At 48.1% G+C, this 280,648-nt stretch overlaps 3 protein-coding genes and 1 long non-coding RNA gene across 69 annotated transcripts; 1 reads left to right on the top strand and 3 right to left on the bottom strand.

The window, feature by feature from the left end:
- The first annotated feature begins 9,451 nt into the window (after positions 1-9,451).
- On the top strand, positions 9,452-210,365 carry ZNF618 (zinc finger protein 618). Of its 50 annotated transcripts, none has more exons than XM_086414578.1 (19): positions 53,403-53,541; positions 54,749-54,807; positions 62,074-62,214; positions 116,269-116,312; positions 134,830-135,092; positions 143,572-143,667; positions 147,868-147,945; positions 148,559-148,597; positions 153,119-153,208; positions 154,107-154,142; positions 154,234-154,311; positions 164,431-164,490; positions 165,030-165,119; positions 174,183-174,422; positions 178,158-178,241; positions 180,301-180,345; positions 181,252-181,329; positions 201,782-201,883; positions 202,580-210,365. In XM_086414578.1, exons 5-19 carry the CDS (start codon positions 134,921-134,923, stop codon positions 204,094-204,096), a joined length of 2,805 nt encoding a protein of 934 aa, XP_086270704.1. In that variant the 5' UTR covers positions 53,403-53,541; positions 54,749-54,807; positions 62,074-62,214; positions 116,269-116,312; positions 134,830-134,920; the 3' UTR covers positions 204,097-210,365. The 50 variants fall into 50 exon arrangements, 46 of the variants coding, with proteins under 46 accessions (XP_086270696.1, XP_086270697.1, XP_086270698.1 ...); XM_086414581.1 differs by lacking the exon at positions 53,403-53,541 and adding an exon at positions 53,558-53,724; XM_086414579.1 differs by lacking the exon at positions 53,403-53,541 and adding an exon at positions 53,775-53,934.
- Positions 210,366-214,407: 4,042 nt separating this feature from the next.
- Positions 214,408-226,621, bottom strand: AMBP (alpha-1-microglobulin/bikunin precursor). Its single transcript, XM_086414604.1, has 10 exons — positions 226,411-226,621; positions 224,771-224,913; positions 223,078-223,154; positions 222,051-222,167; positions 221,495-221,596; positions 220,716-220,762; positions 217,132-217,213; positions 215,880-216,047; positions 215,397-215,570; positions 214,408-214,548 (listed from the first exon to the last, which is right to left on the bottom strand). Exons 1-10 carry the CDS (start codon positions 226,525-226,527, stop codon positions 214,517-214,519), a joined length of 1,059 nt encoding a protein of 352 aa, XP_086270730.1. The 5' UTR covers positions 226,528-226,621; the 3' UTR covers positions 214,408-214,516.
- Positions 226,622-229,279: 2,658 nt separating this feature from the next.
- Positions 229,280-239,474, bottom strand: LOC147367849 (uncharacterized). Of its 5 annotated transcripts, none has more exons than XR_015169336.1 (3): positions 239,332-239,474; positions 230,615-230,657; positions 229,457-229,945 (listed from the first exon to the last, which is right to left on the bottom strand). It is a non-coding gene; the product is annotated as an uncharacterized LOC147367849 (long non-coding RNA). The 5 variants fall into 5 exon arrangements; XR_015169337.1 differs by lacking the exon at positions 239,332-239,474 and adding an exon at positions 231,431-231,617; XR_015169334.1 differs by having other exon boundaries at positions 229,820-229,942.
- Positions 239,475-240,903: 1,429 nt separating this feature from the next.
- KIF12 (kinesin family member 12) lies at positions 240,904-249,055 on the bottom strand. 13 transcript variants are annotated; one of them, XR_015169331.1, is made up of 19 exons: positions 248,592-248,633; positions 248,456-248,521; positions 248,280-248,358; positions 247,991-248,118; positions 247,795-247,870; positions 247,017-247,151; positions 246,717-246,852; positions 245,662-245,753; positions 245,335-245,491; positions 244,535-244,653; positions 244,348-244,452; positions 243,662-243,764; positions 243,489-243,579; positions 243,157-243,289; positions 242,735-242,825; positions 242,565-242,663; positions 241,836-241,936; positions 241,621-241,739; positions 240,904-241,316 (listed from the first exon to the last, which is right to left on the bottom strand). XR_015169331.1 is itself a non-coding variant. In XM_086414599.1 (19 exons), exons 3-19 carry the CDS (start codon positions 248,346-248,348, stop codon positions 241,216-241,218), a joined length of 1,809 nt encoding a protein of 602 aa, XP_086270725.1. In that variant the 5' UTR covers positions 248,349-248,358; positions 248,456-248,521; positions 248,816-249,055; the 3' UTR covers positions 240,904-241,215. The 13 variants fall into 13 exon arrangements, 9 of the variants coding, with proteins under 9 accessions (XP_086270725.1, XP_086270722.1, XP_086270721.1 ...); XR_015169329.1 differs by having other exon boundaries at positions 245,335-245,527; XM_086414599.1 differs by lacking the exon at positions 248,592-248,633 and adding an exon at positions 248,816-249,055 and having other exon boundaries at positions 243,203-243,289.
- Between the last annotated feature and the right edge of the window lie 31,593 nt (positions 249,056-280,648).

The raw sequence follows: 280,648 nt of genomic DNA on the forward strand, positions 1-280,648 counted from the left end.
GGAGCGGGTAACAGAGAGTTATTGCTTAATGGGTACATAGTTTCAGTCTGGGATGACGAAAAATCCTTGTGATGAGTAGCAGCGATTCACAGCAATGTGAATGCACATAATGTCACTAAACTGTACACTTAAAAGTGGTTCAAATAATAAATTACAGGTTTGTACATTTTACCACAAAAAAAAAAGTCATTCCTTCGTTTGACACTGATACTCAAGGTGTTGAATGAACCAACAGCCAATCAGCTTACATTTTTGCCTCCTAACCTAACAAATGGGTATGCTGGCCATATAGAAACCATGAACTTGGTCCTCTCCTCACAAATCTCATAGTCAAATGGGGAACTGAAATATTACAATCATAAGGATAACAAAGCCCAGAGAGTTTACAATATTTCTTACCAATAACACAAGGCAAGTTGGGCTCCACATCAAGCAATGGCCAATAACTGCTACAGAACTTGAAGAGCTAGTTAAAAATACAGATATGGATCCCTCCTGGCCTATTAATTCAGAGTCTTAGAGGCATTGGCAGTGGGAAACATATCTTTTTCACAAGCCTCATAGGTAATTCAGAAGTATATCCAGGTTGAAAACCCTTCTAAACTATATATGGATTAATATCAGGGGAAAAAACTAAAGAATTAAATCTTATTGGTAACATTGAAAATCGAAAAAATTTTTACTTGGTAGAAATAAGCAACAGAAAATGAAACTGACAAAGACTAATATTGCATGTAGTAAAGATTATTATTGACTAAAAATGGAAGGAAGACCCTAAATCTTCTCGACAAAATTTAGATCACAAAATTGGCCTGGGAAAATTGAACCTGGTAGGAATAAGAGTCACAAAAGAAAACTATGTTATTAGGAAAAATACCAGCAATTTTTGATGGGGTCAAGCCACTGATCAGTGAATCAAATTTTGTTGTCAGACATACATTAAAATGAGACAGTTCTGATTAAAAAAAAATGCCACTGTAGGCTTCTAATGCATTTGAATATTTCAAATGTATTATTTTTATTAATTTTTAATTTTGAAATAATTTCAAAATTATATGGAAGAGTTGAAAGAATAGTGCAAATAATTCTTGCATATCCTTTACCAAGATTTGTAACTGTTAAATGCAGTCACATATTACTACGTTATCTTAAATATATATGTGATATATGCACACATATAGGATTAGGGTAGATAGGTGTATACATATATAGATAATTTGTTCTCTTTAACCATTTGAGAGTTGCAGATGCCATGTCCCTTTGTGTCAAAAGTTTGTACTTTCTAAGGGCAAGAAATCATCTTATACAACCCAGAGAACATCTATCAAGTCAAAAATTTAACATGAACAAATATTCTATCTAATAATCTTACCATATCCATATTTCACCAATTGCCCCATAATGTCCTTTATAGCAATTTTTTAAAAACTATGATCTAGGGTCCAATTCCAGATCACTCTTTGCCTTTAGTGGTCATATGACTTTATTCTCCTTTAATTTGAAACAGTTCCTCAGCCTTTCTTTGTCTTTCATAACAATGACATTTTTGAGGGAGAGGCCAGTTGTTTGGTAGAATCCTGCCTCTACCTGGGTTCATGTGACATTTGCTCATGTTTAGATTTGGAGAAGGCAATGGCACCCCACTCCAGTACTCTTGCCTGGGAAATCCCATGGACGGAGGAGCCTGGTAGGCTGCAGTCCATGGGGTCACTAAGAGTCGGACATGACTGAGCGACTTCACTTTCACTTTTCACTTTCATGCTTTGGAGAGGAAATGGCAACCTGCTCCAGTGTTCTTGCCTGGAGAATCCCAGGGACGGGGGAGCCTGGTGGGCTGCCGTCTATGGGGTCGCACAGAGTCGGACACGACTGATGCGACTTAGCAGCAGCAGCAGCAGATTTGGGTTATGCGTTTCTTGGCAGGAACTCTATGTGAGTGCCGTTGGTTCTTGCTGCCTCACATAGGAAGAGTACATCAAGTCCATTTGTCCATTTACTGGTGAAAGATAGATTTCATTTTACTGTCTGTGCCTCACTCTCCTCATCTGTTCCTGGAGATAACTCAGGAGCATAACTGAACAGCGCCACAGCTGAATGGTCATTTCGGACATGGTCCACCCACTGGACACCTTTTGCAAATACAAGTCGTTGAGTTCGTGCCACGATTAGTTATGATCATTGTTAACATCTAGGGTAGCTAATGTGTGCTGGCACTTGTCATTTTTTTCGAACCTTCATGCAAAATATGAATATGTATGTTATTAGTCCCCTTTAACAGTTAAGGAAACTGAGGCTCGGAAACAGCTGAGTTGGGCTTTGAGCCCAGCATGATCTAGTCCAGAGTCTAAGCGACACACCATGCCACGTGCGTGCATGCATGACAAGTTGTTTCCGTCGTGTCCAACTCTTTGTGACTCTATGGACTGTAGCCTGCCAGGCTCCTCTGTCCACACTGTCAGTTAATCCCATTCACAAATGTACCTGATGGCAGAAAGGACAAATTAAAGACTCCTTTGGGGACGTCCCAGTAGCATAAGGAAAAACAGAATGGGCCAGCTCCTGCCATCTTTGTTCCTCTCCCTCCTTCCCCTGGCCTGGGTCCTTTCCCTTCTGAGATCCAACAGAACTAAGGTCAGGATTGCTCCAGAGTCAGGGGCATACCTGCTGGACACGGCGCAGCTGTCTCGAAAGTTGATTTTATTCCCTTGACTGGATAACAAGAAGAAAGTAGAAAGTATCAGCTGCTCAATCGTGTCCAACTCTTGGCGACCCATGGACTATAGCCTGCCAGGTTATAGATGTTAGATGAGATCTTCACCAGCATGCTAGACTTTGTCTAGGCTTCATAAGATGGCAGGCACATGGAGTAAGTTTTTGAAACATGCAGTATATTTTAATGCATTGTTTGAATCCACGGATGGGCTACTCAGATTTGGCTTTAATTCTGATTCTTGCTCTGGGCTGTCAGCTTGATCTCTTCCCTCTTGATTTGCCAGCCGCATGTCTTGGACCTTTGTTCTTTCTGGCTTTTCCTCCCAGGGGGACTGCTAGACCTCAAGTATCTGTGTCTCTGGAGACTTTATCGTGACTAGGAAGGACCACTCTTAAAGAAATAAGTTGATGCCACATCTTCTCAACTTCTTCCTTTGTAGGGAGGGGGATGAAGAGGCGGGAGAGGAAGGAAAAGAAGAAAATTCTTCAGTCAGAGCAAGACGATTTAGTCAATCTGTTGATTTTGTTTTTGTTTTGTTTGGCCACACCTTGAGGCTTGTGGGATCTTATTTCCCTGACTAGAGATTGAACCCGGGTCTCAACAGTGAAAGCGCTTTGTCCTAACCACAGGACTGCCAGGGAATTCCTGGATGATTTCAATCTCCAGAAATTTTCATGGGGGCAGCCAGAGCAGAGCCTTGCCTGAGAGTCAGATGGGGCTGCCACTGGCTGGTTTGGCCAAGTACTTGAGCCTCACATTCCTCATCTTTAAAATACGGATGACTGTACCCTCTCCACCCATCTCAGAGAAATAGTGGATCAAATAAGAAAATGCTACCATCTTGTTTGGTAGATTGCTAAGAGAGTGTATAAGACTGGATTGCATGGTTCTCTCTTGTCGTGCAGATTCAGGCAGCCCAAGTCTCCCTGACCGGGGTTTCATTGAGGATTGTTTGGGCTTAGAAAAGAAACTCAGCTTGAGGAAGAAGACATCATTTGGTGAAGTCCTTACTTTCTGTTCCACACCCCTGAGAACCTACTGTTTCACTCTAAAGGCATTTTCTTCACCAGGATCTACCCACAAGATTTTAGCCAAGACCCAAGTTCTGTTTCAGATCCAAAGGCTATTTTTGGAGCAATTCCTATCTCCTGGTTCCCCTCACCTGCTCGTGACACAAGCTTCATCTAGCTTGCACCTCCTGACAAAATGTCAAAATCTCACCATTCTCATCCCTGATTACCTTGAAATCTCCCGATTCCACCAGGAGGAAATGTATCTTTTCATGCCAGGTCCTGAACTAAGTCCTTTAAACCCCTAATCTCAGCCAATCCTCACCATCCTCAATGACGTTCAACGTTTGAGGGGGCTGCCCACCCTACCACACCCCCTTCCGTCAGGGTTGGGTTTCCGAAGTCTCTGCACATTATGTGATGGCAGATGCCTTGTTCTTCAATGATTGGCTCCTGGTGGCGTGAGAGTCAAGCTCTGCCAACCACATTCTCTATCCCAAAAATTCAGATTGGAACACAGAGACACCAGGCTACTGAGGAACTGAGGCTATTTTGACTGTGTGCCCGGAGAGGTAGAGAACACCCACCTGGAGAAAGGAAAGGCAGAGAGGCATGGGGGCAGAGAGAGAGAATGAATTGGAGCTGAGACGTCCAGAGACTGGTGGCACAGAGTCATGGAGACAGCAAGCCTGTTCCTGATGATTTTCTAGTTCCTGGCTCCAAACCTCTGGAGGCCTCATTTCATTTCTGCCTTTGGGTACCATGATTTTGCTTAATAAAATAACACTTTTAAAAAAAAGCAAGATTTTGTTCCTATTGATTATAACTAAAAGAGTGTTGATAAGACTTTAGTGTCTCCATTTTGCAGAGACAGAAACTAAGAAACTGAAGCTCTAATAATTTGGCCACCTGATGCAAAGAATTGACTCACTGGAAAAGACCCTGATGCTGGGAAAGATTGAAGGCGGGAGGAGAAGGGGACGATAGAGGATGAGATGGTTGGATGGCATCACCGACTCGATGGACACGAGTTTGAGCAAGCTCCGGGAGTTGGTGATGGACAGGGAACCATGCAGTGCATGGGGTCACAAACAGTCTGACACGACTGAGCAACTGAACTGAACTGAAAACAGAAATTAAGCCAGGAGCCCAGCGTCACACAGCTAGTCCATGCAGAGGAGGGAAACACGTGTCTCATAGCTGATTCCCATAGCTGATGTGTATGGAGCGCTTTCTCTATTCTAGGCACTTTCTCTATATTCATTTTATATGGCTGTTCTGGGTCTTAGTTATGGCACGAGGGATCTTTAGTTTCAGGATGTGGGCTTTAATTCCCCAACCAGGGATGGAACCTGGGCCCCCTGCATTGGGAATGCAGAGTTTTAGCCTCTGGGCCACCAGGGAAGTCCCATGTACTAGGCACTTTTTCAGAAGCTTTATATGTATTATCTCATTTTATCCTCAAATCACCCCTCCTATCAGCATCATTTGAAGGACGGGGAAATTGAAACAAGGGGAGATTGAGTTGTCTGCTCAAGATCAGGTAGCATTCAAGGGCCAGAGCCGGGGTAGGGACCCAGACGGCTGACTCCACTGTCTGAAGTGAAGTGAAGTTGCTCAGTCATGTCCGACTCTTTGCGACTCCATGGACTGTAGCCTACCAGGCTCCTCCATCCGTGGGATTTTCCAGGCAAGAGTGCTGGAGTGGGTTACCATTTGGGCTCTTAGTAAACAAAGCTGGTTCTGGGGATAGAAGGGGTCAGAGGTCTCTAGAATTTGATAAACACTGGTATGTTGAATTCAATCATGAACCCTTAGGGGACGGGTAAGCCCTTGGAGGTCCCTACTGGGTTATGCTTCCACCTAATGCGTCTGTTGTCAGCAGCTCTGACAGATGGGCATCCCGCCCCTGTGATATTGTGATGCCTCTCCCATCATTGAGCAGGTCTTGCCTTGCTCACTAAATACTCCCTGTCCCCACTGCCCCCAAACTCCACTGCTGCTTGTGGTGAGTCTACTCTTAGTTAACCTCCTGAACAGGGATAAATCACAGCTGTGGGTGACTGTGTCGTATCCACTATGATTTTGCGATATATGCGAGTTCATTTAGAACCTGGATTTTGTCAGGAAGATACCAAGCCCAGTCTTCATCCCCTGAACCTATCTATATCCTTCATGACCCAGGAGAGAGAGACTAAAGAAGGGACAAATGACTCTCCAGGTCAGGACGCCTGTTGTGAACTTGCCTCCGTGTCCCAGGTGGTGCTAAATGCACTCTATGCTCACTCTGTCCAGATGTCCTCACGGAAGAGAAGGCCCGCTTCTTGTGGCCGTGGATGGTAGAGATGCAGAAAAGGCTGGCAGTGATTCCAGAAAGAGAGGCTGAGAAGGACCGGAAGGATTTTCCAGGCCAGAGGTGCCTGGAAACAGGCGGGAAATCAGTCTAGGTTGGGGTCACTGACCATTTAGGGAAATCGGTGAAAGTCAGAGATTTTCTTCCCCAAAATGCACATGTAGAGATAAATTTGCTTAAGATGTAAAATTTCTTACTTTGTGGATCCGAAAACCTACTAAGGACACTACTGAAGAATCCCTTGATCTAGAGAGACTGCCATCCGATGTAGACCTAGAGGGGAAGGATGCCTCTATCCCGCCTTCCTGCAGGATGCTACTCCTCTCGGAATCTTTGCCGACCCCGTTGGAGCTGGGGTGGGTCCTTTCTCTTTCTCGTATGCCTGTGCACTTTCGCTGTTAACACTATGACAACAGCTTTTATTATTTTTTTTATATTTTTATTTATTTATTTGGCTGTGTTGGGTCTTAGCTGCTGCACGCAGTATCTTTGATCTTTGTTGCGGCATGGGGAATCTTCAGCTGAGGCATGCAAACTCAGTTGTGGCATGCGGGATCTAGTTCCCTGAGCAAGCTAGAACCCCAGGCCCCCTGCATTGGGAGTCTTGGCCACTGGACCACTAGCGAAGTCCTGACAATGGCTTTTAAAATGTGGTCCTCTGACCAGCAGCATTAGCATCACCTGAGAACTTGGTAGAAATGCAAATTCTTGCTCCCTGCCCCTGACCGGTTAAATCGGAAGTCTGGATGGGGCTCAGAGATCAGTGTTGGAATGGGCCCTTACCATGATGCTGAGGATCGCTCAGGGTTGAGAGGGCTGCTACAGCCAGTCCTCTTCTCGATGGCGTGGCTGCCCTACTAGACACAACACGCCTGGCACATAGTAAGTCCTCATAGAATATTTATTGCATCATGTTTTCCTGACTCCCAGGGCAAGATTCCTCTTCCCCCTTGGTACCCGATAGCTCTCAGCCGTGGTGACTGAGATCTAATGTTATTTTGGATCCAGTTTCTTTCTACTCCATGGCGTTAAGTCAGGCGTGGCTCCGCTAGGCAGAGTAGGGGGTCTGGTCTTGAGACAGGTGCCTAGAAACTTTCACACAGGGATGGAGCCAGAGAGACACCAAACCTGGAGCATTTCTCTGGGTAACGGGGCCTCAGCCATCTGATGGCTGAGGGGCAGATGGGCAGGGGGCTGCCTGGCCTGTACGTATGTCCCGGGTCCCTGAGAGCCCAACACTACCAAACTCCACAGGCTGCCCTGCTCCCCTCAGTGCCTGCCCTATACCAGCCTTGGCAGAGGCTGCCAAACCCTGGCCAGGGACACATCTGCCAGGCTGGCAGGGAGAGAGAAATGGCCACTTTTTATTTTCAACGATTCTCCAGTTTTGGGGTGGTAGGGAAATGGTTTGAAGGTTCCTCTTAATCTCATGCGTGTATTTAGTCTGGAGAAGAATGTGCCTCAATTCTCTGCTAAATTCTCACTTTCATCCTTTAGGGAGAGACAGTGTCTTCTATATAATCTTTTAGTTTCTGAATATTTAAAAAATAACTTTGCTAGAGGGTGCAGGGAAAAAATTTCTGTAACTCTTCCTGTCTCATATTAACCCAACTCCTTAAACATTCAAACAAACAAACAAAAAAACCCTATTTAATTTTTTAAGGTGGGTGTAGAGAAATGACACCTGTTTGCCCTTAATTTCCAATGGTTTTATTTTAAAAAAGTATTCTTCTGATGGCTTCCCAGGTGGCTCAGCGGTAAAGAATCCACCTGCCAAGGCAGGAGACACAGGTTCAATCCCTGACCCTGGAAGACCCTACATGCCAGGGAGCAGCCAAGTACATGTGCCATAATCATTGAACCTGTGCTCTAGAGCCTGGGAGCTGCACCTACTGAAGCCCCTGAGCCCTAGAGCCCATGCTCGGAAATAAGAGAAGTCATTGCAGTGGGAAGCCAGTGCACCACAGCTATAGAGTAGCCCTCAATTGCGGCAACTAGAGAATCGCTTGTGCAGCAGTGAAGACCTGGCACAACCAAAATAAATAAATACATAAATAAATTTAAAAAATTAACATGGACAAGTGACACCAATAAAAAAAAGTATCCTATTTTTCTACTAGGGAGGGGTAAACAAAGATTTCTTTCATCTCAGAGACTCGCAGTTTTTCAAATTTTTATTCTAAAAAACAATCAATTGTGGGAGATGCAGGATGGATCCATTAATCCCTTCTGTCTCTACATGGGGCAAGTCCTTCACACACAAATTAAAAAAAAAAAAAATCTGGTATTTTTGGAGGGTGAGGAGGAAGGGGGGAATTCCCTTTAAATCTTACCAAGTTATAAGGATGCCCGTTCCTCAAATTTAAAAATAATCTGATTTTTTAGGGTGTTGAACAGAAATATCCTTGTTCACCATTTATTTCACCCAGAGTTTCACAAATTTTTCTTTTTAAAATCAATTTGGGGCATGTGGATGGGTGGGTGGGGGTGTTTAACCTTTCACCCTTCTTGTCCAACATGGGACCAGTTCTTCAAACTTTAATTTTTAAAATAAATATATTCTTTAAAAAATTGAGAGGCATAAAGAGAAACATTCTCTTTATCTTGCATTTCACATAAAAGCAGCTCAGATATTTATTTTTAAAATCAATCTGACGGGGGGGGGGCGGCTAGAAAGAGTCCCCTTAACTCCTCTTGTCTGACATAGGGCTAGTTCTTCAAACTTTTATTCTTCAGTTACATTAGATTTTTTTGGAAGGGTGGCAGGGGCAATGATAATATCCCCATTGAGTCTTCCGATTCTTCCATAAGGCCAGCTCTTCAAACTTTATTTAAAAAAATCAATCTGATTTTTTTTTTGGGGGGGTGGGGGGAGCCAAAGAGTTCCCATTAACCCCTTGTGTTCCGCCCAGAGAAGGCTCCCCAAACTTTTTTTCCAACGTGAAAATGACCTCTCGGAGGGGCTGGGGAGCGGGGGCAGGGCAGGAAGGCTCTGAGGGGCGGGCGCGGGGGGCGCGGGGCGCGCGGGGCGCGGCGCGGGAAAGTTTGGGGGGCGGATGCGCCTCGGCCCGGGGGCAGGCGGGCGGGCGGGAGCCGCGCGCCCGGGGGCCGGCCGGCTTTGTGTGCGGCGCGGAGGCCGGTGGCGCGGAGGCCGAGGCCGAGGCCCGGAGCTCGCGGGCCGCACGGCGAGGCCGGCCCGGGGGCGGGCAGGGCGGCGGGGGGCGGCCGCAGCCCCGAGAGGGGCGGCTCGGCGGCGGCGGCGGCGGCGGCGGCCGGTGCGGGCCGGGGGTGGGGGCGAGGGCCGGGCGCCCCCCCCCGCGCGCCCCCAGCGCCCCCGCCCCCCCGGCCTGAGCGGGGCGGGCGGAGGAGGGAGCGGCGGCGGCGGCGGCGGCGGCGGCGGCGGCGGCGGTGGCATTGTGCGCGCACCAGCAGCCCGGCCCGGGAGGAGCAGGACGCGCCGGGGCCGCCTCCTCCCGCACGGACCCATGAACCAGCCGGGCGGCGCGGCGGCTCCGCAGGTACGACGGGGGGCCGGGGGCATGCACCGCGCGGGGGACCCCGGGGGGCCGGGGCCCGGGGCGCTGCGCCACTTCATTGCAAGATTTGCAAAATGCAAAGTGCCTGGGCACGTTTGCGGGCTTTTTTGTGGGCGCAAACGGGAGAGTCGGGGTCTGGTGAGCCCCCCCGGGCGCAACGGGGTGTGCGGAGGGTGGGGGTGACGCGGGGATCTTTTCGGGCCCCCACCCGGCGCCCCCTCCAGCCCCGGGCTCGGACCGGAGCCCAGAAAACAAAGCGGCGAGAGAACAGAGCAGCCATTTCAGTTTGGACAATTCACATTTTGCAAAAATGCAACCCCTTCCAGATCTCCCCCCTCCCCTCTAAATTTACAATTTCCCCCTGACCCTCTGTGCGCTCGGGGTCCCCGATGACCCCTCGGGAGGTCTTTCCCCCCTGGCTTCCTATCTTTGCAACAATCTTTTTTTTTTTTTTAGGCCATATTTCCTTTTCTCAATTTTTTTTCTAATTTTTCTTCAAACGGTAGTTTTTTCCCATTAAAACGACGCCACCTAGAGGATACTATTTTGTAAATAAAAAAGAAATTAAAATTGAAAAGAAATATTTTTTATTTCTTATTTTTTCAAAAGTTTCCTCTCTAAGGCAGCGGAGAGGACAGAGATTCTTTTTTTTTCTTTTTGAGGGTGACAATTTTCACTTTGATCTTTCCAGGAGCATAGAGACAATTTTTATTTCTGAAGCCAAATCCAGATAATATGTAAATGAAAATTAAGCTAGAATTTGAATGAATTCAGGTTTTGAAGGGGAGAAGGCAAAAAGCCTTCTAAAACCAAAGTCGATTTGGCTGCCCAACTCATTTTAGTTTGAGAAAAAACTATTTGGAATGAGGAAAGGAGGGAAATTGTTGAGTTTAGGAAAAACTGGGAGAATTGGCTTTATTGAAGCAATTAGAAATTGTACTTCATTGTAATTTGGAACTTGTTTAGCTCAGTGGGCAAAAAAGACTAATTTTGCCATTTGGCAATATTTAAAGTTTTTCTATTTCCAAGAAGGAAGGATTTAAAAGAGAAATAGAGCCTAAAATGTTGGCTTTGGACACACCCAAAAATTGTAGGTCTTATTTTTTTAATTTTTCATTTACATTTTACTGTGTTTAAATCCCAAGGTTCTAAAGAAAAGCAGAAACTGGAAAAGTTAGAGTGAAATCCATTTTTTCCCTGCATTTGTTGGGTTGTGTGTTGTTATTTTTTTTTTGTTTTTTGCTTTGATGGAATAATTAAGACTGTTTTCTGATTTTGTTTGCTGAAAGGTCTAGGCATTTCTTTTTTTGTTGTTGTTTTATACAGAAAATGTCAGCAACCTTTTCTGAGCAGTATTCAGTGGGAAAAAAATGTAAATTCATTACATTATACAAATTGAGTAGTCCACAGATTTGTAGGAGAGACCGCCATTAAAATAAGATATGCATAATTAACATTATTATGAAAAAACTAACAGTGGATTCACAGAAGCTCATTTTTTATGACATGCAAGTGAATCAGTTGGTAAAGACAAGGGTTGAAGAATCCTTGGTAAGAAGAAAATTTTCCTTTCTGTGTGCTTGTTCAATCTTTCAATTTGAAAATTTTATTATTAAAAAAAATATATCCAGTTTGGTTTCAGGCCTCTTTGATTGTGCTGTGGGGTTGATAGTTTACTAACATTTGGTATTTTTCACAAATTTGATTACTTTCAAAGGGGGAAAAATCCATTAAGCTTGATCATTTAGTTGGGGGGGTCTAATTTTTTTTTTTCAAAAGCACAAATTTTACTGACTTAGGAAGGAAAGATAAAAAAGGAAAGGACAGAGAAGAGATGAAAATGCTGATTTTTATCCATCTTCTGTAGTGGAATACTTACTTTGCTGAAAAAATGGGGTAAAACACCAATTCAACTTGATTCTAGCATCAAATTTTAAATTTTTTTTTAAGGGAAAAAAATCAAAATATAAACAAAAGCCAAAACCCAAAGAGACTTGTCTTTGGATCATGAAAGCATATGTGCACATATTATTTGATGGTTTTTGGCCTTCAAAAAAGTCAAGGTGAAGCCAAAAAAAATTTTTTTTTTCTTTTGGGAAGACAAATATTGGCCAAATTGAAATTTAACAAAGGAAGATAAGGTACCTACCCAAAGTTGAAGGGTTATTTGTGATAAATTACTATCTGAACTTGCTGGGGATTTTGCATCAAAACAGAAAGTTCCAATTTTTCTCTCCAAAAGGAGGGGGAAATGTTAGCATTTGAGGAGTGGTTTCTTGGATGGGACCTGGTGGTGGGTCACACAGGGCCAGGACAGAAAATCCTATTCCCTTTCACCAGCCACCAGCTGGTCTTGGAAGAAATGATGGCCCTGGTCCATGAATTCCCAACGCCGTTTTGGGGAAATACACATTTCTAAGGGGATACAAATTCTGTGAAATATATTTGACAGTGCAGAGGTTTGACATTTCCCATCACCGCCATTGCATTTGGGAGATTTTTACTTTTTTAGTAACAAAATCCTTCAGGGCTGACTGGCCACATTCTGACATATTTGGAATGAGCTTTTTTTTTTTTTTTTTTTAAAGTAGCGTAATTAATTTTTTTTCTATTGAATTATTTAGGCCGATGCCGAGGACAGCCAAAGAATTTATAATTTCCAAGGGCTCAGGAGGTCTCACGAGACAGGAGAGCCAGTTTAGCAGGTGATGGGAGGAGAACCGTGTCCTGCATTGGGGAGGGGTGGGTGGGCACCCCTACCGGGCATCTGAGAAAGACTCAGGGTTGTTGATAACAGGTTATTTCTGGTGCAAGGAATAAAAATATTGCAGCATGTTCCTTTGTGTGCCCTGGATCTCCTGACACACAACTCAAATTCTTTCATTCCATTCTCTTGAAATTTTGTTGTGTTGTTTAACAGTTTAAAGGGAACCCCTGACTAGAAATGGAAAATCATCTCTGTTCTGTAGGCTTGTTTTTTTCTTTTTTTTTTTTTTAAATTGGTTATTCTGATCATGTTTGTTTTAAAGGAAATAGAGGTGCCTGATGGTACTGTTGGGGGCGGGGTCAGTTTTCTTTTGTTTCTATTGGCGTCTCTCAGGATTGAGACAGTGACCTGGGCCTTGCCTTTCTCACCTCCTATGGTGGATGGAAGTGTGACCAGAAATGGATATATATCAGCTGATTTTTATTAGGCCATGTCTTTTCACCAAACTCTTTTGTGGTCTTGGGCGAAAAATCTGGCAAATTGGACTTGAGTGGTAATTTGATGATGGACTGAGTTATTTTGGTGAAAGATCATTTATGCTCAGTTTCACAGAGGAGACTCTTATTAATGCTTTGCTTTTCTGCCTAAGGAGTTTTTTTTTTTTTTTTTTAATTTTCTAATAACGTTTGAAATTTCAAGGGCTTGCTTTATTGCTTGACTTCAGACCAAGCTAAGAAAAAGGGTTTGCTTATATTTTCAGCCCTGCACAGAGGTGAACTTGAACAAGGGCTCTTGCTGTTGCAGAAGGAAAACAACAAAGATGGCTGGTCAGTATGAGTGTGACCTCTCCCTGGTCCTAGGAAATAAACAACCAATGGTTTGTTTTGTTTGAGAAACAGTTTAAAAACTCCTGCATTGTCAGATACCATTCTCCCCCTCCACCTTTGACTCAGCTGTTGGCATACTGCTTCCTCTGACCTCAGAAGGCTCATGTTGTCTCCTTGGAAGGGTGATAAGAACTTCCTTGCGTGTTTCATTGGATGTATAAGCAGACTTTTCATGATCATGGTGAAATTTTGAAATTTTTCCATGTTCTTGTAATGTTGCATGTCAGTTGTGTCTCCTCCCTGGTGATGGAAGGTGAAGAGGCTTTGTGGGTACACAGGAGGCTTAGTTTGCCCACGGTCTTGCTGTATGATCTTGGACAAACCACTTTTTTCCTTCTGAGCCCTCAGTCTTTGTGTTTGTTGTATGAGAGCTTTGGAACAGAGCAGTGATCCTAATAAGTCGTTTTCTTCTCTGATTCTGACTCCATGCGATGGGCTGTAGCTGCCTGGATCTCTGTGTTGAGAAGGATTCTGAGGTCACATCCGGACTCCGACATTGTGGAGGATAGGGTGCAGTGGTCACGTAGCAGTGCCCATCACAGGATGGGGAGTCTGCCTGTACTCGCCATACCCAGGCTAGGTTGTGAGTCACGACCCATTAGTGGGTTGTAAGATCAGTTTAGTGGATCACAGTCAGCACACGCACAAAAAGAACAGAGTAGGATACAGGGGAACACACACTAGCAGAGGCATAGCTATGTATCCCAGGTAAGTGTTGTCTTAACGAAACTGTAGTTTTATTTACATATGCTGATGGGTGTGCACGATTAAGTCCTACTGTGAGGTATGGTTAAAAGAATTTGACAGTTGGTGGTCCAGATGATCGAGGATGATGTGCTCCAGGAATCCCGCATATTGCTGCTTATACTTCATTTTCTTATTACCCCAGTAGACTTTCACATGAACCCTTTGGGATCAGTGTCCTGGGTCACATTTTTTTTTTTTTATTCTCTGGTTGAGCTTACCTGAAGGGCCAGCTGTGAAGAAGTCTCGACCACGTAGCTGGCAGTCAGGCATGCACCCCAGCTTGTTGGCTTTGGATGAGACGGGAAGGGCAGGTGCTGTTAGCTTGTCCTTCCAGAGTGAAGTGGCATCTTGGCCAGGTCCTCTGGCTGGGAAAGAGACTGTATAAGTAGTGTGGGATCCCAGTCTTGGTCACTGGGAGAGCAGCCCCAGTTACTTTTATTCCTCACTTACTTCACGTTGCCAGAGGACTTTTTTTGGAGTTAAGAAAGTTCATGTCTGTGCTATATTTAAATACCTATCAGACTCTGAGTGAATGTCTGTGTTTTTGTGTGTATGCGCTTCCTAAAAAACTCCAGAATTGCTGTCTTGGTCTTCTCATCTTTTAAATGTGTCAGGCCAGTGCTGTCCAGTCGAAATAAAATTCAAGTCACAAATGTGAGCCACATATGTCATTTAAAATTTTCTAGTCATGCTTTAGAAAAACCAAGAAGAAACAGATGAAATTAATTTTAATACTATGGATTATGTAACAGTATATCCACAGTGCTATCATTTCAGTATTCATTAATATAAAAATTATTAATGTGCAGGTTTACATTCTTTCTTTGGAGGGATACTGAGTCTTTTCTGACTAGCCACATTTCACGTGCTAGTAGCCATATGTGGCTAGTGGCTTCTGTATTGGACAGCATAGAACCAGACCAGTGTTCCATTTTGTTGTTACTGGGTGGCCTCAGAAGGTTAGAACACATCTTTGGAAGCCCTTGGTTTTGTTTGTGGGACTTCCTTTCTGAACTCTGAGGCATTTCATCCATATAGCCTCTTCTGGCCAAAGTGGTCCATGCCTCCCTTGTATTTGCCCTAAAGCAGTCTTCTGCCAACGTTAGGCCGGAATGCTTTAGACGGAAGGACAGATGATGGCTAGAAACTCCAAGATATTGTGTCTCAGTATGTGTGCCGTTGAAGTTGAGAAGTGGAGGAGTCTGTCCTAGGAGGTTGGTTTAAAAAGTATTTCTTGAGAAAAGGATGAAGATGGAAGAAGACAGCAGGTGCGTAGGACCAGGATTGGGGGTCTGAGGGGTGGGAGGAGATCTGGATGCAAAGATGATCAGTCAGTGCAATTCATTTCTGAACTGAACATGGAACCACCAGGAAATTCCCCCCAGGGGAGGCCTTAAACACGAAGCATAGAAAATTTCTAACAGCCACCCAGTTGGTGAAATGGAAAGGTGGATGTGAGGTCAGCCAGACCAGAGTTTGAAACCCAACCTCATTGCGTGGTTAGCCTTGTGTTACTTTGGAAAAGTCTCCTTTGGTTTTGGAACCACAACTTCTGCATCTGGAAGAAGGGGTGAAATAATCTTGACCTTGAAAGGTTGTTTTATGATTAAATGAAGCAATTCACGTGTTCTATCCGGCCACTCCTTAGAAGGTGGTCAGTACATGTTAGTAACCTCTTGACCCAGTGGTCTCCATTTGTGGAGGTTGAATGCCAGTGACGGCAATTTCGGTTGTTCTGCAAACTTGCTGACTTATCTTTAATAGGTAGAATTAAGTAACAACAGAAAATGTGCATTTTTTGTGTGTTGTGTTAAAACAGACTAGGATGAGACATCTCCTGGGCCCTACATGTCTTTCCTGTCCAAAGCGTTGTCAGTGCTTTCATTCCAAGGATGCTCTGGCGCCTCCAGATATTCCTGGGTTTGTTTCAAAGCCTGTGGCACACTGTTTAAAGGGATAAATCTTAATTCGTGGTGAACCGTCTACCTTTTTTTTTTGAGGATTTATTTTATTTTCTGGCTGTGCTGAGTCTTCGTTGCTGCACTCGGGTTTTCTCTAGTTGTGGTGAGTGGGGCTACTCTCTAATTGTGGTGCGTGGGCTTCTCATTGAAGTGGCTTCTCTTGTTGTGGGGCACGGGCTCCAGGTACGTGGACTCAGTAACTCTGGCTTAGTTGCTCCTTTGCATGTGGGATCCTCCTGGACCAGAGATCGAACTGGTGTCCCTTGCATTGCAAGGCAGGTTCTTAACCACTGGATCACCAGGGAAGCCCTAAACTGTCTACCTTTGAGAGTCTGTTCACACCAGGCCTTCTGTCTTTCATGACCTTTCCCTCATTTTCCTCTGTCCCATGAGAAACCAGACCCCCTTGAGACCCACCTGCATGTTCTCTTCTCTGGAGTCCCCTGGACCTTTGTAGCCTGCAGGACTTTCCAGGTAGTCTGGACTCACAGATGGGAGTTGGTTGTTCGCATTTCTGACTCACCAGCCAGCTTGCGAGTTCCTTGAGGGCAGAGATCATGGGTTATTCAGTTTAGGGTCTGGCACAGAGCAGCAGCTCAATAAATGTTTGATGACTTAATCTTATTTTTTGGAAAGAGCTCAGATCATCTGGATTTGGGGCTAATGAAGAGTAGGTGACCAATTTGGGTTTGGCCATTTGGTCAACACCTGTATTTTGTTAGGAAGCCATAAATAGATTTCTTAGGACTGGCTCCAAAGCCCATGGCTCCCTGGGAATAATAATAAATAAATAATAATAATAAATCAGAGAGGGCTCCCTGGATGAGACTAATGCTCCTTTGACTTCACATGTTGTGGAGATTTTTCAAAAGTTCCCCACCCCTTTTCTCTCCTGTTGTATGAACCGTTTCCTTAAAATAGATGGAGAGATCCAGATTTGCATGTATGGAGAATGGGGCCCAGCATGTCCAAGGAGGTGGAAGAGGGGGAGTGCCTTGGGGTGGAGGGGACTTGATAATTCCCTGTCCTTACTCCCAGAGCTGGTCTTGGCCGTAGGCCCTGGAATTGGATGTCAGAGGATTATTTGTAGATACACGGGCCCCTTAAATGTGAAGTAGCTTAATGTGTGATTTGATGTTCAACCAGACCCCACCTTTGGTCAGATTCCCGTTTGCACATGCTAAAGATTCAGGGAAAATTTATGGAGGATAACTGAGAATATTCTGTTTATTTGCTTAATTGTTTTTCCCTATAAGTTTTAGAAAGTGCTGTCATTGTTAACACTGTATAGCCCAGCTCAGTAAGTGAGCACAGACTCCCATATTTCCTCCATGGTCAAGTTCCCACATTTTCTTATTTCTGAAATTGGGATGTGTTTTACAGTAGATGTGTGTGTTCTGTTTCAGCGCTGTTTCTCCCTTTTTTTTTTTTTTTTTTTTTGGTCTCAGAAAGCTATTATAAAATCGATGGTGTATCTGACAGTCTAAGGCACCTTGGAATTGAGGATATAGAGTGTCCTGTTCCTGGTGGGTGAACTGTGACAATTAGGGACTTCCAATTCTGCCCTTTTATTTTAACCTCACTTATCTCTGGGCTTGGCGTCTCCACCTATAAGTGAGGCTGGAACTTTGCCTTTGGAAGAAGCATCTGGAACTCTGAATTAGCCTCACTTTCCTTCTGTGTCTTGCTCTGGTCCCTTTTCTGAAAGGCTGAAGCAGCCCGTGGGAGGAAGGTGAAGCCTTGGAAACAGGTGGTCCCTTCTGTATGGCCATGTGGACGAACTGTCCTGCCAGTGTCAGAACAACACCAGCTGGACATTTCCAAGGGTAGAACAAACAGATGGAAGTTGGGGGGGCAAGGCTCCGCTCCCCTCCCTGCTCTGCTCCTTAATCATATTGTGAGCTTTGTCCAGGTTTTCTGCATCTGTAAAGTGGTGATGATAACAGTGATGATGATGAAGGCAGTAACAAGTGTGGCACAGGGTTCTGCTGAAAAGTTGCGAGGGGTGTGAGAAAAAAGTTACTTTTCACTTGCAGTGTGTTATTTGTGCATCTAATCCAGGGATGGTAAATAAGTAATATACATGCCACCACTCCCTATTTTTAAGCCTGTGGCAGACATTGCTAATCAGTCATGGCAGTCTTTTCCATGGAGCCTGGCCAGTGGTCTTAGAGTCCTTCTTAGTATGAAGCTACCATATGAAACCAGTTTGTCATTTCTGATTTAGGCACACACGCACGCATGCACACACGCCTGGGGGGAGAGGTGGAGTTACTTGCCCAGAACCTGAGTGGATAGGCGGAGCCACTTCAAGCCTCAGATTTCTTAACACGCACACACACACAGACACACGTAGACATGCACATGGACACGCACCCACCTGGGAAGAGAGGGAGAGTTTTCTTGCCCAGAACCTCAGTGGATAGGCGGAGCCACTTCAAACCTCAGATTTCTTAACTCCTCAACCAGTGCTTTTCCTACTATTTGCACAAACACTCTGTCAAAAGGAATTAGAGTTAATTTGGTCTTGAGAAATTGTGAGAGGGTCTTGACTCCTCCCTTCCCTGTTATAATTAGATCCCCTTGGGGTTGTCATCAAAGCAGGGCTGGATGACCTGCTTCTCTGTCTGATCCCTGCGTGATCAGGTTTCAAAGGGAAGATGTGGTGGCTGGGCCACTGGGTTGGGTGGTGTTGCCCGCTTGCTCACTCGTATTGTACAGATGACGTGGCTGGCGGGGGGCGGGCAGGTGGGGTTCCTACATGAGCACCTGGGTTTGCTGTTTACACACCAGCCGTTCCTGGGAATCTTATTTTCTGCATCTGGGACCTGAGATGGACACAGTCCTTTACAGGAATGATGTGAGGTAGCATATTTGAAAATGTTTTTTAAACTCTGAAGCCCTGTGTATGGTTTATTTGGTTTTGTTTTCTACGTGTTAATTTTTATAGCTAGAGCCAATTCCTGATCATCAGTGCCCTGTTGGGTAAATTGTACAAACCCAGAGTCACAGATGGGTGCACGCAAGGTGAATTGGCCCCTTAAATCTTGTTTTATTTTATTTGATTTGCCAGCCTAAGATTTAAAAAATTCAGAACTTTCAGGCCTTTGCAGTGTATGTGTTCTCCTGTTTGAGTCAATTGCCAGCCTCCTCCCATTTCAGCCTTGTGTGTGACCTGCTGCAACCCGGAAGGCACTGGCATCTGGGTGCCCCGATGCAACTCTTGATCTGCTATGTGGCAGAACAGTCCACTCGTATACCCCTCACAGGCTTCCTGCAAGCATCCCTTGAGTTAACAGACTCAAAAGTGCTTCATAAACAGGGAAACGTATTGGCGACAACTCCTTTCTTTTCTTAAAAAGGAGAGGAGGGAGGCCAAGGTGAGGATGGTATTGAGTCGACAGAAAAATGATATAAATATTTTGGCTGACGAAGCAGGAGGCGGCTTCAAATATAAGCTGTGCTGTGCTTAGTCGCTCAGTCGTGTCCGACTCTTTGCAACCCGCCAGGCACCTCTGTCCATGCTATTTCCCAGGCAAAAATGCTGGAGTGGGTTGCCACTTCCTTCCCCACATATATAAGCTAAAGAGAAAAAAATGGAGTCAGGTGAGGCTCCGCTCTCCAGTATGCTGTGGAAACCACAGGAACACTTGCTTTCTAGTGAAGAGACGTTCTGTGTTAGGGATGGAACCTCTGATTCCCAGGGCCAGTCCTGCTCTTGGAGGGGAGGGGGATCCAGGGAGAAACCAAATCTGATGTCTCCCCCGTGGGTGGAAATGACTCCTAACAGGTGGAGGAGGTCCGAGTGGCCCTCAGCAAGCCCCTGGCTTGCAGTTTACTGGTAACATTAAAAATCAGAAGCTGTTTTGGCTCTTTTTCTGGATGTATTATTGCCTAAGACAGTATGCCCGAGGGGCCAGCCCTTCTCAGTTCAATTCAGTCGGTCAGTCATGTCTGACTCTTTGTGACCCCATGGACTGCACCACGCCAGGCTTCCCTGTCCATCACCAACTACCAGAGCTTGCTCAAACTCATGTCCATCGAGTCAGTGATGCCATCCAACCATCTCATCCTCCGTTGTCCCCTTCTCCTCCTGTCTTCAATCTTTCCCAGCATCAGAGTGTTTTCTAATCAGTTAGTTCTTTGCCACAGGTGGCCAAAGTATTGGAGTTTCAGCTTCAGCTTCAGTCCTTCCAATGAATATTCAGGACTGATTTCCTTTAGGATTGACTGCTTTGATCTCCTTGCAGTCCAAGGGACCCTCAAGGGTCTTCACACATACAGTTCAAAAGCAACCAGTTATTCGGAGCTCAGCTTTCTTTATGTTCCAGCTCTCCCATCCATACATGACTACTGGAAAAACCATAGATTTGACTAGATGGACCTTTGTTGGCAAAGTAATGTCTCTACTTTTTAATATGCTGTCTAGGTTGGTCATAACTTTTCTTCCAAGGAGCAAGCGTTTTTTAATTCCATGGCTGCAGTCACCGTCCACAGTGATTTTGGAGCCCAAGAAAATACAGCCTGTCCCTGTCTCCATTGTTTCCCCATCTGTTTGCCATGAAGTGATGGGATGATCACTTTGAACGAAGATAGATCTTCATTTTTTGAATGTTGAGTTTTAAGCCATCTTTTTCACTTCTCCTCTTTTATTTTCATCAAGTGGCTCTTTAGTTTTTCTTTGCTTTCTTCGATAAGGGTGGGGTCATCTGCATATTCCGCTTTGAGCTGCCTTCTGGTCAAATTCCCACCAGCCCCAATATTCTTAAAGAGAATTGAGAATGGGAATTTTCATCTGGTAAAATTTTGCCGAGAATTTGTTTGGGCTCAGAGTTTTGCGAGATGAGGGGACATAACCAGAGCCCTTGGAATACCCAGAGACAATAATTAAAGGCATTTTGGATGCTGGAGACTTTAAAAAAAAAATTTCATCAACTGGGGAAAAAATAACTATAAAAATGTCAGTGTATTTATGTGGGTTTTTTTTTTTTTTTAATATATGCTAGAAAAGCAGAAAGTGAAACTGATCTGAAGTAAAACTGAAACTGTCCTGAAAATGAGGCCTCAGGGAAGGGAAACTTCCCTGGGGCTGCTAGCTTGAGGTGGAATTTGTTGTGAGGCTCGTCTTTTTGGATCACAGGAGTCTAGAGCTAACAAGCTCGTGGAGATGACTGAAGTCTGTGCCATCCAATACGTACTGGTAACCACCAGCCACATGTGGCTGTTGAGCAGTTGAAATGTGGCTGACCTGAACTGAGATGTGCTGTAAGTGTAAAAATTCACACTGGGTTTGTTTTATTTATTTATTTATTTTTGTTGAATTGTCATTTTTCTCTTCTCTAGATCCAGATCTTAAAGAATCAGTAGGAAAAATAAGAAATGACTGTAGAAGATCTCAGTCATCATTTTTAAAAATAAGATTAAAATGATAGTATTTTGTATGTTGTGTTAAATAAGATATTAAACATTTCACTTGTTTTTATTTTCAGTTTTTTACACGTGACCACTAGAAAATTTGAAATTACCTAATGACTTATATTCCATTTCTCTTGGACCATACCAGTCTAAGGCAACCTGAACACCCCAGACAGAACGAGTAACTTGTTCTCGAGGGTTAGGTCACAGGGCAGCTTCATTGGCTCATTGGACGGACGACAAGACTGAAGAGTTTGGGATGGAGAAGGGAAGATGATGTCGTGGTATGCTGCTAAGTCACTTTGGTCGTGTCTGACTCTGTGCGACCCCATAGACAGCAGCCCACCAGGTTCCCCCATCCCTGGGATTCTCCGGGCAAGAACACTGGAGTGGGTTGCCATTTCCTTCTCCAGTGTGTGAAAGTGAAAAGTGAAAGGGAAGTTGCTCGGTCTTGTCCGACTCTTAGTGACCCCATGGACTGCAGCCCACCAGGCTCCTCCGCCCATGGGATTTTCCAGGCACGAGTACTGGAGTGGGGTGCCACTGCCTTCTCTGGATGTAGTGGTATAGGAATCAGCATAACTGGGTGGTTAAAATGGAGGGGTCATGGGAACTTGAGAGAGGCACAGAGTGAGATACTAGTAATTTGGGGGAGGGAATTAAAATGCTTGCCACTTTCCTTATCCATTCCCCTAAACATTAATTAAACACTTTTGAAAAAAGTAAACCTAACAAGATGAGCAATAACAAATCTAAAAGACCACCCCTGACAGTTTTTCTGATTGCCAAAAGAATTTCAGTCTATTTAGTCTTCTAGGGTCTTTTTGAATCAGAGTACACAATTCAGGACTGGTTTGGGCATAGAAATCCAGGTCCCATTCGGGTCTGTGGGTTTTGGGTTCCCCGGGGGCTGGAAGCCATTCTCTTACTAAGTCGGATCTGCTCCCTGTAATGATTTGGGAAGCAAGGCTTCTAGAAAACCTGGAGGGCATATTGCCTAGTGGACAGAGCTGGCAGGGTGAGAAGGTCACCTAGCTCCCCTGACTTAGGGACCTGGAGGAAGGTGACTGACCTTGTGGGAAGCAGAGAAGCTAAACTTGAACCTGGGCCCACCTTTCCAACCTGCTTCTCCCACGGTTAGTGTTTTGAAAGGAGTTTGAGCAATGCATTGGAAATTCAGCCTTACAAGTTTTTGTTCTTTCATTAAGAACTCTTTCTGTCAAAAGGCTGAAGTTCAGCATTCTATCTCACTTGATTTTTGCAAAGTAGAATTTGTCTTCCTTGAACTGTAATCACTGCACATTTATTGACTTGTTATATGCCAGGCACTGGGTTAAGCATTGAACATCTATTATCTCATTTAATACCACCACCCTGGAAAGCAGGGATTTTTCTTTTCTTTCTTTTAATATATGAGAGAATTGAGATTGCAGTAAATGGAATTGCCCAGTGCTTAGCTGTCAGTCGTGTTCTGCTCATTGCAACCCCACGGACTGTGTGGCCCACCAGGCTCCTCTCTCTGTAGGATTTTCCAGGCAAGATTACTGGAGTGGGTTGCCATTTCTTTCTCTAGAGGATCTTCTCAACCTAGGAACTGAACCTGAGTCTCTGGTATCTCCTGCATTGCAGACTGTTCTTTACCCGCTGAGCCATCGTTGATTCAAATTCAGATGGATGCCAGATTCCAGGCTCACAACATTCCTTTGAGGAAAGTGAAGTAACGTGGCCAAAATGTGGAGTTGGTGACTGGCTGGAACCTGAACCCCATTAGATGCTCTGCCCATGCCCTGCCCCAGACCTTACTGTGGGGGGTTGTCTGAACTCTGCTGTCATGGGAAGTTGCCCTCCCTACTCCGAGGACCTCGTATGGCACTTGCCGTCTCCTATTCCTCAGCTCCCAGCTCGCCTCGGTGGACCTGGGCTGTGTGTTTCATGCGCACAGAGCCTTTAATACCGCGTTTGAAAACAGTTGCAGAAGGTTTGCTGTAATTAATTACATTTGACATACTTGGAATCGGGGCCTCCTGGATTCAGAATGCAAATTTATGCCCAGACAGATGTAAGGTATGCTTGGAGCCAAGAGCTCTGGCACGTCCCTGCCAGGGCCCGCAGCGTTGCTCACTGCCCTGATGGGAATGTCATCACAGGCGGTGAGTGGGAGAGGCAGGACTCAAACTCGGGGGTACCAGGAGCCCACAGGCTTTTGGAGGAGAAATAGCGCTGAGTTTCAAGGCAGGAATTGTGGTCTCTAGTCTGAGCCCTGCTCCTAATTCAGCCGTGGTTGGGGGGATCTCTTTTCCCTCTTTGGGCCTCAGTTTCCCCCACTATACAATATAAAGACTTAGGCTAGGTGGTCCATTGGGTGCCTTCAGAAAGTATGTGCTGTTAGTTTGTTCAGGGGCAAGCAGGCAATTAATCAGAAAGTCAGAGCTTGGGATGCTCCCTTTTGAGAGTATTAACCATCGAAGTGAGAAAGGCTTGTAATTGGTAGGTAAGCAGGAGGCTGGTGGAGCAGAGCGGTGTACAAGACAAGGCCTGGTACCTAGACAAGAAGTTGCTAGTTTCCAAGGCTCCACATAGAGAAGTTACTTATTCCACATCAGTGCCTCCTCCTACCCATATACGCTCATCTCACTATCTGTATTAGATAGATATCTATTACTGTATAACACATCAGCTCAAAGCTTAGTGGCTTAACAGAACAGTGGTCTCTCACGGTTTCTGTGGGTTGAGAAAGTGGAAATGACTCAGTTGGTCAGTCTGGTTCAGGGTCTGTTAGTGGTTGTGGTCAGATGGCTGGGGCTGGGGTCATCTTAAAGGGCTCTCCACTGTCCTGTTTGGTGCCAGGGCTTGGAAGACTCAGAACGGCTGGGGCTCTTGGAGTATCCCTCCATCTATGCATCATCCCTTCACCTTCCCACCCACTGATCTCTCTATCTATCTATTTATATATGTCTTTCTCTCCATCCATCTACTTTATATATGTATATCTTTCTAATCTGTCCATCTGTGTATCCAATCTATATCTATCTAATCCATCTTTCTGCCTTTCCGTATATCTCTGTGTGGTCTCTCTAGCATAGAGATACTTGACCAGACTTCTACATGGCACCCTGAGGCCCTGAAGGCGCATGTCCTATGAAGGCATAGAGTCAAGCAGTTGCAGCATCTCCTTGAATGATCTAGCCTCAGACCTCATGCAGCACAACTTCCATGTCAGTCTTTTGGTTGAAGCGATTGTAAAAGTGTGCCCCAGTTCAAGAGGAGAGACATAAACTCCGCCTCTCCATGGAGTTGTGTCAGCGTCACCCTGAGTATGTAGGATGGGATATATATCGATGTGGCTCTTTGGAAAACACAGACTGACATTCCATCTCACCAACCCATCTGTCTGGCTGTTCACCTATCCATCCTTCTCTCCACAGACCCATTCATCCACCCATTTCATCTTTCCATCCTTCAGATGTCTGTCCTTCCTTAAGACTATCTGCTTATACATCCATCCCATTCAGTCACCAGACAAATCTCCAGCAACCTGGTATGAGCCAGGGACAGCTCAGTTCAGTTCAGTTGCTCAGTCGTGTCCGACTCTTTGAGACCCCATGGACTGCAGCACACCAGGCCTCCCTGTCCAATACCCACTCCTGGAGCTTACTCAAATTCATGTCCATCGAATCGGTGATGCCATCCAACCATCTCATCCTCTGTCCCCTTCTCCTCCCGCCTTCAATCTTTCCCAGCATCAGGGTCTTTTCCAATGAGTCAGTTCTTCGCATCAAGTGGACACAGTATTGGAGTTTCAGCTTCAACATCAATCCTTCCAATGAACCCAGGACTGATCTCCTTTAGGATGGACTGGGTGGATCTCCTTTAGGATGGACTGGGTGGATCTCCTTGCAGTCCAAGAGACTCTCAAGAATCTTCTCCAGCACCACAGTTCAAAAGCATCAATTCTTCGGTGCTCAGCTTTCCTTATAGTCCAACTCTCACATCCATACCTGACTACTGGAAAAATCATAACTTTGACTAGACGGACCTTTGTTGGCAAAGTAATGTCTCTGCTTTTTAATATGCTGTCTAGGTTTCTCATAGCTTTTCTTCCAAGGAGCAAGCGTCTTTTAATTTCATGGCTGCAGTCACCATCTGCAGTGATTTTGGAGCCCCCCAAAATAAAGTCTCTCACTGTTTCCATTGTTTCCCCATCTAGTTGCCATGAAGTGATGGGACCAGATGCCATGATCTTCGTTTTCTGAATGTTGAGCTTTAAGCCAACTTTTTCACTCTCCTCTTTCACTTTCATCAAGAGGCTCTTTAGGCATTACTGACAGTTCTTCTTTGCTTTCTGCCGTAAGGGTGGTGTCATCTGCATATCTGAGGTTATTGATATTTCTCCCAACAATCTTGATTCCAGCTAATCAGCTGAATGATCTTGGGCAAGTTACTTCTTTGTGCCTTCGTTTCCTCACCAGTAAATAAACATGACAGGGACAGCTAGGTACTTTCAATAATGAACTAAAGGAGAGAATGAAACTAACGTTTATTGAGACTTACTCAGCGTTAGTCCTGTCCTCAAAGTAATGCCATTACGTAGAATTATTATGTTTATTTACTGGTGAAGAAACCAAGGCACAAAGAACTAATTTGCCGAAGGTCATTCAGGTGATTAGTGTCTGAGCCAGAGTGTAAACCCAGGACTTCCTCATCACCCTGTCCCACGTTATTTCCATTCTGAGTATGAAATGGCTGTCCAAGAGTTGGTTTTACTCTTCTCTCCTTTTTTTTTCTAAGTAAAAATAGGTTCTTTTTCCCCCTGCTTATAGAAAAATATGTTCATTACAAAAACATTCAGACATACAGAAAAACAAAGATGATTATTATTTTTAAAAAACCACCCCAAATCCTACCACTGTTTACATTTTGATGAACATTATTTAAATACATATGTAAATATTTATAGAAGTGAGACTGTATTCTTCATGTTGTTCAGTAGCCTGCTTTCTTTTTTCATTTTAAAACTCACTGATACCTTTTTCATCAGTAAATTTGTTCTTACTTTACTGCCTGCATTGTGTTTCTACTGTGTATATGTCCTCAAAACCAGTGCCTGCAGGATTTTGGTTATTTCTGACCCTTTTGGATTTGATTTTACCTTCGTCTGTATGGTACTCTCCTTGGCATCACTTGTGAAGCGGTCAACAGCTGAATCTCAGCATGTTCACGTTTTACAGGTCGTATCGGTTTGCGTCTCTACCAGGAGATTGTGAGCGCTCTCTATGCACGCTGTGGCCGTCGCCTTCTGTTGCCAAATACCTTTGATGTCCCAGTGGACGAATTAATGAGGCTGAACATCTATTGGTATATTTTATTAGCTGCTTGTGTTTCTTCTTTTGTGAATTGCCTGTTCAAGCATTTTGCCCTTTTTTCTTTTGGGGTATTTGTCCCCCCCCTTTTTTTTGTTAAAAATAAAGCTCTTATTTTAGAGATATTGACTCTTTGCTATTTAAATTCTAAGTTTTTCTTTTTTGAAAAAAATATTATTTAGTGATGGTTAAAGAAAATGTTTAGTTTTTAATATTTACATGTTGGTGTTTGGGACTCCATTTTTTGTGTATGTCACACTTGAAAAGACATTAAGAATCTAATGAATATGGCTAAATGAATTTTATTTTAATGCATTTAACATTAATTAATTTAATTAAAAGACATTAAGAATTCATAGTGAAAAGGCAGCCTGCAGAATGGAAGAAAGTATTTGTAAATTCAATATCTGGTAATGGGTTAGTTTCCAAGATACATAAAGAACTCCTACAACTTAGCAACCACAGCAATAACAAAATCCAACTTTGGTAAAAGACTTGAGTAGACATTTCTCCAAAGAAGATATGCAGATGGCCACCAAGCATATGAAAATGTGTTCAGTATCACTAATCATTAGAGAAACACAATTTAAAAACAATGAGATATCATTTCACGCCCATTAGGATGGCCACTATCAGAAAACAGAAAAGTGTTGGTGAAAATGTTGAGAAATTGGTAACCCTCATGTATTGTTGATGTTGCTGCTATGAAAAACAATATGGGAGTTCCTTAAAAAGTAAAAATAGAATTACCGTATGGTCCAGTAATCCTACTCCTGGGTATCTATCTGAAAGAATTTAAAGCAGGATCTCATAGAAGTACTTGTACATCCATTTATTGCCGCATTATTCACAGTAGTCAAGAGGTGGAAGGAACTCATTTGTTCTTTAATGAATGGATAAATAAAATGTAGGATAGACATACAGTGGAACATTATTCAGCCTTTAAAAAGAAGGAAACCCTGTCATATACTACGGTATGGATAAACCTTGAGGACATTATGTTAAAGGAAATAAGCTAGTCTCTAAAAAATAAATATTGTATGATTCCACTCATGGGAGGCATCTAAAGCAGTGGAGCTCATAGAAACAGAAAGTAGATGGTGGTTGACAGGGGTGGGGGAAGGGGAAAATGCAGAGGGGATGTGTAGTGGGTACAGAGTTTCAGTTGTGCAAGTTGAAAAAGTTCTAGACATCGGTTGCACAACACTGGGGATGTACTTAGCTCGACTGGACTACACACTTTAAAATGTTTAAGATGGTTTTAGAAAAAATTAACATTTATTTAACAAATAAGCAATTTGTCTTGTTGGAACATACACACAAGAAATACTTGTACTTCTCTACCACTGGAAATATGCATAAGTGCTCGCAATAGAATTGTGTGTAATATCAAATACCTGGAAACAACACAAAAAGATTTTATAGAAATAGTCTCCATTTTTTAAATTAATTTTTATTGGCGTATAGTTGCCTTACAATATCGTGTTAGTTTCTACTGTGCAGCAAAAAGAATCAGCAGAATGTGTACATGCGTGCCTGTGTGCTGAGTTGCCTCAGCCCTGTCTGACTCTTGGTGACCCCATGGACTGTAGCCCGCCAGGCTCCTCTGTCCGTGGGATTCTCCAGGCACAATATTGGAGTGGGTTGCCCTACGCTCCTGCAGGGGATCTTCCTGACTCAGGGGTCAAACCAGTGCTCTTCTGTCTTCTGCATTGACAGCAGGGTTCTTTACCACTAGTGCCACCCGGGAAGCCCGTATGTATACATATGTCCCTTCTTTTTTGGATTTCCTTCCCATTTAGGTCCCAACAGAGCACCAAGTAGACTTACCTGTGCTATATAGTAGGCTCTCATTAGTTACCTATTTTATACATATTATTGGGAGTTGGTGATGGACAGGGAGGCCTGACGTGCTGCGATTCATGGGGTCGCAAAGAGTCGGACACGACTGAGCGACTGATCTGATCTGATCTATGTCAGTCCCAGTGTCCCAGTTCCTCCCACCCCGCCTTTCCCCTTTGATAGCCAAAGGGTTCTAAGTCTGTCTCTAGAAATAGTCACCCTTATTTTTTCTATTATTTCATGTAAGTTTTGTTTTCTTACATATAAATTGTCCATCTGGAATGTATTTGTTTTAATACATTAAAGGGCATAGAGAGGGGCATAAGGATCAGGCTCTATATTTTTTTTCCAAATGGTGAGCTGCTTGCTGCAACATCAATAATTGAATGATCCATCTTTTCCTCCCCGATTTGAAATGCCATTTTAGTCTTATATTAAATTTCCGTATACTTAGGTCTACTTCTGGACCCTTATGTTCTCTGGCTGTACAGGTATCGCACTGTTTTAATTTGATCACTTTAAAATAAACGTGAATCATATTTTAAGAACAGACTTATAAACTAGCATATAAATTGCCACCTGCAGTGCTTACCATATTGGGACAGCTTTCTGGTGGGCTGTTTGATTGGACAGGCTCTCATTGATACCCACGCTGGCATCAGTGCCATTATAGATATGGAAACTGTGGTTCATAAGGTTAGGTAACTTGCCATAGGTAGGTAATTGGCGCTTTCGTTCACCACGGGGGCGTGGCAGAGTGAGGATTGGAGCCTGAGTTTGAACAACTTTAGAGCCTGTGGAGTTCTTTAACAACGTTCTGTGTCTTCGGATGCACAGATAACTTCCCTTAGAGCTCATACATACCTTGATCCCCATCGTGCCTGGCATAGAGTGGTGCTAGTATGTGCTTCTTGAATTGAAAGGGAAGCAATTCATGGCTTATCTGAAACAGGTATTATTAAACAGATTATTCCCTGGTTGCAGTTAGATGTATGCTAATGTTTGTTTTAATAAATTAATTTTTAAATAATTAAAGTAACCTAATGATATTACAGATAAATCAGAAAGTAGAGAAAAAAAAATTGTGCTAAATATATTCCAGCCCCCATATAGTCACTGTTTTGGTACATTTCCTTCTAATTACTTAATAAGCATGTTTTTATTGTTTGAATAATAATAAATTAGAGTTCTGCCTCCTGTCTTTTCCTTCTCCCAGTTTTTCTTTGTCTTCATAATCCATCATTTTTCAAGATTGCACAGTACTCACAGAAGAGAGCAAAAATAGTTTACGTAACCCATAGGCTGTTGGTGAACATTTAGGTTGGTCCTTTTTTTTTGTCTTTTATAAAATTACACTGTAGAAGGTGCTTTCCTGGTGGTCCAGTGGTTGGGATTCCACCTTGCAGTGCAGGGGATGCTAGGTTGATCCCTGGTCCTGGAAGATCTCACATGCCTCAGGGCAGCTAAGCCCATGGGCCGCAACTGCTGAGCCCAGGTGTTGAGGCTGCTGAGGCCTGTGCGCCTTAGAGCCTGCGCTCCATAACAACAGAGGCCACTGCAGTGAGAAACCCTTGCGCTACGACTGGAGAGTAACCCCCACTTGCTGCAGCTAAAGAAAGTCTGTAGGCAACAGCAAAGACCTAGCACAGCCATGAATAAATAAAATTTTAAAATTGCATTGTAATAAACATATTAAATATTCTTATATTTTAAAGCCATCCCTTTTGAATATATTCCCAAAGAGAGGTTACTGGGTCAAGGGTAGATATTAGTTTTGGGTATTTATTGTCTCTAAGCTTTAGGAGCCTCTGATAATTTGGAAAAGAACTACAGTAAATTCTTCAAACACATGTTTTGTTGACCTTATTATGATAAAAGGAATTCCTGTTCAATGAGGAAACCTAGGATATATATATACAAAAAAGAAAGGATTCCATAATTTCGTACTTTTCCAAGATGATCTCTGATAATTTCATGTTTATCCTTGTTTATTTATATCAACGTGTATTTTTTAGTAAATTATTTTAAATTTCATTTTATTAGCCAGAATTCTCTACTAATTATTTTTTTCTGCATTTATGTTGATAATCCATTTTTGGATGAGATCCTTTGTCTTTTGACATCCTAAATATCTTCTGAATTATTTCAACCATCCATTAAATATTTGTTCCAACTATGGTGTTGAATCAATATGGATTCCCTTCACAGCCATCTGTAATGTGCTGTGGAAAGTGCTTAGTGCTCTGAAACTGGATACTGAGGATGTTTGGTAGAGGGAAGGATGAATCCTGTTAAAATCCTGGGCAGCTTTCTGGAGGAAGTGGCATTTGTGCTTGGCTTTGAAGGATAGATAGGGCTTTCAAGTCTAAAAAGGAATCTGTAGGAAAAAGGATAGAACAGTACATTCTGGGCCAGTGAAATAGTATGAATCACCAAAGAAAGATGAACTTAACTTTCAGTGAATTTTTAGTGTCAAGTATGGTGGTGGTTTTGGAGAAGGCAATGGCACCCACTCCGGTACTCTTGCCTGGAAACTCCCATGGACGGAGGAGCCTGGTAGGCTGCAGTCTATGGGGTCGCTAAGGGTCAGACACAACTGAGTGACTTCATTTTCACTTTTCCTTTCATGCACTGGAGAAGGAAATGGCAACCCACTCCAGTGTTCTTGCCTGGAGAATCCCAGGGATGGGGGAGCCTGGTGGCCTGCCGTCTATGGGTCACACAGAGTCGGACATGACTGAAGCGACTTAGCAGCAGCAGGGAACAGTATTTACACTTAACCACTTGTGGTACATTGTGGTAATTCCTATTATGTTTTTTTTTTTAATTCTGGCTGTGACTCATTAAATTGATTTCGAGACCCAACAGTGGGTCATGACCTGCTATTTGAAAACTGCTTCCATTGTGGCTCAGCTGGTAAAGAATCCTCCTGCAATGCGGGAGATCTGGGTTCGATCCCTGAGTTGGGAAGATCCCCTGGAGAAGGGAAAGGCTACCCACTCCAGTATTCTGGCCTGGAGAATTCCATGGACTGTATAGTCCATGGGATCACAAAGAGTCGGACACGACTGAGCAACTTTCACTTTTTCACTTTCACTTACATACACATATGTACTCATAGAAATAAAGCAAAAGCAGGGAACAGTATTTGTACTTAACCACTTGCAGTACATTGTGATAATTCCTATTCTGTTTTTAAAAAATACTGGCTGTGACTCGTTAAATTGATTTCAAGACCCAACAGTGGGTCACGACCTGCTGTTTGAAAACTGCTAGCCTGAAGGACCCTGAAAACCTGGCTTCAGATTCTCCTGCCGTGACCTCCCAGCTGTCCTGAGGAAGTGGAACCCAGAGCTTCTTTCCCCTTCCTGTCCAGCAGGTGAGGAATAAATCAGGTATGTCCTGCCTGCCTGGCTTACCTGTCCTCATGATGAATGGTGATTTTTGTCACTTCTCATTGAAGATGTGAATGCATGAAGCAGGCAGCTGTAGAGCTCCTGAGTTGGTGAGCTGAACTTGGTGATGAGCTTGGAGCAGTTTCCAACACTGATTAGAAGGCTCAGGGGTTCCAGTGAGCCACAAGGAGCAAAATCATGAATGGAGATTATCTCAGAGGGGTATAGGCGTATAGGTCTAGTTTTCTTCATTGAACTTGAATCTCTTTCCTAATAATAGAGTGAGCTGACAAAACGCTTTTTGAAGAATTTACTATATTTCTTTTCCAAATCAACAGATTCCCAAAGCTTAGTAGCAGTAATCACCTATGTAAGGAATGACCAAAACTCTGGGTGTGTGTATATATTATGGAACTGTGTTGAACTAATATCGCTCCTTGGCCCAATAATCCATCTTTGGGAATATATCCAAAGGAGAGGATTTTAAAATATCAAAATATTTTGTGTACGAAGATGTTCCTTGCAGTGTAATTTTACATAAGCCCAGCATTAGGTCTGGTAGGAGTACTCAGTGTGGGACCAAGCACAGCTCCTGGTGCTGCTCCGGTCCCAGGAGAAACAGTCATAGGTGACTGCTCTGAGAAGCAGAGTGACTAAGGATGTGCACTTTATAGTCAGGCTGTGCTGTGTTCATTAGTCCCTCAGTCGTGTCCGACTTTGCAGCCCCATGTACTGTACCAACCAGGTTCCTCTGTCCATGGGATTCTCCAGGCAAGAATACTGGAGTGGGTTGCTATGCCCTCCTCCAGGGGATCTTCCCAACCCAGGGATCAATTCCAGGTCTCCCGCATTGCACGTGGATGCTTTAACATCTGAGCTGCCAGGGAAGCCCATAGTGAGGCTACCTGGATGCAAAACCCAGATCTGCCCCTTCTGGACCACGTGCCTCTGGGAAAATTACTTAACCTTCTTTGTGTCAGTTTCCTCACCTGTAAAATGGGTCTGGTGAGAATTAGATGAGGAAATACTGACAACACTAGAACAGTGCTTGACACACACTAAGTCCCGCATAAGGCTAAACTTGGCTAATTAATTCTGTTTGTTTGTTTGTTTTTTTCCCTTGCACAGAGGATGGAAACTTTGTATAGGCTCACTGCGTCCATTTGGGGAGTAGGACGTAGTGGAAGGACCATAGGACTGGATATGAAAGATGGAACGTTGAGGGCTCTGCCCCTTATCAGACTTTAGCTGAGTTTAGGGTATTATTTTCCCTGTTGGAAACATTGTTGTCTAAAATAAAAGATAACAAGCCTTTTTCTGCTCTGCTTGGCAGAATTGTCACGAGGATTGGCGGGGGGGGGGGGGGGGGGGGGGGGGGGGGGGGGTGGGGTGGGGGGGACACATCCATCAAATGAAGAGATTGAACTTTAGAGATGTCCGGTGGGCTTACTGTGAATTCTGTCTCTGGTTGGTAATGGGTTCCGTGGATAGCCCATAGTGGGAAAGAGGTGCTGAGATGGATTGGTGATGTCTGCCACTGGAAGGCAGTGTGGTGAAGGTTTAGCTTACCTTTGCTACCTCAGGGCTGCATGGCTTCCTGGGCCCCACCTAATCTGTGGCTGGGTGGTTCTGTGGTTACTGAGGAATTGAATTAACTGTGTAGTGCTGTAACCAGGAGATGGGAGGCCATCTTTTCCAATTATATACATTAAAATATCTTAAAGCTGTGATAATGAAATGTGGGTGGAACTGGCATAGACATTGAACAGGGAGATAAATAGAACAGATTACAGTCCAGGAACAGACCCAATGGATCCTGCTGTGTATAAACTTTAGTTCTTGTACCACCTTATTTCGGATAACGTTGCTTTTAAAATAATTTAGTAAACATCTCTCCCAGTTGTCTCGTTTTCAAAATTCTCATTTGTCTCTCTTATATTCTACCACATGAACTTGAGGATCACTTTCTTCAAGGTAAAAATTGCCTTGTTACTTGAATCTCATTAAATACGTGTGTGCACTAAACTGAGTGGGAAGGGCGTACTCCTAGTACTGCGCTCTTCTGCCCAGTAACAGGGTCTCTATGCATTCATGTTCCTTTATACGACCCTCAGTAAAAGCCTGTAGTTTGCCACATACGTTTTGAACTTTTATTTCTAAGTATATTCCTAGGTATTTGATACTTTTGACTGCAGTTATAAGTGGGGTAATTTCCCTCATTGTATATTTTACCTAATTAACGCAAGTAATAGAAAAGCTACCAGTTTTTATGTGCTGGTTTTTTTGTTGTAATGTATAATGTACTGTATTGTCTTCTTAGTTCCAGCGGTTTCTTGTGGTTTCTAGGTAGGCGATAATATATGCAAACAATACTCATTTCTCTTCTTATTCTACAATATTGTCCTTTTTTCCCCCCCATATAGTATGGGTTGACTGGATCTTCTAGAGCCATTTACATAATTGTGGGGATAGCAGGTATTCTTGTATTCTTATTTCTTATTTTAGTGGGAAGCATTCTAGCGTTTCATAATCAAGTTTGAAGTTTTATTTTGGTTTCCGATGTATATTCTTTATCACTGAGTAAGTATCTTTCTGAGTTGCTAAGAGTTAGTTTCTCTTTCTTTCTCTTCTCTCTGTCTCTCCCTCTCCCTCCGTCCTTCTCTCTCCTCCTTTTTAAAGTTGTTTCAAGATGATGGTGAGTGGTACGATTTAGGAGTGATTTTTACTTTTCTGTGTTTGAATTTTTCCTTTGCAGTGGAGTGTGAATCATCCCCTCCCCCACTATAAAGCTATTTAGTAATAAGGGGGGAGGGGAGGGATGATGAATTTTTAACAAATGTCTTTTCATTATGTACCCAGATGGCCATATGTTTTTCTTACTTTGATCTGCTGATGTGATGAATTATATTAATGGATTTCCTAATATTAAACCATCCTAGAAGGAACCCATTTTGTTCATGGTGTTTCATTATTTTAATACATCCTGAGTCCATTTTGCAGAGTTTTGTGTCTATATTCATTGGTGAGATTGTCCTGCAGTTTTATTTTTAGTGTCTGTTTTTGGCATTTTTTTTATTCGAGATTTCCTAGTACAGTGGGTTGTAAATTGGAAAGCTTTCCATCATTTTCAATGATCTGAAACAGGAGGATAAATACATTTCAGGTTGTGTTCCTATTGGTGGTGGCTGCTGAGACTGCTGTGTTGAGAAGGATTCTGAGTCCCTGTCATGTGTAAACAATTTAGTGTTTTGGAAGAGTGTAGGAAATGAGAGTTTAAGCATGCATGCCAGATGTTTATTTGTAGTCCTTGCCAGGAATGATTTATATTGCACGGGAATTATCTATCTTTTGGAAGTTTAAAAAGACTTGTCTTTAAAACTTTCTGTCTTTTTAGGCTTTAGAGATAATTATTTTCCACTGTTTCCCTTTCTTTAATAACTTTTTGGCTTTTGCTCTTGTTGAAATAGTTTGGGTCATTTATATTTTCTTAGAAATTTATTTATTTCATCAAGAATTTGAATTGTATTTGCATAGACCAGAATGTGTGTGTACATATATATATATATATATATATATATAGTGTTCTCTGTTTATATTTCTTCATTTGATTTTCTTGCATTTTTTTTCTCTTTAGTTTTTGGTTGAATACTAATATCCAGGCCTCCTTATTATTTTTGTATCCTGCCTCTTAAAATTTTAAAGTTATTAATTCTAGCTACTTAAAATATTTCTAAATTATTATATACATGTGAAATAAATCCACCCTTCTACTTTCTTTAGATTTTTAAAATATGGAATCCTTAGCTCTTTATTTTTTTCTGTTTATTAATAAAAGTACTTAATCAATGAATTTTCCTCTGAGTACATTTTTGGTCACATTCCATAGTCCTTACTGTGAAGTATTCTTACTATTTTTTCCTCTAAATATTCTGCAATTTTAGTTTTGATGCTCTTTAGCCTGTAGATTATTTCAAAGTATAATTTGAATTTTTATGTGATTCCCTGAATTTTTATGTGATTCCCTTTTTTACACTGCTGTTTGTTTTGGTTCATTTTTAGTTTATTGTAAGAGAATGTTGCTAGTGCTAGTTCTGCTTTTGGTAATTTATGGACATTATGGATTCCTTTCTAAGTATTAGTTTGTGTAAATATTTCATTTGCTTGTAAAAATAATAATTTCCAGTTTTTTTGTTGTTCAGTCTCTAAGTCATGTCCGACTATTTGTGACCCCATGGACTGCAGCACACCAGACTTCCCTGTCCTCCATTATCTCCTGGAGTTTGCTCAAATTCATGTCCATTGAGTTGGTAATACTATCTAACCATCTCATCCTCTGCCGCCACCTTCTCCTTTTGCCTTCAATCTTTCCCATCATCAGGGTCTTTTCCAATGAGTCGGCTCTTTGCACCAGGTGGCCAAAGCATTGCAGCTTCAGCTTCAGCATCAGTCCTTCCAATGAAAATTCAGTGTTGATTTTCTTTAGGATTGACTGGTTTGATCTCTTTGCTGTCCACTTTAAGGGTTTATTATTTGCCATGTTCATATATTTCTCAATTTTATATGGCATCAGCATTATTAATTACATTTTTCAGATTCCTTGTAGTGCCCCAGTCATGTTGCTTTTCTATTTATATTTTAAGAATTTGAGAATTTCTTACTGTCGTTCCTTACTATGTTTCTTTTGATTTTACTTTTTTTTTCTTTATATTTTACTTTATATTTTTATTGGTTAGATTAGGTTAACAGAAATTTACCTGCTTACTACATTTTATTAGGGATTGTACCCTTAATCTGTAAAAATCAGCCCTCCTTGACCTATTTTATAGGGCTTTACTGATAGCTCAGTTGGTAAAGAAACTACCTGCAATACAGGAGACCCTGGTTCGATTCCTGGGTTGGGAAGATTCGCTGGAGAAAGGACAGGCTACCCACTCCAGTATTCTCCGGCTTCTGTTGTGGCTCAGCTGGTAAAGAATCCACCCTCAATGCAGGAGACCTGGGTTCAGTCCCTGTGTTGGGAAGATCCCCCGGAGAAGGGAAAGGCTAGCCACTTCAGTATTCTGGTCTAGAGAATTCCATGAACTGTATAGTCCATGGGGTCGCAAAGAGTCAGACACGGCTGAGCGACTTTCACTTTCACTTTGACTATTTTATGCTTTCTACTTTCAGTTCTAGTTTTTCTGATTTTTATAATGCTTTTTCTGTTTTCACCTTTAACTTGAGCGAAATTTATAAAGCACTTCCTACTTTGTGTTGTTGGAATTTACCTCATAAAATTTTATATATTTATTTCACTTTTAACCTTTCTATGCCCTTTCAGTTCAGTTCAGTCGCTCAGTCACGTCTGACTCTTTGTGACCCCATGAATCACAGCATGCCAGGCCTCCCTGTCCATCACCAACTCCCGGAGTTCACCCAAACTCATGTCCATTGAGTTGGTGATGGCATCCAGCCATCTCATCCTCTGTCATCCCCTTCTCCTCCCGCCCCCAATCCCTCCCAGCATCAAGGTCTTTTCCAATGAGTCAACTCTTTGCATGAGGTGGCCAAAGTATTGGAGTTTGAGCTTCAGAATCATTCCTTCCAAAGAACACCCAGGTCTGATCTCCTTTAGAATGGACTGGTTGGATCTCCTTGCAGTCCATGGGACTCTCAAGACTCTTCCTCAACACCACAGTTCAAAAGCATCGATTCTTTTGTGCTCAGCTTTCTTCACAATCCAACTCTCACATCTATACACTGAAAAAACCATAGCCTTGACTAGATGGACCTTTGTTGGCAAAGTAATATCTCTGCTTTTGAATATACTATCTAGGTTGGTCATAACTTTCCTTCCAAGGAGTAAGCATCTTTTAATTTCATGGCTGCAATCACCATCTGTAGTGATTTTGCAGCCCCAAAAAATAAAGTCTACCACTGTTTCCACTGTTTCCCCATCTATCTGCCATGAAGTGATGGGACCAGATGCTATGATCTTAGTTTTCTGAACGTTGAACTTTAAGCCAACTTTTTCACTCTCCTCTTTCACTTTGATCAAGAGGCTTTTTAGTTCCTCTTCACTTTCTGCCATAAGGGTGGTGTCATCTGCATATCTGAGGTTATTGCTTTTTCTCCCAGAAATCTTGATTCCAGCTTGTGCTTCCTCCAGCCCAGTGTTTCTTATAATGTACTCTGCATATAAGTTAAATAAGCAGGGTGCCCTTTAACAGTTGCTATATTTCTGTCAGATTGCTTGTAGTTTTTACATTTAAAAACTCAGAGTCTGAATATCTGTATCTTTTGGAACTTACCCCTGTTTCTATTTATTATAATACTTAATGTGGTTTTTTAAACATCTTTTTTCTAACTATAGTTTTCTTTTTGCTAAGTATTTGTGTAACTAAGAAGACATTTTTGATTTTTTTTTATGTAAATGGCATCTTTTAGTGAATAGGGCATTTTGTATTACGTATTTTTTCTCTTAGTACTCTACGGATGTTCTGTAGTTTTATGCTGTTAATATTGAAGAAGGTAATTCAGAGGCCACGTGGTATTTCATTTTTGTGGTTGATTCCTGCACCCCATCCCCGACCTTCCTGAATGCCTGTCCTATTCTTTTTCACCCTTGAAATCCCAGGGTTATTTTGGGCAATATCTGTGTTTGGTGTCTTTTAAATCATTTGCTGGGCTTCCCTGGTGGCTCAGTGGTGAAGAATCTGCCTGCAATGCAGGAGCCACAGGAGATGCAGGTTTGATCCCTGGGTTTAGAAGATCCCCTGGAGGAGAGTGTGGCAATCCACTCCAGTATTCTTGCATGGAGAATCCCATGGACAGAGGAGCCTGGTGAGCTACACTCCATGCGGTCGCAGAGAGTCGGACACGACTGGAGAGACTTAGTGTGCACACAAGCAATTCGTTAGCTAAATGCATGGTATGTACATTCAGTCTACAGACTTAGGTCTTAATAATAGAGAAATTTTTGTTCGACGTGTTCCCCTGGTCTCATCTTTTTTTGAAATGACATTTAATCATTTATATCTATATATCACTGTTGTTTGTTTTCCATAGTGACCTCTTCTTTTGATGATTTTAACCTCTCTCTATTTCCTCTGAGTTTTATGAGTGCTTCTCAAGCTTATCCTTTGCATCACATACTCAGTTTTCTGTGCTGATAGTTTGTTTATTACTTCTGATGCTGGTTTTAATTCTTCAGTGGCATTATTTGGTTCCTTGTTCTTTCTTCTTAATTTTTTGAGCTTTCTTTTCATTTCACTCTGCCATTACTTTCTTTAATTTTATTGAGGGGACAAAAGAGAGTGTATCTCAAGTTTATTTCTGTTTCCTGGAGTAAAACTATGTTTTATATGTCCCGTTTCTGCGTCTTGAGTGGAAGGCTTATCTCCTCCTTTTTGTTAATACAGTTTTGTTTCATTTGCCATCCCCCATTTGTGTCATTTATTCATGTTAAATAAGGAAAGGTGTGTCTTGGTCTGGTATGTACTTTAAAATGATCTCGGTAACTGCTTCCTCAGATCTTGAGGTGAAAGGGGAGGGCCACATGGTGAAAGCTGATATGAAGGATGAGTGATGCGGCAGCCTGAAGTTGACGGAGCTGTAGGTTTTCTCAGTCTGGGTACCATCGTTTGGTTGAATGGAGCAACACTGTGATGTACCCAGTGGGCTATGCCCAGATTCTTTCCTGATGGGATTGGGGTTTTGAAAAGCTCTACCTGGAAGAAGCTTAGCTGCCACTGGGATTTCTCTGTGGAAATGCCATCAAGGAGGGTTTTCAGTAGCTTCTGTCACAGCCCCTCCATCTAGCCCCCACCTGCCTTTGGCTTTCGTCTTAGTTCTGGGTTGGAATCTCAAGGAGGGTGGCTGTGAGATGATCTGCTGGGATGCTCTGTGATTTGTTCCCACGTCCCTAACATCTAGCACAGAGTCTTCAGTAGGCAGCTTGTGTGTGTGAAATCATCTTCTAAATTTTAGGATCTCCTTTTAGTTTTTAACTGTGGTAAAATACTCATGAAATTTATCATCGTCACCGTTTTTGTGTGTGCTGTTCAGTAGTGTTAGGTACATTCACACTGCTGTGCTGTCAATCTCTGGAACTTTCTCATCTTGCAAAACTGAAACTCGATTCATTAGCCAGCTCCTCATCGCCCACTTCTCCTGGCCCCTGGCAACCCCCATTCTGCTTTTTGTCTATGAATTTGACTACTCTGAGTGTCTTATATGAAAGGAATCATACAGCGTGTGTCTTTTTGTGACTGGCTCATTTCACTTAGCAGAATGTTCTCAAAAGTTCATTCACATTGTAGCATGTGTCAGAATTTCCTTCCTTTTTCAGGCTGAGTAATATCCCATTGCATGTATATACCAAATTTTGTTTGTCTGTATATCTGTGGACCCTTGGGTTGCTTCCCCATTTTGACTGTCTTGAATAATGCATCAGTGAACATGAGTATAATATTCTCTGTTTGAGATTCTGTTTTCAGTTCTTTGGGGTATGTACCTAGAAGTGAAATTGCCAGATCATATAGTAATTCCATGTTTAATTTTTTGAGAAAACCACCATACTATTTTCTTCCTATTTAAAAACATGATTATGGAAAGTTTCAAAAGTATGCAGAGCAAACGTTGTATAATGACGCTCTGTGCCCAATTGTCCAGCTTCGACGCCATCAGCATGTATTGCTATTCTTCCATCATGTGTACCGCCACCTACTCTCCCCACTCAGTGACGATGGTGGTTATTAAACTATTACAGCTGATTCAGGAAAAATTCTCATAAGTAAAATGGACATAAGTAAGTGAGAGTTTTGATAAAGGGATTTGTTGTTCAGTTGCTCAGTCATGTCTGACTCTTTGTGACTCCATGGACTGCAGCACGCCAGACTTCCCTGTCCTTCACCATCTCCCAGAGCTTGCTCAAGCCCATGTCTGTTGAGCTGGTAATGCCGTCCAACCATCTTATCCTTTGTCATCCCCTTCTCCTCCTGCCTTCAGTCTTTCCCAACATCAGGGTCTTTTCTAATGAGTTGGCTCTTTGCATCAGGTGGCCAAAGTATTGGAGCTTCAGCTTCAGCATCAGTCCTTCCAATGATTATTCAGGGTTGATTTCCTTTAGGATTGACGGGTTTGATCTCCTTGCTGTCCAAGGGACTCTCAAGAGTCTTTTCAGACCCCACAGTTCAAAAGCATCAATCCTTCGGTGTCCAGCCTTCTTTATGGTCCAACTCTCACATCCATACACTCGTGTAACTCATATCCCTACTGCAGTATAGAACCTTTCCGCCTCCCAGAAGGTGTCCTTTGTCAGTTGCCACCTCCTCTCCCAGAGGCAACTGCTGTTCTAATTGCCTTCATGTTAGACTAATTCACCTGGTCTAGATATAAAGTTTATACAAACAGTGCCTCCTGTTTTTACATCCCTGTGGTCCCTCTGTGAGTGTGTTGGTGGTCCTGTGTCACTTGCCTTGCAGGACTCTCTTCTTTCACCTTTTTGCAGGTTTGGGGTTCAAGGTCATGTTAGGTAATCACTGCCTTTGGTTTTTGTTTTTATTCTGTCTTGCTAGTGTTATAACTTAGGAACCCAATGAAAAAGCCCCAGCATTTCCCCCGCATTTAAAACTCATTGTATTTTACTCCTCTTTTACCTATAAAAACAGTTATTCATATATTAAAAACTTGAGAATTAAAGGAAAATAAATCCATCAGTGTTAACATCACTTCATAATCATGATTAGTGGTTCTCTGTTAAATTTGTCTTTTTTCTAGGTGTACTTTTTTAAAACTATCATCATAGTGCATACAATTTTATATCCTGCTTTTTTCACCTAACACTGAAACAGCAGTAATTTTAGCCAGCTACATGGACGTCAGTAATTGTGTTTTATTGGCTCCATGGTTGCTGCAGGGGGTCTGTCATTTGAGCTCTTACACTGTCTTGCGCTGTACTAAGTCTTATTAACTCATTGGATCCTCACAACGTACCTGTGAAGTACTTACTGTTCCTCTCAATTCATGGGTTTGAAATTAGTCACACATTTGTTGAGCAGGGAAGCCAGGAACCAAACCCAGGCATTCTGGCTCCTATCCCCAACACTGAGGCACAGTAATTAACTTCATCATTCCTTTGAGTGGACTGTATAGGGGTCCTTTGCTCCATTTTACAGATGACTAAACTGAGGTACCGAAAAGTGACTTAACTGAGCTGATGCGGCAAGGAAGTGACAGAGCTGAGGCTGGAACCCAGGCTCCTGCCTCCTAGCATCATCCTTTCCCACTTTTTCTGGAAATCCTCTGCTATGCTTGGGTGGGGGTAGGTTCTGCCTTGTGTCCAGTACTGCTGCACGGCAGGATCACCACCTGTTCTTCAAGCTTCTGGTTTTCCTTTCATCCTCATTCTCTGTCGTCCTTCCAGCAGCCTCCAGGTCCTCTTGCCTCTCTGGGCCTCACTTTCTTCATCTTTAAAATGGGCATCTCCTTTCTCCTTCTGCTCTCTGGGCCCTGTTGCTTCAGCCCTCCTCTCCTGCACTTGGCCGGCCCGGTGCGTTCCCAGACACTTGCAGGGAACTGTACTTGCGGCTGAGCGAGCATCTGCTTCCCCATCTGGTCCCAACTTTTTCCTTAATTACCCACTGAATTGGCTCTAACAAAACGCTGACAACTTGAATGAGACATTAGCTGATACATCAGCAGCCGTGCCAGGGCCTCACGGGCTTTTCCGGGACGTGAGGAACCCAGGCCCAGCAAAGCCCCTTGTTCCCTGGCCCGAGTCCCCATCCCAGCTGAGAGACAGGCCCAGCCAAGGCGCAGGGCCTCCCCGGGGTCCTGCCGCTCGTCAGCGCCGCCTTGTCGTGGCGGGACCCCAGGCTTTCTTGCCATCCTCTTTGGGGCTGGGTCACGAGCCTGGAGGCGAGATTTGTCCTCCCTGGCATCGCTCCCTTGGTCCCTAGCCCTTCATGTCTTTTGTTCCAAGTTACTGTTTTTCAGATTATTTTTGTTTTGTTCCTAACTAGTCTTGAAGCAGCTGGACTAAGTGTACCGCCGAGCGAGGGACGTTGGCTTGGGTTTTCTCGGCCTCAGGGTGCCTCCTGCAGAGCCTTTTTGGGCTTGCTTTTCACATTCGAGGACTTCCCAGGTGGCACTAGTGGTAAGGAGCCCCCCTGCCAATCCAGGAGAGTAAGAGACAAGGGTTTGATCCCTGGGTCAGGGAGATTCCCTGGAGGAGGAAATGGCAACCCACTCCAGTGTTCTTGCCTGGAGAGTCCCATGGACAAAGGAGCCTGCAGGGCTACAGTCCATGAGGTTGAGAGAGTCAGGCATAACTGAAGTGACTTAACACGCTCATTTGCATTCAGATAAGAGGTCTGAGGGGGTGTAATATAGACATCCTATATAGTTAGAATGTATATCACATTCTAACTTCCTGAGAAGAAAAGGCAGAGCTGCCATTTTTTCATTGTAAGAAGGATAGGTAGTCAGCTACCCTGGCGGGGGTGAAGAGCGCAAGTTTGGGGGCCAACCAACCTGGATTCAGGTCTTGCTTTCACCCTGTGTGACCTTGGGCAAGTTGCTAGACCTTTCTGGGCCTTAGTTTCCTCTTCAGAAACTGGAGATCAGAGAACCCCATGAGAGCTAATTATGCAGATTAAATGAGGTAACACATATAATGCACAGACGCATAATAAGTATTCAAATGGTGCCTGTTTTTACTTTGTCCTTTTTAAACTCATGTGCAACAGGTGAAGTTTATTATGCTCAGTTTAGGGTGCATGATCATTTTTGGCTCATTATAACCTTTCCTTGCTTTATTTAGTTACTTCTTTTTATTCTCATCGGCCCCCTCCTGTTTCTCCCCTATCTCCAAGCTATTAATTCTACGTTTTTAACATTCTTTTTTGTTTTGTTTCTGTGTGTTCTTAAAAAAATGTGTGCTATAGTTTCCTGTGCGTGTTTCAAAAATTGATGTCAGTGCTTTAGTGTCTGGATCTCATTCTGTTTCTCACTTTTGTCCCTCAGCTCTGAGTTTTTGAAATCCATCACATTATTTCTAGCTGCTGGGTGCAACCACCACATTTTTCCCAACGAAGATTCCTTAACTGCCCCCTCCCCACCCCAAATAGAGTGGTGGTGAACTTCCTGTGCGTGTTCCCATGTGGATCCCCGTAAGACCTGCCATGTGTGCCCAGGGGTGGAATGTAGTATAGAATAAAATGGAGAATAGTTGAAGGAGGCAAATAGAATGGATATTCTCATGCCCTGAATTGAATAAAATCTTAATAATTGACCAGTTAAGTTAACCATCTACTGAGTTTGCTTTGAACCCCAGCAAAGGACTCTTGTTTTTAAAGTTTTTAATTAGAAATCACATGAATACATATTCTTTGAAAACAGTTTAGATGACACAGAGCTAAGTAGAAGAAAGACTAAAAATGGAAAGGTCTCATACACCATGCCTCCCATCCTCCTGAGCCCCATATCAAGGAGTTAAGCACTGGTGATAGTGGACTAAAGCCAACTCACTGGAAAAGACGCTGATGCTGGGACAGACTGAGGGCCCGGGAGAAGGGGACGGCAGAGGATGAGATGGTTGGATGGCACCATCTACTCAGTGGATGTGAGTTTGAGCGAACTCTGGGAAGTAGTGAAGGCCTCCTTCACCAGGGAAGCCTGGTGTGCTGCAGTCCACGGGGGCCCAGATTCAGACACGACTTAGTGACTGAACGACAAATACAGGCACAAATGTGAACCTTTATACCGTTTTACAGCTTACTTTTCTCACTTAATAGGACGTCATGAGGGCATTCCACCTTAGCCGCAGCAGATCTACTTTAGTTTTTATCGTGCTCTGTATTCCATGTTAAGGATCTATCATAGTTTATGTGGCTAGTCCCCTCCTGATTGGCATCTGGGATGTAGCCAGTTTTCTGGCTATTTAATAAAGAACCAGTGCTTCTTGTGTTAGTCTGCTGGTGATGAATTCCTTTAGCTTTGTACATTTATATTTTTGAAAGCTATTTTTGCTAGGTATTTGCTAGGTTGACAGATTTTTTTTTCCTTTTAGTACCTTAAAGAAGTCCTGCAGCATGTAGATGCTGTGCTTATTTCTGTCCATCTTTTTTCCTCTCTTTGTTTTATTACTGTTAGTTTCTATGGCTGTGTCTTCAAGTATGTCAGTCATTTCTTCTTCAGTATCTAGTCTCTTCTTCATGCCAGGCATTGTATTCTTTGTCTGGAGAAGTTTGATTTGTGTCTTTTGAATCAGAAGCTTGGTCACTCACATGCTCATGTTCTTCCCTTCCTTCTTGAATTTATGGAGTATGTTTATGACAGCAGTCTTAATGTTCTTAAAGTCTATCAAGCATGCTATTTTTCGGTCTCTTCCTGTTAACTGGTTTTTCTGCTTCTTTCAGGCCTAGTGAGTTTTGATTGACAGATGCTGTGACTTCTACATTGTTAAGTGCTGGATGTATTAACTTCCCTTTATCTTGTACTTTATTCTGTTATCATTTTTGTATTAGTTTACTCTTGCTGCTGTAACAAATTATCACGATTTTAGTGGTTGAAAGCCACTCAGATTTATTATCTTATAGCCCTGGGGATCAGAAGTCCAAGGTCTCACTGGGCTAAAATCGAGGTGTTGGCAAGGCTCTGTTCCTTCTGAGAGCTGTAAGAGTCAATGTGTTTCCTTTTCCATCTTCTCGAGGCTACCTGCATTCTTTGGCCCGTGGCTCCCTTTCTCCATCTTCAAAGCCAGCAATGTTGGACGAAGTCCTTCTTACGCTGCCATTTCTCTTCTTCTTCCCTCTTCTCTTTAGAAGGACTCCTTTATTGAGCCCATCCAGATAATCCAGATAATCTCTCCATCTCAAGGTCATCTGACCAGCAAGCCTCATCTCCTTTGCGTGTATCCTCACATATTCACAGGTTCTGGGGATTAGGATGCGGACATCTTTGGGAGGCCTCTCTGCCTACCAGATGCCTTTTCTGGTGGCTCAGATGGTAAAGAATCCGCCTGCAGTGCCAGAGACCCGGCTTTGATCCCTGGGTTGGGAAGATCCCCTGGAGAAGGGAATGGCTACCCACTCCCGTATTCATGCCTGGAAAATCTCATGGACGGAGGAGCCTGGTGGGTTTCAGTCCATGGAGTTCCTAAGAGTTGGACATGACTCAGCGACTAAAACACACACATTCTGCCTACCCAGCAGTTAAATTGTTGTGAAGGACAAGAGCTGGGTTTAAAATAGAGGACCGTTTGGCAGACTCTGGTCCCGGGGGCACGTCTGACCTTTTTTGGTGGGGCCACTGGGTCTTAGTTGCAGCATATGAGGTCTTATTCCCTGACCAGGGATTGAACCTGGGCCCCCTGCATTGGGAGTTGAAGTCTTAGCCATTGGATCACCAGGGAAGCCCTTGGCCTGTTTTGGTAAATACAATTTTATTGGAACACAGGTATGCTCTTTGGTTAGCTATTGTCCATGGCTGCTTTCATTCTGCAGTGGCCCACAAAGGCTGAAATATTGACTTTCTGGACCTTTATAGACAAAGTGTTCTGAATCCTGGTCTAGTGCTAATTTTTCCTCACTGTTGTTGTTAATGCTGTTCAGTCGCTAAGTCATGTCTGACTCTTTGCCACCCCATGGGCTGCAGCACACCAAACTTCCCTGTTCTTTACCATCTCCCAGTTTGCTCAAACTCATGTCCATGAATTGGTGATGCCATTCAACCATCTCATCCTCTGTCGTCCCCTTCTCCTCCTGCCTTCAATCTTTCCCAGTATCAGGGTCTTTTCCAGTGAGTCAGTTCTTTGCATCAGGTGGCCAAAGTATTGGGAGTTTCAGCGTCAGCATCAGTCCTTCCAGTGAATATTCAGGGTTGATTTCCTTTAGGATTGACTGGTTTGATCTGCTGTCCAAGGACTCTCAAGAGTCTTCTCCCCACTGTTGAGGACATACCTTTCTGAGTACCCTCCCCAATGCCCTTGTGTATTGGGAGATTTCTCCCCTTTGGCTAGTGGGACTATGACCTATTCTTCGCCTTGTTGTGAGTTCTGAGAATTGTTTGGCTGGGTTCTCTCTGTTTCTTGCTCCAGCCTTAGGTCGTTTCCTTATATGCATGTGTGATCAGCGCTAAAACAGCTGGAGAACTGGAGCTCGTTCTCTGGGCCCCTGTCTCTGCTCTGACTCTATTCTTTCTAGCTTCCTGGGCCTCCCCTGTTTTAAGCTGTCTGCTCAACTCAGGGGAACCCTTGAACTCTGCTTGAGCGCCTCCTCTCTGCACTGCAGTTGAGAAATTCTCTGAGCAGTCACCTGGGACAATTGTAGGACCCAGCCTGTTTGCTTTCCTCTCTTAGGGGCTACTGTCCTGTAAGCCTGCTGCCCAGTGTCTAGAAATAATTGTTTCAAATGTTTTGTCCAGTGTCTTGGTTGTTTAAGGTGGGTGGCAAATCTGGTTCTGCGGACTCCTTCATGAGCAGAATCCATCAGCACTTCTTATATCAATGTTATTTTACATCTGTGAGAGTACTTTGAAAAGATAGTGTACTGGAAGAGGCATCGTGGTGTCAGAGACTGAGCATTTTAAACGATATTACCAAATTGGCCCTTGTAAAGGGTGTGCCACTTTATACTTTGAGAGTCTCATTCTAATAGCAGAGGTTGTGGGAATAGAAGATGATATGAAATTGCTTTGAGTCCTCTAAAGTGCTGGGAACTTGCCAGGGCTCATGCTTCTTAAGAAAGGGCTTCTCCTAGCTGTTTCTCTTTTCACTTGTGTCCCTGGTGGCCATTTTGCCTTGCCAGACTCTCCACCAGCTTGGCATCGTAGGACTAATATCATTTCTGTAGCAAATGGGGATGCCTGCGGGGATCTACTGTTAGGCTGAGACTTGCTTTCCTGACATCTGTTGAGCACCTACAAATGCTAAATCATGTCCTAACTGTTTCCTGTAGTTATGTGATATAATTTAAATGTCCACCACAACCTTGGGAGCTTAGGATGAAACGGAAACTGAGAGTGGTGGCATGGCTTGCTCCAGGTCCCAGGAAAGTGAGGATTTTTTCTGCCTTTAAACCAAATCTGCTGGTTCATACAACTGACTATCCATTTTTTCTAAAAAAGGTCTTTAGATACTCAAAGTGTAATCTAAAACTTGATAGCATGAAACGGGATATTTGTTGATGTTGTTGTTGTTTAGTTGTTAAATTGTGTCTGACTGTTTTGTGACTGCATGGACTGTAGCCCGCCAGACCCCTCTGTCCATGGGATTTCCTAGGCAAGAATACTGGAATGGGTTGCCGTTTCCTTCTCCAGGGATCTTCCTGGCCCAGGGATCGAACCTGTGTCTCCCAAAGTGGCAGGTGGATTCTTCACCACTGTGCCACCAGGGGAGCTCATTTGTTGACATACTGAAAAGTCCAGGGCTGGACTCAGGTAACTTAGTTGGGGTTATCAGAAGTGTGTTGCTCTCCATCTCTCAGCTCTTGTTTGCTTGTATTGATTTGCTCTTCTTGCAGGCGTTCCCCAAGTGGTGGCAGAAATGGCTGTAGTGTCCCCAGCCTTATTTCTCACCCCACTGGAGTAGTTAATCCCAGTGAAAAGAGAGAACTTGTTTCCCAAGGGTTTCATCCAAGTCCTAAGGAAGGCTCACATTGGCCCAGCTTGAATCACAGGCATATCCCTGAACCAATCACAGTGCAGGAGGGTGTGTTGTTCTAATTGATGGACGTAGGTCATTTGACTCTTGGTGCTGGGGACTGGGACTGTAGATTCCTGAAAGGACAAGAAAGTTCTTTGTTGGAATCAGGGATGCTGAATAGGCAGAAATGAAAGTGTCCATCATCCATGGTGCTCCGTGGTCTTATTGGGCACCTGCTGAGCAACTTCTCTCATCTGGCCTTGGTTTGACAATGGCATTCCTCCTTCCAGTTTCTGTCAGTTGTTCTCTCTCACCACCTGGAGCAAGTGAGGCTTCCAGGCCATCACTCCCTCTGGCATGGGTCGGCTTTCGCCCAGAACTGTACCACATTGACACTGAGCAGATGGAGGGAGATGTCGGGCCTTGACTTTTCAGTGCTGGAGCCCCTGTTCTTCAGCCACCTGGGTGGAGGTGAGCTGCTCCCAGGGAAGGTAAAGCTGGGAGAGCAGAGGCAGTGTGTGTGTGTGTTTTGCATGTTGAGAGAAGCTCACGGTGTGTGTGTGTGTGTGTGTGTGTGTGTGTGTGTGTGTGTAGGGAGGGTGGGTGTTGTGTGTTGAGAGAAGCTCACCGTGTGTGTGTGTGTGTGTGTGTGTGTGTGTGTGTGTAGGGCGGGTGGGTGTTGCGTGTTGAGAGGAGCTCACCATGCTGTTGCCGTTCCACTCTGAGGCTACAAAACAAGAGGTCCCTTGGGGGCCTTACCCTCTAATTGATACCAGGAAACAAGAGCCCAACAGGCTGGGGACTCCCCCAAATTCTCTCTTTGATCTTTAGTAGATGAGCTCTTTTCCGAGGGAGGTCTGGGACCTCCTGCACTAAAAGCAGCTGGGACATTCAGCTTCCCCCTGCTGTTTCTGAATCATCCGGGGTGGGGGAGGTGGAGAATCTGAGGGGTTTTTGTTTTATTTTGTTTTTTTTGTTTGTTTTTTTTTTTTTGGCTGCACTGTGCGGCCTGTGGTATCTTAGTTCCCCAACCAGGGATGGAACCTAAGCCCCCTGCACTGGGAGCAAGGAGCCTTAACCACTGGATTGCCAGGGATGTCCCAGAATCTGAGATTTTAACCAACTGCCCGAGTATTGCTTTCACATGCTGTGGGTTGAGGTCCTAAGGCTGATGACTGTCTTTGAATTGGCTGAGTTTCCCGCTGCCTTAGGTTTTTCTTTAAAGGATTCTCCTTTCTCCTGATGGGACTATTCACCTGGCTTATCCAGCTCAGGGATTTCCCTCCTTCAGATTTGAACTGTTCCTTCCCTGATAGCTCAGCTGGAAAAGAATCCGCCTGCAATGCAGGAGACCCCAGTTCAGTTTCTGGGTCTGGAAGTTCCACTGGAGAAGGGATAGGCTACCCACTCCAGTACCCTGACCTGGACAATTCCATGGACTGTATAGTCCGCAGGGTCGAAAAGAGTCGGACACGACTGAGCAACTTTCACTTCACTTCCAGAGTGAGGAGGTGTCACTGAGCTTGGGAGTGAGTCTGAAGTGTGGAATCCCTTGTTGAAGAGATCAGCATTATTATTCTCCATCTAAAACGTTCTGTGTCTCACGACATACATTGGAAATAGCATGAAAAGGGGGAGTAATGCACGGTGAGCCCGCATTACTAAGAACCACTGCCGCCTAAAGCCTGTGGCACAGGACTGGTCGTGAGAGCTGGAAAAACTCAGCGACTAACATGGCACCACATTTCATTGGTTCATAAATTAAGATCCCAACCCCTGGTTGAGGAAAATACTACTTTTACTCACTTCGAGATCTCAAAAATCTTTTTAGCCAAAGAACCTTTTCACAAATGAAGTCTTACAGAGGAGCTCAGTATATCAAATAGATAAAAGTGTTTTGTTTTGTTTAATTGGAGAGGGACAGCCACATTATGACTTTCGTGGTCCCCAGGTACTTTTGCCTTCGTGATCGGCTTCCTTCATTAAAATATATTTAAAATCTGAGGACTTCTCTGTCCATCCTGTGGTTGAGAATTTGCTTTCCAATGCAGGGGGTGTGGGTTCAATTCCTGGTTGGGGAGCTAAGATCCTACATGTCTCTTGGCCATAAAAACAAAACTTAAATCAGAAACAATATTGTAACAAATTCAATAAAGACTTTAAAAATGGTCCACATTAAAAAAAAAATCTAAAAAAAAGAGTTTAGATTACTTTTTATGACTTCATTGGTATAAATGATGATTGTGTTAATATTACATGGCAAGCATTTTCTCTGACCTGAAAGTTCAGTGCTTTATTCTGGTTTTAAAGAAATCAAAGCTTTTTTTTGTGGACCCTGAACACTGTATCTCCTCTGTCCAGTGGGGAGGTGTGTGTGGGCCCTGAGGGGACCTGGCCTGGCCACCTCCTGGGTGGCTCCTGAAGCAGGCTGGAGGAGAGGGACCCATTTGGAAGACCCTTGCACAGATTCATTGCTCAAACCTTATCAGATGCTCGTCTGCCTTGGGAAGAATCAGAACATATCACAGTAAGCATGGAATGTCAAAGTCATTCTCCTCTTTGCCCCCTGCCCCCAGCTCAGTCTCTTAAGCATCATTCATACCAAGAGGTCAGCTCTCCAGCCTCTGCTTGAACCTCTCCAGGGACAGGGAGCTCCTTACTGAGCTCGCCTTCTTTCCGATCCAGTTCTGTAGGAGATCATGGTACCCAGCAGACCTCTGGGTCGATCACCATCTGCCCTCTAATCCTATAGTGCCCATTCCCACTGCTGAACCCAGGTAGGAGTCTAGGGTTTAAGGTGCAACTTTTGCCCCTCTCCTCTCTGCTGTTGTGTGATGGTAAAGGAGACCAAAGCTTGTCCTGGGCAGGGATTGCCTGTAGCCCAGGTTCTTCTGGGATTTTGAGGGCTTGTTGGCTTTTACTCAGAGGTCAGGGGCCAGAGACTCTGTGTCCCTGTGCCCCTGGGTTCGGGTGGGGCACGGTTATACCACAGGAGAAAATTTGGATAAGAGGGGAAGGGTCAGGTGGTTTAGGATGACCATTCCACTCCTGGGCTCTCTGTCTGGTTGCCTTTTTCCTGAGATTTCGGGACATATGGCCACCTCAAAACCCAGTGGGCCCCCGTCCAGTGCCTCATGGTGCCAAGCGCTTGTCCGCTTGGGCTGGGGGAGAGGAGAACAAGAATGGTGATTTCTTCCCTGAGGCCTGCTGGCCTCAAAGCCTGGACTTGCCTAGAGACAAGCAGTAACTTGGCAGCATGGGATATTTCTTTTCATCCCACCTTTCCCTCCTGGTGTCTCCTAGTTCCTGGTGCTTGAAAGAGGGGTGCGCCCCAGCCCCTATCCGCAGTCCTCATGGCCCAGCATATCTTTATGAGCCCCCGATCCACCCCTCATCCCTGCCACACCAAACGGCTCTTCTGGACCCACCAATGGTTTCTCAACCTCCACGCTTGGTTCTCACTGTCCCTCCCGCCAGGGCAGTTGGTACTGTGGGTGCCCACGGAGAGTGGGGTGCGGGGTGAGTCCCCACCCTGGCTTCCAAGTAGGGGAGCATCCTGCCCAGCCTGGTGTTTGCTCACCTGGCTCCTGCTCTGCCCTTTGTAATTATTGATTCCTGCCGCGTCTGCTTACCGTGAGCCAGCTGGGGTGGACTGGCCGTCCAGCTTAGAAGTTCCTGGAAACAGTGACTTATTACTCCCCTAATGAGCGTGTCTCTGCCAGCCAGGTGTGTCCAGGAAAAAGCATGAGCGTGTGAGCCGCTGGACAGGACATTTTCGTGGGCACTGGGTGAATTTTCTCCTTTCTCTTGGGTCTGGCTCTTCAGGGCTATATTCTCTCTTGCCATTACATCTTGACATTTGTACTTAAATACCTCCTCTGATTATATGCCAAGGGAAAGCCAGTCTCATAGGGCGGTTCACCCGAAGCCACTTTTCTCTATCCCTCCATCCCCCCTCCCTCCCTGCCTCTCTCCCTTCACACCTTCTGTGAGCAGGGCGGTCCTGTCCTCTGTCCCAGGCGGCAGGGACCTCGTGGTCCAGTGGGAGGCTTAGGAAGCCAGACACAGAGAGTTTCAAGTTAGTGCAGAACTTCCTGCTTCGTCGGTAGTAACTTCTCTCAGCAACTTTCTGTTTTATTTAAACCAAAGTTTGTTTTTCCTTCCTGACAAAAAGTAGCAAATATTTGTATAGAAAAAGTTGGGAAACACAGAGAAGTCTGAGGAAGAAAGAAGATCACCTATAGATTCCTACCTGAAGTTTACATCTTGGGCGTTTTGACTGTTTTCCTTTTTTTTTTTTAAACCAACGAGTGCAATAGGTTCAGCTTCTTTCCGCTTAGAAGAAAAAACAGGCTCAGCTCACAGGATTTGCATTTCCCAGTTTTATTGTAAAGCCCGTGGTTTTGGCTGTACGGTGTTCCGTGAAGTGGCCGTATCCTAGTTCACACAGCAGTGCCCAGGTTGGGGATGTTGTGTAATATTCCCTGTTGTAAATAATGCTGTGAAGAATATCTCGTAAGTGAATTGGTTTTCACATTTGGATCATTTCCCAGACTTTGTCATCTAGAAGACATCTTCGTGATCACTCAGACGACTTCTCCGGCATTAGTGTGTATTAGCATCACCTGGAGGGCTTGTTAAACCCAGCTCGCGGAGCCTCACCCCCCAGAGACTCTGGCTCAGTGGGTGAGGGCGGTGCCGGAGAGTCTGGGTTTTAACAAGCTTCCAGGCGGAGCTGATGATGCTCGTAAATGGACCACACTCCAGGTGGCATCGACCAGCCTCTCCTGGGTGGTGAAGTTGAGGCTGACGAGTCAGGACAGTGGAGGAGGTGGGGGGCCAGTGGGTGGTTCCCACGCTCAGCCAGGGACCCTTACCCTTTGCTGCCCCTGCTGCCTGGGGAACCTGCCAGAGAAGGGAGCCTTCATCCTCCCAAGGATAGAGGATCTCCTCCATCCAGCCACTCAGGGCAGGCAGATCCTGGTGCAGAGGTGAGCTTAGTGTTGGGATACAGATGGGGGCCAGGGTGAGCACCAGTTTAGGAAAGAAACCGGCGGAGACCGTGGTGAATTGTCTTAAACGAGAGTGAGTGACAGCCCCTCTAGGCTCTAGGGCGCGAGGGGTTAAACAGGCGGCTGGCACAGCCTCCCTGGAGCCAAAGGGGGAACTCGGGAGTAAGTCATGACTGCCTAATTAATTCAATTAAACTACTTTATAAGCTCCGCTGGTGTCAGTAAATTGTTAAAGTCTATTAAAAAATCAGTGGGACGTGATGAGGGTTTGGGGTTGCTGCACCACCTTCTGGCTCTTCCTTTGTCTTCCTCCCCTGTTGTGAGTGGGGATGCTCTGTCTGCTTCACCTGATGACCTGCTGTGTGTGCCGAGGCAGGTCCTACCCCCCGCCACCCGCCCCCTCCCCGGGCTTCTCTTTCCCTCCTGCACAGTTGAGTGATGCACTGGTTCTTGAAACACCCCTTCAGCACCAGAGTTATTAGGATTTGCCAGTTTCTTCAGGTCAGAGGGAGCTATTACTGCAGAGGCACTGTGCTGTCTCCACTCTCCCGTCTCATCGAGTTCATCTGGGCTCTTTCCTGGGGTGGCTGTGTGGACAGGTGACCCAGAGGGGAGGTGTAGGCTCTGGAGAGAGAGTAAGCAGAGTGAATTTCACCTAACCACTAACCCTGTGCTAGGGTCAGGGACTGCTCACAGGGTCTCCTTCAGCACCCCCTCCCCAGTCTGGGACTGGTACCCACGCTCTTGCCAGTGAGGATACGGAGGTTCCCAGGTATCCATGCAAAACTACCCACGAGTACCTGGTGGAGCTGAGATTTCAAGCCGGGGCTGCCGGGCCTCGAAGTCCCTTGCTGACTGCTTGCAGTTGTTTAGTTGCTCAGTCGTGTCTGACTCTTTTGCGATGCCACGGATTGTAGCTCTGCCAGGCTCCTCTGTCCATGGGATTTTTCAGGCAAGAACACGAGTGGGTTGCCGTTTCCTTCTCCAGGGGATCTAACAACCCAGAAATTGAACCCAAGTCTTCTGCATTGGCAGGTAGATTCTTTACCACCAAGCCACCAGGGAAGCCCGCCTTCCTCTGTAGACGTATTTAAAATAAAGCTGCATCCCCTGGCCAAACCTGGTCCACACTAGTTGAGTTAGTTGCTCGTCTTTAGAAATTCAGAGTTCCCACTTGTTTTGACAGCCTAGATGCCCAGCAGCAGTGAACGCTAATTCCTACTGGCCAGCTATCAGCAGGAACAGGTAAGCGGGTTTCCTTGTCTTCCAGCTCTGTGCCCAGCTTAGTGCCACATTGCAAGTGTGGGAAAGAATACACAAGAAGTGTTCTTTTTGTCTAGTTAGTATCCAGACAGGAGGAACTGAGCAGAGGGAGTGACAGCCCCGTCCCTAGAGGTATGTAAGCAGTGGTTGGCTGACCACTCAGCTAGGCCTGTTACTGTAACCAAGATCCTGCAACTCTGGGCCCAGCTATTGGTTTGTACTTTTTTCAGCGTTTTGTGCTAAGGGCAGACTGGGAATTCAGCAGCAGTTGCTCCCTGGCGCATGAGCACTGGATTTACTGTCTTGTTTAGCCAGACGGGTAGGCTAGATAGTGCTGGTCTTGAGTATGACTGTGGTCCTGGGTTCGAGGGAAGCATCTGTCTTAAATTAACCAATGGTGGATCTTTGGCAAGGCTTTTCTTCTCCTGGTCCTAGAAGTTTAGGTTAATTCCCTCTATCTCTGAAAGGCAGCTCAGACAGTATGCTCAATGGGTAGTCCGTAGCGAGAGGATGGAGCTGGTCCATAGGAGGAGGATGAGTTAGGGCCAGATACACTTCTAAGTGGAGCACATACAATCTTAGAGAGTGTGTTGTGTGTGTTAATTACACTCAGTCATGTCCGACGCATTGCGACCCCAGGGACCCACCAGGCTCCTCTGTCCATAGAAAACTCCAGGCAAGAATACTGGAATGGGTTGCCATTTCCTTCTCCAGGAGATCTTCCCGGCCCAGGGATCAAACCCTAGTCTCCCACATTCCAGACAGATTCTTTACCATCTGAGTCACCAGGGAAGTAATAGCAGCCATTGGATCTGAAAGGTCCTGCAGTCAAGAAAGGAGATCAGCTTTGTTTATCTGGCTTTCGCCAACCTGGCCACTCTTTCCCTGTCCAAGCACACCTTTTGTTTAATGACCTGAATAGACATGAAGACCTAAAATATTACCCTGGAGAGAGTGGCTTTTTTATGGTGGTTCTTTTTGTCATGGACATCCTTTCCGTAAATTGGATAAACCAGCCTTCAGCAAGGTGGTGTCTGACTCCCCTAAGCTGGGTTTTCTTAAACCAAAGTCCATGTTTGTTCTCAGATCCCAGAGGCTGGCCATGTTCCAGGAGCTTCTTTTGTTTCCAGGAGCCCTCAAGTAGCCAGGCCCTCCAGCTCTGGAATATCCTCTACTTGCGGTTCCCTTTGTTTTAGCTATAGTATTTGGTATTTCAGAGAAACCCTCCTTCCCACTTTATACCAGCAGGCAGAGGAACCCATTGATGGGGCTCGGAAGTTGCCTGAAGGTATTTCATGATGTCCTAATAATCCGGAGCTGCCTGTTTAAGAATTTGTGAACTGCGATGGTCCTTTCCAAAAGAGGATTTGCTTAGGAAAATGCTAGTGTAAACAAGATCTTCAGGGGAAGAACTGTAAGGTGTGTAAGGAATCAGTCTATTTTTAAGCCTTTTGAAAGCTCCCGTTTGTGGAACACAAACACTATGCTAATTATAAAAACACCTTTTCTGTTCAAAACTCGGGTAAACAAGATGGGAGCTGGGTGGAGGAGGGAAGGAGTGTCGGAACAGAGGTTCAACCAGAGTTTAAACACTGTTGGTCCACACTAGTTGAGTTGGTTGTCCATCTTTAGCAATTCAGATTTCCCACTTGTTTTGACAGTCTGAATGCCCAGGCAGCAGTGGACATGAGTTCCTACTGGCCAGCTGTCAGCAGTAAAAGGTTAAGTGTGGCTTCCTTGTCTTCCCAGCTCTGTACCCCAGCCTAGTTTATTTGTGGGAATGACCTGCACCGCGCCCACCCCTTGGAATGTACTACACCCCTGCCTTTCTAACACTTTCCCCAAATATCTTAAGAGTATAGCATGTCAGTGCTCTTCTCCTCACCATTAACCGTGGAGGAAGTCTTCTTCCTTGTTCAGCAAAACTTTCGAAGATAAACAGTGTCAGAAGCAACCAAGTGTCTTTTTATTGGACATCTACTAGACATCAGGCTCTGTGCAGATGTCTTATCTCAACTTGGGGTTGAGATAAACCTTCCTGTGCAGCCACCAGCCAGGTGTCACCCAGAGCTCCTGTCCTGTGTGCCTTGAATTGGGGCAGAGGATTCTCAAAGGGTGGATGAGGTCCTTACCCTTGACCTGCCTTTGTAGAGAGATGAAATGAAGGGTGAGGTGAACTCCTGAGAAGTGAGACTGTGGGGTCCCTTTGAACTTTGGGGATGTGGGATGTGGGCGTGGGGAGAGGAAAGGGAAAGAGGGTGGAGGAAGGGAGGGTTAGGGACCTGCCGGAGGAGGTGTGTGATCTTGGGGGTGGTTAACGTTGAGATAGGCCGAGGGGAGAGGAGAGACCATCCCAGGCTCTAATGAAGAGGTAGAAAGATGATAATTAGCAGAGGCTTTATATGTGAATTAGATTTGAAAATGCTTAAAAATAGCAGGAGGTCGAAAATAGCAGGTGGTCTACTTGTTGGGGAGGGAATGGGGATGGAAGGAGAGGAAGAGGAAGAGAGAGGTAGATGGATGGATGGATGGATGGATGGAGACATACCAGTTATCTTGGTGGAGGACCCTGAAAACCAAGCGAAGAATTTTGCTAACTAAGGAAATGTGTGTAACCAGTCTTAAGACCCATGAGGGCACAGTCTGTCTATTCATTACTGTGTCCTCAGTTTCCAGCAAGGCCTTGACATGATGAATGGTTACTAATTATTTGTTGAGTGAGTGAATGAAGGTACCTAGTCAGTATTTATCACATTTCTCTTTATGGTAACCCTATGAAAAGATGTTGTTACTCCTTTGAACCATTCTTAGAGGTGTGTGTTTGTGTGTGTGTTTATGTGTATGTGTGTGTATTATGGTGGGGGAAGCATGGGGCTATCAGAAAGGTTTTTTTGTTGTTGTTGCAGTACCATGAAATATTGATCAATTTGATTCTATTGTATGACACAGGGACAATTTTACTAGCGGAAAATATGACCGTGTTATATGGCCGCAATAAAAAATCACAGCCGTGAGCCCAGGCTCAGAAAGCGAAGCAAACTGACAGTGTAGGCAGGACTCGCTGACTCCCGTCTTTCTGCCAGCGTTAGGTTGCTCTTGTTCCTTCCTGGTGCCAGTGATGAGCTCTGCGGCAGGTAGGAGGTGATAGGTCCCAGCAGAAAATTTATATTAGAAAGGCTTAACGTCAGTTCAGTTTGCGGTTCTCCTGCAATTAGGAAATGTCCAGCGTTGTTTAGTTGTAGATGTAGAGAGTACCAGTCTAGCCTGAGAATTGTCCCATGGGAAGGTTTTGAAGCAGGGATGTAATTTAATGAATGGGTACCATGACATCTCAACAGAAATGCACTTAACTCCGGAGAATATGTATTGTGCAGGTGGCAGATGTCCTGGGGTGAGAACTGGTGTTCTCCGTCTCTCTAAGAATGAGAGCATATTGACCCACTGACTGTGATTGTTATGGTGCAAAATATGTGTTTTTCATACAATAGGGTCCTTTAATGCAGGTCAACATCTTCATCAGGTGCTCAACCAGAAAAACATTGCTCTGTTCCAACTCCAGAGGACCAACTGGACATTGGGTTTCTGGAAAAACGGGAAGATAGTCTCCCAAGGAGCAGTGCCTTCCCAAGGAGTCACTGGTTGTGAGTTTGCTGCTGTTCAGTCGCTAAGTTTTGTCCGACTCTTTGCGACCCCATGGACTGCAGCACAGCAGACTTCCCTGTCCATCATTATAACCCAGAGTTTGCTCAAATTCCTGTCCATTGAGTCGGTGGTGCTATCTAACCATCACATCCTCTGCTACCCTCTTCTCCTTTTGCCTTCACTTTTTGCCAGCATCAGGGTCTTTTCCAGTGAGTTGGCTCTTCACATCAAGTGGCCAAAGTATTGGAGCTTCAGCTTCTGCATCAGTCCTTCCAATGAATATTCAGGGTTGATTTCCTTTAGGATTGACTGGTTTGATCTCGTTGTAGTCCAAGGGATTCTCAAGAGTCTTCTCTTTTCAAAAGCATTTCAATTCAAAGGCATCAGTTCTTTGGTGCTCAGCCTTCTTTATGGTCCAGCTCTCACATCTGTACATGACTGCTGGGAAAACCATAGCTTTGAGTATACAGACCTTTGTCGGCAGAGTGATGTCTTTGCTTTTTAGTATGCTTTTTAGTATTTTTAGGTTTGTCTATGGCTTCCAGGTGGTGCTAGAACCTGCCTGCCAATGCAGGAGACCTAAGAGACAAGGGTTCAGTTCCTGGGTTGGGAGGATTCCCTGGAGGAAGGCATGGCAACCCACTCCAGTATTCTTGCCTGGAGAATCCCATGGACAGAGGAACCTGGTGGGCTATGAACCTCGCAAAGAGTCAGACACGACTGAAGCAACTTAGCAGTAGGTTTGTCATAGCTTTCCTTCCAAGGAGCAAGCGTTTTTTAATTTCATGGCTGCAGTCACCGTTCACAGTGATTTTGCGAGTTTTAACGCTAAGATCTCAGGTTTATGTACTGGCTTTAGGACTTAACCTCCCCTAAGATGTCATCCTGCCTTGCCTGCTGGTGGCTGACCTGCCAGCTTGTTCAGGAAGAAATGGGATGTGTGAAGAGGGTGGAATAGAGTGGCAGACTCCCCTGGAAGCAGGGATGGAGCTGAGAGAGAGTCCTGGCTCGCTCGGGCCATGTTTTTCCTCTTTTACATTAGGCACTGCAACCTCAGGGCCTTTGCACTTGCTGTTCCTCTTCCCAGAAGGCATTCCCCAGTTATTTTCTTGACTTCTCTCTCACTTCCATTTAGTCTTCTCAGTAAGCCTCCTCTGACCTTGATATTTAAAGTTATATCCTCCTTTTGTCCCATCGCCCTTTTTTGCTCCATTTTCTCCCATAGTACTGTTTCCTATTTTACCTTTAGAAAGAAATTATGCTTCCTTTCTGTCTCCGTCCTTTGCGTTCCCAAGGATGTAAGCTTTGTGAAGGCAGGGCTTAAAAAACACTTTTAAAAAATAACTTTTTCTTTTGAAAGCAGTTTAGACGTAAAATTTTGCAAAAGTAATGCAAAGAATTTCCATGTATCCTACACCCAGCTTCCTCATATGTTAGCGCCTTACATAACCATCGTATAATGCTTCAGTTATGTTATGAAATTCATATTAGCACAGGAAATGAATAGCAATGCAATCCTATGTACTAAGCCACAGACCGTATTCTGGTTATTCAGGTTTCACCAGTGGCCCCCACCAATAGTCCAGGATTCAGTCCAGGATCCACCATTGCATTTAGTTGTCACGTCCCCTCAATTGTCACCAGTCTGGGACAGATCATGGGCCTTTCTTTGAATTCTGTGCCCTTGACCCCTTTAAAGCGTCCTTACTAATTATTCTGTAGAATGCCTCTCATAGGTTTTCCAGATATTTGCTGGATCACTGAGTTGGGTTCTGTGTTTCTTTTCGTAGCTCGCCCAGAAGGGATGATACCCCTCCTGGGCATCACAGCAGAAGGTACGGGATGTTAGTATGATTTATCACTAGTGATGTGAACTTTGAACACTTAGTTATGGTGGTGTCTGCCTGGTTTCCCAGTTACTCTCTTACCTTTCATATTAAGAAGTATCTTTGAGACTATGCGAATAACTTGATTCTCATTACACTTTCTGTCCCTGACATCCTTAGATGATTCTTGCCTGCAACAGTTATTACTTTGGTGTTTGCCAAATAGTGATTTCCTATTTCTGTCATTCTTTGTACATTTATTAGTTGGAATTCTACTGTAGAAAGAGCTTTCCTTTCTTCCTCATTTATTCATTTATTTATTTATACAGGTTTAACTCCTGGCTGTTTATTTTATGGATTATAATCCATTACTATCATATTCTATTGCTGAAATTGTTCCAGATTTGGCCAGTGACAGCCCCTTCATGCAGGCTCCTCTGTCCTTTTGACAAATGCCCATTATTCTTTGAGCTTGTCCTTATGCTCAGCAAGGTATTCAGGGCTTGTCTTGTGCTGTCCCAGCCCTGGAAACAACCTTTATTCTATGAAGGCAGGCAGGGGTTTTTGTCTGTGTTCTTCGTTCTGTTGCATCCTGGTGCTCACAGGGTCTGGCATGTAGTAGGATCACCTCAAATAATTTTTGGATGAATGGATGAATCCTGGGAAGGAAGATCCATAAGCTAGGTACAGAGGCGACCTACAATTCATACTTTGCCTAGTCTCCTCCTGATGAGCCTGAATGAATGATTTAGAAAGGGAGGGGTCTTTTCCCTGTTTTCCTCTCCTGTGAGCCTCAGGGGCTTTGACAGACCCGTTTTGTCACTTTCAGCCTGTTCTCCTTGCTGCACAGTGTGAAAAGGATCCCAGGGCATCCCCGATCTTGTAGAAATAGATCTTGTCAAGTAGAAAGAGCCAAAGGCGGGGAAAGCAGCCAAGAGGAGCAGGCTGGCTGGAGAGTTAGCTGGGGCTGGCAGAGCCGGGCCTGCTTGCTGCTAATGACTTGGTTGAACACCAGCCGCGGCAGGCAGGAGGCTCCAGCAGTTGACGGCAGAGGTCTGGGGACCCCCACCGGCGTGTCTGTAGCTGGGGGGCTGCCAAGAGCCACTCCTGGTCTCCTGAGACGCACAGGTCTCGCTTGAATATTTTATGAGTTTTTCTTTATGAAAGATTAAAACTCAGTCACGTTGGCTTTGGAAAAGCTTGTGATAATCAGATTTTTATTTATGAGTTAGACTGTGTATGTGCATGCCCCCAAAGAGGGGAACGGGCTGCCAGGCTTTCTTGCCGACCCTTCTGGCAGATTTCTGGGCCAGGAACAGCCTTGGCAAGTGGTAGTCCCTTTTCCGAGTCAGGAGAGGCCCTGCTGGCTCCTGAGATGGCGTTGCTGGTGCCCCTGAGAACGGCGCAGACCCCTTCACAGGGTGGTGCCTTCTCCGATACCACCTCTACTCAGCGGTTCAGGTTTGCGGAACTCCGCGACGTCTTGTGTTCACGCCAGTTCTGCAGGGCGGTCCTGGGAACTGGGCCAGGCGGGCATGGTTGTCTTAGTTTGCAGGCAGAGAAACGGAGTCCCAGGAAAAGGGAAATGACTGCCTCTCCATCGTGCTTAAGGGTCTGGAAAGCATAAACATATTTTAAAATGTCTCAGTACCCAGGTGAAGCTGCCAGCTCCTCAAGGCTCTCCTGGGTTGGGGTAACATAGCAGAGGTTTATGTGGATGAAGGAGACGGGGGAAAAGCTTGCCTTGAATCTGTATTTATCAAGCACGTATACCTAACAGGGGCAGGAACCCGGAGAGATCCCAGCAGGTGATGGAAGACCGCCTGTCAAGGACAGCAAGCCTTCTGTGGTCTCTGGTCAGGGATACTGGAGGCCTATTCGCTCAGCCTGGAGATGTAGCCATCAGCAAAGGCAAGCATCGGTGAGCTGTGTATGCTCCCAGCTTAGCACTCAGCATGCTCCACCCCAGGGTACGTGTGGCCCAGAGTAGCAAGGGGTCCCATTCTATCATTCTTTTTGGTCATTTATCCATCCATCCCAGAAGTGTTTATTGAGTGCCTGATGTAGGTCGAGCACTGTACTAGATACCAGAGTGAATTAGACCACAGGACCCCTGCCCTGTGGGGTTCACTAGTAAACAAACAGGCAGGTTTCTAGTATACAGGATAAGTGCTCTGATGGTGGAAATCCAGGGGCTTGTAGAAGGCACCTCTTGTCCATGTGTCTCATCCTCAGGACAGCTCTGAAGTAGATGCTGTCATCATCTCCTTTTTACTGATGAGGAAACTGAAGCTAGGTGTTGACTTCACCAACAGGTAGCAAAGCCAAGTTGGAGCCCATGGGCTCGACTGCCCAGTGAAGGGAGGACCTGGCCAGTGTTTAACAGTCAGTCCATGACTAAATGGACAGACTTTCCATCACCCCAGCCTCCCTGACTTATTGTGAACAAGAGTGAGTGAGGATGCTGGGGCCTGTGGCCAGAATCTCATCCTATCTGAACCAGGCAAGGGCTTGATGCCTGGTTGGAGCTAGGGAACAAATGGAGCCTTGGGCTGGGCATGGAAGCCTTTGCATCATCTGAGTCCAGAACAGAGAATCTCTGTTGGAAGAGCTCCTGGCTTCCCACTCCAGCATGCTTGCCTGGAGAATCCCATGGATGTAGGAGCCTGGTGGGCTACAGTCCATGGGGTCCCAAAGAGTTGGACATGATGAGGAGAAACGAGCTTACAACATAGGGTGGTCGTGATGACTAAGTGCAGTACTGAATAGGAAGTGCTAAGCACAGTGCCTGGCATGAGAGGAGCCACAGTGGCAGTTTGTAGTAGTCCTAATAGGATTTAGCGGTGGTTTTCTGCAGATTGCTATGTGGCTGGTGGTAGCTTAGGTGTCTCTGTGTTCCACTTGGCTTGAAGGCATGAACTCTACCTGGTAGTCCATTTCACAGGCGGAAGTCGGTTGTATGATGACTAGCAGTTCTGTGGTTATTGGGCATTGTGTGATGGGATGATTTTCTCTTGCTCGTGTGCAGACTCCCCAGGGACAGGGCTGGTGGCGTTCCTGTTGGTGGTCTTGGCTCAGAACCTGGTGTGGATCAGGCACTCAGTACTTTTGCCATTTTTAAAAGTTCCTTGACCATAAAGCTTCATTTATCGTGAAGCTTTCGTATCTGTCAGACTGAGATTGGAATCCTGAGCCCTGTGTCTTCTGCCTAAATGGCTGCTGCTGCTGCTAAGTCACTTCAGTCGTGTCCGACTCTGTGAGACCCCACAGACGGCAGCCCACCAGGCTTCCCCGTCCCTGGGATTCCCCAGGCAAGAACACTGGAGTGGGTTGCCATTTCCTTCTCCAATGCATGAAAGTGGAAAGTGAAAGTGAAGTCGCTCAGTCATGTCTGACTCTTAGCGACCCCGTGGACTGCAGCCCACCAGGCTCCTCCGTCCATGGGATTTTGAGGCAAGAGTACTGGAGTGGGGTGCCACTGCCTTCTCCACCTAAATGGCTAGGGCAAGTAAATTACTTCTCCTTTCTGGTTTGTTTCCCCACCTCTCAAACCAGGTGAGAGTTATGCACCTGGTTTCTATTCTGAGGCCAGAGAATTACTGCAGTCTTTCTTTTCGCCTGTCAGGCCAAGGTTGTTCTGTCTCCATCCAGTGGGTCAAAGGTTTCTTCCTGGTTACAGCAACTGAGGATCCAGTCTCTTTTCCCAGAGTCTCAAGACATCCACATCTGAAGGAAAAGCCCTCCGAGGCTGATGGGGTCAGAGGTCACTGAGTTCAGAACTGATGAGTTGGAATTTGCCACGACCTCCTTTGAGGAGACAGAAGGAAACAGCACATGTCTGGAAGGAAGGAAGAACGGACAGCTTCTTTGTTTCCATTGGGCAAACAAGATTCTGAACTTCACATCATCCTGAAAAGTTTCCGGCTAATCAAACCCTTTTTTTGAATTTTCCCTGCATACAAGATTTTTATGACAGAGCTTTTTTACAAAGCAAAAAGTACCTTCTGTAACGTGAATCATCACTCCTGATATTTGTGTAAACCTGACCTTTCTTATGTTGTTTTCTTGCCTTTTTTTTCTTTTTACTTCTATTATTATTTTTATTAACCAAAGGAATGCAGGTTCACTGCTGAACAGTTAGGAAGTCCAGATGAGCCAAAAAAAAGGAATAAAAAATCAAGGTCATCTATAACCTTCCCAGAACCTGGAAATAACCCCTCTGGATGTTGGTATTTGGTGTATTGATATTTTGATGTATCAGGAGACATGTGATGTGCAGAACATAAAAGTTCACTCATTTAGGAAGTGTTTGTTAGACTTCTACCCTGTGCAGTGTTGGAGAGAAACCAGGGAGCAAAAAATAGATACCATTCTGCAGGAAGCAATTTATGTAGACAAAAGGAAGGAAAGAAATTGATATGAAATTGGGACTGGGGAAAAATCTGAAACTGATAGTAAAAGTTGTCCTAAGAGCTCTGTGAGTTTTGACCTGACTCGGGAGTGGTTGGACATGAAGTGGCTGGAAGTGGGGAGGGAGGGTATATTGACAGCTTCCAAGATCGCGGATACATACTCCCCAGAGAAAGTGGTACTGGTTGGTGTCTGTATACTGGGGGGACAAGCACAGAACTGAACTGAGGTGTTTTTTTTTTTTTTGCACATTGCTATCTAGTTGTTCTATTGATAGTACATTTGTTGAAAGACTGTCCTTTCTCCATTGAATTGGCTTTTTCAAAGATCATTTAACTGTATTTGTGGGTCTTTTTCTGAGCTTTCTATTTCTGTTCTGCTAATCTATTTGTCTGTTCTTTCACCAGTACCACACACTTGATTACCATAGTTTTACAGTAAGTCTCGAAGTCAGATAGTGTGTTTTTTGCCTTTGTTCTTCTTCAGTGCTCTACTGGCTACTCTGGGTCTTCTGGTCTTTCCATGTATACTTTACTGTTAGTTTGTCAACAGTCACAACGTAACTTGCTGGAATTTTGATTGGGATTGTGTTGATTCTGTAGATTAAGTTGACAACCAACATCTTAACAATATTGAGTTTTTCTTTCATGAATGTGAAATATTTCTTTATTTATTTAGAGTTTTGTTATTTTATTCCATCAGAGTTTTATAGTCTTCATGTATCGTTTACATATTTTGTTAGATTTATACCTAAGTAATGCTCTCTTTTATTAGTGCCAATATAAGTGGTATTGTGTTTTAAATTTCCATTTACAGTATCCTGTTTGTAGATATAAAAACAATTGACTTTTTAAAATACTAAACTGGGATCCTGCCACCTTCTTATATTACTTATTCCAGTTTTTTTTTTTAATATCGAGGGTTTTCTTTTGTATTTTCTAAACAGTAGTCATGTATCTTTGAATAAAGAAAATTTTATTTCTTCCTTCTCAGTCTGTATGCTTTTAATTTACTTTTCTTGTCTTATTGCATTAGCTAGGACTTCACGTATGATGTTGAGTAGGGATGGAGAAGGGCACGTCTTTGCCTTCCTTCTAGTCTTTCCATCCTTGCCTTTCTTCCAGGAGAAGGCATCTAGTTTCTCACCATTACGGGTGATCTTAGCTGTAGGTTTTCTGATACATATTCTTCATCAAATTGAGGAAGTTCCCCTGTATTCCTAGTTTTCTGAGAGTTTTTTTTTTTATCATAAATAGGTGTTGGATCTTGTCAGATGCACAGCTATTGATATGACAATATGATTTTTCTTTCTAGCCTGTAGATGTGATGGATTATGTGAATTGATTTTTCAGTGTTTAAGCCAGCCTTGCATACCTGGAATAAATCTCATTTGGTTATGGTGTATACCTCTTTTTGCTTCCCTGGTGGCCAAGATGGTAAAGAATCCACCTGCAATGCAGGAGACCTGACTTCAGTCCTTGGGTTGGGAAGATCCCCTGGAGAAGGGAACGGCTACCACTCCAGTATTCTGGCCTGGAGAATTCCATGGACAGAGGATCCCAGCAGGCTGCAGTCCATGGGGTCGCAAAGAGTCGGACACGACTGAGCAACTTTCACACATATGCTTCTTTTTATATGTTGTTCAACTAAGTTTGCTAATATTTTATTGGTGATTTATGCATCAGTGTTCAGGAAAGAGAGTCATTTGTGGTTTTCTTTTTTTTTGTATTATCTTTATCTGGTCTTGGTGTTAGAGTAATACTGACTTCATATAATGAGTTGAGAAGTGTCCCCTGTGCTGCTTTTTCTTGGAGAAGATTGTAGAGAATTGGTATCATTTCATCCCCAAGTATCAGAGTGTGCTACTGAAACCATCTGAACCTGGTACTTTTTTTTTTTTTTTGGAAGGCTTTTTTTATTGATTCAGTTATATATATATATATATATATATATATATATATATATAAATGTATGAAATAGATTATTTGTTTCTCCTTATCTGAATTTTACTAAATTGTGTCTTTCAAGGAATTGGTCCATTTCATTTAAGTTAGATTTATGGGCAAAGAGTTCATAATATTCCTTTATTTTTTATATCCATGAGATCAATGCTGATAGCCTTTTTCCACTTCAGATATTAGTAATTTGTGTTTCTGTTTTATTGTCTTGGTTATCATGGCTAGCCACATGACTGTGGCTCAGATCATGAACTCCTTATTGCAAAATTCAGACTTAAATTGAAGAAAGTAGGGAAAACCACTAGACCATTCAGGTATGACCTAAATCAAATCCCTTACAATTATACAGTGGAAGTGATAAATAGATTCAGGAGATTAGATCTGATAGACAAAGTGCCTGAAGAACTATGGACGGAGGTTTGTGACGTTGTACAGAAGGCAGTGATCAAGACCATCCCCAAGAAAAAGAATGCAAAAAGGCAAAATGGTTGTCTGAGGAGGCCTTACAAATAGCTGAGGAAAGAGAAGTTAAAAGCAAAGGAGAAAAGGAAAGATATACCCATTTGAATGCAGAGTTCCAAAGAATAGCAAGGAGAGATAAGAAAGCTTTCCTCAGTGATCAATGCAAAGAAATAGAGGAAAACAATAGAATGGGAAAGACTAGAGATCCCTTCAAGAAAATTAGAGATATCAAGGGAACATTTCATGTAAAGATGGGCACAATAAAGGACAGAAATGGTATGGACCAAACAGAAGCAGAAGATATTAAGAAGAGGTGGCAAGAATACTCAGAAGAACTATACAAAAAAGATCTTCATGACCCAGATAATCACAATGGTGTGGTCACTCACCTAGAGCCAGACATCCTGGAATGTGAAGTCAAGTGGGCCTTAGGAAGCATCACTACAAACAAAGCTAGTGGAGGTGATAGAATTCCAGTTGAGCTATTTCAAATCCTAAAAGACAATGCTCTGAAAGTGCTGCACTCAATATGCCAGCAAATTTGGAAAACTCAGCAGTGGCCACAGGACTGGAAAAGGTCAGTTTTTATTCCAATCCCAAAGAAAGGAAATGCCAAAGAATGCTCAAACTACTGCATAATTGCACTCATCTCACATGCTAGCAAAGGAATGCTCAAAATTCTCCAAGCCAGGCTTCAACAATACATGAACCATGAACTTCCAGATGTTCAAGGTGGATTTAGAAAAGGCAGAGGAACCAGAGATCAAATTGCCAACATCCGTTGGATCATTGAAAAAGCAAGAGAATTCCAGAAAAACATCTGCTTCTACATTATTGATTATGTCAAAGCCTTTGACTGTGTAGATACAACAAACTGGAAGATTCTTCAAAAGATGGGAATACTAGACCACCTGACATGCCTCCTGAGAAATCTATATGCAGGTCAAGAAGCAACAGTTGGAACTGGACATGAAACAGCAGACTGGTTCCAAATAGGGAAAGGAGTACGTCAAGGCTGTATATTGTCGCCCTGTTTATTTAACTTATATGCATCATGTGAAATGCCAGGCTGGATGAAGCACAAGCTGGAATCAAGATTGCCAGGAGAAATATTAATAACCTCAGATATGCAGATGACACCACCCTTATGGCAGAAAGTGAAGAAGAACTAAAGAGCCTCTTAATGAAAGTGAAAGAGGAGAGTGAAAAAGTTGGCTTAAAACTCAACATTAAAAAAATGAAGATCATGGCATCTGGTCCCCCATTCATGGCAAATACATAGGGAAACAATGGAAACAGTGAGAGACTTCATTTTTGGGGGGCTCCAAAATCACTGCAGATGGTGACTGCAGCCATGAAATTAAAAGATGCTTGCTCCTTGGAAGAAAAGCTATGACCAACTAGATAGCATATTAAAAAGCAGAAACATTACTTTGCCAACAAAGATCCATCTAGTCAAAGCTATGGTTTTTCCAGTAGTCATGTATGGATGTGAGAGTTGGACTATAGAGAAAGCTGAGTGCCAAAGAATTGATGCTTTTGAATGGTGGTGTTGGAGAAGATGCTTGAGAGTCCCTTGGACTGCATGGAGATCCAACCAGTCTATCCTAAAGGAAATCAGTCCTGAATATTCGTTGGAAGGACTGATGCTGTAGCTGAAACTCCAATACTTTGGCAATCTGGTGCAAAGAACAGACTCATTGGGAAAGACCCTGATTCTGGGAACGATTGAGGGCAGGAGGACAAGGGGATGACAGAAGATGAGATAGTTGGATGGTATCACTGACTCGATGGACATGAGTTTGAGCAAGCTCCAGGAGTGGTGATGAACAGGGGCGCCTGGTGTGCTGCAGTCCATGGGGTCACAAAGGGTCAGACACGACCGAGCAACTGAACTGAACTGATCGTGGCTAGAGGTTCATCAGTTTTATTGGTCTTTTCAAACAACTAGTGTTTGCTTTCATTAATTTTTGCTATTGATTTCCAGTTTGAAGTTTCATTGATTTCTGCTCTTTCTTTTCTTATGATTGTTTTAAGTTTATACTGTTCTACTTTCTCTAGTTTCCTAAGATGGATGCATATATGAATGATTTTAGATCCAGCTTTTTTCTAATATATGTATTCAGTTCAATAAAATTCCCTCTAAGCACTGCATTCACTGCGTTCCACAAATTCTAATAATTGTGTTTTCATTTTCATTTAGTTAAAAATATTTAAAAATTTCTCTTGAGACTTCCACTTTGACCCATGTGTTATTTAGAAGACTCTTGTTTAATCTCCAAGTATTTAAGTTTTCCATCAATATTTCCAGCAAATATTTTGAAATTTAAAATACAGTTTTCTATTATTTATTTCTGGTTAAACCCATTGTGGTCTGAGAGCATGTTTTGTATGGTTTCTGGTTGTTGTTTTTTTTTTATCTTGTTAAGGTGTGTTTTAGTCTAGAATGTAATCTGTTTTGGTGGCTTTTATGTGAGCTTGAGAAGAGTGTGTATTCTGTTGTTGGATGAAGTACTCTATAAATGTCAGTTAGATCCTGTTGATTGATGGTGCTACTCAGTTTAGCTATATCCTTACTGATGTTAGGCGTCACTTTGTAGTTCTGTCAGTTTTGTCTCAGATATTCTCGTGCTGTGTTGTTAGGTGCATGTATGTTAAAGATTGTTGTGTCTTGCAGAATTGACCTGTCATTGTGTAATACTCCTTTTTATTCCTGTTTTTCTTGCTCTGGTTCTTGCTTTGTCTGAAATTAATATAGCTACTCTAGATTTCTTTTAATTTGTGTTAGCATGGTATATTTTTCCCCTATGTGTTTACTTTTAATGTATATATATATGTTTTTATATCAATATTTAAAGTGGATTTTGTTTTTAGGACACAAAATATAGTTGGATCTGGAGTTTTGTTTGTTTTTTTTTTAAATGTGTTCTGATAGTCTCTGTCTTTTAATCAGTGTATTTAGGCTATTCATATTTAAAGTGATTATTAATATGTACCATATTTGGAACTGTTTTCTATTTGTTGTCCTTGAGTTTTTCTTTTTTGTCTTTTCTTTTTTTCTGCCTCCTCTGGTTTTAATTGAGCATTTTATATGATTCTGTATTCTCCCTTCTCATAGCATCTGAAGTCTTTAAAATTTTTTTTTAGTGATTGCCCAAGACTCTGCAGTATACATTAACATTTAATCTAAGTCCATTTTAAAATAACACTGTTTTGCTTCAGGTGGTGCATGTATCTTATAACAGGATTCCTAGTTGTTCCCTCCCTTCTCTTGTGAGGATTTGATGGTTGGATAGCATTACCAACTCAATGAACATGAGTTTGAGTAAATTCCAGGAGATAGTAAAGGACAAGGAAGCCTGGCACGATGCAGTCCATCGGGTCACAAAGAGTCAGACACGACTTAGCAACTCAGCAACAACAACAATAATCTCTTGTGAAACTGCTGTTATTCATCTCACTAATTCACAGATTATAGTTGTCCATATATTGTTTTCTTACTACTCTTTTGAACGAAGTTATCTACTAGGTGACTGAAGAATAAAAAAAATAAAAATTTTATTTTACTTTCATTTTTTCCTTCTCCCACACTGTTCCTTGTTTTGTGTATGTTGAGTTTCTGACCTGTTATTTTCCTTCTCCCTGAAGAACTTTTAAAATTTCTTTTAGGGATCTACTGGTGACAGATTTCCTTAAATGTTTGTCTGTATTTCTTCTTCACTTTTAAAGGGGAATCTTACCAGATACAGGTTACTACGTTGGTAGCTGTTTTCTTTGAACACCATGAGTATTTCATGCCCCTGTTTTCTTGCTTGCATGGTGTTTGGTGAGAGCTCCAGGGTGATGCTTATCTTTGTTATTCCATAGGTAAGCAGGCTTTTCTTGTTGTTGTTCATTTGTTTCTAATGACTTCTGGCTGCTTTCATGATTTCCTCTTTGTCTTTGATTTTTCTGTCCTTTGAATATGATATGCCTAGGTGTAGATTTTTTGTTACTTATTTTGCTTGTTGCTCTCTGAGCTTTTTGGATTTGTGGTTTAGTGTCTTGTCATTAATTTTGGAAAACTCTGAGCCATTATTATATCAAATATTTCTTTTGTTTTCTTTCTTCCCCTGACACTCTCATTATGTATATGTTACACCTTTTGTAATTATCCTATAGTTCTTGGACATTCACCTTCTTCTTCTTTTTTTTTTTTTACATTCTTTCACGTCTTTGCTTTATCATTTTCACTTTCTGGCATTTGCTTTTGATTCTTTGTTAGAGTTTTCGTCTCTTTGCTTACATTGCTATCCATTTTTACGTGTTGTCCACCTTTTCCATTTTGAGCCCTTAGTATATTAATCATAGTTGTATTAAATTCCTGGCTTGAAAATTGTAAAATCTGTTTCGTATCCAAGTCTGACTGTGATGCCTGCTGTGTCTCTTTAGACTTGTCTTTTGCCTTTAATCATGCCCTGTAATTTTTGATTGAGAGCCAGACATGATATAACTAGTAACAGGAACTGAGGTAATCAGCATTTTAGTTTGAGGTTTTATGTCTATCTGGTTAGGAGTTAGGCTGTGCTAACAATTTGCTATAATTGTAGGTGTCAGAGGCTAAAATTTCCTCTGGTGGCCTTGTTTTTGTCTCCCCTGTAGTTTTCGGGTTTCTTTTGAGACTGCTTAAGTAGAGTCTGAACTTTGCAGGTCCTTTAGCTGTAATCCTCTATTAATTGTTCAGGAGCCCTACTGATGTGGTGGCGAGGTTTGGGGAGAGGAGAAGCATGTTAGACTCTTGTGACTAGTGTTCAGTCTTTTAGTGGGCCTGGGTCCCTGGCCTGTGACCTTAACAAGTGCGTCTCTATTTTTTTTTCCTCTTTAGGTCAGACCGGAAGGTCAGAGGGGACTGGATTTGGATATTTCCCTGCCCTGATGTCAGTTAGTTCCTTGTAGAACTCACTTTGGTTAAACTCCATAAATATTTTCCCTTGAGGGTAGGCCTTTGTTAAATAGCACAGAATGTTCTGGGTATATTTAAAAATTGTTACTTTTCACCAAGAGAACTTTCTTCCATCTTAAAACCCTGAGAAGCTGGTAAGGCTCCTGGAGATAAAACTCAGGAAGGAGTTGCAACCCCCAGGAGATTTTTCTCCCTCAAACCCATCTGTGCTCAGTCTCTGCAATTACCCCCAAGTGTTCCTACCAGCTCCTGGCTGCAGGGGGCAGCTTCAGCTCGTGGTAAGCTATGAGTCTCTTTATTCACCTTTCTCTCCAGATTTCAGGGCCTGGAGATCTGTTCTCTGATGGCCTAAGATAAGTTATTGATTTTTCAGTTTGTCAAGCTTTTCTTCCTCTCTTTTAAAAAAAGATCTGTTTATTTATTTAGCTGTGTCGGGTCCTAGTCGAGGCCTGTGGGATCTCTTATTGCCGCACATGGACGCTAGCTGTGGCGTGCAGGCTCAGTAGTTGTGGTTGGCAGGTTTACTTGTTCTGTGGCATGTCGGATCTTGGTTCCCTGACCAGGAATCAAACCTGCGTCCCCTGCATTCAGAGGAGGATTCTTAACCACTGGACCAGCAGGAAAATCCTTAGCTTCTCTCTTGTGAACTCGTTCCAAGTTGAAGTGGAAACCGGAAGTTTTTATCATCTCATTCTTTATCTCTTGTATTTCAGTTTGGGAATTGTGTAACCTACCTTCCAACTCAGTGATTCTTTCCTCAGCTGTGTCCAGTCTGCTGAGGAGCCTGTCAAAGGCATTCTTCATTTTTGTTGCTCTGTATTTGGTTTCTAGCATTTTTTCTTAGAGTTTTGATTTCTTCTTTTATGTCACCCATTTGTTTTTACATATTATCTATTTTTTTCTGTTAGAGCCCTTAATGTATTAATCATAGTTATTTTAAACTACAATTCAAAACCTGTGTCATATCTGTATCTGATTCTGATGCTTACTTTGTCTCTCCAGACTATTTTTTCTTGCCTTCTAGCATGCCTTATAATTTTTTGTTAAAAGCCAGACATGATGAATTTAATAAGAACTGATATCGTGAGAATTTTAGTGTGAAACTTTGTTTTTATGGCTATGTGATGTTACTGGACCACATTTAATGTTTGTTATACCTATAGATCAGAGAAGGCAATGGCACCCCACTCCAGTACTCTTGCCTGGAAAATCCCATGGATGGAGGAGCCTGGTAGGCTGCCGTCTATGGGGTCGCACAGAGTCGGACACGACTGAGCGACTTCTCTTTCACTTTTCACTTTCATGCATTGGAGAAGGAAATGGCAACCCGCTCCAGTGTTCTTGCCTGGAGAATCCCAGGGACGGGGGAGCCTGGTGGGCTGCCGTCTGTGGGGTCGCACGGAGTCAGACACGACTGAAGCGACTTAGCAGCAACAGCAGCAGCATACCTGTAGATGGGCTTCCCAGGTGGCACTAGTTAGTAAAGAACCTGCCTGCCAATGCAGGAGACATAAGAGACTCAGGTTTGATCCTTGGGTTGGGAAGATCCCCGGTAGGAGGGCATGGTGACCCACTCTAGTATTCTCTACTGGAGAAGCCCGTGGACAAAGGAGCCTGGCAGACTACAGTCCACAGGGTCACAATGAGTCAGACACGACTGAAGCAACTTGGCACTCACACGTGTACCTGTAGATGCCAGAGGTTTCAGCTCCCTCCTTGTTTATCCCCCCTCCCCTCTTCCTGTTGTCTTTGGGTTTCCCTAGGAACACCTCCTTAGATAGAATCTGTGTCTTGCAGCTCTCAGTTGCAATCCACTGTTGTTATGCTCTCGTCTTTATGATGTGGTGGTAAGTTGTTAAGGAGAGGATTAAATTTTAGGATTAAAGCTCTCACTAGTTTTTTTAGTGGGCCTGAGTTCTTGGGCTGGGACCTCTAGAAGAGTTTCTGAGCCTTTTCCTTCTCTCCCCTTATGTGAGACAGGATGGAGCTGATGTGGGCCCATTGCCCTTCCCCCAGGTCAGATAGGACTTTCCGGGTGGCTAAGTAGTAAAGAATCCACCTGCTTGTGTGGGAGATTCAGGAGATGTGGGTTCGATCTCTGGGTCAGGAAGATTCCATGGAGGAGGAAGTACCCACTCCAGTATTCTTGCCTGCAAAATCCCATGGACAGAGAAGAGTACACAGCACAGTAGTTCAGATAAGTCTATGAGAAGTACTTCCTCTGGAGGACAGGCTTTCTGTTCTGGAGAACAGAGAGTTCTGCACTGTTTCAAAAATGGTTCCCCTTCTCTCGAAAGTATGAACCTGTTGAGGCTCCCCTTAAGACTGGGTCCTCAGGGGTCCCAAACCAGTGGACACTCAGCTTCCAGCAGTTAGGCAGTTATGGTTAAAGTGACCCACCAGTTACTGCCTGGAGCTCTGTGGCTGTTCCCAGCAAGCTGTACTTCTCTGTATTTGCTTGTCTGTCCAGTTGTCAGAGTTGATGGTTTGCTGTGTAACCTCAATTCTCCATTCAAAGTTGTGGGTTTTCAGTTTGTCATCTTTTTTCTTCTTAGAAGAGTGGGAGTGATGACTTCTGTGCTCTTTACATATGTAAGCTAAAACCGAAAGCCCCCACCTGGTGGCTTTTGTCAGTCTTGTTCTCTGGTGTCATAACGGTGCTGGAGGACTTGGTGCCCTTCGGTTTCCTGGGTGCTGGGGACACAGTGAGGGGCCTGGGCATGTCATAACTCTGTTGCCTTCCCTCCTCCTCTTGGCCCTGTCTGGCCGGACTAGGCAGTCACAGTCTGTGATTTGGTTAGTGCTTCTGCCTCTCATTTGGGGAATGAGCGACGGTAAACCAAGTTTGGCTGAGAGAACTGTGTTCAGGGGTTAGCTGTGCTCTCTGGGCCTCAGTTTTTCCACCTGTACAGTGGGGAGAGGGCGGAACCCCTTCTAGCACAGCATGCTCTTGTGAGAATGACACCAGCTTTTCTGAGCAGAGGGAATGATTTGTAATGACTGTGTGTTTTAAGGAAGTATTTCCAGACACCAGCTTTGCCTTTGGCGTTACTGTTAACTAGTCAAAAGGCTTCCGAACAGAGAGAGTGGAGACAGCAGTCATGTGCAGGCAAATGAATAACCAGTAGCTCGGAGCAAGTTTATCTTGGACTTTTCTTTCCACGATGAGTGTTTTTTAAAAACCATTTCCTCTGATAACAGGCCTGGCTTATGGGGCTTCCACGCCTTGTGAGAGGGCTGGGGTGTTTCCAGGGTGCGATAAACCAGTGACCTTCATTCATTCCCCCTGATTTGCACAGGAGACATAGTGTTACACATTCTCTGTGGGTTCTGAAGCCAAAATGGGGAAATTGCTTTCCATTTGGAAAGCTTAAATATGAGGGGGAGAGGAATGAAAATATATGTTAGGGTTAACGTTTGTAAATTTTCTTAGATATGATGTCACTTAAAGTCATTTAGGGCGGGAAAAACATTGCATATGTTCTCCTTGCTCATAAAAACATTCATGCATTTAAAACCACAGTTAGTTTCATTATTCCCATTCTACTCTCTATGAGCTTCCTTTAAAATTTAAAAAATTTTGGACATGCACTGAACCTTATGATGGTGTAATTTCAGGGATTTCCAGTTTTTAAAAAAATTTGTTCCAAAGAAGCAGATTGGTCCTTGAATGGACAAGACATTATTGCCGTTTTGGCAGAACAAACTCAGAGGCATAGTTTTCATTCTGTATCCCAGCACCTAGCTTGGTGCATGCAAAGAGAAAGTGCACATTAATGTTTGTTGAGAGAGTTGGTGAATACAGTAACATACCCACATGTCGGTCTATCAGAACTTGACAAGAAGATGCCCACAAGCAGAGCAGGCTCTGATTCCTCACCTTCCTTGCTCAGGCCTCTCATCTTTCTCATCTTTGGGCAATGGTGGTACCTGCTAGTATCTCTGGTGTTGGTATTGAACTGCTGCTTTCTTAAGCGGAAGATGGATGCTGACTCAACAGGATCAGTTTTCACATATAGTTATTTGTCTTGCCTGGATTTTAGCCTTGTTTGGGTAGGAAAGGGAAGTAGAGGCCAGATAATCACTGGCATATATTTGACATTAAAATATATGTCCAGCATTCCCCTCTTCTCTCCTCCAAATCAGAATCCTGGGGGAAATAGGGAATTTTGCTTTCTTAGAATAAAATTAAACAAAAATTATTAGATTTGGAAGGAATAGGGTAGGTTGTGGAGTTGGGAACATGACTCTGGCTCCCTTCTTATGCCTTGAGTAAGGACAGAGAGACGCTGAGAGATGAAGTGAGCAGAAGTAGGTGTGAGTTGTGAACTGGCTCAAAGGGGAGCCCCATTCAGTCATTAATTCAGCAGTCACCAAGCACCTGTGTGTGCTCAGTACAGTAAGCAAGGTGGTCACTTCTGTCGGGGACCACACACAAGTCAGAGTGATTGGCATTTTGGGTGCACAAACTTAGGTGTCAGCAAGGGCTTCCTGGGTGAAGGAGTGTTACAGATTGAGTAGGAGGTTTCTGATGAATAGGAAAGGAACCTTGAGGCAGCAGGAAAAGCATGTGCTAAGGCTCAGAGGCAAGTGAGCACACAGCATGTTCAAAGATCTGACAGCATGGTTGGTACAGGGGAATGTTCAGAGCCCAGAGGGGCAGGTCGTAAGACATATTTCATGCCTGGTGGAGGAGCTGGAACTTCATCCTGAGAACGGTGAGGTGTCAGGGGTAGTTTGGGTTCAAGAGTGACCTGGTCAGACCCATGGTTTAGATCTGTGCTGGCTGGCACAGCAGCCACTCGCCGCATGTGGCTGTTAGGCCTCTGAAACGTGGCTAATCCAAGTTCAGATGTGCTCTAAGATACACACCCGTTTCCAGAGGCATAGTATGAAACCAAAATAGCGCATGAATAGTTCTTTCAGTGTTGATGTCACACTCAAAAAACATTATGGATGTATTGGGTTAAATAACAAATATATTACAATTAATTCTGTTTCTTTTTAAAATGTGGCTACTGGAAGATTAAAAATCGCATGTGAGGCTCACATTATATATCTGGTGGACAGTGCTGTTCTCCACTCTCTGGGCTGATGGGAAGCTATTTAGTGTCCCCGTTGATTCGTTCATTTGTGAATTCATTTATTCAGCACATTTATATCTATTTATAGACCACCTCCTGGAGGAGGGCATGGCAAGCCACTGCAGTATTCTTGTGTGGAGAATCCCCATGGACAGAGGAGCCTGGAGGACTATGGTTTATGGAGTCGCAGAGAGTCGGACACGACTGAGCGACTAAGCACTCAGCACATAAATCACCTACTGTGGTCCAGGGATTGGTGTGGGCACTGGGAATACAGCAGTGAATGAGGCAAGGCCTTTGCCCTCACAGAGACTTAATAACTATAATAAATAAGTAATGGAATTCAAATAATGTTCAGTGGCATGAAGGTGAATGAAATGTCATACACTTGGGGTACTGTGGTAATATACAGGGAATGGGGTCTAGGGCGCTTTGAGATTGGATCAGGAAAGACCACTGACAAGCAGAGGCTTGAATGAGAAAACAGACCTTGGGACTGATGGGGAAAAGCAGTCTAGGTGGAGGAAACAGCGAGTGCAAAGGCCCTGGGGTAGGAACGAGTGTGGTGCGTTGGAGAAACAGTAAAGGCAACTGTGAACGGTTGGAGGAAGTGAGGGGTGCAGTGAGCTGACCCAGCCAGATAGCCAGGGTCAGCTGGATCCTGGAGGGTCACCCAGCAGACCACCATGAAGGGGATGGAAGAGTTTTATGAGGTTTTGTACTGAGTTGTTCACAGGAATTAACTCACATTTTTTAAAGGATGCCCTAGGCTGCTGGAAGGGAAAGAATGGACATGAGAAGACTGGCTGGGATACTTAGAGGTAGTCTAGGTGAGAGGAGATGCTGGTTGGGAGGGTGGGGGAGAGGTGATGGGCACATGCTGAGGAGGGATCAGAGGTGGGATGAATCTTGATAGCAGAATCAATGGGACTTAGCACCAGCTGGGTGTCGAGTGGGAGGGAAAGCAGAATGAATCAAAGCTGACTCCAGCCTAGATGTTTGCTGGAGCGCTGTGTGCTGGGTAGCACTACTGCCTGGGGGTTGAGACCCGGGAAGGAGCAGGTCATGCTGGGGTGGGGATAGGAAATGGCACCCTTTAGACTTGTGAAGTGTAGGATGCCTCTGAGATAAGTAAGTGGTCGGATAGAAGAATCTGGAGTTCAGGCGAGCAGTGATCAGAGCTGAGTATTAAATCGGTGATTCGTCAGTATGTAGATAGCATTAGACTCTGGGACTTTCTGAGGTCACCTACGAACTGAGTGTAGGGAGAGAGAGTCCCGAAACTGAGCCCCTTACTTGGGAAGGGACGGGGTGGGCGGGAGAAGCCCAGGGTATGGCCCATGAGATGGGAGCAAAACCAGGAGGTGAGGGGTCTTCAAAGCCAAGAAAAGAGTTTCAGGAAGGAAGGAAAGATAACCGTGCTAGCCAAGATGAGGGTTGACGGAGGTCCACTGGGCTTGCTGTGACAGCGAGAGGGTCAGTCACTGATGACCTTGGGGAGAGTGATTTCAATGGCATGCCAGGGGCCATGGTAGCTGATTAGAGTGGTGTGGGACTCGAAAGAATGGGAGTGAGGAGGTGGAGCTGGAGAGCTTGGACCAGAGTGAGGGATTTTGCTCCAAAGGGGGCAGACTTAGGAGGAGAGAATGTGGGCCCTGGTGCTGGTACGTGCGCCTGTTCTGTGCTGTGGGCAGATTCTGGTGGAGAAGGGAAGACCGTTCTGGGAGGGGGTGGGTACGTGGGGAATTACTGAGGCAGTGATCTTGGTTTGGGAAGAGGGGATGGGACCCAGCGTTGAGTGAGGGCTCGGCTTGGGCTGGTGTAACAGGCAGGAAAAGGGGACTGTTCAGTCCAGATGGAGCAGCCTCATAGGTTTGGGGATGGAAAGATGAGTCCTTTTCTTCTGATTGTTTTTCTTTTCTCAGAGAAAGGAGTTGTGGGTAGAGAGAAAGCAGGTTGTTTGAGGTTTGAGGAGAAAGCGGAAAGTCTCACGTGCTCATCTAGAGGAGTGAATTGAGGAGGGAAATGGTTGGGCTGTAGTAAGGACCCTCTTGAGGTTTGTGGTCATAAATTTAAAGTGGGACAGTCCGCGTGGTTGCGTGCATTCCTCCAGCGCGAGGTGTGTGAGCAGTCGCCTTGGGGTTTTGCCAGGGAGTGAAAGGCTAGAGCGAGCTGGAGAGTTGAAAGATTATGCCGGAGTGAGGGTGATTGCCATGGGCCTGGTCTTGGCCGGGGAAGGATGGCAGTGAGACAGGGGAGACAGGGTGGTGGGTGGCAAGGACTCAGGGCAGGAACCCTGAGTCTGGGCCCTGGATGCTAGAGGTTAGGATGCTGGAGGTGTGTTGGTGTCATTGATGAGGGCAAGGTCAAGGTGTGAGTGAGGGGGCGGGTAGTTGGGCTGGTGGCGGGGAGGTGAACGGAAGGCCCCTGGAGGAAAAGGAGATTAAAGAACAGATTGGCTAGAGTCACAGGGGCTGTTCTGAAGGCCGACTAATGACGGAGGGAAGACAGGGAGCCTGGGCTGACGTCTTCAGCACGAGGTGTCTGTGGAGATGCCACCAGGAGAGCTGGTGGCAGGGGCTGTCTGAGCTGGGTGTTTCAGTATTGCTCCCAAGTTCAAAGGGGGGCTGGATGAGAGATGCCCTGGAGCTGGCCGCGTAGCGAGAGGACTTCCACAGACCGAGCCAGCCCACCCCAGGCCCGCTTTGGCTCTGCATCGGTGTTTGCCGTTGGGCAGGTGGCTTCCTCATCTGAAAAGTGGGGTTACTCCCTGCACTGGCCTCAGCCGTCCACTGCAAGGATTAACTGGACGGAATACGTGCAGCATGGTTAGGCCCAGCGCTTGGTTATCGTACGTGCCAGGGACCGGTAACTGTTTTCTCCAAAACAGAACTGTCCTTAAATGAGGACAGTTTGTTCCCAGAGAGGGAGGGATCCGTCGATGTGCTCCCCCAAAGTGGGATTGTTGGAATGGGAATGCAGCCTCCCAAGGGCACTTTGAAGGTCATCATACGCCAGGCCCATGGGTGAAGCATGGTTCTCTAGGCACAGAGTGTAGATAATGATACAAGCTGGATTAAGTTAATTCCTGAGCAGCGTGTGACTCGTGCAGACAAGAGTCAGGGAGCCCTTGGCTCTGAGGATGCTCTTGGCCTTGGCCTGAGCGTGGAGAGCCTGGGGCCGCTGGGGTATCCTATTTGTAGAGTCCTTTATGCTGTATAAGCTCATTTGCTACGGCACCTCTGTGAAAGAGCCGTGGCGGGATGAACAGAAGAATGGGGCTCGGAATGGGTGAGCCAGACTCAGCATCCCTTACCAGCTCAAGCCCTCCCCACGTGCAGGTGTGAGTGGCCTCAGACCCAGGACATGGTTTTATGAATGGCCACAAGGCTGGTGGCTGGTCAGGGCTTAGGGGACATGCGTGCAGGTGGCCTGGCTGGAGCTGCTGTGGGGCTGTCACCAACGTGCCCTGCCTGGTGGGAAGCTGCTTTGGGGCCCAGACCCTGGGATAGAGAGGCCTGCCCTGGCTCCTCGGAGCTTGCTGACCAATGCCCCTGTGGAAGCCAGTGGACTTTTCCTCTCAGCCTCCACCATGGCTGACTGGGCAGGATCACGAAGGCGCGTCATTTTAGGAGCTCAGGTGGGAGCCACCAGTTCCCCGGAGGGGATAGATACAGCTAGTGGCCTCTGGCTGGCTTCTCACAAGGCTGCATTGGGATGAGGGTTGTTCACAGGCAAAGAAGCACCGCCTGCGGTCTACCTGGCTCTGGAAACACCCAATGCTGTGCCCAGGACATGTTTCCATGTTGCTTCACCCCAGAAAAGGAGCACGGCCCCAGAACTGGTGTTGGAAACCTTGAATTTCAGTCTCCCACTTCCTGGCTGCCTCACCTTTCGACAGAGAATTCTTTCTGGGCTTCTGTGTTCCTTCTGAAAGAAGAGGGGGTGTTGGGGCCTCTTGAAGCCCCCCTTACCTCCTCGCATCTCCTCCTACCCTAGTCAGTCTTGATTGGTTTCATCCATAATTATGGCTGCTCAGTTCTCTAGATCAGTGGTCCCCAGCCTCTTCGGCACCAGGGTCAAGGTGAGAGGTTGGTTTCAGGAGGATTCAAGCGCATTACATGTGTTGTGGACTTTATTTCTGTTACTATTACGTCAGCTCCACCTGAGATCATCAGCCATTAGAACCTGGAGGTTGGGAACCCCTGCTCTAGACCGCAAGCTCTTTGAGCATGGGGTGAGGTCGTACTCCCCTCTGTGTCCCTAGGACCTGGCACACACAAGCTGCTCCACAAATGTTCACTGAGTGGATCACATGCACATTACTTGTGGCCCTGGGTACTCCATCACTTGGGGGTTCAGCTGATGGAGCAGGAGCAGATGGGGCCTGTTTTGCCTAATATCCCAGGAAAGGAGGTGGTTGACTTGAAACCACAGGCTGGGATTCTTTCTCCTACTCCAGGGGAAGCCTCACTTGCAGAACCCAGCACATGGAGCACTCAGAAAAGGCAGTGCAGCTAGGTGGTCAGGGACCAGGCTCTGTAGGCAGACGGACCTGGACTCAGATCCCAACTCTGCCAGACCAGCTGTTACCTTGAACAACCCTCTTCCAGAATCTGATCCTGTTATCTCAGCTCGAAAACAGGAATAGAAAAACCCACCTCATGATGGTGGTGTGCTGATTAAGTCAAATAAGTGACATGCCTACTATGGAGACAGTAGAAAAAGATAGCTTGTTGTTGTTATGAGTAGTAAATATTTGTTGAAATATAGAATGAGAATCCTCTGGAACCTTTTGGAATCTGGCTACTCCTTGATTTTCTTTGGCTTGCTGTGTGTAAAATGCAAGAACTGGGGAGTTTTTCTGCCTTGAGCAGCATAGAAAGATGGGTATTGGTGCAGACTTTGGAGTTGGGAGGGTGTCTTGGACCTGTGACCAAAGCTTCTCTCTGAACCTCATCTGTGTACTGGGAATAATAGCACCTATGTCATCGGGTTCTTCTAAAGGATCCGTTGAGATACTATGTGTACAGAAGGCTTAGAGCCCAGCAGATTGGTAAGTATTATATTAATTCTTGTGGACACAGTGGCTGACTATTTTTTTGGGCTCCAAAATAACTGCAGATGGTGATTGCAGCCATGAAATTAAAAGGCGCTTGCTCCTTGAAAGGAAAGTTATGACCAACCTAAACAGCATATTTAAAAGCAGAGACATTACTTTGCCAACAAAGGTCTGTCTAGTCAAGGCTATGGTTTTTCCAGTGGATGTGAGAGTTGGACTGTGAAGAAAGCTGAGTGCCAAAGACTTGCTGCTTTTGAACTGTGGTGTTGGAGAAGACTCTTGAGAGTCCCTTGGACTGCAAGGAGATCCACCCAGTCTATCCTAAAGGAGATCAGTCCTGGGTGTTCATTGGAAGGACTGATGTTGAAGCTGAAACTCCAATACTTTGGCCACCTGATAAGAAGAGCTGACTCATTGGAAAAGACCCTAATGCTGGGAACAATTGAGGGCAGGAGAAGAAGGGGACAACAGAAGATGAGATGGCTGGATGGCATCATCGACTTGATGGACATGGGTTTGGGTGGACTCTGGGAGTTGGTGCTGGACAGGGAGGCCTGGCGTGCTGCAGTTCATGGGGTTGCAAAGAGTCGGACATGACTGAGCGACTGAACTGAACTAATGTAGGATTTGGGGGTCTGAATTTATGTAACATTCATCTATAATTTTATCTTTTAAATGATCATTGCCCAGTTTTAATTGGAGAAGTATTTTGGCTTTGTAGGAAGAACTGGGATGTTAGTCTCCCTGCAACAATTTAGTAAATATAAATATAATCTGTTTATTGAGGATTTGGTAGAATTTGCCAGTAAAATTATTTGAACATTCCCAATGATTTTACAATTCAAATTTCTTCATCTAATTCTTGGTTTATTCAGGTTGTCTATTTAGAAACCGATCTATTTTGTATGCATTTAAAATGTATGTTAATAAAAAGTCTGTCTTCCTCTTTCTTTCTATCCATCCTTTTGGTTCTGAGTTACTGCCTCCTTCTCATTTCTTAGTGTTTTAAATTTATCTTTTTATTTTCTTGGCCAGACATATTGAAGGCACAGGCAGTGTTAGCTATTTTATTCATAATTTCGAAGGACTTGCCCTTGCCTTTGTTGTCAAGTCTTTTGTTTTCTGTTTCTTTAACTTCTGATTATTTTTCTTCATTTTTGACTTTCGGTCTATTTCCATTTTTCGTTTATTCACTTATTTTTTGAGTGACAGTTCAGAAGTATCCCATGGGTTTTACTGTATAATACTCTCATTGTTCATTTTTAAACAGGCTGCAGTTTATTTTAATTTCTCTTCAAAAAATATTTCTCTAAATAACCTTTGGATTACATTTCCAAGTGGTTAAATTTTTTGTGGCTCTCTCTTTGTTTAATTTTTAGTTTTATTGCTTCGTGGTCAGAGAATATGGCCTGTGTAATTTCTGACTTAAAAAAAAGATTATTGAGGTTTTCTTTGTGGCCCATCACATGATCAGCTTGTAATTGTTCCATGGATTTTTGAAAAGATGTTTATTGTTTTATAAATATATACAAAAATATATTAAACTGTTTGTGTTTTTCAAGTCCTTTATTGTCCACCCTAGTTTTTTATCTATTTATTTATTTATTTTGTACCCCCGTTTTTTAAATCCTCATAATCTGTTCATTTCTGGGAAGTATGCCACTGTCTCTTATTATAACTAATATTTTTTACATTTCTCCTTGTATTTTCACCAATTTTTGCTCTGTGTATGTAATAAATATAGTAATAGTTTTTTAGTGGTTAAATTTAGTATTAATTAAAAAATTATTTTTGCCCTTTGTGATTCTTATTTTTTACCTTGAAGTCTGTTGCCATTTCTGCATTTTATTGACACATGCCTGGTGTTATTTTGTCAATTCCTTGTTCTTTTTTAAAAAAAATTTGTTTTAAAGTAATTTAAGACGTCATGAAGAGTTGCAGCAAGAACGCTCATAGTCTGCTGTACCCTTCACCCAGCTTTCCTCATTGATGTCGTCTCGTGTCATCATAATCCTTTCTATTTTAGCCTTTCTGGCTCTTTTTGTTTTAGCTTCTGTCCTGCCCTACATCCCCCCATCTATGATACACTGTTTTTTCAATCGGGGAATTTACGTGTAGATGCAGAGGGTGTAAATAGCTCAGTTATGTCCGACTCCTTCGACATTCTTTACACTATAGCCTGCCGGGCTCCTCAGTCCATGGGATTCTCCAGGCCAGAATACTGGAGTGGGTAACCATTCCCTTCTTTGTGGGATCTTCCCGACCCAGGGATCAAACTGGTCTCCTGCATTGCAGGCAGATTCTTGACCATCTGAGCCATCCATATTTATTGTGTTTGCTTGTTTTAAGTTTCACTTCCTTCTGCTACCTTAATTTGTTTTTGGTTTTCCATGATGTTTTTCTCCTGCTTATTGTTGGATTGCCAAAGTTTTCTTTAGTTTCCGTTTTTCTTACTTCCATAAACCCTTGCTGCTTGAATTCCACCCCCCACCTCCATTCTTACTCATTTGGAAGTCATAATATTATTTCTCATTTTTTTCACTTAGGCTAAGATTTTTAGCAAACATATTTAAACTTGGGCAAGAATAAATTATTATCTCTACCCTCAAAGATTCCCCGCCTACACACAAATATTTGACCTTTAAATGTACCATGCTTTCCTTATCCTCTCTCTATAATTGGTTCTTGGTTAATATGATATGGAATTTTATTTCCAGCTTAAAAAAATTCTGCATTGTGGTTTTGGAAATTATGTAAGAGCTGCCTTGAGCTTCACAGCTAGATTTTCACCCACTTTTTGTAGACTTAACTCTATTTTGTTGAGTTTCTTTCTCTTCTTTCTAAAATTTTGCTTGATGTCTTCTTTCTTATACTTAATTTCCTTTATGTTTTTCAGAAAAGGTGCTGGGATGGCTCCAGAATCTTTGTATATCTGAGAAGTCAGATATATATATATATATTTTTTTCCCTCTACTTGAGTGATGAGTTGGTTTGCAATTGAGTTCTAGGTTTAAAGCCCTTTTGCTTAGAGCTTTTTAACCCTTGCACTCTTTATCTTTTGCCCTTGAGAAGTCTGATGCTAGACTGAGTCCTGTTTCTCTGTAGGTTTTTTTTTTTTCCCTCTATGGAAGCATTTAAGGATTTCTCTTTGTTCTTGGAGTTAGGAAATTTCATCAGGGTGTGTCTTGAAAGTCTTGTTTCATTCCTCATCCTCAGCACTTGGCTTTTGTGCTCCAAAAACTCCAGCCTTTATTTCTGTTTTGTTCTTCACTCTGGAGAAATGAGTGAATATTGGGCCTGTAGTGGATCTCTAGGGTTGAGAGACAGTGAAGCCCTGTTAAATTACTTGGATGCATGCAGTCGGACAGCTGGTCGACCCTCTACACACCACCCATTTCTCATCTGTAGAAGGCAGTGAGAACAGCTCTTGTCAATAGGGTGGTTGGGAGATAAAACAGAACACAGAAAAACACACTTGGGAGCGCCTGCACGGAGGAAGTAGTCAGTGGTGGGAGCTGCTGTCTATATAATCCCCTGAAGGCAGCAGAGATGGAGGAACGAATGGGCTTTTGAACTGGAGTTTGAAGAATGGACAAGATGGGAACCTTCTCTGAGGCTCAATCTCTCTGCTTAAGATGATGGAACTTGATAAGTTTATAGGTAATCATTATTCTTTTTTTTTTTTTTTCTTTTAATTTCACACAGAGGAAAGTGACTGGAATCATTTTGGAATCTTAAGTCTCTTCTCTTCTTTCTCCTCTCTCCTTTCTCTCTTGTTCTTTCCTTTTAGTGATTTTATTGGGTTGGCCAAAAAGTTTGTTCTGTTTTTTTCTCTAAGACTGTATAGAATTGTATAGAACTGAATGGACTTTTTGGCCAACCCAGTATTTGGTCTTTCTGGTGGCATGCATTCTAAGTCGCTTCTGTCGTGTCCGATTCTTTGCGACCCTGTGGACTGTAGCCCACCAGGCTCCTCTGTCCAGGGGTTCTCCAGGCAAGAATACTGGAGTGGGTTGCCACGCCCTCCTCCAGGGGATTTTCCCGACCCAGGGATCAAACCCGTGTCTCTTACGTCTCCTGCGTTGGCAAGAAAGTTCTTTACCACTAGCGCCACCTGGACCCAGGGGTTCGAAGAGCCTTTAATTTGCTGAAGAGAAAGGACTTCAGACTTGCCTAGCAGAGCCTGTTTCAGTGGACTAAAGGAAACGTCAGACGTCTTTGCGCATCTTCATCTGACATGTCCTCTAGTGTCTCCTCTTTATCTGTTCCCACTCTCCTGGGCTACTTAGTTGTCCAGCACGTCCCCAGGGCTTGCACACAGTAAGTGCTCTGGAAATGCTTGTGGAGCATACGGTGAATCAGTGCTCCGTTTCTCCTGCTTGGAGACATGACTGCTTCTCACTTCACTGGGCAGGTGCCCTTGCTTTTGCTGTTTTATAAAAGATTTTATTTGTGATTGAATGACAGACAGTTCTTTCAGAAAACGAGAAGAACTGGTTTGGACCATTGTGAAACTCCATTTTAATAGCAAGAAGACAGGGCTCTGGCAGCTTCAAAAAGGGCAATCAAGAAATTCTTGTTTGCTCAACAGAAGGAACTATTTAGAGTGGTTACATGGCTTCAGAGTTGCTCCAAACTCCATATAATTCCAACTTCTAATGGCTTTTTTGGCCTCTGAGGTAATTGGTGAAAGTTAATTTACAGGAGTGTTCTAGGTTGGTTTCACCAAATTGCCTACTGTCCCAGGCATATCTGGAAACATCACAGGAGAAATTCGGCGGGGGAGGAGACATGGGTAGGGTATGATTTCCAACGTGTTTTCTCTGCTCTTGACATGGTTCACAAAGCAAATATTTTTGAGCGTCTCTTCTGCCTGGCACTGATGAGACAGGAGAGGGAAGGAAGATGGGACTGAATTAGTGCAGTAGAGTGTGGTCAGTGTAAACCCTGCACCCGACTGACTCAGGAGAGCTGGAGGGGTGCGGGCAGTGTTGGATACAGAGGGGCTCGCCATGGATGAGAGAGGGAAGGGCATTCTGGACAGTGGTCACTGCACAAACGGAGCATCCCAAGCAAGTGCAGTGAGAGGTAAAGCGTGTCTGCACGGTGCAGCCTCGCGTGCAGTAAGGCCAGGATCCCCTGTGTTCCGTCTAAGAGGAGCCATTGCCACTTAGCTGTACCTGCCTGTGGCCAAGTCAGACCATAGGCCCAGGGTGGCCAGAGCTTCGGATTTTTTTTTCTTTAAAGAGAAGCTCTAGATCTAGAATTTTATGTAACATTTCCTAAATTTCTAATTATAGCAACTCATTGAAAAATTTTAAAATAATGTAAACCGCCCCCCCTCAAACCCATTCCAGTCCACCACCAGCTAGTGAAACCTGTTGTGGGAGGTTGAGAGAAACAAGGATGAAGAGGGACTCGGCCCGCCATGACCTGTGCCCTGTCCATTGCCAACGTCAGGAAAGAGGGCTTGACCTTGAATTTTGAAACGGAGGCCAGGTAACTCTGGAGAGACCTGACCTTCCCCGACCTTATTTACTTTGACTCAGGGAATGGGAGTCAGAAGTTTTGGGCTTTTAGGTTTTCTCTTTATTACTACCCTCCCCCCTTTTTTTTCCTTTGCTGAAACTGCGTGGGGAATGTGATGGTGACAGGTGAAGCTGGTTTGCCTCTTAGAACTTCTAAGCCCCGCTTGCCGCACGCTCCCGCCCTGCGCGGTTCTGGCCCCATGTGGAATTTCTTCCCTTCCCACCCTTTTGTTCTGTTTTGTGGGGTAATAGAGAGAGGGCCGGGTAAGTACACTCTTGAGCCTCAGCTAGCCACAGTAGCCACGCATGCTCATCTTCCCCCTGAAGTAGATGGATAAAGATTTTGTTTAAAATTCTTGTTCTTAAATTCATAACACAGAGGTGTCCAGTCAAAATATAATGTAAGCCACATATGTAATTTAAATTTTCTAGTATCCACAACAGAGGGGAAAATGACAGTTGAAATTAATGTCAGTAACATTATTTAGCCCTGTACTTCCAAAATGTTATCGCTTCAACATGTAACCAATATAAAAATTCTTTTAAGCTACTATATTATTATATTTTTAATTTTGTACAAAGTCCTTGAAATGTTTTCCATGGATAGCCCATCTCACTTTGGATTCATTACAGTGTTTCAAATGTGAAGTCACGTGTGGCTAGTGGCCGTCATGTTGGACAAGTGTGGCTGTTACGGGGGCACATCCACAGACACAAAGGAATAGACAGACCAAGGACTTCCCTGGCAGTCCAGTGGTTAAGACTTCTCCTTGCAATGCAGGCGGTGCAGGTTCGATCCCTGGTCTGGAGGGCTAAGATCCCACATGCCTTCTGGCCAAAAAACCGAAACATAATACAAAAGCAATATTGTAACAAATTCAATAAAGACTTTTAAAATGGCCCCCCTAATAGTCTTTAAAAATATATATATACAAGTCAGCTGTGAACTAACTTCCCGGGTGATCCACGGGTTAAGAATCTGCCTGCCAGTGCAGGGGACATGGGTTCGATCCCTGGTCTGGGAAGATGTCAAATGCCTTGGGGCAGCTAAGCCTGTAGGCCACGACTACTGAAGCCGGAGCTTCAGAGCCCAAGAACCACAACTAGAGAAAGCTCGCATGCAGCACCGAAGACTCAGCACAGCCATAAATAAATAAATAATAGTTTTAACAAAAGGGCACGTATAGTGATGTTTTCCCCTGCGTGGGTTGCTCTCCCCTCCCCTCAGGATGGAATTCTGTGGGCTCTGTCCTCCCTGCGGCTCCGTCTGTCACTCTCCCTCCCTCTGTCTGACCAGACGGGCCTTCTCTTCTTCAACATGCCAGGCGCCTCCCAGCCTCTGAGCCCTCACATGGGCTGTTCCCGGTACCTGAGTTGTGCCTCCCCCGTTTCCACCCCCGCCTTGGCCTTGCTGCATCTAACCAGTCTCCAGGTTAAATGTCCATTTTTAGGGAGGTCTTTCTTCCTTGATCCTCCTGCCCCAAACTCCAGGCTAGATTATGTTTCCCTGTTTATTGCTGTCAGGAGGGGAGGCTAGAAGTCTGTCTCTTCTCGGCGCCCAGCACAATCATAATTATCCAGTTATCAGTGAGATAATCATTGAACATCCCTCTGCCCCATTAGGCCGTGTGCCCCAAGAATGCAAGGGCCGTGAGTGCTTTGTTTGCTTGTTTCATGCACAGCAGCTCCTGTGGTGGCTGCAGGAAATAGATTATTAGAAAATATAAATGATGCAAGGCTGAGATTCAGTCTTGTAGAGGAACCAGGGGCCACGGACCCCAGAGGGCACAGACCTATAGCAGTGAGGTGGTGGGCGGGGTGGGGGGCGTCCACCCCTGTGGTCAATGCTGATCTGCTTTCTCAGCGGCAGAACCCACCACTCCCTGTCCTCCTCTTGACTGGCTTTCAGTTGCCTGTAAATTATATTTTTGGTGGCTGTTAATAAAAATATAGGGCTGGGGGAAAAAAAAAGATTTCTCCTAATAGAATTTTATTAAATGGCACTAGTTTAAAAATGTCTCGTAAAAAGTTAATTAATTTGGGATTTGGGGATGAAAGGCGTGATATAAATGTCAGTTATTATTATTACAATTTCAGCCTCACGCTTATGCTCTTGATCCAGCCCCTGATCTGGAGTTTCTCCTACACCCAGGGACTGGCAGCTCTGCTGAAATGCCAGAGGCAAATTTGAGCTTTGGGGCTCCATCAGGGACAGAGGGACTTAGCCAAGTGAGGTCGTCCTGCCTTTTCATAGAGGATAATGCCAGGCCTTGAGAGCTGGCGCCACCAAGTCAAGGCCGGGCGTGCTTCAGAGCGGAATGGTCTTGGTGCTCCAGGGAGCTCCTGGCCATCGAAGCAGCCAGGAGCATCAAGGTCACATGTTTAGCCCCATCCTGGTCACAGAATCCTGTTGAGCTGTCAGACCTCTGAGAGATTAGAGCCCACTCTCACTTGACAGAAGGGGAAACTGAGTTTGAAGAGGAGTGGAGGCTTACCTAACCTGTGATCACATAGCAGGTTAATTAAATTTGTAGAGAAAAAGGCAGTGAAAGCAATTAGTGAAGTGGGGAAAACCTTCCAAAAAAAAAAAGAATTCAGGCAATTTGTCGGTGACGGGGCTAGAAACTGTTTGCCAAGGAAACAAGGAGTCCTGGGACTTCCTGTGAGTTCAGAGAGACAGACAGCCTCTCGCTCCTTCAAGACACACACCCTCCCCCATCATTCCCCTGACTGCAGACATAGTTCCTAGAGGGAAGAGCTCCAGACCTGACCCCGTGTGTAATTACTTCCGCGAGGTGGGGGGCAAGCTGGGATGTTAATCACCATCACAGACCCTTACATTTCTCTACTGACTGTGGGCCAAGCACTGAGGATCTGTGTGCTTCTATCTCCTGTTCTCTGCAGCAGGGTGGGAAAACAGCCCTTGCAGGGGTGTGATGGGGAGCAGGTGGGTGGCAGAGTGTGTGTAAATGGCAGCTTGCAAGCTGGGGGTCTCATGCTCTTAGACTCACTTGTGCTTACAGAGCTGAAGAGGAGACACGGGTGGCTGGTTGGTTATCCAAGGGAACCTTCCCAGATGTCTGTCCCTGAGGCAGGATTCCCGGCCAGGGTGGTCCGTCTCATTTCCAGTGATGGACTTCACCCGATTCTTCCCTGCAGCCCATCGTTCTGTTCTGCATGGCTCTGGGAGGGCCTGCCTTCTCCTGTCTGTGATTCTCTAATCCTTATTCTGTTTTCAGGATTAATCTTTTCTCTCCCAAGTGGACCCATTGTTGGTACACCCCACCCTTCCCTCAAACTGTGTAGGTTGAGTGTCTGATTAAGAGGAGGGGCTCAGAGAAGGTTTGTAGAATGAAGGAGAGAAGCAAGCTCGTGCCCACCTGGGTCTCTTGACGGTCTGTCCTGGGGCCTTTTAGTGAATCCTTATCCATCAGTGGGTTGGGATCTTCCAGGGTATTTGGGAATCCAGTAGAGCTGGATTTGAACCTGGGCTTATTCATGTAAAGAAGATACTTAAATCTTAGTAGTTCTGTTTCCTCATCCAGACAGTTGAGTTGTAGAATACCTACCCTGCAGCATTACTGTAAGGATTAAAAGAGGTGATGCGTGTAAAGTACTTAGTACACGCACAGTGAACACTCTGGTACCAGGGATTACCCTACACTCAGGGTGCATATGTCGGAGTTGGACCGTAAGAAAGGCTGAGTGCCGAAGAATTGATGTTTTCGGATTGTGGTGCTGGAGGGGACTCCTGAAAGTTGCTTGGACAGCAAGATCAAACCAGTCAGTCGTAAAGAAAATCAACCCTGAATAATCACTGGAAGGACTTGATGCTAAAGCTGAAGCGCCAGTACTTTGGTCACCTGATGAGAAGAGCTGCTTCATTGGGAAAGACCCGGATGCTAGGAAAGATTGAGGGCAAGCGGAGAAGGAGGCGACAGAGGCTGAGATGGTTGGATGGCATCACAAACTCAATGGACATGAGTTTGAGCTAACTCCAGGGATGGTGAAGGACAGGGAAGCCTGGTGTGCTGTAGGTCGTTCATGGGGTTGAAAAGAGTGGGGCGCAACTTAGCGATTGAACACCACCACCACAACACTGATGCAATTTCCAGGAGACAGCATCCTGGCCCTCCTCCATAGCAAGTTCTTTAGGTGTCCGTTAAGTCCCACACAAGGCTAGACATACAGACTTCTAGAACCTTCCAATTCCTATGGCCACATGCTTCCTCTGATTATTAAGTGATTGTTCAATGGAACTGAACTGAATGAAGTTTTGGCCTGTGTTACAAAGCTCAGGGTCACATTCCTGGTTTGGGACCAGGCCTGCCACGTCTCCCTGACTGCTCTCTGCAGCTGGAACCAGCCCTGATGTGGGTGCTTTTGAGCAGGTACAAGGTCTCCTAGCCTTTTATCAAGTGAAAAGAGCCAGCAGTTGTCTCCACTCGAAAACAAGTGCCATGGCTCTATTTTTGTTTTAGAAGTAAAATTTTTATTCCTCCTCCTGCCCCATCCCCCCCCCAAAAAAGAAAAAGCCACACAGCTGCCTCAGACATTTAAAAGGCCTTAAAACTGGAACCCTGGAGCAACGTGGGGGGAAAGGGTGAGTCCAGGGTGTCCCCTTAGCCAGCATCTTGTTGCCCTTGGCGAAGAGCATCCGGTTAGCTGTTTGTCTTCCCATTGGTCATTGGCAGAGCCGGGCAGGTTGCGTGGAAGGAGATGCTGTGGCTCTCTCCAGGCAGTGCAGTCTTCCCCGCCTCTCATCTTTATTGGATTTCAGTGAATCTCTCTGCCCTGGGTCATATGTGCAGTGCAGCCCCATAAGCGGTGCGGTGGAATTTCTGCTCCCTTTGTATGGAGGGCCTCAAGTGCACTGTAGCTCCATTGTCAACCCAAATGTGGAAAATGCAGAAAATTCAGCAGAACTCACTTCTCTCAGGCATCCCTGAGGTTTAGAATATGACCGTTCTTGTCTTGTAGGCACAAGCTAGTCAGGAGGTGGGGCGGGGGAGGAAGGCAGGTGGTGGAATGGCAAGCAGTCTTTGCCTGCAGACCCAAAGCCTCACACTTTTCTGTGGAATGTTTCAGGGCTCTAAAGAGGTTTGCCCCCTGGACCTCACAGCTTTGCAGTCGTCAGACTCAGAGGAGGATCTGAGAATGTATGTGGCCTTGGGAATTGGAGGGTTCTGGAAAGAATCTAAGCCCTCTCCATGTTCGATCACCCGCTGGTTCGATCCCTGGGTTGGGAAGAGCCCCTGGAGAAGGAACTGGCAACCAACTCCAGTATTCTTGCCTGGGAAATCCCCTGGACAGAGGAGTGTGGTGGGCTACAATCCATGGGGTCGCAAAAGAGTCAGACATGACTTAGCAACTAAGCAACAATGACAAGAAGCCCTCTCCTCCGAATGTGAAGCTGACATGTTTACAGACAAAAACTTACTTGATTAAAAGGATGTGTCATTTCATCAGCTCTGGTTGATGCTTAAGTAGGTTGATCCACCTACTTTGAAGTGCCTACTCTGTGCCAGGCATTGTGCTGGGAGCCAGCTGTGCTGAGGTGAGCATATGGGAACCCCTGGCATCATGGCAATGCCAGGTGTAACGATTCAGAAGGCAGTGCCCTCCGCGGATGAGGTGTGTATACAGACTCAGATACGTGTGGTGGCGTTATCACTACACTTACTGGCTTGGGTTGGAAAGTGTGCTGGAGGTAGGAGTGGTTTTGGTGTGTGTGCTCAGGCTTCCCTGGTGGCTCAGACCTTGAAGAATCTGCCTACAATGCAGGGGACCCAGGTTCGATCCCTGGGTTGTGAAGATCTCCTGGAGAAGGAAATGGGAAATGGTAACCTGCTCCAGTATTCTTGCCTGGAGAATCCCATGGACAGAGGAGCCTAGTGGCCTACAGCCCATGGGGTCTTCTGTCTCTGGGGTCACACACAGTTGGACACGACTGAGCGGCTAACACTTTCACTTTCTTTTCAGTGGTGTGCGACTGTAGCATACCAGACTTCTCTCTGTCCATGGAATTTTCCAGGTAAGAATACCTGAGTGGGTTGCCATTTTCTACTCCAGGGGATCTTTCTGACCCAGGGATTGAACCCACATTTCCTGTGTCTCCTGCAGTGGCAGGTGGATTCTTTAACTACGCCACCTGGGAAGCCCATGGAGTGGTTTGTAGAGTCCCTCAAAGGCATTTGGTTCTTCCTCCAGGTTGATTCCTCTGCATCCTCACCACAAGGTCATCCAACTTGAATGCCTCTGTTGTCAGGGTGGTCACTACCTTTCAGCTGTCCTCTTTGCCTGAAGGATAATGTTCTTCTTCATCCTGAGCTTAGCGCTGCCTACCTCTGACTTCTGTTCCCAGGGCCACAAAACCGTGTGCTCTCTCTGCACGGGACCACCCTCCCATAGTGGAGGCAGGTCTCTGGCCCCACACAGCCCTGCTCAATCAGCTGTCACCACACTGGCCTCCACTGGGGAGAGCACTGCCCGCCAACGTGTAAGTGTGTCACTGCCAATAATAGTGCAAAGGCTCCAAATCCGAGGGCCTTTCTAGGATCGTTTCCTGATTAATTAGGTCAGCGTCTCCAAAATCAATTTCCAGTGAAGTCGCGCCGCCCGGTAGCGCCGTTCCCTGCCCAGCCGGGCGAGTGAGTTGGCGCGGGAGGCAATTCCCCGGTCTCTGGTGCAGTTCAGGCCTCGTCTCTACCTGGGAAGAAAGTCACATTGCACGTCTCTTCTGTGATTATCCTGACTTTTTATTTTATCTGCCCTCCCTCCTCAAATCTTCCATTAAACCCCCGTAGATCCTGCTTCAAACAGGCAATTAGACTAACAACGTAATTATATCCCTCAATGCTAATTGTAACTGGTTTAGGGGAAAAACAAAGAGAAAGAGGCTTCAAAAATCTCTGGAAACTGAAAGCGGCTGTTACCATTTCCAGGTATTTCTTGTCCCCGTGTGTTTCCTCGGGAGCCTGGCTACCGGCCGGCAGCAGTCTGTGTCCAGTAGCTCTGCGTTTGGTCCCCAGCACCCTTAGGATGACCCTGGCCTGTCCCCTCTCCCCTCCGCACGTGCTCGTGGCATCTTCTTCGTGTCCTCCTGTACTTCCCTGTGCCTCTCTGCTCCTCTGGCTCTCGTTTCTTTGACTCTCTATCTCAACCCTTTTTACACTTTTAGAGCCACTGAGAAAAGGATGAACAAGCAAGGAGTGGATGTTTTGGGGAAAATGACATTTCTTCTTGCCAACACTCCATCATCCCCAATATCTGTAGGCTGCTGGTTTGTGTGATCTTGCTTGGGGAGGCTGGACGGAGCCAGACCTGGTTCAGGGTTTGAGCCTGTCATGTGACAAGGATGCTGTAGAGAGATCTCCTGCCACCCTGCCCATCCATCCTCAGCATTTTCCAGGTCTCTTCTCCTGGCCAGGAACTCTATGTGCTCAGAGGTGAACAAGCGTAGGGGGCCACCCATGGCCTGGGGAAGAAGGCAGGCTGGTAGGTAGTGGAGCAGTGGGGCCATTGAGAAGAATGTACATCAGAGGGGATCCAGCCCTGCCTAGGGTGGCTTGGGGCAGGGATGGGAGGTGGAGGAGGGCAGGGTGGGGATGCTGAGAAGTTTCTAGATGGAGGTGATGTCTAGGATGCGACTTGAAGGACGAGGAGGAGAGTTAGCCAGACAGTGAGTGTGGGGAGCAGATGCAGGAAGCCTGGTGTGGCTGGAACATGAGGTGTAAGGGTTGTGGTAATGGGAGCTGTAAAGGAGCGTGGTGTTTGCCTTGCAGGAGAAGGGGAGCCTGTGAAGGGTTTAAAGGGGGGGGTCGTATTTGGATCTTACAAAGACCATGCAGGCTGTCGGTGGAGGCTGTTGGATTGGAGGGCCGTGAATGGTGGCTGGAGGCCCATTAGAGGCTTTTGAAGAAAGTCTGGTGATTTTTTTTGAGTGCTGACTGCCCAAGTATCTGCCCGCCTTGATGTTGATCCACTAGTTGTGTTGTGTGACTTTGAGATGGTCACTTCACTTCTCTGAACCTTCTTCTTGCGAGATTAAAATGAGGCTAGTCATATTTACCTTTCCATGTTGTAGGGGGTGTGGATGAGAAATAAAGTCTGTAAAGTTTCTGGCTCTGTGCTTGACGTAGAATAAACATCGAAGTGGTACTTTTGAAAAGGGAGGATGTGCCCACGTGGCCTGGGATATTTTTCCAAAATTCAGGTACCCCCCCTCCTATCAACTTGCATTTCCAGAGGAGAGAAACTCGGGCAATTACATGGTGGTGGACTTCTTGAGAACCCCAGCAGAATGTGATAGCTCCTCAGTTATCACGACTTTTACCATTTCTGGAGTTGAGTCCCAAACCTTGGCCTCCTGCCTCGGAACAGATTCCTGGTTCTCTGCCATTTTTCTTTTCTCAGAAACAGGGTCTCCCAGTTTGATGATGGAACGTGCTGATGATGTTTTCCTTAGGGTAGATGTCACGCACAGTGCTGCTTTGAAGCCTGGAGTGGAGACTTTGTCGTCTTTCAGATATCAATGAGCTTGGAACCCCGCTTTCCATAAATATGTGCAAGCTTTCGTGACACCCAGTTTGGGCTGTGAAATCCCAGGTATTTCAGCCCTTGGTTTGCCATCAGTTATACGGATAGGGTGTTTTCATTAAAATTTCCATTAACTGCTTTTTTTCTCATTTTTTAAAGCCAGTGAGCAATTTATAGATTCATTAACTTTTTACTACACTTGTGAAGTCGGGAAGAGGGGAAAAAAGGAAATGAAATATTTGGTAGTCCTTAAATATGGAGGATGGAAAAGCTGGATGTTTAGAGCTGGTCTGTGGGAGTATTAGGAAGGCCTGAGATCTTCCAGAAGAATTCAGAACTGGAGCAAGGAACACCATCCCTTTCGCTCTCTTCTCCTTTTTATCCCCTCCCCCCAGAGCAGATCCATCCTTTTGTTTGTAAGATTGACTATTTTTTCTCCAGATGGCTGTCTTTTCTCTGATGATGCACCTCTCCCCCAGGAAGCCCACCACTTCTGGGAAGATTGTGCGGCTCTAAACATTATTTCCTTATTTTATTTTGTTTGCTTGCTTTGGGCCACACCCTGTGGCATGCCGAGCTTCCCGGACCAGGGATTGAACATGCAGCCTCTGTCGTGTCAGTGCAGAGTATTAACCACTGGACCACCAGGGAAGTCCCACTGTTTCTTTGTGTTGTGTTGCAGTCTGATTATTTATAGTGCTCTTATTTCATTTGTTTTGGTGGGTGAGTTAGTTACGGCACTGTAGTTGAGTATATGGGCTTTGGGGCCAGGCAAGCTTGGGTACAGATTTGTTTACTAGCTGTGTGATTCGGGGCAGGTAACTTTACCTTTCTGAGCCTCACTTTATCTACTAGTATAAAATCACAGTAGTATTAGGGATTCTGGGAAGCCCCAGGAATGTGGCAACTGTATTCTTCAGTGTACACAAGTGGCGAGGATAAAATGAGATGGTTTACTGAAGAAGCCAGCTTCACGTTCCAAACTGTGCCATGCACTGGACAGCTCAGCTGTGAATGTTCTCACTTGGACCCGGTTCCCTACAACCTCCCAGGACCTCAGTTTCCTTGGTTCTGAAGTGAATGAATGATCTCTAGATAATGAGGATGTTGGATGATTGCTCACATATTTAATGAGCCTTTTAGAGTCATTGGCACAGCATAATATCTCCATCCACACTAGCAGTCATACAGTTTTTGTGGCTGCAATTACATACAGCATAAAAACCTCACTCTTAGGGTCTACTGTATTAAAAAGGCAATAGGCTAAGCATTACCTCCCCCAGAGCCTCTTAGGAAAAAGGTCAGTGCTTAAAGATATTCCCAGGTCATCTTGTCTCAGCCCTGGGTGCAGCTTGGCTGCTCTGAGTGCTTCCCAGGGGACTGGTGTGTACCTGGGCTCAGCCACCGTGTCTACTCAAGTGGCTGCATCCTGAGAGGACACAGGGTAGATGCCGGTCTTCAGAGATTCACAGGTCTTTAATCTGGAGAAGGGTAGCATCCCAGTAAATTCCCTTGTCCAGATACCTGCCTTTATAGATGTGCAGGCTGGGTCTTCTAAAGTTTGGTGAGTTTTTCCTCAAAAGTAATAGTGAGAGAAAGCTAACTAGGAAGGAGAGGAAAAAAGTTGTATGTTTTTAGTCATCCAAAGCTGGTGCTTTTTGGCATATTGTATGTGTGTCTGCAGTGTTTATATAAAATCGTATACATATTTTTGACTCTGTTCTTGATATTTCGCTTTAGTACACAAGCGTTTTTCTTGTAGGTCTCCACCATTCATGCATTCGTGGGCTTCCCAGGCGGTGCTAGTAGTAAAGAGCTCGCCTGCCAATGCAGGAGACATAAGAGATGTGGGTTTAGTCCCTGAGTTGGGAAGATCCCCTGGAGGAGGGCCTGGCAACCTACTCCAGTATTCTTGTCTGGAGAATCCCATGGACAGAGGAGCCTGGCAGGCTATAGTCCATGGGGTCACAAAGAATTGGACATGACTGAAGCAACCTTGCCAGCATGTATATAAGGGTCACAATAATGTGTTCCGTTTTTGTACACTTAAGACTTTATTTATAATGGTGTCCACTGTCATAAATAACACAGTGGGCATCTTTGTGCATGAAGCCTTTTCTTTCTCTCCTACAGTATTGATAGGATTTGTTCCCCAATGTGGTTAAAGAATATGAGAGTTGGTAAGTTGGTTGTGACAGTGAACCAAGTTAAAATTAGAAAAAGGAGACAGTGGATGTGACAGCTGAGGGCACACAGCTGCCTGGGAGAGTCTTTAGAAGAATCTCATTTGGGCAAGTTAACATGGCAGAATGCTTCCTTCTCATCCTCCATCTTACCTGAGGTTGGAAGCTGATGGCTTATTTTATTTGCCCAAAGACTTCGGATCTAGTGGTTGGAACACTGGTTTCTTTTTTTAACATCCCTAGCCTAAACATGTATGCCCATGAGTGCAGCGTCCCACACTGGGCTTAGCAGAGCACTGTGCCTGATAAAGCTAACACCTGTGAAAGGGAGTTGCAGATGGCGCTGAAATACATGTGACCTCACTCTTTTTACTTCCACTCTGGGCCCTTATTTTCCGTCTGTATAACAGAGCCCTGGCTCTAAAGACTGTGCATGGATGAGAAAGTACTATATTTTGTGCACTGAAAGTGTTCCCCACTGATGTCCATCAGGGAAGGAGATTCACGCTTAATTTTGAATAAAGTGTGAGTGGTTGCCTGGTGCAGGGGAGGTCGCTGCTTTGAGTAGGCTTCTGAGACTCATCAGTGTCTTCCGATGCCTCCTCTGAACTGTTCAGTCGTTTGCGCTTCTGTAGTTTTCCAGTTTTAGTTAAATGTAGGCATTTTCCGTATTCTACTGCTTTGGCTGTCAAGTTTGCTGACTATAGATACTGTGATGGGTTGACTTTTTGAAATGAGCTTATTGATGGAGAAATAATGGTGGTACCAGTGAAGTCAGGGATAACCGTTACTTACATAGCACTTAGTCTGTGCCAGGCACTGTTCTAAGTGCCTTACATTTATTAACTTTTATCACTTAATGATTTCATTTAATCAATTCATTTCATGAAAGAGAAGCAAGACAGGGGATCTTGGAAAGGAAGACTGGAGCCAGGAGACAGAAGGAGCTCAGTATTCGTCCTGGAAGAAGACTTGGGTTTGAAATTCTGCCCTGCCAGTAACTAGTAACTTTGGGCAAAGTTCCTTAACCTCCACTCCCTCCTTTCTGAAGGGGAAACTGTGGCTCCTACCTTGTAAAGAATTAAACGAAGTAATGGATGTAAAAATCCCATCAATCACTAACCAGATATGAGTCACTGATAGAAAATGTTATTCCTGCCTCACCCCAGGTTCAGGATTTGGGGAAGCTGGGTCATTTTCCCCTTTAAGGATACCGTGTAGACGCTTTCTGTCTGTTGGGCTGTGTGGTAGGCTCTGGGGAATCCAGAGGCATGGCCTCTGTCGGGGAAGATGTATGGTCCAGCTGGAAAGACAGGCCATAAAAAGATGACTGAGTGTACCAGCTGGTTGATCAATACTATTTGAATGGCTCAGGCAATAAGAGAACAGGGGAGCGAGGTCAGCCTAGGAAATGGAGCCTTCGGTGAAAGGGAAGGGTCCTCTCTTTCTTTGCAGAATGTAGTGTGAAGCTACGCCTTCAGCAGTAGCTGGGACAAAGAGGGACACAGAGTCGAGTCTGTGCCCCCGGGGACAGGAACACACCCGTCTCCTATGATGCGGTTTGGAAACCACCACCAGGCCCCTGCAGTGTGGATCTGGAGTCGCCTTTGAAGATGGACGGTTCTGGGGTCTTCGCAGCCCACCCAGCTGGCATCAGACTTGATACCCCAGAGCCTCCACTCCTGATCCTTAGAACACAGTGTTCTAGATCTGGTCAGGAGATGCTTCTAGTGTCCACTGGGTGCTTGGGTCTTCCAAGTAACGTTAAGGACAGCTGGCTTTTCAGGTGACACTCGTGGTACAGAACCTGCCTGCCAATGCAGGAGACAGAATACATGTGGGTTCGAAACTTGAATTGGGAAGATTCCCTGGAGGAGGGCATGGCAACCCCTACTCCAGTACTCTTGCCTGGAGAATCCCATGGATAGAGGAGCCTGATGGGCTGCAGTCCATAGGGTTGCAGAGAGTCAGACACGACTGAAATGGCTTAGCACACGTGCTCACAGACTTCCACATTGTGCGTTTCCTGTCAGCAGTAGATTCCCCAGCAATGGCCAGAAGCAAAAATACGTGGAAGGCCATTCGAGCACCCCTGTGTTGGGCGCTAGGACTGGAGGGCCGGGCTCCCGTTTCTCAGACCGCCAGGTCCTTTCAGCCCTGAGCTGTGACTGCTGGATATTGTGGAAGACAGTGCAGGTCAAGGGAAGATAGTCGTTGCCTGTGAGGAAGTTACAGTCTAAACAGGGCAGCGGGACCCAGGTGGGCACTGGGCTAGGCTGTCAGGACCCTGGTATCAAGTGGTTTCAGCCCTCCAGGAGTTTTCCCATCTGAACTGATCAGCTGTTGCTTGGCCCTCAGCTGCATCCCTTTTGTTCCTCTGTGTGCTGTGAGTTTCAAGAAGCCACGTTTCTCAGATATCCTTGCTCTCTGGCCTTTGAATGGTTTAGCCGGAAGGATGCACAGCAGGAATGTTGGGAGATGGAAAGAAGGGAGAAGCCGGGGTGTTTCTCCCCACTCATTCCCTGCCTCTCTTGGTGTTTTCTGTGTAGTTCCAGCACCTCCCTCTCTGAACCACTCCCATTGAGCGGTGCCTACTGAATTGTCCCAACTCTGGTTAATGCGTGTTCCTCTCTCTCTCCAGGCCTAGAGGGGGAGCAACTGCTCTTCACGTGCTAATCCTCAGTTGCTTTTCGGCCCCCATACGTCTTCTCTGCCCAGAGTTGAAGTAGTTTGTGTGCTTAGTCATGTCTGACTCTTTTCGACCCTTTGAAATGTACTCTTTGCAACCCTTTGGACTGTAGCCCACCAGTCTCCTCTGTCCATGGGGATTCTCCAGGCAGGAATACTGGAGTGGGTTGCCAATTCCTACTCCAGGGAATCTCCCGACCCAGGGATCAAACCTGCATTTCCTGTGTCTCCTGCATTGCAGGTGGATTCTTCATCCACTGAGCCATCAAGGAAGAAGTAGCTTACTCTCCTCAGATCCCTGTATTAAACTCCACTTTAAAGATCTAGAGTGGCTTCTCTTCTTCTGGCCCAGACCCTGAAGAATGTACCACCCAGATCAGACCCCGTGGAGCCTTTGGTTGCTGCCACTGTGAATAATCCCATGGAAGCCATGGTAAAATAATGGGTGCCCTAATGAATTCAAGATACCAGATTTTGTTTTCCCCTGCAAAGAAAACAGAATTGTAGAATAATTTCAAAATAGTCTGGCTGTCTTGATTTCTCAGCAGGCGCCCATGGGGATGTGTAGAATTACAATCTTTCTTTTCTTCATGGGCCTCTCATTTTGAGGGTAATGGGCGACTCTTTCCTATCCAACTGTGAGAAAAACTATTTTGATTTTTTAAAAAATTTGTGCAGTCATTTTCCCCCTCCCCCTATTTGCCTGGACTGTTGATCTTGTGATATATTTATAGAGATTGTGGTTGGCTGACCAGGAGTTATTTTGCAATAGGAATTTGTAAGATTTCTACTTTGAGCATGTGTTCCAGACTTTTCTTTCTTTAAAAAGAAATAAAAAATCTTTCGTAGAGCTTCCACTTTGCCCTTGTGTAGTTATTTCTCTTTCACAACCAAAGTAAGCCTTCTGTTTTGCATAGTTTTTTAATGTGTATTTCGTTTGTCTCTGGTCTTCTCTCTCCTTTGGTGTCTCTTTTTAACTCCAGACTTTAAAAGGCCATGGTTCCTTCTTCATGTAGGAATGTTTTCGCAGATGAGAATGTGAAGACTGGAAAAAGGGTGCTTTAGGGACCAGGAGACCTCTCTTTCTCTATCTGTAAAAAAAGAGTATCGGGCTAAATTTGTGGGGGCAAGCATGCTTCTGTCCCCAGCTTTACCTCACTCACTACAGACATCAATAATCAATCACAGCACTCTTCCTAGAGGAGCGCTGGTCTGGCCCCAGAATCCTTCTCAGCACATTGCCCCAGGCAGCCACAACTAATCCTGTAGAATTGGTGCTGAACAAAAATGCCTGTTGGCCTTTCTTGGACTAGATGACCCCCTTGACCCCATTCACCATAATGGTTCTCTAAGTATTGTCAGTGTAGTTCCTTTATTCTTTAAATCAGTTGAAAGTCATGTCTGACTCTTTGTGACCCCCAAGGACTGTAGCCCGCCAGGCTCCTCTGTCCACAGAATTCTTCAGGCCAGAATACTGGAGTGGGTAGCCATTCCCTTCTTCGAGGATCTTCCAGACCCAGGGATCGAACCTGGGTCTCCCGCATTGCGGGCAGATTCTTTACCATCTGAGCCACCAGGGAAACCCCTTAAATCAGTTGACTGACTTTATTACATTCCTGTGTGCTGCACAGCCGCTAGCCACCGTCATGGGACTTGCAGTTTGGTTGGGAGCAAGGCTGCAGAGAGTGGTGATGTTCCCAGGTATGCTCAGGTGCACCATTTGTGCTGTAGGAGATCGCCCCTGTGGTCAGGGAAGCCTTTTTGGAGCAGTGTCAGGGGTCCAGTGGGTCAGAGTAGAATGTAGTCTAGGCGGTGGGACAGCTGGAGGAAAAACAAGTTTCAGAACTGGGAGGGTCCTCAGAGCTCATGCGGTCAGAACTCTCTAGATTATAGCTTGGCAAACTCATGCTCAGAAGACTTGGTCGAATTTTAATAAGTGATCATTATTTAGCTAACGTTTAATACACGATAAATATTTTCATAAATGATAATTATTTCTGTAGTTAATACTCATACAGCACTGTGTGTCAGGCATATTTACTGATTTTTGCTTGCACTGGGCCTCTGTTGCTCTGTGCGGGCTTTCTCTAGTTGTCATGTCCGGGGCAATTCTTCATTGCGGTATGTGGGCTTTTCACTTCTGTGGCTTCTCTTGTTGCAAAGCACAGACTCTAGGCTCATGGGCTTCAGTAGTTACAGCACCAGGGCTCACTAGTTGAGGCTCACAGGCTTTAATTGCTCCACTGCGTGTGGAATCTTCCCAGACCCGGGATTGAACCCATGCCTCCTGCATTGGCAGGCGGATTCTTATCCACTGTCCCACCGGGCGAGTCCTGTCAGGCATTGTTTTGAGAGCTTTAATATATTAACTGATCTAGTCCTAAGTAGCCTTGCGAGGTGACCACTATTAAATTTCCTGTATGGACAGGTGAGAAAACTGAGTCCCAGAGGGTTAAGTGATTCACCCAGCGTCACATGGCTTGTAAGCGGTGGAGTCAGGATTTGAACCCAGGCATATCCGGCTCCAGAGTCTCTGCTGGGAACTTCTGAGCCTAGTAAATCCTGTTGGGAGTCATCAAAATATGTTGTCTTATTTTTTTACTGTATTAATCTTCCTCACCACCACCGCCAGTGGACTCATAGTGATGGCATCCTGATCTCTGCTCTTGTAGCATTGTTAGCACCAGCTGAGAGTGTTACAGACTGTGTATGTTTTAACATACCCGGCAGCTGTGGTTCATGGGGATTTTTCTCTCTTTTACATATGAAGAAACAGGCTGTGAGGGCTGATGTGACTGGGGGCAGATCACAGAGCTACGTAGTGTTCCAGGCAGAATTTGAAGTCAGGTCTGCCGGACTCCAGATGTCAGAGTTGGAAGGTGTCTGAGAGGTCGTGACCCAGCAGCCTCACTGGATGGGTGGGCAGATGGAAGCCAGACATTACCTCTGCCAGCGGCCAGAGGCAGGGTCTTCTGGCTTTCCTCTCCAGAGGAAAGGGCTGCTGCTCTTTCCTCAGGGTTGTCCGAGCATGCGCGTGTCACCACGCCCTTTGCTTGGTCCTCTTGGAGAGGTTTGAGGTCCACTTACTTTGTTGTTGTTCAGTCTAAGTCATGTTCGACTCTTTGTGACCCCATGAACTGCAGCACTTACTTACTGCCTTATTTAAAAATACCTAAGGGTGGTGGTCATGGTTTAACGGGGTTGACTTAAAAAACTCTGTCCCCGAATCCCCCAGTTCTGGGTTCACTAATTTGAAGCTTGACACACTCTGTATTCATAATGGATTTTTCCCCCCATGAAGCAAAAAAAAAAAATTTTTTTTACCCACCCTCCCCAAGTTCCTGCTGATCTGAAGCGAATATTTATCACGTATTTAATGAGTAATCTGAGTCTTGGCTTGGTGAGGCTGTACCAGGACATAGTTTATGGCTGATCTGGTTTTAACTCGCTCCAGGCGGTTTTCCCTGGAGTTTTCTGTAAAATCATAAACCTGGAGAGAGAATTTTTGTGGAATCCAGTCACATGACTCGCTCTTTTGTAAATTGAGAGATTAACTGTGTGACGGTAAAGAACTGAGATGCAGTTCTTTTTTCAAAAGAAAACAAGCAGAGAGCATTTGTGTACCCGGAGGAGTGGGTCCTCTCCTGAGGGTGGGGAATGTCACTCACCAAGGTCACCCCGCTGGGCCTTGGCGCAGCATGGCGCTGGGTTTGGGAATGTGAACTTGAAATTGGAGCATCTGGATTGGAGGCTGGGCTGAGGCTCTTCCTAGCCGTCCCAGCACCCTGCAAACTCTGGGTCCTCGCCTGGGCAGTGGGGGTGAACGTGGTCCCTACCGCTCAGGGTGGTCGTGGAGATGAGACGGTGCACGTGATGTCCGCACCCTGGGCTGGCATACAGCAGGTGCTCAGTAGATGCTGGACACTAGTGACTGCTGGTGCTATCCCCCTCGAGGCCCTTCATGCTGGACTAATAACCCAGGCTGACGCCCTGCGGAGTAAAGGCCTTGCTCTAAGTGTGAGACTGAGGAGCTCCATTTGTCCTCCCGGCAGCCTGTGAGGTGGCCACTTGTATCACTTCCATTTTACAGAAGAAAGCACTGAGGCGCTGAGAGGTCAAGTCACTTGGCCAGGGTGCAGCAGCTACCAAGTGGCAGGGCTTGTGCCCACCCCCACCCCCGCCCCTGCCCCCTTGCCTGACTCCCAGTGCCCAGCACCCCTGCTGCTGGGGCCCTTCTTCGTGGTTCAGTCTTAGAGCCTGAGGGCTTTTTGACTGCTGGGCCTGGGGAGGGAAACTGGGCTTCACCTTGCTTAGCTCAGGTCTCAGCTGACCCTACCTGGGTGCTGGCATCAGCCCCCGAACTGGTCTTAATCCCTGCGTATCACCCCCTCCAGCAGCCCCATTTACAGACAGAATCCTTGTAGTTTCTCTGCAACTGTCTTATAAATGAAAAATTATTTCAGTATGAAAAGTAAGAAAGCCAAAACAAAAACTAATAATCTTGCTGGGCCTGACCCCAGGAACAGCCTCATGCTTTTTGATGCAACTTTAGAATTCTCTGTGATCCAGCCCAGCTGAGCAAATAGAATTTACCCTCATTAAGAAACCAGGAACTATTCTAGATCCTTTAGGTCCAGGTAGGGACTGAGGGTTCCCAATATGGTGGCATCCAGCACCCTGGGATGAGAATGAGGCTTGTGGTCTAGGGGTGAGTCCCACACGGCAGCCCAGGGGAGGCTGTTGCCTCTCCTCTCTGAACCAGGACTCCCCGCTTCTTCTGAGGCCCATGAGTCAGGCCTCAGGGGTGGAAGTGGATTCACCTTTTACTCCCAGTCGTCTGCACGCAGTCCACGGCTGACAGTTTCTCAGCAGCTGCAATGGTGCATTTATTTTTAAACCTTCATTTATTGAGCAACTACTGCATGCTAGCTCCACCCCGGGCACTTTCCAAATGCTATCTCAGGAGATCTTTGTCACTCCCAATAGCTCTAGGTCTTGGAGCATTCTCTCTTCCACCACGGTTCCCAGAGCATCATCATCTCTTCTCTGGAAGATGACAGTGGCCTCTGTGTTGCGCTCCCTGCCTCCGTACTGTAACCAGTTGCTGCTTTCAGAGGTGCACATGTCTTCTGAGCAGGCTATGAGCCTTAGAGTAAATCTGAAACTCCTCAGCCTGGTTTACAGGTGCTCGCTCAGTAGTTACCAGCTGCTGGTGGCAATGACGAAGTCGATGCTGGTGGTGGTGGTGCTGGTGGTGGTGGTGGTGCTGGTGGTGGTGGTGGTGCTGGTGGTGATGATGGTGGTGGTGGTGATGCTGGTGATACTGACGGTGGTGATGCCAGTGATGGCGACAGTGATAGTGGTGGTAAAGATGACGATGGTGGGTATGATGAAGTCAGTAAAAGGACCCTGCTGCAGTCTGCATGGCTACCCACCAGACAGAAGGAGAAACTTGCATAAAACAGAGGGAGCCTGTGCTGGTTCCATTCCCAGGAAGCCTGATGTATTCTTGACACATGTTTTCAGATAGCAAGGGCTTGGGGAAGAGCAAAAAGACATGCATGGTAACCTAGAGGAATAAAGACATCGGTCATTTCCTGTGGATTTCTCTAATAGTTGGAAATCTGGCCAGTCAGTGAGGGACCTGCCTGCCTCAGCCTCTAGGTTCTGGCCTGGGGTCTGGTCAGGTGCTTCCTGTGTGAGCCTGGCCATGTCAGTGGGCTGGTCCCTTCCTCCAGAAGTGGAGGCCCTCAGAGAAGGCTGTAGCCACACAAGATTCAGAGACCCAGGCTTTCTAGCTGGGCCAGATGGCACCCTTCTGCTGGCTCGCTGGCACCCAGCTTGTGTTAACGCCATTTGCGTTAGATTTTGCATTCCCGCTATTGAATGGGGGTGCTCTGTGCCCTGTTCCAGCATCCTTCCCACAGGAAAGTCCTTCCCAACTCTGTCATCTCAGTGGATCCTGTTGTCAAAGATACTCAGGGAACTCAAGCCTTTCTTTTCAGAGCAAGTCTCCTAGTTGATAACTGTAAACTGAGAGTGTGAAGTAAATAATCACGGTCTGCCTCCCCCACTGTTCTTGTTGCTGTTGTGTCTGCAGTAATTATCTTGGTACCCATCACATAGTAGGCACTTAATGGGTAGTATTTTGGTGAATGAGTAAGGAGCCATGTCTGATTCATCATAGTGTCCGTCCCCCCAAGGCCTTGCTCAGAATCACACATCTAGTCTGAACTCTATAAATATCAATTGAAAAATGGTATCAGCCTCCTGGGTTCAGTTCTTTTAACTCAGAGTCTTCTCAGGCAGCCTCCACTCCATCGCTCAAGCTTCGGATCCTTAAAGCACTCAGTTAGTGGCTTTAAGTAACCGTGTTCAGTTGGGAAAATAAATAGAAAATAAAACCACATACCACATGGTAGAAACATATCACTGATTGTGATCTAAGAAGCAGGGTCTAATTAGGGAATTTATAACATATTTAGTTCCCTGGGAATGGAATCCTCTTTTAACTTGCAAAGCTTGTTGTTCAATGCTGATACAGTCACCCTTAATCGGTGTTTTTCAGGAACACCTGGTGAGAAAAAGTGGGGACTACCTGTGTTTGAGTTGGAGCCCAGTGGTTGGATAGGAAAATAGTTCATCTACATTGTTTAGGACCAGGCTTGATTCATCAGTTCTAGAGACGAAGGGCCAAGTATGTAGAGGAAATGACCATGGACTTAGGTGAGAAGACCTGTGTGAGCCCTGCCCAAGCCTTGGGCCAGCTGTGTGACCTTGGGCAAGTCACTTGGCCCCCCTGGGTGCTTGGTTAATTCTTGGTCAAAGGGGCATAAACTGCATTGTCTTCTTCATGGGGTTATTTGGAGGATTCAGTGCGGTGGGACAATCTGTAAAGTGATAGGCTGATGATTAATATTCTCATCAGCAGACGAATGCAATTCCATTTTTCTTGGTCCAAGATTTTTAAAATCTTTCCTGATTCTTCCTTTTTTTCATGTCTCGTTTCCAGTTTATCAGCAAGTCCTGTTGGTTCTACCTTTTCATGTATTCAGAACTGAGAATGCCTCCTCAGTTCCCACGCTCCCACAACCTCGTTCCAGCCACCTTCATCTTTTACCTGGATTGCTACAGTAATCTCCTTACCAGCCTCCCGCCTGCCTCCATCCTTGCCCCATGGTCTGTTCTCAACAGAGCAACCACAGTGATGTTTTAAAAAATGGAAGTCAAATTATATGACTCTGCCCAAACCTTCAGTGGCTCTGCGGAGTAAAAGCCAAAGCCTTCAGTGGCTGTGAGGCTCTACACAGCTGACCTTCTCTCATCCTCGCTTGGTCCGCCCTGGACACGCTGGCATCCTGTCTGTGCATTGAGCGCACCATGCACACGCCTGCCCTGCGGTCTTCCACTGGCCATTCCTCTTTTCCCAGTCACCGCATGGCCAACCCCTCACCTTCCACTGTTTTCCCAGTGACACCTACTCGGATCCACTTCAAATTGCAGCCCACAGCTCTTCCCTTGGCCCAGCATTCTGAGTACCGCCCTGCCCTTTAGTGTAATTATACTTGATTATACATGAGCATGGGCTTCTCCGGTGGCTCAGCGTTGAAGAATCCACTTGCAATGCTGGAGTCACAGGAGATACAGGTTTGATCCCTGGGTCAGGAAGATCCTCTGGAGGAGGGCATGGCAACCCGCTCCAGTATTCTGGCCTGGAAAATCCCATGGACAGAGGAGCCTGGCAGGCTACAGTCCATAGGGTTGTAGAGAGTCTGACATGACTGAAGCCACTCAGCATGCACACACACACACACACACACTCTAGAGTATGGGGCTTCCCAGGTGGCGCTAGTGGTGAAGAATCTGCCTGCCAGTACAGGAGGGCAAGAAATGTAGGTTCGATATCTGGGTTGGGAAGATACTCCAGTATTCTTGCCTGGATAATCCCGTGGACAGAGAAGCCTGGTGGGCTACAGTCTATAGAGTCGCAAAGAGTCAGACATGACTGAGTAACTACCACACATACTTGATTGTGATCACCGTGAGGCAGGGAAATAATAACAGATTCAACCACATTTGCCTAAAACAGTGTCTGGAACATAGAAGGAGCTCAGTAAATACTTGAGAGATGAGCAAACACCTTTCCCCTGACTTGAGTCATGTGACTCACTGGGACAAAAGTTCAAGTTAGATTTGAGGGATCTATTGGTGGTTGGAAAGGAAAGAGATATGTAAATGGGGCTTGAGTTGTTTCAGACCCACTTGTCCTCCTGTCCTCAGTAAATTGTAGGGGACATAGAGTCATCCTCTGGGCAGGTCCTGAGGCTCTGGTAGGTTCTTCTCAAAGGTTTGGTGCCTCCTGCAGGCCTCCAGGTCAAGTGCACTTGATTTCACTCACTGCTGAGGCTGAGCTTCTTCCTGCAGGGTCAGTTGTACCAGTTGGTAATTTAAAACAATTTTTATGTGCAAACTAAAGTACACAGACATATTTTGGACCAATATGCATTTGGTGCTTGTGAATATAACAGTCACGTGACTTAGTAAGAAAGAAGTTGAGACTTCAGAAGGATTTGAACAATCGGGACGTCCCTTTCTCCCCCAGATTCGTGTCCACTCTTCCCTTCCAAGGATGGAAGGAAGCTGAGAAGCAGTGAACACTGAGAGCATGGAATTGTCCACCAGTGGGTTTGAAGTTGTCCATCCAAAGCCGAGCATCGTACGTGACACATAGTAGGCTTTCAAGAAATATGTGTTGAGTGAATAAAGGATTGATTATTTAAGATCGATTGTCATAGCTTGCTGCTGCTGCTAAGTCACATCAGTCGTGTCCGACTCTGTGCGACCCCATAGAGGCAGCCCACCAAGCTCCTCCGTCCCTGGGATTTTCCAGGCAAGAACACTGGAGTGGGTTGCCATTGCCTTCTCCAGTGCATGAAAGTGAAAAGTGAAAGTGAAGTCGCTCAGTTGTGTCCAACTCTTAGCAACCCAATGGACTGCAGCCCACCAGGCTCCTCCGTCCATGGGATTTTCCAGGCAAGACCCATGTATAATTGCCAGTGCAATTTATCATTCATCGAAGCAACCTCAGTATCAGAAAAAGTGAAAGTGAAAGTCACTCAGTCATGTCTGACTCTTTGCCACCCCATGGACTGTATAGTCCATGGAATTCTCCAGGCCAGAATACTGGAGTGGTTAGCCTTTCCCTTCTCCAGGGGATCTTCCCAACCCAGGGATCGAAGCCAGGTCTCTGGCATTGCGGGTGGGTTCTTTACCAGCTGATCTGTATTACCTGAGAAATAGTAATTAATGGATTCAACCATATTTGCTGAATATTTGGCTTTTGCCAAGCCCTTAGCTGGGTGCTAGAGACACAACCACATGTGGGATGTGGTCTTTATCCAGGAGGGGTCTGGGGCAACACAGGCTCTCCAGGAACGGTGGTCCCCATCCCGTAGAGCTGGCGAAAGGCACTGGTGGTAGTGTGTTAGCCGTGTTGGGAGAACAATGAACCGGACTAATCAGATCTGCTGGGGGGAGGGGGAGTCATTTAAGTCTCCAGGGAGGAAGCAATTTTTGAGTTGCAGTGGGGGAGGGAAAAGGCAAGATCTTAATTATACCACCACGGAAATGTGCTGTCTCAGGTCTGTCCTGGGCTTGACCGCTGATGCGCCATCTTGGAGATGCCCACTCCATTTTCTTGGAGCTCCAGGGCCACGAGCCCCCACATTTCCAGTGGCCCCTCAGGCCCCGTGAGCCTCTGGCTCTGCTCTCTTATCGCAGAAAGGCATTTCATTCTTCCAGATCAGGCAGCCAGGACCCAAGGAGCTGTTTTCCTCCATTGTGCAAGCATGACAAATCATTAATTTTTGATTGATTTGCTTAGAATTATGGGCGCCCCAGCATTCTTTCCGCCGCTGAACAGCTGTATAACAAATGAATATATCAGTGTGCACAAAAGATCGGCGATCTAAGAGAAGCAATTACATTGGCCACCCTCCCCCACTCTCACCCCTTCCCGGGCAATGAAGGGAGGAAATTTTTACCAGAAATTCCTCAAGTGGCTTTAAAAAAAAAATGCCTTTTTATAATTGAATTAAATCTTTATCTCTTCATCTTTTGCAGCAGATTTCCAAACACACACCAGTTCCCCACGTGCTTGCTTGGGTTCCATCCATCCAGGAAGAATCTTTAATAATGAAATTTCAACTCATGAATTAAAACCAAAATGGAAAAAAGGGAAAAAAAAAAAGGAGCAAATTCTACCCCTCCTTTTTGCTTTTTTTTTTTTTTGGTTGCTGCTATTCCTTTAAGATTTTGGAACCGTACCAGTGCACTAAATGTGACCTCCATAACTTTTAAATTAAGAATTTATGCTGGCTTGAAATTTATGAAATATTTCAGCATGAAAGAAAGCCTTTTTCCCTCAGGAAAATTGAGCAATAAATCACAGCACTGTGGATTTACTGCCCTGGAGCCAGCGAGAGATAGGATTTTTTTTTTTTTTTTGCTTCATTCTGAAAAAAAAAAAATGTAATCATATAAGACAGCTTAGCTGCTATCCTCCCACTCTCTAGAATTTTTAATTTCAGCTGTTTCTGCTTGGATTTATTTCCAATATTCCTGCTCGGCTTTTCAATTTCCTCAGTTATTAAATTTTAATTCAGTGCATTAGCATTTAAATTAAAAAAGGGTTTATTTTATCGAAATCGTTGGCCAGCCCCCATCCCGTAGCACACGAATTGCCTGTTTCTGCCATTTGCACAAAATGTGAAATGCAGCTAATGTCTTACAAGTTACATTTGCACAAATTTAGAAATAAAATTTCTGGGTTAGGAATAATATTTTCTTTCCAAGAAAATCCTTAATAAGAGAATGGAAAAGAACAACTCAGCGTTCATTTGGGAGGGAAGAGGAGGGTCGGATGAAACCAAAAATAGCCTTACCCAGGCCCTGAGAAGAAGCTGGTGTGGTAAGGAGTGGGTGGGGCTGGGTGCCCTCGTGGGGAGCTGCTGGGGGGTCTGGGTTTGTGTACCTTTACCCCCACTGCGTAAGAGGAGGAAGGTCTCTCATGAGCCCACCCCCCATCATACTTCCTTTACCCTTGAGAGGTCTGGTTAGGTTTGCATCAACTCCGCATAGAGCGTCAGAGATGAAAGGAGGTGCGATGATCTGATTGAACTCCTGTGCCTCCTGTCCCTGTTTTTACCTGTGAGAACCTCAGGTCCAGGGAAAGGAAAGAGCATGCCCAAGGTTGAAGGTGAGACCCAGACAGAGCCAGGCGGAAGCTGCGTCTTTAGGCGCACATGGTCCCGTGGTGGCATCAGCAGTAGGGTTTCCATTTCTACACGTACCTGGCCTCTGTTTAGTACTTTACCAGCATCACTGTATTCACTGTCACTCTGACCAGCCCTTTGGAGAAAGCCTTAGGGCCATGGGGTCTGGTAGATGCTTATGACCTTCTGTCTTGCAGCCGAGGATTCAGATCAGGCCCCTGGACAGGCTGGGAAGACATGTGGCTCGGTCCAGGACTGATCCTGCCTCTTGCCCATCTGCTCTATACTCTTATACAAGTCACTCTGTTTTTCTATGCCTCGGTTTCTTGGGCCCAATAAATGGTACCCTTTATAGCTGTATCTAGGGTTGTTAATGATGATTATTATTATTACAGCTGGGCTCACACTAAGTAGTTTTATGTGTATAGCTTATTTATCATGTTTAAGTCTCCCTCCAGTCCCAAGCAAATAGATCCTAGTGTTGGCATATTGCCATTTTGCAGATGAAGAAACTGAGGACTAGAGAGTGCAGATGACTTGCCGAGGATTGTACAGCTCAAAAATGGCAGACCCAGGACTTGAATTCAGACCCTCTGACTCTTAAGTCCCTGTGCTCTTAAACTTTGGTTCAAATTGAGAATCAGATCAGATTACACTGGGTAATCTGTGAGTTTGTGGTTTGGGTCAAATTGAATGAAATTGCTGGTACTAGACCATTTGGGCCCAGGAAAATGGCAATATCAACTTAATTCAAACAGTAAGACTTGCTTTGAGATATTTGTGAGGACAGAGACAAAGCCAGCCTGGCAACTTAGGGATCTCTGCAACTGAGAATCGGTGTCCTCAGCACTGTGGCTGGTGGGGGTGGGAGGCCCATAGAAGCTGTCCCATTAAAGTAGTCTGGTTCAGTTTGGTTCAGTTTAGTTGCTAAGTCATGTCTGACTCTTTGTGACCCCATGAACTGCAGCACACCAGGCTTCCCTGTCCTTCACCATCCCCCAGAGTTTGTACAAACTCATGTCCATTGAGTCGATGATGCCATCCAACCACTTCATCCTCTGTTGTTCTCTTGCCTTCAGTCTTTCCCAGCATCAGGGTCTTTTGCAATGAGTCTGCTCTTCACATCAGGTGGCCAAAGTATTGGAGCTTCGGGTGGGTCTGGACTCAGGCCCAAAGGCTGAGATTGAGAGAGGCTGTGATATTGACACGTGCTCTCTTGAGCATCTCTCACTTGTGGTCCGTGGTCCATCTCTCTCACCTTTCCATATCTGCTTCTCATATCTGCCAATAAACAGACATTTCCCACCCTGCAGGGATGCGCTCTTCCCTCCAGTTATCCCATCCCATCTAGGCTTCTACAGAAAGATTTGCTTGGACAGCTCTTTGAACATTTTTAGCACCTTGTCTTAGTTTGATAAAAATGAGTGGAAAACGAAAATGTATGTAGGTACCAGTGATGAGAAGTTCAAATATCATGAACACAATAAAAGGGAAAATGGGAACGCACATGGAGATGGGCAGCTGTGCCAAAGAGAGACTCATTTCCCTGCCCAGTTGCATGTTCAAAACACTTGAACTGGTCAACTTTGTGTGAAATTATGTGTGAAGGAGAAGGACAAAAAAATATGTATAACATTAAAGATAGGTATGAAATTCTATAAATACACATGTAGTTGAGTCTGAAAGGTGCGCTGGAGGTTTTACTGTGTTCAAGCTCTCTGGGAGCAGAATTTCCACCCCTCCCACTTTTGCCTTTTCTGATATGAACATTCAAACAACTCCTTGCATTCGTTTTCCTTACAAGTTTGAGGAATGCAAGATGTCAGAAAGAGGCTGTAATTGATCCTGTTCTTTTGCTCCCAGTGAAATTGTTTGCAAACCATCTTCTGCTTTCTTGTTTCTTCCATGGAAATAATACACTGGCGTCCCATTAGCTTCTGCCTCCCAAGCCTTGTGTTTCTGCCTCCTTGTTTGTGACCCCCTTCACTGTCCGTTTCCTTCCTGTGGGCAGTGGGGGCTGTGTACACTCACCCCATTTCCCAATTGGCTCTCTTGAGTGTTGGAGGGAGATAAAATATTCCAGAGCCGAGGAAAGTGGGCATTGGAATGACCCACACCTGGGCTTGTAGCTGTGGGATGTTGGATGAAAGTGAAAGTCAAAGTCGTTCAGTTGTGTCTGACTCTTTGCAACCCCATGGACTATAAAGTCCATGGAATTCTCCAGGCTAGAATACTGGAGTGGGTAGCCTTTCCATTCTCTAGGGGATCTTCCCAACCAAGGGATTGAATCCTGCTCTCCCACATTGTAGGCAGATTCTTTACTAGCTGAGCCACAAGGAATGTTGGATAAATGACTTAAATTCTTTGACCCTCGGTGCCTCACCTGTAAAATGGGAAGACTGTGTATGTGTGTTGGGGAACCTGTCCAGAGGATTAAATGAGAGGCATTCAGTGCCCACACGTTAGGGCTGGGTGGGAAGTTGGCTGGGGGAGTGAGTCTTGGTACCCACAGGGGACTGGGTGGGGAAGTAGACAAGAGGGGGTGGTGGGGACTGTGGCTAACCAGGTATGTCCACTCCAGCTGATTGGTCATGTGGGACTGCATGCTGCTTTTAGAAGCTGAACATCTGGCTTTGGGGGGGATGAAATCCCTTTATTTTTATATATTGACTGTTTAAATCGAAGTCCACCATCTGGTTTTGCCAGTTTGCAGCTTCTCAGAGGCACTCATTAACAGGTAGCTGCTGCTGTTTTTAAGTCCTCAGTCCTTCATTTGCAACCCTGAATTTCAAAAAGCTTGGAAACGAAAAGATGTTTTCTAACTGGTGAGGTGACAGAACTTGACCAGGAGGGGGAGAGGCGAGGTGCCGTCTTCCTGTCACCCATGTGCTGACTGCGTATGTTTCACTACAGAAATGTCAACCTGCTTGAGCACCGGGTGCTCCCCAGACCCTTCCAGGGTTGTTGCAAAATATAGAACACATGCAACATATTACCATTCTAAAATTGGAAAGATTCTGAATTTGGAAACACATGTGCACTTGAGTTTTGAACTTGCATTATTCCAACTGTGGTTACTATTATCATAAATGTTCCCCCAAAGCTGGGCCATGCATCTCCAACTAGGGGTTTTGGAGAACCCATGGCCTTAGTTTTTCCCATGTCCATGGCCTTAGCATTGAGGCCTCCCCAGCATGGGCCTAGGTGTCACTGGGATCGCTGGGTATTTGTCACTCACTCCTCATGAGACTTCAGGCAACTCCCTTCTCTTCTAGGGCCTTAGTCTCTCCATCTGAACCAGAATTTCATGATTTCTGAAGATTTCATTTGGTTAGCCTTATCTCCCTACCTCCCACCCCCCAAATAAAAGCGATTACAAACCAGCATTCTCTTGCCTCCCTGTGCTTGCAGGGTTGGGGGACAGCCTGTTTTAACATAATAAGATTTTCCCCCTCCAGTCGGTAGGAATAAATCTGCGGCTACTGTTTTATTGGAAATCCCAGCTGAAAATAAAAATGGTGCAATTCAATCTCAGATTTAGCTGGTTACTTGCTTTTCACTGAGTCCCAGGAGCTCTGTGGTTGCTGGGTTTATGTTGGCAGTGGGTGCTCGGCTGGATTTAAAGGGCCAAGCAGATTGGTGTTGGAGGGTGGGGTCGGGGGATGGCTGTCCTGACCTCCTCTTGCCACTGGGGGCAGATTTTTCCAGCCTGGAGGAATGGAGCAGGGGGTGGTGGCCCGCTCACCCCTCTGAAAGCTGGTGTTTGAGTGGGAGCTTGGTAGGGTACAGTGGGTAGCCTCTGTGTCTTCCTCTTGGCTGATGTAGGTGTTCTGGATTTCCTTTGCAGGCTGACGGAGCCAGTGCAGCTGGAAGGAAAAGCGCGGCAAGCAGGTATGCCCCCCTCCCTTACCCTCTGCCGCACTCCCCTTTCCTTCATCCCTGGTCACTTGGCTAACAACCACCTCTGTCTGGTCATCACCTACCACCTGAAAGAATGGATGGTCCAGGCCAGCCCCCTTTGCTGAGAAGTAGCCATACTTCCCTGGAGGACATGGAGCTGTGAGTAACACTTCCCAGCCCTCCTGGTGCCCTCTGTGGGCACCTGTGACTGGAATCTAAGGATGACTCAATGCTGAACTGGCCTTGGCTGCTCAAGTTAGCGGAGATTTGGGGGTGAGGTGCAAGACTGGGCAGGAGGACCTGGGGTTGAATCCCATCTCGACTGCCTCATCGTGAACTCCAAGGGTGCCCAGGCTAGTCTGGAATTCATTGGCCTGACTTCGGTCCTGTGCTCCTCCCCTAAGCCCGTCCCTCCAAATCAGGAGGGTGGAATAGTCTGCTTAGCCAGACCTCACCCTTGGAGCTGGCAGGGGATGGCGGAAGGGTGGTCCCCAAAGGAGAGCGGGAGTGTTGTGACCGAAGATAGGGGGAAAGCAACCCTGGACAGGCCCGTGGAGTAGACGTCTACCACCAGGGGTGCTGGCAGACACTCACTTGCTATAAACGTCGGTGCTGTTCCATTGGATAGAGCAGCTGGGGTGGCCAGATGACCTTTATTTAGGGCATTGATGGCAAGAAGAAAGCAAGGGACAGCCTAGAGAGAAGGCTTCCCAGGCCACATCCACAAAATGTAGGACAGGCTCTAGGATTACCTACTGGAGCTGGGTGTGCCAAGCACAGGAGTATGCCCTTCAGCTCATGGAACACTGGTTCTTTAAATGTTAATAGATTTTTATGGGGTTGGGGGAAGGGTTCTTTGGCCAAATAATTTGAAGAATGGCGAGTCAAAGTCCGCAGATTTCTTTGCTGTGGAACTTTCCAAAGCATTTCACGTGCTAGGGTACTTGCTTGAGAGCATCGGAGAGAGAGAGAGGAGAATGACATGTTTCTCAAAGTTACTTAACTGTGGCATGCTTTTATTGAAGTCTGTCCCCTGGAGCTAGTGTTCCTTGTAATGTGCTTTGGGAAACCATGGGAGAAGAAGGGGAGGGTGCTCAGCTCTGTGTTTCAGGGAGATCACCCTGGCCCCCATTTGCAGGATGGATTGGAGACGGCTCGAAAGGAGGCATTGACACCAGGCTGGAGATCAGTGTAACCCACCCAAGCCAGCATGGCCTGGCTTCCACCCACCTCCCTGGTCTTCTCGTATGTCTCCTCCTTGCTCAGTCTGTTTTAGCTACCCTGACCCTCTAACTCTGTAAACCAGGGGTTGCCCATCTTTACCTATAAAGGGTCAGATAGCCCTTCACACTCCACAGGCCACAGGTCACTGTGGCACCTCTGCCAGCATAATCCAGAAACCGCCACAGATGACACGTAAATCACGAGTGCCCATAGTTTTCCAGCTCCTGGCCGGAGAGTCTTTGCAACCGCTGTTCCTCTGCCTGGGATGCTCTTCTCCCCACTCTTTCCATGACCCTTTCACCCTCTAGGTCCCAACCCCATCCTCCCCTCTGAGACGCCTTCTCTGAGCCCCTCCAGCCCCACCTGTGGCCTGTGTCGCTTGTGGCCTGTTTCGCTCTTCACTTACTCCTCGTATTTGTGTGCTTTTCTCTGCTTCTCAAGTGCCAGGTCCAGAGGCCACTTCTGTCTTGTTCAGTGCCCTGGGCTGATCCCCAGCCAGCACTCAGTGAGTGTTTATGGGATGGGTACCCTGAATGAGGTGGGAGAAGCTGGGATAGTGTAGGGGCAGGGAGTGCGGGTTAGATTGAAGGGCTGAGCAGTCGAGCTTGGGCTTGGAAATCCAGACAGTGACTCATGTAGCCAGTGGCTGCCCAGTGCCCTTGTATTTCTCTCCTGGGCCCCTGAGATGAGAATCTTGTGTAAGAACAGTGTATGAGGCTGTGGCTTGTGGGGTAGCGAGAGTCCCTAGACTGCCAGTGCCTGGACATGCTTCCTAGATCTGAATGTCAGGACTGAAAGGGGCCTTGGGCTTTGTCTAGTCACTCCCTTCACTGAACACATGGGGAGAAGAGACCCTGCTCAGGGTCATGTGCTGAGTGAGTGGCAGTATCAGGCCTTGGCCCTCCCTAAGCTGGTGCTCTGTCCACTTATTGATTCTGTACTCAAGTGAGGGTCTAGCCAGCTGCCCCCACCGCCCTCTCTTGTTCATTGAACACCTGCTAGGTTAGACCCAGTACTCTGTGCTATGGACTCAGATGGATTAGATGCTAATTTATCCATCCAACAGACATTTGGGCACCTGCTCCATGGCAGGCACCATTCAAAGTGCTGGGTCTGCAACAGTGAACACATTTCCCTTCTTTCCTCATCGCTTGTATGTATGTGTGGCCCTTGCCCTCACTCTCTAATGCACGGATCTCTCCCAGGCCACCGTCTCTGCCTAGCGACCTGAGAACAGCAGATGGGTTTCCCCACAGTGCTCACAGATGCCTGAAGCTCTATATTGTGTCTTATCGGCCCAAGGCTGTAGTGAGTGCTGAGATCAGCTAGAGATGCCTGGCCTGGTCAGGGGAGGCGGGAGGTGGCCTGTGTGCCATCTGTTTGCTCTCCCTGATTAACCTATATCTGCATACACTTAGTGATGGAGCCCCCTGTGACTACCACAGTGCCAGAGCATACACCAGAAAGAGTCAGCCCAGACCTTACTGCATGACTTGCGATGCAGAGAAAAAAATTCTAAAAATAACTACCATTTAGTCAGGCTCTGAGCTAAGTGATTTACATTTATTAAACAATATAATCTTTATGAGGCTTCCCTGGTAGCTCAGCTTGTAAAGAATCTGCATGCAATGCAGGAGACCCTGTGGCTCGATTCCTGGTTTGGGAAGATCTCCTGGAGAAGAGATAGTCTATACCCACTCCAGTATTCTTGGGCTTCCCTGGTGGCTCAGAGGGTAAAGAATCTGCCTGCAATGAGGGAGACCTGCGTTTGATCCCTGGGTCGGGAAGATCCCCTGGAAGAGGGAATGGCTACCCACTCCAGTGTTGTCGCCTGGAGAATCCCATGGACAGAGGAGCCTGGCGGGCTATAGTCCATGGGGTTGCAAAGACTCAGACACGACTGAGCAACTAAACACAGCACGGCCCGTAATCTTTATCACGGTTCTGTGAAGGATGATCTTATTATTCCCACTTTACTACCAAAGCTGCGGAGGCCCAGAGAGGTATGTACACAGTTGGAAGTGAGCGGCATAGCCAGGGTCCTACCCGAGTCTGACTCTTCTGACGCAGATGCCTCTCCACCATGCCCTCCTGCTGCTGTAGGAAGTGATCAGTTTACCGAGTTTAGAGGAGCCTGTGAGGGGACCAGGGCTGGGCCATCGGCTGGAGTCTTGTCCAGAAGGCGGGGCCTCAGAAGGAGTTTATATTGATTCTGTCATTAAAGCTAATAGAGCATCTTTGAAAAACCAGAGCAGTGTTATTGTCGAGTGACCCAGCAATCAGTGTGAGAAGTGAGTTCTGCATTAAATGTCCAGAGAACATTAACATACCCCTAAGCTGATGCCGCTGGTGAATTTGACTCTTGGACAGAGGAGCCTGGTGGGCTACAGTCCATGGGGTTGCAAAGATAGTCAGGCATGACTGAGCCCAGATATTGGGTTAGATTGGCCAGATGGGGTTAAGAGTCTTGGATGCTTTGTGGAGCATTAGACTCATGCAGTCCCGGCTTCAGATGGAGAGACTAAAGCCCGAGGCTCCCCGAAGTCAAGAGTGAGGCTGGATGGTCCTGGTTGGGACTGACCTTGAAGGACCTGTGACTCTCTGACCTCCGCTCCAAGCTGTGCCATGCACGCTGTGTTATCACACCAGGGTCTGCTTTCGTCCCAGCGCCTTCCTTTTGGCCCAGAACACCTCATGTTGTTCCTTCTCCAGAGGGCCTCTGGCTAAACCCCAAAAGCAACAGCATGGGCTGCTAAGGAATTAGTGTTAAATTGAGGGGGACAAGGAGAGGTGGTGTTTCTGATCCTAGGAGACGACTGCCGGTGGTTTGGTTTACTTCCCTGTAACCCAGCCTGGGTCGGTTTTACAAGACCAGTGATCTCAGCACTTGAGGTTAATGCTAACCTGGTGTGCAGGTTACAGATCACGTAGCCCAGTGCATTTAAACCTCATTTATTCTAAGAGGCGTGGAGGGCTATGGGGCCTTAACTGTAGAAAATTCTAACATTCTGAATGGAGTTTTCATAGTCAAATAAATGTAGCTTCAGCCTTGCTGTAATGAAGAATTAGGGCCCCCTTTTTTCTGTCAGTTGAAGGTTTTTAGTGTTGGAAGGACTTTGTCGATAATCTGGTCCAGCCCTTTCATCTGGAGATAAGGCAGGCCAGGGATAGAGGCGGTGAGGGACTCGTTTGTTTGCCATGTGTACCAGTTGCCTAACAAGTGATCCAGGCCGTATAGACAGGGAGACTGGGGTGGAGGAGAAGGTGATAAGACCAAGGCTCATTCATTCATTCCACAAACACTTACTGAGTGCCTGCTAAGTACTAGGGTCTGACCCTGGTGCTGTAAATACAGTGGCGAACAAAACAGAAATCCCTGGTCTTGTGGAGCTCACATTCTTGTGGGAATGGAGGAGACATAAATACTGAAACTACATCGCCTGTCATATGGTAAGAAGTGCTTTGGGGGAAGGGCAGAGAGGGAGATTGGGAAAGTCAGAAGGAGTATTGCATCAACAAGAAGGTGACGTTTGAACAGAGATTTGAAGGAAATGAGGGACTGAGTCAAGCGGTCATTTGGGGAAGTGCATTCTAGGCAGAGAGGACAGTAGGTGCAAAGGCCCTGGGCAGAAGTGCGCATAATGTGTTGGAGCAACCACAGGGAGGCTGACATGGCTCACAGGGCCTTGGGGACTTTTGTCAGGACTTTGGCCTTTACCCTGTGTGAAATGGGGAACCATTGGGGGTTTTGAGCAGAGGAGTGACATGATTTGGTTTTAAAAGGATCATTCTGTCTGCCAGAAGAATAAACTGCAAGGGGCAAGATGTTAAAGAGGTACTGCCAAAAGCTCAGGACAGGCAGAACCTTAGACAGTAGGCTTGGAGGGGAGTGTCTGAAAGGCCATGTTTTTCAGGCCTGAGGAATTCGTTTCAGCACAGCATTTTGTGAGTCCTGCATTCAAAATGCACAGCCTTCTGCTTGGTCCTGGGAGAGCCCCGGAGTGGAACAGGATGGTCCCTGTGGCTCCCACTTTGCATGCCTGGTCTGTGGGGCATCTCACTCACCCCCTCTCTGAGCCCACACTGCCTGGGTTCAGATCCTGGCACCACCTACTGTCTGGTTGTATGACCTTAGGCTAGTTACCTGACCTCAGTTTCCTCATCTGTAAAATGGGGAGTTATATTCATACTGCCCTCATAGTGGTGTGGATGAGGATCAGGTGCACTAATGATGGTATGTAGGGACTTCCTGGTGGTCCAGTGGCTAAGACCCCATGCTCCTAATGCCGGGGGCCTGAGTTTGATCCCTGGTCGGGGAAACAGATCCCACATGCCGCAGCTAAAAGATGCTACATGCCACAACTTAAAAAGAAAAAAGATCCTGTATGCTGCAAGAAAGCCCTGGCACAGGCAAATAATTTTTTTTTAAGTGGCATTATACCTTAGCCCAATGCCTGGCCTGTAGTAGATTTTCGGTAAATGCTTGTTTTTATTGCCACTGTCACTGCAGTGCTGGATTCCATTCCCAGGAGGAGGGGACAGTGGGTGGCAGTTGACTTCTCATAGAGCCTGGACATCAGAGGGAGCCTGGAGGTGGGGATGACTGTGGGTGTGGAACTTGTGTTTGAGGGCCCACCATGATCCACTTCCTGTGTCCTGCAGTTTGTGTATCTCAAGTGACCCTCCAGGGTCCCTCTGAGGCACCAGTTGGCATCTCTCCTTCTCACAGGGCCTGAGAAATAGACTTGTTCATGGTCAACCAAATAATCAGATGGCTTTGGGCCTCACTGGGTCTTGTCCTTTAAGCCAAGGTCCGCCCCCCGCCACCCCCCACCATGGGCAGTTAAATCTCATAAGCACATGTGCATGGATGTGTAATTGCTTTCAAATAATAGCTTCTTTTTATTTAGCATTTTTGGCTTTCAGCAGGAAAATTAAAGTAGCCCTGAACAAATTAACCTTATTTGCACAAAATTCCATAGTACCAGTAGGCCTGATGCTGGTCAGTGACCAGGATGGTATTAGCAGAATGAATTATATGAGAACCAGCTCTGGGTATGTTTTAGTCAGGTGCCATCTTTATCCTGGGGGCTTCCCTGGTGGCTCAGATGGTAAAGCGTCTGTCTGCAATGTGGGAGACCCAGGTTCGATCCCTGTGTGGGGAAGATTCCCTGGAGAAGGAAATGGCAACCCACTCCAGAATCCTTGCCTGGAGAATCCTATGGACAGAGGAGCCTGGTCGGCTCCAGTCCATGGGGTCACAGAGTTGTAAACGACTGAGCGACTTCACTTTCACTTTTTAGTCTTTGTCTTGACTATAGGTTTCTGATCCTGTAATTAGAACTCATTTGATTTCCAGAAATGTGTGTTCTCACCTTACTAAACTTGGGACCAGGGTTTGCTATAAAAATCATAAATTGCAGGCTGGCTGTAAGGGTTCATCTACTTCCTCCAAGGGGGCTCCTTGCTTTTCTGGTGGGCAGAGTTCACTGTGCTTAATCAGTTACTGTTAACTGCACAAATAAGGCAGATGCAGGAAAATTCAGACATCCTTAGGATTGTCCTCTGGAGATGGCCACAGAAATGCAAACTGCAAGTCATATGTATCAAAAATGGTGAATCCTTTTTCCAAATGGCCCTGTGGTTCTCAAGCTTGGAATGGTCCAGCAATGGGAAGCGATTGGGGTCTCTCGGGAACCCGGACTCTGTCTAACCACCCAGCTCGAGTTTCCCACCTGTGCTCCTTGAGCGTATTTAAGAAAGTTCTCATGAAGCTGCAGTTGCCAGTACAGAGCATCTGGAAGTCTTGTCTTGTCCTGAAGAAACTCAGTCTTGAGAATGGAACCAGGATGATATGACCGGGTTGCTTCTCAAAAACTCCCCCTGTTTTAAAATTTATTTGATGGTGCCAGGTCTTAGTTGTGGCAATTGGGATCTAGTTCCCTGACCAGGGACCGAACCTGGGCCCCCTGCATTCGGAGTACGGAGTCTAAGCCCCTGGATCGCCAGGGAAGTCCCTCGAGCCCTTTAATGACAAAAGCCCTCAATCTGAGAAAGCAACCCTGGAGACGTCCGCAGCCTCGCTGTTTATATCGTTCTCCTCACCCTCGGCTTCCGCCGCCTCCAGGTTTCACGCAAACCACGATGGTTAAGAGCGTGGGCACATCACACCCACCACCCTGATCACACCACCTTCCCTGTGAGCCTGTCCACATGTGTGCCCACCCCTCCCTCCTCTTCACTGCAGATGTGTGCAGGGGCCCCTACCCTCCCTTCCTTTGGTTTTCGCAGGGGCCCCTACCCTCCATTCCTTTGGTTTTCACAGGGGCTAAGCATTCCTCTCCTACCTTCAGTTATGAGTTCTCCACCTGTGACCTAAGAGTTCCCCTTTTCCACAGTTGGACCACACTTTTCGTGTTTTGCCTGACAAGCACTTGGTGGAGACAGGAGAAGAGAACTAACAGCTACTGAGCCCCACTAGGTGTCTGGTGCCGTGCTGGGCGCCTTATGAACATCTCTGTGCTTTAATCTTCTAAATAACCCTTCGAGGTTAGTGCTTACACATCAGGAAAGAGAGGTGTGTACAGGTTAGGAAGCTTGGCAACAGCCCGCACACCTAGTTTATCATCTTCAAACGCCTTGGGGAGACTGGATTGTGTATTGAGGAGTCTCGTTTGTGTATCCGGGGGCAGCACACCTCTGGACAGTGAGGGACCAGGCTTGGGTGTTCATAGTAGGGCGCATGGATGGAGCTGGCTATGCATTCCAGATCCCAGACAAGGTCATCAGCTGATCTGGTGGGTGGAGAGCAGAGGGGTGGAGGCCAGATGTAGTGCCAGGATGGGGCAAGCACGGTGGAGGGACGGCAGAGCTTTCTAAGCAGCTGGGCAGCTCCTGGCATCAGTTGTCAAGGTGGGCAGGAGAGAAGGGGTGCGGTCCTGTCGGGAGGCCTCTTTACATTTCATGCCAAGGTGAATGGCCAGGGGTGTTGGGCATCAGTGATCGAGGCTAAGTCACAACCTCGGTAGGAAGTAACGTTGATGGGAGAGGGGTGTAGTCTCTGTTTATACAGCCAGTGTGAGAGCCTAGGTGTAGCCTTACTCTTCAGGTTGAGTCACCTGCTCCCCGGGGTCTGTGTAGGACACCATGGGTGCCCTGGAAGGTACAGGACAGTGGACATAGGCTCCTATGTGGCCTCCCCTTCCCCACCTGCCGTCGAGGGCATTCTAAGTGGGTGAGAATTCCTGAGTCTGCAGAGTCCCAAAAGTCATGTAGGGAGAGTCATAGCAAGGCGGGTCTTTAGAGAGCAGTGCTCATTGCTAGCTGATATGTGTCATACCGTGGACCGACCCATTGGAAAACACAGTCAGCGCCTCTGTGTAAGATACTGTTAATAGCAACTCTTATTACTGACCTGGGCCAACCTTCCATGTGCCATGACTCCCTTGAAAGAAGCTTCCAGCTTTCCCCGGAGGGCCCCACCTGCTAAATGTTGGAGTTTGTGACTTGACAGCCGTTGCTCAAGACTCCTGCTCTTCTCTATTTTAAGTTTAAATTAACCAGGGAATTAACTCTTAATATTTAAGTCTTCACGCTGTCTTTCTGAGCTGCGGTATTACCCAGCGTTGTGGCTGACTGACAGCCATACATTGAAGAAAATTAAGTGCCTAAAAATTAATTCAGACTAATGATATATTTATGCATTGTAGGATATTTTGAATTTCTAGACTGTTAAGAGTTGTTTAATAGGTTAATAGTTTTTAATCTATTAATCTAATCTTTCCTACTTGACTATTTATTAAAATATTTCAGTGATTCATGACAGAAGTGGATAATTCTGAGGGTTATTAAGGCATGGGTGATGCCGTGAAGATGTGGATCACGGGTGGAATAGTAAATATAGCTGCCTCAGTACTGGGGTTTGCAGCAACTGGGGTTTTGCTGTAGGTTCTTTCTCTTTTGACCCTTCCAGGTTCGTAGTGAAGCTGTGACCTTTATCCTCATGATTTCTGTTCTTGTGGCTGAAAACAGGAAACTTTTTACATTCAAAGGACAAGTGTGAACACATCCGCCCTTCTGGGGCACATCAAGGAGAGCTGAAGGTCAGCGCTGAACAGAGCCCACGCACCTTTCTCTGTGGCAGAGATGGGCCCTCCGTTTCTTTGTTTTCTTGCATTTCCGTGTTTTCTGTTTTTAGTGTTGAGCATGTGCCTGTTTGGCCAAGATACTAAGGATACGGTAGGAGACAAGGAAACGCACATGTTCCCCATCTCTTGGAGCTTCCGGTCATTCAGTCTTGTATTTCTTCATTCATTCAACAAGGGTTTTTATTATTTTCTCTAGAGAAAAAAAAAAAAAAACAGAAATCATCCAGATGATGTTTTAAAAAAGTCCAAGGATTGGAGTCAGACAGACCTGGTTGAATCCTGCTTCTGTCACTAGAAAGCTGTGTGACCATGAGAAAGTCACTCTGTTTCTCTGATCCTCGTTTTTTTTTATTTGTGAAACAAAATGACCTGCCACGTAAGGCATTGTGAAGAGCAAGGAGGTGGTACTTGCGTACGGCCTGCAGCGGCACCTGGCCCCCTGGCCCCTGCTAGACGCCTGGTGTGTCCTGGCTGCCCTGTGATTGTATCATTGCATCAGCATCTCCTCCACTCCGCATGCTGGCGTTCTTACATCTGGCTGTTTACTGCTTGCATCATTGCTGACATCTGCCAGGGTCCAGGCACAGGGGTACAGAAAGCAGTGGGGTAGAGCCACAGGGAATTGGCAGTGAGACTCGGACCCAGACCCTGTTAGAAGCAGAGGGGGTATTCCCAGAGCCACTGGTTTGAGGCTGCAGGCTCCTTTGTGGGTATCACCCTGAGACTTCAGTGCCCTACCCCTGCCCAATGGCCTGAATCAGCCAATGAAAGATATAATAGTGCCCCTGCATCTTCAGGGGCTGGTGTCAATTTGTAATACCAGATCATCACCCTGTCCACCTTGAACTTGCATGTTATATCAGTTCAGTTCAGTTGCTCAGTCGTGTCCAACTCTTTGCGACCCCATGAACCGCAGTGCTCCAGGCCTCCCTGTCCATCACCAACTCCTGGAGTCTACCCAAACCCATGTCCATCAAGTCGGTGATGCAATCCAACCGTCTCATCCTCTGTCATCCCCTTCTCCTCCTGCATCAGGGTCTTTTCAAATGAGTCAGCGCTTCACATCAGGTGGCCAAAGTATTGGAGCTTCAGCTTCAGCATCAGTCCTTCCAATGAATATCCAGGACTGATTTCCTTTATCAATAGTATCTCAAAACTGGAGGGAAAAAAAAGTCATGGTGTCAGAGCATTGCTAAGGCTGCCCTGTTGGCATTTCAGAAAGTAAGAAGAGCTTGTTGCATTCAAGAAAATTTCCACCGGAAAGGATGAAGATAAGACTGACAATTCAGGAAGAAGCTTCACTTATTCAGAACTTTGGCTCCAATGAAACATCTCCAGCTCGTGTTCTCCCGAGGGCCAGATGGGTGGGACGTTGCTGCCTTCAGTTTTGGGTGTCAGCTGAAGCAGTCCAGACATCGACAGTTCTTTTGAGGGGTGGGGAGAGGGAGACGCCTCAAAGGCCACGTTGCATTGACCTTTGCAAGGTTCGTTCTTGGCTCCTTAGGTGAGCAGGCGTTGACTGATCACCTCGCCCATACCAGGCAGCACTGCGAGTGACAGCCAACTGAGGAGATAGGGTCTGTGTCCTCTTGTAGCTCTCGTTCTAGCTGGGGAGACATTGAAGAGGACGAGCAGTAACAAGTGTTAAATGAGTGCAGGGGAAATACTGAGCAGAACACGTAGGGCAGGGAAGGGATGTGGATGTTTGAGTGAAGACCTGGAGGAGGGGAGAACCGGCCAGGGGCATCTGGGGACCGGGAGAGTATTCAGAAAGAGCGAAGAGCAGATGCAAAGGCTTGAGGCAGGAGCCTACCTCACCTGCTCAGGGGACAGGGAGGAGGCTTCTGTGGCCCCCCGGGGAGGAAACAGGAGGGACAGGGTTAGCAGATGAAGTCAGTGGGCACTTGAGGCATGTCTCAGAGCCCTGAGGGTTGAAGCAAGGACTCTGGCTACTACTCTGGGTGAGATTCAGAACTGTAAGTGGGTTTTGAGCCAAGGAATGATGTGAGCTGGCCCGGCCAGGATAGGAACAGGGAGACGGGCTGTGAGAATATTACAGCAAGACAAGAGAGAGGGGGAAGGCAGCTTGATGAGAGTGGTGCCGGTGGGCTGGTAAGCAGTGGTCGGCTTCTGGACATGTTCTGAAGGTGGGGTTGATAGGATTTGCGGGTAGACTGATGAGTAGGGAGTGTGAGGGAAGAGACGAGGATGGTCCCAGAGTGGTGGAATTGTACTGACTGAAATGGACAAGACTGCCGTTAACCGATGACTGTGTCCTTGGCTGCAGGGTTTAGCTGGAAGAGTACTGGGATTGGAGTCAGGAGAATTTCCTGACTTGGGGGAAGGGCCACAGCCGCAGCTCAGTTTGGACCTATAAACAGGGTTGCCTGCCTGTTAGGCATCCAAGTGGAGGTGTCCACTGGGCAGTTGTTCAGGCAGGTCTGGAGCTCAGGGAGAGGTCCAGGCTAGAGATAGGATTTGCAGTTCATCATCACATAGTTCATATGTAAAAGCATGAATCTAGGTGCAATCATGCGGGAAGTGAGTATGAAGAGGCTTTCCAACTTATCCTTGGGACAGGTTGACATGGAAAGGTTGGTTGGTGAAGAGGAATCCCCAGAAGAAACAGGAGTGGCTAGAAGGTGAGAGGCCCACGGGAAGGCCCAGAGCATAGTGAGTAAAGAGTTGGAGGAGAAGAGAGGGGAGCTCGTTAAAGGCTGCCGATAGAGTTGAATTCAGTCAGGACCGAGTAGGAACTGTTGGACCTAGGAGCCTGGAGGTCCTGGGAGGCCTGGGAAAGAACTGCTCTGGTGGAATGGGGGTGGAGGGCAGGAACCTCACTGGACCTGGAAAGCATTGCTGAGGAGGAGCCTCCCAATATCTGCAGATAATGGTCATTTGTGCTCCAATTATTGGTATGTGGGCAGCTGGGTAGAACCGGAAGACTAGGTCAGTGGTCAGCCTATGCAGCAGGGTACACACGGCCCCTGACATCATGGCTGGATGTGTGTTAATTCATTTAACACCGCATGCATTCATAGAGAGTGTTGTGTTTAAGTGCAGCTTGAGGCCAGTTAACCCTCTTTCATAATGAGTGGAGTCTTTTAATGAGGTTTTATTCTAGAGAGAGTTAACCAAGTCATTACTTACACCCTGTGATTAGAGATCCCTCCCCACCAGCTTTAGCATTATTTCAGTGGCTAAAGTACCAGAGGAAATAAGCAGTGGCCTTTGGTGAAGGTGGAGTGGCCCTGAGGCTGAGCCTTGCGGCAGAGACAGGAGACATGCACACCTGTGGGGCAGAGGTCTGGCCTCCACCAGGGCCTTGGACATCTCAGACTCCAGCTCACTCATCATCAGATGGGAAAACTGACTCGAGTAGGGGCAGGACAGAAGTCCAGTGTGCTGAGGACTCCTCATGACCCCTGAGACTTGCTGGAATTTTAGGTGCTACCATTTGTGGTGGGATGATGTAGAAACTCCACCCAGAAAGAACTTTGGTTGACTCCTGGGCATCTGGCATCGCTGGGACTCTTCCTTCAACATGGCCAGAAATGGCATCTGTCTCTGGGTCTCCAGTCCACTGAGAAGTTGTTTGGTGGCTCTCTTGCAGGGCTCAGTGGGAACGACTCTAGGACAGAAGTTGCAATAATTGTTCTCAGATTCATTGCTGGAGGTTGTGTGTCCTTGGGCACACCGTTCATTATACATCGTGTTGATGAGTCTGTCCTGTGCAGCAGGCCCCAGGCTGGGGCTGGATGTGGAGTGGGGAGGGACAGATATGGGCCCAGCCCTCTGCTCTGGCTCCCTGTTTGGCCACAGGGCGCTCGTGAGCGCCAGATGTGATGGGGTGGATATGAGCAGCGAACCATCTGCTAAGACCCAGAGGAAGCGGTTTGTTTCTGAAACCTCCCCGGGCAGGCGTGTGGGCGCATTGACTGACCAGATCAGACCCGGCCATGGGGATGAGTAAGAACAAAGCAAAAGAAAACTTTGGGACTGACGGAAGCCATGGGTTTGCAAAGTTAACTGCTTTGGGGCTGTGTCTTCTTATTTAGTCACATGTAGTGTATTAGTTTGGAGAAGGAAATGGCAACCCACTCCAGTATTCTTGCCTGGAGAATCCCAGGGATGGGGGAGCCTGGTGGGCTGCCGTCTGTGGGGTCGCACAGAGTCGGACACGACTGAAGTGACTCAGCAGCAGCAGCAGCAGCAGCAGTGTATTAGTTTCCTGTAGCTGCTGTAACAAATACAACAAACTGAGTAGCTTAATACAAGAGAAACTCGATCTCTCACTGTTCTGGAGGCCAGAAGTCTGAAACCAGGTCTACACCAGGGTCACACACCGTCTGGAGGTTCTGGGGGCAGATCTACTCTTTGCCTCTCCAACGCTTGTGGCCACATCTGTCCAATCTGTGGTTCTCCTGCCTTCTCATCTTCTCTGTATTGTCTCCTCTTCTGTCTGTCAGATCCCACCTGTGTCTCTGATAAGGGCACTTGTCATTGCACGTAGAGCCCACCCAGAGAATCCAGGACAGTCTTGTCTCAAGATCCTGAAATGAATTACATCTGCAAAGAGCCCTCTCCCAAATGAGTTCACATTCACAGATTCCGGGGATTAGGTCATGGGTCTATCTTTTGGCTTCCCCAGTGACTCAGGCAGTAAAGAATCTGCCTGCAGCAGGAGACCTGGGTTTGATCCTTGAGTTGGGAAGATCCCCTAGAGGAGGGCATGGCTACCCACTCCAGTATTCTTGCCTAGAGAGTCCCATGCACAGAGGAGCCTGGCAGGCTACAGTCCACGGGGTCCCAAAGAACGGGACACCACTGAACGACTAACCCTTTCTATCTTTTGGAGGGGCCACCATTTACCCATTCCCCCCCACCCCCCACCACCACCACTAAAAGCAAAGTTGTAGGTATCAGAGACAGATAAAGTGGTGTTCCTGGAGGCCTACTCACCACCATCCTTGTAATTCAGGCCCCATGGTTGCTTTTGGGCCATCACTCTGGAACCCCTAGGCCTTCAAGGATCACACTTTGAGAACCTTCACCTTAGTGAAAGGCCAGGTGCCTTAGGGAATTCCTTGGGTAGGGACCTGCTTGGTTTGGCTCCTATCCTGGCATTCTGGCCTGAGCTAGTGACCACAGACAGCATGTACTTACTGAGAAATATCCTTTTAGTGCCTGACTTTAGATTTTATGTTGAAGTGTGACTCGGGTTAAATATAAAATTCATAGCATATCTTGAGCAACTATTTTGTAGTTATCTATATATAAATCTATTTTACAGCGACACAAATAGAATAGATTATGGAGTGTCAGCATGTAGATAGATTCCAAGTGCTTTTTCACTAATATACCTAATGATTCGTGCTGAGAATATCCAAGGGCTCCACTGTACATTTAAATGGATATAATTAAAATAATGAGCTCTATTTTAAAAAATGATATATGAAAAAAATTTTTAAAGAAGTTTGAAAGAGCTGCACCACTAATTCAAAGTGATATAAGGACTTCTGCAATTCCATTGTTATGAGGACACCTAATTAAATGTAAAGCATCCAAGAAAAGCAACATTTGGGCTTGTAAATCTAAATTGTAAAGCCAGAGGAAGAGAAGTCCCCATGTTCTCAGTGTAGCGTGGGCTTGGGGGTGTTGCCTTTAAGGGAGTGGATGGTTGTGTGCCCTTGTGCCCGTGGGCGAGACAATGGCTGATGTAGCTCCTGGTGTAAGAGTCACTCATGCCAGGTGGCGGGGGGAGGGGTGCCTTCAGAGGTGGGGGTCTAACTCCATCCCAAGCAATCAGGGAAGGCTTCCTGGAGGCAGGGATGTCATCGTGGACCAGTGTCGTCATAATGGCAGCTGCCATCCACGCACATCCATTCTGTGCAGCTCCCTGGCTCACCACCTGCCCCACGCTGGCAAGGTTCATGGTGGTCCCCCTTTAACAAACAAGGATACTGAGCCTCAGAGAGGGGAGTGTCTGGCCCGAGGTTGTGGGGTTTGTGGACACCCAACCTGTCAGACTCCAACAGCCCAACTTGTCAGACTCCCAAGAGCCCTCCCTCGCACCAGGATGGCAGATGCTGTTGAGGTCCTTGAGGGCAGAAAGGGACCCTGAGTCTGCTTGGCTGGGATGGTCTCAGACCCCAGGGTGAGGGTGTTTTGGACAGGGGGCTGTCCTTCCTGACCTGTGACGTCAGCTGCAGGGACCGCTGACAGGTGGGACCCCTCCGCTCTGATGGCCTCTTCTCCAGCCCTGGGGAGCATGTCTGCTCTGAGCTTGGGGCTGAGTGCCTTCTCCAGCCAGGGTCCAGCCTGGGAAGGGTCCTCAGTGGCCTGCCTGCCCAGCTGCCCCAGGACCTGTGGGCTGTGTTCTTGCCAGACTGGCCCCTGGCAATCAGACAGGATCCCTGAGTCCCATCTCTGTGCCCCGTGAGCCTCAGAGTGGGCAGGACTGACCAGTGGTATCTCCTGCTAGGTCTCAGGGCAGGAATCGGGGTTTCAGCAACTTCCATCAGAAGTTTGTCTTGGTCAGTCTAGACTGTGTTCTGGTTCTGCACTTTTTACAATTGATCTCTTGAGGCCTTTTGAGTAGGTGCGGGGCTCCCTGCCTCCCTATGCAGAAACAGGCTCAGAGAGGATCAGGGCCCATGCAGGGGTCCAAGCTGGGATGGCAGTACTGGGGTTTAAACCCCATTGGTTTACTTCTACAGACCCTGCACTAAAAACAGTGCCATGTAAGGCCCTTCTCCAGTGTCCTCTGCACGCTTCCTTTCCCTCCCACCATCCTGTAGACAGTAGGTATCCTTAGAATGTCTCCACTGGGGCCATTCTTCTAGGTCCCTTGCAGATGCTGCCTTGTGTCTGCATCACAGCACTGTGGAGTAGGTACTGTATTTATCCCCACTGTATGGGTGTGAAGACTGAGGCTCGGGAGTGACGTCACTTTTGCAGGAACCCACAACTTGAGAATGGCAGTTCTGAGATTTGGCCCCGTGATGCTCCAAATTCAATTCCTTGCATCCTTTTCCCATCAGGCCGCCTCTGTTCCCTCTTCTTGGCTTGCAGACAGCCTCCTCTCTGTGTCCTTACCTGGTAGGGAAGGAGTGGGAAAGACCTTTCTCCTTCTTCAAAGGCCACAGTCCTATCAGATAAGGGTCCCACTGTTCTGATCTTCCTTAACCTTAATTACCTGGTAAAGACCTTATCCCCAGATATGGTCTCACCGGGGATTAGGACTTCACCATATGAAGTGGGGGACCTTATCCCCAGATACGGTCTCACCGGGGATTAGGACTTCACCATATGAAGTGGGGGACCTTATCTCCAGATACGGTCTCACCGGGGATTAGGACTTCACCATATGAAGTGGGGGACCTTATCCCCAGATACGGTCTCACCGGGGATTAGGACTTCACCATATGAAGTGGGGGACCTTATCCCCAGATACGGTCTCACCGGGGATTAGGACTTCACCATATGAAGTGGGGGACCTTATCCCCAGATACGGTCTCACCGGGGATTAGGACTTCACCATATGAAGTGGGGGACCTTATCTCCAGATACGGTCTCACCGGGGATTAGGACTTCACCATATGAAGTGGGGGACCTTATCTCCAGATATGGTCTCACCGGGGATTAGGACTTCACCATATGAAGTGGGGGACCTTATCCCCAGATACGGTCTCACCGGGGATTAGGACTTCACCATATGAAGTGGGGGACCTTATCTCCAGATACGGTCTCACCGGGGATTAGGACTTCACCATATGAAGTGGGGGACCTTATCCCCAGCTACGGTCTCACTGGGGATTAGGACTTCACCATATGAAGTGGGGGTTGGGGGTGCAGTGGTGTCCACAGCACCTCCCCAGTGGCCCTCCTGTGCCCCCTCCTCATCAGCTAGGGCCTTCCTTCTCTGTCTCTGCTCAGTTCCCCAACCTGGGAGAAAGCTGAGAGCTGGGAGGGACAGTGGCCATGATAAAGTCCATGCTCTTGGGGTAGATGGAGCTGGAAGCCCAGAAGGGGAAGGGTCTTGTCCAGAGTCACACAGCAAGCCCCCAGCCAACCCAGGATGAGACCCCAGGTCCTGCCTCCCAGCCTGGACACCTCCGCTGAGCTCCACTTGGTATACTAGCTGGGCCTGACGGAGCCTGCCTGAGTCTGGGCCTTGAAGTTCATGGTGCAGCTGCCTTTCTGGAGCAGTGGCGAGGGCTGGGCCTGGCCAAGGCAACATCACAGGCCTGGAACATGATCAGATTCCCCAGCTTGTGCACACCTTGGCTTTTACAACCAATGCCAGAAGGACGAGGGGCCCTTGTGATAAGACAGAGTCTCCCTGAAAGGAGAGTGGTTCCAGTGGATGGCGGGGACCTGGCTTCTTGCCTTGGCTGGCCACCAGTCTTGTGTGTGGCCCCAGGCAGGTCACAGCTCTGCGCAAGACCTCAGTGCTCTCCTCCATATTGAGCATATTAACTTGAGAATGGTTTCTCTTATTTGAAGAGCCACCTAGAGGCCAGAGGGTGGGGACCCAGATTGGTTCCATAGCTTCCCTGCCTTTCGGCTTATATGTTCCTGTCTATAAAGCAGGAGGAACTCTGCAGCCCTTCTGCAAAGGGTGGAGCGGACCCCGCTCTGCACACATCAAGCCGCTGACACCCCTACCACTCCAAGTGTAGCACCTACCCCCCTGGCTGCTTGCTGGAAATGCACTCTTAGGCAAGACCCCAGACCTTCTGAACCAAATCTGCGTCTTACCAAGATTCTCAGATGATTCATGGGCACATCGAAGCTTGAGAAGAACTGATTTCTTCCAGCCAGAGCTTTCCTTGCAGGTCTCATGTAGCTCCAGTTATACTGGTCACATTTAGACCTCAGCTTCTCCATCAGCAAAATGGGTGGAATTGGAGCCATCCGAGCCCAGTGATTTTCAAACTGTGTTCCTCGGAGCCCCCAGGGCTCCCTAGAGGATCCTCAAGGGCATGTGGCATGTGCTTTTTAAGGAAATGGTTACATGAGAGGTGGGTCTGTAGCTGAACATTTTGCAACCTCCTGGACTGGGAGGGGGAGTTTTCCAGGTAGGTCTGGGGCGGTGCTGGGGTCCAGTCTGAGCAGACTCTCTTCTTTGCCAGGGAGCGCTTGAAGCGCAGCCAGAAAAGCAACAAGCTGGAGGGGCCAGAGCCCGCGCCGGCTGAGGCCTCGCTCAGCACCGAGCAGGGAACGATGACGGAGGTGAAGGTCAAGACGGAGCTGCCGGACGACTACATCCAGGAGGTGATCTGGCAGGGCGAAGCCAAGGAGGAGAAGAAGGCGGTCAGCAAGGATGGGACCACCGGCGACGTGCCTGCCGAGATCTGCGTGGTGATCGGCGGCGTCCGCAACCAGCAGACCCTGGGTGAGCGCCTGTCCGCAGGGTCGGGCCCGGGCCGGGGTGGGCCCGGGCCAGGGTGGGAACGTGCGGCACAGTGCTGGGGGAGACAGGCCTGGGATCCCTGCCCCTGGCCGGCTGAAGGGGCCTTCTGTGGCTCCCCTCTGCCCTCAGGGAAGGGCCTCGGCTCCTGACACTTGCCTTTACCTGCTCAGCTCTGCTCTGGAGCGCTTGTCTTCCCACTTGACGTGGCAAAAGCCAACCTGTCCTTTAAGATTTTCAGGTCAAATGCCTGGAACTTCCTGTGGGCCTCGTGGAACCCCTCCCACTGTGCATCCAGCACAGCGCGCATCACTCAGTGTCCTAAATGCCCGTCTGCGTTTCTTCCTTCTGGGCTTCCCCGGGGGCGACTTTCAGTGTGGGTCCTGTTCAGATTAGTTGTCTGATCAGGATCGGATGAGTCGTAGTCTGGCACGTTCTTCTGCCTCTTGTGGTCTGGGCTGGGCTCAGAGGAGCTCAGAGAAATGAGCTTCTTAGAAACCATCTCTCCCCGTTTCTCAGCGTGAGCCAGGGGATACCCCTCCGAGGCTGCCTACAGTCCTGCCAGGTTTGCAAACGCAGATGCCCGCAAGGCCCAACAGATACATTTATTTAGCATTGTGGAGATGAGCCAGACAGGCAGGTGGTGGGGCTCGGGTCCAGCTGGAGAGTTACGGTAACTAACTGGGAAGATGGGCTCAGCATGGCTGGATCTCTGACAGCACTTGCCAGAAATGAGAATTTTAAGGTAAATTCTTCTGGCTTTAAATGTTGGTGACTAATTTGACTTTTAAAATCTGCCAAAGGAAACATATCTGTGGTCAGAGTCCTTCCATGGGCCACCAGTTTTGCAACCCCGACCTGTAAAATATAGTCCACATGCCGCATCCTGACACAGAGGCCTTGCCTGGTTAGTTCCCAGACCTCCATTTGCATCCTCGCTGTCCTCCACATTTGTGTGCTCAGGAGGCCACCTGCCTGTCCCTCCTGGGGCAGCTCTGCCCACCTCCTCCTGAATTCCAGGCTTCCGTCCCGTTAGAGGCAGGCAGGGCCTGGTAGGGGAAGGCTCCCCTGGCTCTCTTTCCCCGAGTTTAAACTCAAGTCCTGTTGCCGTTTTTCGCAACCGCTGGGGATCAGCCTCGAGCTCCCATTCCCCACTGTGCCTCAGCTGGTTGTGGTCTCTGTCGCCCCACCTGGGTCGCTCCAGTGTCCTGCTGGCAGCCTGCTTCTGGCATCATTCGGGTTAGTCAGGGAGCATCCTCAGGGAGGCTGGAAAATGCCATCCTCCCCCGAGACAGAAGCGGAATGAGCCAGAAATACTTGCTGAAGAGCATGAGTGACCTAGCTCGGTGTCAAGTGAAAGAAGAGTCTGCTCCAGGACTTGTGTCTTAGCTCCCTCCACCCGGCTTCACACCCTACAGCCAAGGACTGTGTCAGCCTATAAGGGACGTGTTCGTTAACAGAGGAGACGATCTGCCCATGCTCAATTTTGTGGGGCGGGCGGTGTTTTAAGACTCACTGGACCCAGAAGCTATGTATGCCCTTCACCAGGAGGTGTCTGGTGAAGGGTAGTTGAATCTGAATCTTGAGATAGGGTCGGCAGTCAGGCTTCAGGGGGGAAGCCTGGAGCGGCCACGCTAAGGAAATGCTGGGGGGGTCCTCCCTGGGTCAGCTGCCTGCACAGTGAGTGGTCCCAGGGCCTCGTGCCAGCCACGGACGCTGGTCTCCGGCTCAGCTGCTTCTCAGCAGCAGGCGCCTTCCCCTTGCTGTGCCTTGCTCTCCTCTCCTGCTAAAGCAGGCATGCTCCCTGTCCTGGCTGCCCCACGGGTGTGGGAACCACACAAAGGGACAGCGGGTGGGGGACGGTGCTGTGCGCGGAAAACCTCGGCTCCTCAACCTGGGAACGCAGGTTCCCTGACTTAGTGTCCGTTACAGCTTGGGCAGGCCGCTTGACCTCTCTGTGCCTCAGTTCTCAAACTGCGGATTCATGGAGCTGTGTGAGGATGCACCGCGATCACGTGTATAAAGTACTAAACATCGTACTTAGTAAATAATTCACCATTATTCGCAGTAATACTCGTGTTGATAGTATAACATACCCCTTCAAAAGGAAAGAGTAGCAATAGTTTCTGCTTTTTCCCCAAGTCTGAGAAACAAGCCAGTGTGCTGTAGAGAAGAAATAGGATGGGGAAGAAAGCCAGCACTGGATGAGGTGTCAGAAGACATGGCTTCTGGGTGGTTCTTGATTTTCTCCCCTGAGCTCCTTCTAATACTGCTCCCCGCTGCCCCACCAAAATCCAGGGACTTTCAGGATGTTTTCAGATTTCTGAGTAAACTGCTTTTGAGGACCCTGTGGAAAAGGTTTAAAAGCAATGGTTAGCTGTGGAGCTGCCAGTTGGGAGCTGGTACCAAAGCCGGAGCTGGGCACTTCCTGCTAGTGGCGACGGTTGTCTCACACCCATCAAGGCTGACCTTCCACCTTGAGGGTGTAGTTTCTGTCAAGGGTCAGGCTTGAAGGAATCTGGCTTGGCCTTTTAGCAGCAGGAAAGAAAGGCAATTAAAAAAAAAATGATGTTAGAATGAAACCTTATGAACTCATCCCTTCTCAGAATGGCATGTAGACATTATCTTATGGTCCAAGTCCAAGTAGTTGCTGTTGGCTATTAGGAGTTCCATGTTGAAGGTTCTGAAGGGTGGCATGATTGATTATTGATGTCTACCACGGATGTGAAAGTGAGCAATGGAGCCCCACGTGCTATAGATTTGGCACACGGTGCCCTCATTTTATAAAGGGGCAAGCAAAGCCCTGGGAGATGGAAGAGACTTGGCAACTCAACTTCATAACACCCTGTCCCACCTGCTCCTGGAAGTAAACAAGGCGGGAAGGCATTCCCTGGGCTGTGGCCAGGGCGGAATGCTGGTTAGAGTTACTCTTTGAATGAGCTTGTGCTACAGTGTGGCTGGGCACTGTGGAGTTAACATGTTCCCGAGGCACTTGGCAGGGACGCAGAGGGCTCTGGCCAGCTCTGCCACTGAACAGAATAGTGCTCCTATTCGATCAGCCAGTGCTGTCTCATGAGGGAGCCTCCCGTTTGCGGGCTCTCTGAGCTCCATCCCCCTTGTCCCCACCCCCAGGTCCTCACTGGCCCTTTAACAGCCATCAGATGAACAGTGTTCCCAGTGGCACAAACATTATCCCAGGCACTTCCCATGGAGGAGCCTGGTCATGGACACATGGATGGTACTTGGCAGCTTCTCAGACGAGGAGCGTGGGGAGGGGCATCGATGCCCAGGAGGCTGGCTGCCAGGCTTGCAAGTAGTCTCTGCTAGTTCCCTGCTGCCCAGAAATTCTGTGTACCAAAAAGGGTACTTCTCACTCTTGAAAGACTGTCACTGCCATTGAAATCATTATGGAGCTTGGGAGCAACATATCAAGTTTCTTTTTTAGCAAGAAGAGCAGAGATAATACTGACCATGACAGTTTTGTTGGGTAAAACCAATAGTGAAAGGCATCCCTAACTGTTGGCTGCACATGTCCCAAAAGTGTACCTCAGGATCCTTCTCAGCACAGTACACTAAGAAGTCATGGCCAGTCAGCTAGAATTGAAAAATCTGAAATGGACACTTGCTGCCATCCTTGTCCTAGCTGATGAAGACAAGACAGGCTGGGTTTACAGCAAAAAAAGCATGCAGCCCATGGAGGAATGGTGCAGAAGAGATGATGGAACACTTATAGTGTTCACAGCTTACAGCATTTTGATGGGAGGGGACTGAGCAGACACATTCCAAGTAGCCGCAATCCCAGTGCAGGAAAATCACCAGGAGGTGATTGCGAATCAGTACGAGGGAGGGCTCTGTGATTACAGAAAGTGTTTGGTAACTGAAGACAGGCCTGTGAGGGAGGAAGGTCCTGTCCTGGAGATGGGTGAGCAGAAGGGGGTCCCTAGATCTGGTACGGGAGGGAGAGTCAGTCAGCTGGGAGCCTGGATCCTGCAAGGATGTTTCTAGGCAGCGAGCTTTGGGCACCAGGGCTGCCCGGGGAGGAGAGGAGGGGAAAAAGGAGGTGGGGTCTTGGCCGCAGCCCTGGAGGGAGCAGCGGAAGACCAGACAGCCGTTCAGACACGGCCGTGTGGGCTCTGGTCTGTTATGATCCTGAGCGGTGAAGGTCCTGCTTCGTAGTGCCAGCTGATAGTTAGTTTCCTGTTTCAGTTGGTGTTGGCAGTGCTTTGGGCTTGAGCCTGCCAGAACCAACCCTCAGCTCTTTTGCTACAGCCACTCAGAAAGGAAGGGTTCTGGCCTCCTTCCCAGGAGCATCTTATCCCTGCTGCTGACTCTTCATCAGGTGGTCCAAGGTGGGTTGGGGGTCCTGATTGGAGGGTTTCCATGGCAAAGGATCCCTAGCCTGTAAGCCAGGAGACCTAGGGTCTGCCCCTTGTGGGGCTGTGCAAGGGCCCGTTAACCTCTCTGAGCCATAAGGTCTTCATTGATTAGGGGGTATAATAAAATCTACCTGTCTTTCTAGTAGGATTGTTGAGGTCAGAGTGTAGTGATTGGTATGAAAGTATTTGTAAGGGGGAACAAAAAATGCAAAGTGGGGCTTCCCAGCTGGCGCTAGTGGTAAAGAACCCGTCTGCCAGTGCAGGTGTATGTAAGAGATGCAGGTTTGATCCCTGGGTCAGGAAGATCCCCTGGAGGAAGGCATGGCAACCCATTCCAGTATTCTGGAGACAGAGGAGCCTGGCGGGCTACAGTCCATCGGGTCACAAAGAGTTGGACAAGACCCGACTGAAGCGACTTGGCACACAAAAAATGCAAAACAGAGGCCAGTGGTACTAGCCAAAGTCCTGGATGTTGACATGTTCGGGGTTACCTCTAGAAGCAGAAAGGCTGATGGCTTCAGACTTCTTTTCTTCAGTGTCTCCTAAAAGAATTTTGAGGAATCGTATTCTCTTTCACATTTTTGAGTGGACATCTAACATTTCTATCCAAAGTTTAAATAATTGCAAAGGACAGAATTTCTGGAGTACTGTGTTTTTAAAATGTGGCATTTTGGAAATAAAACTGTGGACTACTCTTTTAAATGTATCCAGGGGACTCCAAACTCCACCGTTTCTGATATCCACCATCATTCATTAAAAAATAAAAAACATAATGAACAGGCTCGTCTTCAACAGTCAGAAATTTTACATCTTTCCTTTTTCTCCTTGAACTCATATTTCCAGTCCGCTTCTCTCACAGGATTTTATCCTACTGTGATATATTTTTTATGCTTGAGAGTCTTTTATTGATCACTGTTTCACACTCATCTCCCACAACAAGATGTACGTAAATTGAAATAGAAATTTCTAAAAAATTTGTTTGGATCATAAAGCTCTACGTCTTAAAACATTTTTTCCCCTGATCGAGTTGTTATTAGCATGCAATTTGTCAAAAGCAAATTTAGATAAATAGCAAACATAAAAGTAAAACTTTATGGAAAATGCACCTCTTAATGAAATGGATGGGGTTTTATTTCTTCTTCCATTGGCTCACATTTCTGTGAATTAATATTTCTTATTGTCGAGGGAGACAAGATTCAGCATTAATTTAGTTCCTTTTTTTCCACTTTCTTAAGTGTAAAAGCTTAGAAGCCTTGATCATGTAAATAAGGAGCCAGGGATAGGATGGAATCCTGTTTCAGCAGTGTCACTCAATTCCTTGAACTCCTTCCAAGTTGTATGCCAAAAATCACACGGGTCTATCATCAGACATTATTTTTAACGGTCTCTTCACTGACAACTCCATTAGATCCTTCTTCAGTTTTGTGGAAAGCAAAGAATTAGAAATCACCCAATTTACAAAAGGAATTGTTCCCAGTCATTCGATGCACCTGCATTCTAAGTCCAGCTTCTCTTTGCTTGGAGCTCTCAGATGTCCATCCCCCCTTGTACGCCACCGTAGGGGATTTGGGGTGGGTGAAAAGACCATCGTGTTAGCTGTGTAGAAACGGGTGGCAGTGACGAGAACCAGTTGAGCACGGCCTCCCTGCCTGCTATGTTCTCTGGCCCGTTGGCTTTAGGGTTATAGGAAGAAATGCATTGGGCAATTGATAACTGGGAATTGATCCTCTTAAAATTCCCCATGCTCTAGCACCCCCAGGGCATTTGTACTCTACATGGAGGACCTTGGCCTGAGGTCATTCGTTCTGAGTCCACGCCCAGAGAGCCTCAGGAAACCTACTTGTCCTCTTTCCAGCTTACCTCTCCTGGGTCCCTGTCCCCCAGTAGGCCGTGGGCCCAGCTCTGCTGCATATTAGAACCAAGTGGGCAGGACGCTCCCGAGCATGTGCGCTCCCGAGTTGCTTTGCGCTAAATGCGGGGTTGCCTGTTGTAAGGAGCTGTCTCTCCATCCACCCGCCTTGTGTCTTTCTTCTCTCTTTCACCTGCGCCGGATTTCTGCCTTAGTGCATCTTGTGTATCCTGCAAGGCACTGGAGCTGATCAGGAGCTTGATGGGTGCAAGGCATGGTAGAGTTGAGGATTGCTGCCCACTTTGCCCCTTTACCTCGGCCTCCTACTTCTCCCCTCCATGGCTTTGGGAGCTAGACCCGCCTGCTCTCACCTGGCCTCATCTGATCTGTCCAGTGCTTCCAGGAGGGAGCGTAAGCCAGGCTGTCTGCCAGGTGGTTATAGACAGTGTTGGACAGATGCTTTTCATCAGCACTTCCTGATTTCCTCTCCCCATCACAGCAGGATGGGGAGAGGAAAAGGCTCGCATCCATGTCTGGCATCTTCTGCCAGCCACCCTCAGGCCCTTGATCGGGTGCTCTGGGGGGTTGTGTCGTGGTGCCAGACATGGTAGGAGGTTCTGCTCCCCGGTGCTGGGAAAGCTCCATGTCCAACAGGGGTTCACAGCTCCCACGGCATCTGGACCTGGCGTGAGGATGGTGGGTTGGCTCTGGATCCCCGAGGGCCAGCCTGGGGCCCAGTTGCTCACTAGCCACTAGCTGAGTGGCCCCAGCCCTGGGGCCCGAAACTTTCCACGTTAATGGTTGAAGTGGGTGTTGAGTTGTCCCAGCACACAGGGACTTCTGGGAAGATGGAGGGTGGAAATGAAAAGCCTGGATATGCTCAGTAAATGGTAGCTATTAGCAGGCACCCTCTCTTCTCTGCTTGCTCCCAGGGGCTGACCCTCTGGTGATCACACACAGGCTCCGGAGCAGGACAGATCAGGCCACCTCTGGCCTGATCTGTGTTGCCCCGTCGTCTGAAAAATGGGGATAATAATCACCTTTCTATGCTGGATTTGTGAGGATGGATTGAGCTGATGGGTGAGAAGCCCCCGAGTTCACACCCCACCCCACTCCCACTCGCTGGCTGTGTGAAGTGGGCAGATTGCTGCTTTCCCACCCATGCAGTGGGGTGCAGTGGGGTCAGAGACCAACCCATGCAGCGATTTTGGAGAGGCACAAGTGAAGACTTGCAGTGCCTGCACTGAGTAGAGAAAGACAGAGACAGAGGACAGGAGAGTAGTTGGGAAATGGAGCAGACTGAAGAAGCGTGCGGGGCAGGGAGTCAGGCGACAGAACGGGGACCAGCTGAAGTGAGTCCCCTAGAAGGCCCTCCAGCTGCCACTGCACCAGCCTGGGGTACACGGTGGCCACGGGCCAGGGGGATACCAGGCCACAGCACACACGAGGCATATCGTCCCTGGAGGGTCATTTTGCTGGCAGGATTATAGTGAGAAATGTTGGGTTATAACCTCACGATTGCTGTAGAATTGATGCTTTTGAACTGTGGTGTTGGAGAAGACTCTTGAGAGTCACTTGGACTGCAAGGAGATCAAACCAGTCCATCCTAAAGGAAATCAGTCCTGAATATTCATTGGAAGGACTGATGCTGAAGCTGAAGCTCCAATACTTTGGCCACCTGATGCGAAGAGCTGACTCATTTGAAAAGACCCTAATGCTGGGAAAGATTGAAGGCTGGAGGAGAAGGGGACGACAGAGGATGAGATGGTTGAATGGCATCACTGACTCAACGGACATGAGTTTGAGCAAGTTCCGGGAGTTGGTGATGGACAGGGAAGCCTGGTGTGCTGCAATCCATGGGGTTGCAAAGAGTTGGACACGACTGAGCGACTGAACTGAACTGAACCTCATGATGGATAATTTTATGTTCTATCTATATTATGAGTCAGGACAGAGGAAGCACAACACTTCAGGAGCGTTTGGTCCTGTGGCTGCTTGCTGCCTTCTGCCACACCCCAGCCTCCCTTGGGGAAGCGTGGCTGCCACTTAGCCAGCACAAGCTGTTTAGTGAAAAAGCAGACAGCATGACCTTGTCCATCCATCTCATGCGCAGATGGGGAGACTGAGGTTCTGAGAGCTCAGGGGACTGGCCAGCCCTAGACTCGAGAGTCCTCCTTACCTGGCCCCTCCCAACCCACCCCATCTTTAAGGGCTCTTTCTGATTTTTCACATAATTCAGATGCAAAAGCACCGAATGGCAGCCCCCACGGCAGATCTGTGCGAGGCCAGTATTCGGACACCTGGATTTTTGACCAAGCGTTGAGATGTGCATCTGGTACGTGATGGTTGAGGGGCAGGAGGACCCGATGGGGCCAGCATGAGGGTGGAGGCATGGCTGAATGTCGGCATCAGCTGTAGACCCTTGAGTACGCAGGGCCTGTTAGTATCTGCAGAGACTGAGCCTAACCTCCTCTACATCGTCTCTGCCCCCAGTCAGCAAATCTGAGCAGGCCCGGGACCCTGGATGCTGACTGCTGGAGGGCTGGTAGAGCGTGTAGGAATCTGGGTGTTGGGAGTGTGGGGCCCGTTTTGGCAGAACTGCTGTAGACTACAGCTCTGAAATGAGCCTTGGAGAGAAAGAGATTCTGTGGTCAAATTGGTTGGGAAACCTGGGGTTAATGGTCAGTTGCGTTCCTTTACTGCAGGTCCTCTTCCAGCTGGCACAGCTCTTGGGCGTGTCTCCCCAGACGGGCCATGCCTCCCACTTGCTTGACCATGGGCCCCTCTTCCCAGGACCTATTCAGGAAGTTGGGTCCAAGAGCAGTTCGGGGAAAACTGACAGTAATGCCAGCGCCCCTTTATCGAGTGCCTGCTGTGTACTGGGCACTGTGCCGAGTGGTCTCCGTGTTACTGCTCATGTCATTCCTCCCCCGTCTCCTTCAGTGAGGTGGGCGCTGTTTTACTGCGTCCATTTTATAGAAAGGAAGCCCGAGGTGTGGGCTTTTCCCTGGCTTGTCCAGGGCCCCATCTGTTTTGTGGTGCGCTGGGATTTGAACCCGGGGTTGCTGGCGTTGCTGCACTGTAGGGCTGCCGCTCTGTTGCACTCCCCCCATGCCCCAGACCCCTCTGCCCATCCAGACCCTTCTGCAGACAGGGCACCTGCAGCCCGGGGTCCCAGGGTGAATGAGGGGCAGGCAGGGCCTTGAGCTCAGGTGTCCCTCCTGCCAACACAGTGCTCAGTCTTGAGACTCAGCATGCTGGGCAAGTGGTCCGTTTTGCTCTGGGGCCAGGAGAGGGCCTGAGGGTGGCAAACTGTGCCCCTGTGACTCTGAATGGATGGAGGTCTGTGAGCAAGGCTGCAGGTGCCCTCGGTGCTCTGTGGATTGAGGGAGAAGCCTGTGGGACTGACTGATTATAAACAGTGTCAACTGGGCGGATGAGTTGGGGACATCGCCCTCGGCGCTCTGTGGATTGAGGGAGAAGCCTGTGGGACTGACTGATTATAAACAGTGTCAACTGGGCGGATGAGTTGGGGACATCGCCCTCAGCGCTCTGTGGATTGAGGGAGAAGCCTGTGGGACTGACCTGATTATAAACAGTGTCAACTGGGCGGATGAGTTGGGGACATTGCAGCCCGCAGGCTCTGTCCATCAGCCCACACTTACTGTACGGTTTGAGGAAAGACCTCAGGTCATTGAAGGCAGTTGGAGAAACTGAGGCCCAAGTCTTGTGGCAGAGAACGGCAGAGACCTCATCCGGAAGTGGGTCAAGTCTGAACAAGGCTGTGGCCTTGGTCCTTTGGGGAGAGAGACCCCTCCGCTTGCCTTCCATGGGGCTCCGGCCCCTCTACCTCCCACTTGCCTTTCCCTTCTCCCGCCTGCTCGAGTCCCCTGACTGGCCACCCTTGCTGCAGCCTTGTCAGGGCCCCACACTGTGGCCACCAGGTCCTGCACTTGGCTGTCATAGCATCATCACCCTGTGGGTCCCCTTGCACAGTGGCCTGTCTGCTTCCCATCAGACAGAGGGCAGTGATAGCAAACTCTTTAAGGTCTGAGCCACCACTGGGTGTGAACTCCAGGTATCAAGTCAAGTCGTGGCTGGGGCCTCGGTGCCTGGCCCGTTGAAGATACTCGGCAAATTCCCTATCATTGAAGGGGAATCAGCAGAAACTGTTGAGGAGCGGGTGGAAGCACGGGGAGGGAATCCAGGTCTTTATTACACAGTGACAGATGAGGAGAACAGCAGGATGCTGTGAATTTACCGAGCCCCTGCTGTGTGCCAGTCATGGGGCTAAAGACAGGGAAATATACACTCTGATCTTTGCCCTCCGTGTGTGTATATTTTTCCCAGTGAGACAAGGGTAACACATATAAAACTGTTGAATAACAGGCTGCTAAATCCCATGCTGGTTTGGAGGACAGCGTTCCCTTGAGGGACCCACGGTGGCCAAGTAGCGCTGCCCACTGGTGGGCCTGCTGACTCGTGGGTTGTAGCTCATTCATCCTGACCTTGATCATGAGACGCAGGCATCGTAGTCTTGTTTCACAGGTGAAGAAGGTGAAGCTCAAACTGGAAAAGGAGTGTGCCTGCGATCAAACAGCCAGGGAGGGGGGGCAGAGCCGAGCTCATCATCAGGCTCCAAGCCCAGTGCTCTTCTGACTTGACTTGATACCTGGAGTTCACACCCAGTGGTGGCTCAGACCTTAAAGAGTTTGCCTGCAATGCAGGAGACCTGGGTTCGATCCCTGGGCCAGGAAGATCTCCTAGAGAAGGGAATGGCAAACCTCTCCAGTATTCTTGCCTGGAGAATCCCATGGACAGAAGAACCTTGTGGGCTATAGTACATAGTGTTGCAAAGAGTCAGATACAACTAGCAACTAACACTTACAGACGGGCCCCTGCACCCGGGTGACACCCCCGGAAGTGGAATTTGGTGGCGCCTTGACTCACTGACTATCTGGTCTTGTGGGAACACCACTCATTCTAAATTCAGTCTTCCATACCTTTTTTCCATAAGGAGACTGATGCCTGGCCAGTAAATGGTTGAGCTGAGACTGTATCCCAGAGCTGTTGGATTTTAAACCAGTGGTTCCCACACTTAGTTGCTGAGCATCAGAATCCTCTGTGGATACTTGGGGGAAAGGAAGATTCCTAGGCTCCCGGCCCCAGCCACTCAGGTACCCTTAGTGTGGAGTGGGGCCAGGGACTCTGCGTGTGTGTGCAGGCTCCCAGGCCGTTCTGTTAGGAAGGATGGGGCCTGGACCTAGGTCTGTGTGAGGGGTGGGCAGGGCCTTCCAACTCCTGGGGCCTCTGCCAGGCTGAGTCTGATGGGCTCTGCTGGCTTCCCTGCTGTGGACCTTTACCCTGCTCTGCGTAGCTAGGCTCTGCCTTTGACCAGTCTTTGGTGCCCACTGGGAACTCAGCCATTTCAGTCTCCCTGCCTCTGGGAGAGGGCTTCTGTAGTGACTCATATGGTAAAGAATCTGCCTGCAATGCAAGAGACCTGGGTTTGATCCTTGGATCAGGAAGATCCTCTAGAGAAGGGAATGGCTACCCACCCCAGAAGGGCCTGGAAGAGGGCTGGAGTCAGGCATTTACATCAGGTTGGTCTCTGCACATCAGAGGGAATAACATGGCACCTCAGCAGATGAGAGGGGTCCTCTCCTTGCCAGACGCGTGCGTAGTCGGGCTGGGCCCTTTCTGGGGGCTGTATGGAGCCACCTCTATGAGATAGGTACTTCTAGCCGCATTTTACAGTTGAGCAGACTGAGGCTTCGTGTGTTCAAGGAAGTTACCAAGGTCGTGCTGCTGGTGGGTGGCAGAACGGGGACAGGGATCTAGATGTGTCTGGTTCAAAGCCTGTCCTCTTGACCTCTGTCCATCCTGACAAGGAGGAGTGGTAGCTGGAAATTATTCTGTTGCAGCTAAGGGATGATTTCCTTACATGGGTGCAGTTTATTCCTTACTCTGCAATTCTTTTATATTCATCTCCTTTTTTCTTTCAAGGAATAGCCATGAGTAACCTAAGAAGTTACAGTCTGTGTCTTACAGACTTGGAAGCTGAGGCCCAGAGGTGGGAAGTGACTTGCCAAGGTCACTCAGAGAGTTGAGACAAAAACCTGAACCTGACCCCTGAACTCCTGGCCTCCAGCTCAGTGCCGTCTTTGCTGGTGCTTACTGCCCTCTTGCTTGTAGGGAACAAGATAGCCTGTGGGCACAGAACTGGTGTTACCTGGGGCTTCCCAGGTGATGCAGTGGTGAAGAACCTGCCTGCCAGCGCAGGAGATATAAGAGACGTGGGTTCGATCCCTGGGTCAGAAAGATCCCCTGGAGGAGGAAACAACCCGCTCCAGTATTCTTGCCTAGAAAATTCCATGGACAGAGGAGGCTGGCGGACTATAGTCTGTGGGGTTGCAGAGTCACACCCCACTGAGCCCCCCTACTACTACCTGCAGTTGTCACCGAGGGTCCTGGGGCCTCTTGGTTGTGAGCATTAGATGCTGGCTGACCCGTCTCTTCCTTTCCTGTTTTCCAGGGTCCTATGAGTGTGGAATCTGTGGCAAGAAGTACAAATATTACAACTGTTTCCAGACCCACGTCCGGGCACACCGAGGTGAGTGGCGTACCGGGGCAGAGCTGAGGGACCCCTACCTCCCCATCTGCTGCCTGTTTTTTTTCCATGCTGACCCCTCGAGGATGACCTCAGAGCACTTTTTGCAGTGGAAGTGGGACCCGAGGCAAAGGGGAGCGGCCTCCTTGACTTGGGGGAGCACCCTGGGGTGGGGATGGAGTGGGGCGGAGTGCCCAGGACGTGCCACCGAGCTTCTGCTAGCAGTGCTCTGGACTGCCGCACGTGGCCCGCATCCTCCCACGGGGCTTCGGTGCCGCTCGGTGTCAGCAGCCCTTGCCGGAAGATACTCGTGTCACCTTGTGTGATGCTCACAGGATGGCACCCTGCTGGAGATGAGGACGCCGGGGACAGGAAGGGTGGTTGCCGCTCCCTGAGCCTGACCCTGGCAGGTAGGGACGAACGGCCCCAGGTCAAGGCCTGCTGGGCGGCAGGAAACACAGGGAAGGCTTTGGGCCTGCATCTTGAGTGGAACGGGGCATCCCCGGGTGTGCAGGATCGGCCTCTCCTGGCCCCCGCCTTCTTGGCTTCTCTCCCTCTTGGCAGCGGCCCTTCCACCGTCTGGTCGGCTCACCCCCTTCTTCTCTCTCTGTTACAGACACTGAAGCCACCTCAGGAGAGGGAGCCTCCCAAGGCAGTGAGTATTTTTCCCTCCTCTTGGGCTTCGGGGACTGAGAGGGCCAGGGGTTGGGGAGGAGGGAGAGCCAGGGCCAGGGTGAAGCTCTCAACTCTATACCCCAAGATGGCCCTGGGCAGCTTCCGGGAGGCGCCTGAGAGCACCTTTGCCAAAGTGTGCTCCGCGGCATAGTCATCCTAGGGAAGTTAACAGGCGATAAAGGGTGCTCTGGCCAGATCACCTGGGGAAACCTTGAATTCTGCTAAGAGGAACATGTTTCTTTGCTGGAGACTTCTCAGGGCCCTTCATTGGCAAAATATGTACATGCACCCCAAAAGGGACCCAGTGTGTGCACTCTGTTCTTTTGACTCCCGCTCATGGGTTTGGGGGCTTCCCCCTTTGGCTCCAGTGCTGAAGAATCCGCCTGCCAATGCAGGAGACTCGAGATCAATCCCTGGGTCAGGAAGGGAGGGAGAAATGGCACCCCACTCCAGTATTCTTGCCAGGATAATCCCACGGCTAGAGGAACCTGGCAGGCTACAGTCCATGGGGTCGCAAAAGAGTCAGACAGGACTGAGCAACTAAGCACGCATTCACGCATGGATGGGTCAGCGGTCGGTCACCATAACTGATGTTTGGGAAATGCTACTTCGAAGAGTTACTTCAGGAACACTCACAGATGTGAATCCTGGGGTGTGGTGTCCCAGCCCTGGGGATGCATGGAGCCTCAGCATCTGGGGACACTGTTCCACTTGGCTGCTTGCAGGGGCCCTGCCTTCCTTCCCTCCAGATCTGAACCCACAGGGCTGGTAGGCAGCCAGCCAGAGGGTGTAGGCGGGGGTGGAACCTCTCCCCACTCAACAGACCTGAGCTCCAGAACCCAGCAGTTCCCCTCCCAGGCGCGTGTATGTGCATGTCCACCCAAAGATGGGAATGAAGACATTCTTAGCAGGGACTTCCCTGAGGGTCCAGTGGTTAAGACTTCACCTTCCAATGCAGGGGGTGCAGGTTCGATCTTTAGTTGGTGAGCTGAGATCCTGCATGCCTCAAAAAAACCAAACAGTAAACAAGCAGTATTGTAACAGATGCAATACTTTAAAAATGGTCCACATCAAAAAAAATATTAAAAAAAAAAGATGTTCTTAGCAGCACTGTTCATAACAGCTTCAAACCAGAAACCACCCAGCACTAGCTGAATAGGTGAGTAACTCACAGCGTGTTCTCACAGTGAACTACAGGACTACAGCAGAGCCGTGAGAAGTAGAGACAGCGGCTACACACTGCAGTGTGCATTACCCACAAACAGAATGTTAGCAGAAGGAGCCCGGCAGAAAGAGTTCCTCCTCTTATGATCTGTGTACAGAAAGTGTGGAGGCAGAAGGAAGCTAACTCATGATGCAAGAAGTCAGAGCCATGGTCACCCTCGGAAAGGGGCTTCTGGCTTTCAAGATTGGAGCTGGGTACTGGCTACACAGATGTTTGCAGTTTCTGACAGAGTGATGAGTTGAACATTTAGGGTGTGTACATTTTTCTGTATCAGTGGTCAGCGTATTTTTTGGTAGGGGACCAAAGAGTAAATATTTTAGATTTTGCAGGCCAGATGTCTCCATCACATCTGCTCAGCTCTGCCATGGAACATGAAGGCAGTCAGGGACCGTATGGAAATGAATTCTTTACCAAAACAGATGCTGGGCAGGCCACAGTTTGGGCACCTCTGTTCTACTTGTTTGGTATACCACCAGAAAAAGTTTCTTAAAATAATAAACAAACAGGACTCCCCCACTGCTAGAAAATCCAAAACAGAGTAGTTCAAGGAGGTAGGAAGTTAGTTCCTTTGGGTTCTAACAGGTTTTCTTCTGAGGCACTTTCTCATCCACTCTTTCTTTGGATTCTTCTTGTTCAGTCGCTAAGTTGTGTCCAACTCTTTGTGACCCCGTGGACTGCAGCACGCCAGGCTTCCCTGTCCATCACCACCTCCCAGCATGAGAGTTTGCTCAAACTCACGTTCATTGAAACAGGGATGGTATCCAACCATCTCATCCTCTGTTGCCCTCTTTTCCTCTTGCCCCTCAGTCTTTCCCAGCATCAGGGTCTTTTCCAGTGAGTTGGCTCTGTGCATCAGGTGGCCAAAGTTTTGGAGCTTCAGCTTCAACATCAGTTCTTTCAGTGAACATGCAAGGTTGACTTCGTTTAGAATTGACTGGTTTGATCTGCTTGCTGTCCAAGGGACTCTTACCACATGATTCTTAAACCACAGGAAAGGCCAGTGCGGCTGAGACTACCTCTCCGTTTCCTGGAGAATCTGAGCATCAGATTGGCCAGGCACCTGCCCCCAGGCCTGCAGCAGGAGATGGCGAATCCTGTGTCCGCTCTTGAGCCCCACCCCGCCCCTGCCTGGCCCCTGGCTCCTTCTCCCTCAGTAGCTCCCTTCTCTTCGCCTACCTGTGGTCAGCCGCACAGTTGAAGAACTTCCCTATTTTTCTTTCCTTCCTTGGCTTCTCTGGGCCCCCGCCTCTCCGGCAGCCCCTCAATGCCTGTTATGCTCCATCTGGCTTCCGTCATTCCCGGAGGCTCACTGGTTGTGGAGGATTTGGGGACTGAGGTATTTTTGGTCCTTCCATCACTTTTCCCTTCCTCCCTGCAGTATTCTTTCCCCGTGGCCAGTGTGCTCGACTTGACCCTCAGTCTTGCATTGCTGCCCAGACCCCCCGGGCAGCCACGCCTGCTCAGAAAGCCTGGTGTCCTCACACCCCGGCCTTGTGACGGGAGCCTGGCCGTGGAGTCCTGGGGAGAAGGTTCAGTCCAGCCTTGTTTTTGCAAAGGAGGATACCACGTCCCAGATAGAAGTCATGCAGTTTGTTCAGGGTGGAGGTGGGCAGAGAAACCAAGTCTCACGCCTTCTAGTCCAGGATCTTTCATGTATTTGGGAGAAAAATAGCACAGGCGTGCATAGAGGCATAGACCCGGTTACCAGTCTCTCAACTAAGAACCTCAAAGGTGAGCTCCACATCCAGCTTTCTTGCCACTGTAGCATTCGTTCCCTTTGTTCAACTATATTAGGTGCCATTTACTGCATATTTATTGCATGTTATGCCTTGTGCTCATTTATCCTTTATTACAATTCTGGGAAACGAAGAATTTTTTTTATCGTTCCCATTTTGCAGATGAGAAAATCGAGGTGTGGACAGTTTAGGGCACATGTCCAACGTTAATGACACCTGACTACAGGGCCTGCCTGCCTCCCAAGGCAGGTTGGCAGTGGCATTCCTAGAGATGCTGAGCTCTCCTGGGGTTCTGGAGACATGGTCTCACTGACAAGAAACTCATTTTGCCCTTCTCCCCTTGGGTATAAATCTCATCCTAATTCCCTCCAGCCTTAGATGAGCCTGGGGATGTGGCCCCATCCATGCAGTGGTTTGAGATTTGACAGAGCAGGGTGGGGGCGCTTCTTAGCGGCAGAAAGCTGGGGGTTCGCATTTTCTCAGAGGTGGCAGATGTATGTGGCCCAGTGGGTAGGAGAGAGGCAGTGTGGACAGAGATGAGACACAAGGGGCAGGTAGCAGCAGGGCGACCAGCAGTGACCAGTATGGGGGGCATTGCAGGGGCAGGAACCCACCTGGAACCAGCAGACTCAGGTGGCCTTGACTTATCCACCTCTGTTCCCCAGATGTCCAAGAAGGATTATGGTCCAGATGGCACGTGATGGGGGAGGTGGTCTATGCTGGATTGCTGGCTACGGGCAAAGATCATGTGCCAGGCTTGGAATTCTGGAATCGTTGGCACGGGAGAGGCCCTGGGAGTCGGCTCATCTACCACCCTCCCAAATTAGGGGGGAGATGGGGGACCCTGAATCCCATGGTGGGGTTGGTACTTGCTGGCAGACCGGGTGAGGCAGGCCAGGACCGAGACTCTCCTCCCTACCCCCACCACCTCTCCTTGCACCACTCCGTGGCTGGCTGGGGCAGAGGCTTGGAGATGGTAGGCCTGGTAAGATGGTGGATGCCTGGACCCCATGAAGGGACACACGCAGGCCCGCCTTGCCGTGGGGCTTGTGGCAGGTCCCTTCCGATCCTTGGTGCCCTTGAGTGTTAGATGGTTGTTACTTCCTCCCTTGGCTGTAGGGACAAATGCAGGAAATGCCCGCCGGCTCCTGGCCTGGCTCACTGCACCTCGCAGTGCAGTGCTCCACCACCAGCTCAGTTGCTCGGTTGTGTCCGACTCTTTGCGACTCTGTGGACTGCGGCACGCCAGTCCTCCCTGTCCATCACCAGCTCCCGGGATGGTTATTCTCATGGAACTTTACAAAGGAAGGGGGGCCAGTTATGAACCCAGCCCTTAGGGACTCAGCACACATGGGGTGCCACTGGGAGTGCCTTTCAAAGTGACTTCCAGGCTCCCCGGTCTCCTTCTGGAGAAGACTCTTAACACTCCAGGGGCTCGTCTCCACGGATCATCGGTTGGGCCCAGTCTGGCCCAGACCCACCTCTCACGGCCCTCAAGGGCCCGAAGCCCTGCTAACCCCGTGTGCTTCTGTCCCCACAGACAACTTCAGGTACACGTGTGACATCTGTGGGAAGAAGTACAAGTACTACAGCTGCTTCCAGGAGCACCGAGATCTGCATGCAGTGGATGGTGAGTCAGGCCCCTCACCCCTGGGAGCGGAGTCGTGCAAACAGACCTCTCTCCCGGGCTCTCACCAGGCCCCCGCCCCACCCTCAGCTTCCCCTCCCTCCCCAACCCAGAGACGGTCAGGCCGCAGACAGACCACAAGCGAGTGAGCGGAGTGGCCAGCTTGAGAGGATTCTGGACGAGGGAAGGTCCCCATCGTGCTCCCTCTGTATATACTTCTGATTAGGGTAACCCAAGTGAAATTGCCGTTTTTGTAGGTCAAAAATCAGTCGAATATCAGCAGTTTTATATCAGTTCGTTTTACGATTTCATGTTGAGTATTCACATGCTCTGGTGAAATTAAACCAATTTTTTAAAATGAATGATGATATTTTAGCATCTTAGATTATAGAGTTAGAAATTAGAACGATAAATTTAGGTAATTTATTTTTGGAATCTTAAGAATCCTGGAAATAGGGTCTTCGCCTGGGAAAGGATCCTGGAAGGTTCCCTCTCCAGTCCCACACCCCCAGCCGGAGTCAAGCCCTGACATCCAGACCCTATCCCTGTAGCCACTGGCCCACCCCTCCTCTCTCCTCCTTTTTCTCTTCCCGTCCCCTTATCCCTTCTTTTTCTGCTGCCCTGGCCCCTCCAGTGAATGGCGGAGATCTAAAAACAGGCCAGCCAGAAAGCATCTTCCTGCCCTGGGGTAGTCCCAGCCCATGGGGAGGGTCCCAGCCCCATGGGGAGAATGAGGAACAGAAGGACGTGCCCTCCTGGGGCCTCTGGCTGTCTGGGGCATCCACAATGGTTAAGGCAGGCTTGTGGGACTGAGGCCGGGGGCATTGGGCAGAGGCAGGGACTAACAGGGCTCCTGTTTGCTTCTTTTCTTCTGCGGCTGCCGCCTCCCGCCCGGGCGCAGTGTTTAGTGTGGAAGGGGCCCCTGAGAATCGGGCAGGTAAGTCCTCGGTGGCAGCCCACCTCCCTGTCCCCAGCTGAGCTCCAAGACCTGGTTACCAGGGTGCTAAGGGCCATGTGTTCTCCCACAGACCCCTTCGACCAAGGTGTCGTGGCCACTGACGAGGTGAAGGAGGAGCCCCCGGAACCATTCCAGAAAATCGGGCCAAGTATGCAGGCCTCTCTCGGGCCGGGGCCGGGTGGGGAGACAGGCAGGGGGTGGCCGCGGGCAGCAGGGCAGGTCCCACTCCTGGAAGGGGTAGTGTTGGGAATCCTGTAGCAACTGGCTCTGGCCAGTGAGCCACTGGCCTCCTTGTACCTCACTTTGCCCACCTGTCAAATGGGTCAGTCACTCTTAGGACTTAGTTTTTGAGAAGCAGCAGGACAGCACAGGGTCCAGGTCAGAGCAGTGAAGGTAGCACAGGCTTGGTGGCTGGTCTGTTAGCCATCCGGAGCCCTGGCTCCTCACCTGTGGAGTAAGGGGGACACTTTGCCGCAGGTTTGTTGGGGGATTAAATGAGATCATGGCTGTAAATCACCTATTCATTAGCACAGTGCCTGGTACATAGTAGTGCTCAGAAAATACCGTTGTTATTTTTGTCGAGTGGGTTTATTAGCCAGTGAAGCTATCCAGGGGAGCCACATGCGGACACTCTAGTCCTCACCCCAGTAAACCCCTGGGGGGCAGGAGCCATTCACTTGACCTACCTGTTAGCAACACATGCGTTGAGTGTCGTAGGGACACAGCAGTGAGCAGGATAGATGCGGCCGTGTTTTGGGTAGTTTACACGGTGGGGACAGGAGGCCGGCATTCAGTCAATAAGCAAGTAGTTACAACATGAGAAGCGTGGGGGCAGCAAGGCCAGGAGGTGACTGACCAGCCCTGGGAATCCAGGAGGCTTCCGTGCGGGGCTGAGAGTGGGGACGAGCCCCTGCACCCCATGTGAAGGCAGGAGAACTGCGCTTGTCCCAGAAACTGAAAGCCAGGTTGGGTCTGAGTTCAGATCTTAACAGAGCCTTGGAAACCAGAAGGCAGTTAGACTTCATCCCGAGGGGACTGAGCCAGCGTTCACCCAGTGGAGAAGGGACTTGATCAGACTGGCATTTTAGGAAGGTATTTTGGCTGCTGCAGGGAGTATGGATTGGGGTGGGGCGCGGGGGCGGGGTTTTCACAAGTGAGACTGGTCCAGCCCTTCAGGATTTTGCGTACTTTCTCCTTCCTCTCTGTTTCCCAGGCCTCTCTTACTACTCAGCGAGAGGAGACCTCCGCTGGCGCTGCTTGTGACAGTGAGGATTAAGGCAGCTTGTAAAAATATACACACATACGTAGATTGAAGGGATGAGGAAGTTTAGCAAAGGAGAATCAAGGAAGCTGGGACAGCGAAGCCAGAGACAAGTCTCAGAGGGTGGGGCCAGGTCCTGGCCCTGGGAAAGTGCTGGATGGACCTCTGAAGAAGGACCTTCCTCCTTCCTCTCCTTTTCTTTACCTCTTAAAACACTCAGGGAACTGGAGATGTGATAGCATCTGTAAAGGGGTTCCATGGTGCCTGTCATGTGCATGGTAAACATCTGATAAACAGTGACGTTAGTATTCTTGAAGAAAATTATGAGATCCTTCACACTGGAACTGTTGGAAGTTAGACTGTGGGAAAACCCAGATGTAAATCAGACATGCCCCATGACAGACATTCGTAGACCAGGACAGGACAGGGACATTGGGATCTCTGACCCTCCCCTCCCACTGCTCCAGTTCCATCTAACAGCAGCCCCAGCACAGTACCCCCACTTCATCTGTAGCATCATAATTAGGAAGATTGAGTGTAGACTACATAAGCTGTAGAATCACACAAGCCCAGGTTTGAACGCTGACATCCCCAATTTACTAGCTGCTTACCCACTTTGAAAGTGGCTCAGTTGTGTCTGACTCTTTGTGAACCCATGGACTATAGAGTCCATGGAATTCTCTAGGCTAGAATACTGGAGTGGGTAGCCTTTCCCTTCTCCAGGGGATCTTCCCAACCCAGGGATCGAATCCAGGTCTCTCACATTGCAGGCGGATTCTTTACCAGCTGAGCCACCAGGGAAGCTCAGGAATATTGGAGTCGGTAGCCTATCCCTTGTCCAGCAGTTCTTCCCAACCCAGGAATCGAACTGGGGTCTCCCAGATTCTGCCTGCAATGGGGGACACCTGGGTTTGATCCCTGGGATGGGAAGATCCCCTGGAGAAGGGAAAGGCTACCCACTCCAGTATTCTGGCCTGGAGCATTCCATGCACCGTATAGTCCATGGGGGTCACAAGAGTCAAGACACGACTGAGCAACTTCCACTTTCTTTTACTCCTTCTCAGTGTCCTTTGACTCACATGTAAGTGGGAACAAGAACATCTGTCTCAGAACTTCCCTGTGGTCCGGTGGTTAAGACTTCATGTTCCAGTGCTGGGGGCGCCATAGTTTAGTCTCTGGCAGGGAGCTATCCCACATGCCTCAGAACCAAGACATTAAACAGAAGCAATGTTGTAACACGTTCAGTAAAGACTTTTTTAAAAAAAGAACATCTATTTCTTCTTCAGTGCTGTTGGAGGATGCCCACATCAGGTGTCTAACCCAGCGCCTGGATCATGTTCCGGGCTTAACAAATGAGTGATGTTGCCGAGAGACAGTCGAGAGTTTAGAGCCATCCCAGAGATGAACCCCAGCTCTACACTTAATGCCTGCGTGACGTCCTGCGAGTTTTATAATCTCTCTAATCACAGTAGTGACAGTAAAACTCACCTCTCAGGATTGTTGTGCTGATTAGATGAGATTATATTTGTAAAGGAATTAGCATAGCCCTTGACATTGACATGGAAAGCATTAAGTACGTGGTACCTGTTAATTACCCAGAAAGGTACAGAGCAAGCTGAAACTTGTTCTATGTGTCAGTATCCACATCTGACAGCCAGTTGCTGGGACCTGGGAGGAATTATCACAAATTATATGGAAGAGAAGTACATTGAGAAAACTGAACTGAGTTTGGCTCCCAGCTTGACACTGTGGAACTGAGATGTCTGTGTAAGAGTTACAACTCAGGGGCTGCCTTGAGAGATAAGAATCCTGCTTCTTGGGCTTCTGCCACTTTTTGTAGGCTGGCTGATGCTACAGAACCATGATGGTGATGAGCCACAGAATAAGGGGAGCTGGTAGACCTACAGTGCCCTTTGGAGAGACTGGTTCTCGTGGGTAGAGCTCTGTAGGTTAAGAGAAGAGGAGAAGCAGCAGCAGCAGTGCATGCTGGGAAGTACACCTTCCACATCCATGTCAGCTGTGCAAATCAGAGAGCTAGGTACTCGACGAGCAGGAAGCCAGAGCCAGAACAGAGCAGAGGAGTCCTGCCAGAAAGACGGAGCTGGTCTAAGAGGCCCCCTGTGTGTCAGCTTGCTCTTCAGCTGCAGATATGAAAACTGCTCCCTTGGTGATGGTCTGCCATGATAATGGGATGATCAAGGACAATTCATTCAAGTCTGTTGAAACAGAGTATATCTGGATTTAGACGTTACTTGATTTTTACACCTAGATAAGGAAGCGTCCAGTCCCAAAGAAAGGCAGTGCCAACGAATGTTCAAACTATCGCACAGTCACACTCATCTCACACGCTAGCAAAGTAATGCTCAAAATTCTTAAAGCCAGGCTTCAACAGTACATGAACCAAGAGCTTCCAGATGTTCAAGCTGGATTTAGAAAAGGCAGAGGAACCAGACATCAAATTGCCAACATCCATTGGATCGTTGAAAAAGCAAGAGAGTTCCAGAAAAACATCTATTTCTGCTTTAGAAACTATGTCAAAGCCTTTGTGTGTATCACAACAAACTGTGGAAAATTCTTCAAGAGATGGGAATACCAGACCACCTGACCTGCCTCCTGAGAAATCTGTATGCAGGTCAAGAAGCAACAGTTAGAACTGGACATGGAACAACAGACTGGTTCCAAATCAGGAAAGGAGCACGTCAAGACTGTTGTCAGTATTGTCACGCTGCTTATTTAACTTATATGCAGAGTACATCATGCAAAATGCCAGGCTGGATGAAGCACAAGCTGGAATCAAGATTGCCAGGAGAAATAACAACAACCTCAGATATGCAGATGACACCACCCTTATGGCAGAAAACAAAGAAGAGCTAAAGAGCCTCTTGATGAAAGTGAAAAAGTTGGCTTAAAACTCAACATTCAAAAAATGAAGATCATGGCATCTGGTCCCATCACTTCATGGTAAATAGATGGGGAAACAATGGAAACAGTGAGAAACTTTATTTGGGGGGGGGGGGCTCCAAAATCACTGCAGATGGTGACTGTACCCATAAAAATTAAAAGATACTTGTTTCTTGGAAGAAAAGCTATGACCAACCTAGACAGCATGTTAAAAAAGAGACATTACTTTGCCAACAAAGGTCTGTCAAGTCAAGGCTATGGTTTTTCCAGTAGTCATGTTTGGATGTGAGAGTTGGACTATATAGAAAGCTGAGTGCTGCAGAATTGATGCTTTTGAACTGTGGTGTTAAGTCCCTTGGACTGCAAGGAGATCCAACCAGTCCATCCTAAAGGAAATCAGTCCTGAATATTCATTGGAGGGACTGATGCTGAAGCTGAAACTTCAATACTTTGGCCACCTGATGTGAAGAACTGACTCATTTGAAAAGACCCTGATGCTGGGAAAGCTTGAAGGCCGGAGGAGAAGGGGACGAGAGAGAATGAGATGGTTGGATGGCATCACTGACTCGATGGACATGAGTAAGCTCCAGGAGTTGGTGATGGACAGGGAAGCTTGGTGTGCTGCAGTCCATGGGGTTGCAAAGAGTCAGACACCACTGAGTGACTGAACTGAAGGAAGAGTGACTTAAAAAGTTTTTGGTTTTTGTTTTTTAAAAAAAAAACTTGGGAATTAGGAAAATTCTGCATGACGAGAAAAGGAATTTAGGAGACCTAGAGGAAGAGTATGCCTCTGAAAGTGATGTACCAGCGAGCCCGGGAGGAAATCCTACTGGACAGCCACAGTTGAGTATGAGAAAATATGACCTTAGTTCAGTCTGGTTGCCATAACAAACTACCCCAGACCGGCCTACATAATAGAAATTTATTTTTTTTCACAGTTCTGGAGGCTGAAATCTGAAATCAGGGTGAGAGTATGGTTGGGTTCTGGTCCAAGGACCCTCTTTCTAGCTACACTCTCACATGGGGAGAAGAAAAAGAGAGCAAGCTCTCTGGTGCCTCTTGTTATAAAGATACTAATTCCATCATGAAGGACCCCCTCACCCCCACCCCCTGCCTCCATCCTCATGACCTCATCTAAACCCAATTACTTCCCAAAGGCCCCATCTCCAAATAGCATTGCATTGACATCTATTTTGGAGATAGGGCATCAGCCTCTAAATAAGGGGGCGGGGGGTGGGGGGGCGGCGGCGGCAGGAAACAGTTCAGTCCATAACATGACCTGCGTGAGAAAAGAAGCTGCATCATGGAAAAGCAACAAGATGAAAAGGCAAAGAGAGAGGAGTGAGATGAGAAGAATGGGAGAGATAAAGGAAACAGAAGAACAGAATTGGTATGTAATTAAAGCCTTCATTATAGATAGTAAAGAGCAGAATTGGTCTGCAGAGACAGAATTAATGATGTGAAGGACAAACTTGAACAGATGAGCATCGTAAGAGGAAAACATGATAAATACAGAGAATAGGGAACCTGTTCCAGATCGTTGGTGTTCCTCTACCAGTGGGCTGGAAGCAATACGCCGAAGACTCAATAGAAGAAACAATTGCTCAGCTAAAGGAAGACCTACGTATGCAGATTCAAAGGCTTGTCATATGTCAGGGAGTCAATATAAAATACCATAACTAAAAGATATTAGTGACTCCTTATGAATGCAGGCACCTGGAGATAAAAAAGCAAGTTATTTTCAAGTGACTCAGTGACTCCAAGGCAGATTTGCCTCGGATTTCCCTACAATACTAAATACTGAAGTATCATGGGGTATGTTCTAAAGGGGAAGGGTTGCAATCTTAAAAATTTTATATCTAGACAAATTTTTATTTATGTGTAAAGAAAAAAGCAAGGGCTCAAAATCAGGCTGTTTCTCCTGTGAACCCATCTTCAAAAAAAATTACTTGAAGATATACTCCAATGAACTGACTGGTTGAATAGATTTAAGGGCTCAATTATGAGGCATTAATTCATAGTCCCATCACTTCATGGCAAATAGATGGGGAAACAGTGGACACAGTGGCTGACTTTATTTTTCTGGGCTCCAAAATCACTGCAGATGGTGATTGCAGCCATGAAATTAAAAGATGCTTACTCCTTTGAAGGAAAGTTATGACCAACCTAGACAGCAAATTAAAAAGCAGAGACATGACTTTGTCAACAAAGATCCATCTAGTCAAGGCTATGGTTTTTCCAGTGGTCGTGTATGGATGTAAGAGTTGGACTATAACGAAAGCTGAGTGCTGAAGAATTGATGCTCTTGAACTGTGGTGTTGGAGAAGACTCTTGAGAGTCCCTTGGCCTGCAAGGAGATCCAACCAGTCCATCCTAAAGGAGATCAGTCCTGGGTGTTCATTGGAAAGACTGATGTTGAAGCTGAAACTCCAATACTTTGGCCACCTGATACAAAGAGCTGACTCATTTGAAATGAGTCAACCTGATGCTGGCAAAGATTGAGGACAGGAGGAGAAGGGGACGACAGAGGATGAGATGGTTGGATGGCATCACTGACTCGATGGACGTGAGTTTGAGTGAACTCCAGGAGTTGGTGATGGACAGGGAGGCCTGGCGTGCTGCGATTCATGGGGTTGCAAAGAGTCAGACATGACTGAGCTACTGAACTGAACTGAATTCACAGTACAGGAGGACTTGCGGTGAATACCGAACCCAGGTAAACTAGAAGTAAGTTTAAAATGTTGCAAATCTGATTATAAAATTAAATGAGGAAGACAGAGATTATTCTAAAATATTAAGAATGAACTTTCAAACCCGAGAAGGAACCAGTGAGGGATACGATGAAGTCGGTTAAGCCAGTCCTCATAGTGAGGTCCCCAGACCAGCAGCATCAGCATGTCCTGGAGGCCTGTTAGAAATGTTAACTCAGGCCCGACACCAGACCTGCGGAATCAGAATCTCCAAGGTGGGGCTCAGAAATCTGTTGTAACAGCTTTTCTGCTGCTGCTGCTGCTGGTAAGTCGCTTCAGTCGTGTCCGACTCTGTTCGACCCCATAGACGGCAGCCCACCAGGCTCCCCCGTCCCTGGGATTCTCCAGGCAAGAACACTGGAGCGGGTTGCCATTTCCTTCTCCAATGCATGAAAGTGAAAAGTGAAAGTGAAGTCACTCAGTCGTGTCTGACTCTTAGCGACCCCATGGACTGCATGCAGCCCACCAGGCTCCTCCACCCATGGGATTTTCCAGGCAAGAGTACTGGAGTGGGGTGCCATTGCCTTCTCCGAACAGCTTTTCTAGATGATTCTTATTCAGGCTAAAGTTCGAGAGGTACTGACTTGAACTGTCTTTCTCAATGGTAAGAGATATAAAAATAGCACATCTTGCCTGAATATAAAAATTAGAGAAATGTATCTTTTCTCTAAAAGCAAATGAGACCATCTAAAAGCAATGGAGAATATTGGAAAATGATGGAATACCAGAGAATAATGAAAAGGCAAAGAAAAGGGTTCATACATCAAACAACCAAAAGCTAAGGGAATAAACCAGGAAAAAAAAATCATAAAACCAAGTCAATAATAGCAATGAAAGCAAATGTCATAATTTCCTTTATTAGAAGACAGAGATTCTCTGGTTAATTTAAGGTAATCCATGGAAGTCCAGTCGTTAAGATTCGATGCTTTCACTGCTAGGGCCTGGTCTCAATCCCTGGTCAGAGAACTAAGATCCTGCAAGCCACATGGTGCAATCAAAAAAAAACCCCAACATCCAGTTGTTATTAGTGTATTAGAGACATAACTAGTTAATTCCTTATTTTTCACACTTCTCTTTCCCAGGGAGCACTTCCCTACTGTCTTAACTCAACTGAATTCCCTGCTAGCGTTTCCATAGCACTGTTCTCCTTAAGAACACCTGTTGTGCTTCAAATTTTAAATTTGTTTGTGTCATTATTTGTATTTCCTTTCTCTATTTCTAGACTGTCATGACTGTTTTTGCTCAACATTTTGTACCAGCATTTAGCAGAATACATGTTTGATAAATGAAAGTACAAAAAATTTTAGGATAATGGCTTTAGACACATGTGAACAAGTAGCAGGAAGAATCTAATACAGTCATTATCAACAATTAATAATACTAATGTGAATACCAGGCAAACTAACAAAACAATGTAATTAAAAGTTAGAGCAGTAGTTCTTAACTTTCCCACACTTGAGGATTCTCTGTAGGACCTGTTAAAACAGTTTGCCGGATCTCATACCTAGGATTTTTCTTTTAGAAAATCAAAAAGTCCCAAGGATTTGCATTCCTAACAGGTTCCCAGGTGATGCTGAGGGACCACCATCATTTGAGAAGCAGTGTTAGAAAATAGAGCTTCCCCCGTGGCTCAACGGAGAAGGCGATGGCACCCCACTCCAGTACTCTTGCCTGGAAAATCCCATGGACGGAGGAGCCTGGAAGGCTGCAGTTCATGGGGTCGCTAGGAGTCGGACACGACTGAGCGACTTCACTTTCACTTTTCACTGTCATGCATTGGAGAAGGAAATGGCAACCCGCTCCAGTGTTCTTGCCTGGAGAATCCCAGGGACGGGGGAGCCTGGTGGGCTGCCATCTATGGGGTTGCACAGAGTCGGACATGACTGAAGTGACTCAGCAGCAGCAGCGTGGCTCAAAGGTAAAGAATCCACCTGCCAAGGCGGGGACTCAGGTTCAGTCCCTGAATCGGGAAGATCCCCTGGAGAAGGAAATGGCAACCCACTCCAGTATTCTTGCCTGGGAAATCCCATGGACAGAGGAGCCTGGTGGGCTACAGTCCATTAGGTCACGAAAGAGTCGGACATGACTTAGTGACTAAGCAGCAGCAGCAGTGTTAGAAAATTGTGTGATATTAATAAAGGATCCGGTTCACAGTGGAGGTTTTGATCTTATGAGCCTGTCTGCATCAAACAACATTATATCTAATATACAAAATAATTTTAGAAACACAATCAAATGGAAAAATTGATCACAACACTTAGTCTTTGACAGAGCGAGAAGAGAAACAAGATTATATAGTCTGAATAAGACAATTAATAACAGTTGATCTAACAACTTAAAAGCCTACAAAGAGCAAATAATATATCTTTCCCAGTGTTGGTGATTCAGTTACAAAAATTATTTAGCTACTAAAATTTTTAAAGCTTCTGTATGCCAAGAAAAAAATGTAAACAGACTAAGAAACCAATGAAGAAAAAATACATGTAACTTATAGAACAAAATGTTGACGTCCTTAATCTATAGAGTTCTTAGCGATTTTAACAAGGTAAACATGCCTATAGAAACATTGACTGTAAATTCAAATAGGAAAGCCAAAGAAGAAAAACCGTAGTTCATTAATCCTGAAAAATAGCTTCCTGAGAACTCAGAGAAATGGAAAATAAAATCAGCAGTGCAATATATTTCTCCCTCTCAGGCACACTAAGAAGATGATAGTACTTAACTCTGGAAACAGTCATTTTCATATTTTTCTTATGGGGATGAAAATTGACCCAACCTTTCAATAAGTAGTTGGTGCTTTGGTGATCAAAAGCCTTAAAAACACACACCCTTAATTTATCCTGAAGAAGTATTGTGCACAGATTATGAGGGATAATCTTTATTTTGCAGTGATGTGCAAAACTAATGAGCAAATGTGCAACAATTTCTACGAGGATGGAGATCGCAGCATTTTTTTTATAAGGAAGGAATTTTGAAACAATCTCAGTGTCCTCTGGCTTAGGAGACTGGCTCAGCAAATTTCAAAGTCCAGTGGGAACCAGGCAGCCAATAAATGTAATGGAGATCAATGCTTATTGATTTGAGCAAGATGTCCACAAAATATTGTCCATTGAATGTGCCAGGTTACCAAGAGCATATAGATCAGGGCCGGTTAATTCAAGGCCCGTAGAAGACTGACGGCTGATGTCACTGAGAGATGAGATGGGAGTGAGAGGCCGGATCTAGGGCAAGTGGCCAGGTGAACGCTCCACCCCATGGGGTACCTGCTACTTTGGGGGATTATAGATGATTGAAGTTTCTCTTATATTTAAAATTTTGTATTTGTATTTATCAGTATTTTATAATTTTCCCCCAGTGAACAATATTACATCAGAAATTTTTAAGAAGAAAGAAGTTAGGCAGTGCCAAAAGAGAGGTAAAGATGAAGTCCGGTGGGACCCGAGAGGAAGAGGTGACCCCTTCTGCCAGGGGGTGGGGGGTGTTTGGGGGCAGGGAACGTCCTGGAGATGAGGGGGCCCAGGTGTGGCTGTTGCAGAGGGCAAGGCTTGAACAGGGGGTGATGAAGAGGTTAGCACTGGAGGGCAGTCAGTTCACCACACATTTCCTGAGCACCGGGGTCTGGGGGTGGAGCAGTGGAGGAGGACAGCGTGTGCCAGGTACTGTTCTAAGCATGTGACACACAAATTTAATCCTCACAGCAACCCTATAAGGTGGGCCTATTGTTATCCCCATTTTGCAGATAGGAAAACTGAGGCTCAGAGAGGTTAAGAGATTTGCCTAAAGTTGCACAGCTTGAAATAGAGGAATTGGGATTTGAACCCAGGCAGTCTGACTCAAAGGGGCTGCTGATTCTACCTGGTGGTCCCAGAATGAGGAGTCTGGGGGGAGGGAGCACACTGCTGCTTCTGGATGGGAACCAGGCACCCATTCCCACACTTCTCTCTTCTTGGACAGAAACCGGCAATTACACCTGTGAATTCTGCGGAAAACAGTACAAGTACTACACGCCCTACCAGGAGCACGTGGCCTTACACGCCCCCATCAGTGAGTACCTTCTCTGCTTGGGGGAGGGGCGAGCCAGCCACAGGCTGAGGCTCTGGAGTTTTGCCAGGGGAGGGCGAAAGCAAGGATCAACTTGTGCTGGTGGGCCAGTCTCGGTATCCGGGTCCGACCTGGAGCCACCTGCCTGCAGGAGCTGGAAAAGTCCCACCCTTAAGCTAGGAAAGCCTGAGACCTCTCCCGAAGGTCTCAGAGGCCTGGGGCCCACGGGGATCTGGGCTGCGGAAGGGTGGGCATCACTTGCCCGAGTCCTCAGGGGCCTTGTCCTCACCTCGTGTTTGTTGTTCAGTTGCTAAGTCGTGTCCGACTCTCTGCACCCCATGAACTGCAGCACGCGGGCTTCCCTGTCCTTCACTTTCTCCCGGAGTTTGCTCACACTCATGTCCCTTGAGTCAGTGATGCCATCTTCTAAGCACCGGCACATCATGTGGTTCCTGAGTCCCCACCCCTGAAGCCAGCACCTTCAGTCTGAACCAATGCAGGGCCTAAATGCAGGCTAGAGCATGGTTGGCCAGATGAGACAGCTTTGTCCTTGGAGGTAGGAAGGGTGTGAAGTCAGAAGGAGTGCCAGGCCAGGCCTCAGAAGCCCCGGGTATCAGTTCCAGTGGGGTCACAGGCTTGTGTGTGGCCTTGGGCAGGCCCCATCCTGCCTCTGGCCCCCAATCCCCACCTCCTCCCCTAGCCTGGAAGAGAAAGTGTTCTAAGGACCCCTACCACAGGGACATCCTGGCTTTCCATTCCGATTTGCCAGTTTCCGTACTGGGTGTCAGAGGTGCTATATCCTTAGATCCCTAAGTAGATGAGCCCTCAGTTCTCAACCAGAGTCCTGATAGGGTGGGGCTTAACCAGAATTGCAGGGCAGTAGCGGGGAATGTTTACGAGGTCTTTGGGAGTATCTCTGCTTTTGTTTGTCCCAACAGAGCTGTGGGGATCTCCCTCCACAGTCAGTGGGTGGAAAGATTTCAGGAAGGGGGAGGGATTGTGCAAGGTCATCAGGGTTCAAGGTGTCCACAGTGTGGGAGGCCCGACCCTCCTTGAGCCCTGATATTGGCACAGGCACGTGACCCCCTGAGGGCCTTCAGGTGGGCAGGGAGAGGTGTTCAGAGCCCCTGAAGGTGGTGGAGCCAGCTTCCCTAAGATTCTTGTCTTGCTTGGCCCGATTGCTGCGTGACCTTTGAGTCTGTCACTTCCCTTCTCTGCGCTCAAGTTTCCCTCCTGTGGGAGCTCTCAAGGTCTCTTCAGCCCAGGAGCCTGGGTTCAAGTCATCTCTTCCTTAGGGAGACCCTCAGGCAGGCGTCTGCAGTGGCCCAACTAGAGGAACATGTCCCACCACCCGGGCTAAGGATGTGTGGGTTGCCTGGCAAGGTCCTGCGAGTGGGGGAGAGAGGACCCAGTTTCCGCTTGATGGGCACTGACCCATCCATTTTGCCCATTTGTGTTGCTGCTGCTGAGACATCAGGGCTGTGGCTTGAGCGCCACCACTCAGAGCCTTCTGAGGTCCCCGCTTTCCATGGGCGGGGAAAGGGGCCGCTGTCCATGGATGCCTGCTTACCTGCGCTCTCCTGGGCGCACTTAGAGTTACTCACCCAAAGTGCACTTCCGGTGCTGGTAGTTACAAAGCCAGCCTGCCCCTTGGGTGTCAGCCTTTGGAGGACCCTGTTTCTTCTCTTTCCCCCAAATGACTCTTGGAACAAGTTGAATAAGATCATGGAGTTAATAAGAAGAAGGACTTGGCTTTGAGCCCTGACAAGCAACCTCCAGGCCCATACTTGTAACTAGGAAGTTCCTCTGCATCACGTGTCGGGTGGTACGATGGGAACGGGTACTTCATCTGTTCCCTGATTCTTTTCCCCCGAACATCCAGGTACTTCTCTCCTGAAGGGCTGTCCTCTCTTTCTCCGTTCCTCATTTTGTTGTTCTGTCCATTGTGGACTCTCTCTGTCTTTCTGCATCTGTTTGTTGAATGCATCTCTTTATTGCTGAAGTCCAGAGACTCTAGGATTATCTGTGTTTAAAATACAGAGTGAGAGATTTAGGCTAAATGCAACAGAGGACTAATTCTTAAATCTGACCAAGAAGTAGCCCCTCCAGTGGCCTTTGGATCTAGTGATTTGTATGTCCATAGGTTCTGTGTGGAATTGGAGGCTGTACTTGATGGCTTCATCAAGGGTAACCAGGGCCAGGCCTTGAGAGCCCCTGGGTCTGGTGAGGGCATCCAGAGGGATGTTGGCTGACTGTGGGTGGAAGAAGATTCATACATGTTGTTATATCAGTTCTTTTCTTTTTTTTACTTCTTAGCAATATTCTGTTATATGAAAATACCAGTTTGTTTAGCCATTTGCTTGTTCATTTGAGTTGTTTCCAGCTTTGGACAATTATGAATAAAGCTGCTATGGAAATGCTTGTACCAGGCTTTCCGTGGACATATGTGTTCATTTCTCTTGGATAAATTCCAGTGAGTAGAATTGACAGGTCATAGGGGAGAGCGTGTTTACCTTTTTAAAAACTGACAAACCATTTCCCAAGATGGCTATAGCACCTTACACTCCCACCAGCCGCGGATGGGAGTTCCACTTGCTACGAATTCTTGCCAACATTCGGTGGTAGGAAGCAATTTAATTCGAGGTAGTCTGGTGAGTGTGTAGTGGTATTTCACTGTGGTGTTAATTTGTGTTTTCTTGATGACTAATGATGTTGAGCCCTTTTTCATTTGCTTGTTGGCCATTTGTATATTTTACTTTGGGAACCGTTGCAGTGTTTTGACCATTTTTTTGGTTGGGTTGTTTTTATTGTTAAATTATACCAGTTCTTTTTTTTTTTTTTTTACCATGCCACACACTCCATGGCATATGGGATCTTAGTTCCCCTGGGGGATTGAACCCATGCCATCTACATTGGAAGCTGGAAGTCTTAACTATTGGACCAGCAAGGAGGTCCCTAGGAGTTCTTTATATATTCTAGATCCAGGTTCTTTACCATATATATATATATGTATATTTTGTTGTTCCGTCACTCAGTCGTGTCTGACTCTGTGACCCATGGACTGCAGTATGCCAGGCTTCCCTGCCCTTCACCATCTCCTGGAACTTGCTCAAACTCATGTCCATTGAGTCAGTGATGCCATCCAACCATCTCGTCCTCTGTCATCTCCTTCTCCTCCCGCCTTCAATCTTTCCCAGCATCAGGGTCTTTTGTAATGAATTGGCTCTTTGCATCAGGTGACCAAAGTATTGGAAATTCAGCTTGAGCTTCAGTCCTTCCAGTGAATATTCAGGGTTGATTTCTTTTAGGATTGACTCATTTGATCTCCTTGCAGTCCAAGGGACTCTCAAGACTCTCCTTCAACACCACAGTTCAAAAGCATTGGTTCTTTGGCTCTCAGCCTTTATGTTCCAGCTCTCACATCCATACATGACCACTGGAAAAGCTGAAGCTTTGAGTATATATATATAATGAACATTTTCTGTTAGTCTTTGGTGTGACTGTTGATTTTCATTCAGGGTCTTTTGATGAGCAGCTGTTTTTCATTTTTAATGATCTAATTTATCAATTTTTTATGACCAGTGTTTTCTCAGTTCTACTCAGGATATCCTTGTCTACCTCGGTAGTGAAGATATTCTCCTTTATTATATTTTAGAAGCTTTCTACTATCAACTTCTGCATTTTAGTCTGATCCATCTCAAGTTAATTTTTGTGAATGATGAGAGATATGATTTGAGATTCACTTTGTACTATATGGATATCTGGTTGTTTCAACACCAGAGTGTCCTTTATATATTACATAACATTGGGACCTTTGTTGAAAATCAGTTTAATACATGAGTAAGTGTGAGTTTATTTCTGTTCCATTGAGCTGTTTGGCTGTGTTTATGCCAACATGGTCTTATTTACTCTAAGTCTTAGATCAGGTGCTTCCAGTTTTTCAACTTTGTGTATTTTTAAGAAACAAGGAACTTTGCCTTGCAATATAAATATTAGTCTTCTAGCCAATTGCTACAACAAAATTACCTCTTGGATTTTGTTTAGGATTATGCTGAATCTATGGACCAATCTGGGGAGAATAGACCTCATAATATTCGATCTTCCAGTTCATGAACATAGTGTGTCTCTGCATTGGTTTAGGTCTGTTTAAATTTCTCTTAGCAATAATTTATATTTTCAGAGTAGAGGTCTTGCACATATTTCATTAAGTTGTATCTAAGTTTTTTATGGTTTTTTTCTATGCTACTGTGGTTTTCTTTTATTTTCAGTTTTGTTGCTATTACATACAATTAATTTTTATATATTGAATTTGTATCCTACAATTTTGTTAACTTTGCCTACTAGTTCTGTTAGCTTTTTTGTAAATTTCTTGAAATTTTTCTTGTACATACTCATGTCATCTACTAATAAAGACTGCTGTACATCTTTTTTTCTAATCTGTATTCCTTTTATTATTCTTTCCTATTATGCTGATTAGGACCTTCCAGTTAGCTGTTGAATAAATGAAATGAGTGTATGTCTTTGCCTGGTTCCTAATCATAGGGTTCAGGTTTTCATCATTGAATCTGATCATTTTCATCATTAAGCACTGTATTAGCTGAAATAGGTTTTCATAGATACCTCTTTATCTGTTAAGAAAGTTACCTTCTATTTCTAGTTTATGAAAGTTTTTGTCATAAATTGGTGTTACGTGTTTTTTCTACATCTGTTGAGCTGATCCTATGATTCTTATCTTTTATTCTGATAATGTGGTCAATTACATGGATTGATTTTTTTTTTAAGTTATCATCCCTGTTCTTTATTAAAATACATTGATTATCAGAAAACCATGGAATGAACTAAAAAACATTACAGGATTGGAATGCTGCTTCTCCAGAAGAATGACTTCTGTTTTTAAGCTTCTTTTTCTTGGAAAGGCATCTAAACTACTCTGAGACCTAGGGTAGCTTGTAGAGCTAATCTGTTATCAAGCATGTGTTTTCTGATTACTTCTATCTAAAATTCCCTAGGGTTGTACCTGGCTTTTACTGTCATTGCCAACACTGACCCTTCAACGGTGGGAAACTGCAGTTCTAGGATTAGGAGAGTGCCCCAGATTCAGTCACTGGTCCATTAATCATGGTCATAATCAAGAAAGTAAATACTTCTGGTGTTTTGAAGATACCAGAGGTGTTAATATGTCATCATCCAATAAAGTACCTTATTTAAAGGAAGTAATTTGTTCTGTGTACGCGTCCATGAAACCATCACCACAGTCAAGATGGTGGACATGCCCATCACCCCCGGAAGTTCCCTCATGCCCTCTTATAGCCCCTCACTCACCTCTTCTCTCTTTCCGGCAAGCGCTGCTCTGCTTCCGCCCATCACCCCCGGAAGTTCCCTCGTGCCCTCTTATAGCCCCTCACTCACCTCTTCTCTCTTTCCGGCAAGCGCTGCTCTGCTTCCTGTTACTACAGATCAGGTTACGCGTGTTCTGCAGTGGTGGCTTAGTCGCTCAGTTGCGTCCAGCTCTTGCGACCCCATGGGCTGTTGCCTGTCCATGGGATTTTTCCAGGCAAGAATACTGGAGTGGGTTGCCATTTCCTTCCAGGGGATCTTCTCGACCCAGGGATCAAACCCTTGTCTCTTACATCTCCTGCATCGCAGGTGGATTCTTTTACCGACTGAGCCACCAGGGAAGATGGCCCATAACATTTTCTAGAATCTTGCAAGTACGGAATCTTTTCTACTATGTGTGGTGGGGTCTGGCTTCTTTTGTTTAGAGATTCATCCATGTTTAAATGTATCAGTAGTTCATTCCTTTTGATTGAGGAATAGCAGTGCTCCGTTGTCTAGATACGGATACCATGTTGCCTTTATCTGTTTATTTATGAATTGACATTTAGCTTGTTTCCAGTTTGGAGCTAATACAATTAAAGCTGCTGTGAATGTGTCTTACTATGGACAAATGCTTTCATTTCTCTTGTATAAGTACCTAGTCTGGATCATATGATAGGTGTATGTTTAACTTTTAAGAAACAGTCAGACACTGTGCCATTTTGCATTTCAACCAGCAGTGTACTTTACTTCTCTTGTAATCAGTTCAGTTCAGTATCTCCGTCATGTCTGACTGTGACCCCATGGACTGCAGCACGCTAGGCTTCCCTGTTCATCACCAACTCCCAGAGCTTGCTCAGACGCATGTCCATTGAGTCGGTGATGCCATCTAACCATCTCATCTCATCACTCTTGTAATGTCCTTGTCTTGATTGGGTTTTAGAGTAATGCTGGCCTCATAAAGTGAGTTGGGAAGAGCATTCCCTGAGTATAGTGTCAATTAGGTTAAGTTGGTTAATAATGTTGTTCAAATCTCTTATTTTGGCACTTCCTGTGTGTCAGGGAATGAGCCCTGGTTGGACCAAACTGGTGGAGTCCCTCCCTCACAGAACATACAGGATAATAATCGGGGGAAGAGACATTGGTTGAAAGATCACACCATGTGTCTCCATTGGTGGTGGTCAGATCTTAGAAGGGAAGAGGAGAGGGGGACTGAAAGATACATGACCAAGTAGGGCATGAGGGAGGGCTTCCGACGGAAGTGATGTTTAGGTGGAGCTATGTAGGGCCGGAAGTAGTGATCCAGGCAGAAACGAGGGAAGAACATTCTAGGCAGAGGGAACAGCATAAGCAAAGGCCATGAAGCTTGGAAGATTGAGGGGGCAGGAAGTGGGCAGGTCCCAGGCCAAAGCAAGCAGGTGATGCCCTAGGGTTCATTGTAGCAAGTGTTTCTGGGTGTCATGAGCTCCCTGCTTCAGGGGAGCAGGGGCGCTCACACATGGATGCCAGGGTTTTGACAGCAAGATCAAAGACCATGAGATCTGACCCAGAGGGTCTCCTAGAAACCATTCTGCATGTGGAGATGGGCCCTAAGACGGGAAGCAGTGTGCTCTGCTCTTTGCTCGAGAATTCTCTGTCCCTTGCGCAAAGGTGCCCAGAGTATGTGTTAGTGCCTAAGGGGACCACATGGTCTTGCTCAAAGGCTTCCGTGGGAAGCTGGCAGCATTGGACTGTGTCCCATCTTGGCCCTGACTTTCTGTGTGGCCCTAAACTTATTAACCATTCTGGGCCTTGATTTCTTTAATCCTAAAAAAATACCATTAATACCTGTTTACATTTGAAGAGTAGTTTATTCAAGGTGCTTCTGTGACTTGTGTGGATTCTCGTTAAATCCCCGTGAGGTTGGTAGTGCAGAAATGGGTGTCCCACTTTTATCGGCAGAGTTGAGGTAGGGAAACTGAGGCCAAGACCACGGAGGTCAGAGGTGACTGACCTGGAATTCAAAGGTGGGCTGGGCTCACAGCACACTCAGTGCTGGTTCCATTATAGAGGACCACGAGCTGTGGTCCCCAAACTGTGCTTCAGGGAGGTGGGGGAGAAATCAGAGATGGGACACTGGACATCTCCCTCAAGGTTGATGTGTAGATTTATTCTGTGGCCAAAAAAAAAAAAAATTGGAAAGTGTGAGATGAGCCACCTTCCGGTTGGATTCCGGGCCTTCAAGTTCCTTTTCTCTGGAAGGAAAGGAGGAAAGAGAGGACCTATGTAGGTGTCCTTCCCCACTTGCCCCTCTCCAGGTCCTGATTGAGAAAGTAAGAATCTAGAACGTGGGGCCGGGGCTTGGGGAGAGAGTACTGGAGGACAATCGTGTTCTCCACAGTCTGAGCCTGGGGGGTTTCTTTCCGAGTTCAGGGGAGGCAGGTAAGTTCTTGCTTAGGGGCCATGACTGAAGGACTCCCCACCCGCAGCTCTTGGCATCCGGCCACTGCTGTGCTGGGAAGGCAGTGACTCCGCAAAGGGACGGGGGACAGCCTGAGTCCTGTGAGCGACCTCAGGGCCTTGAGTCCTGTGCAGCCTTGAACCTGGCCCTGCCTCCTGCTTCTCCAGACCTGCGCTTCACCTCCGGCCAGGGATGGGCAGAGGTGGAGGAACAGAGAGCGCCCATTTGCTCTTTGGCAGTGACAGCGGCGAGCGCAGCATTGTGCCCAGGGTGGGCACTGCCCTGGGAGCGGGGGTAAGGAGGCCTCTCCTCTCCCCTGAGGCAGGCTGCAGGGCAGGGTCCTTCTCAGGCCCCAGCCAGGCTCTGTGGCAAGGTGGTGCCCTCGAGATGTTCCCACTGCTGTGGGCCCTGTGGCCCCGGTCAGCCCCAGAGGGGTCCCTTCTCTTGCTGCCTGACCTGCTCTCACCTCAGCGACAGTTGCAGTGGACTAAAGCCACTGCCTCCCCTCTTGGTTTGGAGGTGGCACTGTGGTCGCATTCGGGGCTTGCCAGCGCTAGTAACCATGTCTCCGGACCGTGTGAAGGAGGCAGACTGCTGCCACCCGAGACCACCAGAGCTGGAGACCACCTGAGGGTCAGCCCCCCCACACACACCCCTGCCCTCAGTAAGCCCAGCTTCTGCAAAGGATGCCAGCCAGGGAGGTAGGGGATCTGGGAATCGGCGACACAAGCTGCCCTTCAAGGAGCTGCTGCACTTAAGCATCGGTCGTCGGGTTGAGCACTGACCCCTGAGAGCACCCACCCCAGGCAGTGTCCAGGAGCACCACCAGCCCCTGCCCCTGAGACCACGGGGTGACAGCTGCCCCCTGCTCATCCCGTCCCCCAGCCCCGCCTCGCCCCAGCCAGCCGGCCCTGCTAGCCTCTGCCTCTGTTGTCTGCTGTATCTGCTGAGCCAGCCTGCCTTAGGAAGAAAAGAGGCTTAGGGACCTACATTTTAGAAAGTGCATTTGACCCTGGGTTGACTCATCCAGGCCCCAAGCATGGGTCCCAGAGCGAGTTCTTAGACACTCAGAGCCTGGACTGTTCAAGGGTTATGGATGACCCACCCTGTGGACTGGTCAGTGGCCTCCAGGTAATGGTGAGTGTAAGCTGGCGATCAGGTTTCGCTCAGGGAGAAGCCGGAGAAGGTTCTAGACTCCCAGACTTTCTTGGGCTCCAGGTGGTAGCCAGAGAGGAGTTTCGACCCTCGAGCGTAGGGGTCTGTGGCCCAGCTCCAAGGGCCCTCGGCAACTGAGAGCGTGACCCTCTCAGGTACCGCCCCCGGGTGGGAGCCACCGGACGATCCAGACACAGGCTCTGAGTGTTCGCATCCAGAGGTCTCCCCGTCTCCACGCTTCGTGGCAGCGAAGACCCAGACGAACCAGTCGGGGAAAAAGGCTCCGGCCTCCGTGGTCCGATGCTCCACCCTCTTACACCGCACCCCTCCAGCCACCCAAACCCAGACGTTCCGCACTCCAAACTCGGGATCTCCAGCAAGCAAGGCGACCGCAGGTACCAATGGCCTCTGTTCCCTTCACGCTGCCTCCGCTCCCCGCCCCTCTCCCCCGGCCTGCCACAGCTGTGCCCGCGGTCATTGTTCCCTTGCAAGAGCGAGGGTGGAGGGCCCGTGGCTCTCTGGGACGGATCTGGGTCCCTGCTCTGCCTCCTGCCGGCTCTGTGATTCTGACGAGCCACCTAGCCTCTCTGAGTCTGGGTTTCCTTACCCTAAGTCAGAGGGTTGTACAAGATGGTTTGCAAACTAATTTTTTTAAGCAGGAGAGTGTTTTTTCGTAAGTCATGGCCTACGGGGTTTTAAATTTTTTTTAATTATTTGCTAACTTTTGTACGTTAGATGTTCTTGTGAAACTTGATTTCTCACTGACGTGGAAAAGTCAGATCTGGCAGTCCTGGGCTCACTTTCCTGCAGGGCAGCCAGTTGCCTTGAGGCTGAGTCCCAGAGCGCGTGCTCTCCAGTTTTCCACAGTCCCCACCACTCCCTCCCGCCTCCCCAGCACAATGGCCATGTGGCAGGCGCCATTTCTCGTTGTGATCATGCTGTTGTCTGTCTCGCATCCCGCCCAGTTCATCCATTTACCTCACCTGCCTGGAACTCCTTGGCATGAGTTTGCACCTCCTCCCCCATCTTTCAGAAAACCCAATCGAAAGACTCATTTCTCTGAAGAGCTGCTCTGCATGAGGAAGAGTGGTTCACTGGGAGCTCTGCTCTCCTGGCCTCTCTCTACCGGGTACTACTCGTGAAACCCCTCTCTGAATCATAGCCTAGCAGGAAGCCAATGGATGTCTGCTCCAGTGTTGTCTGAGTCTATGCAGGAAGGGCCCAGACTGCAGAAGGGTGAGCAGGCAGTGAATGGCACACCCCAACCGTTTCTTACCAGTCATCAGGGAAAACTGCTGAGACACACTGTATCCTGAGAACCAGGAATCCTGATTCATGCCTGGATGGAAGGAGCCTTGGGCCGCCTGCCTAGATATGTGGCATGTAGGATGGAGTGGTGACATAGTCCTTCTGGGACTTCGGGCCTTTCAGGTCACCCATGAAATGTACAAGCAAGTAAATGGAGAGCTCGCTTACATGAGTCGGGAGGCTGGACCGGAGACAGCCAAGGAATGAGCTGTGCTGCTCTATTCTGGTTCAGAGGGCTAATCAGGAGCAAGGATGTGGTTCTTAAAAATGTACATCTCCACATTGGCAGGTGGGTTCTTTACCATTAGCACCACCTGGGGAGCCCCCCGCCCCCCGCAAATTTTGAAGCTATGCTTATGTGCTTACATCTCCCGAAAGGAGAGTAAGTAATCAGCCTTGAAGGTAATGGTTTTCAGGTACTGTGTAGAGAAGAGCTGGGGTTTGGCAGCAGTAGTCATAAATGAGTTAAACAGGCTGGTCATCACAGACTTACTAGTGGTAGATACCAGCTCAACTAAGGATCATGGCTTTCATATCTTGCTTTTACTCTTGATCTTGTGGCTGGGAGTTTTTGTACCTGCAGTTTCTGCAGAGAACTGCCTATAGGCTTTGTGTGGTTTGTGGCAGCTCTTGGAACCCAGTGTCACCATGGAAGCTTCCAGCGAGCCATGAGGCTTGCCTCTGGCTGCCTTTATGTGACTGACGTACAAGACTTGTGGTGGGTGTCACACGTGGGTTACCAGCTGCACAGGACGTGAGCTACAGCCCGGCATGTTGAAGCTGGAAGTGACCACTGCAACTCTCATGCTAGAACAAGACAGGTGGCCGCTCCCATGCCTGTGTGTGTACCTGCGTGGGGATGTCCCCTGCAAAAGCACTCAGTGGTTTCCAGGCATAGGTGCCCATAGCAGGAATAGCTGATCAAAATCTGCATCATCAGCTGAGCCATAGGAGATTGATTATAATAGTTTGTAACCTCAGTTGTGCTAAATGCTACCGATATATTGGTCAGGCTGCATGAAAATCCTCCACAGGTGGGTAACCATTCCCTGCATACATGAGAAGGTGGGGAAAGGAGTCACTCCCCTGGCCCAGACCTTTTTAAAAGGAAGGCTGTGTCCCGGAAATGAAATCTCCTTATTCTACCATCTTCGGGGGTTAGGAACGTAGCCCCAGGAAATCGACAGCCTCACTTTCTCTGGGTTTTCACCTGTAAAATGGGAGTGACAGCGTGATCTCACAGAGCTCTTGGAGGGTTAAGGGGGGACCATGAACATAAAGCATGTGGATCAGTGCCTGGCTCATAGCAGGCCCTTTTCCCTAGATAAAGAATCGAGGGGCTTGCTTTGCCGATTTACAGATGGTATCTTGAAGCAGGCAGGTGTGTAGCTCTCAGCCCAGGCATTTTACAGACAATTTGGAAGAGAGGGTCTTGCCTACGATGTTCTTGACAGCCTCTGGAAAAAGGAAGCTGCATCAGAGGGCATTGTCAGGGTCAGGCACAGGGGAATTGAGTGGGGCCTGTAGGAGCCATCTCTGGCTTTCTTTCCCATCACCCCAGTGATTGTCTGGAACACTGGCCCCCAACAGTCTGAGCACTTGCCTTCCTGGTGTCGGGCGGCCTGGGGACAATGACGCTTCCCAAAGTGGGTTCCCAGGATTACCATCTTTGAGAGATACTAAGAAATCTCATATTTCTACTTTTTTCCTTTATTTTTTTTGGCTGTATATGGGATCTTAGTTCCCCTACTAGGGGTTGAATCCATGCTCCCTGCATTGGAAGCGAAGACTCTTTAACAATTAGACCACCAGGAAGGTCCCTCATATTTTTTAAATGGGTTTCAGTTGCCAATTATGTTTGAGAAGGTTGGGTTTTAGACAAAGCTAGACAGGTCTGTCTCTGGTCGAACTTCTCAGAGCCTTTGCTGTCCTCACCCGAGTTGTTGGTCAGATGTTCGTCCCAAACTGACTTGCTCCCAGAAGCCTTTGCCCCCTGGCGCCTCCAGTGTCCCTGATGAGCGGCTTGGAAACGCCGCAGCCGCTCAGACACCCTCTCAGTGCCTCCTGCGGGTGGGGGATGGGTGCGAGTTGCTGTTCCCCACCTGGTTGGGCCCTGTCTCTGACTCCAGCATTCACAGGGAGTTACGGGAGCCACTCAGGAAGGCGCCCCTTGTCCGTGGGGACACCCCAGAAATCACTCGGGGAGCCAGTCCCTTTCCCTGGGTGAACCCTGACCAGACAGACCTCACCTGGTCACTGGCCTCCCCGGTTTGGGGCTGTCCCGGCTCTGCCTGTCACGACTTCTCTGCCACCCAGGTGCCCCGACAGCCACCAGGCCCTCCTGCTCTGCCTGAGCCACCGCCAGAAAGCAGTCTGTCACCCTCCCCGCTCTCTAGTGGGTCCACATCACGTAGATGTCACCTGTGACTCCCCAGGGGCCAGAGACGGGAGACCCTGGCCCATTCGCCATCTGTTCCATCAGCTTTACCTCAGTGTGCCTACATCCCACGTATACCCCACAGTGCCTGGACCTCCACCCACCCTGGGCACTCCTGGGGGGTCTCCTGGGGTCCCGAGGCGGTGTTAGGCAATTCAGGTGAGCCTGAGAAGCTGGAAGTATGTGGTTTGGGGTTCTGGAGCCCCTCACTGTGCTGGTTCCCAAGCATAGGGCCTCAGGCAACTCACCCAGCCCAGGGTCTGGGGCAGGTCCCACGTCCCTGGCCTCCGAGCCGCCCCCTCTCTGGCATGCCCCCTCTCTGGACCTGGTACTGACCAGTCACTGTGGTTTTTTTTTTTCTTGCTCTCTCCCCTCCCCTACCCAGCAGAAAGCGCTTTCAGTCGGCGGGTAGAAGGCAAAGCACAAAACCACTTTGAAGAGACGAATAGCAGTTCCCAGAACTCCAGCGGTGAGTTGGTGAGCGGTGTGCCCCGGGACTGCCGTCCTGTGCTCTGGGATCTTTGTGGTCTGTGCTGGGCTAGGGTGTTGGGGGGAAGCTGGGGGCAGAGAATTAGAAGGCAGCCAGGGCCAGGCAGAAGTGGAGGGTCCCTTTCTTCCAGGCACGTCCCTCTAGGTCCCAAGAGCACCTTGGGGACTATGGCTCCTCTTTGTCTTTGCATGGAGAGAGCAACTCCCCTGTCTCCACAGCCTGTGATACTGACCCGGATGGCCCCCTTGGAGCCATTGCTGTGTTTATAGGGTGAGCGCTGCAGCCACTTTTCCCAGGAGAAGCAAAGTGGGTGCAGTGGACAGAGCTGTGACCCAAGAGCCAGAGGCCCCATGTTCTGGCCCCTCTTTGGACCTGGGAACATCCAGAGGTTCCCTTCTAGCCCTTAACCAGCCCAAGTAGGTTTGCTTGAGGTTCCTGGTGGTGTTTTGGCGCCCCCTGGTGGCTGCCTCTTGCCAGACCCTGACAGAGCCGTAGCACCTTAGAACCGAGCGACCCTGAGGCCACTGTCCCCAGACAGACCTGGGGCAGCCTGGCAGAGCCATGAGCAATCACAATCAGCTTCTGTCTGAAAAAGGCACAGCAGGCTGGTCTGCACAGTGCCAGCCAAGGCTGAGTGTGAAAAGGATTCTATTCCGATACTTCCTTTACACTAAGGTAAGGCATCGCTCCTTTGCTTGCTCAAAGTTTTCACTCATCAGATTAGTTATTGGTCTGTGCTCAGCACTCTGCTGAGCCCTGACTGGGTGTGGACAAGTGATGAACGTGACTTGACCGTGAGTCAGGGGCTTTATGAAACACGAGGAGCGCAGGCTTGCACATGGAGTCCTCCTCACAGTGCCCAGAGCTCCAGCTGAGGCTTGACCCCAGCTCCACCATCGACAAGCTGGTGGCTTGGGCTCGCCCCTTGTTTCTCCTCTGCTGTAGAGTGGAAATGGCACACATGTCCTTGTGGTGGGGGATCATTCAGTGGGGGCCCTGCAGAGACACACATCCACATGGTAGGCTGTTTGGGGGTGGTGGCGGGGGGGTTAAGTAAACCAAGTGATTTCATGAGTCAGTGCCCGAGGCAGGCAGTGAGGTGTGCCGTGGGGGCCCTGAGTATGTTGACATGGTCCTTTAAATTAGAGAGAACATCAGCTGTTCCAAACTGCTTCATCCTTTTGAAAACTGTAATACCTCTCCGAAAGGTGGGCCTTAAAGAGACGGAGTGACTGGTCCAGGCCGTGCAGGGGATGAGCAGCAGAGCCGGGACCAAAACCCCAGTCTGCTGCTAGCCTTTGCTGTCAGCCAGCCAGGCCATAGCCCCTGCCTCTCCTTCCATCAGAGTCCATGTTCAGAATTGGGATGCTCCTGCTGGCAGCCACCATTTATTGAGCGCTTACTGTATGCCTGGCACCTGTTCACAGCTGTATGTGTCTTACCTGTCTTCACCCTTGCCACACAGCCAGCGAGGGTCAGTGTTACTGTTATCCCTGCTTCTCGGATAAGGAAATCGAGGCTCAGGAGAGATCGATTGTCGCCCTGGGCCCCTAGCTTGTAAGTGGTGAAGCCAGGATTCCCCGGGGTAGTCTGTCTGCCCCATTCTTCTGTCCTCTGCCCGTGAGGCTCAGCTGACGATACCAAGAGGCATGGGTAGCTGCCAGCAGACATTTGGCAGGATGGAGACACACAAAGGGAAAGCGCAGCGCTCCCTTGGCTGCCCTGGTGTTTAGTATCAAACGTGTCCACCCCGGGTGCCCAGACCTAGCAGCCGTCCCAGCTCCCTGTCCTGAGATGGGCAGCTGCATGTGGGTATGTTCTCATGGTGTTCTGTGGGCGCACTGTGTGAGCTGGGGGTGTCCTGGAAGGATGGCCCTGCCCGATCTCGACCTGCCCACGCCCAGTCCCACCCGAGACACTGCCTCCCCCTCATCTGAGAGCCCATCTGGCTCACTGCTGCCCAAGACCAGAAATCGTGACAGTCAGCCCCGAGCACCAGAGCTGGAAGAAACTTAGCTAAACTGTTTCTCTTTTGCAGAAACTGCAAGTCCCCTGATTTCCAACCCTTTCCCTCTCCTACAGAGTAAGTGAGGGTCCCATCGGGGGGCTGGAGAGGGCGAGACAGGGCAGGGAGTGAACTCAGCCCGCCACACACTCCAGACCCCTCCCAGGCAGAGCCGGCAGCTGGTGGAGGCAGGGGGCGGCCCAGCCCAGGTGGGTGGAGGAGTGTGGACAGCCTGCCTCTGCCACCCCCAGCCCTGCAGAAGCAAGGCCTCCCCTTCCTGCCCACGGGGCTGGCCTCACGACGCCGCTCCCAAGCCCCACCTCCGCCGTCATCCTGCTCTTTTCCTTACTCATCTTTGCTCTCTTCCCTTTTCCATCCGTGTCCCCTTGCCAGGCGCACAGAGATGAAAAGATAACAGGCCCTGCACACGAGCTCCCATTTTTATACGCGCTCATCGTTCCCACCGTCCGCCCTCTCCCCTCCTCTTCCCTGTCTCATCCCTGCTTCTCTGGCACGTTGCTGTTTCTCTGCTTCCCACCCTTTCTCTCGTCCCTTCCCTCCTTCTCTGTCCTTCCCTCCACGTCCATCGTCTTGTCTTTGGTTCATTCATACCTTCGTTCAGTCGTCCGCTCAGCAGACTGAGCCGTCTGTGTGCCTCCCCCAGCCGAGAGAGAGAGGCAGGCTGTGGAACCGAGAAGGTGCGGTCTCTGCCCTGTGTTGTCCCCAGCGCCCAGAACAGTGCCTGGCACACAGTGAGCCCTCGATAGGTGCCCCGTGGCTGCACCCGACGGCCTGTTACCTGCCGTCTTCCTCTCTCCGTCTCTCTTTCCTCCCCAGCCTCTCCCTCACTAGCTAGTGCCAGGGGAGCCCCGAGGGCACCGCCCCCTGTGTGTCTGGGTGCCCAGCTCCAGAGCTGCCCGCGGCCCTGCAGAAAGGCGCTGCGGTTCATGCAGCCCTTCAGACGGCCACTCTTTCTCCCCGCAGAGCCCTACACGTGCGGCGCCTGCGGGATCCAGTTCCAATTCTACAACAACCTGCTGGAGCACATGCAGTCTCACGCAGGTAAGGATCCTGCGGCCCCCCTCCCCTCCCTTCCTCCCACATCCTCCAAGGGGCAGGGCCAGCCGGGGGCCACGCCCCCAGGAGACAGTCACAGGACCTGGTCAGTCCTTGGTAACCCAGGGTAGTGTGGAGCTGAAGAAGCTTCCGGAAACTGTGGTTTCTGCCTGGAGCCTGGTGGCCACATAGGTGCTGAGCAGGACAGAGACGTGGAGGTGTGTGGTTTGAGGTCCAGGGGAGCAGAGGTGGGGAGGGCAGTGGAGCTCAGCCCAGGGCAGCCTGGGGTGAACTCCATCGCTTTCAGGGGAAAACCCTGTCACACGAAGCAGCTGTCGTCAAACCTGAGGCTGCCTCAGTCACTAGGAGGGCTGGTGGAACCACGGGCTTCTAGGCTCCTCCCTGAACTTCAGACACCTGGGTCTGAGGTGGGGCCTGGACATGCATTATTGGCAGGTCCTCACGCCACGCACCCCCGGCTTGTCCAGGGGCCATGCTTTGAGAACCCCTGCCATAGAGGTAAAGAATCTGCCTGCAGTACAGGAGACCTAGGTTCAATCCCTGGGTCGGCAAGGTCCCCTGGAGAAGGAAATGGCAATTCTCTCCAACACTCTTGTCTGAAGAAGTCCGTGGACAGAGGAGCCTGGCAGGCTACAGTCCGTGGGGTTGCAAAGAGTCGGACGTGGCTGATCAACTTTTACTTTCACTTCAGTGGCAAAGCTAGGAGTCTGCTTCTCCATCTGCCCAGCTTATGGTGTCAGCTCCCTCACTACACCATCCGGCCTCCAATTTTAGGTTTTTATCATAGTAGCACTGATTTTTTATCTAGTCAGGGAGACACTCTTCGCTGTAACAAGAAATCCCAAATTCTCGGTGCTTTGACATAACCACTTACCGTCTCAGCCCTAGCACAGCCTCATGCAGATGACCTTCCACGTGGCCACTCAGGGACCCAGACTCCTTCCTTCATGTGTCTGCATCCTCCTCTGGGTCGCAGAGTCCTCTTTCTCTGACTGGCGGGCACCCTTCCTTCTTTACCCGTTAGACCACAAATGACACACAGATGCTCCAGTGCCAGGGGAATTCTGGGAAGCACACCCAGAGCCCTGCCCAGGAGCAGCCCGACACTCCACGGAGGGAAACGGGAATGTGAGGGAAGCAGCTCGCTGACCCCACCGCCCCTCCTTCAGAGTGACCGTCTGGAGGCACTGGAGGTGATGTGAGAAAAGCCCTTGATGGTGGTTCAGTTCAGTTCAGTTCAGTTCAGTTCAGTCGCTCAGTCGTGTCCAGCTCTTTGCGACCCCATGAATCGCAGCACGCCAGGCCTCCCTGTCCATCACCAACTCCCGGACTTCACTGAGACTCACGTCCGTCGAGTCAGTGATGCCATCCAGCCATCTCATCCTCTGTCGTCCCCTTCTCCTCCTGCCCCCAATCCCTCCCAGCATCAGTCTTTTCCAGTGAGTCAACTCTTCCCATGAGGTGGCCAAAGTACTGGAGTTTCAGCTTTAGCATCATTCCTTCCAAAGAAATCCCAGGGCTGATCTCCTTTAGAATGGACTGGTTGGATCTCCTTGCAGTCCAAGGGACTCTCAAGAGTCTTCTCCAACACCACAGTTCAAAAGCATCAATTCTTCAGCGCTCAGCATTCTTCACAGTCCAACTCTCACATCCATACATGACCACTGGAAAAACCATAGCCTTGACTAGACGAACCTTTGTTGGCAAAGTAATGTCTCTGCTTTTGAATATGCTGTCTAGATTGGTCATAACTTTTCTTCCAAGGAGTAAGCATCTTTTAATTTCATGGCTGCAGTCACCATCTGCAGTGATTTTGGAGCCCAAAAAGATAAAGTCTGACGCTGTTTCCACTGTTTCCCCATCTATTTCCCATGAAGTGATGGGACCAGATGCCATGATCTTCGTTTTCTGAATGTTGAGCTTTAAGCCAACTTTTTCACTCTCCACTTTCACTTTCATCAAAAGGCTTTTTAGTTCCTCTTCACTTTCTGCCATAAGGGTGGTGTCATCTGCATATCTGAGGTTATTGATATTTCTCCCGGCGATCTTGATTCCAGCTTGTGCTTCTTCCAGCCCAGCGTTTCTCACAATGGTTCAGTGTAGGCCAGATAGAAGCTGACCAGGAAAAAGATACGAGGTAGAGAGGCAGTGTTTGTTAAGCTGCTGTTATTTCCACTGTTACTGTCACTGTCAGTTATTGTCTCTCTCTTAGGGCTTCCCTAAGTGGGAAAGTGGTAAAGAACCCGCCTGCCGATTCAGGAGACGGAGGAGAGGCAAGTTCGATCCCTGGATAGGCAAGATCCCCTGGAGGAGGGCATGGCAACCCACTCCAGTATTCTTGCCTGGAAAATCCCCCTGGACAGAAGAGCCTAGTGGGCCACAGTCCGTAGAGTTGCAAAGAGTCGAACATGACTGACGCGACTTAGCACACACGCTGGTCTCTCTTAGGTTTATAAATCTTTCATATCATCTTCCAGGTTGGGCCTGACTAACAGTATTACAGGGCTAGATGCTCTTGGACAGGTACTGTTCTGTTAGTGTGACCTCTCTTCATTGGTTTACTTACTCAGCATATATCTGTTGGGTACCTGCTGTGTGCTTCAGTTCAGGTCAGTAGCTCAGTCGCGTCCAACTCTGCCACCCCATGAACTGAAGCACGCCAGGCTTCCCTGTCCATCACCAACTCCCGGAGTTTACTCAAACTCATGCCCATTGAGTCAGTGATGCCATCCAACCATTTCATCCTCCATCGTCCACTTCTCCTCCCACCTTCAATCTTTCCCAGCGTCAGGGTCTTTTTCAAATGAGTCAGCTCTTCGCATCAGGTGGCCAAAGTATTGGGGTTTCAGCTTCAACATCAGTCCTTCCAGTGAATATTCAGGACTGACTTCCTTTAGGATGGGCTAGATCTCTTTTCAGAGCTCCAGTACTCTTGCCTGGAGAATCCCATGGAAGGAGGAGCCTGGTGGGCTACAGTCCATGGGGTCGCATCTGCTATACACTAGGTACCAATTCATATGATTTTAGGTGGAGAGGGGAGATACTTATTTCTGTTGTACTCATCAAATCAGTTCAAAGCAGGATTGGCTTCCATGACATGTGAGTTCCAGTCCTCTCCAGCCCGTGGGTCTCCATACCACATACCAAGCAGGAAACCTTGTCCTCCTCTCTGAGACTCCATCTCTAAAAGAAGGGCTCACAGATCTCAGCTGTCCTCTTCACACCCAGGTTCCATCTCCATGTGTCTCTCACCTCCAGCCTGCCTTTGCCATCAGCCATCCTGCAGCAGGGAGGGCCTTCACAGCATTTAGACTTGACCCTGGGCAGCCAGTGGCCAAAATTGGAAGGCTGCTGGGGACCCCTGCCTGAGCACAGCACTTGGGTCCCTTGGGCCTGAGACCCCCATGACCCAGCCCCTGCTCACTCCTCCCCTGAGGCCCTCTGCCCCCCTGCCACCTCTGGAATGCACTTAGTCGCTCAGTCCTGTCTGACTCTTTGTGACCCTTTGGGTTATAGCCCGCCAGGCTCCTCTGTCCATGAGTGGGCTGCCACTTTGTCCTCCCGGGGATCGGCCCTAATCAGGGATTGAACCTGCATCTCCTGCATCTCTTGCACTCCCAGCGGATTCTTTACCGCTAAGCCACCTGGGAAGCCCGCCACCTCTGGAAGCTGAGCTCTAATTAGGGAAGAGTCTGGGTGCCAGGGCTTCTCTGACCCTCAGGCAGTTGGGCGGAGGCCATTGACATGCAAATCAAGGATGCGCCTGTGGGGCCCCGCCTCCCCCAGGCATCCCAACGTGTTTTCCCTGAGAAGAGCTTTGGGCTGCTTTGTTCTGGTTCAGTGCCAGCAGAGAATGCCTCGCCGGCAATCCAGTGCAAAGCCAGGCTGAAGCCCAGCCAGGCTGAGTCGGGATTAAAGGATTGACTCCATAGAGAGAAATTAAGCGTCATGATCTGCGCAGTTCACAGTGCTGCTGATAAGGGGGATCAACCTCGAATAACACCAATCTCATTAAGAGGCTGCTGAACGGCATAGAGTAATTCCCGCTAATAAACTTCCTTTCTGTGCTGTAGGAAAACCTGCCTGGTCCCTGGTGACAGTTTAGGAGTGGGGTTTGGCAGCAGTGATACTGACGGTAGCTAACACTTAGTGAGCAATTACTGTGTGTCGGGCCTGGTTGTAGCATCAAGGCTCCCCAGTAAGCTGGCTAGCATTATCATCCCCATTATACAGATGAGGAAACTGAGGCTCAGAGAATGTAATCGCTGGCCCAGAGTTGCATGACTCATAAGAGTAATACCTAACATTGTTTGAGTTCTTACATATTAGCTCATTTGATCTTCAGAAGTCCCGGAGTTAAGTGTTCCAATTAGCTCTCCTTCATAGAAGATGGAAGCACCTATTGTGGGCAGGAAAGTGTCAATTAAAAAATATTTATCAGGGACTTGCCTAGTGGCCCAGTGGTTAAGAATCCATACTTCCACTCCTGGGGATGCAGGTTTGATCCCTGGTTTGGGAACTAAGATCCCCCATGCTGTTCAGCACTGCAAAGAAAAAAAAAAAAGCACAATTTATCAATAAGAAAATTGTTAGCCCTGTCCAACAGCTAATGATTTAAATAATGATACAATATTTAATAAGCATAAGCTATTCCCATAATGTTTTGCTTCCAGAATGCAATAGGTCATTCCCTCGACTGCTATCAGTAGGGGAGATGCTCTGCTTTTTAAAATTTTTCCAAGCTGTAGTGCTGTATTGCTTGTTTGTGTTTAGAAGTGTGCATTATGTAGTTCATTTTAGTATGCTGTTTCTATGTGGTTTATTTTTTGTTCTTTTCATAAAATGTGTGAATTATAAAATAAAATGACTAAGTAACTTGCCCAAGGCTCTGCAACCACTGAATCAGACTATGATTCTGACCCTCTCATGAACTCAGCAGCCAGGTGCCCTCTTCAGCAGGGCGGTTGGGGTGCAGGATTAGGGATGGGGAAGCCTCTCAGAGGTCATCCCTTCTAGCCTCTTTTCAGCTAAGTATGGCCTGGGGACTTTCCTAGCAGGCAAATATACTGGCAGCTCAGAGTGGTAGGATGTGGGAATGGCCACACTGAACTTATGGGCCCTTTGAGGGATTACCTAATCACCTTTCTGGGTGTCAGTCTTCTCATCTGTAAAGTGGATTCATCACCATTCTCCAGAGCCTGGGTGAGGGTTCTGGAGATGATGCGTGTAAAATATTGAGGACTGTGGCTCATTCTAAAATAAGACCAAATAATACAAGTTTTTCCTTTTCCATCCGCTGCTGGAAACAACTGCTTTCTCCTTCCGGCAACTGGTCCCTCCCTGGGAGACATTCTTTATTCCAGCTTTGCATCCAGTCCTTTGCAGACGTGTACATCTGTTCATGTGTGAACATGTGTATCTGTGATACATGGGAATAGCCACACTGAATAAACCTTGTTTCCAGCTCAAGCTGTAAATCAGACCATTCACAGAGCATTTACCGAGTGCCTCACCCATTCAGCAGCATTATCTATGACATAAGGAGAAAAAAGGTTTTTAATCAACCATACTAGACATCGTTATCAAATTTGAGGTTGAGTAATACGGGCTTCCCTGGGGCTCAGAGGGTAAAGTGTCTGCCTGCAGTGCAGGAGACCTGGGTTTGATCCCTGGGTTGGGAAGATCCCCTGGAGAAGGAAATGGCAACCCACTCCAGTACTCTTGCCTGGAGAATCCCAAGAACAGAGGAGCCTGGTGGGCTATAGTCCATGGGGTTGCAAAGAGTCGGACACGACTGAGTGACTTCACTTTCACTTTCAGTCCCAATTCCAAGACTTGCAGAAAGGCAGAGAATGAGGACACCACCCTGCAACCATAATCTCACTACTCAAAGCTAACCACTGTTCCTCTTTTAATGGTTTCCTTTCAGTCTATTTTAAAATTAGATTTATTTATAATTTATAAAAATAAGATTCACCAGTTTTAAGAGTTCTGTTTGATAGGTTTTGATAAATGTATGGTCATTTAACCACCATCATAAGCTGTATAATGTATAATGTTACTATTGACCCAAAAAGTTCCCTTTGCAGCAGGTCCCTTTCCCAGACCCCCACGCTGGCACACTGTCTGCTTTCTTTTGTTATAGTTTCGGGAATTTTGTGTGCATGTGCTCATCGTTGCTTAAGTCGTGTCCGACTCTGTTGGCCCCTACGGACTGTACAGCCTGCCAGGCTCCTCTGTCCATGGGGTTCTCCAAGCAAGAATACTGGAGTGGATTGCCAGTTCCTCTTCCAGGGTAATCTTCCTGACCCAGGGATCGAACCCATGTCTCCTGAGTCTTCTGCATTGGCAGACAGGCTCTTTACCACTAGTGCCATTTGGGAAGCCTGCAATTTTGTGTAAATAGATTATATATTTATTCTCTTGTGTCTGACTTGGGTGTCTGACTTCTTTCACTTAGCGTACTTTTGAGACTCATTCATATTCTATGATACTCGTCCTTTAATTTCTGAGTAGTATTTTATTGTCTGGATATACCACAGTTTGTTTACCTGTTCCCAGGCTTCCCTGGTAGCTCACAGGTTAAAGCGTCTGCCTACAATGCAGGAGACCTGAGTTTGATCCCTAGGTCTGGAAGATCCCCTGGAGAAGGAAATGGCAACCCACTCCAGTACTCTTGCCTGAAGAATCCCATGGGCAGAGGAGCCTGGTGGGCTACAGTCCATGGGGTGGCAGAGTCGGACACAACTGAGCGACTTCACTTCACTTCCCCCAACTGATGGACTTTTTTAGGCTGTCTCCAGTTTGGAGCTATTACGAATAAAGCTGCTGTGAATGTCCAAGTGCAAGTCCCTATGTAGACGTGTTTTTAACTACTACGTAGATACCTAGGAGTGGAAATTCTGGGTCATACAGTCAGTCTACAGTTAACCTTTTGAAGAGCTGCCCCATTTTACTAAAGTGTCTGCACCATTTTCACATTCCCACCAACAGTGTATGAGGGGTCCAACTTCTCCACATCCTTGATAATGCTTGTTATTATCTGACTGGTTATAGCCATTCTAATGTATTAAGTCAGGGTTCCCCAACCTCTAGCATCTAATGCCTGGTGGTCTGAGGTGGAACTGGTATATATAATAATAGAAATAAAGTGCACAGTAAGTGCAGGGTGCTTGAATCATCCTGAAACCATGCCCCCACCCCAGTCCATGGAAAATTGTCTTCTATGAAACTGACCCCCAGTGCCCTCTCACTACATTAAGTGAGAGGTTTCCCCAGTGGCTCAGTGGTAAAGAATCTGCCTGCAGTGCAGGAGCCAAAGGAGATGTTCAATCCCTGGGTCGAGAACATCCCCGGAGGAGGGCATGGCAACCCATTCCAGTATTCTTGCCTGAAGAATCCTGTAGACAGAGGATCCTGGCGGGCTATAATCCATGGGGTCACCAAGAGTCAGACATGACTGAAGCAACTTAACACACACACACATTAACTGATATCTCATTGTTATTTTAATCTGTGTATTATTGTTGTTGTTTAGTCGCTCAGTCATGTCTGACTCTGCAACTCCATGGACTGCAGCACACCAGGCTTCCCTGCCATTCACCATCTCCCAGAGCTTGTCCAAACTCAACTTGCATTGAGTCGGTGATGCCATCCAACCATCTCATCCTCTGTCGTCTTCTCCTGTCTTCAATCTTTCCCAGCATTGGGGTCTTTTCTAATGAGTAGGCTCTTCACATCAGGTGGCCAAAGTATCGGAGCTTCCAATGAACTGAAGCTTCCACTTGCATTCTAGTCCTTCCAATGAATATTCTGGATTGCTTTTCTTTAAGATTGACTAATTTGAGGTCCTTGCAGTCCAGGGGACTCTTGAGAGTACTCTCTAACACCACAGTTCAAAAGCACAAGATCTGTGGTGCTCAGCCTTCTTTATGGTCCCACTCTCACATCCATACATGAGTACTAGAAAAAATATAGTTTTGACTATAGGGATCTTTGATGGTAAAGTAATGTCTCCACTTTTTAATATGCTGTCTGGGTTTGTCATAGCTTTTCTTCCAAGGAGCATCTTTTAATTTCATGGCTGCAGTTACCATCTGCAGTGATTTTGGAGCCCAAGAAAATAAAGTCTGTCACTGTTTCCATTGTTTCCCCATCTATTTGCTTTGAAGTCATGGGACCAGATGCCATGATCTTAGTTTTTTGAATGTTGAGTTTTAAGCCAGCTTTTTCACTCTCCTCTTTTACCTTCATGAAGAGGCTCTTTAGTTCCTCATTGCTTTCTGCCATAAGAATGATAGCATCTGCATATCTGAGGTTATTGATATTTCTGCCTACAATCTTGATTCCAGTTTGTGCTTCATCCAGCCCAGCATTTCACGTGATATATTCTGCATATAAGTTAAATAAGCAGGGTGACAGTATACAGACTTGGCGTATTCCTTTCCCAGTTTGGAACCAGTCCATTGTTTCATGTCCAGTTCTAACTGTTGGCTTCTTGACCTGCATACAGATTTCTCAGGAGGCAGGTAAGGTGGTCTGGTATTCCCATCTGTTTAAGAATTTTCCACAGTTTGTTGTGATTCACACAGTTAAAGGCTTTAGCATAGTCAGTGAAGCAGAAGTAGATGTTTTTTGGAATTCTCTTTTTCTGTGATCCAACAGATGTTGGCAATTTGATCTCTGGTTCCTCTGCCTTTTCTAAATCCAGCTTGAGCATCTGGAAGTTCTCAGTTCAGGTACTGTTGAAGCCTAGCTTGGAGAATTTTGAGTGTTACTTCGCTAGTGCGTGAGATGAGTGCAACTGTGCGATAGTTTGAACATTCTTTGGCATGGCCTTTCTTTGAGATTGGAATGAAAACTGACCTTTTTCGGTCCTGTGGCCACTGCTGAGATTTCCAAATTTGCTGGCATATAGAGTGCAACAGTTTAACAGCATCATGTTTTAGGATTTGAAATAGCTCAGCTGGAATTCCATCACCTCCACTAGCTCTGTGTGTAGTGATGCTTCCTAAGGCTCACTTGACTTCACACTCTAGGATATCTGGCTCTAGGTCAGTGATCACACCATCTTGATTATCTGGGTCATGAAGATCTTTTTTGTATAGTTCTTCTGTGTATTCTTGCCACCTCTTCTTGGTATCTTCTGCTTCTGTTAGGTCCATACCTTTTGTCTTTTATTGAGCCCATCTTTGCATAAAATGTTTCCTTGGTATCTCTAATTTTCTTGAGATCTCTGATCTTTCCCATTCTGTTGTTTTCCTCTATTTCTTTGCATTGATCGCTGAAGAAGGCTTTCTTATCTCTCCTTGCTATTGTCTGGAACTCTGCATTCAGATGTGTGTATCTTTCCTTTTCTGTGTATTCCTGATGACAAATGATGTTTAACATTTTTTTAATGTGCTTATTGGCCATTTAAGTATCTCCTTTGGAGAAATGTCGGTTCAAATCCTTTGCCCATTTTTTAATTGGGTGTTTTGGAGGTTTTTTATTATTGAGTTGTAAGAGATCATTTTATCTCTGTAGATACGTGAGGCCTCTATAGATAGATGATTTACAAGTGTCTTCTCCCATTCTGTAGGTTGTCTTTCCACTTTCTTGATGCTGTCCTTTGAAGCACAAAAATTTTTGATGAAGACTTTTTTTCATTATGCTTCTGATGTCATGTGTAAGAAATCATTGCCTGATCGAGGGTCACAAAGGCTTAACTCCTGTTTTCTTGTATGAGTTTTCTAGTTTTGGCTCTTAGATTTAGGCCCATATTCCATTTTGTGTTAATTTTTGTATGTGGTGTGAGGTAGGGGTCAAACTTCATTCTTTTGCATGTGTATATCCAGTTTTCCCAGCTCAGTTTTTTGAAAAGACTATTCATTTCCCTGTTGCATTGTCCTGGCACCTTTGTCAAAAATCAGTTGATTGAAAATTTGAGGGTTTATTTTTGGACTCTAAATTCTGTTTCATTGGTCTGTATGTCTATTTTTGTGCCAGTACCACACTGTCTGGATTACCATGGCTTTATAATAGCTTTGAAATCAGGAAGTCTAAGCTCTCCAGCTTTGTTCATTTTCAAGAGTGCTTGGCTCTTCTGCATAAACTTTTTAGGATCATCTTGTCAATATCTGCAAAAAAAGACAGCAGTATAGGGATTGGGTTGAATCTGGATCAATTTAGAGAGTATTGCTATTTTAACAATATTGTCTTCTAATCTATGAAAATGGAATGCCTTTTCATTTATTTAAGCCTTCTTTGAATTCTTCAAACATATTTTTAGTTTTAAGTGTACAATCTTATTTTATAATTTATTTGTGAGTATTTTACTCTTTTAGAAGCTATTGTAAATGGAATTATTTCCTTAATTTAATTTTTGGAGTGTTCATTGCTAATGTACAGAAGTATAATTTCTTTAATATGTTGATCTTGTATCTTAAAATCGTGATGAACTTATTTACAAGTTCTCATAGTTGTGTGTGTATCTGTGTTTTCCATAGGATTTTCTGTACACACAGTGATGTCGTCTGTTATCTATAGAGATTATTTTACTTCTTCCGTTCATCTGGATGCCCTTTCTCTTTGTTTTTCTTTCTTTCTTTTTTTATAATTGCCCTGACTGGAACCTCGAATGCATGTTGAATAAAAGAGTGTTCATTTTTACCTTGTTCCTGATCTTAAGAGGAAAATTTTTAATGTTTAACCATTAAGTATAATGTTAGCATATTGAAAAGCAGAGACATTACTTTGCCAACTAAGGTCCGTCTAGTCAAGGCTATGGTTTTTCCTGTGGTCATGTATGGATGTGAGAGTTGGACTGTGAAGACAACTGAGCGCCGAAGAATTGATGCTTTTGAACTGTGGTGTTGGAGAAGACTCTTGAGAGTCCCTTGGACTGCAAGGAGATCCAACCAGTCCATTCTAAAGGAGATCAGCCCTGGGATTTCTTTGGAAGGAATGATGCTAAAGCTGAAACTCCAGTACTTTGGCCACCTCATGGGAAGAGTTGACTCATTGGAAAAGACTCTGATGCTGGGAGGGATTGGGGGCAGGAGGAGAAGGGGACGACAGAGGATGAGATGGCTGGATGGCATCACCGACTCCATGGATGCGAGTCTGAGTGAAGTCCGGGAGTTGGTGATGGACAGGGAGGCCTGGTGTGCTGCGATTCATGGGGTCGCAAAGAGTCGGACACGACTGAGCAACTGAACTGAACTGATAATGTTAGCAGTGGGTTTTTCATAGATGCCCTTTATCAGGTTGAAAAATTCCCTTCAATTCCTAGTTTGTTGAGTGTTTTTATCATGAAAGAGTATTGAAGTGAAGTGAAGTCGCTCAGTCGTATCTGACTCTTTGCGACCCCATGGACTATAGCCTACCAGGCTCCTCCATCCATTGGGTTTTCCAAGCCAGGTGTACTGGAGTAGGTTGCCATTTCCTTCTCCAGGGTTTCTTCCCGACCCAGGGATTGAACCTGGGTCTCCCGCATTGTAGGCAGACTCTTTACCATCTGAGCCACCAGGGAAAAGTAAGTATTGCATTTTGTCAAATAATTTCCCAGCATCAATTAAAATGATCAGGTAGTTTTTATCCTTTATGCTATTAATATGGTATTGATTTCTGTATGTTGAACCGACCTGTATTCCTGGAATAAATGCTGCGTGGTCATAGGGTATAACCTGTTGTATGTGTTGTTGGATTTGGTTAGCTGTATTTTATTGAGGATGTTTGTATCTATAGTCAAAAGGCATAGTGGGCATTGTTTCTTTTCTTGTGACTTCTTAGTCTGGATTTGGTATCAGAATAATACCTGCCTCATAGGATGAATTGAGAAGTGTTCCCACCTATTTTCAGAAGAATTTGTGAAAAGTTCTTTAACATATGATAGAATTCGTCAGTGAAGTTATCTGAGCCTGGGCTTTCCTTTGCTTTTCTTTTTTCCGGTCAATACTTTTTGATTACTAATTCAGTTTCTGTATAGATATATCCAGATTTTCTGCTGCTTAAATCGGTTTTCATAGTTTATGTTTTCTAGGAACTTGTCTATTTCATCCAGGTTGTCTAATTGGTTGGAATACTACTGTTCATAGTATTTCCTTATAAATAATCCTTTTTATTTCTATCAGATCAGTAAACTTAAGGGTTCTTTTAGATGTCCTTTATCAAGTTGAAGAAGTTGCCTTCTCTTCCTAGCTTGCTGAAATTTTGTATCATGGGTGGGTATTAGATTTTATCACCTTTATAGTGCATTGTATCTATGGAGATAAAATGATTTTTCTTAATTTTTTTTCTCTCTTAGTATAGGAAATTACACCGATTGTTTTCTTTTATTAACTATCCCATTTCTGGAATTAACTTTGCTTATTCATGATGTGCTATTATTTTTATTTTTTATTTTATCCCATATGGCTTGTGGGATATTAATTCCCAAACCAGGAATTGAACCCAGGGCACAGCAGTGAAACTCCCATGATGTGTTATTATTTTTATATATTGCTATATTTACTTTGCTCGTATTTTGTTAAGCATTTTGTGTATATGTTGAGGGATATTGGTCTGTAGTTTCTTTTCTTTTTTGAAAAAAAAAATTTATTTATGTACTTATTTGGCAGCGCCTGGTCTTAGTCGAGGCAAACAGGACCTTCCAGCAGGATTTTGTAGTTGAGGCATGCAAACTCTTAGTTGCAGTAAGTAGAATCTAGTTCCTTGACCAAAGATTGAATCTGGGGTCCCCCTGCACAGGGCATGTGGAGTCTTAGCCACTGACCACCAGGAAAGTCCCTGTACTTTCTTTTCTTATAATTTTTTCTTTAGTTTTGGATTGAGGTAATGACAGCCTTGTAAAATAACTTGGGAAATGATCTTTCCTCTTCTGATTTTTGGGAGAATTTGTTTGGAATCTGTATTATTCCTTCCTTAAATATTTGGTCAAACTTTGCAGTCAACTCATGCGGGACTTTTCTTTATGGGAAATTATGTGAGCTATGATCTGAATTTCTTAATAATTACAGAACTTGAGATATTTAGGTTACCTATTTCTTCTGAAGTGAACTTAGAGCCTTTATATTTTTAGGTTTGTTTTTTGCCTCTCTTAAATGGTTGAATTTATTGGCAGAAAGTTGTTCATAATCATTGTTTAAAATATTTATTTGTTTGGCTGCATCAGGCCTTAGTTGCAGCCCGCAGGCTCTCTAGTTGTGTGCAGTCTCAGAGTGCTAGAGCTCAGTACTCACAGCGTGCAGGGCTTCCCTAGGTGCAGTGCTTGGGCTTAGTTAGCCCGTCGCATGTGGGATCTTACTTCTCTGACCAGGGATCAAACCTGTGTCCCCTGCAGTAGAAGGTGGATTCTTAAGAACTGGACCACCAGGGAAGTCCCCATAATCATGTCCCCATTAATCCCTTTAATATGTGTAGCATCTGTAGTGATGTCTCCCTCTTTTATTCCTACTACTAATAATTTACATTCTTCTCTTTTCTTTTTTTAATCCTTCTTATTAAAGGGTTATCAATTTTACTGATTTCTACCAAGAATTAGCTTTTAGTTTGATTTCTATTGTGTTTATCCATTTTCTGTTTCATTCATTTCTGCTTTTGTCTGTATTATTTCCTTCTGTTTATGTTAGACTCAACTTACTCTTTAAACTTAGTCTTTATATCTCTTTGTGTTGAAGCTTTGTGGCACTGATTTTAAACCTTTATTCTTTTCTAATAAAACTTTTAATGTTATAAATAACATTCATTTACATGTATCCACAAATTTTGAAACCCGAGGTTTGCATGTTTTAGTATTCAGTTCAAAGCATTTTCTGACCTCCCTAATATTTCTTTGGCCTCTGAGTTACTTACAAGTGTGATGTTTAATATTCAAATAGTTGAAATATTTCCAACTATCTTTTTGTTATTGATTTCTAATTTAATTCAGTTACGGTCAGAGACTATACTTTATATGATTTCGGTGTTTTTCTGTCCTGCCTCCTTTTTCTGCGAATCCGACTGTGTGTACATTGGGCTGCTTGATGCTGCCGCTGTCTGTTCATTTGTATTCCGTCTGTTTCTTTTCTCCTGAGAGTAACAATCACTGAGAGAAGACAGCTTGAGATTTCCAGGCGTAGGTTTGGTCTGCTGTTTCTTGTCCAGTTTTCTCAGCTTTTGCTTCATGTGGTTTTGATGCTCCATTACCACTTGCACACAGCATAGGATCGTTATGTGTTCTTGGTGATTTGACTTCTTTACCATTATGCAGGGCCTCTCGTTACCCCGGGTCATATTTCTTGTTCTGAGGTCTGTTTTCTCTGTAATACTACCACATGCATGTCGTGCCTTCTCTTCATTACTATTTGTGGAGTATGCCTTTATTTAAACTTTTACTTTCAACTTACTCATGTCTTTATATTTAAATAGATTTCCTATAGATAGCATAGAGTGGATTCTTGTTTTTTTTTAAAGTATGACATTCTCTAACTTTTATTTGGAATGTGGAGATCATATCATTTACATTTAATGTGATTTCAGTATTACTGGGTTTAAATCTACCATTTTCCTATTTGTTTATTGTTTCATTTGTTCTTCCTTTTTCTCTAATTTTTTTTGCTTTATTTTGAAGTGAGAATTTTTTATTATTCCATTTTTATCTCTACCATGGATTTATTAATGGTAATTTGGGTGTTTTTAATGATTTATTTCAGTTTTACACTATACATTTCTAACTTATTAAGTCTACCTTCAAAGGGTATTAGCCCCCTTTGTATATTGTGTGAAAAACTTTCAACAAAATCTTCTATATCCCCTTCCTAATCTTTCTATTATCATTGCCATACAGTTTATTCTACTTGTAATTACCACATTTCATTGTTACTATTTTCCAATGAGCAGTCAGTTACCTTGTTAAAGAGATTAAAAATGAGGGAAAACATCTTTTATGTTCATATATATACAGTTGCCGGTACTCTTCTTTTCTTTCTGTAGATCCAGATTCTTATTTGGTATCATTTTTTTTTATACCTAAAGAACTTCCTTTAGCATTTCTTTTTTTTATTTTTTATTTTTTTTAATTTTATTTTATTTTTAAACTTTACAATGTTGCATTAGTTTTGCCAAACATCAAAATGAATCCACCACAGGTATACCCATGCTCCCCATCCTGAACCCTCCTCCCTCCTCCCTCCCCATACCCTCCCTCTGGGTCGTCCCAGTGCACCAGCCCCAAGCATCCAGTATTGTGCATCGAACCTGGACTGGCGACTCATTTCATGAAGCAACTGACAAACAACTAATCTCAAAAATATACAAGCAACTCCTACAGCTCAATTCCAGAAAAATAAATGAACCAATCAAAAAATGGGCCAAAGAACTAAATAGACATTTCTCCAAAGAAGACATACAGATGGCTAACAAACACATGAAAAGATGCTCAACATCACTCATTATCAGAGAAATGCAAATCAAAACCACTATGAGGTACCATTTCACGCCAGTCAGAATGGCTGCGATCCAAAAGTCTACAAGCAATAAATGCTGGAGAGGGTGTGGAGAAAAGGGAACCCTCTTACACTGTTGGTGGGAGTGCAAACTAGTACAGCCACTATGGAGAACAGTGTGGAGATTCCTTAAAAAACTGGAAATAGAACTGCCTTATGATCCAGCAATCCCACTGCTGGGCATACACACTGAGGAAACCAGAAGGGAAAGAGACACGTGTACCCCAGTGGTCATCGCAGCACTGTTTATAATAGCATTTCTTATAGTTGCAGGTCTGATTTTTTTTCCCTTATTTATTTCCATTTGCGAAAGATAGTATGACTGGATTTAGAGTTTTAATTATTTTATTTTTAAAATATTTTTGTAGTTTTTTAATTGAATTATAACCGATTTATAATGTTGCTTTAGTTTCAGGTGTGCAGCATAGGGATTCAGTTATATGTACATACGTATCTATTTTTTAGATTCTTTCCCTTATAGGTTATTATAAAATATTAAATATAATTGCCTGTGTTATACAGTGGGTCCTTGTTGTTTATCTACTTTACATATATTAGTGTCAGATCAGATCAGATCAGATCAGTCGCTCAGTCATGTCCAGCTCTTTGCGACCCCATGAATCGCAGCACACCAGGCCTCCCTGTCCATCACCAACTCCCGGAGTTCACTCAGACTCACGTCCATCGAGTCGGTGATGCCATCCAGCCATCTCATCCTCTGTCATCCCCTTCTCCTCCTGCCCCCAATCCCTCCCAGCATCAGAGTCTTTTCCAATGAGTCAACTCTTCCCATGAGGTGGCCAAAGTACTGGAGTTTCAGCTTTAGCATCATTCCTTCCAAAGAAATCCCAGGGCTGATCTCCTTCAGAATGGACTGGTTGGATCTCCTTGCAGTCCAAGGGACTCTCAAGAGTCTTCTCCAACACCACAGTTCAAAAGCATCAATTCTTCGGCACTCAGCCTTCTTCACAGTCCAACTCTCACATCCATACATGACCACAGGAAAAACCATAGCCTTGACTAGCCGGACCTTAGTTGGAAAAGTAATGTCTCTGCTTTTGAATATGCTATCTAGGTTGGTCATAACTTTCCTTCCAAGGAGTAAGCGTCTTTTAATTTCATGGCTGCAGTCACCATCTGTAGTGATTTTGGAGCCCAGAAAAATAGTCTTACGCTGTTTCCACTGTTTCCCCATCTATTTCCCATGAAGTGGTGGGACTGGATGCCATGATCTTCGTTTTCTGAATGTTGAGCTTTAAGCCAACTTTTTCACTCTCCACTCACTTTCATTAAGAAGTGTATTATTAGTGTATATATGTATATATGTGTATATATTAGTGTATATATGTTAATCTCAAACTCATAATTTATCCCTCCTTCCTTTTTCCCTCTGGTAACCATAAGTTTGTTTTATATGTCGTGGGTCTATTTCTATTTTGTATATAAGTTTATTTGTATCCTTTTTTTTGTTTGTTTTTTTAGATTCCACATGTAAGTGATATCATATTGGTATTTGTCATTGTCTGGCTTACTTCACTTAGTATGATCATCTCTAAGGCCTTCCATGTTGCTGCAAATGGCATTATTTCATTTTTTTAATGTTTATTTATTTATTTGGCTGTACAGGGTCTAAGTTGCATGTGGGATCTAGTTCCCGGAGCAAGGATTGAACTTGGGCTCAGGAGCATGGAGTCTTAGCCATCGGACCACACCACAGGAAGTCCCTCATTCTTTTTTATAGCTGAGTAATATCCCAATAAATATAATTTATATCAATTGCATTATGATATCTTCTTTATCCATTCATCTAGGGCAGCCCTTAGAGTTTTAGATTGACATTCTCCTCTAACTTTGTTCTGTTGCCTGCTAGGTGTGTTGTTAATCTTATTTTTGTTCACCTGGACTTAATTTTTCCTCTCCTCCGGCTGTTCCTGCCATTGGTTTTCAACAATTTTATTATGATACTGTGCCTTGGTGGTGTTTTCTTTGAGTTAGTTGAGCTTTTAGAACTTGATTTTATGGTTTTCATCCAATTTGGAAAAATTCTGGCCGTTTCTTTAAATATCATTTCTGCCTCACCCCCTTTTTCTGGGACTCCAATTTATATGTGTGTTAAACTGCTTAATATTGTCCATACTCCATTTATTTATTTACAACCTTTTACCCAGTCTGGTTTTCATTGGATATTTTTTTTTGCTCTGTCTCGAACTTCACTGATTTTTTTTTTCTTCTGTGGCAGCTAATTAGTTTTTATCCCATACAGTGTATTTTTCCTATAGCACTTATTTTTATATTCAGAAGTTCCACATGAGTGTAGTTTAGTTTGCTCTTTTATACATCTCCCATTTCTCTCCTTATGATATTCATGTTTCCCTTCATATCTTGAACGTATTTATGATGTTTACAACTGCTGTTGTAAGATTCTTATTGGCAAAATATATCATCTCTGTCCTTCCTAGGTCTGTTTCTATTGATTAGGTTTTGGTTTTTTTTTCTGGTTATAGGTCATATTTGCCTACTATTTTGAATGTCCAGTACTGATTAGATGAATGACATTGTGAATTTCATATTGTTGGGTGCTGTTTTTTTTTTTTTTTTTTCGAGAGTATTAAACTTGGCTTGCAGTTTGTTAAGTTTGGAATCACTTTAATACATTTGAGGCTTGTTCTTAAAATGTATTAGGGCAGATCTAGGGCAGTGCTTAATCTATGGCTAATTTAGCTGCATAATAAGGGGACTGTCCAGGGCTTCTCAGGTGGCACCAATGGTAAAGAAGCAGCCTGCCGATGCAGGAGGCGCAAGAGACATGGGTTCAATCCCTGGGTTAGGAAGATCCCCTGGAGGAGGGCATGGCAACGCACTCCAGTGTTCTTGCCTGGAAAATTCCATGGACAGAGTTGCTGACTGAAGTGACGTAGCATATACACACGCATACAAGGGGACTGTCCAGTTTCTCGTGCATTGATGTTGGTCTCTCCATTCTGGTTGAGGGGGCCCGGGTGACTTCCCCAGCTGGGTAACCCTAGGAGTTATCATCCTACTGCATGTTAATGATTCTTCCCCCATTCCTGTGGAATTTGGTCATACGTATTGGGCTTCCCAGGTGGCTCAGTGGTGAAGAATTCACCTGTCAAGGCAGGAGATGTAGGTTTGATCCCTGGTCAGGAAGATCCCCTGGAGAAGGAAATTGGATCCCACTCCAGTATTCTTGACAGGGAAATCCCATGGACAGAAAAGCCTGGCAGGCTACAGGCCATGGGGTCGCAAAAGAGTCAGACACAACTTATCGTCTAAACAGAAATAGGCAGATTAGTTTCATCAAAGACTCCAGGGAACCCCCTACAATCTCAAGAGCTCTCTCTTTCTGACACGTCCTGTGCCTTAGTACTTTTCCCTGTAAATTCTAGCTGTCTCTGCCTGAGTTTTGATCTCTGTCTCTTAGAGGTGACCACTGTGCTTGTTCAGTTCCCTGCCTCCAGGCAGTAAGCAGGGCAGTCAGAGAGTGCACCACATTTGCTGCTTTTTCTGGGCTCACAACCCGGGTTGCCTGTTTGAAAGCAGTTGTATCGTGATCACTAGTTGTTTGCAGCTGGAGAGCAGTTCCTATGGTAGGGCATCCCTAATGGGCAGAAGTGAAAGTCCCCTCCCCATAGATTTTGATGCATAAATCTGTTCATTCCTTGACTTGTGAGCTTAAAGTGCATATCTCTAAAAATACATATGAAATTCTGATTAGGTGTGCTTTTTATTATGTTATGCATTTTCACGTTTCTCCAGGGTACACAGCCACTTTTCTAGTGGCTGCAAAATATTCCTTGAATGCCCATCCCAGAGTCTTCTAGCTGGCTGACTGTGAATATGTAGAAGTTGGAGAAGTCTCTTCTCTAGGTATGGAGATTATGGCCTTGACCTCTAAGGTCTGGCATCTTAAATTGAGAAGAAAGGAAGAACAGTGTCGCGATGCTGAACAGAGGCCGCTGACCCACTGATAGTCTCACGTTGTGGATTCTACCTGTCAGATGATGTCTCAAGGAAGTACACCCACAACAACAATGTAAGAGCACAGAAAAACAATAGTAGAATATTGGGCAAACAGGTCCATAGCAGAATAGTCATACTGGAAATGGCACAGCCCTGAAACTCAGGACCTAGGGTGTAGTTAACAATTGGTAAAGTATGGTGCAGTAAAAGATGGTGTGGTCATTTCTGATGGCAAATATGTAACTCAGATAATTTCTACTCAGAAACACCTCTACAAAAATGTCAAGAATTGACTGTGCATAGGAGAGTATGGCGTGTGCCCATTACTTAAAACTGAATACCAATGTAAATGTACAGGTCAACAAAAATTAGGGGGATTCATGGAGGACACACCCAGGACAGCGCTGCTGCTGGTTTTCTGTGTGATCCCGAGCAAATCCTTTCCTGCGTGTGCTCTTCAGTTTCACCTTCTGCATGTAACGAGGGGGCTGCGAATTGTATACTTGATGTCACACAGGGCTTTGCTTTTGTTGTGTTCATCTAATTAAGTTTCTAGTAAATACACTAAAAAGACACACTTCAAAGAAGCAAGAGTGTGAGATGCTTTCTGCCTCTTGGGGTGTAACGGGCACCCCCTGCCCAGTCTCAGAACTTTGTGCTTGTGGGTGTTGGGGAGCCTCCCATCCAGACTCAGAACACAGCGCTTCCCATTCCCCGAGTGCTTACTCCATGCTGGGCACTGTGCCCACTGCTCTTTCCCTATGTTATCTCTTATTAGTCCTTCTAACAATTGTGGGATTATCTTCATTCTTCCAGGTGATGAAAATGGTGCTTTGCAGGCATCAGATAGTTGTCTAAGGAGCCAGAATTTGAACCCGGGCCTGAGTCCCAGAGACCAGTCTCATCTTCACTTGCGTGCTCTAGTTCTCTCCTTGTTAGCTGACAGGCCTCTGGCACTTCAAGGAAATACACTGTCCCCTTTGTGCCCACAGCGGACAACGAAAACAACATTGCCTCCAACCAGTCCCGATCGCCCCCTGCTGTTGTGGAGGAGAAGTGGAAGGCCCAAGCCCAGAGGAACAGCGCCAACAACAGTAGGTCTTTCCCAGGCGGACGCCGCGGACTGGAGGAAGTCTGCTCCAGCCCTCCCGCTGCTTCTCTGCCCCCCTCCCCACCCCCGTACCTCCCATGATGATGCGAGACCACGCATAACGGTTTACCAAGCACTTTCACACCTGAGACCTAGTTGATGGGAATTCCGACCTCACAGGATGGACAGAGGAGGCCTGGGGAGACCTGATCTCTTTGTGATCAGAGAACACAAATTCATGACAGAATCAGAATTAGAATTCACCCTGCACAATTTCTCTGGTCTGCTTTTTCCTGACACTGTGGCCTCAGGTATCTTATTCACTAACGCCTTCTGTATCAGAGGCTGTTTCTGTTTTGAGGAACTGGTTAGACTAGTTAGCTTCAGAGGTCGAGGTGAATGGCGCATGCAGCAAATATTTGCACACATACCACTACCCTCTGTTCCCATGCCCATGGCAGGCATTTCTAGTCAATCACAGAACTTCATGGCATGGCAGGCATTTCTAGTCAATCACAGAACTTCATTCCCGGGAGACTGTCACATGTTAAAGACTTGCCGCCACCATCGGTTTGCACACAAGATGAAATCACTTCGTAATTCCTAATACTAGATGCTTGAGTATTAGGCTGCTGCCAGACCAAGAAGCCTAGAATGCCAGGATTAATCACGCCTCTCTTTGTGTCCCCCCACCCCCCAGCCACGACCAGTGGTTTGACACCCAACAGCATGATCCCCGAGAAGGAGCGGCAGAACATCGCAGAGCGGCTGCTGCGGGTCATGTGCGCCGACCTGGGTGCTCTGAGCGTGGTGAGCGGGAAGGAGTTCCTGAAGCTGGCCCAGACGCTGGTGGACAGCGGCGCCCGCTACGGGGCCTTCTCGGTCACCGAGATCCTGGGCAACTTCAACACGCTGGCGCTGAAGCACCTGCCGCGCATGTACAACCAGGTGAAGGTGAAGGTGACGTGCGCCTTGGGCAGCAACGCCTGCCTGGGCATCGGCGTGACCTGCCACTCGCAGAGCGTCGGCCCCGACTCTTGCTACATCCTCACGGCCTACCAGGCCGAGGGCAACCACATCAAGAGCTACGTGCTAGGCGTGAAGGGTGCGGACATCCGCGACAGCGGCGACCTGGTGCACCACTGGGTGCAGAACGTGCTGTCGGAGTTCGTGATGTCGGAGATCAGGACCGTGTACGTGACGGACTGCCGGGTGAGCGCCTCCGCCTTCTCCAAGGCCGGCATGTGCCTGCGCTGCTCAGCCTGTGCCTTGAACTCGGTGGTGCAGAGCGTGCTGAGCAAGCGGACGCTGCAGGCCCGCAGCATGCACGAGGTCATCGAGCTGCTCAACGTGTGCGAGGACCTGGCGGGCTCCACCGGCCTCGCCAAGGAGACCTTTGGCTCGCTGGAGGAGACCTCACCGCCGCCCTGCTGGAACTCGGTCACGGACTCGCTGCTGCTGGTGCACGAGCGCTACGAGCAGATCTGCGAGTTCTACAGCCGGGCCAAGAAGATGAACCTCATCCAGAGCCTCAACAAGCACCTGCTCAGCAACCTGGCCGCCATCCTGACGCCGGTGAAGCAGGCAGTCATCGAGCTGAGCAACGAGAGCCAGCCCACCCTGCAGCTGGTGCTCCCCACCTACGTCAGGCTGGAGAAGCTGTTCACGGCCAAGGCCAACGACGCGGGCACCGTGAGCAAGCTGTGCCACCTCTTCCTGGAGGCGCTCAAGGAGAACTTCAAGGTGCACCCAGCGCACAAGGTGGCCATGATCCTGGACCCACAGCAAAAGCTGCGGCCCGTCCCCCCCTACCAGCACGAGGAGATCATCGGCAAGGTGTGCGAGCTCATCAATGAGGTCAAGGAGTCCTGGACTGAGGAGGCCGACTTCGAGCCTGCAGCCAAGAAGCCCCGCTCCGCCCCCGGAGAAAACCCTGCCACCCAGGAGGACGACCGGCTCGGGAAGAACGAAGTGTACGATTACCTGCAGGAGCCCCTCTTCCAGGCCACCCCCGATCTCTTCCAGTACTGGTCGTGCGTGACCCAAAAGCACACGAAACTCGCCAGGCTCGCCTTCTGGCTCCTCGCGGTGCCGGCCGTGGGGGCCAGGAGCGGGTGTGTAAATATGTGTGAACAAGCACTTCTCATCAAAAGGAGGCGACTGCTGAGTCCAGAAGATATGAACAAACTCATGTTTCTGAAATCCAACATGCTTTAAGACTTCCAGATTGAAAAAAAAATACGAAAGAGAAAAAGAAAAGAGAACGTTCAAAGAAGAAGGAAAAAAACCCACACAACACTGTCGTAAACAAAGAAGAGGAATTTAAGTTCTAAACACTGTGGACCTCATTATAAATGCCCCCTGGAAACTTAAGTGCTTTTTTTCAGTGTGAGTGTGCATGTGTGTGCACGGGCAGCTCTGTGCTCATCTGCGTGGCTGCCGAAGTGTTGCACACACGTGCACACACATACTCCCCTGGTGCATGCATGCATGCTCCCTTGTGGGCACGTGTGCATTAAACTGGGCGTGTCAGGAAAGCTGAGTGTTTGGGAAAGAGGGAAGACGCTTCACTTCCTTTTCTCAGTGAGGGGGCTTTAAAAGACTCCATTTTCAGGTGTGCAGATTGTACAAACTGATGTTGTGAAATGTTCAGGCAGCTGAGATCTGAAGTGACTTGACGCTCTCTGTCCTTCACCCTGTGGTCCCCCTACTGCCCGTCACCCCTGCCCCTAGTCTTCCTGACCCTATCACACCCCACTCCTCCCCAGCTGCCCTGCCATGGATTCTCCAAACTGCATCAGATGGACAGCTTCTGCACTGGACTTTGTTCTCGTTCACCTTCAGGGCATTGAGCTGCTGCCTTTACGATACCCCTGGGTGTCAGGGGGCAGCCGCCTTAGAAACACACCTATCTATTTCCCCAAATCAGGAAAGGAGACTTTTAAGAATATAAAGCTGACCTTTTGCTTTTTAATATAAGAGAGGAAAAAAAAGACATTTTCAAAGAAGTATAAGATAACTGTCTCCACTCCTTAATAATTTTTTCCTAACATTTTAGCAGTTTTTGCCTTTTTTTTTTTTTTTCAAATATGATTTAGACTCTGCTAGGAGGCACTGAATGTCTATAACTTATGTTTTGGAGGGTTTTTTTGTGTTTTTTTTTTTTGATTGCCCTTTTTGTTCCTCAAGTCACACTGTAAACTAGCTCATCTCAGTGGTGTATTCAGTATCCTGAGGTTTTTATCAACCTTCCCTGTACAGTCCAGTTTTCCTGTATTTGAAACAGCCAAGACCGTGAACTTGGCTGTGCTGTTTGGAGACCAGGAGAGGTGTTAGAGTCACAGGTCTCGCAGACGTGGGATTTGGTGGAAGCCACAGAGAAACGTGGCTTAGGAGTGCTGACTGTAAGTGGAAGACCGCCCTCCTGGCTCGCTGCGTCTGGTCCTGCGAATGTCTGATTTCTGTACCCAGAGTGCATTACACTACTTGCCGCGTCACTGACCCTTCGGCTCAGCAGGGAATCCTGAGTTGATCCATGTTCGCATCCATCACACCTCAGACCCACAACCTCCTCTTCCTCCCCAGGACCCCTGAGATTCTGGGAGTTCCACTGCCCACGGCCCTGGGGGTCCCCCACATGAGCCTCAGCCCTCCTTCCAGGACGGTGGTTGAGCACGGTGCCTTGCGGGCCAAATGACGGATGTTTGAAGGTGGAATGGCATTAGGCCACATTCAACTTGATGCTGTGAAAGATGGTTTTAGGCTTTTCTTCCTCTGTGAGCGGTTTAGGTTCCACACACTTAGCCTAAATGCCAACAGGGTGACCCTTTCCCCTCTCAAGAGGTGGTTTTGTTAGGATCAGTGCTCAGCCTCCCACCCCACCTCTCAGTGAATATGTACTGGTGATCCAGTATCCCCTCGGTGCCCACCATCGCGGGGGGCACCATTTGCAAAGGCACATTCTACCATCCTGGGGGGCTGACCAAGTCCACCACATCCCTCCTTAGTAATAAAACATTGTTCAACTGCGAGATACCTCGATTTCAAAAAGCACTGTACAACAGCCCTCTCCCCGCTCCCCGGTCCATGGCAGTAACGTTGGGGAAGTTAATTTAAAAACTCAAGGCTTAGGATCATGGACCAGAACACTGTCCCGGGTGCCAAGCCTGCTCAATTTGCCTCATGAGAACTAACCCTCTGCATCTTGGACACACTGAAATGCATCCCAGAGGGTCGTTTCCACGTTCACTGCAGCAAGCCATGGTCTCAGGAACCATCATGCCATTTCCTCTCCTGGAGAAGTTCTGGGCACTTACTCCACATTTCCAAGGGGTGTCACACCATCAGAAGAGCCTCTTACCTGCACTGGACAGTCACCGCGTGTCACATTCTATAGTATATGGGAGCATTGACAGGCTATTTGATGAGACTTTGGGAGACCTTCCAGAAGGGGGCTGCAGGCTTGCTGATGGGTGAGATGCCTACAACCAAAGGCCTCCAGCCTTGCTGCCGGGGAGACCTGGCACTCTGAGCCACACAGGAGGGTGGAAGCTGCCTGTGTTGTGTAGTTGGTAGGAGTCAAGCCTCGGAGCCCATCTTCTCTCTGCTTTTGAGCGGGGAGCTGTGCTGGTCTTGCCTCATTTTAGGGGCCACTCCACAAGTCGGCATTTCACTGTGTTGCAAAGCCATCAGGACCAAGCCCAAGTATCAGCGTCCTTCTCCTTGGAACTCGGGGATGTCTGCCCTCCAGCATGAAATTTCTAGGAAGTCTTACTAAATTCCAGGTATCTAGTTAAACGTGTCACCTCCTGTTCTGTCCCTCCTTTCCACCTCAGTTCGATCCTTAGGGCTTGGCTTACTCTGCAGAGATGACGTGAGTGCCACTCGGTTTCTGAAGGCTGTCTCCTGGGACTGCCTCATCCAGATAACAGGCATAAGGTCGCAGGTAGTCATTTCTCTCTTCCAGTCTTTCGTCCTTCAGACACTCTTGTTGCCAGTAGGAAGGGCTGTACCAAGGTGCCCCTCCTCTGTCTGCTTTCTCACGCAGGCAGCTCACCTACTGCAGATCCCCTTGCAGTGAACAGCTTAATAAAACCCAAAGATCTCACAGGCCTAGCCACTGGCCCCTTGTCTCCAGCAATATCCACCCTATCCAAATTCTAGCTCAGCCAAAGGATTGAGGTCGGCTCTTCCAGCTCATCTCCTGGTGCCTGCCCTGACATGGACCTTCAGAAAGTTTCTGTCTTCTGGCTCCCCGTTCTGTGGCACTGACCACTATGGGACTCTACAGCTCAAGGCAGTCAATTGCCTGCTGACTTGGACACAGTTTGCCAGAAGTGTGTGATTCCCAGGACATAAGGGGCCTTGCTGCTGACATGCATGGACCCCAGCAAGGAGGCGGAGAAAACACACGTCCGCTCTGCAGGGTTTTCCTGCCTCCTCTGAGGTCAGTCAGCTTCGCCACCATAGCCCAAGCCAAGGACCATAGCCTTATGGGTGGTGCCACAGATGTGGAGTAACCAAGGGGTCTCTGCTCCAAGAGCAGGCGTGCCATCCCAGTTGTCATGAATGGATGCCTGGACTTGTGCCAACATGGTTCTTCTTCCCTCTGCCCAGGTCCACCAGCCAGGCCTCCCTCCAGATGGTAGCTAGAGACCAGGAAACAGAGGGGCCATCAGATGAAGCTCCTTATGGCTACTCTTCATTTCAGGGTTCACGGCATAGAAAACCACCTACTGTGCCTGTGAGTGAGGACACTGCCATCACCCTGCCTGGCAGCTTCATGGTTAGCATCCAGGCTTTGGCTCTTGGCTGGAAAAAGGGTGCTGTGGTTTCCTGGTGAGGAGAGAGCAGTCCAATGATGCAGTTGAGAGGTTCTGCTTCTCCTGATTTCTGGGAAGGACTCTCTCGGACATCAGCTCTGTAGGCTGGTGAGCCTCCTGTCCTTCAGCTTGCTCTCTTCTCTCCTGTACTTTCAAGAAACACCAGAGAAAAACTCTGCAAGGCGTGTTTTCCACCGTGAAGCTGACCCTCTGCCCTTAGGGGTCACCCAGGCTTGTGCTTTAACTTGGACTAAACTCTTTGGAAAGTGGGAGCCCAAAGAGCTGTTGGGGATGCCTCAGGCACTCTGGGAGGCCACAGCTTCACAGGGAAGGTTTGGAACGAACCTGGGATGCCGATGGAGAAGGGAGGTCCCGTGAGGAATGACCCAGAAGGGGACAGTACTGGGATGTTGCCATGACTACAGGTGTGCTGGCAAAGATGGAGTGAGGAGCATCCAGGGCACAGCTGGAAGTCTCCTCCCGCCCGCATGGAGCTGGGCAAGTTCATAGCTCTGCCCTTGCCTGGGGAGCAGTGGTAGCACCTCTGTGCCTGGGATGTACCTAGAGGAGGGCTTCTAGAAAGGCCGCTGCTTAGATGAAACCAAGAGGTAAGGAAGGCTCAGGCTGTCCCCTGGAGACAGCAGGTGGGGAGGGGGGCTCCTGTCTGGGCCCCACCGGCCCCGCCTCTGCCCACTCGTCACTGTGGCTCATGTTTGCTAGGCCAGTTATGGTGAACCAATGAGACAGTGTTTTCCCTCTTGAGTTTCCCCTCCCACTTCTCCCTTCTCTGGGTTTTTGGGAGGATCTTGTTGTAGTTGTTGTTTCCCTTCCTCTCTCATTTGGGTTTGAGGATTATAGTCCGTGGAGCCCCACCGTTCTCTAGAGGGGCCCTGTGGTTCTGTGCAAAGAGGCACCTGCTCCCGCTTTGATGACGGTGAAGGGCGTCGGGTTGCTATTGTGTATTCATGGCCCCACCGCTGCCACCACCATGGGTGTTGCTTTAAAGATTCGACTCCAGTACCGAGAAGGATGTGCTAGGTCTTCAGTTGGGTGTCAGCATCAGGACCCACCAAGGCCTCCCGACCCACATGTCCCACCAGGCACCTTCGACTCTTCGAACCAAAGTTCCTTTTAGGGGCACAGCCCAGCCTTGTCCGCAACCTCAGGGGCCTGGGATCCCTATGGCGCTTCCTGAAGTCCAGGTTGGCAGAGACCATGGAGTCTGAGGCCAACCCGAAGGGGGGCTCTTCCCACAACCCAGGTACCAGCCGGTCCCTGCCTAGGACCCTTCCCTCCCACCCAAACGGGGTCCCAGATGGGGTAGCCGGGTTCCAAAGCAGTGAGCAAGCTCGTGGACTGGCACAGGGCTGGAACTCGCCAGCCAGGAGACAGAGGGCCCCATGGGGCTGCAAGCTCCCAGACCCACTGGACAGCGTGTCCAGGGCCATTCAGATTCCAAGCATCAGGAGGTCATTTTGTACAACCACCTGAAGCAGAGATATTTTTTAAAGAGCATAAATTATTTTCAGTTGTTCTCTGATGACCCTATCTTTTTTTTCCCCCATTACTTCATATTGGTGATTCTTTCACATCAGGTAAATCTTATGAAAGCCTTGGTGCCCCCTCCCTCCCAGGCCCCGCTCAGTAACCGCGTGTGTGCACCCCCATCCTTTCTCAGTAGTTAAAGACGTTCTAGGCAATACCATGGGCACATCTGACTGTGTCTCTCTCTTCGAGTGCAAGAAACTCAAGTCATCTTAAAAAAATACAAAAAAAAAAAAATTTACAAAAAAAAGAAACACACAAAAAAATATCTTTTTTAGGCCAGAGTTTTCTACAGGTATTAATGAATATTTTTCTTAATCCTTATAAGTTTTATGTGTTTAATATTTCTTAATACCGGTAGCATTAATTTATACTTTTGTAGCAACACAATATTTTTATAAACAGCCAGTGCTTGGCTCAAGTCTCCACAAGGGGTTTGTGCAGGGTTTTCTTGGGACCCTGTGTACCATGTACTGTATTTAAAAAAAAAAAAAAGTTACCTAGTGTCACCCTTGCTGTGTTAATTAACAAAAGACGTTGTTTGCGATCTCCTGTGTCGTTGGTGTGGATCCAACAGCTCTGCAAGGAGTCACGTTGCATGGGGGTTGAGTTGATGGTTCTTGTGATTTGTAAACCCCCGAGACCAAACTTGAGGGTTTATTTAGGGTTTTCTGTTTGTCCTTTGGGTTTTCGGTTTCATTTTGGTTTGGGTACCGTTTCTCCATTTATAGCCAAATCAGTTTTGTGGTGTTTAAAACTTTTACTGATGTCAAATGGAGGAAAGGAACAGAAAAAAAAATTTTTTTACAAAGTAATAAAATTTAAAACTGAGCTGTTTAAATGTTGCTGTTTTTACCTGTCTGTTCTTGTTCAAAAGTGGGACATTCCCAGGGTGAAGAGGAAGGGTCCACTTGGTTCCTTAAATCGCCAAAAGCCCCAGCCCAGAATTCAACACCCCCTACCCTCCTCCCCTGAATTCTTGCAACATTATTTCCCAGTTGGTTGATGCCAAGGCAAAAAGACATCCTTTTAATGGTTAGAGAGAATCAGTTGCTTAAATAAATGATTTCATGTCAGTGTTGTATTTATGGTTTTACAATAAAACGACCTTTAGGAAGATGGCAGTGCGTGGCGTTATTTCTTGGGCTTGGGGTTGGGCCGTGTCATCCAGGCAGGAGCAGGGCACTGGAGAGTAGAGATGGACAGAGGCAGACGTCGCCTGGGGGTGATGGAGCTGGAGTCCATCCCGAGGGGACATCGGATGAGGTCAGGGTGACCCTGGACACCAGAGCCGGGTCAGTGATAGCTGACGAATGAGGCCCAAGAGCACGTGGCCCCCGGGGCCTTGCTCTTGAGCGCTGGCCCAGGGGAGGAAGGGTGGCCCAGGCCCCAAGGAGCACACCCAGGTTTGCCTGGACTGGCGTCATTTATGTGATGTCATGGGTTGTGTGTACCATCCGTTTTCTGAGGAAGGGTGCCCGTGGCTTTTGCCAAGTTCCAGATGGCATCTGTGACTCTGAAGAATCAGTGGGAGCTGTCAGAGACACATTCAAACCCCGTGTCTGGACACACTGTCTCCAGTGCAGTCCAGAGTGGAAAGCCTGCCTGGGGAGGGAAGGCACTCTCCACCCCAGGAGAGGTGCAGACAGAGCCCAGACACTACACTGGGGGCCTGCCAGGCAGCCAGGCCAGCTCCCTTGGGTGCCCTCCTCTCTCTGTCCTTCTGAAGCTCTGAGCAGCGCCCTGATGCGGCAGCCCACCCAGGCTTCCCAGTGGCTTTCTCGCAGCACCCCCTTTCCTAAACCTCCCTCCCCACTCGCTGACTGCTGAAACGCTGCCATGCTCCGAGCCAGCTCTCCACTCCTCCAGGACGGGTGACTGTCCTCCCCTACCTGCCCAGAGTTAGCGCAGCCATCTCCTAGGTGAAGCACACGCCCACGTTCCCCTTGCCCTGTGGTCACTTGCAGGCCTTGAGCTCCTTCGCCCCCAGCACTGGCCTCCCGGAGGATGTGTGTGGAGTTCGAAGTGTCTGCAGAAGGGTGCTGGCCCTGCCAAATTTCCCAGGTGGCCATCACTCTAGCCAGGTTAAGAATCAGAGTCCTTCACGAGGGCCCAGCCAGGGTGGACTCGCCCTGAGCCTCACGCTGCAGACAGGCTCATCGACGCTCGGCTTGGATAGTCGGACTGAAGGCAAGTCTGAGACAGTAGTGCCGCCAGAAGGCAGCTGTGGCCTGAGCCGGGAGCAGGGAAGGAGGGGTGACCGCTTCTCCTGAAGCAGACCTGCTGTTGCCAGAACAGCCAGCACCTTGGGCTTCATCCCTGTCCTTAACCCGATACAGTCAGTGAAAGTAAAAGTGAAAGTCGCTCAGTCATGTCCGGCTCTGGGACCCCGTGGACTATACAGCCCATGGAATTCTCCAGGCCAGAATACTGCAGTGGGTAGTTTTACCCTTCTCCAGTGGATCTTCCCAACCCAGGAATCGAACCGGGGTCTCCTACACTGCAAGCGGATTTCTTTACCAACAGCTGTCAGTGCACTCCCCAAAAGGGGTGCACTGCTGGGTCAGCTGAACAACTTCCCATCAATCAAATCACAGGGGTCACAGCATGAATGGGCTGAGTCTCAGCCAGCCTCCAAGAGGCACCAGCCCTGCCCTCAGAAGCCCCTTCTGTGGGAGTTTCCTGCTCAGTGTACCATGTGGACATCCCAGAGCCGGTGGGTGAAGTTCAATCAAGGAGTTTCTATGGGCTCTGAAACAAAAGTCAGGAGTCTTGCTGGAGCAAAAAGACTCCCCCCGCAACCTCAGAATACCAGAATCCAGTAAGGCCAGGGCGTGGCCAGAGCCTTGGTATGGCTGAGGGGCCAGCCTCTGGATTTTAAAATTAAAAAACAAAAACCACATTTTTCTGAGTAGCCACGTCTATGTTGTAGAAGAGATGAGTGTGACCTGTATCTTTAAGAGAAAATTTAAGATGAGATGGTTTAAGAATCAAACAGGTGGGGCTTCTCTGGTGGCTAAGCAGTCAAGAATCTGCCTGCCAGGGCCAGAGACACGGATTCAAGCCCCAATCTGGAGAGAGCCCACATGCCTCCGAGGAGCTAAAGGCCATGCACCACAGCTTTTGGGCCTGTGCTCTAGAGCCTGGAGGCCACACTACGGAGCCTGCATGAGCAACTGCTGAAACCCAAGGGCCCTAGAGCCTGTGTTCCTCAACAACAGAAGCCACCACAGTGAGAAGCCCATGCGCTGTGACTTAGAGAGTCGCCCCCACTCACCGCAACTAGAGCAAAGCCAGCACAGCAACAAAGACCCAGCACAGCCAAAAAACAAATAAAAAGCATAGGTCATCGCAGTGTTTGGCTGGGAATGCTTCTGGTGCCTTCTGAGATGAGGGGACTCCTGACTGGAGGAGTCCCCTGAGGTGGTAAGACCAGATCCAAGGGAATTTTTTGTAGAGAAAGTTGTAGCAAGTATTGTGGAGACATGTCTCCAGAACCAGGCAGGGTGGCAGCAGGGGCTGGTGACCCTCAAGGGCGGCTCCATGTAAACGGGCCATGTCAGTTCACTGGAATTGCACAATCTTAACCACTAGACTGCTGGGGAAGTCCCCAAGAGGTCCATTTTTAAATGGTGAATTCAGAACTGTGAAAGATACCTTATGAGCCAAAAACTCCCATCCACCAGCTGAGCTGAGGGTGGCTGACCCATCTGTGGCTGGCATCTTCTGCTTTAGGCATTTGTCCTTTGGGTCACTTCAAAATATCCCTCTTCAGAGTGATACCTTCAGACTGATGCAGATGGTGGCCCCAGTGTATGAAGCGTGCATGGAGGGGGCAGGTATAGCTAGACGCAGGACGTGAGGACATTTGTGAATTGCAGCCTGGAGAGCCTCTTGGCTTCTCCCAGTGTCCCCATCCCCAACTCCAGCCATTTCTGTCAAGAGAGGGTCCCAGCTACGCCCACAAATGCTGTCCCTCAGAACAGTCCTCTCTGTTGGAACCTAGAAGCCCCAAGCTCAAGGCTTTGAAGAAAATAAGAGGGAGGAATCTCTTATGTGATCTGATCAAGAGGGCTGCAGAGCTGTCTCCACCCAGAATCCTTGCCTCTGGGTTTGTCCCCTCCACCGGAGATGTGCAGTGCCCACCCTTCTCCCTTCCTGAGGGTATCTTAATCCAATGGGCTAATGGTATGAAAGGGACTCTGGACCAAGCGAGCCACCAGCCCTTAGCATGCTGTTCACCCCATGGAGAACAGATGCCGTCTCTGCCTAGGTTTCTGCTGCCGGGGTCAGCGTTCCATTTCAGCACACGTGAAGCTGGGGTTTTTCTGCTCTCTCAGCAGCAGCAGTCCTCAGGGCTCTGAGCGGATGGAGCTAGCAAGAGGTGTTTATGAATCTGATGTTTGTAGATCTGGTCTGTGTGAGCTGGAGGCTCCTGGAGTCCTGTGCTTGGACCAAGTTGGTGCCCAAGCCATGCTGGACAGCCTACCCGCTCTCTTCCTCCAGGGAGGAGAAGGAGAAGCTGGGCTAGACCCAGGACTTGCAGCTGTGGTCCAGGACCAGATGGTTGTCCTGGGCACAATGAAAAGGGCAATGAATATTCTCCTTCCGGGGCCAAGGGCCAGAGTGAGGATGGCAGGAGATGGGATCTCCAGGGCCCTTGTGGAGGAACAGCCTAAGGCTTTCTAACCCAGCCTAAGGCTTTCTATTGCAGCTACAGCTGGCAATACGGCTGTGAACAAAGCAAAAGGCTGCAGGGGTGGGTGGGTGGGAGTTCTGTGTGGCCAAGGGCAGGGGAATTCTTTCAGGCACTTGTGGGCATTTACCCTTACCCCCTGGGCACACACTAGGCATGGTAATTTCTTCTGACCCTGGGCCACTGATGATCTCTGCCAAACATCTCTGGGAAACAAGTATCCAGAGTTGCTCCCTCTTTTCTCTCCTGGATTTATTAAAACAAAATAATCCCATTTTATACAGAACTGTGATTTATGTTTTGTAATTTGCATAGCCAATTTCATGTCCTGAAGATGGCTCTATTACATTTCCCATACACACATTTTTCATTTCTGGGGAAAGTTCATGCCCCCTCCCCAGCTGGTCTCCTCCTCGCTTCCCCCCAATCTCATTATACTTCGTGATGAACAGTCAGGACATGGAATTTCAGGAGTCTACAATTCGGTTTTTATTGGAACCTGCAGCAGGGCTCTGGGGCAGACTCTGACCCTCCCACTTCCTGCTGCCTTGTGGACTTCAGGCCTGCGGACCGGTCAGTTGGAGAAGCGCAGCAACTCCTCATCCGCTGTGGACACAGAGAGGCTCAGGGAGTAGGTGTGGGGTCACCCAAGGGCCTGTGGTTGGGGGCGGTCAGGGCATGGGGATGCCTCATGGAGGAGGGAAGACAGCTCGGACTGAGTTCGAGCCTGAGCCTGAGCCCAGAAACTTCTGCTTGCAGGGTGACTTGGTAACTCCGAGATGCATTCCACAGGATGACCTATTTTTTTTGCCTCTGATTTACTTTAGGCACCATTTTTCCGGTGGGGAGATAAGGCATATAAATCTTCAATGGCTGCGGCTTCTTGGAATGCTATTCTTGTTACCATTGCAGCATTGCCACCGTTACTAGTACTGGCTGCTGCTAGACGGGTATGAACCAGGCAAGGCACCGTGCCGCCTAGGAAGTGGGTCCTTTGTGCCACTTTACAAAAGAGAAAACTGAGACTTAAATTGGTACAGTCCACGGGGTCACAAAGAGGCGGACATGACTGAGCACGCAAGCACTGTAACAGGGACAGAGTAGATTGAGAAGATCCAGAGGTCTGAGCCTTCAGGAAGCAGTGACTGGAAGTATTTGAATCATTTGAGTAACGATGTGGCCAGCCCGAATGTGGCACTGAATGCCAGGATTGGAGCCCGCCTCTGCCCCACTCAACCCCACCCTCCCTGCTCCGGCTAGCACCTCCCCAGGTGCCCCATCCCAGCTGGGGTAAAATTGGGCTTGGCCCCATTTTACAGGTGGGAAACTGAGAGAGTGGGTGTGCTGGTCACCAGTACAGAATCCAGAACTCAGCTCTCCAGATCCCTACCAGGGCTCCCCAACCAGGATTCTGGCGGCCCCTCAGCCCCGCCCGGCGTTGTGGGGCCTCCTACCTTCACCAGGAATGCCACAGTACTCCTTACACTCCTTCTCCGAGTAAAATTTGTTGCCATTGCCCTTGCAGCCCCCATAGCTGAAGCGGACGCACTTCCCCTTGACAGCATCATATGCCCAGAGCTCGATGTAGCTTCGGCATGGCCCCTGGACTATGGGGAGGTTACAGGCCTCTGCGGAGTGGGAGGGAGGCACAGAGCATTAGAAAACCTCGTGATCACTGACCTGAGACACCCGGCAGGGACCCTACTCACCTGGAACACCTAGACCTCTTCCTATAGATTGAGAAACCAGCCCCCTAGAAGACATATGTGCCGAGGGTCACCCACACCCAAGTGCTCAATTCCTATGCCTTCAGGAAACCGGCCCTGGAATCCCACCACCGGAGCATCCTCTGTTAGCTACCTGTTCAGTGGGCAGGTGGTCTGTTGGGAGGACAGGAGTGACCAGTACGGGGGAGGCGGAAGTGGGGTGGTGCTCACCCACAGTCCGGCAGGTCTGCAGACACTCCTTCTCCGAGAGGAAGTTGTTGCCATTCCCCATGCAGCCGCCATATAAGAAGGTCTCACAGGCCATGGATGTACCGTTATAGAAATACCTCTTGAACAGCCCCAGGCAAGGCCCTTGTGAGTAGTCCAGCTGGCAGGAATCTGCGGAGGGGCAGAACAGCAGTGCTCGCTGAGTGCTGAGTGTGTGCCTGTCACCAGGCTGGACACTTCAAAGGGGAATCACCTCATTTAGTTTTCATCTCTGCATTAAGAGGAATCATTCTCAGCCCGTTTTAAAGATAAGGAAATTGACTCCCTGAGAGGCAAAGAGATTTCCTCAGGGTTACCTAGAGCTGAGATTCCAAGTCATATTTGTTGGACTCCAAAAACCCGTGCCATAATATGAGGTGTTACCAGTGGCCCAGAGACCAAGCATCCGGCTTTGGTCTTGTCTGCCCTACAGCCCTGTAAAGACAGTGGTTGAGGCTACATTCACCAGCATGCATGCTGGCAGCCTGACCTCTCTGCCTGATGTCCCAGCCCTGTGCCTTTGCCCTCATCATTCCTGCCCCTGGAATGCTAGAATGCCTTCCTCCATAAACCATAAATGGACATAAGGTGAATTCTCCTTCATCCAGGAAGTCCTCCTTGATCACTTCTCCCCTCCCTCTTCTGAGCTCCCTCAACTCTTTAGCTTACTCTCTTCTTTCAAGTCCTTTATTTTCTTCCTTGACTGCCTCCTCTACTAGACCAGAAGATGTGTTTGTCTCCATGATCCCAGTGCTCAGCAGAGGGTCTGGGGGGCGATGCAGGGTCAGGGCTCAATGTTTGCTGAAAGAGTTGAAGAGTGATTGGTCTATCAACTACACAGAGTATTCTCACATATTTTCCATGTGTCTCCACAAGAGCCCTTGAGATCAGCTCAACAGGCTGTTATCCCATTGTACAGATGAGAAAACCAAGGCGAGGAGGCCACGAAGCAAAACAGACAGGCCAGGAACTTGCTTCTCATCATGGAGCTGAATGTTTCTAAGCTCAGGGACCATGGCTTGTGATCCCCTCTCTCAACAATGTCTGGCACGGGGCAGAGAACGGGATTTGCCTTTTCTAGGCTTTTGCTTCATTCTAGTAGAAGAATAAAAAGACTTCATGGTGATAAGGGCAGCTGGAGTGAACCAGCTGTGGGCCCTTCCTCTCTCGAGTGTGGCAGAAGAGGGGTTAAAAAAAAACAGGGAGTGATCCTCACCTGCTTTCTTGCTGAAATTAGTTACTGGTTGTCCAGCCCCAGAGCCTTCCTCTTCCTGGGTCAGCACAGCCCGCCGAGCCCTCTGGGGGAAAAACAGAAGAAGCTATTTCAGGGACCTAGCCACAGTTGTTCCCCTGGCCCCTGGGAATGTAAAAGCCATTTGCTCTGAGGATCAAGGTGCAGACAGAAACACAGCTACTAGACTGATGAATGGGCTGTTTTTCCCAAAGCATCGGGCTTTCCGTGGCACTAGTGGTAAAGAATCCGCCTGCCAATTCAAGAGACAAGGGTTCAATCTCTAGGTCAAGAAGATCCCTTGGAGGAGGGCATGGCAACCCATTCTACTATTCTTGCCTGGAGAATCCCATGGACAGAGGAGCCTGGCAAGCTACAGTCCATGGGGTCGAAAAAGTTGGACACAACTTCGAAACCAAACAGCAAAAACAACTGGCTAAAACAGAAGAGGCAGGAGACAGATAAAAAGAAGCAGAACAGAAACTATCCAGACCAACTTCAGAAATCTCATTCAAGGTTGAAGGGAACAGGAGGATATTCTCAAACAGGGAAGAATTCCAGGATTCAAATATTCAAAACTTCCTCAAACACAGCAGTTTGTGAAGAAATGGCATTAAGAGATTAATAGAAATAATAACTCAGGAATGGTGAAGCTGTGTTGTATTCACTAGGAGAGAATGTAGAATCCATTAAAATATAGAGCTATTACTAAATGTCTGGGAATTGCAGAGATAGAACAGAATGGGAATGGTATCAATCTGGACAGAGTAAAAGAAAAAGGGAGAAGGAGATAGAACACACGAGAGTAAAGAGGTCTGTCTGCCAAGTCCCAGAGACAAGAGACACCCTCTGAAAGTGTTTACTTACATTTAAAGTCGTTCAGTCGTGTCCGACTCTTCGTGACCCAGTGGACTATACAGTCCATGGACTTCTCCAGGCCACAATACTGGAGTAGGTAGCCTTTCCCTTCTCCAGGGGATCTTCCCAACCCAGAGATTGAACCCAGGTCTCCCGCATTGCAGGCGGATTCTTTACCAGCTGAGCCATAAGGGAAGCCCAATCTTGACTTAGAGCATTCTTTACTAAATTAACCTCTTGGCAAGGAGAAATATTTATTTGAAGATTTTTTTTAAACAACAATGAATGTCTTTTCAAATTTAGGAATAGCATCTGGAACACAATTCCATTTAATAACAGCATATCTAAATCTGTGCATCTGTCTATCCAACTTTCTTTACATCTGCCCCTCTCCAGGTGTATACAGGTCAAGATTTCTGGAATAATGTGAATGCTCAGAGTTTGTAGGTGGTGGAATTTTTCAAAACTTGTTTTTTATACTTTTTATACTGCATTGTTTTAATTATTTATAATGAGAGTATGTTAGCTTTACAGTAGCAATGGTAATTTTTCTTAAAAAATAGGGAAGTGGTTAGCCACTATGGAGAACAGTGTGGAGAGTCCTTAAAAAACCAGAAATAGAACTGCCATATGACCCAGCAATCCCACTGCTGGGCATACACATCGAGGAAACCAGAATTGAAAGAGACACGTGTGCCCCAATGTTCATCACAGCACTGTTTACAGTAGCCAGGACATGGAAGCAACCTAGATGTCCATCAGCAGATGAATGGATAAGAAAGCTGTGGTACATATACACAATGGAATCTTACTCAGCCATTAAAAAGAATGCACTTGAATCAGTTCTAATGAGGTGGATGAAACTGGAGCCTATTATACAGAGTGAAGTAAGTCAGAAAGAAAAAGACCAATACTGTATAATAACGCATATATATGGAATTTAGAAAGATGGTAACGATGACCCTATATGCGAGACAGCAAAAGACACACAGATGTATAGAACAGTCTTTTGGACTCTGTGGGAGAGGGCGAGGATGGGATGATTTGAGAGAATAGCATTGAAACATGTATATTATCATATGTGAAATAGATCCCCAGTCCAGATTTGATGCATGAGACAGGGTGCTCAGGGCTGGTGCACTGGGATGACCCAGAGTGATGGGATGGGGAAGGAGGTGGGAGGGGGAGTTCAGGATGGGGAACACAGGTATACCCGTGGCTGATTCATGTCAATTTTTGGCAAAAACTACTACAATATTGTAAAGTAATTAGCCTCCAATTAAAATAAACTAATTAATTAAAAAAATAGGGAAGCAAAGAAATATGTTAACAGTGTGAATTCTATGTAGAAGTAGGACATTATTGTCCTTTTTTGCTTTCCTTCAGTTTTAAAAATTTTCTTCAGTTGCATGCAACAAATTCTCTTTTCATTTTTATTCTATTACAAATATTTTTAATCTTCCTTGTTATGGCTTCTTAGATACACTCATCATTTAAAAGTGAACATCTAATTTCCAAATACATGGGATTTTGTTTAAAGTATCTTTAATATTAATCTCTCATTTTGATACTAGTTTCTCATTTAAATGGTTTCTTCTCTGTAGTCACCCTCTGTTTCTTTTTAGTCTAACTTTATTGAGGCTTTCGATGGCGAAGTCAAAGATTTCTCTTGGTAAATGTCACATTGCACTTGAAAACATGGATTATTTTCAAGTGTCTTTCAATATTGATTTCTAACATCATTCCACAGTGATGAGAACAGATTCTGTATGATTTCAACATCTTCAGACCATGAAATTTTTGCATTTCATCTTCTGTCCCTGGATATGTTCCAGTGTCTCCTAGTTTATAGTCTACGGGAACTTGAATAGAATTTGTATTCTGCTGTTGTGTGAAAACTATATAAATCTTAATTATGTTGAATTGGTTTTCAGTGCTTTTCAGGTCTACTATCTCCTTCTACTTCCCTGTATATTCATTCTATTAATTTTTGAGAGTTTGATATTGAAACTCCAACTAATAACCTTAATTTATCTATTTAAAAAAAATAATTGTAATATATAGTGGAACATATGAAACCTTGTTCTGTATTTTCCAAGTCCCTTGTATATATGTTATATACTTTCATAATTAAAAAAGTAAAGATTAAAATGAAAAAAATTTCAAAAATATGTTTCTAAAATAAATATATGTATTTTTACACACACACACACATACACATATAGACACAACAGTAGACTAAATTAGTATATATAATTTCCAAATAATCAGAGAAGGAATGAAGGCTTAATCAATATGGCAAAAAACAGGAAAATTAAGCAGAAGGAAGCCCCCCAAATCAAAAGTCAGCATAGGAGAGGCATTGGCTTGAGAAGCTGCTTGCTCTCGGGTTTGCTGTTTTTCAGAGCTCAACTGACTTTATTTTCATCTATTGAGTGTTGAGTATCTTTATCTCATTATTGAGTCTGTCACTGCTTTTAGGTACTTTTCTAACATGTCACTGGATTCCAGAGTAAAGGTAATTACTCCATGCCACAGACGAGGAAAGGGACATCGCATGGGGCAGCAACTAGCCCCATGCAGAACTGAGACTGAGCCCAGGTGGGTCTGACTTGCCCATCGCCGCCTTCTCTCTGCAACCCCACCCTCCGGCACGGCAGAGGAGCCTAAGCGGGCAGGGTGGGGCTGGGCTGGGGGACAGAGGTGCTCACCGAGACTGGAGTGGGCACTGGATCCTGCTCTCCAGGAACACATTCACCTGAGTCAGAGGACAGGAGAGAGAGGGAGTAAGACCCAGACAGGCTTTGCTTCTTCCGAAGAACTAATGGCCATGCGGCAGGTGGGCCCCCTCGCTGGGACCTGTCCCATGCATCAGCCCACTGCGGGGACGGCTCCACCCGCATGGATTGCTGAAGGTCATCGCTGGAAAATCGACAGGCTGGTGGCTACACCGCTGTCACCACCTCTATCATCTCCACCCCCTCCCCTCCACCAGCATTCCAAGGCTGACATCTATCCAGCACTTACTAGAAACCACGTATGGTGCTACTGTATTTAATGCCTTTATCTCATTGACCCCTTACAGCAGCTTCTAAGGGGGGACATTATTATCCCCATTTTACAGATGAGGAAATGAGGCTCTGAAAGCCGCCAGAAGCCACCCAGCTCAGTTTGAAGCTCCGTGCTCTAACTCCTACCCTCTATTACCTCCCAAGAGGCGGCCCTGAATTCTGGCTATCACCGCACTTGGCAGGTGGCAGCAGAGTGAATGCTGAACTGGCTCTAGCCTCAGCTCTGCCAGGTACACGCCGACTGGCCTGGGACAAGTCCAGGGACCCAGAGTGCTTTTTCTATAAAGAGAGGAGGGGAACCATAGCCCAGTTTACCTCAAAGGGTGGTGGGACAGACCCAGGGGCCGGGGGGATGTGCTCTGGAGGCCACAGAGGACGAGGAGGGGACAGAAATGTGAGACGGGGTGGGGTGCCGTTACCTCTGTCGGGCATTGTGAAGATGGCATCTTCGGGGATGCCCACACCCAGGGCCACCTCCCTGAATTCCTCCAGCAGGCTTTCCCGAAGCTGCGGCTCACGCCCTGCAAGTGGGAGGCAGGGGAGATGCCTAGAACCACAGGGCCCAGGGCTGCCAGGGCCTGGCATTATTTTGCCCAGGGACTTTCATTTCGGGGACATTTGAGACCTATTGACTCAGTTGGGTCTCTTCAGTACCCTTACAGAAAGCTCAGCTCCAGAAGAGGAGGAGGAGCCTTCCCAGGCTCCCCATTCCAGGTCTCCCAGATCTCCACCCAGCACAAGAGTGGTTCTTTAAGGGCCCAGAGATGCTAGAATTTTCTGGAAATTTTGAGTTCAAAAGAAGAGGCTTCAACCTCAAATGGGAGACTGAGCTCTACCTTCTACAGGGAGAGTAAATGTTTTCACCTTTCCCGTAACTGGAGTTTTGTTGGAAGGAAAAAGCAAAACTCCCTGCACTTCCCCACTTCATTTCCCCAAATGACAGGTCTCCTCCCACCCCCAGCTCCGGGCCTTTACCATAGAGTTTGGCAGTAATGGTGGGTCCATGGCGACGGCTTAATTTCTTGGTCAGAAAAATGGCATACTCATCGTAGTTGGTGTGGACCACATAGGACTCCATGGTGATATTCCACTCTGCATGGAAAATGAAGGAAGACAAAAAGATCAGTGGTCAGAAGGCTTCTATCCTGAGACCCTTCACCTATTCACCCACATATCATCTATTCATCAATCCTTCTGTCCACCCATCCTTTGCATATATTCATTTATCTATTCATCCATCTTCACTCTCTCTCTCCATCCATCTCCTCCATAAATTCATCATTAATTCATCTGCCATCGTTTCATCCGTCCGTCCTCTCCATATATCAGTCCATAAATACATCCATTTTCCTTCCTTCCTTCCCTCCCTCTTTCCTTCTTTCTTTCCTCCATCTGTTAGCCCATCAGTTTATCTATTTAATGATTGATTACTCAACTAATCTACCATCTTACATGTATTCACTTACCATTTTTTAATTCTCTCACTCATTTATTTATCCAACCATTCATCTATGCAAACATTAAAGCTCTGACACATTTATTTGATGCATAGAGCAAATTCAATAAACATTTGCCGGATTAATGATAAATTCATGTCCACATGTGTCTATCCCTTAGCACCATACACTCTGTACATGGTAGATGCTTAGCAAATTTTTATCAGTTGATTGCAGATGCCTAACAGGAAGAGTGATGAAATCTTGATGTTATCCCCAGCATTCAGAACCATCACTTGAATTCAGCAATGTTTTCAGCTCATCACTTAAAATCAGCACTGGATGAGCGTGTACATGGGTGGGGCAAGGGTCATGGGGGTAGGAGCTAGAGAGAGAAAGAGAAAGAAGGAGAGAGAGAAGGAGGGGGGAATTTGGTGGGAGGCTAGATGACATTGCAGAAAAATGGGAGGAATGGCTGTAGGGGCAGAGAGGAAGAGAGGTTAAGATGTCAGGCATTTTTTTTAGCGAAGAAGAGAACTGTGGGTGTCCCCTTTGACTCAACTTACTGGCTTTGTGATAGAGAAACTTCCCATCAGTGCTTGTTTTCTCATAAGTACCAGAGATCGATTCACAGACACCTTTCCTGGAAATGAACAAACCAAAATGAAGATAGTATCTGGTAGAGACCATTGTCCTGACACCCCGCTCTCCTGTAAGGTTCTTCCAAATACAGGGTTTTTTTTTTTGTTTTTTTTTTTGTAATTTGGAAAGTAACATTTCCAAATATCTGGTTTAGTTCTCACACCAGTCCTGAGAGACATATGTTTCACAGAAGAGAGCAGAGGGACTGAGGGAAGCAAGGAGCTAACTGATGCTATCTTCTTGGTAAACCCAGCACTAAAAATCAGCACAGTATTTGTATACGCCAGGAAATCAGAACGATTCATTAACACATTAAGTCATTTATTACTTTCTGTCTCTCTTGCCCCACTTTTCTCATCTGAGAAATGGGGATAATGATAGTTTCTACCTCATATGGTGGTTGAGAGCATCAAATGAGATATTTTATGCAGAGAGCTTAGAGTAAGTACTATGTACACATTAGCTACTATCTTTACCAGCTGAGTTACCAGGGAAGCCCATTATTGTTATAATGATGATCATTTATCTTATTGATATTTAACGAGCATCATCTATGTGCCAAGCACTATGCCACAGGCTGGGGATACACAGAAAGGCAGGGGAGACCCTGTCCCGTCATGGAGCATTAGATTCTAAAACCCAGTGAAGGGGGTGGGCAGGCCAGAGGCAGATGCAGTCGGTGAGGTTACTGCCACGTGGGGGGAAGCAGGGGTACTCAGAGAGCACAAAAGAAGGCCTGTAACCTGAACCTGGATGGGTGGAGGGAGTCAGAGAGGCCTTCCTGGAGGAGGCAACAAAGAACCTGAGTCCTGAAGGATCCATAGGAATTAGTGCAGGAAGTGGGGAGAGGTTTTCTAGGTAGAAGAAATATTTGATGCAAAGTCCCAGAGGATGGAGGGTTCCAGAAACTGAAAGAAGATCCAGCTAGGTGGGTCAGAGAGTATGTAGGTATGTGCGGAAGGGAACAGTGAGCACTTGGGAGTCACAGAGGGCTGAAGGCTATGTTGAAGGAGTTGAACTTTATCTCAAGGGCAATAGGGAAGGAACTCTGGAAAGGTTTAAGCAGATTTGAGTTTTTGAAAGGCCTTTCTGGTTGCGAGGTGATGAATGGTTGCAAGGATGGAAAGTTGGAGGTTAGAGGTGGGGAGAAATGTAGAGAGGCTACTGTAGATAACAGTAGGAAAGAAAGCTGAAGGTTACTTGGTCCAGGGCAGTGAAGAGGGAAGAAGTAAACAGACCAGAGGGAATAAGGAAGAGCAGGGACAAGGCTGGATGGTGGACCAAACGGTCATGGCAGAGCAAAGAAGAGTCTAGGACATGCACCTACCACCCAACTTTCCAGCTTGTGTAGAAACGCCTTTACTGAGCTAAAGGAAGCCCAAGGGGCAAGAGTAGATTGGGAAACAGGCAGAGTGTTGGGGACGTTGCCCTTGAGGTGTAGGTGGGACAGTTAGAACGGGCTGCCCCAGCAGTGGGAAGCAGAGAAGTCTGGCCCTCAGGAGTGAGTCCTGGCTGGAAGTAGAGACCTGCTACTTTCCAGGACAGGGTGGAGGCTGAAGCCAGGGTTGGGGTGGGGGAAGGAGTGGGTCCCAGTCCTCTAACCCCATCCCCACTCACCGCCTGTGGGTGTTGGTGACGCTGATCTCCTTGCTCGTCGGCCCCGCTTTCAACACCACTGTGCTCATGGTCATCTTCTCCTTGAACCTCTTCAGCCATGGGCAGGTGGAGCCCACGGCCACATTGAACCACTTCCCATAGATCTAGGAGGCAGCCACAAGCCCTAAGGATCTGGACCTGGACAAGACTGGGAGGGCGTCTGTCCCCCTCCCCCCTCTCAATGACGTCTCCTCCTAAGTGATCGTGTCTCACAGGTAACTGGAGGCTACGAGGCTTCCAGGGAGGATGGAGCTCTGATGATGGAGCTCCAGGCATCATGGCTGGCTTAGGAGGGAGACGGCAGGCAGACCCCACCCCGCCAGTTGGCAGAGGGCCTGACTGCTGAGATGCAGGTTTTGGGCTGCTCACTGGACAGGATCCAAATCCCCATGCCCCAAGGTCACCATCAACCACTGCTCCCCAAGAGCAAGAGTCCCGTCTCTTACTCCTCCAGGGGTACTCACCACCTTGCACACAGCCCATACCTCTGTGTTAGAAAGTAACTCCTTTCCCTAAGCTGAGCCTGACCCAGGATGAGCCTGCCGCTTCTAGAAAGAGCCCTTAGGTGTCTGCAGACCCTTCGTCATCCCAGACCACCAGAGACCTGTTCCTCATGCCCTGCTCCCCACAACCCTTCCTCATCCCTAAATGTAAACAAAATCCATACTGCGGCTACAAAGGTCAGAAGGAGCCTGGGGTGGCGGTGGAGGAACAGGCTTTGCTCAAGGTCACCCAGAGATTCGGGCAGAGCCGGGGCTGGACGGCAGCCTCCCCTGGCACAGCGCCCTGCCCAGGCCGCTTAGTCCCACCAGCCTGATTTCTGTCCTGCTCCTCTTCTCCCCATGATCCTACAGGTAGGGCAGAGGGCCCAGGATGGGCTAACAGAGATGTTGCGGCAGAGGTGAGTAGTTAAAGGATGAAGGGATGCAGGTTAGGGGGTGGGCAGAAGAGTCACACAAAGCTGGGCACTGTTGGGGGGAGGCGCTGCAGGGGCAGCAGGACTTGGTCGGCACCAGCCTTCTCTGCTGCTGCTGCTGAGTCGCTTCAGTCGTGTCTGACTCTGTGCGACCCCATAGACAGCAGCCCACCAGGCTCCGCCGTCCCTGGGATTCTCCAGGCAAGAACACTGGAGTGGGTTGCTATTTCCTTCTCCAATGCATGAAAGTGAAAAGTGAAAGTGAAGTCGCTCAGTCGTGTCTGACTCTTAGCGACCCCATGGACTGCAGCCTACAGGCTTCTCCGTCCATGGGAGTTTCCAGGCAAGAGTACTGGAGTGGGGTGCCATTGCCTTCTCCGAGAAGCCTTCTCTGGGTGGGTTCTAATCGGAGTACAATTTCCCATGGAGCCCAACAGTACAGGTTCAGACTTCAGGATCTTTGACTCAGAATGGCAGCCCAGAATCCCACGAAAGGGTGAGTGCAGAGGTGCAGCTTCAATGAAGTCCTGACAGTCTGAGCAGCAGAAAGGGCCCTGAGGGACCCACCCCTGGAGTTCCAGATGCAGAGACTGAGACCCCAAGGCACATAGGACTTGCCCCTTCCTGCCAGCAAGGCCCAGCCGCTCAGACACCCTGCCATCACCGCCAGAGATGCCAGCCTTACCCTAGACAGGTCGAAGTTCTCCTGCACTTGAATGTCATCGGGCAATGTGGGCACGGAGCTGGCGTTTACCGCCAGGCAGGCAGTCAGTAACAACAGCAGGCCGCTGAGACTCCGCATGGCTCTGGTTCCTCTGTCTGGGGTGTCACTCACAGGCTTGGCTGGTCTGGGGATGGAAGAGCCACCAGCTCCCTGCTCGAGGCAGCTACAGACTGGGGCTGGGGAAGGGGTCTGCGGCTGTAGGTGACCTTGCTGTTTGTCCTGCTCGGCGAGGACCAATCAGAGACCCAAGGCCAGGGCCAATCGATCCCTTTTAGTACCCTGTCCAGGGTCACAGTCCCCAGGGGCCAGGGTATTTGTTTCAGAGGAGCCGCTGGCCAAATGCAACCTGGCCTGGGCGCAGCTGGACGCTGGGTTCAGGCATCACAAGGGCTTCCCCAGAAACTCCTCGCCTGTCCCAGGCAGGATGGGAGAGGCGGGCAGCCCAAGCCCTTCCTGCTGAGTCATTCCACCTGTGAGCCAGGAGGACAAGCCCGACTGGCCTGTTTCCCATATGAAAAAATCTAGGGCCTGGGGAGAGTGAGTGACTTAGCAGAGACTATAAGCAGGTCTATGGCGAAGCTAGCTTTCCTTGTGGCTCAGATGGTAAAGAATCTACCTGCAAGGCGGGAGTCCCAAGTTCAATCCCTGGGTTGGGAAGATGCCCTGGAGAAGGGAACGGCTACCCACTCCAGTATTCATGCCTGGAGAATCCCAGGCACAGAGGAGCCTGGCAGGCTACAGTCCATGGAGGTGCAAAGAGTTGGACTGGACTGAGTGGCTTAACACTACCACCATGGCAAAGATAAGACTAGAACTCAGATATCCTATCCCCAGAGCTCCTTCTCTGACCCATGGCTTCCCACAGCCCTAGCAAATAATATTAATAGTCAAAATAATAATGCTGCTGCTGATGTCCACAGCTTCGATGCACTGAGCCCCTGGTATGTACCAGCTAGGCACAAGAGCTTTACGCCTGCCCTGAAATGGCTCATCCCCACAAGAGCCCCATCAAGCAGGGGCTGTTTTTCCCCTTTATAGACAGGCAGCCTTTGGTGGTGGCTGAGAGCGTGGACTCAGGAGCCAGGTTGCTCTCTGTGCTGCTCAATGGGGCAGGGGGCGGCCTTGGGTGAGCGACTTTACCTTTCACCACATCCGTGTCTTCATCTGAAAATGGGATAGTAGCAGTTCCTGGTTGAGAACATTGTCACAAGGACGGAAGAAGCTCATGCTTGCAAAGCAGTAGGACAGTAGCTGGGACGTGCCGGGAGCTGAGTGTGTTCACTGAGGGGTGAATAAAGTCCCCTCCCCACAGGCTCAAGTGACACCTTACGTGCGTATGTAATTAGTTCAGATGAGGTCCTACCGGAGGAGGATGAACCCTCAGTCCAAGGACTGATGTCTTCATAAGACAAAGAGGAGGGAGATTTGGACTCAGAAACACACAGGGAAGATGGCCACAGGAAGACAGAGGCTGAGATTGGAACGAGGCGGCTGCAAGCCAAGGAATGCCAGGGGCTGCCGACAGGAGCTGGGAAGAGCCGGGAAGGGTTTTCTTCTAGAACCTTTAGGAAGGATGCGGCCCTCCTGACAACTTGCTGTCCAACTTGTAACCTCCAGAACCAGGAGAGAAAAGATTTCTGTATTATTACACCACCCACTTTGTGGTGTTCTATTAATGGCAGCCTTAGGAAACTAGACAGTGTTCATTCCATCGAAATATTTAACGGGAATTTTAAAAAGCAGATCTGTTTGTCTCCAAAGATCAAACTCTTGCTAGTGATACTGCAGGTCCTCTCTACTTTAAAAAAATTTTTTTTAAACTATGAAAGTATGATAACACATTTACATGAAACTTGGAAAATACAGAAAATTATTTTTTAAGTCAATAAATTAAGATTTTTAGTTGGAGTTTCTATATCAAACTCTCAAAAATTAACAGAATGAATGTGCAGAGAAGTAGAAGGATATGAAAAGCATGGAAAGCACTATTAGCCTGAAAAGCATGAAAGCATGAAAAGCACTGGAAACCAATTCAACATAACTAAGATTTATACAATTTTCACATAATAGTAGGAACCAATTTCTATTCAAGTTCCCATAGACTGTAAGCCAGGAGACACGGAAACACAGCCAGGGGTGTAAAACAAGCTGCAAAAAGTTTGCAGTCTAAAGATACTGAAATCATACAGAATTTGTTCTCTTATCACTGTGGAATGATATTAGAACTCAATATCAAAAGATATTTGAAAATGACCCACATATTTTCAAGTGCAATGTGGCATTTACCAAGAGAGACCTTCAACTTAGCCATTGAAAGCCTCAGTAAAGTTAGACTGAAGAGAACACAGAGGGTGATTGCAGAGAAGAAAGCATTTAAATGAGAAATTGGTATAAAATGAGAAATTAATATTAAAGATATTTTAAACAAAATCCCATGCATTTGGAAATTAGATGTCCACTTTTAAATGATGGGTCTATCAAAGAAACAGCAACAAGGAAGATTAGAAAATATTTGCAACAGAATAAAAATGAAAAGAGAATTTACCAGAATGTGTTGCATGCAGCTGAAGCTGCTCCATGCAATTACATGCAACGTGGAGTCTTGAAAAAGGTATGAAAACAAATAATGAACACTAGCATAAAATTTTGTGGGATTTGAACAAAATCTGCGCTTTAGTTAATACTACTGTGAAAAGTAAAGTCTTAGTTGTTCAGTTGTGTCCGACTCTTTGTGACCTCATGGCCTGTAGCCCTCTAGGCTCCTCAGTATCACTTGTGAATCTCCCGATTTTTTTTTTTTATGACATAGTATTTCTTCATATTCTCAGAATTGGACTCAAAGTTTCAAGCTTCATTCAAATTTTTTTAAATCACTAAGATAATACATTTTCTCGACTTTAAGCAGTAATACTAGATGCCAAAATATATGGAACTATATTAAAGTTTTGAGTGAATATAAATTAGAAATCCAGCATTCTATTCATACGAAGTCAAACAAGAGGAATCAAAATGTCATTAGGTTTTTTTAGATAGGCAAAATTTCATAAATTTTCTAATATGATTACACATACTATATATTTGTTGTTCAGTCACTAAGTTGTGTCCGACTCTTCAGCCTCATGCACTACAGCATGCCAGGCTTCCCTGTCCTTCACTGTCTCTCGGGGTTTGCTCAAACTCATGTCCCCTGAGTCGATGATGCCATCCAACCATCCTCTGTCGTCCCCTTCTCCTCCTGCCCTTAATCTTTCCCAGCATCAAGGTCTTTTCCAATGAGTCAGCTCTGCGCATCAGGGGCCAAAGTGCTGGATCTTCAGCTTCAGCATCAGTCCTTTCAATGAATATTCAGAGTTGATTTCCTTTAGGATTGAGTGGTTTAATCTCCTTACCATCCAAGGAACTCTCGAGAGTCTTCTCCAACGCCACAGGTCGAAAGCATCAATTCTCAGGCGCTCAGCCTTCTTTATGGTCCAACTCTCACATCCATACATGACTGCTGGAAAAATCATAGCTTTGACTATATGGACCTTTGTTGGCAAAGTGATGCCTCTGCTTTTTAATACCCTGTCTAGGTTGGTCATAGCTTTTCTTCCAGGGAGCAAGCGTCTTTTAGTTTCATGGCTGCAGTCGCCACCTGCAGTGACTTTGGAGCCCAAGAAAATTAAGTCTGTCACTGTATCCGTTGTTTCCCCCATCTCTTTGCAGGGAGAAATATCAATAATCTCAGATATGCAGATGACACCACCCTAATGGCAGAAAGTGAAAAGGAACTAAAGAGCCTCTTGATGAGGGTAAAAGAGGAGAGTGGAAAAGCTAGTTTAAAACACAACATTCAAAAAACTAGGATCACAGTATCCGGTCCCATCACTTCATGGCAAATAGATGGAGGAAAAAATGGAAACAGTGACAATTATCTTCCCTCTTGTTCACAGAGTTTCTCAAGCTTTTATGGTTTGTTTCATGGTGATGGTGAGGAGGCAGTCTGAATTAAAAAGGGCGCTGAGAGCCAGAGGCCTTGACTTGTTCGATACAACTTTGGGGATGACCTTCCCTCTCCGAAGCCCACTTTTCTCACCTGTTAATGGAAGATAGGAATCCCTGATCTGACAAGAGGTCAAGTGAGCACTGTGTGTGAAAGTACTCTCTAAGCAGTCCAGTGCCTCACCTGTGTGGTGGTGTCAGGATGTCTGTCTTTGAAGAAACCAAATCTGATAAAAGAATGAAAAAAATCACAACGAATCATGAACAGGAACAGAGCCATCCTGTAAAGGTTGCCTACAGGGTACCACAGTGGCTCATCTGATCTTCATGGAGAGTCTGCATTGTCAGGACTGTCAACCCCCCTGGCCCCAAGGGAAGCCTAAGACCCACACGGGTGTAGAAGAATCCCAGCCTCTTTTGGGGCAAAATTATTCAACCAGCAGCACAACCCCTCCTGGGGGAGGGGAGATGCCGGGAGGATGGGCCCAGGATGTTGATCTCTTCTCCCACTTCCAGAGATGTTTGCTCTCCTGAGATTATTAACCAAAGCAAACAGTGAGAACAAACTCTGACAAAGCCCACCTGGACTTTGAGCTGTTTTTTAAAAATTAATCCAGAACCACAAGGACGCAAGGCTGGCAGTAAACAGGAGTGCTGACCCTCTTCCCGCTCTGGCCCTTGGGGTGGAAGGAGAGAGGCTCTGGGGCCCCTGTCCTCCTAAAGGATCCGGGGTCCAAGGGTCCACTGAAATTGGCTGGGTCCCAGAACCCTTTCAAGGGGAGGGCAAGGGCCTGACCACACAGGAGACCTCCGAGCCTCAGAGCCAGTGCAGGAGGAAATGGAGGCCTGTTTCAGATGAGCACTCTGGGCCTCAGAGAAGGAAAAGAACTTGTTCAAAGTTCCCCAGCTTGGGGGTGATGCAGCTGGAGGTCAAATTGGCCTGGCTCCAGAGCCCAGGCTTTCCCCCATCCTTTATTCATCCGTTCACTCATTCACTTACCAAACATGCTCTCCAGGCTTGGTGCTGAGGATAGGATGGAAAACAGGACACGCTCCCCAGGGCTCTGCCCCCAGAAGCAAATCTGGCATGATGAGTAGAAATCAGCCAGCCAAAAAGGCAGGCATAGGGTGCGGGTCAGTGGGGAGGAGGAGAGGGTATTCCAGACAGAGGAAACAGCAACTGTAAAGGCTTCGAGGAGGATGGTGGAGAGAGAAATGTATATGGAATGCAAAAACAAACAAGCCAAACCACAGGTCTGGAGCTTGGGAGACAAAGAGAGACGTGGAGCAAGCCGGGCCGGGGAGGTGGTGAGGACCAGCAGGGAGGACTCCGACACCAGCTCAAGGGGATTGCTGGCTGGCTGGAGTATCTGGGGAGCCATGGCGCATTTTCAGAAGTGCTTCTGGAGAGATGGGTGAGGAGGCAGTGCAAGTGGGAAGCTCAGGGAAGCAACTCACTGGGAGGTTTTCCAGGAAGAAGGAAGGGGCCGGAGCACTGGGATCTGGAGAATGGACCAGCAGGAACATCAAAGACATTATTAGGTGGAGGTGGCCAAGATTGGGACCTTCCTCTGCTAATGGAGGAAGTGCGTGGCAGGGAGACCTTGCCTCCCCACGGCGAGGTATCCAGCTGTGGGCCTCATCCTAGGGCCTGACGCTGCCCAGTTTCTTCAGACTCAGAGCCACAACCCTTCCTTCGAGAGGAAGCTGGAGGCGGCAGCACCCAGGACTCCACGACAGTGATGGAGGAGGCGTTATTCTCACCGGCCGGCTCTGTCTAGGTTTTGTTCCCCATTCATGTCACAAAGAGCCAGGCCACCCACAGGCTTGAGTTCCAGTCCTTGTGACTTGTTGGGTGACTGCCGCAGTCTTTTCTCTCCTTGACCTCACCCTCCTCCTCTGGATTCCTGATGAAGGTATAATCTCATGTGACAGAGGTGAAATGAGCACTGGGTGAGGGGCCTTTGTGAAAGTGCTCCCAGTGTTCATATGGGAAGGACAAATGTCATCACAGGCACTTCGCACAGCATGTGGTATCAGGTAAAGGCCCCATAGGCAGCAGAAATCACGCGCAAGAAGGTGTGAGCACCCCACGTCCACTAGAGGGCAGCAGAGAACGTCAGAAAGAAAAGGAATTTGTTCACAGGTTCCTCCTTACAGACCTGGAGGCAGAGGCCAAGAATCAAGGCCAGCAGAAGTGGTAGAACCAGGGTTGGAATCCAGCTTTCCTTGCCTCAAGCCTGCTTACAGCCCTCTGATGAGCGTAAAACACTCAGCTTCTGCCTTGCCTATCCCCACCCCGGCCACAGACCTGGATGCTTAGATGAGCCTCCTTTAAAACTAGTTTCCTGCCAGTGAATTCAGTTCTCCTGGTGAACTAGGATTGGGTATCACTGCTGTTGAGCACAAGGGCTGCGACCACCTGAATAAGCACTTAGGTTCATAATGTGTGCCAGGTCCAACGCTGAGGACCCAACAAGCATGTCATATCGCATCCTCTGGTTAAAGTTCCGTCATTTCACTATGATGTGTAGCCCCATTTGGCAGATAGGGAAATCGAGGCCAAGAGATCAGATGACTTGGTGTCAAGGGTCACCCAGCCAGTGAGTAGTGATCCAAACCCAGATGTGTCTCCCTGACTGCCGAGTCACTCTGCTGACCTCCCAGATCCTTGTCCCCGGATACACAGTGGCCTGTGGCTGTGTTCTTTCAGACACCTGGAGCAGAGGGGTGGCTGTCTCCCTCCTGTACACCTCACAGCATGAATGAGCCTGGTTCTCCCTTCCCCGGCCAAGAGCACGCTTGCTTTCTGCCACAGCAAGACTTGGCCCTTCTTTTCTTCCTCAGAGACCAGCACTGTGCTGGCCACTTAACAGCAGCTCAGAGACCACCTGCTAATCAACTGACTTAGAACCGTGAGCAGAAATGTAGGTCAGACCCTAGAAAAGACCACCCAACTAGAAGACAGCTGAGGGAGACTGGGAGACTGAAATAACCATGGCCAAACCCTTGAATCACGACCCATGAATGAGTGACTGGGGTATTCCCAGACACAATTTTAAAAGCAAAGGTCCCTTGAGTCGCTGATTTTGAGTTATTCTGTGCATGATGGCTGGCAGGATCCTCAAGACTTCATCCAGCAGAGTGATGACTGAGCTGCTGAACTTTGCACCCAGACTGTCCCGGGTTCCAGTCATGGCTGTGACCCCTTCCTGCCTGTTTGGTCTTAACTGACTTCAACTTCCTCAACCTGTCTTTTCCTCTGTTAAATGGGGTTCATAAGAACTAATAAGGGTGTATAAGAATGTCACTTTCTTGCTCCTTGGAGACAGCTTAGCAAATAATAAACGTTAACCCTGGGTGGAGGGTCCTCTTGCGTGCGTACTCAGTCATGTCCGACTCTTTGCGACCCTATGGACAGAAGTCCACCAGGCTCCTCTGTCCAAGGAATTTTCCAGGCAAGAATACTGGAGTCAGTGGCCATTTCCTTTTACAGGGGATCTTCCCGACCCAGGGGTTGAACCTGCATCTTTCGCATCTCCTACGTTGGCAGGCAGATTCTTTACCATTGGGCCACCTGGGAAGCCAGAGGATTCCCTTGCCTGTGTGCACACTTAGTCGCTTCCGTCATGTCTGACTCTTTGCGACCCCATGGACTGTAACCCACCAGGCTCCTCTGACCATGGTATTCTCCAGGCAAGAATATTGGGCTGCTGTGCCCTCCTCCAGGGGATTGTCTCTATCCAGGGGTCAAACCTCATGATTTGATGCAGCAGATTCTTTACCGTTGGGCCACCCAGGAAGCCAGAGGATCCCCTTAGATCTTGTCAATTCAGCCTCACGATTGTGGGAGCAGGTGGCTCAGCTTGCAGAAGCAGCCCAGAAAGTGCGACACTTTGGAGTTGGGTGTCCTGGAGAAGCAGCTGCCCCAAGAACAGAGCTTGTGGCCCAGGGCGTGGCTTGCTTTGTACCCCGGAAGAAAGGGCTCCCAGAGGAATAAACTCCCTAAGACCTGGTGTGCATCAGGAAGAGGACACAGCAGTTTTCCTGCTCTTTGCAGGCTGGTCTTATCTGCCCTGCATTAAATAAAGCAGGACCTCAGCAGGCCTGCCCGACTCCTGGCTGACCGAGTTGACGTCACCCAGTATCCTTGGAGGGATGAAAATAGCTCTGAAATCACGAGACAAGCCAGACTCCTTGGAAAGTCCCACTGGCCTTTCTTGAATGAAGACAAATGCATCTCTAGCGATCAGCCTCCCTGGAAGGAGAGTGGGAAGTCTTCCCTGGTTTTCCATTGGGTGACAGAGTCCTGAGTGGCTAATCGCTCCCTGGAAGAACCCGTATTAGAAGGCTCACCTTGTAGGAAGGAACTAGCAGAGCTGGATGTCAACTTCATGAGTTTGTATAACCAGAGTCCAGATATTGATGCAATTCCTCTCCTGGAAAACAGGACTGGTAGAATATTTGTGCTGAAAGCATCCATTAGTAATAAAAATAGTAATAACAGCCAGCATGTATTTAGCACTGACCACTTGCCAGGTTCTGTCCTAAACAGTTTACATGGATTCACTTCTTTAATCCTCATATCATCCCCTATGAGCACATTAACCAATCTTATCCCTATTTTCAGAGGAGGACTTAGATTCAGAGAGTTTAGTTACCTTTTCCAGGCTCCCATAACCATACATTGGGCAGACAAGCTGAGAGAGGGAGAGGGTTTGCCAAGGTTCTGTAGCCAGGAGACCACCCATACAAAAGGCTGGATTTTCGGGGTCCATTTCTAATTCTCTTGATTCTGGCTAGGCTGCACAGAATCCTCCTTCTGGGGGTAGCCTGTGAATAATTACTGTATCTCTGGAGGTGATGAGGTTTCCTCAATGGGTTAAAAGAACTTGAGAAGTCCATTCCTCCACCTTATTAAAGACCTCTGTAGAGTCCGACTCTGTTGGGCTGTTGAGATTCAATGGAACTTAACTTCTCCAAGGAGGCTGCTCTTTCTTCTTAGTGGTTCCTGGTTAGATGAAAAGCCCTCCTCTATTATCCCTTCCTTTGTGGTCCTACTGAGTAACACTTGGCACGGTTGTTGAGCTCACCTATTCAAGAGCCAGAACACCCTAGCCCAAATCCCACTTCTGCCACCTGCTAGCTGTGTGACCTTGGGAAAATTTCTGAGCCTCTTCTTGTCTTGGTTTCCTCACTGTAAGATGAAGATAATAATAGTACCTACCTCACAGAGTTGTTGTGAGAAATGCAACCTGGATTCATGGCCAGTGCTGAGAACGATGCTTGGTACCAGAGAAATATGCTAATCATTATTACTTATTTCATTGCATAGCAATTGTCACTTTGATTGTCCTTTTACCCCACTTGATTGGAAGCTCTCTGAGAACAGAGCGGTGGCTTAAGGTCCGGCCAGGGTCCTCATGCCTAGTAGGCCAGGCCTGGCCTTCAAATAAGGACTTTGGCTCAGTGGTGAAGAATCTGCCTGCAATGCAGAAGATGTGGGTTCAATCCCTGGGTTGGGAAGATCCCCTCAAGAAGGAAATGGCAACCCACTCCAGTATGCTTGCCTGGAAAACCCCATTGGACAGAGAAGCCTGGTGGGCTACAGTCCCTGGGTGTCACTAAAGAGTTGGATATGACTTAGAAAATAAACAACAAAATGTACAATGAGTGAGAGAGAGTGTAATCAGAGCCAGAGGCTGAAAGAACGTTCTCGAGGAAGATACTTGTGGCCAGCAGCTTGGTTTTTTTTTTGGCTGTGCTATGTATCCATTGTGGCTCTCAGGCTTAATTGTCCTGTGGCATGTGGGATCTTAGTTCCCCGACAGGGGATGGAACCTGTGTCCCCTGCATTGGAAGGCAGATTCTTAACCACTGGACCACCAGGGGAAGTCCCTATGGCCTTCTTTGCCGGCCTGTAAGCATGGATGTCAGTGATGGCCAGCGGGTTTGTAGATCTGTTGCCAAGCAGGCTTAGAATCCAGGTCTCCTGACTCCAGTCCTGGTCTCCATCCAATTCGTTTACAAGTTCTAGTAACTGCTGCTCCTTGTTTCATAGCAAGACTACCCCCACCTACCCAATCACATTCCATCATGTTTGCTTAAAAAAAAGGTCGACAGAGAATTCCCTGGTGGTTCAGTGGTTAGGACTCTGCACATTCACTGCTGAGAATGTGAGTTCAAATCCTGGTCAGGAAACTAACACCCCATAAGCTGTGCAGCGTGGCCAAAAATAAAACTTAAATAAATAAATAAAGGAAGACAAGTCTTTGGAAGCTCCGCAAGGAGAAACAGGAAAAATAATCGAGGACACAAGATATCCCTCAAAGGGGCTGAAATCAAGTCAGTTTGGTGTACAAAACTGAATTAATATGAGTTGGAGCAAATGTGTCATTAGTCAAAGGGAAGAAAGACCCTGAGTGAGAGAAAGTAGTATGTGAGAGAAAGCTGACGCAGAGAGGGGATGGGGGTGAGAAGTTCTCAGCAGGTAGATCTTCACAAGCTCTCGTGCTCTCTCCACCTTTTCTGGTCCACCTTGGGGTTGGTCACTGAGATGAAACCTCATAACCTTTTGAACCCAAGCACCCACATGAGTGCTTTTCCTGAAGTTTCTCTCCTCCTACTGTAATGTTTTCACCATGCTGCCCATTCTGCACCGGCTGATGGTTAGAGTCCCCAGGGATCTGGAGAACTGGATCAGGGCTCCAGACATGAGGTTGATCTCTGGATTTGACACCATTCTAGAAACTCCCGGATGGCCTTCCAAGCACTGGTAAACACCCCCACGCCTAGCCAGAGATTCCAGAGAACCCCTCCCAACTGCTACACAAAGTTTTACAGTTTCCAAGAGCTCTTCTACGGATTTGGAATTCTGGGAAATTCCCACAGCGCTTCAGGATTTCTAATAGCTGTCCTGGTTCTAATGTATCAGAGACCGTCTTCTAAGTTTGACAGTTCTGGAGAACTGCTACCCTATGTCATGGGGGCCAAAGAACATCCCCCAATTCCAACATTCTGGGGAAAGTCAGGAGTGTCCTGTGGGATCTACAGTTCCGAGTAATGACAATCCTGGGATCCTGCGGACTTCCTCCAGGGTTAGGGACTCTGGACAAGCTGCAGTTCTTGAGTAAGGATGCTAAGAGGGAGGTAGACACACGGTATATGACATGGGGGTAGTGAGGACTCATCGCCTTCAGTCCTGTATCTATCTCTGGGAAAGTAAGTAGGGATTTTGCTGAACTGGAACCAGGAAACTTGAAAATCGTGGCTGGCTCCAGCGGGGGAAGGAATTGTCCAAACAAGAATGAACCGGCCACAGCCAGGGTCCCCCTGGGTGGTCCTGTCCATGCTTCCCAAGGCTGCCAAGGAAAACTTTCACGCTCAGTTCCAGGGGCCTCCTCTGCCTGAGGCTAGAGACCTCCCAGCAAGCAGGGGCACATACAGTAAGTGAGATAAGGAACCTGGGGAGTGGAAGAGCCCCGGCTCAAACCTGCCGAGCCACACAAGCTGATGCAGCGTCAAAACCGTCTAGAGCAGAAACAAGTGGCTTTACGGCGATTATTAGGCTCCCCCTCCTTCCACCCTTCACATCTCTGCAAAAATGTCACCTGCGTGAGACCCTTCTTAACGCCCCTGTTTCAGAATTGCACCCGCCCTGACCCATGGACCTCCCTCCTCTCTTTTGCTCCATAGCCTTTATCACTATCTGATGTCCCATCTGTTTTGCCCATTTTCTTGTTTCTTGTCTGTGTTAACAGTAAGGCTTCTTATGCTCCTTATTGTTAACAGTAAGGCTCCTCAATGCCGGCCCAAAGTGGGTTCTCAATTTGTTAAGTAAAATTTTTTGGAACCCAGATTGTCAATTGCATCAGATTGTCACACTGACTGAAAGCAGCTTTTGGCTAAATTGTCCGCAGCAGACAAAGCCCTGTGCTGCAATCTTTCCACGTGTCAGTGGATTTAATCCCCATGACTGACCCATGAGGGGCTACTACTATTCTTGTATCTGTTCTGCAGATGGGGTGACTTGGGCTCAAAGCAGTTAAGACACCTGCCCAGGACCACTCACGGTAAGTGATGACACTGAGACTTGAACTTATGTTACTCCATCTATGGACTGAACTCCAGCCACCCTGCCTGGCCCAGGGCCTGTGGTGTACGGCCATCACCCCACCTCCCTGGGTTCTGCCTCCGTGGACTCTAACCTTCTACAAACACCTCTCTTCTCAGTCACAGGTCTTGCCTTTCAATACCTGGCTACTGTCGTCTCCAGCTTGGGCTGACCCTGCCGGCCCCAGCCTCAGGGACCAGCTCTCCAGACAGAGCCTCAGGAGTCAGAAGCCCTGCAGTGCGGAGGCTCAGCGAGGCCCACCCCAGGCCACACTGCACACACAAGCATAGCTGAGAGGCACCCTGCTTTCTTATTTTTGGGTCCGTACTTCCATGGGACAAAGAGGGCATAACTATGGAACGTTACCTGGGCTACTTTCCACACTGGTGGGCACAAGTGTACTGCGTCTTTCCTTGCTTGGTCTTGTGCTGGGGAGTGGGATGGGAGCAATCGGACTTGATTTTCTTGACTTTTCTCGGACCAGGCCTATGGGCAGGTCTGAACACTGTGGCGGATGATGGCTATGACACCTCCCCAGGGTGTCCCCAGTCCTGATTCTCTCCAGTGGCTCCCTAGCTTGTCCTCTGGCCTCAGTATCCCTCTCCCCAAGTGCTCCCCGAGCCCGTGGCTGAGGCTGGCCTGCCTGGGGTCTTGCCTGAGCCCAGTGTCCAGTGCCCAGGTCTCAGGGGCTGCCAGCCCGAGCAGGGCTCAGGTGCCACTGGTTGAGGTGTCTCACCTCTCCCTACACCGGTCATCTCATCGGTCTCCCTCCTCCAGTTCACGCTTACCAGTCAGTGCGCCTGCCACAGTGGCCAGCATGATCTAAAGGCACCTCGAAGCTGGTAGCTCCTCAAGACCCTTCCGTGGTTCCCCTTTGCCCTTGGGACAGACCCCAACTCCCAAAGTGGCTGAGGCCACGCACTTCTAGAATGGTCTTGGAAACCTTTGGAATTCTGAACCTTTGGCGCTGCAGCCCGCTCCTCACCCCCACCTGCCCTGGGCCAACTGCCATTCACCCTTAATCATGACTCTGCTTGGCAAACCTTCCCTGATGATTTCTGACTGGGTGACCCTCTGTGCCTCCAGCGCTCCGGGTTTCTCCCATCAAAGCGTGCGTGTGAGGTTGTAAATGCTTACTGTCTGCCCCCCACCAGACTGTGAGCTCCCTGGGCAGAGCCAGCTTGTCCCTGTCAGTCTTCTTTGCCACCTTGATTTACAGTTGATGCCAGTGGTGTTTACTGAATGAGTGAGTGAATGTGTGAACAAACAACGGGATGAGCCACGTGGGGTCTCAGTTTCCCTAACCATAAAATGGGAGACTTAGGGTTAGCCTCGTGGCTCTTTCTGTAGTGGGGTCCTCCCACTCACGCCCCCAATTTCACAAGTCATATCTGGACTTACCTCTAACTGTGGACCCACAGCATCCTACTGGGCATGTGCCAGAATCATGATATTCCTAATCTCCTTGCCCCTCACTAGAGATCAACAGGACAGGGAGCCATGTCAAAAGGACTGAAAACCAGGAAGTGGTCCCGGGAGGGTGCGGGCCTTGCCCAGGGGCTCAGAGCAGATCTGCAGCTTCAGAAGTCAGGCCCTGTGATGCGGTACCAGGACACACGCAGCTGGCACAGAGCGTGCGAGCCCCTCAGCCCACCACCTGCCCCAGCTCAAGGCCAGAGCAGTCTCCCCCAGGCCTCCTTCATGGAGATGCTCACCACTCCCTCTCCCCATGCCTGCCAAATGGTACACAGTAGTTGCTCAATTAAAATGTGTACAGTAACTAAAATTGTTCTCCAATTTATGGATCGCCCACCCAGGGGCTCTAAGGGTAGGGCTAATGACAACCTCCTCCAAAAGGACTTATGCTACACGCTGCACTCCCTATGATTTCAACCCTGAATATTCAAGGAAGGACTGATGCTGAAGCTGAAGCTCCAGTATTTTGGCCACCTGATGCGAAGAGCCGAGTCACTGGAAAAGACCCTGATGTTGGGAAAGATTGAGAGCATGAGGAGAAAGGAGTAATAGAGGATGAGATGGTTGGAGGGCATCATTGACTCAACGGACATGAGTTTGAGCAAACTCCGGGAGATGGTGAAGGACGGAAGCCTGGCATGCTGTAGTCCATGGGGTCCCGAAGAGCCGGACACAACTGAGTAACTGAGCAACACATTAAAGGGGGTTCTCCTCTATTTCAGGAGAACCTGAAATATTCCTGATCTGAAGGGGAAGGGGACAGTCATCCCTGCCGGGAGTCCTGGTCTCCTCTTCCTCAGGACCCCTCCCCTAAGAACCCCTCCTCTCTGGGTTTCTCCCAAGGGCCAGAGCCTGACTAGTCAGAAGATAAGACCAACCAGACCTGGAGCTGATGTCTCTCTTTATTCATATACTTCATCACTTGTGGCCTGGTTTCTCCTGAATCCAGTCTCATTTCTCCAAGTCTGGGGTGGCACCCACCCTTTGCATCCCCAGTCTGCCCCATCAGCCCCCACGCCCAGGCCTGGTCTCTGCCCAGGCCAGCTGCAGACTGGAGCAGCAGCTGCTATGCCATTGAACAGATGGAGAGACTGAAACCCAGCATGCAGAGCCCAGCCCAAGGCCACATGAAGGTCTCCTGGGTTCCCACGCTGCCCACACAGGCAGGGAGGGCCTGGCTAGGGCTCCGTGTGCCCTCAGCGAGGGGGTGGCTGGCTCCGGCCACGTCGCAGGGAGGTGCCAATTTGGTCTCTGAGGGCCTCCAGTCTCCGGGCCAGGTTTGGAACTGCAGCCCCACCTAAAGGGCACACGGTGCGGCTTGAGGCCATCACCTCCTTGGGCCTTGCCCACCCAGGCCCATCAGGGTCCCAGCAGCCTCTGGGGAAGTCTCAGATGGCCCTCCCAGCTCAATCTGCCATGCACACCACGGGCCCCAGAATATATCTGGGAGAGAATTCTAGGTTTGAGAAATAGAAAGATCGTAGACTCTCACCACTTAATCCGCCCCCTATTTCAGAAATGGGAAGACTAAGGTTTGGAGGTGAGTTCCGGCCCAAGATCACAGAGAACGCTAACAGCCCTCCTCTCGCGCCCTTCTTCACCTCTCAGCACTGGTGATGCGTTTAGCGGCCCCGCGGGCAGGGGAGGTGCAGAGGGCATCACTTTCTCCTTGGTCAGCATCTCCGCCAGAACCTGGGTCTGAGTCCACTCACTGCGACTCCTGGGCCAGGGGAGTTGGGTGGTGGGAAGTGAGCCTTCAGTTTCCCCGGCCTTTCCCCTAACCCCCTATCCCCCAGTGCCCTAGGGCTGGGCTCACCTCTCTCTCGAGCACTTGGCAGAGCTAGGGCAGCATGGGGGTGCCCAGGGCGGGGGCCGGGCGGACAGGGGCCAGTCACCTGGGGCCTTAGAGCCAAACACCTGCAGGAGAGACCAGAGTCCACAGGGCTGGGTGATCTCAGCCCTGGGTCTGTGCCCCACTTCCCTGGGGCTGATCATGATACCACGCTCCCTGCCAGGCCTGCCCTAGGGGGCACTAAGAATGTCTGATGAGCATAAAGGGCTGGGGGTCCCTTTTCCTGTGGGCAGTGGGTGGCCCTTGTGAAGTCCTCTCTGGAGACTAGGCACTCCACAAGGGCCGGAACCACGTCTGCTCTGTGAATCCTCAGTGCCCAGAACAGGGGCTGCCACAAAGCAAGGAGTTTAGGGGAGAGTTACTGAATAAGTGAATACTCACTCATTAAGTAAATACATTCATTGACTCATTCATTCAGTGCATAAATGAGTAATGTGTAAGTGAATAAATGAATAAGCCAACAGCAGAGTAAGTTCCCAAAAGAAGGTAGAATGGGGAGGACCGAGGGCGAGGAGAGGTTAACAGCTACTTCGAACCCCGGGCAGAGAGAACCCAAAGCCAGCCACTTCCCGCCATGACCCAGCCCAGGACCCTGGAGTCCCCACAGTTCTGGAGCCTTCCAGACTACAGACCCCTAGCTCCAGGTCTCCAGTTCTCCCTGGCCTTCCCTCCTTCCACCTCGGCCTTTCCTACCTGGGGCAGGTGGAGTTCCCTCCGTGGGCAGGCCCAGTGGGCCAGCGGTGCATGGCACAGGGGGCAGAGTTGGCAGCGGGGGCAGAGGGGTGGCGGGGCCTGCAAGAGGTCGTGTCAGGGGCTCCGTGATGTCCCTGCCTCTCCCTTCCCCGGGCTGGGCAGAGACTCACGTGGCACAGGAGAGGTGGCACCATCACACAGGGACATGGTGGGGCGGGGCCAGGGCCTGGCTGCTGAAGGTAGCAGGCAGAGAGGAGACGCCTGGAAAGAAGGGTGGGCTCTGTCTGCCTTGAGCCCTCAAAGCTACCACCAGCCTGGCACCCAAGTCCTGCTTTTAACAAACGCTCGTGGAGCCCGAACTACATGCTGGGCACTGTTTTCAGATCTTTACATATGAATTCACGCCATCCAGTCTTTAGGACAATCCCGGGAGGCAGGCACTGTATCGCCTCCGTTTTACAGAAGGAAAAATCCAGGCGGTGAGAGGTTAACGGACTCACCCAAGGTCACACAGCTGGTGGCAGAGCTGGGGTCTAAGCCCTGGGGGTCTGGATCCAGAGGGCAGATCTGGCTGAGCCACCCCCTTTCCCACCTGCCCTCCATCCTGAAGGCTGGTCTCAGCCGGCAGCCGCGCTCACCGCTCCAGCTCGCGGACCTGTTGGGCCAGGATGCGCTGCTCGCCGTGGGCCAGGTCCCGGCTGCTCTGCAGCTGCTTCTTCTCTTTCCTGGGAGGCAGGGCCGGTGGGGGCATCAGTCAACTCCTCCTCACTGCAGCACAGTATGAGCCCCAGGAGGCAGGCGGGGACAGAAGAGGAACCGGCGGGGGGCGGGGGGCGGCGGGGGGGACCAGAGAGGGGAGACATCTTGGCAGAGGGGGCCCCGCAGTGAGGGGTGGGCCACAGAGTCCAGGCTAGGGGAGTCTACCTGAGCCTCTCATTCTCCAGCATGAACTCCTGCAGCATCCCGTAGAGGTTCCGCTGAGCCCAGGCCGCCCGGGCCCCACTGAGTCCAGAGGCTGCAAGGAAGAGGGAGGCAGCTGGAGCCCCAGGAGCCCCAGAGCCGATCCTCATTTCACCCCCACCCCAGGGAGCTCATACCCTTGGGGTCCATTTGGCCCAGTTGGGACCGCAGGTGAAGGTTCTCCTCCTGCAGCTGCAATAACTCAGTCTCCAGGTGCTGGGGCGGCTTTACCTTGGGGGGCTGCAGAGAAAGAGGCCAGGGCTGCCGTTTACGGTTGCACAGGTTTCGCACTGCACAAGGCGGTCTGGGGTAGGGGAGTAAGTGGAGCCTAAAATCCAGCCCAGGCTCCACTTGCCCACTTGGAATCCTGGCCCAGGGTTACATATACTTGGCGGGGACACCTTGTCCTAATGGCAGCAAAGTGCCATGTGGCCTCGGCTGTCTCCCTGGAAAGCCTGCTCTAAACTGCTCCCTGTCCAACCCCAAACTCACTTCTGTCCAAACCTTGGTCCAGATTCTGACCCCAAATAAGACCCCACATCAGACTCCAACTTAACTCAGACTTAGTCACGATACCAGCTAGGATGTTGGCTAGACTCTGAAGCATGTCCTGAATCAGACTCCAAGCCTAAACCTACCCTAACCCTGACTGCAACCCCACCCTGCCCAAGCATAACCCCATCATCAAGATTTCAACCCTGATCCCTGCTCTGACTCAGTCTCAGACTTCAACCGTGGCACTGACTCAGTCTCCAGCTGTTGGATGGTGCCCACCACCTCCCCTGCCTGTCCCTCTGCTCTGCCTGTGGCTCTCTCCACTCACCCTGGGGGCCTGTGGCCGAGTGGTGACCCGCTGAGCTCGGCTTGCATATCGCAGGGTGCTGAGGGTCTCGGGAAGGCACTGGGCTGAGGGGGACACGCAGGCCACCTGGGGAGGACTGCCCCTGAGTGCCCCTCTCTGGGAGCCCTCCCTCAGGACCCAGCCCTCCCTCCCAGCCTCCCGTGGATACCATGAGGGTGACCCCATGCCCCCCTAGCGAATCTGCCAGCAGCTTGGTGAGCTTGCTGTCCCGGAAGGGGATGTGGCTCTGCTTCCGCTGAGGGTCCAGCAGCAGCGAGATGCAGTGACCTGGGTGGGGAAAGCATGGTCACCCTCCATGTCCAAGGCCACCCAGCTGGTACACTGCAGAGCTAGGTCTTCACCAGGTTTGTATGTCTCTAGGGTGTCTCTTTCCATATGATCTCATTACCCATTCAGACTGCTTGGCCACCAGACTAGGGCTCCCACCTTGATCCCTAATGCCCACCAAAGGGCCTGGCAAAGGGACTTAGGTAATGTCTGACAAATGGACTGAATGAAGAGATGTTTCCTACACATCTCCCCACACACGCCGAGAGGAAGGCCAAGGTAGGTCCCAGCTATTAGAGACCTCAAGGCCAATGACCTGGGGGATGGGGAGATGGGAAGACAGGTTAGTGCCCTTCTCCTCCCTGGGCCTCAGTCTTCCCAAATACAACAAGGGTCAAGTTGAATGTCTGAGGGCTCACACTCTGCACTGAGTGTGTTTCTACCCGCCCCCCCCCCCCCATTAGAATTCAACTGTATCCTCAGCGTTTATAGATTCACAAAGTTCTATGAGAGAAAGCATGAGACACCAGCAAGCTGAGGCCCCAGGGAGGCCTGTGGCTGCTGGATCATAGCTCTTTAACTCTCCTCCATTCCCAATTACTCCCCTGGCTTCCCCACTGTGGATGGCTGTGGGCGAGGCACAGAGGAAGGACTCGGGCAGTCAGTCCACTCAGATCTCACCCAGGGCCAGCAGGCTGCGGTTGATGCTGTTGGCCTCAAGCATCAGCTCCCCACGGGATCCTGTGGCCACCACCTTCTCACTGCCAGCCAGGTCTACAAAGCACAGCTTCCCGCCGGCAGGGAGTTCCCCGGCGTCCACAGGAGGCATCTGCTGGGGCTGGAGGATCAGGGCTCCATGGGGACTTGGGAGGGGCTGTCATCATTAAAATCACAGGGCCAAGGGTTTCCACTCTTACCTCCCATGCACGCCCAAGTTGGTTTATACATCTAGAGGCAGACCCTTGCTGGGTGGCCCTGGGCCGCTCCTTTCCAAGCTGAGGCACTCACAGTTTGGTGGCTGATGTAGAGTGTGAGCAGAGCATGGCTTCGGCTGGAGGCCTGGTTCAGGGTGTGAGCGGAGCTCCTTCGACGGCTAAGACCTAGAGAGGAAAAACATCCTAGAGTTGGATGTGGTAGGAAGAGCAAGTTGTCACCAATGAATAAAAAAGGAGCGAAGACATCCTGATACCTGAGGGGTCAGCTGGTGCAAAGGCACAGAGACAGGAGTGGAATGATGGGTGTTGAATTGGGTTCTAGCTTGAACAGGTGAAAGGGGACTGGAGAGAACTGAGGGGAAGAATGTCAGTCTGATTCACATTTTATTAATATCAACATCTCTCCATTGCTGTGTGAATAGAGAGAAACTCAGGCAGAGAGATCAACTGCGAGGTATGCCACAACGCTCGGCCGGAACCCCGAGACTGGCCACAGCGGGTGCTCAATAAATAGCTGATGAATGGATGCATGAGACCAAAACAGAAGAGCCTTTAGGCTAGGGCTTCCCAGGTGGCTCGGTGGTAAAGAATCCACCTGCCAATGCAGGATTCACGTGTTCAATCCCTAGGTCGGGAAGATCCCCTGAAGGAGGAAATATTCTTGCTGGGATAATCCCATGGACAGAGGAGCCTGGAGGGATACAGTCCATGGGGTCACAAAGAGTTGGACACAACTTAGCTATTGAGTATGCAAGAAGTATGACCTTTACTCTCAGGGTTCTGGAAAGGTCTGGAAAGGGATAGGGATGTGGTTTGCTTTGTTTGATGGAGAAGCATGCACTTGAAGGGGGGGATCCCTCCAGGAGGTACAATTGAGGCTTGACCGAGGCAGAAGCCCAGTGCTGCAGAGAAGGGTGGGAAGAGTCTGGAAGGCAGTATCAGCAGGCCTGAGGGGTAGGAGTGGGGGGCACCCTTGGTTTGTATCTGAACTGTTGGTTTGCTGGCCCTTTTCTCCCACAGGGGTCATCTCTGAACCCACAGCTCCAGCGTGGGGCCCTGAAGGCACTGGGTGAACAGGTAAAAAACTTGCGTCCCACATATCCCAAAGCAGCTTGAAGTAGCACGCACCCATTTGCAGAAGTTCCATGAGGGCCCCCAGGCTCCCAAACTCCACCACCCGCAGCTGCTCCACATAGAAGCCCCGGGTCTTGTTCCAGCGAACAGGGAGGGGCCGGGGAGCCCCCAGACTCAGCAAGTCCCGAATCTGAAAGAGGAAGGTGGAGGGTGAGGGAGGGGCCGGAGTCCTTGTTTCATCCACCCTCAGACCTTATTGTCGACAAACCCCCACCTATTCTATTTCCAGTTTCCTTGGAAAGAAATGCCTCCCTTTCCTTATGGGCTGTCTTCCTAGCCATCCCAGTCCCCCACCTGCTCATTGTAGATCTCCAGGTAAGAAGCATGGAGAGTGACAGGAACATCCAGGTGCTGCACTCGGTCTAACAGCCAGGTGAAGGTCCTCTGCATGATGCCAGCCAGGCTGGGGGGTACAGGCACCCCCTCTCCCTGGGAGCAGAAACAGCTGAGCCTGGGGCTGGGCTACCACCATCACCACCACCGTTATAATTACTCTTTGTAGAGCACTGTGCTGGGAGAAGGCAATGGCACCGCACTCCAGTACTCTTGCCTGGAAAATCCCATGGACAGAGGAGCCTGGTAGGCTGCAGTCCATGAGGTAGCTAAGAGTCCGACACGACAGAGCGACTTCTCTTTCACTTTTCACTTTCATGCACTGGAGAAGGAAATGGCAACCCACTCCAGTGTTCTTGCCTGGAGAATCCCAGGGAAGGGGGAGCCTGGTGGGCTGCCGTCTATGAGGTCGCACAGAGTCGGACACGACTGACGAGACTTAGCAGCACCAGCAGCAGAACACTGTGCCAAGTTCCCATACCCACATCTCATTTAATTCTCAGTCAGTGCTATCTCTTTCATTTTACAGATGAAAAACCTGAGAGCTAGGAAGGGGACACCTGAACCCAGGTGCTCTGGATTGGCCGAGACCCTCTACCTTCCCTGATCTTTCCTCGCCTGAAAATAAATGGAGCTGGGCTGCGTCTTCCAATTCCTTTCCCTCTGGGAGTCTGCGCTCCGCAAGGCTTCTCGCCCACCCATCCCTGACCCCCGGGGGCTCTGCTAGAGCTCGGCTCACCTGGGGAGGAGGTCCGGTCAGGGTGTAGGTCTTCCCGGAGCCGGTCTGGCCGAAGGTGAAGACCGTGCAGGAGAAGCTGCGGGCCGCGGGAGTGTGGCTGTACAGAGGCTGGTGCGTGGCTGGGTGGGGGGAGAAGGGAGGGAGGGGGGCCGGGGGCGGGGCCGTGCGCGGGAGGAGCGCCCGCGGCCTCACTCACCCGCGCAGCGCCAGCTCGCCCAGACGCCGCACGCCGCACGCACGGAACACGTCATCTTGGGTGCTCGCTCCGTCCAGCACCGCGCCGAAGCGGAAAGCCACGTCCGGGCCCCCGCCCGGGGGGCTCACCTGGGGAAGGGGGCCGTAGAGAAGAGGGCGGGGCACCCTGGGGAGGGCGGAGCTCGCCTCGGGGAGGGCGGGGCCTGGGGGAAATTGACCTGGAGGGACCTGGCGTGTTCCCCGAAGGTGGGTTTTTTTTTGGGGGGGGGGGGTGGTGTGGAAGTCCTCACCTGCAGAGTCCGGGTCCCTGAGCAGTGCAGCACGCTCTGCTCCCCTCGACGCAGCTCGGCAGCGCTCATGGGACGCACCCTGTGGTCGGACGAGGAGGGGAGGGGGCTGATGGTCCATCCTGAAATCTCCATCAGTCCCTTCCTAGCCGCACCCCTCCGAGCCAACCTACACCTACCTGAGCACCACCTGGATGGGCGTTTCTGGCCCCTCCGGCCCCTGCTCCAGGTTCCGCGCGGGGTCCCTGTGGCAGCAACTCGAGTTAACCATCCGTGTCCCAGCGGTTTCTTGAACCTCCCTAAATCTGTACTTACCCGTCGGGCGACCCGCGTTCCTCCATGTTCTGCTTGGCACACGGAGTTAGCTCCGCCCGAGTCTCGTTCTTTTCCCTCCCCAGTACCCTCCCCCTTCACATTGGGACTGGCTATACACACTTACATCCACCACTCTCATCGCCCCCCTTTCCCAGGCAATCATCCATCCGGAAAGGCTCGACCTGCCCAGGGCTAACTAGTTAAAGATTTACCCAACCTCCCACCTGTGTGGTGGAAAAGTCTGGAGTTAGAGGGTTCGGGAGTCTGAGGATCTCTTGCCCTTGGCCAGTCCCATCAGGAGGGACCACCAGACCAATCTCCTCTGTGCACAGATGGGGATACCGAGGCCGGGACTGGGACAAGCTCAGCCCAGGCCACACAGTCTGAGCAGAGCATGGGACCAGGCTCTTCCTACTCTCTCCACATACTTCTTCCCTTTTGTGATCTTCCTTCCCACCTCACCCCTCCGCAGCAGTTCCAGCTGCTTCCAGCTGAGCCCAGGGAGGGGAGAGGGGTCTAGAAGGATGGGAGGGGCCCAGGTCCCAGTTCCAGGAAGATGTGGCTGGATTGAATTCCTGAGTTTAGCGGTCTATAAGGCTCTGAAGCATCTGGTTTAAACTTTGGGTCACCTGCCTCTCCAAGGCCAGGGCAGTTGTTTAACCCTCTCCTGGCCTGGCTGATGAGAGCAGCAGAGATGTCTGTGAATGTGCTGAGGTGGGGCAGTCACCCATTCAGTGCCAGTCTCCATGCAGGGCACCAGGACGAGAGAATCCCATATAGATCCTGCCCCTTCTGAGCTCACATCTTGCTAGGAAAACAGGTAAGTACAATCTAGTGTAGCGGTTTAAGGGGAGGGTGGATTTGGAGGCTTGTAGGAGCAGGAACCCTGATGGCAGAAAGTGAAGGAGAACTAAATAGCCTCTTGATGAAAGTGAAAGAGGAGAGTGAAAAAGTTGGCTTAAAGCTCAACATTCAGAAAACTAAGATTATGGCATCCGGTCCCATCACTTCATGGCAGATAGATGGGGAAACAGTGGAAATAGTGGCTGACTTTATTTTTCTGGGCTTCAGAATCACTGCAGATGGTGATTGCAGCCATGAAATGAAAAGACGCTTACTCTCTGAAGGAAAGTTATGACCAACCTAGACAGCATATTAAAAAGCAGAGACATTACTTTGCCAACAAAGGTCCATCTAGTCAAGGCTATGGTTTTTCCAGTAGTCATGTATGGATGTGAGAGTTGGACTATAAAGAAAGCTGAATGCTGAAGAATTGATGCTTTTGAACTGTAGTGTTGGAGAAGACTCTTGAGAGTCCCTTGGCCTGCAAGGAGATCCAACCAGTCCATCCTAAAGGAGATTAGTCCTAGGTGTTCATTGAAAGGACTGATGTTGAAGCTGAAACTCCAATACTTTGGCCACCTGATGCGAAGAGCTGACTCATTGGAAAAGACCCTGATGCTGAGAAAGATTGAGGGCAGGAAGAGAAGGGAACGACAGAAGATGAGATGGTTGGATAGCATCATCGACTCGATGGACATGGGTTTGGGTGGACTCTGGGAGTTGGTGATGGACAGGGAGGCCTGGTGTGCTGTGGTTCATGGGGTCGCAAAGAGTCGGACACGACTGAGCCACTGAACTGAACTGAACTGAGGAGCAGGAAGGTGAGAGTGGTGGGTGAGGGTGTTCTAGGCAGAAGGAACACCCTGCCGGAAGGCCAGGGTGGGAGGGGAGATATGTGTGGCACTGAGAGGATTGAAGCTGGGCCCCACTTGTGAAAGGCACATCAAAGAATCTGGACTCATTCCCTGGAGGATCAGGAAGCCAGTGAAGGGTTACCAACAGGAAAGTGACACTGTCAACTGGTATTGACTGTTTATAATTATTGCCATTGTGGCTCTCTCTGCCTGTTTTCTGAATATTTCTGTTAATTCCTTTTCCCTCAAACAAACATTAGGATGAAAGTTCTGATCATCACCCCCTCTCAATGTAACATGATCTGTATACCATAAATGACAGCCAACTATCAGAGCAACCCAAATAGCGAATGACGTACCTTGGGTGGCAGTGAGTTCCCCACTACTGAAGGCATGCATGCAAGAGCCAGTTGACTTTCTGGGTTTATAGGGCTACTAGCTAGATCTGGAGGGGGAATTAGAGAGAGCAAAGAGCCACTGCCTCCAGCTCTGCAACTAACAAACCACAGAGCCCTGGGCAGGTTATTTCCTCCTTCAACCTGTTTCCTACCCATGAAAAGAGATTATAGTTTCGTGATTTCTATGAACCAGCATAACTGAAAGTGATTCTTATATTGTAAAGAATTATTTAAAAGCAAATCCCTGGTGAGCTCTAAGATTCTTTTCTACTCTGAAATTCCTTAATTTATTATAATGTTTTGAATAATTGAGGTAGACAGGATAAGAATTACCATCCTTGTTTTTCAAAGTAAAAACAAAAACAGGAAGCTAGAGGTAGGCAGGGGAAGTTGTCTAATGAGAAAGCAGCTGTAAATGGATGATCTGAGAGAGTTTAATGGAGAACTCAGAACTTTGAAGTCCTGAGCTTTCTGCTCCAGCAGGTTGCCCTGTTCAATCGTAAATCCAACAAGTGAACAAGTTGCTCCTTCAAATGCTTTTAAAAGGGTTAAGGACTGAGCCACTCACATCTTAGTGTGTGTTGATTTGATCAGACTGCTGTTCCTCCTCAAACTAGAATGAGGGGAGCCACACTGAAGGGATTTTGAGCAAAGTGCCAAGACTAAGGGCGTGTGCACACTAGGGTGTGATGAGCTAGGGCTCGGTCTTTTGCACCAAGCTCCCAACCTGGATGTGAGTGTGGTCATCACTCGGTGTCCACAGGCAGGAGCGCAGGTCTGGTTCTGGGCTCTAACGGTGAAAGTGGACATCTGCCACCCTTATGCTGAACATTCATTCAGCAAATTTGTATTAAGCCTCGTCTATGCACCAGGCTTCCAGGCATTTGAGATACGTTAGTGAACAAAACAGATAATACTAAGTGTCGGGATGTGGAGCACCAAGAATTTATACGTTACAGGTAAAAGTGTGAAAACAACTGCTTTTTGGAAAACTGTTTGGCTGCTACTACTGCTGCTAAGTCGTGTCTGACTCTGAGCGACCCCATAGATGGCAGCCCAACAGGCTCCCCCGTCCCTGGGATTCTCCAGGCAAGAACACTGGAGTGGGTTGCCATTTCCTTCTCCAATGCATGAAAGTGAAAAGTGAAAGTGAAGTCGCTCAGTCATGTCTGACTCTTAGCGACCCCATGGACTGCAGCCCACCAGGCTCCTCTGTCCATGGGATTTTCCAGGCAAGAGTACTGGAGTGGGTTGCCATTGCCTTAGCTTTAGTATATGTTTGGCAACATATACTAAAGCTAAACACGTGCCTGTCCTCTGACCCAGCAATTCCACTCCTAGATCTGTGCCCAATAGAAATGAGTGCACGCTCCCCCTAAAGATGTATACAAGAATGTTCTTAGTAGCTTTATAGCCCTATTAGCCACCACTCCATCACCACTACCAGTTTTTCTACCTCCATCTTTGTCATCATTACCACCACCACCACCACCATCACCCCATCACCATAATCACCAGAACTACCATCACCAACAGCCGCATAACCAGTAGGGCCCATAATTATTGGTCACTGCAACCACCAGCTCCACCACCATCAACACTGTTACCGACGTGTATAGTCTGTGTTTATTCTCTTGAGAAAATTCAAGACGCACTACCTGGGCCCCAAGCCCCACATTGACCCTGGTGCTGCCTGTTACCACAGCTGGAATTGAGTCCCTCTCTGTCTTCCTTCTCCTCTTCACCCTGTTTTGAGCCTGTCCTCTACTTCCAGACTGCACCTTTTCCTTGGGAGCAGTGGGACTCTTGTGGTTGAGGGAGGGATAGACAGAAGGCATGCAGAGAAGCTTGGAGCATTTTAAAAGCTGGCTGGACCCTGCAGTCCAAGACCATCCCCAAGAAAAAGAATGCAAAAAGGCAAAATGGTTGTCTCATGAAGCTTTACAAATATCTGAGAAAAGAAAAGCTAAAGGCAAAGGAGAAAAGAAAGATATACCCATTTGAATGCAGAGTTCCAAAGAATAGCAAGAAGATATAAGAAAGCCTTCCTCAGCAATCAATTCAAAGAAATAGAGGAAAATAATAGAATGGGAAAGACTAGAGATCTCTTCAAGAAAATCAGAGATACCAAGGGAACATTTCATGCAAAGATGAGCACAATAAAGGACAGAAATGGTATGGACCTAACAGAAGCAGAATATATTAAGAAGAGATGGCAAGAATACACAGAAGAACTGTACAAAAAAGATGTTCACAACCCATATAACCACGATGGTGTGATCATTCATCTAGAGCCAGACATCCTGGAATGTGAAGTCAAGTGGGCCTTAGGAAGCATCACTATGAACAAAGCTAGTGGAGGTGATGGAATTCCAGTTGAGCTATTTCAAATCCTGAAAGATGATGCTGTGAAAGTGCTGCACTCAATATGCCAGCAAATCTGGAAAACTCATCAGTGGCCACAGGACTGGAAAAGGTCAGTTTTCATTCCAATCCCAAAGAAAGGCAAAGCCAAGGAATGCTCAAACTACTGCACAATTGCACTCATCTCACATGCTAGTAAAGTAATGCTCAAAATTCTCCAAGCCAGGCTTCAGCAATGAGTGAATCGTGAACTTCCAGATGTTCAAGTTGGATTTAGAAAAGTCAGAGGAACCAGAGATCAAATTGCCAACATCCGCTGGATTATCAAAAAAAGCAAGAGTGTTCCAGAAAAACGTCTACTTCTGCTTTATTGACTATGCCAACACCTTTGACTGTGTGGATCACAACAAACTGTGGAAAATTCTTAAAGAGAAAGGAATATCAGATCACCTGACCTGCCTCCTGAGAAATTTGTATGCAGGTCAAGAAACAACTGACCTAGAACTGGACGTGGAACAACAGACTGGTTCTAAATCAGGAAAAAAAGTACATCAAGGCTGTATATTGTCACCCTGCTTATTTAACTTATATGCAGAGTACATCATGTGAAATGCCAGGCTAGATGAAGCACAAGACGGAATCAAGATTGTCAGGAAAGATGTCAATAATCTCAGATATGCAGATGATACCACTCTTATTGCAGAAAGCAAAGAAGAACTAAAGAGCCTCTTGATGAAGGTGAAAGAGGAGAGTGAAAAAGTTGACTTAAAACTCAACATTCAGAAAACTAAGATCATGGCATCTGGTCCCATAACTTTATGGCAAATAGATGGAGAAACAATGGAACCAGTGACAGACTTTATTTTGAGGGGATCCAAAATCACTGCAGATGGTGACTGCAGCCATGAAATTAAAAGACGCTTGCTCCTTGGAAGAAAAGCTATGACAAACCTAGACAGCATATTAAAAAGCAGAGACATTACTTTACCAACAAAGGTCCGTGTAGTCAAAGCTATAGTTTTTCCAGTAGTCATGTATGGATGTGACAGTTGGACTATAAAGAAAGCTAAGCACCGAAGAATGATGCTTTTGAACTGTGGTGTTGGAGAAGACTCTTGAGAGTCCCTTGAACTGCAAGGAGATCCAACCAGTCCATCCTAAAGGAAATCAGTCCTAAATATTCATTGGAAGGACTGATGCTGAAACTGAAACTCCAGTACTTTTTCCACCTGAGGCAAAGAACTGACGCATTTGAAAAGACCCTGATGCTGGGAAAGATTGAAAGTGAGAGGAGAAGGGGACAACAGAGGATGAGATGTTTGGATGGTATCACTGACGCGATGAACATGAGTTTGAGTAGTTTCCAGGAGTTGGTAATGGACAAGGAAGCCTGGCGTGCTGCAGTCCATGGGATCACAAAGAGTCGGACACGACTGAGCGACTGAACTAAACTGGACCCTGCAGGGGTGCCTCTCCAGGCTTCACTAGAGGGCAGCAGAGCATTGCACCAACACGGCCCCAGGCTCCTCACAAAGGAGGCTTTGTCGAGAGCAGGCACGCTCTTTCTATACATTTTCTCTGGAGCTTGTGTACTGTAGAGGGGCTGGCCAGCCTGGTCCTGTGGACAGGGATGAGCAGCCCCTCAAGAAGTGCTCCTCAAGAGGATGAATAAAAGCAGCATTGAGCAATCATGGGGCCCTCCCACGCGCACCCTGCTCCTGGCTCCAGCCCCTTCAATCCACTCTCCTCCCTTCAGCTCCAGCCATCCTCTCTGAGAAAACCCAACGCGGACTCCCTGGGGCCACAGAACAAGGTCTGACGTCCCCTACCTGGGACTCCAGACCATTCAGACTCAAGGCCATTCAGGTTCTGTCTCCTGCTGCCCCTTCCAGCCAGCCCTCTCCACTCCCCACCACCCTCAGCCCCTGCACCCAGCGCTCCAGCCCAAAGCTTTCCCAGGCTTTTCTTTGGCTCCTTTAAACCTTTGCCGCTGCAGTTCCCTCTGCCAGAGTGCTCCCTTCTTGCTACCTGGCGGATTTGTCCTGCAAGTCTTCCCATCCGTAGAATGCCTTTCCTGGCACCCTGGACCCACCAGGTCAGGTTGGAACCACATCTGCGTCCCCAGAGCCTCCCTCCTGTTACAACGTGGATCACACTGGGTTGCTCCTCCTGTCTGTTGGGGAGCAGGGACCATGCTGCTCCATCCCTGGGGTCTCTGAGCCAGAGCAGGGCCCTGCACACAGTAAGAATTCAACAGATGCTGATGGGAAGGAAGGAAGGAAGGAGCCGAGGAGGAGGAAGGGAGCCTGGCAAGAGGGCTGCTGGCTGCATCCCTCCCCGACCTCCGTCTCTCCTCCCTTCCTTTCAAGGCTAACCACACACTCTCAGCTTCATGAGCTAAGGACTCATTTAGGGACCCATTTATCATAGAGATCATCAACTCCTGCCACAAAGCTGCTCTCAAATGTATCCAGAAACTGAATGATACTCTTCCAGCCCCGGCCAAGCTAGCCTCTTGGACTCAACTATGAGCTACAGATTTAGAGCTCCCATAGCAAGGAGGACAGGCTCCAGCGGGCCCTGGAAAGCCCAGGTGTCCATGCCCTCTGCTCCTGCCAGCACATCACACAGGAGGGCTCGTCCTCCCTTGAGAGGTGCAGAGACTGAGGCCCTGTGGGAAGAGGTGGAGCCCAGCCCAGGGCTTGCCCTGCCAGGCAACCTTGCCTTGGACTGAGATGGAAGAAAGATGAGAAAGAAGATCAGCAAGGAGGACGGGCTTTCTGCATCACGTGACACTCATCTGTCATTGCTTCACTTGTCTCCCCCGCAGAGGAAAAGCCAGATGGGTCCAAGGCCTGTTGTGAAATTTTCCAAACAGAGCTTGCTGTAATCTTTAATTAAAACGTCAATGTGGGCCACAGGACTCGTTTCACAGAGTTCTTCAAAGCAGGGACTGCAGGAATCACTGAATGAACGTCTCTCTGGCCCCCTAGCCCATTTTACAGATGGTTAAATGGAAGGGGGCCAGCACGGGCTAGAACGGCAGTTGCATTTGTGATCAAGAGTAGTAATTGTAGCATAAGATGGAGAGAGTAACCCATTGGCAGTCCCGGGCCACCACTCTTTCTCCTGGCTCCTCTCCTCCAAAGCCTTAACCAGCTTCTCTGCTGTGTATGGTAGGTACTGGGCTTCCCAGGTGATACTAATGGTAAAGAACCTACCTGCCAATGTAGGAGACATAAAAGATATGGGTTTGATCCTTGGGTTGGGAAGATCCTCTGGAGGAGGGAATGGCAACCCACTCCAGTATTCTTGGCTGGAGAATCCCTTAGATGGAGGAGCCGGGCAGGCTACAGTCCATGGGGGTTACAAAGAGTCAGACACGACAGAAGCGACTTAGCACATGCATCACGTGGTGGTTACTGACAGCCACGCCAGGCTTTCTGCCAGACAAGGAGCTTGGTGAGGACTAAGGATTCCGTCCGCATGCTCAGCACAGGGCCTGGCACAGAGACACACTCGCTGTCTGTCTGTCTGATGAAGGCATGAAGGTCCAGCCAGAGGAAATGATAGTGCCTGAAGCCAAGCTTCATCTTTTGGGGAAGATGAGGCTCTACAGGGCGGTTGTGAAATCAAAGGACCCAGGGTTGCAGAAACTCCCACTGTTTCCAGGATCTCAGCTCTTCTCCCTAGAAACAGAAACAACTTTCCCCTGACTCAGTCCACCCGCTACTCACCCAGGAATGACTTACCTATGAGCTGGAGATCTTCCTCTAAAGGCGATAATGTGAATATGTAAGAGTGTTAAGGGACATTAACTACTGTCTTTTGCACAGTGATGCCTCATGTGTCTGGAACCTTCTGGGTCAGAGGGCTGGGAGTTACTGTTTATTGAACACGGGACACTTTTTCTAATTTAATTAATTTTCAAAGCAACCCTCTGGGACTGGCACTACAATCGTCCCCATTTTACAGATGAAGAAAATGAAGCTCAGAGATGTTTGGTAACTTGCCCAGAGTCAGCACCCACCCACTAAATGGTGTAGTGGGGATCCGTCTGCTGCCAGAATTTGTATTCTGTCCTCCGCTGTCAGCAGCCTCTTCCCGTGAGCTGTTCTGCAAAGCTAAACTTGGATAACTGGACGTATGTCGACCTTTAACGTCCACAGTTTGCCTTAGTTTTACCGTCTCTCTTACAACAGGCTCTCCTATTAGCTTTCACACTCCCCTGCCTTCTTCCCCCGGGGAAAGCTGAGTGATACTTTAAGGCAATGGAGCTCCACCCCTGGCATCAAAATTACCTGGGGACTCCAGGCCCCACCCGTGGGGATTCTGTTTAATTGGTTTGGGGGTGGGGACCAGGCATCAGTCTTTCCAAAGCACTCCAGATGGTTTTAATGCACGGTCAGGATTGACAACTCCAGCTTTTGCTTTTTCTTGATAACCAAGTCATCCCATGCAGCATGTATCTTGAAATGTGTCCTGAGAGAGTGATTTCTCAGATCTTGATGGGCATTTTTGAGACCTTGTATCTGCTTTATCTATTAATAGAATATCTGGGATTTCCCTGGTGGTGCAGTGGATAAGACTCTGTCTGCCAGTGCCGAGGACATGGGTTCGATCCCTGGTTCGAGAAGATTTCATATGCTGTGAAGCAACTAAACCTGTGCTCTAGAGCCCACGAGTTACAACTACTAAACCCACATACTGCAGCCGCTGAAGACCACGTGCTGAGAGCCTGTGTTCTGCAACAAGAGAGGCCACTGCAATGAGAAGCCCGCACACCACAGCTAAAGAGTGGCCCCAGCTCACCACTACTATAGAAAAGCCCACACGGCAATGAAGACCTAGTGACGCCAAAAATAAAATGAATAAATAAAAATTATTTAGAACATCTGCCCTTCTCTTGGGACCAGACTTCCAGAAAAGCCGCCTCATTGTGGCCTGAGATTCCCTCTTTTCAAGCTTAGAATCCACTGAGGATTCATAGATTGAAAAGTGCAGAACTGCCCACGGGCTCTCCCTGCAGGGACCATAGGATCTGTTAAGAGTTTTCTCCCTTTCTAGATGTTCTCCACACAGGTGACAAGAAGCTGTCCAAGGTGTAAGGTGAAGCTGCACGATCAAGCTGAATGTGAATTAAGCACATTCAAAGGCACCCGCTCTGTGCCAGGTCACAAACTAGGTGCTGATGATCCGCTGTGTCGTTTGTGTTGTAGAGAAGATAGAGAAGCTGCCATAGAGAAGCTGCACACTCTCCCAGGAAGCCCTCCTGGATTGACATAGGAGCCCTCTTCTGAGGACCCACACCTCCCATACCTACCAGCCCCAGGACCTGAGCCCATCTGGTGGAGTTGGGGTGGGGCAGTAAAATCTGTCTGCCCGGGAGAACTCTAAGCTCTCTGAGGGCAGGGACTGGGTGGTGAATCAGGGCATGTCTGTTAAACTGAATGACTCACAGCAGTTAAAACCAAATGCCATGGGAGAACAGGAAAAAGAAAAGGTGAATCCTGACCAGGGAGCAAGGGCTGGGGAATCTGGGAAGGCTTCCTGGAGGAGGTGACATTGGGACAGACTTTATAAATGGGTAGAAATTGGGATGGGCAGAAGGGAGAAGAGCATTTCAGGCAAAGGGAACAGCACGAGCAACGGTCCAGAGGCAGAACAAACTGAAGAGCAAACTGTGGTTTGGTGGGATCAGAGGCCAGGGAGTGTGATGCGATCATTTTCCAAACTGCCAGAACACAGACGTTTCCATGGAAGCCCTGGGAATGATTCTAAGAACTGGTCTTCACTCACTCCTCCAGATGAGCCTGGAGATGCCCTAGAGCGCCCCTCCTTGTGATTATTCAGGCTCTCTCCAGGAAGCCCCGCCCACCTTATCAGCACTGGGCGCTGAGTTCCTGCCTGGGTGGGGGCCAGGCCCCACTGCTGACTCGTGCCTCTGGCAGCTGAGGCGCTGGAACACGAAGCTGAGGCTTCCTCACCAAGTCCAGCTGCCAAGCCCTCTGCGCTGGTCCCACTGGAGCTGCAGGAAGTCTCCCGAGGCCACGAAGTCATCGTCCCCCTGCTTTGTGACCCAAGGGAGACGCACACACACACACACACAGCCTCAGTGTGCAGGAAGGACAGTGGACAGAGGCATTTATGACCCTGCCTCCTTAAGCGCTCTGGGATTTCTGGGAACAAACACTGTGCCTGCCTCCCTCAGGGAGGAGGACGGGGAGACGCAGCCCCAGCCCACAACCCCAAGACTCTGTCCCTGAAACAGAGTCATCTTCTCTCACCAAGCCTAGGAGGATTTGATTAGCACCGATTTTCAGGGCTCTGCACCCGTTCATTTCTTTCCAATCTCGTCTCTGCGGGCCCTTCTCCATTTCTGATTTCCGTAACCCAGACCCTGATGTCCTGTCTCCGCAGAATTAACAGGGGCTGAATTCTCTCAGCCTTACTTCCCTCTATCCTTTGGCACTCTCCTATTATCGCACACCCACTCCAACTACTGCTTCTGCTACTTCTGCGGCCGCTGTTTACTAGGGCAGCTAGCACTTCCACCACTACACTGCTCCTTGCGATACCAGTACTTCAACTACTGCTTCTATTAGTACTAATACTTTTTTTTTTTTTTGGCTACACTATGAGGAATGCAGGATCTTAATTCCTTGACCAGGGATCAAATCCTCACCTCCTGCAGTGGAAGCACGCAGTCTTAACCGCTGGACTCCCAGGGAAGTCTCACTACTTCTTAAGTACTTTAGCAAGAGTATTAAGAAGTACCGGTACTTCTTAATACTCTTACTACTGCCAGTACTTCAGCTACTATTACTATTATGATTTATACTGCTACTACCATCCCCTCTGGGTTTCCCAGGTGGCTCAGTGGTAAGGAACCCGCCTGCCAATGCAGAAGATGCAAGCTTGATCCCTGGGTCAGGAAGATCCCCTGGAGAAGGAAATGGCAACCCACGTTCCCATTCTTGCCTGGGAAATCCCAGGGACAGATGAGCCTGGCAGGCTACAGTCCCTGGGGTCACAAAAGAAGTTGGTCATGACTTAGCAACATCCATCACCTCTACAGCTGCTGCTAGTATTTTTCCTGCAACTATTTTACTACAACAATGAACTTCTGTTTACTGCTACTTCTGATAGCTCAAACATGATGAATTAAACACAATGGGCCAAGAACTAAGTTCAGGCCTATCAACTGATGTCATTTATCACAGTAACGGCCTGCTGTGGTTGTAATATCCTCCCTACTTTATGGATGGGGAAACTGAGGCATGCGGAAGCTAAGTACCTTGGCCCAAGTCGCAGGGACAGTAAGAGAATGAGACTGGATCTTGACCAGCAGCCTGACTCTGGGGGCCAAGTCTGAGACCCAGAACCCTTCTCCCCCCAACCCCGTCCTTTGTCTGGTTTCCTGAGTACATCCCTGGGTTATCTGGAATCTTCAGGAAAAGATTCCCTGAAGTTGAAGAAGGGAAGGGGCCTTACCCTTTGCAAGATGTCTAGAATGCCACACGCAAGTCAGCGCACACATTGTTTCCAATCAGTGAATAATTGAATTCTCGTAACAACTTTTTATGTGAGGACAAGGATCTGGGTGTTACAGCTGGGGAAACAGACTCTCAGGAGTGCTATGATCTATCCAGGGGTTAGATCTGGGACTGTATGCCAGAACTGAAACAGAGCAAGACCTTATGGTCTTTGTCTTCCATGCCTTCTGACTGCCTTTTGTCTGTGAAAAACACTGTAGCCAAAGAATAAGTTTAATCAGAGAAGTAAGAACATGCAGAAACAAAGGAATACAGTCAAAGGAGTGCGTGCGTGCTAAGTCGCTTCAGTCATGTCCAGCTCTTTGCAACCCCAGGGACTCTAGCCCTCCAGGGTCCTTTGTCCGTGGGATTCCCTAGGTAAAAAGGTTGGAGTGGGCTGCCATGCCCTTCTCCAGGGGATCTTCCCGACCCAGAGATCGAACCCATGTCTCTCATGTCTCCTGCATTGGCAGGTGGGTTCTTTGCCACTGGCACCACCTGGGAAGCCTCAGTCAAAGGAGTGCAAATAATAATTCAGACATTAAGCATAGTCAAGGACCTTCATTTCCTTCTCGAGAGCCACAGATGATATTCTGAGCCGTATCCTGTGAGTTGTCTTATAAATACTGAAACCCCCAAAGTTAACTACATGATGAGCAGGCTGTAGCCGTGACATAAACTGCTACAATTCCGAGAACTGGCCTCAAGGAAACGGGAACAAACCGCCCCTGGAACTGAAGATCAACTGCACCTAAAACCATCAAGGTGACACTGGTCAGACCCCTGGTGCTCAATTTCAAGATGACTGTCAGAGCTGACTGCTGTTTCCAGCTGCAGCCCCTCCCTCAGCCTATAAAGGCTGTTGCCCCACTGATTGTCACTGAAGGGAGTTGGCCTTTGGGCAGACACTTGCCCTCCCTGCCCTGCCCCTGGTTGCCAGAATCAAAAATAAAGAAAACTTTCTTTTCCACCAATCTGGTCTCTTTATTAGTTTTTTGAGCAGCAAGCAGCCGGACCCCACTTTTATTACAGAACTGTCTTTTCATGACCTCGCATATGATGTGACCTGTTCACCCGTGGCATGAACTCTTCTATATGCTCTGCACTTTACAGTTTACAAAGCTCACACATATATTATTTCTCACAATGACCCTCAGAGGGAATGATCAACTCCATTTTATGGATAAGAAAACTGAGGCCCGGATGGCAAAGACAGATTTTGGAGCCCTCCTGAGGAGTCAGTGGCCAATCCAGGATTTGAACCAGTCTCCGCCCCCAACCCCCCTGGAGCCTGAGAGTAGGGGCCTCCCAGCTGGAAGAATCCAAGAGGCAGCCCTGCTGCTTTACTCTGTCCAGCCACCCCAGCCCCTGTGGTGGGCGAGCCCACAGCCCTGAGGGGTGGAGAAGACTGGTTATTTCCAGCCTGGTACTTAAGGGCTGGCCAGGGAGTGGGGTGTGGGCTGGCCAGAGGGCTCTGTGTTCCCAAGAGGGTCTGGCCTTTGGCTGCTGAGACCGAGGCAGGGGGTCAGGGATTTCTGTCCAAGCCATCTAGGCTAGCCAAAGCTGGGCAGGGCACCCCCTCCCCCAAAAGGTAAGATGCAGGCAGCCAAGATGCGCACAGGCAGCTCATTCTCCCCCTCCAGCTCAGCTGACCCCGTCCTGGGCCGGGGCCCAGGCTGGGCAGAGCCCTTGCAGCTCCCGAGAGATGGAAAGAGCAGACAGCGGTCCTGATATGGGCCTGAGGATTAGTTACAAGCAAACACGTGTGCTCTGAACACCTACTCTGTGTCTCCCTCTCTCCCAGCTCCCAGCGGGCCTGGGAAATTGCCACCCATCCCAGGTCCCTCTGCCCCTCGTATGAGAAATGCTGTCACGACACTGAGCCCTTGCAAAACACCAAACACTTCCTGCCCCAGGACCGTAGCTCATGCAGTTCCCTCTGCTGAGGGCACCCTTCCTTCAGCTCCTCACATGCTAGGCTCCTCCGTCTTCACATTTAAATTTTAAAAAGTCACATTTCAGTCATGTCTTCCCTGACTCCCCAGGCTAATAAGTTCCTTCCAACTCCCCTGCCTCCATCCACAACTTGCCTCCCACCCTCCTCTGCTTCCTCCTCAGTGTTTGTGTTTAATTTTTAATCTGCACGTTGATGATCTGTCTCCCCAACAAGAGCAAGGACAAAGTCCGCTTTTCTATCACTCCCCCAAGGTCCAGCAGATGGCCAGACACTTGGAATAAACATTTATCACCTGAGCAAATGGAAAGCAAGTGAAGGCATTTGCCCACATCCTCACAGGGGCATTGTACTTGAGAGCATGACTCTGTCTCCAAGGCACCATCTTGCCCCCGTGAGCATGCTGAGATGCGGCCACATTCTCCGGAGTGGTACTTCCTCAGCCCCAGAGGCAGATCCTTTACACATGGGGCTCCGCCTCTTCTCTGACTTCCTTCATGGACCCTCCAGCCTCTGCTTGCATACCTCCAAAGGACAGGGAGCTCACCCCATCCTGTGCAATATCAGATGCTCCCTTCCAAGGTTGCATGACCTTCCAAATGCCAGAATGGGCTATTCTTCCCAAGTTCTCAAATGCTGATGAGGAAGACTTCCTGTTGCTGGCACAAGGACCTTGGACTTTGACAACGCACTTTTCTGTTTCTTCATACATTTCCTGTGCTCCAGCTACGGGCCAGGACTGTGGTCACCAAGTAGGGAGAAAGTAGAGAGCTTTGGTGGCTTGACGATGTTTAAGGTCTCTGATGGCCTTTGGGCCAGACAACTGTGCTGGTGGCCGTGCCTCCAAAACCTCACTGTGCACAGATCACCCGGGGAGCTTAAGATGCTGGTTCTGATACAGCACATCTGGCCAGAGGATCTGCAGCTCTCAAGCGACACTGATAGGGCCGGGGTATGGACCACAGTTTGAGTGACAGGGTGTGGACCCAACTGACAATGAAGGACAGTGAGGCTCAGAGAGAGTAGGAACTTGCCTAGGGTCACCCAGCCCGACAGCAGGGGCTGAAGAGGGACCGTCGGGCTCCACAGCCAGGGCTCTGGAATTCACGGGGCAGGCTGGGCTCAGGGCGTCTTTGTGAGACACAGCATACCTGGACTCACCCGGCTGCCCGCCCCTGCCCATGAACAGTGGGCCTCTTTCCTTCCTGCACCAGGCTGGCGGGCGCACGCCCCAGACGCCCCCTCCCCTGCACGCACACTCACACACACTCACACACCCTGGCCGGCCCGGCGGCCCTCCCTGTTTGGGGAAAGTCAACAAGAGCGTTTGAAAAGTCTTTCTGTGTGGAGAATCTGTTTGTATAGGGGGAGGAAACGGAGAGCCAGCCAATAGGTAGAAATATTAATGAAGCTTGTTATAAAGGGCCCATTCACGGCTCTCCGAGTAAATAGGGCTCTTGTCGGACTGCCACGTTATCTGCCAAGTTCAAGAATGTGGTTTGAAAAAATAGAATTTAAAGGGGTAAGGTGGAGCCTTAAATGGACAGCCTGCTGGAGCTGGAATCAAGCACAGGAGGAGCCTCGGCTGAGGGGCTGGAGGCACGGGGATGCTGGGGCGCTGGGTCTTGGGGTGAGGAGTAAGGGACTGCCCAGGAGAAGGGCAGGTGGGAATCGCCAGAGTGCAGAGCTCAGAGAGCATCCATCGTCCATCGTCCACCATCCACCGTCCACCGGTGTGGAAGGCAGCTTTGGTGTCTGGCCCAGGGCTTGAAGTTTTTCTGTTTGGACTCTGACGTGGTCATGTGGGTCAGGAATGGAGTGTTTCAGTCCCACACCCAAACTCCTCTGGGAATTTTTCTCCTTGGGGTGTTGGTAAGGGGGTCTCTGAGTGGCAGGAGGGGTGCTTCTTAGTAACTCTCAGCCACACTGCATCACAACCCCACAAAGCTCACCCAGCTTCTCCCACCCGCTAAGTTCTACTTTGTAGACTGTTACCCAAACAACACATAAGACAGAGCATAAAAGACTCAAACTCTGGGTCCACTCAGCTCACACAGGGCAAATTCGGGGCTCAGAGAAGGAGAGTGATCAACTCAAGGTCACTCAGCAAGTCTTTAGCAGAATTGGGACTTGCTTCTACCAGTTTCTTGTTGGACCAGGTTCCCAGGATTGCAGATGGTGTCTGGCCTAGAGGAGGCGACTCACTATTTCAAGTGTACAATGTTTTATTTTTAGCCCTCGACCTAAATCAACCTGTAAACAAGGGTTCTGTCTTGTGCCCAATTTGCTCCTGGCCAGCTCTGTGGTCTTGGGCAGGTGACTCTGCCTCTCTGAGCTTTAGCTTCCCTTTCCATTATAAAATGGGGTTATTTAGACCAACCTCTTCTGTTGAGAAGACTCAAAGAGAGGATGTTGGCCCAGTGCTGTGCCAGGCCCTTGGTGGGTGGCCTGGGACAGTGGCTATGGCGCTTCTTTTTCTGTCCCAGCCTGAGGTACAAGAATAGAATTTCCAGAAGGACTGTTCCCCTGTCCTCTAGGTTTCAGGGTATAGTTTCTGTTCAGGTCCTAGAAGGCCGCCCTGTGTTGAGGGTCATGGGAAGCTTGCAGATTGGGACTCGGGGGCTTCTGACAGCACAGCCACACCTGACTGTGAACTATTGCAAGGGTCCGAGAAAAGACCCTGCAGGAAGCTGTGGCCAGCAGCTGCCCTTCCGCCCCCTGCCCTAAAGGGCGGCACAGAGTACACCTCTGTCTGACAAGGGTTAATGTGTGGGGAACACATTTACATTGGCTTTTCTTTACAAATAAAAGGGGTGAAATTCCTATGAAGCAAAAAGGAAATAATCAATGCAAAAACTAAACGGAAACACTTTGGTAAAGACTCCGCCAGGCACTTGCTGGGTGACCTTAAACAGTGGGGACTTAAGGACACTGGGGATGCAGAAAGGCAGCAATATCCCCTTAAAGGGAGGTGTTGTGGGGTGCCGTCACAAGCACAAGTCTGGGGGCTCACAGCCCCAGCTTCAAACCTGGGCTGTGCTCCTCACAGGCTGTGTGACCTTGTGCAAATGATGGACCTCTCTGGGCTTCCATTTTTTTTGATCTGTACAAGAAAAGAGAAGACAGGGTTAAAGTGTGTGGAGCCCTGGCACATCATGGATGCTCATTAAATGTCAATTTCCTTTCCTTTCTGGGCCTCTTGGCAGGCCGAGGGGAAGTGTCTGACAGGTCTCACCAGCCAGACCTGAGAGAGACCTGGTCTGCAGGCCCCAGCACTCACAGAGCCTGATGGTGACTATGTCTGCATAGCCCTTTACAGTTTGCAAAGCACTTGCCTACCCCCCTTTAGAGCCTTGCAAAAGTCCCTTGAGGTGAGCAGGGCACTGCTTACTCCTTACTGCACCGAGACTAGGGGAAGGCTAAAGACTTGGACCCAGAGCTCACAGACTGGGCCCGAATCTCTCTTCATTCCTTCACAAATACTGGTTGAGGATTATGCGCCAGGCATGGGGGATGCAATAGTGAGTAAGACTAGCCATAGAGGAATGGATGACTATTGGACGAGTGGATGATAGGTGGATGATGGATGGATGATGTTTGGCTGATGGATGGCTGGTGGTTGGATGATGAATGGATGGTGGATGGATGATAGATGGATGCGTAAAGGAAGGAAGAATGACAAATTTCTTGAGGGCAGGATTCCTGTCTCTCCTTTTCACCACTGGGCCCTCAATACTGAGGATGGTGCTTGACACAGAGGAGGAGCAAAAACTTGTCACATGATATCTTCTTTGGTGGTATGGACTCAAGAAACAAGCTACACAGCTTTCTAGCTGTGTGATCAAGGGGAAGTTACTTAACCTCAGGGTGCCTCAGTTTCCTTATCTGTAAAATGGGACTAACTATAGGTCATTGTGAGGATTAAATGAGTTAACACATGTAATGCTCTAAGAACAGGACTAGCTGGTACTCAGTAAGTACCACCTAAGCTTTGATCACTTTTATTTTTCTGGTTTGACTCCTGAATTCCCTTCTGTCTCCTTGCATAGTCACTTCAGTCATGTCCAACTCTTTGCGACCCTATGGACTATAGCCTGCCAGGCTCCTCTGTCCATGGGGATTCTTCAAGCAAGAATACTGGAGTGGGTTGCCATGCCCTCTTCCAGGGGAATCTTCCTGACCTAGGGATTGAACCTGCGTCTCTTAAGTCTCCTGCATTAGCAGGCGGGTTCTGGTGGTAGACTCTCAAGATAGGACTCTGGGTGCCCTGCCCAGGATGCCTCCTAGTAGAAGCATCTATTCAGGCTGCAGTTCAGAGACAGGAGATCCTGGGTCCAAATCAGGGTCAGAGAAGTCCAGGGTGCACATTTCCCTGAGGCCAAGGACAGGGCTGGTGCCTGGCTAAGGGAGGCAGTACAGCAGGATGGTCAGAGCTTTGGGCTGGGAGCGGAAGAGTCATGTGTCCATTCTGGCCCTGCCATGGCCCTCCCCCTGGGACTCCCCAGTTAGATATTCAGAGAGATCGACTGCTGTGAACCAGTTGAGTCGATGACTGAGGAAACACGAATTAAGCTATCTTCGGCTCCTCATCCTCAATTTTCCTCTCTTTGAACGGATTTTTCCGGATCGGAAAAACTGAGCCTTTGCTAGCCTTGGAACACACACGCGCTCTCTTGCGCGGCTGAAATGCTGTGTCAGCGGCAGCTAGTGGTTGAGGACGGCTCCAGATGGAGCGCTCATTAACGCCCCTGAGCAGGGCTCAGGGTCCCCCCGGGTCACCTCCCCAGAGCACACAGGCTGAGCTTTCTCTCTGAGGGCTGCCGACAGTCCCACCTTGTCCCAGCCCTGCGATTTATAGGAGCCGGTGGTTGACACAAGTTCCCGCTCGGCGTGGGCTCGTGGGCCCGTGGGCTCCACTGGACGCCAAGAGCCACAGCTCCTGCCTGCCTGCCCCTCACTCTGTAAGTGAGTCACTGGGGTTTGGAGTGGGCCACCCTGGGGGTGGCTCCTTGTTGGAATAAGACAGTCACCTTCGAACAGAGCAGGCAAAGACAGCATGCCAAACCCTTAGCTTGGCAAAGCTTCTGCCCAGAGGGCACCAAGGCACCTCCTTCCAGCCAAGGAATTGCAGGCACTCAGGCTGGCATAGCCCTGTAAGAGCCACGAGCCCAACTCTGGACTGAGACAGAGGCTCGACCAGAGAGGGGAGCCGATGCGGCCATGGTGCACAGCAAGTCAATGGCAGGGCTATTAATAGAACCCTGGAGACCCAGTTCCTGGGCATCTCCTGCTCCCCTAAAGGAAAGGAAGCAGCTGAGGGCCTTCCTGGCTGCTAAAGCTGACCCCTGCCTGGTCTTTTGGGAGCCAGGTGGGCACCTGGACAGATTCCTGGGTCTCCCAAGCTTCCAGGGAAGTGATTTGATGCCCCTTTGATATGACAGGAGGAGAAAGGGATGGGGTGTGGAAGAAAGCCTTGGGCTTTGCAGTTGGGCACAGCTGGGGCCTAACCTTGGCTCTGTTGGTTCCTAGCAGGAGAAACGCAGGCAACTTACTTAACTTCCTCTGAGCCTCTGCCCCCTCATCTACACAACGTGGCAACTTGTCACCTACGTGGTGGGTCATGATGTCAAGTGCTTGGCACACAGTGGGCACTTAACAAATGGTTGCAATGAGTCCCGTTCCAACTGGCTTGGGCAGCCTGAGTGGCGAGGAGGACGGGGACCGGCCCTTGGCTTTTTAGGTGATGGGGCACCACCCAGGTGCTGTGCAGATTTCCTCTCGGCACAGGCAGGAGAGCCCTGGGGTTGAAAGCCTGGTGGCCAGCTTGGGTCACCAACCTGCAGAATAGGTGGGCAAGTCTCAGCACTGTCTTGGACTCAGGCTCCCTATCTGTGAAATGGATGTTGGAATAGTGGACTAAGGATGCTACAGCAAACCCCAGGCTGGTCCAGCTGGCAGAGTATGGGCCACACCCACCCCGGGCCTGCTTCCTGCCTAAATGAGTGCTGTCTCCAGAGGTGGAGATTCTACCCAGGGCATCCAAGACAGGAGGTGGGTGAGCGGGTGGTAGGAAGAAAGGGACAGGACCCGGCAGAGCCTGGCAGAGCAGGGCTACTGTCTCAGGTCACCAGGCTGGTCAGATCATCCAAAAGGCTGGTCAGATCATCCAAGAGGGCCCCGTCTTCTTGGGACAAGCCCAGGCGCTCAGGACCACGGGTTCTTGGCAGCAGTGGGGAGAGGGCCCCAGCCCTTCCCTCTGACACTGAACATCCTTGGCTGCAGCCACTCTGGCTCAGGGCTCGGACCCAGTCCCCTGTATTAGGTCCAAGCATCCTGCAGAGCCTCCAGGAAGCAGGGGACACTCCGGGAGGCCGGGGCCCTGGCGAATCAGGCTGCCAGAGGCCTCTCTGCTGCGCAATGAAGACCTCCCTGTGGCAGAGTCACCGTCCCACAGTGGGACTCCACGCCTGCCATCTCCCCCAGCTCAGAAACTCTCACTGGCTCCCCAGCCCGGAACCAGCTTTGTGTCCTGGTGTCTCTGTGGCTCATGGAAGAACTTCAGGGTCCCAGAAGCCTTGACCTGCCGGGTGCCAAACATCAGTCATGTACTCCTGTCAGGGGAGAGTTCTGGAGTTTAATCAGATTCACATAAAGAGCCATCGCCCCATGGGCTGAAGTCCAGGCTCTTGGTCAGCATTCAAGGCTCTCCCCAAGCTGGCCCCAGGTCTCCACATCTGCCCCTTCTTGTCCCCCCACTCCACTCCCTGCCCTCCCGTCCTCATCTCCCCTCCTGGAAGTTTTCCCGGCTGCTGGCCCTCCTCCCAAGCCCCAGAGCATCATCGAGGCCCCTCCTTTGCAGTTTGTTCTCAAAACTGTCCTCTCCTCCTCACGTAGCTTTCACGGGGCTTAGACCTGGCCCTCCCCACCCAGACCTTTGCAGAAGCCTCTTGTCCACTTGCCCTGCTCTGTCGTCCTCCAGCCAACCGGCCAGCGCTGCTGGGTCACTCTCCCCAACTCCCTAGAACTATTCTCTGTCCCAGGTGAGTTGGATAATACGGCAGAGGTGGGACGGAGAAGGAGGAAGAGGAGCAGGCAGAGGAAGGGGCAGAAGCAGAGGAGGAAAGGCAGAAACAAGAGAGAATCGGGGAGGGAGACAGAAAGGCCTTGGACTGGAGAGAGAAATGCAGCCCAATCAAAAGCGAGGCAGAAACAGGGGGAGATGCTTGGAGAGACGGACAAGTAAAAGGAAGGGGGGAAGACAGCGAGACAGGATGTCGAGACAGGAGAGCTATAGCGTGAGACACAGAAAGAGGCAGAATGAGGCGAAGCAAGGCCAGCACAGACAGGGACAGACAAATACCGAGACTGCAGCCAGAAAGGACTGGAGCTAGAAGCCAGGCAGAGAGAGAAAAGGAGACTGAGGCTGGGGGAGCCCTTGGCCAACACTAGAGAAATGGCTTTCTAGTGCCTTCCTGTACTGGATCCTGGCCCTCCTCCCCTTCTCTGAGCAACTGATCCTCACTGGGGAGCAAAGGAGCAGGGTCTGGTACCCGATCCTGCCACCCGTTGGCTCCCCACCCTCCCATGCTGGAGCCTCTGGCCTGGCTCGTGGTCCAAGCCCCACGTGAAAAGCTCGCCCATCATCACCAGCTGGCCCTTAGGAAGTGACCCTGGGCTGGGCTGGGGAGCACTACAGTGTTAAGAACCTCCAGAATTATCCAACTGGCTGCCGGGTAAGCTGTGTGATACTGGCCCAGGACCTTAACCTCTCTGGGCCTCTGGGGAAGTCAAAGGGCAGATTCAGTTGTCTGCGAGAGAGATTGAGAAGGTTTGTGTTACCCCCTCCCAACCCACCTGCTCCCGACACCCTCCCAACCCCAGTCCCACTTGAGGCTGATCTTGTTTCACTATCTATGACCACCACTCTGGAAGGCAGGAGAAGAAAGAGTTGGGGTGAAAGCTCTGGCCATTTCTTTGGGGAGCACGCGGCCCAGGGCTGATCTCATGTTCCGGCCACATTGGCCTCTGCCTTGGCATCTGAGATTGGGAGTTAAGTTACCTGTTGTCAGAAAGAGTCTTGTTAACTGTTCTTTGCCCAGGAAGATCGCTGGTCCTTGCAAAGCCAGGGTCCTATTGCCTGGCAGGAGTAAGGAAGAACAACACAAATAATAATAGTAATGACGGCCAGCATCCACTGAGCTCTCACCTGCTACCTTGCTCAGCATCATACATCCTGGTGTAAGTCGCAAGACCATATGACATGGGCACTCTGATTATCCCCTCTGATAGTTGGGGAAACTGAAACTTAGGGCCAGTAAACGGTGGTGACTTTCAGCTCCAGGCAACCTGACTTCAGAGCACTCATTCCTTTAAAGGATTTGACAAGAGTGACACCCTCATTGACACTACCCCTATCCAGGCAACACTTCTATGGGTCCAGCCCTGGGCTGGGGACCAGAAGACAGGACCCAGCAGCCCCACTCTTAAGTGCTCATCATCCAGTGGGAGGTGGCTCAGACAATAAAGAGTCCCCCTGCAACCCAGGTTCGATCCTGGGGTCAGGAAGATCCCCTGGAGAATGGCTACCCACTCAGTATTCTTGCCTGGAGAATTCCATGGACAGAGGAGCCTGGTGGGCTGCAGCCCATGGGGTTGCAAAGAGTCAGACAAGACTGAGCAACTAACACCTTCACTTTTTCACCCAGTGGGAGAGAAGACAGTTACCCAGTGGACAGAGGACATGCCCATTAATGAGTTTCTACTACATGCCAGCTTCTGTAGTATGCAGTTGGAGTATGGGCTTGGCCTGGGTTTGAATTCATGATGTACAGCTTATCAGCTGTGTGACCTTTGGCAAGTTGCTTAGCCTCTCTGTGCCTCAGTTTCCTCATCTGTAAAATATTTCCCTGATTTGCTGTGAGAATGAAAGATACTGATTCTTAGAGGGGGTCTTGGAGCTGCGTCTGACATGTGCCAAGGGCTTAGGCTTGTTACACACCATCTTCTCCATCACCATCATCATCATCTTCTTTTTTCTCTTAAAAAAAATTTATTTACTTGGCTGCATTGGGTCTCAATTGTGGTGCATAGGCTCCAGGGTGCACAGGCTCAGTAGTTGCGGTGCTCTGGCGAGGTTGCCCTGTGGCAGGCGGGATCTCAGTTCCCCAACCAGGGATTGAACCCGCATCCCCTGCTTTGGAAGGTGGATTCTTAACCACTGGACTACCAGGGAAGCCCCCATCATCTTCTTTATCAGCACTTTTTGGAGACTATCCTGTTTAGTCATTCCCTAGCTTAGGGTGATTGGTTGCTATGATTATCCCCATCTTACAGATGAGGAAACTGAGACTCAGAAAGGCAAAATGACTTGCAGTAAATTAGTAAAAGGCTGAACTAAGATTTGAACCCACAACTATTGAGACATGGCCTGTGTTTTTCCCCATCTTTATTGTGTCAGAGAAAAAAACTCTTTCTTTTTTTTCCCTTCCTTCTCCCTCCCTCCCTTCATTTCTTTTCTTTTTCTCTCAGTCTCCCTCTTCCCCTCTCTCTTTCCTTTATTCAGGTAATATTTATCGAGCATCTTCTACATGCCAAATCCTGTGTCGGGGCTGGAATTCTTGTGCTGACCCTGGAGACCAGAGAAATGTTTTCTGCTCCATCCTTACTGGCTGGACCCGGGCCTCCTCCCACCTCCGGCTGCAGCTGTGAAGGGAAGAAAGCTTTGTTTGGTCCCCAAAGGTGGGCAGGTGGCAGGCCTGGGAGGCATTGGGTTGGGAGGTAGGCTCCCTGTGTGCACACTGCCTCTCTCCGCATGCCACTGGCTCTATTTACCTTTATGAGAAAGTGCGCTTGTCCAGCCCTGGGTTCATGAGGTCAGACCTCACCTGGTGGAGCCTGAGAAAGGGTGTCTGGGAGGAAAGGGCAGACCATGGTGGGCACAGAAAGAGCTGACTCAAAGCGCAGGAAGCAGACACCTTTACCAAGGTCTGCTTGAGCCTGTGGGGGTCCCAGGGCCTAGTGGGAGAGGAGTTTGGACCAGTCCTCTGAGCCCATCTTAGTCCCAGGGCCCAGAGAGAAAGGAGCTTGGACCAGTCCTTAGCCCTCCATGAGGTGGAGTGCGGAGTATGTAAGAGGGGTTGCCAAGTCCTCCAACACAAGCCATCTCAGCTCCAATCATCAGCCCGCTGCTCACACATTCCTTCCTTCTAGAACCTTCTCAGCCTGGTTCCAGGGCCCTGTGCTGGATGCCACAGCCCCTTGAGCCCCCACTGATCGCTTGTCACAGGACCCGGAACTGCCTGGTTATTTGCCTGTCCCGTTCTCACATCTGGGTTTTCGCACTTCTGTTTTCTTCCTTGGAGCCCTCTGCCAGCTTTGCTCACTCACCTCATCCAGCCTCTTTTCAAATGTCACCTCCTCAGAGGAGTCTTCCCTGACCACCCTATCTAATCTGGCCTTGCCGTGGTTTTAAAATCATGGCTGCAAATGCTCCAATTCTCTCCCTAGCAAGAGGTGGGGTCTCTGTCCCTTCTCTTTGATCCTGGGTGGACTTGTATCTGTTTTGATCCATTGTGTATGACGGAAGCGACACTAGGAAATTCTGAGACTGGGTTGTAGAAGTCCATGGAGCTTCTGCCTTTTTTGCTAAAACACTTGTTTTGAGAGCTCTGGACCACCATGGAAAGTCCAACCACCCTGGGCCACTGTGCTGTGAGGAAGACCAAGCCACCTGGAGAGGTCATGGTGGGGGAGCGGGGGGAGTGGTGATCTGGTTAGCCGTCCTGGCTGGGCCCACTTTTTAGTTACCTTAAAGTTAATGCATCAGATACATTGTTTTAGCCTCTTAGTGCTACTATGTCTTCAAGTTACTGCAAGCTTGGTGGCTTAAAATAACACAAATGTGTTCTCTTAACACTTCAGGAGTCAAGTCCCAAATGGGTCTCATCGGGCTAAAATCAAGATGCTGGCCAGGCTGCATTTTTTCTGGAGACTCTGGGGGAAACCCTTGCTTTTTCCAGCTCCTGGAAGCTGCCTGCGTCCCTCAGCTCATAGTCCCTTCCTCCAACTTCAAGGCTAACAGCGTAGCATCTTCTAATCTCTCTGTGCCCCTGCTTCCATTGTCACGCGTCTTTCTCTGACTTTGCATTGGCCCCAACTGAGTTACCAAGGATACTCTTCCCACTTCAAAATCCTGAAGTTAATCACACCTACAGAGCCTTTTTCTACCACCGAGGGTAGCCTATTCACTGGTTCCAGGATGAGGACGTGGACATCTCTGGTCAAGAGCGGGGCACTGGGGTGCCTGCCACACACATGAACGGAGATGCTTGCAGGTGAGCCCCGCCCCTGCCTCTCCGAGCTCCCACAGCCGTCGGAGTCTTCCCAGTCCAGACCCCAGGCCTCAGGGAACTGAGACAAGCCCTTGGCTTGTCTGCTTGTTATGTGAGTCACACACATCAACTGATAACTTTAACAAGCCTCAAGGTTCTCATCATATTCAAACCACTTAGCCTGCTTTGGTTTTTTTCACAACGCTTATACAATTATACGTTTATGGGTTTCCTTCCTTCTTTTCTGTCTTCCCCAACAGATATAAGGTCAGGGGAATTAATGCTTGTTGCTATGTAAACAACACCCAACCATGCCTTCTAGATATTTGTTCAACAAATTCAAGTCACCTCCCATCAGACTGTAAGTTCTCCGAGGTTTAAAACCAGTCTGTCTTGATAATCACTGGTTTCCCAGAGCCCCAGCTGGGTCCCAGCACAGGAAAGGGACGGGAAGCGGTTCCATACAGCTTGAACAATTGACTTTCTTTTCTTAATCTACCCCACTCCTCCCTGAGAATCAGGAAGTTGAAGGGGGCTTGGAAGTCATCTCTGAGTTCAGTTTTCTGGGCCTCACAAACTCAGCTGCCTACAGGGAACCTATTAAACCAGGCCACTTGAATTGTCAGGTAGCTGGGAGTGCTGAGGTCTGTGGCCAACTGGAAATGGCCTTACCACCCAAGGTATTTTTTTTGAAGGTGGACATATGGACAGCCAGTCGAAACACCTCTTGTCTTGTTATGCTCCTCCCCGTTCCTGGTCCCCTCATCCACTCCCTGCACCTCCTTGCCCTGCCCTGTGCTCCCAGGAGGCTGACCTCTGGGGGCTGCACGGCCTCACCTTGGCTCCCTTGTCCCCTAACTTCTGAGTGGCTTTGGTTTGTGGGGGGACCCGCTACTGGAGGGCAGGAGGAGAGAGGCTGGGGTATCTGCTCCCTCTCTGCCCCCACTGCTGGAATTTTGTGATGGTGGCTTTCCTGTTGTAGCTCCCACTCCGCTCCACTAACCTGTTCCTCCCCTTGTCCCTTCAGAATGAGATGGCAAGGGCTTCTCACTGTCCCGGGTGCTTCACCAGCCCTGGCTGAGTCCCACAACCTAGCCCAGTCCTCTGTGGATGACTTGTTTTGAATATTTCCACTGAGAAGTTCCATTCTAATTTTTTTTTTAATCAGGGTCACTAGTAGCAGTATCACTAGCTATCAGCTACTTGGTCTGTTTGCTGGGAGCACTGAATACTCTCTCAGTTGACCCCTGTTGCAGCGTGTGCTGCCTCCTGCCAGGATCCTGAGTGTGACAACATCTGTAGACCTCATTTGGCCCTGGGTTCTGATCCAAGCCCCTAACTGGGCCAGAACTTTCCCCTTCAGCCTCTGCCAAGGAGTCATTGATTTCTGCTGTCCTCCCCCCACCCCCAGCCCCACCCTGGCCAGGCCTGGCTGTTCACCACCCTCCGTTTTCACCCTCTGTACATTGTTTGAAAACTCAAGTTCCTTTTCAGCATGGGGTGAAATGTCCCTCTGGAGCCTTCCCCAAACCACTCAGACAGCGTGGACTCATACGGGATCGCTCTTCAAGTGGCTCTCTCCCTGATTCAGGTGACTCTGCTTCGGGTCAAAATCCCCCGGTACTTCTCCTGGGCCTCAGTGGACCTCCCCTCCCTCCCCTGCCCCAACATCACATCTGTGCCCCACACAAACACACAACGTTGATTTTGTTCCTGGGTTTTGGAGGCCAAGAAGAGAGTGAAACATGTCCGTCCTCGGGCTGGATTGGGTCTTTTGGTAACAGTCACTGAGTCACATTTCCACTAACAGACATTTAATGAGCTTTGGAGACAATTTCCTTATACACTTGGCTTTCATCAATGGTGGTCAACCAGTTCCCCATAGCCTTAAAGCAGGAGGGAAGTGAGCAGGGCACAACCTTTGAAGAAATGACATAGCCCAGGGTTCTATCCCTGGCTTGGGAAGATCCCCTGAAGAAGAAAATGGCAACCCATTCCAATATTCTTGCCTGGGAAATCCCATGGACAGAGGAGCCCAGTGGGCTACAGTCCATGGGGTCACAAAGAATCAGACATGACTGAAACTAACACTTACTTAAGGATACAACCTGAACTGATAGAACCAAATGGGCCCAAGATGGCAGACAAGTCGACTTCACGAGACCCTGAGCCTCGGCACACGCTCACTGCAACGCATCAGCAAGCTAAGTGACACAGCGGCAGGTGCCATGGCAGTTCCAAGCTGACCTTCAAAGATCAAAAAGGGGGTGATGGCCCAGTTCCTGGAAGTCTCTGCCCCTTCCCCCAAGTAGTTGGAATAATCCTCCCACTCATTAGCCTAGGAAATTACCCAGCCCATAAAAGCTAACCACACCACACCGTGAGGCTGCTCTCGCCTCCCGAGATGGCCCACGCTCTGACTGTGGAGTGTGTTTCTCTCTAAATAAATCCGCTTCTTACCTGTCACTTTGTGACTCACTGAATTCTTTCCGTGATGAGACATCAAGGACCTGAGCTTCATTAAGTCCTGAAACCAGGTGGTGATCTCAGTTGGAAGACTGTGGGTTTTGGCCGGGTTCGAGTTCCAGCACATGGGTTCAAGTCCCAATCTGAAGTGAACGTTTCATCCTGATCTTCTTCACATAGTCCCCCATTAACAAGGCAAGACTGTCTGGATCCCATCACTGTCCAAGTTGTTCTGCCATGGCCCAGCCAAAGTTGGGGGAGTATAGCTCTGGACCCTGGTACTCTGTCAGGGTACCCAAAAGTCTCTATTCCTCTTTGGGTCTATTTTTTTTTTCTTTTGAAAAATTTAGATTGGGTGGTTTAGACAAAAGCTGAAGTCTGACATCCTCTGTATCGGGACCTTCTTTTCCACAGCACTTGCCCCCATGGTAGGGTCCCTTTACCAGTGTGATGACCCAGCTAACGCTGTCTCCCTAGTAGGCTGTGGGCTCCACCTGAGTAGAAGCCTTTGTGCATCACCTGATGACAATAGGAACTCAGTAAATATTGGTTAAATGAATGACTGCCTGATTGAATTTTAAAATATCGTTTCAGTTCAGCGTATGTACAATCCAGCTCAGCTCCAAGATCACCTGGGGACTCTGTGCTGGCCCCTAGCCCAAAATGAGACACTGAAGAGCTTCCTTGAACAATTATTATCATTATTTTTTAAGAGTATCCTTTTTTCCTTGTGGCCCGCCTGGCTGCCAGGCCCCCTTAAATGCCCCAGGAATATTCCTCCGAGGCTGCTCTGGTGGAACGGCCCAGAACTCGGTGAGGAGCTGCCTTAGGTTGCCTTTTTTTTTTTTTCCTGCTACCTCCTAATATTAACCTGGCGCTGGGCCCCCGGCCCCCACGCAAGGATGGGAGGCCCTGGATGGAGCCAGAAAACAGATCCATCTGGAAATAGAAAAATAATCCCAACACTAGCGGTTTTGTCCGGCCTCCCCAGTGGGGTGTGGAGTAGGCCCATGAAAGGGGCTTTGAGGGCCGGTGGGTGAGGGCCGTGGATGGGAGCGCCTGCGCACGTGGCATCAGCTGGGTGCCCAGGCCCCCAGGGCAAGGGGACAGGCCTGCAGGGATCGGGAACTGTGTCTCGGCTGCCTCTGGGGCCAGCCAGGACTCCACAGAGGTCTGGCCCAACCTCGAAACTGCATGCCCTAGAGCGAGTGAGTCGGGTTTTCAAGGCTACGTTGCCCCTATGTTTCAAATGGGGATTATAAGACCTACGCCTAGGAACTGAGCCCGTGGCCACAGCAGCCCGCACGGCGCCTGGGGTAGAGGAAGGGCCGGACAAACGGCAGCTCCAGCAGTTACTGAAATTTCTGACTTCAGGAGGTGTGGTGTCAAAGCCTTGTACCCACTCACAGGGTGACCTTGGGCGAGCCCACTGGGCCTCTGTCTTCCCATCTGGGCAGTGGGCCGTGGCCCAGAGCCCTGTGGTCCTGGGAGCCAGAGAGACGAGTTCCTTAGCGTCTGCCCCAGGACAGAAGGAGGTGCCTCCCTCCCACAGGGAGCCCACCTGTGTGCACAGCGCCTGCGCGGAGGACTCAGAAGTGGCTGGAAGCTCCCCACGGCCCATCGCCAGCTTCCTAGGAGAGCCCGTGAACAACCCTGAGCCTCTGCTGGTTGCTCTCATTCTTTCCATGATTTGGGAGAGGCTGGACATTGGCAGGGAGGTGCTTCCCGCAGAGACTCCAAGGGCCTGGGATGGAGTCAGACGGAGTCACAGGCTGGCCCCCAGCAGCTCCTGCTGCCTGCTTACCTTGCAGGAGTCTGTGAAAGCAGGAACCCCGGGTCTGGGTTTATTTTCACCATGCTTGGTACGTTCTTAGGCAAGTTAGATCTTTCCTTGTTATTGTGTCTCCTTCACTATCTCATTCATTCAATCGGCAAACACGTATTGAGTATCGCGTGTATTCCAGGCTCTGTTCTTGTCATCAGAAAAACAATGAATGATGAAGTATCTATCCTCCTTGGGAGCAGGAGATGCGAGGGGAGCACTGAAGGGGCAGCGAGCTGGGGTAAGACGAGGTGACACTTTTGGACAGGCTAAGTGTGCAGTGTCAATGGGACAGCTGAGTGGGCCTCCAGGGAGGTGGGTAGATGATGGCGAAGCCCATGGAAGCCAATTGTGCCAGAAACAGAGCAGTGGAGGGGACGGCGCTGCCAGCCTCAGTCTCCCCACTCCCCACAGCCCTCTGCGCTGGCGGTGACAGTGCGGATGGCGGGGATGGCGGTAAGCATTTACCAAAGGCTTCCTCAACACCAGGCAGGCCCCATGTCAAGTGATTTGCAAATCGCCTTTCATTATCAGAACAACCCTGGGGGATGAGTCTGATCATCCCTGTTTTCAGAAAGAATTGAAGCTGAGAGGTGAGTGTCTTTGGCCAGGTTCCCCAGAAACAAAGCCTGAGACAGAGAGACCAGATGTGTGGTTTAGGGATAAAACCTGGAAGGGAGTGAGGGCGGCCCCGGGAGCAGGGCAGGGAAGGAAGGGGTGAGGGTGTGGGCTCTTCAGCAAGAGCAGCGTGATGGGCCCTGCTGGACTTCTGTACCTGAGTCTCGGGCCCTGGCCTCCAAGGGCCGGCCTCTGGAGGAGATCACCGCCTCGTGTTCCTTGGGCCGGGCACACCGCAGGCGGAGGGGGCGGCCCTGTAGTGACGGGACCTGAGCTCACCAGGCTGCAGCTCTGGGGGCTTCTGGGGGTCATCGGGGGTCATCGGCGGTCTGAGTAGGAGAGGCCCTCCTGGCTAGAGGCTCAGCCTGTGTCTTCCAGCTTCTCTCCTGCCTGTCCTTGGTGTGTGCGATGGTGTGTGTGCATGTGTGTGACTGTGTGCATATGTATGTGTGATTGTGTGTGGCTGTATGTGACCACGTGTGTGTGATTGTGTATGTGTGTGTATGACTGTGTGTGACTGTGTGTGTGACTGTGTGCATATGTATGTGTGATTGTGTGTGTGGCTGTATGTGACCACTTGTGTGTGATTGTGTATGTGTGTGTATGACTGTGTGTGACTGTGTGCATATATATGTGTGATTGTGTGTGTGGCTGTATGTGACCACGTGTGTGTGATTGTGTATGTGTGTGTATGACTGTGTGTGACTGTGTGTGTGTGTGACTGTGTGCATATGTATGTGTGATTGTGTGTGGCTGTATGTGACCACGTGTGTGTGATTGTGTATGTGTGTGTATGACTGTGTGTGACTGTGTGTGTGTGTGACTGTGTACATATGTATGTGTGATTGTGTGTGTGGCTGTATGTGACTACGTGTGTATGACTGTGTACGTGTGTGTGTGACTGTGTGTGTGACTGTGTGTATGATTCTGGGTGTGTGACTGTGTTTGTGTAACTGTGTGTGTGCCTGTGTGTGTCCTCCTTTCTCTCCTTGGCCCACGACCCTCCGTATTTCTCCTTCATCCTCTTGGCCTGTAACTCAGAGTCTCTGACCCTTCTCTTGCTCTCCTCCTGTGACGTTTCTCTTCTCTCTTGAAGGCCTATCTTTCTCCCCACGCCATCTGTCTTGCTCTTTGCTACCTTTTCCCACCATCCTCTCTCTTCTTGCAGATGACCGTCTTCTCTCTCTCCATTTCTCTTTCTGTTTTGCTTTCCTATCTGTCCGTCTCTGAATCCTCTCTCTCTGTCTTCTCCTGCTTCTGTGTCTCGGTGCCTCCGCCTCTTTCTTGTTTCTCTCCCGTTTCTGTCCACAGCTGGGGCTGATCCTGGGGACCGGGGGCCAGGATAACTGGCAGGGTATTGCAATAAGGCCAGAAGGATGACAGGCAGGACCACAGGGGTCTTGCTGCCTGGGGGAGACAAGATGCCTTGAGGTCTCCTTGCCAGGCAGCCCTCATTCTCCTTCTGAAGGCCAGAGTGTGTGTGCATGTGTGTGAGGGGAAGGAAAGAGACAAGGAGAAGGAGAAAGTGGGCCTTGGTGGGACCTCGGGTTGGTGGGAAACAGATAAAGCCTTAAAGCGTATGTTCCCTGGAGTCCTTGGGAAGGCTGGACACGACACATTGGAATCCTATCTTCGTGTGTTCAGAGTGTGCCGCATGCACGCACACACACACACACACACACACACACACACACACTGTGTGTGTCAGGTGTGGTGGGAGAGTGCCAGACTGGCCTCTGCAGCTGGGAAGAAAGGAGCCAGGAGGTATAGCCACTTCTTTTTTCACCTTTATTGAGATATAATTGACATGTGACATTGAATAGTTTAGGTCATAGAATGTAATGATTTAATATATGTATATCTTGCAAACTGA

Source organism: Bos grunniens, chromosome 8 (genome assembly GCF_055505025.1).
Source record: "Bos grunniens cultivar Pamir isolate PY7600 chromosome 8, Bosgru_T2T1.0, whole genome shotgun sequence".
NCBI lineage: Eukaryota > Metazoa > Chordata > Mammalia > Artiodactyla > Bovidae > Bos > Bos grunniens.

Bases quoted from the DNA above. Each gene is read 5' to 3' on its own strand.
- ZNF618 (XM_086414546.1), top strand. From the start codon at position 53,302: ATGGACCACACTCCAGGTGGCATCGACCAGCCTCTCCTGGGTGGTGAA. The intron at 53,542-62,073 runs GTGAGCTTAGTG...TATACCTAACAG, and splicing joins AGGCAGATCCTGGTGCAGAG to GGGCAGGAACCCGGAGAGAT. The intron at 154,143-154,233 runs GTAAGTCCTCGG...GTTCTCCCACAG, and splicing joins GGCCCCTGAGAATCGGGCAG to ACCCCTTCGACCAAGGTGTC.
- KIF12 (XM_086414595.1), bottom strand. From the start codon at position 248,617: ATGGAGGAACGCGGGTCGCCCGACGG. The intron at 246,853-247,016 runs GTGGGGGACTGG...TTCCTCTTTCAG, and splicing joins TGGAGATCTACAATGAGCAG to ATTCGGGACTTGCTGAGTCT. The intron at 243,765-244,347 runs GTGAGTGGAGAG...CTTTCTCTGCAG, and splicing joins CTCGGCCACAGGCCCCCAGG to CCCCCCAAGGTAAAGCCGCC.
- AMBP (XM_086414604.1), bottom strand. From the start codon at position 226,527: ATGCGGAGTCTCAGCGGCCTGCTGTTGTTACTGACTGCCTGCCTGGCG. The intron at 216,048-217,131 runs GTGAGGATCACT...GCCCCTCCGCAG, and splicing joins TAATTTCAGCAAGAAAGCAG to ATTCCTGCCAGCTGGACTAC. The intron at 214,549-215,396 runs GTAGGAGGCCCC...CTGTGTCCACAG, and splicing joins CTGTGGCATTCCTGGTGAAG to CGGATGAGGAGTTGCTGCGC.